Genomic DNA, 227,059 nt, shown 5'->3' on the forward strand with positions numbered 1-227,059 from the left:
GGAAATGTCCTTCCTGTCCAGTCCCCTACCCCAAGAGAGCCAGGAGACATGTACCTGCCTGCTTCCTGGGGAGGAGAGGAGAGGTGGCCATGGGCCTGTTTCAGAGAGGAGACTGTGCTCTTAAACCCATGGGGGCTAGGTGTGATAACCACCCTGGTGTGAAGTGCACTTCCCCCACTGTGTCTGAGTTATTGTCACCCAGCACCTGCCTGGCCCATCTCAACATTCGAGAGCATCCCAATAAATAAGGCCATCATTAAGCAGCACTCAAGCTCTCAGTCAGAAGAGTCTGTTAAAGAACATTAAGCAAATCTTCCCTTAAATCACAGCCTGGAAATGAACCTTAAATCAAATCAGCCACTGCCAGGCCGCATCACAGGGTGTTAATGAGGCTCTAAAACCTGCCCTGTGCAAGTGGCATCTCTGAGCTGACAGGGCCTGATAATGGGATTCCCTTCTGTGGAGATGATGGCTTCCAGGGCCAGCTCTAGCTTTTTTGCCGCCCCAAGCAAAAAAAAAAAAATTAAACGGCAGCCACAGGGAGCGCGTGGAGGGCGGTCAAGGCTGCTCGCAGGGGGGTGAAGGGCGGTGCCCACCTGCTCCCTCTGCCCTTGGGCAGCCAGGCGCTTCAGCCCGTTCGCAGCTGGGCGAGAGGGCTCCCCCCTCCAGCCTTGGGGTGACTCTCCCGGGCAGGCAGAGCCCCCAGGGGCTGCAGGAGGTGCTGGCTCAGCCGCTCCTTTAAAGGCGGCCGGGCCGGGCTCAGAGCAGCGTGGGAGGCAGAGGCCGGTGCAGGGGGCGGGGAGTGGCGCGTCCCCGGGAGCCCGGCGGCACGGTGAGCTGCGGGGATTGCTAGTTCCTGCCCCCCGGGCCAGGGTCCATGCCCCTGCAGGGCTGGGCTGGGACTGGCGGAGTGCGGGGAGCCGGCCGGGGGCTCCGGAGCTGCGGACCGGGCTGCCAAAGCAAAAAAAAAAAAAAAAAAAAACACGTCAGGGCAGCCGGAATGTGCCGCCCCAAGATTGGCCGGAATGCCGCCCCTTACAATGTGCCGCCCCAGGCACGTGCTTTCTCGTCTGGTGCCTGGAGCCGGCCCTGATGGCTTCACACATCCTGCCCCTGCATCTATGCAGGCTCAATGGGCATATGCTGATACCCTGAGCCAGAGGGGCTATGTTCCTGCTATGCCAGAGTCTGCACTGGATATTCCCAGTGGTTGTGGGTCCGATTACTGCTCCCCTTGGAAATAAAAAGGAGCAGAGCCTACAGAAAGGTGCCAATGCACCAGACTGGCCTCTCCCCACCCTTCTCCAGGTCTGCATCCCAGAAGAGCCTCTAGGCACGTTCTTGCTAGATGAATGCCTTGCAGAGTGCTTACATCCTTCCCTACAGCCCGTGGCCAGACAGACTTGGGGGAGAGCCTCATCGGGACAGGGAAATGGTCGCTTTGGATACCCTTTCTGCAGTGGTGCCTGGTTCATGAGGGCCCAATTTGTTCATGTACCCTGCAGCAGTTGAGCTAGGCCACTGTGCTGCAGCTGTGAATGGACATGAAGCATCTTAGTCAGCTATTCTGGGCACGCTTCCTCAACCCCCACATTAAGGTCTTGCTCCTGCTGAAGTTGATGGGTAGAACTCCCATGAGCTCCGGTGGGAACAGGAGCAAGCCCTAATGTCTCAGATCAGTCTGAACTCACTTTCTCTCCTGTATGGAAGTAGATCTTCATTTGGAGAAGGCTCAAGTGAAGCCTTCCTAGAGGTGCCGAGGACTGAGAAGAAGGCTCTTCTCCACTTCTCTCTCAAGTCTGCTTGGCAAATACAGCTCTGTGCAGAGGCTCAGATCGCAGTTGCAGTTGATTTATTTACAAATGCTTGGAGGGAAGGTGGCGGAGGAAGATGGACAAACCAATTCTCCAGGCCACAGCCTGCTGAGCCCTCGCTTACTCTTCTTCAGAAGCTTTGCTGGGAATAGTAGTCAGGCTGCTGCTGGGAAACCTGGTTCTAGGGGTGAAAGCCTGGCAGGTGCTCTTTGGTGCAAGAAGTTGGGCTTGAGCCTGCAGAGGCAGCAGCAGTTTACTGTAGCTGCTGCAGGCAGAGAATCTGCACAACTCAACAGCCCACTCCTTAGAATAGGCCCAGAGTCCCTGGTGGAGCAGAGCGAGGGGAGGATGATCTGGATTGCCGGGGGGAGCCCAGCACTCAAGAGGGAAAAGGTGAGTAGAATCACTCCTGCTCAGGTTGTCTCCCTCCAGCTCCCTGGCCCTTGGCACTGACAGCCACCCCTTCCCCGGTCCCTGCAGATGTACTGTTTCGCTCACACCCCCAATCCCTTAGGACAGGTACTAGCTCTCTTAGGACGTCAGTCAGGGAAGAGAGGGCCAACAGCTTTCTCCTCACATTAAGCTTTGAACAGAGGCTGTGTTAACAAGTCCTGTGCTCTCAGGGCTGGGGACCCCAGCGAATCTCAGGGCAGCTATGGCTGCTGTTCCCACTCCATCCCTTATGCTTGCACTGATCTAGGGCAGTATGACTGGTGAGATCTTAGCCTATGGGGAAAGAGTGAGAGCCTCCTTTCCTTGGGTTACTTACAAGTGAGCTACAGAAAGCCTTGGAAAGGTATGCTGCAGGGGACAATCCTACACTGAGGGTGATGTGGGTATGAAGATGGATTAGAGGAGACCTATTAGGGTTTTTCTGTCTCTTAATAGCATCATGGCAGAGCCATTCTTCTGGTGAGGGCCTGTAGCCAGTGCTAGGGCTGGTTCCCTTCAGTGTTGCACCAGCCTTGCTTCTCTGGAAGTTTTAAGAAGGGCACCTCTCGCAAGCACCCTGCTCTGAAAGGAGAAAACACCCCAGTCTGAAGCAAACACTCTTCCAGGAGTGAGGGCGAGGCAGCCCCTCGTACCAGCTACCCCAGCATGTCAACAAGAGCTGCCTTAGGAAGCCGTGCCATGGCCACACGCCGTTCCCTGGCCCCGTTCAGATGGGGAAATGGGAGCGTCTGTTTCATGGGAACAAGAAATAAGCTGAGAATTCAAGGCTTTTCTTGGCTCTCTAACCCATCAGACGCCTTTAAAGGAGCTAACAGAAGTGTGGAGAAAGGAGAGCCTGGTGGATAGAATTTATTTAACTTTCAAAAGGCTTTTGATAAAGTCCCTCACAAGAGGCTGTTAAGGAAACATAGTCACCTCAAGGGTGAGAGGTAAAGTTCTCTTGTAGATTAAAACTTTTTGAGATACGAAACAGAGTTAGGAATAAATGGCCAATTCTCAGCGGGGAAAGAGGTTAATAGTGGGTTGGCCCAAGGATCAGTACAAGGCCCCATGTTCTATAAATGCCTTAATGAGTTGGAAAAGGAGGGGGAATAGCAAGAGGACAAAATTTGCTGAAGATGCAACATTATCTAGGTTAGTCAAGAGGAGGGAAGGAACCAGCAAAGTTAGGTCATTGAGAGAACAAGGGCAGGTGCAATTCATTGGAGAGGAGTGCTAGGTGCTGGCTGTTGGAAGGTCAGCTTGGAATTAATCAGACACACTGACAGGACTCAACCAGTGCTAACCTATGAGGATCCTACAGCAATGGGTGTGTTAGAGAGAGGGAGGAGTAAGCTCAAGGCACCATTGGGGACCAGTCCCTGAAGTTAAATTAACTAGTTACAATCAGCAGCTAAGGCCATGATTCCCAGCTGGTTTTTGCTAGAACCCCTGGGCTGGATGAGCAGATGAGTGTCCCCCCATTGTCTCCCACACACTGTGACCTGACAGTTGCCTTGTCTCTTCTTTTTCCCCCCATTTTCTGTTATTTTCCTCCTGGTCTTTATATATTTTTTCCTCCACTCACCGCAAGGCTACAAGCTGCTGGGGTGGGGGTGTCTGGTGCCACCCCCAGTGCTCAGCTGAGTGCAATGGGAGCTTGTGGAGGGTTTTCAGTGGCTGTCAGCACAGGATAGCAGGGTAGTTAAGTCCACATTGTAAGTCCTGTGCATTTGCTTGTCTCCCCCGTGGTGGGGCTGGTCCCCACCTGCGGCTAATATTGCCTGGCCTCTCTCTGCAGGGCTCTGCTCCACTCCGGCTGTGTGGGGGGAGACAGAAAGCAGCGGATGGGAGACTCAGGTGTGGGATTCCATAGTGCTGAGCCCCAGGGAAGTGCTGGCAAATGAATGAGCTGAGCTTTGAGGGCATGTGCATCAGATTCACACCCACAGGTGGCTCGTGACTTGCTGCTGGTCAGTTCTGCCCTCATCCACACGCATCATTTTAGCCTGGAAAGGGAGGAGCTGCCAAGCTGCTACTCGGGGCTCCTGCCAGAAGCATCCAGGGGGCTGTGGAGGGAGCTGCTGTTCCCCTGCCCCTGAGCCAGGGTGAAGGCCCAGAGCTAGCTTCTCTGCCCTCGGCTCGAGCGGACAGCAGAGGCAGCTTGCCTGGGATCAGCTGCCCTCCCTGCGTAGCTTCACTCTGTCAGCGGAACTGTTCTTCCACGGGAAAGGCAAATTGATTAAAACGTGCCATGTGGCGAGCTGTTGTGGCTCTAATTGGGATCTCAGCGCATGGCGTGGAAGTGCCCTTCTGCCATGTGCAGAAGGGACTCGGCCCATGCAGGGAGATGGCCTTTGATTTCCAGCCAGCACCCTCTGAGAAAAACCAGCCAATTCATGGCTAGTGCCCCTTCCTCTCTTTCCCCCGAAGAGGGCTGGGCCTCTCTCCTCCCGCTCCTGCTGTCGCTGCCTGGCGTTCCTGCTGGGGGAACAGGTGGGAGGCTCATTAAAACATGCTTGGCACTTCCCAGCTAAGACATTTATTTGTTTCCCCACAGCGTCCCCAGCAGAGGCACATCTCATCTGTTCCTGGTTAGCTCCTTTGCTAATGTTTGTTTTTCTTTCAAGCGATTTGTTGCTAATGTACAGCAGGCAGGAGCTAGCAGTGCCCAATCTGTACCCGCTGAGAACCCAGAAGCATGGGCCCCCTCACAGCAGTACCCAGTTACTGCCCGCTGGGCTTTGGCAGGGAGGGCGTCCTCCGAGCAGTCTCCAGTTGGTGGGTGTGGGGACACCTGAAGATTTCGTACTGAAGCCACATGGTGCCACCTGTGAACGGTCCTTGCTTTCCCCGCTTCGTCCCCAAAGCTTCCCCAACCCTCTGCTCACTGACAGGAGTAGCAGGAAGGAGCTGGTTTGTAGGTTCTTAGACCAGCAGATGCCCCCCATCCCCAACCTGCTATGGTGCAGTATCCTTCACCCTGACACGAGGAAACACTAAGCCCCTCCCATACCCCCTCATTCTGAAAACCAAACACCATTGTTGTTCCTCTGCCTCCACCCCTCCCCTAGCTGGCTCTCCAGCCCCAGGCTCTGATGGGTGCCAGGTTGACCTAGGCTGCTCAGTGTGTTTATGGCACAAGGAGACGCGATGGAAGGGAGATGGGGTGGTGCTAGGAAGAGAAAAGATGCTGTAGCTGCTGCTTTGTTTCTGTTCTCCACGTTGCTAGTGTGCTTCAGAGGCAGGATAGGTGTGGGGCACAAACCCACAGGGGAGAAGGCTGGATAGCAGCAGCTGTACTGAACATAAAACTAAATGAAGGGTGAGGTGGGGAAGTGAGACTAGAGTGACAGAGACTAGAGTTGCCTTCTGGCAGCTCCTCCTCCCTCGGTGACTTGCTAAGTTACCTTTGATATAATGGACCAAATGCCACCATCCTGGGAGGAGATTTTGGGCACTACAGTGACCATGATGGAGCTGACATAGATGGAAAAGGCTAACGCTAAAATGGAGGTAGCAGCAATGGCCTGGACTAAAGAAACTGGTCTGAAGCGAGGCCTGGGTGTTGACCTCAGCATCTTCGAAGGGAGGGCCAAGACATGAGGGTTCTCAGAGCCAGGTTTCCCAGATTTGCTGGACTTTGTTGGAATAGCTGGATGCTGCGAGGCTGCCTGCATTTGTTGGACTAACTGGGCCTTGCTCTTGGAGAGGACTCACATTGGCTCCTGTTGTTACCAGCTCCTGTGCTAAGGAAATGAAGGAGGCACTACAGGGCCAAGTGCCAATTCCTGCAATTTTCTCAATTACTCATGCTGTGGTTGGGGGGAGGGCGGGAGGAGGCAGGTAGATGGGCACATCCCCCAGCAAGGGCCCCTTCGCGCCACACTGAGGCACTTGACAGGCACAATCTCTTGAGTCACACACCACTTCTCGCAGCCAGTGGGGTTTCTGTTTAGGGCTCCAAGTACCGAACAGCCTACCCCTGCTTGCTTGGTGGGTTCTGACTGCTGGACTTAGGTTCGCTCAGATTTGGTGATACACCAGCCTCCTTGTATACCTCATATTTGCCATTGGAGCTCATAAACTGAGTCTAAGCTTAGATGTAAGGTGCCCAGGTTCTGTAGTGCTTGATGCCATACAAGTGCCTGTACAAACACTTACGCTTCTACTGTACATTATCTGGGGCTAGAGGTTCTTCAAGTGATTGCTCATGTGTATTCCACAATAGGTGTGCGTGCTTGCCACGTGCACCAGTGCCGGAAGTTTTCCCCCTAGCAGTACCCGTAGGGGAGTGCCCCAGCAACCCCTGGAGTGGCGCCTCCATGGCACGGTATAAGGGGTGCTGCGCGCTCCCCCCACCCTCAGTTCCTTCTTGCCGCCAGTGAAGGTGCTTCGGAACTGCTCTGCTCCAGCTTTCCTGTAGCTCGTCCCCAAAACTGCTTGTTCGTTCAGTGTATGGTACCTGTAGTTAGTTAGTTGTTTAGTTAGTTTAGTTTAGCTAGAGCGCCCGGGCCGGGGCATGCCCCATGCCCCAGGTTTTAAGTCAAGCGACACTTGTAGGCGATCTGTGCCACTGAGTGATCTGCACGGGGACTGTCTACGCTGTTAGGGGGAACCCATCTCAGCGATCGCTGCAAGATTTGCAAGTCATTTAAGCCTCGAACCAAGAGAGAAAAGGACATTAGGCTCCAGGCTATCCTGATGGAGTCGGCGCTGACCCTGGCTCCAGCGCGCTGCTCCGAGTCAGCACTGGGCACCGCGGTGTCAGTGCGCAGCGACCCTCTGGCACCATCGACTAGTCGGCACCACTCCCCATCCCCGGGGCAAGCCAAGAAGGCTAGAAAGAGGCCTTCTTTGCCGCGGCACCGGAGTAAACCCAGGAGAGAGGCTAGACCCATGTCGGGCAGTCCTTGATCCCCACCGGCCTCCGACTCAAGTCGACGGAGTAGCCCGGCCCATTCAGAGCAGGCCTCCCTGGATGTCCGGATGCCCTCCACACTGGAGGCCCTGCAGGCAGCCCAGGATGTTATGTCCATGCTGGTACCAGGAGCACCGCCGATGTCGACCCCGCAGTCCAGAGGCAAGCTGCCACTGGGATCTCCGCAGTTGCCCCCAGCTTGGTCTCGGTCAAGGGAACGTTCCCGACGCCGTTCGCTGTCCAGCGACCGTTCAGGGCAAAGTCCACGTGGATCGCCCTCAACGCCCACCAGGCTGTCTGGTTGGGTTCCGTCTGACCGAGACTCTCTGCACCGCTCCGCCTCGAGGCGCGAACACCAACGGGACTGAAGCAGATGTCGCCAAAGGTCCTCGTCTCGGAGGGGTTATCGTAGCTGGTCATGGCATGGATGTCGACATCGTTCCTGTTTGGCGTCCCGCTCCAGGATCCCACCACAGCCCCGTCTCTGCAGCCCCGGGCGTCAATCGCCGGTGTCTCGCCGTCGCAGGTCCACCCGCTGGAGCCGATTGCAGAGCAGCTGTTACCGATGGTACCGGTCCTCTACGTCAGGATCGTGGTCCCATGGTCGGCACTGCTCCCGGCGCCGCCACTCCTCCCAGTCCGGGGACAGCGGCAGGTCGTATGTCAGCCCGGCCTCCCTTCATAGTCATCCATCGATGGGCCAGGCCAGCCAGGCTGAACACCTGGCCCCGCCGGTGCCGCAGCAGGTGCAGTGGCACCGGGCCCCATGGCCGGCCCAATGGTACCAGTGGGCACCGTGGCCCCTGACACAGCCCCCGGTGGGGGCTTACTCGGTGGCTGGAGCCTCAGAAGGACCATCGACCTCCCTCTCCAGACCTCTGAGGAAGGAGTCGGTGGGACATACATCCTCGGCACCGTGCCCGGAGACTGACCAGGTGGTGGACCCTCCGGTGCTGGTGGACACCCAAAGTACTGCGCTGGCCTCCTCGCCCTCCCTGGATGAGGCGATTACGGCCCCGCCTCCCTTTGTCCCGCAGAGGGCCCACCAAGAACTCTTAAAAAGGGTGGCATCAAGCCTCCAGCTCCAAGCAGAGGAGATGAAGGAGCCCTCGGACTCCCTGTTTAACGTGCTGTCCTCCTCGGCACTGGGCAGGGTGGCCTTGCCTCTCCATGAAGGGGTGGCAAAAATTTCAAATGCCCTGTGGCAAACCCTGGCCTCATTGGCCCGCATCTCCAAGAGAGCAGAACGCAAGTATTTTGTACCCGCCAAGGGGCATGAATACTTATACACCCACCCTGCTTCTAACTCCCTGGTGGTCGAGTCGGTCAACTACAAGAACAGCAGGGCCAACCAGCCCCTACCCTGAAAAATAAAGATATGTGGAGGCTGGATTCTTTTGGAAGGAAAATGTATTCGTCCTTGAGCTTCCAGTTACGGATGGCGAACCACCAGGCTCTCCTGGGCCCGTATGAGTTCAATCTGTCCTGCCCAAGTTCGAGGACTCCCTCCAGGAGTGCGACAGGAAGGAGTTCAAAGCGCTGATGGAGGAGGGTACAGCCAGTGGCGTAGCCAGCTTCTAAGAGGAGGGGGAGCAAACATAAAAAAGGCCCCCCCCTTGGCTCCTCCTCCGGCCGCACCGCCCATCCCCCCCCATGGCTCCTCCTGGCCCTGCCGTGCCACCCCTGTGGGCCCCCCCTCGCTCCTCCAGCCGCGGCTGCCGGTCACCATGCTGCGCCCTCCCCGCTCCTCCGGCCGCGCCCACCGCCCCCCCATGGCTGCCGGCTGCGCTGCCGGCCACCAGCCTGCGCTCCACCTCGCTCCTCTGGCCGTGGCTGCCGGCCGCATGCTGTCCCCCCACTCCTCCGGCTGCGCCCCCCCTGCTCCTCCGGCCGTGCCCGCTGCCCCCCTATGGCTGCCGGCCGTGCTGCGGGCCGCCAGCCTGCGCCCCCCCTCACTCCTCCAGCTGCTTTTGGAAAGGCGCCGCTTATGGAACGTGTTGAGGGGAAGCGGCTGCTTCCCCTGCACCCCGCTAGCTACACTACTGGGTACAGCGGCTGCCAGGGCAACCCTGCAGGCAGCTTCAGATGCAGCGGACATGGTCGCATGGTCCATGGCCTCAGCGGTGTCCATGAGAAGGGCGTCATGGCTCCTGCTCTCTGGGTTGTCCGGCGAGGCGCAGACCTCCCTGCAGGACCTCCCGTTTGACGGCAAAGCTCCGTTTGTGGAACAAACGGATACAAAGCTGCATGGCCTGAAAGCCTCCCGCACGACTCTCCAGACTCTGGGTCTCCATGTTCCGGCTCCAGCTAAACCTAAGTTCAAGCCACAGCAGACTCCTGCTCAGGCCACCCACCCAAAATATGAGACCGCTTATAAAAAGTCGCGGGACTATAAGAGGTGCCCACAGAGGCAGTCTCGCCCTGCCCCCCAGCCTGGGTCCTCCAAGGGTAAGCAAATGGGCAAAAGGCAGTTTTGACGGGACGCTTGGGTCCTCAACACCATGTCCCGGGGCTACATCCTCCAGTTTACTTCCTCCCCGCCCCGTCCCTCCTGGGGGACTCCTCGCACGAGGCTCTGCTCGAGCAGGAGGTGGGGCGGCTCCTGGGCCTAGGAACGATGGAAGTGGTACCCGGGGAGTTTAAAGGCAAGGGGTACTACTCCTGCTATTTCCTTATCCCAAAGGCCAAAGGGGGGCTCAGGCCCATCTTGGACCTGCGAGGCCTGAACCAGTACACGGTGAAGCTCAAGTTCCGCATAGTCTCCCTGGCCTCCATCATCCCCTCCCTGTATCCCGGGGACTGGTACGCCGCCCTTGATCTGCAGGACGCGTACTTCCACGTTCATATAATTGAGGGGCACAGACGCTTCCTCCGTTTCACAGTGGGGCAGGAACACTACCAATTTACGGTCCTCCCGTTTGGCCTATCCACTGCCCCCAAGGTATTCACAAAATGTATGTCGGTAGTGGCGACCCACCTCAGATGCCGAGGGGTCCAGATCTTCCCCAATCTGGACAACTGGTTGGTCAAGGGCAGCTCCCGGTTGCAGGTGCGGGATCATGTGGCACTCCTTCTGTCCATGTGCACCACTTGGGCTCTGTTGGTAAAAAAAAAAAAAAACACCAAGTCCACGTTAGTCCCAGTTCAATGCATAGAGTTTATCGGGGCAGTCCTGGACACCTCGTCGGCCAGAACCTCCCTCCCACCGGACAGCTTCAAGACCCTGACGGGGCTCATCGACATGGTCACAAGGTTTCCGGTGACAACAGCCAGAGCGTGCCTCCAGCTCTTGGGTCATATGTCGGCGTGCACGTATGTGGTCAGTCACCCCAGACTCAGGATGAGGCCCCTCCAGCTCTGGTTGGCCTCGGAGTTCTCCCAGGCCAGGGACAGGATGGACAAAGTCCTCACGGTACCCGAACCAGTGATCACCTCCCTACGGTGGTGGTCCTCTCAGAGAAACATGCTCCAAGGGGTCCCGTTCAGGGGCCAGAGCTGCTGTCCGCCGCGTCGGACCTGGGATGGGGGGCCCATGTGGGGAACGTTCAGACCCAAGGTCTGTGGTTGGCTTGGGATCTGACCCTCCACATAAATGTCAAGGAGCCCAGGGCAGTACGGCTGGTGTGCATAGCCTTCCACTCACACCTGGAGGGCCGGGTGGTCAGGGTCCTCACTGACAACACTGCCTCGATGTTCTACATCAACAGGCAAGGCGGGGCCCGATCCTTTGCCCTCTGCCGCAAAGCCCTCAGGCTGTGGGATTTTTGTATAGCCCATGACATCTGCCTACAGGCCTTCCATCTGCTGAGCACCTGGAACGCGGCCTGGAACGCGCAGGCGGATCGCTTGAGCAGGGATTTCTCCTCTCAGCACAAGTGGTCTCTCCACCCAGAGGTGGTGCACAGACTTTTCCAAATGTGGGGAACTCCCCAGGTGGACCTGTTCACTACTCAGCAGAACCGTCACCGTCCCTGGTTCTGCTCCGGTGGGGCTGGGACGGGGCATTATCTCCGATGCCTTCCTCCTGTCCTGGTCAGGCCAGTTTCTCTATGCCTTTCCCCTATTCCCGCTGATCAGCAAGGTCCTGGAAGAGAAAAAGATGGCCAAGGCCCGGGTCCTTCTGATTGCCCCGGCATGGTCCAGACAGCATTGGTACGGGACCCTCACGGGCCTGGCAGTCGTCATGCCCTGGCCATTACCATCCCGCCCGGACCTGCTCTCTCAGGACCAGGGCTGCCGCCTCCACCCCAACCTAGCGGCAATCCACCTCACGGCGTGGCTGCTCAATGGTTAGGTCGGGAGGAAAGGACGTGCTTGGAAGGGGTTCAGCGCATCCTCCTAGAAAGCAGGCTGCCCTCCATGCGCTGAGTCTACTTGGCAAAGTGGTCTTGGTTTTCCAGATGTGCGGACGAGCTCGGTGTTTCCCCGGTGGCCCCCCTGATCCACCTTATTCTGGACTACCTCCTTCAGCTTAGAGCCCAGGGCCTGGCGCCCTCATCAGTCAAGGTGCACCTGGTGGCCATATCGGCCTTCCATCCGCTGGTGCAGGGCCACACAGTATTCTCCCATGCTATGACTGGCCGATTCCTTAAGGGTTTGGATCGTCTCTTCCCGTATGTTAGGCCCCCCGTCCCATAGTGGGACCTAAACTTGGTGTTGGCTCATCTCACGAGACCCCTGTTTGAGCTGCTGGCCACGTGCTCCTGGTCACACCTCTCGTGGAAGGTGGCCTTCCTGGTTGCAATCACGTTGGTGGGTCTCAGAGCTCAGGGCCCTGACCACCGAGCCCCCGTACACGGTGTTTCATAAGGATAAGGTCCAGCTCCCCCCACACCCTTCGTTCCTCCCGAAGGTGGTCTCCACCTATCACATGGGTCAGGACATTTTTCTGCCTGTCCTCTGCCACAAGCCCCATGCGTCCAGTGAGGAGCGCCACCTCCACACGCTGGATGTGAGACGGGCTCTGGCTTTCTACCTGGAGCGGACTAAGCCATTCAGAAAGTCCTCGCAACTGTTCGTTGCCTCGGCCGAGCGCATGATAGGTCGGCCGATCTCCACTCAGCGGCTCTCCAACTGGATCACCTCATGCATCTGTACCTGTTATGACCTGGTGGGAGTCCCTCCGCCACCAATTGTGAAGGCGCACTCGACTTGGGCACAGGCCTCGTCAGCAGCCATTTTTGGCCCATGTCCCCATTCAGGACATTTGTAGGGCTGCTACATGGTCTTCAGTTCACATGTTCACCTCGCACTATGCGATCGTCTCCCAGACCAGGGATGATGCCGGGTTCGGCAGGGCTGTGCTCTGTCCCGAGAATTTGTGAACTCCTTCCCACCTCCAACAGATATAGCTTGGAATCACCTATTGCGGAATACACATGAGCAATCACTCGAAGAAGAAAAGACAGTTACCTTTTCCGTAACTGGTGTTCTTCGAGATGTGTTGCTCATGTCCATTCCCCATCCTGCCCTCCTTCCCCTCTGTCGGAGTTGTCTGGCAAAAAGTAACTGAGGGTGGGGGGAGCGCGCAGCACCCCTTATACCACGCCATGGAGGCGCCACTCCCGGGGTCGCTGGGGCACTCCCCTACGGGTACTGCTAGGGGAAAATCTTCCGGCGCACATGGCGAGCACGCACACCTGTTGTGGAATAGACATGAGCAACACATCTCGAAGAACACCAGTTACGGAAGAGGTAACTTTTCTTTTCTTTTCTTAGATTACAGCTCAGGCTCTGTCTAATGCTTCCCCCTACCTACCCCCCAAACACAGAGCATGGCCCTCTAAGAGTATCCTATTCTTCTTTGTACATTTATCTTATGCCTTAAAGGTCCCAGGACAAGGTCAAAAAGCCAACTGCACGCTCATACAAAACTGCAGCTGCTGCTGGATCTGCCCCTCCCTTCACAGGCAGAAACACTCCTGGCCCCGTGAATCTTTTGTCTGGAGTATAAACAAGAATGTGAGAGCAGATGAAGGTGGCTGCTCTATGGAATTAGCAGCAGGATCCTTTTCTAGAGAGGGGGTTTCATCCCTTTGAGTCACCATCAACAGTGAAAGAAGTCAAGGGCAGTGTGAGCAATGGGGAACAATGTTGATTGGTAAGGGACCCTGTAATGGGATGCCACCCACCTCTCGCGAGGCCCCGCTGGCCAGGTGCGTGTGCCTGCACTCAGTCTGCCGTGACCTCTGTCGGTGGTTTCTCAGGCGAGTTTTCAACAACTCAGCCCTCCGGCTGAGTCTCACACAGTCTGTATGTGAAACAAAACAGACCCCTTCAAGGGCATAAAATCCAACGGGCCTATCCTAGTACCCCTCCGTTGGTATCGCTGTAGCCCTCCCGGGCTCAATCTTTAAATTGGCCTGGCCCTGGTATGGGGCCCTACCTACAGGGCCTCCTCCCTGGAGACACTGTCTTCATCTGCTCTGGGCCTTTCACTGACCCCAGCTGTCCAGCTGGGCCACTAAACCATCTGATCCCCTTCTGGGAGTGTTTCACAGTTCAATATGCAGCCCTTTCTCTGGACTTTCTCAACTCCCTTCCCCAGGGCTTAAGCCACTTCCCTACTGGCTGGTGGGGGACCCAGTCCCGCCCACGACTCTGGGTCCCAGCCCGGGGACCCTTTGAATAGTAGCCACAGGCCGCCGCATCCCCTTTAGCTAGTCACTATGCTGCTACAGTTCCATGGGTCACTTCCCCATGGCTTGACCCATACCATAGGGCTGACGTCTTTTCCTCAGTCCCAGCAGCCAGCCAGGAGCTCCCTCTTGCTTCCCCCAGTCCCAGCCAGCAACTGATCTGTCTGTGGTCCTGCCGCTCCTTCAGCCAGCCAGGAACACAGTCCTCACTCCTGCAGCTCCAGTGACTGATCGGGCCATAGTGACTGCAGCTCTTTCTATATGGCCCTACTGAGCCCTGATTGCCTGCTCCCTGCAGCCGCTTTCCAATTGGCTGCTTCTAACATAGCAACTCTGGGCAGCTTGAAGGATTCACCTCCACTGCTCCCTTCTGGAATGGGTGTGGTCGGAGACCTCCAGCAGGGGGCCTCTGGGCCTAATACACCCTGCCACAGACCCTCTCTCCAGTCTTCCCTGTGTTTGTATCATAGGGTCTGACCCTTTGTGCCCACTGCAAAAGTTCCCAAGGAAACTCTGCCAGCCCTGTGCCACCCAATAAAATACTCAGCACAAGTGCACACAACCAGGCATGGTACCCAGCCCACAATGCCCATGAGGGGGTGACACTCCTTGCCAGAAGCTGAGGGGAGAAAATCTTCATGCAGAATGGGAAGGCTGACAATGGGGATGGGCCTTGCAGTGTCCCCACTGGGAGCAGCTCCATTCTTCCCTCCCCTGCAATGCTGACTTCTCCTTACTACTATTTGAGTGGTATAAATGGACCAGCCTGGGGCAATGCCATGGTGAAGAGCTGAGATAAGAGGGGCTCTGCCTGCTGTGACTGTCCCTGTGCCATTCTGCTGAGGTAGCAACTCCAGTCAAGCTCCTCCTGTCAGATGGACTAACCCAGACTCCCTGCCAATGGAGGACTAACAATTAGCTGGGTGAGGCGAGAGGAGGATGAGCTTTCATAGGTGGTAGAAACTGCAGAGGTTGGATAAATTCTGAGAGTCAGCGAGTTTAAAGCCAGAAAGGACCATTATACCATCGAGTCTGACCTCCTGCACATTGCAGGCTGTTACCTTTCCCCCACCTACCCCTTTATAGAGCCCAATAACTTGTGATTGGCTAAAGCATAGTTTCCAGAAGGTAGCCAGTCTTGATTAGATGACATCAAGAGAGGGAGAATCCAGCACTTCCCCTAGCCATTGGTTCTTATAATGCCTTTCTCCGCTAGGTGAAAGAGCCCATTAGTACTGGGTATTTTCGCCCCATGAAGGTACTTATACACTAATCTAGTCACCTGAGTCTTCTTTTTGCTAAACTAAAGACAATGAGTTCCTCAAATCTCCCTGCAAGGCATCTTCTCCAGCTTCAATCAATGTAGTGGCTCTTTCCTGCACCCTCTCCACCTTTTCAACAGCTTTTTAAAAATGTGGACACCAGAACTGGACACAGTATTCCAGTATGGGCTCACCAATGCTGTATCCAGAAGTAAAACTACTCCCTACTCTTACTTGCTCCTCTCCTGTTTATATGGCCAAGAAGCACATTGGCATGTTCCAGCATTGCTCTAGGAGCTGAGATGGAGTTGCTTGTCCATTATGACCCCCTAAATCCTTTTCAGAGTCACCACTTTCCAGGACACAGTCCTGTAAATATCAGTTGGTCAGAAAGTGAGTGGTCAACTCCCACCTCCTGCTCAGCCTCCCCCCACTCCACCAGCACCAGGCACTCGGTGTCTGAACTAGACTGCAGACTCCCTGAGGCAGGATCAGTCTCCTGGGATGTTTGTAATGCTACCAGCACACAGTCAGTGCCTGATAAATAATACAATTTTATTGGCTCCAATTGATGGTGTTTGTGTATAAATCTGGGGGCAGAGGTGAAAATACTTTTACCCTCAAGAATTCTGTGTCTTGCAATTATTGGCTTGCAGCAGAGAAAGCACTAGGAGTCATTGCCTCTCCTGGAGTTTAATGCTAGACCTCTGATAAGATCGTAGCTATTAAAATAGTTTTCTCAATTCCCAGTTCAATAGTACTGTAATACCCTGATAGGATCATGGATTGGCTCTGATCAAATTGGCTCTAATCTCTCCTTCAGAGCAGAGCACAGGGCAAAGTGGCCCTATTACAGGGAAATTTTAATTGGAGATTATTTATTTTTGTGGCTGACTTCAGACCCAGTTGAGTTCCTGTTATCGGCACAGCATTCTCAGAATGCTGACCAGCCAATTCAGAGCAGTCTAACAGGCTCCAAAGCACTTTGACATGTGGCTTCTAAAACCCAACTTTCTGCTCTTCCATTCACCCTAGCAAGGTTTCTCATCTCTGCTAATATAATTCCCTGGGCAGGGACTCTACCAGTTAATAAGAGCCTTGTGGAGAAGATGCTTGGTACTTTGCAATAGACACCTTAGTGAAGGATGAGCAGTCACTCATGGATTTTCTAAGTTCCTTCCAGGTTGGGGCCCAGTTGAAAAGGAGGTGTCCCCTGTCCCGGGTGCTGAAATCAGCAAAGTGGCTCAACCAACAAAGAGGGAAAGGTTAAGCGTGGGAAAATGCTCCTTCAAACAGAGGGAGGGTATGGATTGGAACGACCCATGCGAAGCAGTAATTGTAGGTAAGACACAGAAGTAACCCCTAAAGCCAGAGCTCTCGCCACCTCCCTTCTCAAGACTCATTTGTGCTGTGATCTGAATCCTTTCACGAAATCACCCCACCAGCGGTGGCTAAGGGACTGACCGGCTCAGCTGACTTTACTTATTGGGAGCAGGAAAATACTGGCTGTGTTGGAACCCTCAAGGTGGCTGTGTTGCTAACCTGTGTGGCTGCATGACCTTGTTAGACACCATCAGCCCCTTCCCTCCTGTTTGCTACACTCACTTGTTGCATTGAAAGCTCTTCAGAGCAAGGAATGCTCTTACCTTGTGTCTGTGCAGGGCCCCGCACAATGATCCTGACTGGGGCCTCTGGGTGCTACGCAGTGTCAGTAATGCTAGAATAGCCATTCTTCCACCCCCGCACACACCCCTTCCCTCCACAGCAGGAGAGAGACAGCTCTTGTTCAGTGGTATTTGGTAGCTGGAGAGTGCAGGTGATTAGCGAGGGAACTGGAGTGTTTTTTCTGTCAGGAAGTCCTCATGATTTTGCTCATGAACTTGATCTCGTTGAAACAGTTAAGGCCTCCATGCAGTCACCTCCGCCTCTGCATCTAATGGTTCAATCACAGACATAATTAGATGAGACTCCAATGGCCTAATGAAGACTGACTGGCAGCTCTGAGGGAGGTGACATTAAAGTGTTTAAATGCTATGGCAGTACAAAGGGCTGCACTTATCTGTCTGCCCACCGCAAAAGTTCCCACGGAAACTCTGCTAGCAGCCCCGTGCTAATCATCTGCATCAAAACAAATGCTAATTAAAACCATTATTCACGGAGGAAACAAGGCTGGTTGGGTTTTTTTTGTTTTTCTGAGTGGCCAAACTCAGCCACTAAGTAGCAGCGTTCGGGCACTGGGAAGTGGTTTAACCACCATGACAAGTAGAATTACAAGGACAGTTTTATGTTTTGTAATGTGAAATCAGTGCTCCGGCTGCAGGAACCTGCCCTATGCGGAGTGGTCTGACATGCAAACCTGAGCCCAGGATTTGCAATAGCAGCAGCAGCAGCAGCAATAACCTTCCTCCATTGATTCACTCTCACTCAGAATTGCTGTGTGCTCTGGTCATGCTGCAGTGTGCCTCTGACAGCAGCCTGAGCTGAGAAGATCACCATGCTCCGTATGAGATGAGAATTCAGTGTTGTTAATTTAGCCCATTGTATCTCCCATGCTGCTTGCCCAAGGGACACCAACATGGCATCCCATGGTGTTCTTCTGCAGAGAGATTTCAGTCTCTGTGTTCATTCAGTCCTGGGCTTTTCCTTCATTTTATTGCCCCTGCTTTCCCTCAGTGCTACACCAATGTATGTCCATTGTGACTGTGTCCTCCAAGTTCATTAGCTTTTGGGCCACACTTTTGCGCTCTCCAGCCATAGACTAGGGGTTACACCCTATCCTGGCATGTGACCTGGGCTCAGTCTCCAGGTCCAGCCCAGGCTACACATCTCTTCTAGGCTCAGCCAGAGCTATGCTTGGTGGAGCACAGAGTCTACCCTTTCTTGGACTGGGAATAGGGATATCCAGTGTGTACTTCATGACAAGATCACATAAGGCTTCTCCTAAGACACCACTGGACTCTGCCAATGTTTATAATGAATTCCAGCTCAGGAATCAAAGGACAAAGATGTTATTCCTTTGTAAACCCCACCCCCTCCCAACACCCAAGCTGTTCTCCCTTGAACTAATATTCTAGCAGTCTTTCAGGAGTTTGGAGCTACTGGTTCTAAGTGCACATTCTGTCCAAAGTGACAGGCTAAGAACCCTGGGATAATGACCAAGTGAGAGCCCTGAAGATGGATTTGTTACAAAAAGAGCTGGGAAAGACCCACATGATATCATTTTGTGATTAGATCACAAGTTTGGTGAACAGTAACAGTGTTGGCATAATATATTTAGACTTAGCGCATGACATTGATTAAAAATAAAATAGCACTATGCAGCATTAGACTATTTTACTACAGCTAGATGCAAGGTCAGACATTTAAGAACTATGAATGTAGGTCACATTAGTAGGGGTAGGGAACTGTATTTTAGACTCAGAAAAGGACTTAAGAATCATGGTGGATGTGATGGGTTGGATCACAGAAACCCCCTTGGAAGCTGCCACCTAATGTGCCAAGACTACCTCTGCTCCTGTTTTCCCTGCCAGCTCTGGGTCCCAGCACCCTGTCTTGCTAAGCCAGACACTCCCATCTGCTCCAACAAAGACCCAGGGTCTGAATTACTTGCCCCAAAGCTGCAGGTTTACCTGAAAACAGCTCACAGAACTGTGCTTGTCTTTAGCACTCAGATGCCCAACTCCCAATGGGGTCTAAACCCAAATAAATCCATTTTACCCTGTATAAAGCTTATGCAGGGTAAACTCAAATTGTTCACCCTCTATAACACTGATAGAGAGATATGCACAGTTGTTTGCTTCCCCAGGTATTAATACATACTCTGAGTTAATAAGTAAAAGGTGATTTTATTAAATACAGAAAGTAGGATTTAAGTGGTTCTAAGTATTAACAGACAGAACAAAGTAAGTCACTAAGCAAAATAAAATAAAATGCGCAAATCTATGTCCAATCAAACACTGAATACAGATAAGATCCTCACCAGTTCCAGAATGCTCCCTTTTACAGACTAATCTCCTTTTAGCCTGGGTCCAGCACTCACTCACACCCCTTTGTTCCAGTTTCTTACAAGTATCCTGGGGGGGGTAGGGAAGCTCTCTCTTTAGCCAGCTGAAGACAAAAAGGAGGGGTCTCCCACGGGTTTAAATAGACTTTCTCTTGTGGGTGGAGACCCCCCTCCTCACTCCTATGCAAAGTCCAGCTCCAAGATGGAGTTCTAGAGTCACCTGAGCAAGTCACATGTCCATGCATGACTCACAGTCTTTACAGGCAGAAGCCATTGTCCACATGGTATCTTGTATGTCGCCAGGAAGACTTCTTATGTGGATTGGAGCATTCCAAGATGCATTGTTCCCCAAGTGCTTCTTGATCGGGTACTTAACCTTGCAAATTCCTTCCTAAAGAAGCTGACCAAATGCCTCACACAGCTTACTTAGAAATCAAGCAAGTATACAGCCAATATTCTTAACCTCAAGTACAAAATGATATATGTGTACAAATAGGATGAATAGATATAGTAGACCATAACCTTTACAGGGATATATTACATGGCACAGGCAGCACAAAACATATTCCAGTTATGTCATATTCCCATAAAGCCTTATGGGAGGTACGGTCACAGTGGATACCAAGTAAACATGAGCCCCAAGTGTGATGATGTGACTAAAAGCTGCTAATGTGACCCTAGCATGCATAAACAGGAGAATATTGAGTAGAAATAGGGATGTTTTGCCACTGTATGTGGACTAGATGACCCATCTGAGGGAAGGGAGCAGAAGGAGACTCCACCGATTGGAAGGCAAAAGATGCACTGTCCTAGGGATGGGGGTTCCACGACCACCACTCCCAAGAGGAGGAGGAGGGTGGTGGTGGTCGGGGACTCCCTCCTCAGGGGGACTGAGTCATCTATCTGCCGCCCCGACCGGGAAAACCGAGAGGTCTGCTGCTTGCCAGGAGCTAGGATACACGATGTGACAGAGAGACTGCCGAGACTCATCAAGCCCTCGGATCGCTACCCCTTCCTGCTTCTCCATGTGGGCACCAATGATACTGCCAAGAATGACCTTGAGCGGATCACTGCAGACTACGTGGCTCTGGGAAGAAGGATAAAGGAGTTTGAGGCGCAAGTGGTGTTCTCGTCCATCCTCCCTGTTCAAGGAAAAGGCCTGGGTAGAGACCGTCGAATCGTGGAAGTCAATGAATGGCTACGCAGGTGGTGTCGGAGAGAAGGCTTTGGATTCTTCGACCATGGGATGGTGTTCCAAGAAGGAGGAGTGCTGGGCAGAGACGGGCTCCACCTAACGAAGAGAGGGAAGAGCATCTTCGCCAGCAGGCTGGCTAACCTAGTGAGGAGGGCTTTAAACTAGGTTCACCGGGGGAAGGAGACCAAAGCCCTGAGGTAAGTGGGGAAATGGGATCCTGGGAGGAAGCACAAGCAGGAGAGCGCAAGAGGGGAGGACTCCTGTCTCATGCTGAGAAAGAGGGACGATCGATGAGTTATCTTAAGTGCCTATACACAAATGCAAGAAGCCTGGGAAACAAGCAGGGAGAACTGGAAGTCCTGGCACAATCAGGGAACTATGATGCGATTGGAATAACAGAGACTTGGTGGGATAACTCACATGACTGGAGTACTGTCATGGATGGATATAAACTGTTCAGGAAGGACAGGCAGGGCAGAAAAGGTGGGGGAGTTGCGTTGTATGTAAGAGAGGAGTATGACTGCTCAGAGCTCCGATATGAAACTGCAGAAAAACCTGAGAGTCTCTGGATAAAGTTGAGAAGTGTGAGCAACAAGGGTGATGTCGTGGTTGGAGTCTGCTATAGACCACCAGACCAGGGGGATGAGGTGGATGAGGCTTTCTTCTGGCAACTAGCAGAAGTTGCTAGATCGCAGGCCCTGGTTCTCATGGGAGACTTTAATCACCCTGATATCTGCTGGGAGAGCAATACAGCGGTGCACAGACAATCCAGGAAGTTTTTGGAAAGTGTAGGGGACAATTTCCTGGTGCAAGTCCTGGAGGAACCAACTAGGGGCAGAGCTTTTCTTGACCTGCTGCTCACAAACAGGGAAGAATTAGTAGGGGAAGCAAAAGTGGATGGGAACCTGGGAGGCAGTGACCATGAGATGGTCGAGTTCAGGATCCTGACACAAGGAAGAAAGGAGAGCAGCAGAATACGGACCCTGGACTTCAGAAAAGCAGACTTTGACTCCCTCAGGGAACAGATGGGCAGGATCCCCTGGGAGAATAACATGAAGGGCAAAGGGGTCCAGGAGAGCTGGCTGTATTTTAAAGAATCCTTATTGCGGTTGCAGGAAAAAAACATCCCGATGTGTAGAAAGAATAGTAAATATGGCAGGCGACCAGCTTGGCTAAACAGTGAAATCCTTGCTGAACTTAAACGCAAAAAAGAAGCTTACAAGAAGAAGATTGGACAAATGACCAGGGAGGAGTATAAAACTATTGCTCAGGCATGCAGGAATGAAATCAGGAAGGCCAAATCACACTTGGAGTTGCAGCTAGCAAGAGATGTTAAGAGTAACAAGAAAGGTTTCTTCAGGTATGTTAGCAACAAGAAGAAAGTCAAGGAAAGTGTGGGCCCCTTACTGAATGTGGGAGGCAACCTAGTGACCGAGGATGTGGAAAAAGCTAATGTACTCAATGATTTTTTTGCCTCTGTCTTCACAAACAAGGTCAGCTCCCAGACTGCTGCACTGGGCAGCACAATATGGGGAGAAGGTGACCAGCCCTATGTGGAGAAAGAAGTGGTTCGGGACTATTTAGAAAAACTGGATGTGCACAAGTCCATGGGGCCGGATGCGCTGCATCCGAGGGTGCTAAAGGAGTTGGCGGATGAGATTGCAGAGCCATTAGCCATTATTTTTGAAAACTCATGGCGATCGGGGGAGGTCCCGGATGACTGGAAAAAGGCTAATGTAGTGCCCATCTTTAAAAAAGGGAAGAAGGAGGATCCGGGGAACTACAGGCCAGTCAGCCTCACCTCAGTCCCTGGAAAAATCATGGAACAGGTCCTCAAGGAATCAATTATGAAACACTTAGAGGAGAGGAAAGTGATCAGGAACAGTCAGCATGGATTCACCAAAGGGAAGTCGTGCCTGACTAACCTAATTGCCTTCTATGATGAGATAACTGGCTCTGTGGATGAGGGGAAAGCAGTGGATGTGTTATTCCTTGACTTTAGCAAAGCTTTTGACACAGTCTCCCACAGTATTCTTGCCGCCAAGTTAAAGAAATATGGGCTGGATGAATGGACTGTAAGGTGGATAGAAAGCTGGCTAGATCGTCGGGCTCAACGGGTAGTGATCAATGGCTCCATGTCTAGTTGGCAGCCGGTTTCAAGCGGAGTGCCCCAAGGGTCGGTCCTGGGGCCGGTTTTGTTTAATATCTTTATTAATGATCTGGAGGATGGTGTGGACTGCACTCTCAGCAAGTTTGCAGATGACACTAAACTAGGAGGCGTGGTAGATACACTAGAGGGTAGGGATCGGATACAGAGGGACCTAGACAAATTAGAGGATTGGGCCAAAAAAAACCTGATGAGGTTCAACAAGGATAAGTGCAGAGTCCTGCACTTAGGACGGAAGAATCCCATGCACTGCTACAGACTAGGGACCGAATGGCTAGGTAGCAGTTCTGCAGAAAAGGACCTAGGGGTCACAGTGGACGAGAAGCTGGATATGAGTCAACAGTGTGCTCTTGTTGCCAAGAAGGCTAACGGCATTTTGGGCTGTATAAGTAGGGGCATTGCCAGCAGATCGAGGAACGTGATCGTTCCCCTTTATTCGACATTGGTGAGGCCTCATCTGGAATACTGTGTCCAATTTTGGGCCCCACACTACAAGAAGGATGTGGAAAAATTGGAAAGAGTCCAGCGGAGGGCAACAAAAATGATTAGGGGTCTGGAGCACATGACTTATGAGGAGAGGCTGAGGGAACTGGGATTGTTTAGTCTCCAGAAGAGAAGAATGAGGGGGGATTTGATAGCAGCCTTCAACTACCTGAAGGGAGGTTCCAAAGAGGATGGAGTTCGGCTGTTCTCAGTGGTGGCAGATGACAGAACAAGGAGCAATGGTCTCAAGTTGCAGTGGGGGAGGTCCAGGTTGGATATTAGGAAACACTATTTCACTAGGAGGGTGGTGAAGCACTGGAATGCGTTACCTAGGGAGGTGGTGGAGTCTCCTTCCTTGGAGGTTTTTAAGGCCCGGCTTGACAAAGCCCTGGCTGGGATGATTTAGTTGGGAATTGGTCCTGCTTTGAGCAGGGGGTTGGACTAGATGACCTCTTGAGGTCCCTTCCAACCCTGATATTCTATGATTCTATGATTCTATGATTAGTGAGGCCATGGCTGAATACTGTGTCCAGTTCTGGTGTCCACACTTTAACAAGGATGCTGACAAACTGGAAAGGGTTAAGAAAAGAGCCACAAGAATGATTTAAGATCTGGAAAACCTGCCTGACAGAGTGCGACTAGTGACTTGATCATGGTCCACATGGGCAGAAGTGTTCTTATGGCAGAGCATTTGTTAATTTTACAGACACAAGTATCATGAGAAACAGTGGTTGGAAGCTGAAACTAGACAAACCCAAACTAGAAACAAAGGGAAATGTTTTAATAGGGAGGTTCATTAACCATTGGAACAATTTATGCTACAGATATGGTGGATTCTCCATCACTTGGAGTCTCTAAATCATGACTGATTCTCTGTCTAAATGATAGGCAATAACTCAAAACAGAAGTTATGAGCCTGATAGAGGAGTTATTGGTGAGATTCTATGGCTTGCTATGCAAGACATCAGACAAGATGATTATAGTGGTGCTTTCTGGCCCTAAAATCTATGAATATATGCCAACCAGTTAGAGGAAAGGCAGAAAACAAGGCTGGATCAGAAAAAGAGTGGGAGTTTGTCAACATGGAACTGAAGGGAAAAGATCCAGGGGGCAAAATCTGGAGTGCCACCCTAATCCTCTTTGGACAGGGTGGGGCGAGAGTATGCCCTGAATGTCACTGATTAAGCTGACACTCCAAGAGCAGGTGGCTTTCCCTGCCACGTCAGACATATGAACATTGTTATTCCTTCCATTTTACCAGGCATGAGAGCAGCATGTAATGGAAGATCAATGCAACCCTCTGGTCAGCTGGTATTGGAGCTATACCCATCTGGACTGGTCACCACAGTGGCTGATGTTCCTTCACTATAGCTTTATCACCCCTATCTACTGCTGGATCTCAAACCACTTGGCAAATATTAATTTCACATGACAGCTGTCCTGTAAGTTGGGTAAATATCATCCTCTGAAGACACCATCTATGCAGGATTCTCACACCTGGGTCTTGGCTTCTTAGCATGAGACAAGCAGAACTCCGAACTCTTCAAGTTTAGTGAGTCTGGAAAGTAGTCGAAGGATGAAGCATGAACTCTCTCTCTTGGCCACCATATGTCAATCCCTGCTGGGTGTAGGTGTTCTGCTCAAAACTGTGGTCAGTGAAAAAGTTCCCTGCAGGTGATGGCACCTCACCAACAGTTGTGCCAGTGACACCTACTCCGGGATTCTTCCATCTCTCTGCCCAGCCTTCTCGTCGGGTTCAGCTGGTTGTCTGGCATTGGTTGAGGCTTTTGGATAATTGCATCTCCTTTTGCTATGGCCTGAGTGGCCCAAAATGAAAAGGCCAAGTCAGAGGCAACGCTGACACTACAGACATTTGCAAAGCAGCTACAACGCCCCCGCTATGCACGCTTGCTCAGCATTACTGCTTAGCTTCACCCTCCAAGGGGGAACCCCTTTCTAGATTCTCCCTGCTCCAGAACCTGTTTGGCAGCCCTATGCTGGAAACTCTTCCACTCCCCAAAGAAGTTTGTTTTATTTCAGAAAGAGCATCTTTTTCAGTTGGCCTCTTTCTTTAAGTATTCTTTTTCTTTGGGGTCTCTCTTGCTCTCTCGCTGTATTTTTCTGGCCCTCAGCAACATAGTATCTGAGTGTCTCATGATTATTAATGGACTTTATTTTCAGCACCTCTGTGAGGTAGGGAAGTGGTGTTATCCCCATGTGCAAATGGCATGGGAGGCACAGGGCAGATGAAGTGACTTGCCCAGGGTCACACAGGAACTCTGGCAGAGCAAGGAATCTAACCCAGGTCTCTCGAGTCACGGGAGAGAGGATCCTGCACAGACGACACCCCCAGAGAAGCAGGATGACAGGTACAATAATTTCCCCTTATCGTTGTTTAACCAGATAGGAAAACTGAGTCCAGAGAGTTCATGGGACTTGCTCAAAGTCACATGGTGATGCAGGAACAGAACCCAGGTCTCCGGTGCTCTAATGAATGGACAACACTGCCTCCCCTGGGCAGCTCATGTAGTGGATGTATGCATAGGGAAAGCATAGGTTGTCTCTCCCTTCTTGACACGCTGGGCAGTATTCTGTCATATTGCCCTTGTACTCTCTTATTTACGTCGAATCCTGGTACCAAGGTCACAGCATGTACCGTTGGTTGATGAAGGACATACAGGCTGTTCTGTTTAGCGCCTCTGTCAGTCCCCTGTGCCGTGAGGGAGAGATTGCTGTTTGGAGCGGTTGGGGCTAAGAGGTGGGTCAGTGGCACAGCAGGTGGGGGAAGCCAAACTCTTAGTTTGCATAACCTGGGGCAGGTCCCCACAAAGGCTGAGAGCTGTTTTCCCTGTCCTCCACCTTCGGCCTGTCCTGCTGATCCTTTGCAAATGGTTTTTGCAGCCTCTGTATTTTTCCTCCCTGGAGGGATCGCAGACTCTTGTTTGAGGTATAATAAACTAGAGAATAAATTAGCTCTCCTCTAGGGAAAGCCCTTCTAACAAATTCCTCTTAATGCAGCTGATAGCGTATTATCCAGTCACTGCCTACACAGCCATCCCCTCCCTTCTGGTTTTTTGCTTTGGTTTTTGTTCTGGCTCCACAATGCCTGAGTGGAACTCGAATCTATTTAGATTTCAATTGTTTCACGCAGCTCCTTTGCTTTCTTTGCAGCTTGCTAAATGCCTACTGTAATGCTGCCTCTGCCAGCCCAGCACGGGGGTGCAGACTGCAGGTGCCTGGGCTGTTGGCACACTGGAGTGCTAGGAGGGAAATAAGGCTTGAACTAGTAAGGCTTTAACTCAGCTGGCTCACCTTGTGAGCCCCTTCCCTAACTCCACATTAATTCATCACTCTGGCAGCTGATTTAGAAAAGACTCCAACCCCCCTGAGCCCCCCTCTTGGGGCTGCTCCTGGTGTCAAGGGGAGGGGACGATGGGCTCTGTGCAGCAGCACAGAGTGCCCCTGAGGAGCACTTCCAGGTGTGGAATGCCAGGAATGCCACCCTTTGCTCAGAGCTGCCTATTCCACAGCACTGTCTGCAGATTCATGGCATCTGCTGGGTTACCGGGGGAGAGCAGAGCAGCTTCCCTCCCCCTGGTTTTGTCTTTCCAGGGGCGGAGGGGAGATGCAGGTGGCCCCTTGTGTGGGCAGGAAGAAGAGTTTGTCAGTGCCAGGTTTGGGCAGTGAGTCAGCCCCACACCAAGTACCTCCTAGCAGGGGAAGCAGCTTTCTGTGCGGCTCGAGCCTGGAATAGGCCTGGGTTAGAGCTGGCCTGTGGTGCAATAGGCAGTCTGCAGGGGAGAACTGCTCCTGAAGGGATGATGGGGACCCTAACAGAGCCTCTTACCGGTTACACTTCCGGTACCCTGTAGCCTGGCCTGAGCCTGGGGAAAGGGTCTTGGGGCTGTGCTCTGTGCTAGGAGGGCTTGGAAACCGGCACACATGCTCTAGCCATCTCCAGCACTTCATCTCCACAAGCTTCTTCTCCCGCACTTCCAGCTTCGTGCTCCCTGTTCCTTGCCTCTTGGTTCTGGGCCGCGTGAGAACTGAACCCAGGGCTCCCAAGGGCCAGCAGAGAGCACCAAGCCCTGGACCGCAATGCTGCCTGAGTGCAGCTACTTGGGGAGCCCAAAGGAAACGCAGGGGGAAGGCCCCTTACACACAAAGGTTCCTTCCCCCTCACCCTCCATGGTTAACCTCCCCCTGTTTCAGCTCAAGGTGTCCCCTGGGAAGGACAGCACCTGGGCAGTCTTGGTCACCCAGAGGATGCGGGGAGGGGGACTTGCAATCTGAAAGCAGGGAGGGCAGAGTACATGGGGGTAGGCACCCCTGCTGAAGGCCCCTCTATTCTCACAATAAGGGGGGAGGGAGCCAGCTGACCACATCCTGCCACTGCTAGGCCCTTCCCAGCTGCTGACACAAGTCCCTATCCCCAGATTGCTCAATTCAAATGTTTAGGTTAGGATGGCAAATGAGCTGAAGCTTCTGAGATTCTTTTTCATTTAAGCAGCCCCTGCTCCATCTCAATTAAGGCTGTTTAAGTCCATCCAGATGGCCTAATGGGCCTCATAAAAGTACAATTTGTGTCACAGTTCAGAGCTGTTTGAAGAATCCCAGCTCGATAATGATGGTAACATTTCAGCTCTACCTGTCACACATCCATCTCTATTGATCAAGAAGATGAATAACAGAGGGACTCCTGACCTGGGATGCTGAGGCAGGCAGGGGGTTCCTGCAGGGAGGCCTATTCCCGCGCTGCAGGCTGTCACTGTTCAGATCCCATTGTGGTGGTGCCGTGGTGGCTTATTTCCCAAGCCTTTGTGGGAACAGCTGCTGCCGCTGGAGCTGGGTTTGCACCAAATCATATCCTTTAGGAAACAGCTGAAGCACAGAAATCTCCCAAGCCCTTGCAGACACACAGCCCCAGTGCAGACAGCTGTTCCACCTGCATTCCCTCCACGCCTCACAGTTCTGCTTCTCCAACCGGGTTACAATGCCATCCTGCCCTGGTGCAGGCTGCTCTCCACTTGGAGATGCTGAGATTGCAACAGCGGTGACCCCTAGTAACGGCCAGTACTCCTGCATGCATCTTTCCCTAAGGCACGTGCTGCTGGCAGAGTCAGGGACCGGGGTATCAGGGTGCGACCTTGCAGCCGGTGCTCCCGTGACATTCCCTATATTGCCTCCTGCTGGCCTGGCAAAGCTGACAACACGCTCAGATCCTAGTCTTCCAGGAACTGCCCCAGAGACAGTTTGACAATGTGAGTTCCTCTGGATTCAGTCATCAGTGAGGGAAGCTGCTTCCTAAACCACCACAGTTACTGTGGCTCTTGCTCCAGAGGACGGTGATTGCTGTGTTGCATCACCTATGGGTTCTTCTCTCTCAGGGGAGTGAAGGCAATGAGGCCCTGCAGTTGCTGCTGGTGAAGGAGCTCCGGGCTCAGGAAATCCCGGCATGCCCAAGCCTGGTGCAGCAGAATGGGCTTTCGATGTTGCATAGATTAAAACAATGGCTTTACCAGACTCTGTTGTGATGTCTAATGCAGACCGGAGAGCATCCTGCAGTGGGTCAGAGGCTGCGCTGCCCTTGCCTCTGCCATGCCCTGAAAGAAATGCCATGTTGACTTGGCACCAAGGAGCCCATTTTTCTGGCATATATGTGCATTGTTCTCTCCTAATGAAGGCTGGACCCCCAGCACTGACCTGTGCTTGCTGTGCTGACGTGTTTCCAGGGTGTGCTGAGCCAAGTGAGATGGCACGGCCTGGTCTCATGTAGTCCTGAGCCCATCTGGTGTACCCATCAATACAGCAGCTAGACACCAACCGCGAAGCGCCGGAAGTGCCAGTGCTTGGTCTAAGGCTTGCACTGAGGGGAGATCAGATGCTGACAGATTGACATTTAGGCAGCTCCGAGTGGTCCTGCCATGGCGGGGAGGAAGGCTGGCCTGAACGCTAAGGCACTGGGCTTGGAATCAGGAGCCCTGGGCTCAATAGCCAGCTCGGCCACAGATTCCAGCTGTGACCTGGGCAAATCACTTCAGTCAAGATTTTCAAAAGTGGCCCCTGATTTGGGGTGCCCAATGGAAGCCAGCCAGGGGCTCACTGTAGGGTGCTCAGCACTTCTGAAAATGGGGGCTCAAGTCGGGCACCAAACTCTTGAAGCCCCGACAGCTGGAACCTCTGTTGAAAATGTTGGCCTCAATTTCTCTGGGCCGAGCTCCCTGTCTGAAATGGGGATCGTGGTACTTCCTGTCCCCTGGGGTGCTGCGAGGATGGATTCAGGAGTGACAGTGAGGGGCTCAGACACGCCACTAATGGGGGCCAGAGAAATGCTTATAAACCATTTGTGAGAATGCTCAGTGGGATGCACCCCCCACTCCCAGACCTGTGGCTGTCTTAGTGCAGAGGGAAGGTGTCTTACTCCTAATGTTTGCCACCACATGTTCCCATCGCTTGGGAAGAGCTACTCTGAGTGGCAGCCCAAGTCTCTGCGAGAGCCCCTCACCCTCCCACTGGCTGGGTGCCTGCCCGGCAGCTCCCCTGAGCTCACTGAGATGTTTTGGTGCATGCCTCCTTTGTGCTCCGACCCAGTTCTCTTTCAGGCTCTATCAGCCTGTGGCAGCCCCCAGAGGAATGTTCTGGGTCAGCTCTCAGGCCTAATTCCTAGCAAAGCAAGGCACTGCTGTGTGTGTGAGCCTCTCGCTTACCAGTGCCTGCATCCACCGGATAGTGACAAAGCTGCTTTCACCAGGGCGAGCGCGGAGAGGAAGAACAAAAGGCTGGTGTCACTGGTGCGCAGGCTGGGAAGGGAAGAGCAGGGGACACACTCCATGAGGGCTCTGACCAACCCACTCTGGATCAGATCAGTCTCTGACAGATCACTCTCCTCCAGCCAGACTGAGGGACATGCCCAGGACACGAGAAGAGAAAGCAAGAAACCTCAGTAATCCTTCTCAGCCAGCAGCACTTGTGCCTCAGGATAATAAATCAGAGGCCGGGCTGCCACAGGCTTCGGTTTCTTCCCTCCCTTCTGGACCTGTCACACACAGATTCCTTTGTCCTTGAGCCTCTGCCCTGCTGGAGCCAAGCCCACGCAGACCCTACAAGCTGGGAAACAACCTTGTCTGGTCCTTGCAGCGTTTGGATGGGGTGAAGCTGACAATTTTATATTTTTCATCCAATGCCCTGTAAATCCCCTGCCCCCCTTTGAGCCGATCAGAAAGCACATCTGGAGCCACGGAGCACGTGGTGAGCAGAGCTGGGTAAATAACTGATTTTTCAGTTCCCTGGAAGTTCTGAAGAATTGGAAAAGAACTGGGTCCAACCCAAATCTGGAAGATTATTTTGGTGATCAGAAATATTTGTTTTGGGTCAAAGAAAACGTGTAGTTAGATCTGAACTGTTTGTTTCTGGCTATTTTTAAAGGGCTAGATTCACAAACACAACGGGGGTGGGAGGAGAGGGCTGGTGCTCACCGTATCACTTTTAGCACCATGGTTACAGCACATGCATTGAAAGGGAGAGACCTGGGTTCGAGTCCCTGCTCCAGAGTGAGCAGTCAGACCTGTGTCCCCCACATCCCGGAGTGCTAACAGCTGGGCTAAAAGTTATAATGTGATCACCTCCCCGCCAGCAACTGGTTTGTAAATCTAGCCTGATTTTTTTTCTGGCCAAAACTATTTGGCCAATTTCTGTCAAACCCACAAATAGTCTCAGGTCGACCAAAACTGCATTTCCTGGCTCATTTACTATTTGTCCAAAAAATGTCACCCAGTTCTGAGGATGTGAGAAAGGTCAGTGGAAAGGTCAGCTGGCTTTAGGTTCCCCCTTAGAAAGGGCTTGAGATAGAAAGTTAGTCGAATGGCAATAGCTGATATGATCCGACTGGGCCATCTGGCTCCGTGCTGGCACTTCAGAGCCCTCATTTCAGGCAGTTACTCTACGCTCCCCTCTCCCAACCTTAGCAAGGGGGATCTCTGCTGGGCCCCAGTGTATTGCTGCTGCTGCCCATATCCTATCCCATTCTTGGGTGTGTGCACTAACCAGCCCGGTCTCTGAGATAGGTCGGTGTAATGGGGCTTGGCCGAGGTTCGTCCCTCAGCGGGGCTGTGGGGTATCCCACTGCCTCGCTCTAGTTCGCGGTCAGTCCTGGCCCTGCGGTAGTGTGGGACAGCAAACACACTGTTAGGGGCTCAGGCCCTTTAGGCCGGGGCTGAGCCAATAGTTCTATACAGATGTCCAGGCCCTAGGTTAGGGCGGGGCAGCAACCAAACAGTCAGGAACTCAGGCCCTTAAGCAGGGGCTGAGTCAATAAGCAAGAGGTCCCAGCCTCTCCAGGCCAGGGAAAGGGGGGAGTCTGCCACCCAAGGAGTGGGTGGCAGGGGGGACGCAGGCCCTCCCACTCCACTGCGTCCCAGCCCGGGGCCCTAGCAGCGACGGAAACTCGCTGCTGTCAGTAAGGATCCTGGCCGCAACACACTGACATAGGCTCTGGCAGTGCTGCAGCCAGACTGGGGTCAGCTGCCCCCGGGCTACTTCCACACTCCCCCTCGTAGGGTACCTGGGTCGTGCTAGTGTCCTCGGCGGTCTCTAACAGCATCGGTTCCTCCGGGTAGGTAGCGAAGGGTAGGCTGGAAAGGGGCAGGCTCGGCAGGCTCGGCCAGTCCTTGGGGTAACAAGCGAGGGGTAGGCTCGGCTGGCCCGGGACGTCCTCAGGCCGGCCGCGGCCTGCTGCCGTCTCCCAAGTGGGAGCTCGGTCACAGACATCTGGTCTCTCCAGTGGCTGGTTCTCAACTGAGCTCTGCAGGCGGGCTTTTATACTTCCAGGTCTGCGCCGTGACCTCTGAGGGGCGGGCGCAGTACCCAGTGGCTCCGCCCACGTTGGTGTTAGGGGAGGTTCGTCCCTCAGCGGGGCTGTGGGGTATCCCACCACCTCGCTACAGTCGGTGTAGCACCACACAGCAGGAAGTAGTGGGCATTGTCTGGGGCAGCTAAGCTCTTAGTCTGGTTAATGTGGACCAGCTGCCTAGGGATGGGTCCCAGACTCATGCTGCTGTCATCGTGTCTGAGCTCAGCTAGCCCTTGGCAGAGTGGAAACCCAAGGGGCATCCTGCACTGTGAGGCTGTTTTTTGGGTTTTTTTCTGCAGCTCTATCATTCTTTCTTTGCTGAGCACAGTTGGTTTGTGGCAGTGAGCGTGTTCTCACTTTGGCTTTTTCTGGACACACAGACGTCACTAAACTAGCTACCATGCATTTGAGTTTAAAGCTTACAGGTTCAAATCTCAGCCTCCCAGCCTGGTTTTAGAGCCCAGAACAGAGACTGCTCAGGACAATCTGCTGCTCTAGGCAAAACTTCACTGTGCTCTTAAACCCCAACAGAGGTTTTCAACTCGGGGCTGGGGGTGTACTTTTGGTGGGGGAGGTGGAGAGCCTTATGATGGTTCAGTGGTTGTAGTAGAAATGGGGGAACCAAGCTTCAAGTTTCAGTGCCACTCTCTCTGACTAGGGCAGCTGGGCAAAACTTGAATCTGCCACCTAAGGCAGCTGCCTAGTTTTCCTATAGCCAGAGCAGTCCCTGGCCCAGAAGGATGCTGGACTGCTAGAGCGACCATTCAGCACAAAGGAAGTGTTAACTCCAACAGCCCCTGTGTAACACCTGAGGTCAGCCCTGCCCAGACAGCTCTGGTGAGCATGAGGTTGAGCAGGCTTTCTTGTCTCCCAGCTACTGAGCAGGGGAGAGGCAGGTGGAAGGAGAAAATGGAGATAAAGGGTGAGGAGGCTTCGTTGTTTCCTGCTCCTGCCATTTCCCTTGTCCTCTGTGGGGCCTCCATTTGCTGCCCAGGGAACATAATGCCAAAGTGCCCCAGTAAGCTCCCAGAGCCAGATTTGCTGCCAGCCCTGCTAGCTCTGTGTGCTGGGGTTTAGAAGCCACTGCTGTCAGGGGAGTTGCTAATGCGCACAGAGTTGGCTGTCAGACAAATAGCATCTTTAGTGGCTGAGCTGAGCTCTGCTCCCTGCAAGGCTGCATGAGAGGGAGCCCTAATGAGGAGTTTCCTGCTTAAATTACATGGGCATTAGTCTGCTGCTGTGCAGGTGACATCTCCACACACAACCGTGCCTGGCTCTGTGACTTGAACCTCTGCAGCAGGCACTGTGCTGCCGGCAGGGTGTCCTGTTGGGCCAGGCCCGGAGTCACCTGCCATTACGGCCTCCGGAGCGGTCACCTCACCGTCCCAGTGTCACCTTGTGATGCAGCCCCGGCGCTGTGCAAGCACCTTGGGGCAGGCAGCCCTTCGGCTGTGTTTGTACAAGGCCAGGTGTGTTGTCAGCGCTCTGTATATAATGATGATAATCCCGTCTCTATGCCAACGGCAGGATGTGGGGAGGAGCGGTATTGGAGCCACCAAGACTTACCCTGAAATCTTTCTTCCCAGCACCCCCAGAGATGCTGATGAATCAGAACTCAGAGGGTGGAGTCATGGAAGGGACCAGAGCAATAGCCCTGCCTCGGGTTTAGTGTTGTTATTTAACATTTACATTGCCGTAGCCCTAAGGCCTCAACCAGGCCAGCCCCATTGTGCTAGGTGCTGTGCAGGCATATACTGAGTGACAGCCCCAGAGAGCCTGGACAGGAGCTAAAGGTCCCCCTTTGCTCTGCTAGGGGTGCTGAACCTACCTTGGGAAGTGCTTAGTGGTCGGGGGAGCACCATGCAAGATTGGGCCCTTCCTCTCTGTGGGGTGAGGCCCTCCCCCTTGGGGCTCCCCTATACTGGTTACTGTGTAAACCTGCCTCGGGGGCTCAGTGCTTTGCTCTCCTATTGTTCTGGTTTTTGAGGGTTGGGCTGTCTCCAGACCCTCCCTCTCCCCAGCTGTCTGTGGGGTTTGATGCATTCAGACACAATGGTCTCTCTGATACAGCTGTGAGGCGGAGGAAGGTTTGCAAATGTTTGTTGTTTACTCCATGCTCATTAAGGAGTTGAGCCCAGCTGCTAAGGAACTGTCTGGCCCATCCAAAAGGACAGACTCTGAAACCCAGCCACTAGTTACTCCACCCTCAGCCATCCTTGTGCAGTGTGTGAGACTGGACTGGGGCTGCTGTTTCCCAGGAATCTGGGACAGTTTCACATGGCCAGGCAGATTCCTAGGCTTGGTGCTTCATGCTCCGCTGCCCTGATCTCAGACTCTAATGATTCCTGTGCTGTTCTGCCCATCCAGGGGGCTGGATGGCGTTTGCCATGGGCTGCGTGCTGTCTGAATGTTTTGTACATTCCCTCCCTGCCAGTTGGTAACAAACCATCCTTGGGGCACACACTCGCCTCTTTAGTGCTCTTTTTCCAGAATGCTGATTTGTTTGGGGCTGCAGTTTCCAGCCAGGTCCTGTAGGCCTCTGTGTTGTAAGGGGCAGGGAACGGTGCTGCGCTCCTACTGCTGGGGAGGGAAGAGGAAACATGCCCTCCCCCCCCATGCTATGGCTGCTGCAGGGGATCTGGGCTGTGGCTCACTGACGGGTATCACTGCAGAAAGTTACTGAGCAGCATTTCAGCAGAGGAGATAGAAGCACTTTGCAGTAACAAGAGTGAAACTAGACGATCTTTCAATCCGTTTATCAAAGTGCCCGCAGCTCCCATTTCAAAGGCAGGGAAACCAGCACCTGCCAGATGCAAATTGGAGGGAGTTCAGAGAAAAGCAACACAAATAGCGAACAACTGGAGGGATTGATTTCTGAGGGGAGATTAAAAGAGCTAAATATGCATAGCTTGGTAAGCCATAACAAAGGGGAGAGGTAAGAAATGCCTGTGTGTCTGGAAGGATGTAAACACCAAGCAGGGAGAGGGCTTGCTGAGGGTGGTTCCCGGGGGCATTAGAGCTGGGAGGAGCAGGTGTGGGAAAGGGCAGATGTAGGTACACTGGCAGGACCAGGGGGGCTGGAAGAATTTGTATAGTGGGGTGCTGAGAGCCAGCAAATCAAACTGTAAACCCTGTATATGATGGAAACATCTTCAAGCCAGGGTGTGCTGCCAACCCTCAGCACTCTTAGCTTCAGCACCTCTGAGCAGGAGACCAGTCCTGACAGTGAGAGGTAGGGCAAGGGAGGGTCTTTGAGATGTGCCTGGGCAAAGCATGGGGGGAATGGCCATGTGAGAGACGATCCTGTGGCTGGGAAAGGCCACAGTGGGAGTGACAATGTCTCCCCTAGCTCTGAGTGTCAGGATGCTAAGGAATGCTCACTGTGCATATGATCTGGGGAGCCATGAACACTCAGCCACTCCTTCCTTCTGGCTGGGGGAGTCGTGGGCTGGGCTGTACGACTTCCCCTAGGTCTGCAGTGAGCTGTGATTTGACGTGGGTCTCATAATAATTTGCCCCTCCTTAGAAAACCACTTCCTTTGATGGACACATCCACTGTGAATAAATACCAAGCAACAGCAGCACACCTGCAGCTCTGGGGTTCTGTGCACAGAGAGAGGGTGTGAGGGAAGCTGCTCTGACTCCATCACACTCAGGTGGCTCCCTAAACACGCATGGCAAAATAGCTTGTAACAGAAGCCCTGCCCTTCATAGTCAGGACTCTGGAACATATTCAGCCCAGGAGCTGCATGCCCCTGAGCTGTCAGACAGGCACCGTGATAGTAATGTTAGCACCTAGGTGATCGGTTTGGTACCTCTAGGTAACCCGACTCACCTGGCTGTGATTTAGTGGGGCTGCTAAAACTGAAGGCCCTGATCTCTCAAACATCAATACAGGAGAGTAACTTTAGGCATGTGGGGGTTCCCATAGAGTCAGGGGCGGCTCTATGTATTTTGCCGCCCCAAGCACGGCAGGCAGACAGCTTTCGGCGGCGCGTCTGTGGGAGGTCCACCAGTCCCGCACCTTCGGCGTACCCGCCACCGAATTGCCGCCGAAACCGCAGGACCGGCGGATCTCCCGCAGGCACGCCGCCGAAGGCAGCCTGACTGTTGCCCTCACGGCGACCGGCAGGCCACGCCCTGCGGCTTGCCGCCTCAGGCACGCGCTTCGTGCGCTGGTGCCTGGAGCTGCCCTGCGTAGAGTTAATGGGATGTGTATAAAATGGGATGTGTGTAAAATTACTCTTGGGCATAAATATTTGCAGGATTGTCACCTAAATGCAGGGTCTCAAACTAGTTTCAGGTTCCCTTTCCCTTGGCCAAAGCATCCCCTTAATTGATCACTGGGGTTAATATTGCTGCTACTTCAAGTGCCCTGTTTTGAATGAGGCAATTACATGTGTTTGATTTTGCATTAGTCATATTGACTGCTTCTCTCCTTTCTCTTACTGATTGCAGAGCAGCACCTGAATTCCTTTGCCATTTCAAACAGGGCCCTCAGCTCTCACTCACATGGTCTGAGCCTTTCTCTAGCTGGCCCTGGTGGTTCTCATTCATTCCCCTCCAGTCCTGTCACTTCTGTTCTCTGCTCATTGTCTCCGGGTTCTTGGGCTAGATCCCAGCACTGCTCCTAATCTCTGAAAGGCTGGAAGTTAAGTCCCATCAGAGGCTCTTTTTATTTAATAAAACCATCAGGTGGGTTTTATTTTTCTGCTGTGTTTGTCTCCCTCTCCCTCTCTGCTCTGGCCAAGCCAGCCCACTGGGGAGCAGACACTAGGGTGGGGATACCCAGCTGGTGGCTGCTGATAGCTGTGTGAATGCAGCTGGGGTTCTGACGGGGACTCTGGTGGGGCTGATGCCTTTCAGTAGCTGAACAGTCCCTGGTGGGTGGGGGAAAAGCCCCCAGAGTGTGCCGGCACCATCTCAGTGGGTGTGACAAGGCCCCTAGGTCAGAGCTCCTGGTTCTCATTCTCTTCTCTCTTTCCACTGCTGTTTGTCTTCCTCCTCCTCCTCTCTTCCATCAGTTTTTTCTCCTCCCCCTCATTCTCTCCATTCCCCTGAATTCCTCTCTTTTCCCCACGTTCTCTCCCATTGTATTTAAGCCCCTCGGTCTGACCTGGTACAGTGGAGTCATGTTCCCAGCCACCAACAGGGCTCCTAGATGGGGGTGCGCTGTCTCAGATGCAACCCAGACAAGACTGAGGTGAGCTGTTGGATGGGGGACGTGATGGGGAGATTTGACCAAGGGCATGCTGTCTCCCTGCCTGCCGGACCTGGGTGTCGGAGTGGATCCCCAGCTACCTCTGGTTGCCCAGACAGCAGCAATGGCTAATGTCATCACTATAAAGGGAAGGGTAACAGCCCTCCTGTGTACAATACTATAAAATCCCTCCTGGCCAGAGACTCCAAAATCCTTTTACCTGTAAAGGGTTAAGAAGCTCAGGTAACCTGGCTGACACCTGACCCAAAGGACCAATAAGGGGACAAGATACTTTCAAATCTTGGTGGGGGGAAGGTTTTTGTTTGTGCTCTTTGTTTTGGGGGTTGTTCGCTCTTGGGACTAAGAGGGACCAGACATCAATCCATGCTCTCCAAATCTTCTGAACAAGTCTCTCATATTTCAAACTTGTAAGTAACAGCCAGGCAAGGTGTGTTAGGTTTATCTTTGTTTTCTCAACTTGTAAATGTTCCTTTTGCTAGAGTGTTTACCTCTATTTGCTGTAACTTTGAACCTAAGGCTAGAGGGGGTTCCTCTGGGCTCTTTGAATTTGATTACCCTGTAAAGTTATTTTCCATCCTGATTTTACAGAGATGATTTTTACCTTTCTTTCTTTAATTAAAAGCCTTCTTTTTAAGAACCTGATTGATTTTTCCTTGTTTTAAGATCCAAGGGGTTTGGATCGGTGTTCACCAGGGAATTGGTGGAGGAGTCTCTCCAGGCTACCCAGGGAAGGGAGTTAGCACTTGGGAGTGGTGGCAGCAAAACCAGATCTAAGCTGGTAGTTAAGCTTAGAAGTTTTCATGCAGGTCCCCACATCTGTACCCTAAAGTTCAGAGTGGGGAAGGAACCTTGACAGCCAAGCATACATCTTTGTCATCTGTTCTTATTTTGTGGATGTGAGGCCTCTGCTACAGTTCCCCGGGCCTCAAGTGTGGATCCGCACAATGTGTACATCAGCTGGTGCAGAACGGGGCTGGGGCGAACCCCATAGGGCTTACATTACCTGGGGCTCTGGCAGCTCCACTGGCAGACAGATCATTCCCAGGTGCAATTGAAAGCTTTGATTCCAGTCTAGAAAGCCCTGACTGGTTTGGTCCCTGGTTACCTCAGAGCTGCACCTGATGTGATCCTGCAGCAATTGAGACACCCAAGGCACGAGAGCTGACAGTCCCCGAGTTTAACCATGAGGGGAATGTGGGCATGGAACCTGCACTTGCCCCTTGCTCTGGCAGAACCTGAGCCTGGTGACCTGCTGCAGGGTCTGTCTGTTCTCTTGGGCTAGGAAGAGGGATGGGGGGCTCAGGCCATTGGTGTTTCTGACTCCAGACAGGCTGCAGGGGAGAGAAGAGCTCACCCTGTGCTGTTGGTTTATCCATAAGGTTTGTTGTTGTGTTTCGAGTCCATGAGCCCAGAGCGGGATGGGAGAATCTAAAGAACTCCATAGGAAAAAATAAAATCAATAGTGCGGGAGTTGGGTGGAATCAGACTCAAGCTCCTCCCGCGCTGTTAGGAGCTGACGGCCATGCCAGGGGGCACTGTAGAAGTGAGGGTTGCTGGTGACTCCAGCTCTGCTTGGGGTGGGAAAGCGATTGCAATCACAGAGAGGCAGATGCTGTTCCCTCCCACCCCTCCTGACTCCTGGGAGCGGGAGCGCAGGCATTCACCTGGGTGCAGGGGGGGAGCCCACTGGCTGGGCCCATCAGGGCGGGGGCAGGAGTGGGGCTTTGCATTCCACGCTTCCGTTGGCCGAGGGGGGACTGAGTATCAGAGAGCAGGGAGGGCTCGCCATTTAGCCTTGATGGATGTGAGTTGCCTGTCTGGTGATGCAAGCCCTGTCTGTGGGGAGAGGAATGCTGCCAGAAGCCCTTGCTGGACTCCTTGCCTGCATCCCTCTCATGGTAAAGCTGAGGAGCAGACCCACTGACAGTGAGTACCACTGACATCGTTGCAAACTGATCCAAGAGGCACTGTTCCCCCTCCCACTGTGACATGGGTGGCAGCCACCAGGCACAGCTGTGGGCTAGTGCTTGTTAGGGCAAAGGGTTCTCCATGCAAAGTCACCACTGAAAGGCTGAGGAACAAAACAGCCTGTGCTTTGCATTCTACCAAGCAAGTGTTTATAAACAGAACAAGCAGGGCAGGGCTACGAAACAGATTCCATGTCTCGGCCTGGCGTGGATCCTGCTGTGTGGGGTGAAGAGCAGAGCTGCCCAGCTGCAGCTGTTGCAATTAGGAGTGGAGTGGGGGAAGGGGGGGTGATAGAGACTTGTAGCTTGACAGAATCAGCCCTATGGATCTCGGCTCTCAGGATGACATGAGAAAACAAGTGTTAGGGATGGCTGGCTGGGTGAGGCTGGCCTCCCCACCCTCCCCTCACTACACTTTCTGCTCTGAGCCTTATTTAAATAAATGATGCCATTACTGGGAATTAAGGGGAGGTGGGGGATTGGTGCCAACACAAAGGCTTCCGATTATCAGCTTCACTGAATCCTCAGGATTTGCCTGCACTCATTTTAAAAACAATCTTCCTCGTGCAATCTTGTGAGGGATCTCAGCCCTGGGGGAGCCCCGAGGGCTGGTGCTCCTGCACTGTTCCCCATAGCACCTCCTGCTGGAAGAGGCTGGGACGGGAGTAGCTGGGAGCCTGAGCCAGTGCTCCTGCACCATTCCACAAAGACTCCTTCAGGGAGACACCAGCGTTCGAGTAGCTGTGAACTCCCCACTGTTGCCCCTCTAGCCCTGCCTCTACAGTGCACCTTGCTGAAAGAGTCCAGGACTGGAGTATCTGGGAGTGCCTTTCAGCCACTGCCCCTGTCCTTCCCTGCAACACCACCTGTTGAGAGAGAGAGAGAACTGCAGTAGCTGGGAGCTCTCCCCACATCCACTCCTGCTTTCTCATTCCCTACAGAGCCACTTGCTGAAGGGGCAGAACAAGAGCTGATATTAAATCTCTCCTAGCCAGGGACACTAAATGTCCAACAAACAGATGAGAGGAAGAGGGGTTCTTGGAACTTTGGGGAGCCCTGGAGGGTAATATTGCCTCCCTATGCCTATTAAAATAGCTGAACTGCCCTAATCTGGCCCTGCCCCATAGAATTTCTGAGGTCCCTCAGGTGACTTTGATGGCTGATTTTTAGTACTTAACCATCCTGCCAGGATTAGTCTTGTTTTCAGTGTGGTTACCTGTATTGGCATTTATCAGTAATGTAGCACACAGTCACTGGGATGCCTCTCCTCTGGCTCTATGATGGGCCTCTTCTCAGCACAGGCTGCTGTTTGCTTTATCTATGTAATGTGCTTATAGGCCTCCATTACAGCACCTCACAACCTGTAGGGTATTTATCCTTACCACACTCCCTTGGAGGGAAGTGCTGTTATCCCCGTTTTACAGAAGGGAAACCCAGGAACAACATTAATAAGTGACTAGCCCATGGTCAGCCAGGATGTCTGTGGAGATGCAGGGACTTGAACTGAGGTCTCCCAATGCCTAGGCTAGTGCCCGAAGCACTGGGCCATCCTGCCTTTGCCTCATAAGCTTTCTAATGGCTGGATGAGGAAGACATGCTGATGAAACACAGCCCAGTGTACTAAAATTATGCCATGTGGGCTCCTGGCAAACACAGGGCGAGGCATTAACTGCTTTAGTGCAGCTGAGAACTCTCCACCACAAGGTATGGGGCTGGTGCCTGATTCGGGGAGAGGAAAAGATTGACTGTCTCTGCCCCAGTCCACTCTGAAATGGGGTGCTGCCGCCATTGCTAATGGCTTTCTTCTCCTACTCTTCATTGATCAGCTGTAGCTCGCAGGCACTGTACAGTAAATACTTCTTCTAAGCCCCCTTTATGTTTTTTACCCAGCAGAGGAAGAGATTGTTTAGAAGAGCACAAAGGGGTTGTGTGTCATACAGTGGTGCTGTGGAGAACACCAACTGACAAAAAACACCCTTTCCTGGGCACACCTTCCTCAATGACTTCCTGGTGCCCACTAACATTCCCCAATACGGGCTTGCTTTCTTGCAGTGCCTTGCTGAAAATGCATCGCAGTATCCATCAGTAAGCTCCCAGAGCCCAAGTAGCAGGGCAGGGATGGCCATTGGCTCTATGGGGCAGACAAGGGAGGTGGCTTTATGGTCTCAGCCTCAGGTTTGAAACCCACAGAGCCAAATCTCCCCTTTCCCTGGTGCTTCTTTTGTACTGTATGTTGGCTGTTGCTCTGCACTGCAGAGGTGGCCGCATTTCAGCAAAGTGCCTTAGGATCCTTTATAGTGAAAAGGCCTGTAGAATAACCCACATGCACACGCTTCCCTCTTTCATGCACATTGATCTATTCCTCCAGAGAGAAAAGTTCTGCAGCTCTGACACCCTCACCGGCTCAGAACTGGAGCTGGGTCTGAGAGGGGGACGGCGCTGCTGCTTCTCCCCAGCTCCCAGGCCTGCCCCTCGCTTTCCCCACTATGCCCCCAAGGATACAGTACGGAGATTATCATAATGCTCCCCGACAAGGCAGGATCAGGAATTATGCGGATAAAGCTAACGAGACAGCCGATAAAAAACCCAGCCGGTAATTGAATAGAGGGTTATTAGCCTGGCTGGCAGAGAACAGAGCCCGCTCATTCTGCTGCCTGAGTCTCCACACTCCCTGGCTCCTCCTTGAGAAATGGGCTCTTGCTTCTCGCAGTAGCTCCTTAGTAATGCTTATTCTCCGCTCTGTCTTTGCACAGCAGTGGTCCTTGCATGCAGCTTGCTGGGGAGGGCCAGTTGCAGCACAGGATGCTCTGAGCATAGCAGTAGAAGGTCAGGACTAAGCATTGAGCAAGTAAGCTAATAGCAAATGGCACCTGTGGCACTTCAGGGGTCCAGGTTACACTGGCTGCAGAGCTGGTCTGGGTCTCTTGCAGCATATGTGGGTGCTCAGGAAACTGCCCCCCATCCATGAAGCCCAGACCCATGCACAGACTGGGGTCTGACCTGCTGAGCATGGCTGCTGGCTCCTCCTCACTGCTGCTGCTGTCACCCCTTTGTGTGCTGCCCCCTAGCTCCTGTACTCCAGCACCCCACCTCAGCGGGCCTCCCGAGATGTGTGTAGAGGCAAGAGCCAGGCTAGAGCACGCCAGGGATAGGAGTCCATGGGGGAAAGGAGAGGTGGGTGGTCCTATGGAGAGAGCCAATGGTGCTTGGAAGAGAGTGAGAAGGGAAAATGGAACTCTTGGGAAGGGGGAGAGGAAAAGGAAACTGCAGCAGAGTAAGGGGAGAATTGGAAAGGGAGAGGAAAGGGCCAGGGAGAGATTGGAAGAGAAAAGGCAGAGTCAGGAAGAGGAGAGGAAAGATGTGAATAGGAATGAAAGTGAGAGACAGATGGGCAGAAAGAAGAAGGAGAAAAGTACCAGAACTAGAGGGAGGGTGGGAAGGAAAAGGAGAGATGGAAATGGAAGCGAAGAGGAAATAAACAAATCCAGGAAGCTTTTGGTTTAGTGAAGTCTTTGTGCCAATCCCGAACTCTTGTCTGAAACTGAGCAAAGGAAAATTTGGGCCGAGTAGCTACTAAAACCTCCCAATCAGCCAGCTCTGTGAGACTATGGAGCCTTGGCCTGAGGGGAGACCCACCACTGGAGTCTTGTAAAAGTCGACTGGTCACAGCCCTGATGAATAGACAGGAACAAACCTGCCCTGGCGGGGAGAAGGATGGGTTGACTGGGGCCAGGTGGGTCTTTTCTGTCTTTTCTTTCTGATTCTCTGGTTCTCAAACACCCACATGCCAGGTGGAGGATCTTTGGCCTGGTCCTACCACCCTCCATCTAGCTGGTTACAGCATCCTGGGCTAGCCAACCAGTGCTATGGTAGTGGCTGAAATACAATAGCCATGAACACAGTGTCAGTATAATGAACCCAAGTACCAGGTAAGCATAGTAAGGCTGCGCGGGGGAGCGGAGAGCAGAGGAGAAGATTCCTAATTATAACACCTGCATGCTCGGGATCTCCACATTCTTCAGTCTCCCTTTAGTTCAAGTAGGTGCCGCTTTAGAAGAGAAGCAGCAGATCACAGGAAGACGATGTATCTTTGCTGTGTTAATCCTGTTGCAGATGAGCCTGACAAGCTGGGTTGAAAAGGGAAAGCGCCTTCACCAACTAACTGCTTTGCCTGGATCTAGCACTTCCAGCATGACCATCTGCCAAGGAGAGGAGAGAAGATCCTTCTCTTAGTGCACTTCGTTAGCAAACCGGAGAGACTCAAAGCTGGAGTGACTGGAAGTTTGGAAGCATGTTGTCCTCCTGGGGACAGGGCAGACTAGCGCAGTGTCTGGGGTTCACTAGCTCAGGGGGTTTTCCACTGCAGCCTCCCCAACCTCTGCAACAGATCCAGGACAAGTGCATGCATTTGATCCAGTCTCTCTCCAGAAGGCCAATGCTACAGGCTGCAGGAGCCTTCACAGGGAGCCAGAGACATAGAGTTCAGCTCTTCTCTTCTCTTGTACATGCCACCACATACAATGATGAGTGTGAACAAGCTGAGCATTGTGGGCCTGAAGCCAGCCCTGTTCTCCTCTTCCTCTATCCCAGTCACCCTGGCCTCACTTACAGACATTGCATGTATTTGTGTAGAAAAAAACAATTCTAATGGGGCTTTGGGGAGGGGCAGAGGAGTACCTTCAGGGGCCACCAGATGTGGTCTTCATCCCTTTCCTGAAATCTGGATTCCAACACCCAGCCTCTGAGACCAGCAGTAGGAGCAGACGCTTTAATCTAACCCAGGACACTTTGAATGGAACTGGGTGCAAGTGATTGACAAGGTAGCAAGTGTCAACTTGTAGAAAAATAATGTAGGGGCTCTGATTTGTACTCGGGTAAGCTAATGTTGGCCAGTGAGGCTTCTCTCATCATTATAGAGAGGCGGTCAAAAAAGCAAACAGGATGTTAGGAATCATTAAAAAGGGGATAGAGAATAAGACTGAGAATATATTATTGCCCTTATATAAATCCATGGTACGCCCACATCTCGAATACTGTGTACAGATGTGGTCTCCTCACCTCAAAAAAGATATTCTAGCACTAGAAAAGGTTCAGAAAAGAGCAACTAAAATGATTAAGGGTTTAGAGAGGGTCCCATATGAGGAAAGATTAAAGAGGCTAGGACTCTTCAGTTTGGAAAAGAGAAGACTAAGGGGGGACATGATAGAGGTATATAAAATCATGAGTGATGTTGAGAAAGTGGATAAGGAAAAGTTATTTACTTATTCCCATATTACAAGAACTAGGGGTCACCAAATGAAATTAATAGGCAGCAGGTTTAAAACAAATAAAAGGAAGTTCTTCTTCACGCAGCGCACAGTCAACTTGTGGAACTCCTTACCTGAGGAGGTTGTGAAGGCTAGGACTATAACAATGTTTAAAAGGGGACTGGATAAATTCATGGTGGCTAAGTCCATAAATGGCTATTAGCCAGGATGGGTAAGAATGGTGTCCCTAGCCTCTGTTCGTCAGAGGATGGAGATGGATGGCAGGAGAGAGATCACTTGATCATTGCCTGTTAGGTTCACTCCCTCTGGGGCACCTGGCATTGGCCACTGTCGGTAGTCAGGATACCGGGCTAGATGGACCTTTGGTCTGACCCAGTACGGCCTTTCTTATGTTCTTATGTTCTTACGCAGGGCACAGAGAGGACAGGTTGCAGTGTGCGGTGCTGCATCAGGATCTCTGTGCCTGGCTGCATTGCATGCTGGGAGCTGTAGTCTCTTTGAGCTGCATCTTTATACTGCAAATGAGGGTGGCTCCATTTTTTAGAGGCAGCCTTCAGGTTCATAGTAAATTGGCAGAGGCCCTCAGCTGGCCAAAACCTCTTGAACTGTTCACTGAACCCAGGCCCAAAGCCTAGTAGCTCCTTACATTTCTAGCAATAATTGTCCTGGAGAAGCTTATGTGAACTGCCACCCAGCCATTGGCGAGTAGACTCAATGTCTGACTGTGTAGGGCCTGCTCACTAACATCATACTATCCTATGGCTAGAGCAGTGGGAGTCTCTCCTGCAGGCTAGCAGAGCCCAGCTTTGGAATCAGAAAATGATGGTTTGCTCCTTTTTGTTGCTATAAGCTATGGAGCTGACTTCAGGGTGAGCCATTCCCTTTGCAAGGGGACAGATGGGGCAGGGGGGAGAATCACATGGCTGGTTTAGAGTTATCAGTTCATACAAACACTCCCACAAAGGGGCTGCAAACGCTAGAGCATGCATTTCCTCAAGGGAAGAAATTACAAGCTGTACTCTGGCTGTATTAAATTCTATATTGACATAGCAATTGCCTACTGTTTTTTAACTGCTGTGGCTTTTGCACACTTGCACAAAAGGTCAGGTTAATGCTTCATGGGCTTTAAGCAGCAGCATTCCCCCTGGTTTGATTCCCTTTTGAACAGGTCTGTGGATGGCATTAATATTAATGAGGTATCTAACTTAGGTAAATATGTGCGTGGGTGGCTGCAATCCTGTCCAAACGCCAGGGTTGAGGAGAGCTGCCTGGGGTGACACATGCACCATTCATTGTCCCCAAGCAGCAATGGCGATTATCTCAAGCAGAGAGCCTTTCCTCTTCTTGTTAATAGAAACATTTACCAGTGAGTGCATTAAGGCAAATATTTATTAGGCTGCATTCTTATTACAAGCCAGGCTTCACCAAACTTCCTAGTGAATTAAATATGAACAAGAGAGGTGGAAAAGAGACATGACTGCTGGTTCATTTATTAATACTTCCTAATTACAGGTGATGCTTCTAAATTCTCTGTCCAGGGTGCTGCAAGCAAATGCAACAGCTAATGGCATGACTTGGAAATTCACCTCCTGTGCAGAGGGCTAGTGCAATGCCTATGCACAACTGAGGTCCCATTTATGCCTTCAAAACAGAGCTTGAGTGGGACTCAGGTAGTGCATATGGCTTGTGCTAGCCCCCTGCCTGGGGTGCATTTCCTCCATAGGACACAGCAGCTTGCACCATGGTTCTCTGGGTCAATGGGGCCTAGCTGCTGGTTCATGCATAGTGTTGGTACTGAAGGCTTGAGTGGCAGATACTCTAGATTCCCCTTCCCTACCTGAATGATAAGCCTCTGAGCTGAGCCCTGATAGACTGCCACTGCCTGACTCATGTAATTGCTTGCTCTCTAAACCACATCCTGCCCCCAAAGGAGCTTGGGCCTCTTGAAATTAAGATTTGGGCTTGAAGCAGCACAAATGGGACAGTGTGTGTGCTACTGACTGTGAGCTAGCAGGTCTTGGCTGGTGCAGCTGAGCTCTCTATCTGAGGGACAATTGCCTGTGAAGTTTGGGACCCCCGCTCTGGGTCATTCTAAGCTTATTTTTGTCTCCACACCCACAGATCCCCACTGGTGGCTTTTACTATCAAACAACATTTTGGGAAGATGTTCAGGTGGTGCACATCACTGTCACTCTATTGACTTCAGTACACTGACTTCAATGGAACTAGGCCAATTTAGACCAGCTGAGGATCTGGCCCTTTAGTTTATTCCTGTCATTGAGATGCATGTTACTTCTGGCCAGACAATAACTATGGCGCAGCTGTATAGGATCTGTGTGCCCTTTCCCTAGCACAAGGGGGATTTTCCTCTACTTCCTCTTTCCTTCCAGAGTTTCCCAAGACGTGGGACACGATTTGGCTGACAATCACTAAAGAGAGGAGGTCACATTCCAAGCACATTCCCAAGGTTTGGTTTGTGTTAGAAACTTGTGTAACCACTTGTTCTTCATTGTCATCAGACATGGAACATTATGGAAATGTGCAGTTTTTTCCCAAGGTGAATTCTGTTCTTCATTCACTCCCCTACAGTGCCCTGGTTCCCAAGCACTGCGCAGCTGATTACTTGATTAGATTTCTGAGTAACTCTCCCATAAGGACCTGCTTTTGCCTCTATTGACATTACTGTGTACATTGTAATTATGCTCACACTGCCTCAAATCAGCAGAGTCCAGACTCTTTGGCTGATGCTGAAAGCGGGAGCTGTGCCAAGACTGTTGTTGCCTGATTGGGGTTGCGAATGAGAATTTGTTGTTACTGTAGCCTAAGCAATATTTTTGTCTCCCCAGCTCAGCTCACATAGGCTCTAGAACAGTGATTCTCTGGTTTCTGTGACTGTTACTGTATGTTCCACCTCCCTGCTTTAGTGATAAGCCTCCTTGCAGGGCTCCACTGGGGTCCAGTGACCAGTCACCTGTGTATGCTCATAACCCTCAATGGGTCTTATGATGGCTGGACTGGTGTTTGGAACTTATGGGCAGGCACTGGCTGGTGCAGTCACGGTCTTAATCTGCTGGACTGGTACAGTTGACTGAGAAAGTTGGGGATCACTGTTAGAACTGGTGTTTCCTCCAATGTGGGTGGGCATTAATGTCCCTAGTTGAGGCTGTAATTGACCCAATGTTTCATAAATTACTAGGGAGTTCTGATTCTCCTCTGCTGCAGCATGGGAAGCTACACGTTAATGGCATACCAATAAAGCAGCCCCAGCATACATTTTGAGGTGTTGGGGTTTGTTGAACAATAAGTATAAAAGGAGTGATTCAGAGACACTTAACCCCTCTATTAACCAGAAAAAAAAAAAGAATTGCAAAAATGGAGAATGCAGCAAAACAATTATATTGAAATATTCCAAGTCGTGCTTATATGGTAAATGTGACAAAATTGAGTGCAACCTTAAAATAGCAGCAGCAGTCTTTTCAAATCCCAAAAGCAGATGAGTATTGACTTGAAGAGAGTGCAATGCACCAGGATGGGGGGTGGAATATTGTATTTAATTCTAACAGGAGGGAGAAATCCTCTTTGTAGCTCACTTATTGTCATGAATTCATGGCCACCAGTCTACTTTGGCAAGGAGGAAATGCTTGCATGGTCCTGGGGCTCACTGTGAAATGCCACTTCTTTGGCCCTTTTGTGAGGCACTGCTCAGGGAATGAGGCGGCTGATTTGATCATACTAGTTGCTAACAGATCAGGGAAGAGCTATGGCTGCAACATTCTGAATTGGATTCAGACTGTCTCTCTAAAAGCTTCTAAATCAGATCAAGAAAGATTCAGCTATTTTTCTCTTTCTGGCTGTATCCAGAAATGGTAACTCGTCTAAACAATATTGGAGAAGGGCACTTTAAATGTAGCATAGCCTAACAGTTCATCTGCTGTTTTGCTTAGAGAGCTGTTGTCTACAAAATTCCCCAGTCGGTGCTCTAAACATGTTTCAGTGTTCCTTTGTCTAACTGATGAATAGCTGCTAGTTGTCTAATATTGACAAACGCTAACGTTACAAGCCAGGCCTAATTTCCAAACGTAGGCGCCTAGCACTGAGCACCTAAGTCTCTGTGCAGGCACCTAAATCAGCTCAGAGCTTGAAATGGGATAATTAAGCCTCTGACTGTAGGCACCCAAGTTTGCCAACTGGGCCCCTAGAGTGCACAACTCTGGGGCTCCCTGTACAATCTTTTACAACAGCGAGGGGCTTCTGCCCAGTATTCATGTAGCCCTACGATAAACATCAGACAAGCCTTGGTCCCTTGTTATGGCTGCTCAGTGGCTTGTGTGAATTGTATTAGTGGATGCATTTCCACAGCGCTCTCAACACTCCCCTTCACAGCCAATCGGCCTCTCTGGCGGCAGCCTCGGCAGAGAAATCAAGGACTGAATGGGCCACTCTCTTCACCTCCCCAGCCCATGGTCCCTCAGGCCAGGCTGGGGCGGGCCCTTGGGGGGCCGGTGTACACTCCTGGTGTTGGGGTTGCACCTGCTCCGTGGCTACACACAGGAGTCCGTTCCCCGGAGCGGTCTGGCTGGCAGCTTTCCCCGGCACTATATTACAAACGAATGAAACCCCCCGTCCACTGCTGCTTTCCGAGCAGCCCGGGAGAGGGCGGGGGGACGACAGCGAAGCTTTAAGCGAGCTGCCTAACATGCCCGCGGGCTGAATCGTTGGGTCTCTGCGCGCTGTGATCAAACAACCGGCGTGTGGCTGTGCCCGGAGCACCACCCTCGGGTGCTGGGACAGCGCTGCAGGGGCCTGGCCGAGTGTTTTAACCCTTCCCTCTCCTCTAGCCGTGCAGCCACCCTGCTCCCACCGCCCTCCCTGGGGTGGGTTCGGATTCTCCTCTCCCGGGCGCGGGCACGACTCCCTGCTTTACACCCACTCAGGCCAGGACTCGTTTCCTAAGCGCTAATGAGGGGGCGGCGGCACCTGCCGGACGGGGAGAGCCAGGGATGTCAGGTGCCCATGAGGGGTGGGGGAGCCGGAGGCCGGGGCTTTGCGCTCACACCTGGCCGCGCCTCCTGGCTCAGGGAGGCAGCAACCCGCGTCCTGCTCGGGGGTGTAAACACAGCTGCTCAGCCCCGCTCCCGGGCTAATCCCTTTGTCAATGTTCCCGCAGCTCCGCTCCCGCTCGGGGTTTATCAGGAGAGAGGCGGGTGTTGCCTTGGAGGCGATTTGCCAGTTCCCTCCCCCGGCCCACCCAGAGCCATGAGCAGGGCTGCGGCCCGGCTCCCACACTGGCCGAGGGCCCCCGTGGCTGGAGGGGGGACGGACCCCGGTGCCAAGGGAATGGGTCTGCGGGGAGCCCGGCTTGGGGCAGCCTCAGTAACACCCCAGAGTCCCGGGCGGTGGCCGGGGACGGAGCCAGCCGGGCTGGGGGCTGGTGATCGCAGGGCAGCGTGCCCGGAGCCCCGCAGCTCTGGTTACAGCTGTGGCGGATCACAGCCCCCCGCCCCATTGCTCGGGGCCAGGCTGGGTGCGGGGAAGGGGCCCCAGCTGGGCGATCCGCCCCCCAGGCTGCAGGGCAGGGCGCAGCTCCAGGGGCCGGGCTCCCGGCAGGGCCCCAAGGTTGTCTCCTTCCCTTTGCCTGGCAGCGGCGCTAGCCCGCCGGTGGCTCGGGGCCGCTCTCCGTTCGGGGGGCGCCGGACGGGCTGGAGTCTCTGGCTCCCCCCCCCCCTCCTGTTTTGCGGCTGCTGGCGGGATGAGCATTTCGCGCCGGGCTGATTCCGGGGGGTTATTACGAGCCATTTGCAATGGAAATACCCTCCTCGTCAGCCACGCTCGCTTTACCCCCGGCCGGGTCTGAATAATAAAGCTCGGCGGCTTGCTCCAGCCGGGTGTGTGGGGGGGTGCCCTGAGAAGGGCCGCGTGTGGGCCTGGACCTCCCGCTTCCCCCGTCACCTCCTTCCCTGGGCTGCACTCCTGCCCCCCATGCCTCCTCCCAGCCACCTCCTGCGCCGGACACCTCGGGGCGGAACCAGGCTCTTCCCAGATTGGCGCTGCCGCGCTGCCCCTCAGCCCGGCGCACTGGGGGGGGGGGGGGGGGAGGCGAGGCGAGCCAAGGAGATTTCACTGCGGAGAAAGGAGCTGGGGCGCTCGGTGAGGGGCAAAGAGCCTGGGGCTGGGGGGGGGGCGGTTATGGGGCTGCATGCAAAGGCGGTGAGAAAGATGCTCCCCAGACAGGAGCGGGGAGGCAGGGCTGTCTCAGGCAGGTGGCACCACGAATTACACGCTCATTTATGGCTTTGGTCGTTTAAATCAGGAGAGGGATGGATGATGTTTCTCCAGGTTGAAAGGGCTGGTACTAGGAGGCAGCCATGCCACCTGCGTGAAGTTACCATGCCAAGGGAAGCAGGCCGAGGACCGTTGTCACCGGAATCTCTTTGTAATGCACACGCAGCTGAGGGCTGGTATCTGGTTATGTGACCCTTGTTTATGTGTGTATTATGGTAGTATCTAGAGACCCCAGCCATGATCAGGGGTCCATTGTGCTATGTGGGTTACAGACCCATAGTGAGAGACAGTCCCTGGCAATCAGACAGACAGGGCATGAGAAAGGAAGGTGTCTCTTCATTTTACACAGGAGGAACTAAGGCACAGACAGGCTTAAGGTCACACAGGGAAAGTGCACTAGCTCTGGGGAACTGAACCCAGGCTGACTGGCTTTCTAAAAGCTACCTGCTAATACAATCACTGGGATTTATGCAGGAATTACTGGGTGAAATTAAATGGCCTGTGTTATGCTGGAGGTCCAACTGAATGATCATAATGGTCTCTCCTGGTTTTAAAACCTATTAATCTCTTGATTAATCCCAGTTCAATGCCTTAACCACAAGACCATTCGTCTTCTGGAGCGATGATTATGGATGGCAAGTGGCAATGAAAAAACAGCATCAAAAATGGTCATCTGCCTTTTAGCCCACTTAACCTCAGGATCTTCAGGAGCCTATACACCAGTGAGTTAAGTGTTCAAAGGGCAAAGTGGATTTGTAGATTTCCAGAAGTATAAAATGATTTGGGAACAGAGGCGATTTAGAGCAAGAGGATCTTGGTGGATTCTTGCCAACAGATAATGGAGAAGAAGAAATTACTGGTCAGACAGAGTTATAGTGAAGCTTATGGGAAAGACTATAAAAAGGAAGCCATCTGAAAATAGATGCTAGAAATGTGACGATGAAGAAAGAGAACAGAGACACACAGTTACATGAAACACAGCCAGCTCCATGACTACTTTCTACTCTTTCTTCCTTACATTAAATGTTCTTCCTTTAACTGCAGCTGGATGAACTGTGAGGCACGGTTGTGTAAATCACCCAGGATGGCCAGTGGCTGGGCATGTTACAGGCCTTTGTTTTCAAGGGAGAGTATTTTCTTTTCAGAGAGGTATTAAGTCTGAAGTGAAACCAGTCATTGATGAACTGTTAGATATATACTAATACACATAAGTACAGGGAGAAAATTGGCAAGTTCAGAACAAGGCCCCAGAGGCTGAGTATCAAGAGGAGTCTGGGAGTTGTAAAGATAATTATTGGTATTTGTTATATTGTTTATATAGCACTGAACTACAAAGTAATAAGGTGCCAAGAACCCTGCCTCAAGAAGATTACACTTTAAGGCCCTATGCAATTGACTACAAAACTGGACTAAATAAAACTTCTTATATGCTGCCATCCCAATTTACAACACAAAAATGGTCCCACCCAGTAGATCTACAAACTCAGAAGATGAGTGTGGTCTTGATAATTGTAAGAAGAGTCTATTCTGTCCTGGAAAAGAATAATAAATTACTACAGAAAAGATGCAGGTAAGTCACTGTTCCACATTTAACACTGGTGGGTCTACAAAGTCCATCATTTAATGGGCCTCTGTAGCCATTACATTTCCATAGAGTTTTCTTGGATTTAGGAATCAGTTCTACTTAAGTCAGTGGAAGATTCCATCCCCAAGATGTGGCAAAATATGAATGTTTCAGGAATGTCTTAGCATCCCGGGGACATCTGCAAGTGGTGGGACTGAGTGGGCAACAATCCAGATTGCCAGGAGCTTGGTTGAGAGAGATGTAGTTAATCACCACTTCTTGTTGGCCAGTTCATCCATCCAAATGGCTTATGAGAGAAAGAAATGTCATTTTCTATTCTGAGTGAAGAAAAATGTGACCAATGTAATTTACTAACAGGTGGTGAAACAGCATCAAAGAACATTAACATTCCAAAGTAAGTGAAGCAACAGCCATTTCTCCTAAGATTACACATGGGGAGACTTTTACTTTTGCAAACCTGAGCTCTTTTGACTAATGAGGTTGAATAAAACTAGGATGGGAGTTAAAAGTTTGAAAGTACAGGCTTTTCCTTCTAATCTGATTAAACTTTTTGATCTTGGTGATTGATCAGCCCTGGAAGAAGACTCCTTACTGTTCATTACAGTCTGATGTCTATCCATGGGGAGTCCAGGCTTTAAACAGGAGCCTGGTCAAATAAGACAACTACTGTGTAATCTAATTGTCTTTGAAGCAGAACATGCCCAGCTAGTTCCTCAGCCTGCTGCCTTCCTCCTAAACTTCTTAAAGTTTTCTCTGAAGTTTTTGTTGATGGGGAGGAGGAAATTGATTGACTGAAGACTTTGGTGAACTGTAAAGGGCTGGTGGAGTGTCAGGATAGTGTAACTGTTAGTCAGTGGATTTTGTCTTTTGCCATGCAAACCTATAGCAACCCCAGTCCGAAAGGACAGTAGCCCAGCCCTATACTACAACCAGACCTGGCCTATGCAGAAATTTAGTTATTCCGGGTAAAAAGGGCATGCTGTCTGCCACTTGGTTGGCTTCCCCAGTGACCTGCCTTGGCTGGATCTCTTGTCCCCATCTCATCCCACATACAATCCATCCTCAGAGACAGAATGTCTTCTCTTAGGTAGCTCATGATAGATCTTCCTTCTTCCCAGAGGTGTTTAGTTCTTGTAATTTGCTCATGTTAATCTAACCATGTATGCATTGCTGAGCCTGAGGCCTGGTCTACACTACAAAGTTAGGTTAACATAATCTGCTTTGAGTCAAACTAACTGTGCATGTGTCTACACTTTAAATTTGTCTCCCCCTCTCAATGTAGGCACCCTGTTATGCCAACATAGTAACACCACATCTCCAAGCAGCATTGAGCCATGGTCAGTGTAATGAAGTGGACACAGCACATGTATAGACACTGCATTACCTCTGTCAACCCTAACAGTCCTCCAGCAGCTGTCCCACAATGCCCGACATTGACCGCTCTGGTCACAGTTGTGAACTCCAGTGCTCAGGGGTTATGTAGACTGCAAGGCCCACTACCCCCCCCTTTAAAGCCCTGTGAATTTTTGAAGTGCCCTTTCCTGATTTCCTGAGCACACCTAGCAGCTCCCATTGTTGTGTGCAACTGCCCAAGTGCCCATGCTGGCTACACGTTCCAGCTGCACTCTGGCTTGGAGTAGAGAGGAGATATTGGATCTCCTGGGCCTGTGTGGAGAAGAGGCTGTACAGGCACAGCTATGGACCAGCTGTAGAAATGTTGACATCTAGGAACAGATTGCATGGGGGATGCAGGTATCAGCAGCAGTGCCATGTGGAAGTGAAGGCATATCAGAAGGCGAGGGAGGCCAACACTCAATCTGGTGCTGACCCACAGACCTGCTGCTTTTACAAAGAGCTGCATGCCATACTTGGCAGAGACCCCACCACCACCCTGCAAACCATTGTTGATATCTCCAAGGAGCCCGAGCCACAGGCCCCTGGCTTGAACGGTGAGGATGAGGTGAAGGTGGTGGAGAAAGAGGAGGAGGATGGGAGACATGCAACCAGGAGGTCCAGCTGTGCTGCAAGCCAGGGACCTTTGTGAGATTTCACTGCAGGCCAATCAGTCCTGACAGTCGAGCATGGATGAGCCCGATGCAGGGGAAGCATCCTCTAGTACGTGTGTAAATGTATTTCCCATTACAGTGATGACATCCCCAACTTCAACAGGACTCAGTGATTGACTTTTCATTAATTTACTTATACTAGAAGAGATAATGTTACAACAAAGAGAGGTAGAGCTGTTCTCGGCTTTTCATTCCCTGGGAGAGTTAGGCAAGGGGGGGCATGCAGAGCAGTTTGTTTATGTACACAGGGATGTCCCTTGAATCTTCCTGAGAGATCTTGATGAAACTGTCATGGAGGTACTCTGCAATGCTCTCCTGGAGGTTTCTAGGGTTGGCAGCCTTATTTCTTCCTCTGCAGGAGGACACATTCATACACCAGTCAGTGATAACTTTGGCAGGCACCATGCAGTATACAGACTAGCGGCATAGGGAGGCTTTGGGACACCACCAGCGTCTGTGCCTTTGTTACGCACAGGAGTGAGATATCAGATACAATCACCACTGCCTGCAGAAAATGGTGCCAGTACTCAGTGCCATTGCCCTACACTCATAGTTTCATGCAACTGAGCAATTCTCTCCTCATTTCCCTCACCCAGGCAGCCCACACTCACCAGAGCTGATGCTGTGAGTGGTGTCGTGCACAAGCTCTCCCAAGCAGAAGTGTCAATGAGCACGTCTTGTTTAAAAGTTATAGGGAGCAAGGGAAGGGAGTTCTGAATCTTAAGTTTTGCTTTCCATTGTGAGTAGACTGATAATGGTACCTCTGTGTGTTTTATCTGCAGCTGCTGCAGCCTTGAGGGGGTCCCCCTCCATACTCATGGAATGCCTGGGCCAGACAAGCAGGAGAAAGAAGAGGACTCGGGATAACATGTTTAATGAGATCCTGCAAGCCAGTGCTGACTTAGACCATGAGCATAGGGCCTGGCAGGTGAATGTTGCAGACAGCTTGGAGAAGGAAAGAGTGGAGAGGAGAAAGCCCCAGAGTCCCCGCAGGAAAAGGAGAGGGAGATGCACCAGGACATAATAGGGCTTCTCTGGCAGCAGACACAGATGCTGCTAACTCTTGGGGACCTACAGGTTCAACAATCTTGGGCTCACCTCCCTCTGCAGTCCATGAGGGACTCCATTGCAGCACCTCCCTACCCCCCCCCCCCCCATTCAATATTCCATGTGGCATCAGGGGTTGCTGACCTCCCCCTACCACTCCACATTAAAGACAACTACAGCTTCACATACATGGACCCGTGAAAGCCGTGGTTAGTGTAGGTGTAGCTTTCCCCTTCAAAAGTTTATATTAATTTATTACGTTTTTAATGTATTTGCTTTTAAATTGCCAGGATTTTTTTCTTTTCACCAGTTTTGTTACTGAATAAAATTCTATTATTTGGAACATAATTAATCTTTATTAGTTCACAACATATGCTTCAGAATGCCTAGCAGTTTTGAAAGCAACTCATTACTTGTTACTGTACAATGTAACATAGCTCATAGAGCAGTAACAAACAGTGAAATCACCATAAATGTACAGCAAGCATTGCAAAATTAACAGTTGCATTGACAGTGCTATTGTCATAGATGTACGCCAAACACCACACAATTCCAAACAGACCCCAAAACATCAGGGGCAGATAGAGCACAGTGCACCACAATGCATTACTGTGGCTCATAGTTAAAGTGCTCTTTGCAAGCCCCTCCCTAAACTGTATAGCTCCATGTTGAGCTCTTCTAATATCCCCTGTGTCTGGCTGTTCAAACTGAGCAGACAGCCACTCCACCTCTGCCCTCCCTCCCAGCAGAAACTTTCCTCCATTTGCTTCACAGATATTATGCAGGACACAGCAGGCAACTATAACCATTGGGATATTTTGCTCATTCAGATCCAATCTTGTGAGTCAACAATGCCATTGTAGCGAGGTGGACACCTGCTCCTGCCTGGGAGGGCTGGAAAGCAGCCCTGGAGAAGGCTGCAGCTCTAAAAGCTGGGCTGATTGGGGAAGCAGCCACAGCTGGGCCATGCCCCAATCAGGCCACAGCTGGCCTGTATAAAAAGGCTGTGAGCCAGGAGCCCAAACAGCCTCTCTCTGCTTGTAGGGGGAGAAGGGCCTGGCTGCAGGGAGCTAGAGACAGGGTACCTGAGTGGAGCAGGGCTGGGGAAAGGCAGAGGAGCTGGGGAGCTCCAGCCTGGAAAGCCCCAGGCTGCAGCCTAGCATAAGGCCAACAGGTACTGGGGGTTGCAGAGGGTGGCCCAGGGGTAGGCCAAGGTAGCAGGTCCAAACCCAGCCTTGCCAGTGATGAGTAGGCTGATACTGCAGTCTGCCCCAGGGTTTGGGGGGGGGGGCTAGACGATGACTGGAAGTAGCCTTATACTGAGGCAAGGTGGGGATAGTGGGTGGGGGTTCCCCAGGGAGGGGAGACCCTAAGACTAAGGGGTTACTGCCAGGGGGCACTGCCCCAGATAACAGGGCACTGGGTCTGGGAGGGACACAGGGGGTGTGTGGCCCAAGCGGTAGCAGGACACCAGCCTGTAGAGGGTGCTTCGGAGGCTGGTGAAGAGCTAATTCCCGAGATGACCAGCAGGAGGCGCCACAGGGGTGAGTCCTGCACCGTCACAGCCAGCATCCCTCCAATCTACCAAAAGCACATTCAAATATCATTCTGCACCTGCTGAGTGGGTAGTTGAATCTTTCCTTGGTGCTGTAAAGTTGGCCAGTGTACGGCTTCTTGAGCTGGGGGAACAGGAGATAGGCTGGGTCTCACGGATCACTATTGGCATTTCAACATTTCCAGTGGTAATCTGCCAGCTGGGAAAGAAAATCCCTACTTGGAGCTTTCTGAACAGTCCTGTGTTCTTAAAGATGTGAGTGTCAGGCACCTCCACTGACCAATCCACACTGATGTTGGTGAAGCATCCCCGGTGATCCACCAGTGCTTGCATAACCATAGACAAGTAGCCCACTCTGTTGATCTACTCTGTGGCAAGGTGGTCTAGTGCCAAAATAGAGATATGCCCCAATGCCATTCAGGAACCCCACTTCTGCAAATACATCCACTAGATCCTGCATATTGCTGAAAGTCACAGTCCCGTGTACCAGGAGATGATTAACTTTCACATTTTTGCACACTTTCATGACAATGGCCCTTGCAGTGGATTTTCCAACTCCAAAATGCTTTCCACGGTGGATTGCCCCTCATTTCTCCACTGTCAGTGCAGCTCTCATTTTGGTGTCCCTGTGCTGGAGGGCTGGGGTGAGCTTGGCACACAGATCCAGGAATGTGGCTTTGTGCATCCAGAAGTTCTGCAGCCACTGCTCATCATCCCAAGCCTCCATTACAATGCAGTTCCTTCAGTCAGTGCTCATTTCTTGGACTCAAAAGTGGCACTCCACCATCTGCAGCTCCTTCATCAATGCCCCCAACAAGCTTGAATTGGTTCTTGCTATGACTCACAGCAATTAGTCCACCAAGAACTTGTCATGTTCCCCACTGATTCGGTTCTTCTTGAGGTTCTGCAAATACAGGAGGATTGTGCAGGCTGTGCTTACAATGCTTTTGACAATAGCGCAGAGCTGTGCAGGCTCCATACTTCTGTCAGAAGTGGCAGACAGCAAGGTGGACTGTGTGGGTTTGTGGAATTTTGAGAAAAGGCGTGAAAATTATGTGGTATAGATGACGTTATGGGATGGAGACAGTTGCACACTAGCAAGTTGATCCCTTACTCCCAGTCACCCCTGCGCAACTCGCTTCAGCCCCACCATGCATTGCCAAAACGTCCCAAAAGATAGTGCGCTGGATGGTGGCAGGTTGCACATTGGGATACCTGCCCATGGTGCACTGCACTGTGCATCAACACAGGCACTCCTGGTGAGCTCGTGCAATGCCCACACAAGGAGCCAAGTGCACATGCGCACAAGCAATGTACTAACTGCAGCGGCTTTATTCCAACAAAACTTGCATTGACCAAAGTTTGTAGTGTAGATGTGGTCTGAGACCCCCTGTTTGGCTTCCTTTTAGCCATCCCATCAGTCACTACAACAGGCTAATATGAGGCATGTCCCCTTAGCTGGGTGTGGGTTATTGGGGGGGAGGGAGGGGAGGAGGTAGATCTTTATCATATAAATCAGCATAACTCCACTGAAGTCAATGGGGCTATGCTGGTTTGCACCAGCTGAGAACCTGGCCCTAGCGCTAGGAAATAATTCCATTCTCATAATTCCAGATGAGGCAGGAGAGAAGGCACCTGCAAACAGCCTTGCAACTGGCACTAACTGAGAAGTTCCAGGAACTGGCTGGTGGCGAACTTGTCTGTGGCCCCTGCAGTAGCCAGAGGAGGAGGCTCCTCTTGGTGCTGATGGGGAACAGCACAGTGGGAATTTATGCAAGTGACTTGCCTGCTTGACCTTTTCAGGGTGCCGAGCGATGCAGTGAAACTTCCAGCCTTGGAACTGTCTCAGCAAAGAAAATTGTCTAAATTACAATGCAACATTATCTTTGCTGTGACTCAGAAATCTCCCCCATTCTCAGGGCAGGAGATTCCAAGGAGGGGGTACTGCAGGCTGGGCCCCTGTTTCTCCTGCAATCCTGCGACTATGAAATACTGCCAATATTTTAACAAAGGGCTTCCGCAGAATTGTCCCCCTTAGCCTGTGATAACTCCTCTGTCCCAAAGGTAGGTGGTGGTGGTGGTGGGGGTTGTGCATGCGGGGGAGAGAGAGAGGGTGCAGAAAAGGGAGGATTTGTATGCAGAGAGTGTGTGTACGTGTATGTGGAAACAAAGAGGAGGGAGAAAGGGTTGTGGGTTTGTGGGTGTGTGTTCCAGCGGGGAAGGGTATGTGCGGAGAGGAGGGAGGGATTGAGAAATCTTTTTATTTGTTTTTCCTCCCTAACAAAACCGCTCTCATAGCTACACGAGAGAAGGCAGCACTATGGGGTAAATCAGATGTTATGAAACTGTGTTTTGATTCTTTGTCCCTGGGAAACTATACCGAGTGTTTGAAAGCGAGTGTATGGGGGGCAAGAAAGGAGTTATTGTTTACAATTTTTTGAAGGGGGGGGGGTCTTGTCTTTGAAAAATCCCCGCCCTCGTGGGCAGCCTGCTCCATTTCAAAAGCAAACATCTTGCTCACTGGATTTGGATAAATCCTCTGTGGCAGTGCTAGTTTATCAGTATGAAGCGAGGAAAATGGATTCCAGCAGAGGCAAGAAACCTACCCAGCCCTGCCCTCCTTGTAGTGGCGGGATATGAATCGGGGACTCCCAGGCGTCCGCTGTAGCCTATCCCTAATCCTACATGGGAGAAAGAGCCATGGTCTCCTTTCTCACATGCAGCAGAGGATGCAGAACATTAGCGCTAGATGTAAATGAACTACATCGATCAGTTTGCTTGTATGAAGCTCTTTTTAAAGAGCTGAAGGTTTCAGGGATTGGAGTGGATTTTCAAGAAGGACCATCTCCAATGGCTAAACGGGGGAGCATGGGGTTGTCTGTGATCGCGAGGCCTCTTCCCATGGAACCTCTTCCCCAGGTTTTTCTGCTAGCAACTTTCCTACTGATCCGCGGCATTCAAAATTCTAGAAATTCCTGTCCGAGGACAGTGATCCCACGTGTCGGTCCCTGAGCGATACAAGCTCAGCGCCCCCATCTACCTCCCGTTCGTACCTCTGTCCTTGGTGCTGAACTGAGGGCGGTAGCTTTTCAGCCAGACTAGAGGGCAGATGCAGTAGTGACTTTGAAGACCTCTGAATAACTTATTTGAAACATCCAGGAAAACTTTTGACTTTAGAATAGAAATATTTTTTGGGGGTGGAATCCCCACCGATATTTTCTGAAATAGAAGGCAAAGTGGGGAGTGGGGAGGGAAAAATTTCCCATAAATATTTGAAATTAACGTCAGGTGAAATTACAGGGTTTCAAATCTATGTGTCAGCTGCTGAAATGTGAACAGCTGCTTCTTTTGTGATTTATTTTCTTTCTCTGTGCTTTTTTTATGATTATTATAGCATCGCTGATCTCTCTGCTGCCTGATCTGTTACACTGACGGAGCATTTGAGGAATCAGCACAGGAGTGCATAACCTGAGAAAAGCGAGGGAGGCCATGATTAAAAAAGAACGTGACACTATATTCTTGGTGGGGGGGGGGTTCTGTTGCAGGGCAGGGATATTTTGAGAGGTTCTGTTGCAGTGGTGGGGTTCTGGTGCAGGGCAAGGCTGCTGTGCTGGGTTCTGTTGGACCACGGGGGTTCTGGTGTAGCGCAGGGATCTTCTGCAGTTCTGTTGCAGTGCTTGGGTCTTGCGTGGGGTTCTGTTGCAGTGGGCGGTTTCTACGGGAGGTTCTTTTACAGGATTTGGGTTCTATTGCAGTGCAAGGGTTCTACGTGAGTTTATCTTGCAGTGCAAGAGTTCTGTGCAGGTTCTGTTGCGGCGCAGATGTTCTAATGCAGGATTCTCTTGGGGCGCAAATGTTCTCTGCGGAGCTCCGTTGCGGTGCTTATCTTCTCTATAGGGTCCTGTTGCAGTGCAGGGGTTCTGTTCCAGTGGGGTTCCATCGCATCCGCAAGCTCAGGGATACACTTCAGCTTGGGAGATGAACTCTCCACCTTTGTTGCTCAATTAAACTGTGCTGGAAATTGTTCCGAATCTCCTCCCGCTCTCTTCTCCACCTGCATATTCCTTCCGCACATTCTAGCAGAGAGCCGCGATGGCTAGAGAAGGGGAGATGGTAGAGAATTTAGAAAACCCTCTCCTGGCCTGAAGAGGCAGGTTCGTGGCTCTAAACTGTGTAACAGGCGGGTTTCCATTCCCTAAACCCCTTGATCTGGAGGCGCAGTCAGGTCCAATCAGCCGGGAACGCTTCCCAGCTATTAGAGCAGAATGGGCGTTGGGGGAGCGGTGACATAAGACGAGATGTTTAACTCATCGACTCCTTATTGTGTGCCGCCAGTTTGTGCATCTCGGCGCCTCTGGCTCGGGGAGAGCGATCCCCGAGCAGACTGCGGAGTCTGCCAGGAGTCGCTCCATTCATGGAAAGCCAGCCACTGGCGAGGTTACCTCCGTCCCCCGTCAATGCGCTCTGGGCTGAACGTCGGGTGCAGGGGGAGCAGGCAGGACAGAGGCTGCCCCTGGAGCTGCTTCCCGCCCCAGGGCGCTGAGAATCGCCCTGCCATCAGAGTCCGCTCCCCTAACCCCCCTGCCCGCGCCCCGCAGCCCCCTCCGGCTCTGTGGGCCCGGCAGTCTGGGGATCTAACTGGGCCTTGTAAACCGGACACTACCCACCCCGGAGCGGAGGAGATCACACACCTAGCCCGTTCCCGGCCGCTGGGAGATCACCGGGGGAGGGATTAGCCCCAGAAAGTGCCCCAGAGCGGAGTCTACCTGAGCACAGGCCTGCGCTCTGGGGTCCCCATTCCTGCCCAGTGAGCTGCGCAGCGAGAGGCCGAGCTCACTGTCCCAAGGGGGAGCTGGGAGCACGGGGTTTAGGAAGCAGGCGGCCAAGACTCAATTAATCTTTAGTTAGGGAGCTAATCTCATTAGCCCTTGGCCAGATGTCTCCGTAATGGAGCCCAAGCCCTCTGCCGGGGGGTGGGGCAAGGCTGTCTCTCTCCGGATCCGGGAGAGCCACTCCCACCGGAGTCCGGTCTGCCTCCCTCGCCAGCAGGGCTAGGCAGATCCTGTGCCCTGGGCCGCCGCTCTCTGGGCGCCCTGTGGGCAGCGCACACGGTCCCTAGTGCCGGCCCGTCAGCTCAGAGACTGGAGCCTCAGGCTCGGTGCTTGGAAAGGCTGGGCCCGCACTGGGGCTCTGCGATCGGCGCCCCTCTCCCTGTTTGTCCCTCCCACATGTCCCTTCGACGCCACCGCAGCCCGGGAGCTGTCCGGCGCTGAAAGCCCGGGCGGGCCTCCCGGGCCGACAGCTCGTGGGTACGTGAACCCTGTGTGGCTTGGAAAGCGCATAAACCCCTCTGCGGGCAACACAGCCCACGGCCGGCTCCCGCCCCTCGGCTGTGTCCATGGGCACGGAGCTTGTGGAAAGGGCCGGGCGGTTCTCCCCCTCCCCCAGGCGGAGGGAGGGCTGGGAGCAGAGATTTAACAGAGTCCCCACCCCTCCCCGGCCGTATAGGGGCCTCCGTCGTGCCCCCCTCGGCCATTCACACTGGAGCCAGGGCGGCCTGTGCCCTGCCCTGCCCTCCACTGTACACCTGGGGCCGGTGGCTTCTGGCACGGTGCCTCAGACAAAGGCAAGTAATGGGGGGCATGACTCTGAGCTCCCGCCGCCCGGGCCCTGCCCTGCCTCCCCTCCCCCAGTGATGTGCCAGCAGCGAGCGACAGTCCCCCCAGGTTGGGGGAGAGGGGAAAGTAGCGCTCGCAGCCCCGCCGTGATTGGCTGAGGCTCCATTACATCATGGTTCCGGGGCTGCCTCGCTGCTTTTTCTTTCTTTCTTTCTTTCTTTCTTTCTTTCTTTCTTTCTTTCTTTCTTTCTTTCTTTCTCTCTCTCTCTTTTTTTTTTCTTTTTTGCACGGGGGAGAAAAGTGGGCGCACGCTAGTCAGCGCGAGAGGGCGGCACATCTGGGCAGGGCTGGGCGCGGGGCGGCCGCGGCAGGAGCGCTGGCCAAGCCACGCCACGCCGGCCTGGCTCCGGCTCTCTTCGCCTTCCTGGCGCAGCCCCAGCTGCCGAAAGCGGAGCCAGCCGGGGGCGGCGAGGGAAATGCCCGAGGGAGCCTCCCATGAAGCGGACTCCGGCGTCCGGGGATCGTTCGCTCTCCCTTGATCGGCACCAGCCCTCCAGCCGCGAGCAGTTCCCGACGTGCGGGAAGATGCACCATGGGCTTTGAGAACAGCACCGGCGCCAGAGCGCTAACGCCGTGGGGGGCGCCCGGTGAGTGAGCGGCTATCCCCCAGCCGTGCGGGGTGGGGGGAGGCGGGACGCACAGAGCGATCCCCGGCCCGGGCGTTGGCTGGCCTTTGCCCCGGGCAAGGGGCGCGGGTATGTTCATCCCTCCGCCTGGCTTCTGCTTACGACAGTGACCTCTCCAGCCGGAGCGGGCGCCCGGGGTGCACTGGGCCAAGGAGTTTGCGGGAATGGTGGGGAGGGGGGTAGCGCAGATTGGATAGTGGGGGGTGATTCTCTTCCCCCCCCCCCGCCGCGGCCCGCCGCCCACTCCCCAAGCGCCCTCTGCGCCTAGGCAAGGACGTGCCCGCTACTTTGGGGTGTAGTTAGACGGGAAGGAAGCGGGAGCGGTGAAGGAGGTGATCGCGCCGGGGTACAGGGGTGGTCAAAGGGATGGTGTCTGCCCCGGTCCCTGCACACAGCGGGGTTCTCGGGGCAGCTGGGACTGACGGGCTTTCCCGCGGCGGGTTGAGGACGCGCTGTCTCTCTGTCAACTTTCCCGGACTCCATTTGCCTAAAAATGGCTTTTCTCTGCGCTTCTCTCTCGCCTTTGGTGGGCTGTCACTTGGCGCAACATCTGGGAAGCGAGGGGAAGGCAGAAGGAGGGGTCTAGAGGTCAGCGAACCGCTCCAGCTGCTGAGGGGGGGCGGGGGACGGGGACTAACCCAGATTCCACCAGCCGGCCCCGGGAAGCGGCTCTCAGGAAAGAGCCACGATCGGTAGCACCTAATTCGGATCCAGTCTACAGCCATATTAGACTGGTACCCAGCGCAGGAGGCAGTTCTCGCCTAGGGGACCCCGCACTTCGGCCCCAGCGGCTGGCACTGGTCCCCTCGCCTTCCCCACCGCCTGCAGCCTCACGGGCAATCGCCACTAGAGACTCCCCCCTTCTAACAGCACCCCAGCAAAGCACGTGGCACTCACCTGGCTGCACTCTGGGTACACGGAGACGCTTCCCCTCTGCAGCACTAGAGCCTACTCAGCCCTGGGCTTGGCGTAGCCCCGCTTTCGCCGGGCGCCTGGCCGCGGGCACCGCTAAGGAGCAGTCTGGGCGGTAGAGCCGGCACCCCTGACTCCGTTACAGTTAGCGAGGGACTCAGGGGCACATAGGGCATAAATTAGGGTCGGGGGGACACGGGGCCGTGTCATTATCAAGCAAACCCAGGATCGTTCCTGTTCCCTAAGCCGGAGAGCAAGTGCCGTAGGCAACACCTTTGTTACAATGTGCTGGGCGCTGTACAAACTAGGCAGATACGATCGCTGTCCGGAAGAGCTGACACTCTGATGCAGACAACAAAACAGGAGGGAAGGGGAGCGATGAGCAAATACAAGGGGCTAGGCGGTTATTGGTCAAGGGTTTAAGGACGCGCGCGCGTGTGTGTGTACACACAGACACTGGGCAATCTGGGATGTGTAATCATGAGCTGGTGTGGATCATGCTTATTCTGTGTCACTGGTATGATATTAAAGAGCAGGACTGCGTGCATCTACCACTGAAGTACTGTAGAGAGGACAGCCGGGAGATATGTATTAGATACCATCTAGTCCTCCCCACTCCCTTGCAGGGCACCGATTGTTCCTTTAAATCCATTCTCCCGGGCGTTGACTGTCAATTTTAAATGTCCCCACGAACGAAGAGGCTGGTATGACTCTCCTTAGGAGATGATTCCGCTCTTTCACCGATCTCAGTTTGGCTCCCCGGTCCCCATTCACTTCACGTTTCTTTTGCTTAATTTCATCTCATTACTTGAATTTTACCCACTGGGCCCATGCTAGGTAATTCCTTCCTTTCTTAGGTTTACTTACTGAAGGTGTAGAGTAAATCAGTGAGGTCGGGTGACTGACAAGGTGGGACTAGACTATGATGTGTGAATGCATTGGAATTCTCATTTGCGGTCACTTTAAACAAGACATTCATTTCTTGTATTGTTCCTTTCAACTGCATCCCACCTGGAACTGTGAAAGTGGGTGACATCAGAATGGGCACCAGTAGGCGTTGTGACATCAGCAGCCATCAGCTTTCTGGAGATATTGTTTGATATGATGCTTCCATTTCTAAAAAAACCTCTTTCCCAGCAGGCAACTGTCTCAAAAGAGACTCCTTTTAAAATGAAAATTGCTCGCCGATTTCCTAGCAGGGGGATGATACACCTAGCAAGCGGGGTCTCCTGCTCAGGCGAAGGGAAGGGAGGTGGTTCCTTTCAATCCATGTTTATGCAAAGGAACCACTCACTCTTCTTGGCACACCGGAGGGGTAAAAGCAATGATTTAGCAGAAGGTGATGTGCATAGATAAGGTGATCTCCTAGCTGATCTCTTTCCATTCCAATGATTCAGGGGTTCTCAAATCTTTTCGTGGCACTTTAAGGGAGAGATTGTTGTATGGCTGTCTCCCTCCCATTCGCCATTGTGTGAGCCCCACCTCCTTTTCCATTCACACCTCCCCTCCCCCTTTCACTAGGGTTCAGAGCGTCTATCTTCCCACTCGGGACCAGGTGACTTCCCTGGGGCAAATGATGTTAGGAAAGTACTGAATCCTGTATTGCCAACCCCAAATGAAAAAAGTCATGAGTCAGGGCCCCCTCAGATCATGAGACTGGTTTAAAATCAGGACATTAGACTGACAGTTAGGGGAGCTGGGCTCAAGACACTGCGCTTTCACAGACTGCCAGTGGACCTTGTCAGGTCACCTAGGCCCAGCTCCACAAGGGTGTTTAGACTCCTAACTTTCACTGAAATCAATGGAACTTTGGAGCCTAAACACCTTTGAAGATCTGAGCCTTAGCCTTTCTGTGCCACCATTCGCTGTCTGCCGAAGGGGGATAATAGTATTTCCTGGTGGTGCTCTGAGGATAAGTCCATTAGAACTTGTAAAGCGCTTGGATACTGCGGTAATAGTGGCCATACAAGTATCTAAGGGTACGTCTACACTGAGTAAAACACCCACAGCTGGCCTGCATCAGCTGGCTCGGGCTGTGGGGCTATAAAATTGCAGGGTAGACATTTGGGCTCTGGCTGGAGCCTGAGCTCTGGGACCCTCCCCACTCAGGGGGGTCCCAGCACTTGGGCTTCAGCCTGAGCCTGAACATCTATACTGTAATTGTATAGCCCTGTTAGCCTGACTCAGCTGAAATGGGCCAGACACCAGTGTTTTATTGTAGTATAGACATATCCTAGGCTGGTTAGATAGTTTTCTGGAGCTGGGGATTTAAGTAAAACACCAGATATTGGAAGACTCATGATAAAATTGCAAGAGTTGGCAACCATACTGTATTTTTAGCTTTTTTTTTTTTGCAATTTTGGCAGCTGGAAATGAGGAGCCAGCATCAGCCAGCTCTCTCCGCAATTCAGTTTAGAAACCTCTTCAGTTATTCATTGTCCTTCCTAACCTGACCAGTGGCACGCCCAGACAGAGGTTTCCAGTGTGGACTAGCAGTCACAGCCTGTGCTTTTACGAAAAAGTTGGAAAACTATGTTGTTGTTTTCACTGGCACACTTCATGTTAGCTCAACACCAACTAATGGCATCCATTCCCAGAGAACCAGCTAATACCAATTCCTGCATGGGAGACACACCCATTCCAGAGAACCAGCCAGTACCCGTTCCCACATGGTGGAGTCATGCCCATTCCCAGAGAACCTGTGAGGTGATGAATCATCCCTGAACTAGAGCCTGATTAAGCCACATGCGGCGATGAATCATTTCTGTGCTAGGCTCTAGCCAATCCACAAGTCAGGAGTTGGTCTGGTGACTCTCAGAGCAGATATTTAAGCCTCACAGGAGAAACAGCCACTCAATCTGCCTAAAGCAACAGAGGGTCCTGTGGCACCTTTAAGACTAACAGAAGTATTGGGAGCATAAGCTTTCGTGGGTAAGAACCTCACTTCTTCAGATGCAAGTAATGGAAATTTCCAGAGGCAGGTATAAATCAGTCTGCCTAATGTCACTTCATGGCTTGGTACATTCCCCTGCTTGATAGAGGTGACAGGTACCACAGGCCTTAGCTTGTTCCAACCTAGTTGCCAGCCCTATTGTTCTGAGAGTCTGCTATTGACTCCTGATTCCAGCGTTGACCACTGGCTCTGGTTCTTAGGCTGACTGCCACTGCACCAACTACTAGGCCTGGCCATCCATGTCTCAGTTTCTGACAGAACCAGACAATACCAGTTCTGGCATGGTGGAACCAGCCAATACTGGGTCATACATGTATGTATCCAGTTGTATGAGACAGATATATTTAAAAGTGAAGGGTGGTGCTTCTGGCCATTTAGTTAGAGATTCAAATAGAATGCTGTTCATATGCTAGCAGCATGGACTCCATCCTAGGCAGAGCGCAACTGTTATTCCAACAAAACACTCTGGCATATACTATCTGAAATGGTACTTGTAACAACATCACCATTCCCCTTCCCCATTAACATCAATCTAGATAATCTCTCCCAGAGCGTAGAAATTGCAGGACATTTATTCTGCCTACCTGGAAAGCCCACGTGCAAAGGTAGGGCAATTTTCTCTGGCCAAATGTATTTACATTTAAAGCAATGTTAAGGTTACACATTTAGATGCAGAAAATCAGGGAGTGAAGAAATAAAAGCTCTCACGAGGCACAGGTCAGCAGAGCATCTAAGCACTTACTTGAAGCACTTTGCTAAATCAAAGCCATAGTAATGTTACCTTGCTCATACTGTACAGATTCAGGTGACATTTACTAGCATAACTATTAATCAAAGGTATTATGTGCAGTGTGGGTGAGCTAATATTACTATGAAACACTTAACTTTTGCATTCTATTTATTATTATTACTATTATTTCATGGTGCACAAAGGCATGATGGGAACTTTACAGAACTCATCGAAAATTACTGTCCATGCCTGAAAGAGAATGCAATGTAAATTTTAGATGAGTGGGTTGTGGGGGAAACATTGGGGTGGAGGATGGATGGATGGATGGGGAAGGGTAAAGGTTATTATCACAATGGGATAGTTTGTTCTCTCATGTTAGGCACATGACCACCTCCATAGATTGGTATGTTGTTTTTAATACAAGAGAGCCTAACAGAAATGATTTAGTACTGACATAATTCATTTATTACGGGCATTGCAGAAGGGGCAGTGTGTTTGTGTTTAAACCTGTCCTCACAAGATTCTAGTAATACACAGTGTTGGGACCCAAATAGGTACCTGAGAGAGAGAGTTTTTGCGTTTAATTTCCTTGTTTTTAATAAGACAGCAAACACCCTATCCCCTTCCCTCCCAAAATGTGGGAAAGATACAAAGGGCCTCTACATGTTGACACTGAAATTGTGCTAACTATGCTCTGGAGTTCCTCTCTCACTGAGATGTCTGGAGATCTTGGGAGTAATGATCCAGGGCCACTGAAGTGAATGGGATTGGCAAATCCCTGCTATTTTTTCTGCCAGGCTGGGTTAACAGGAAAGCAGCACCTCTAAAAAGAAAGCAGATGAGAGCATCAGCAACAGGAGTAGATAGAAACTTAGGCTATAATTTAAATGTGCCGTCTTTGTATGCATGCTGCCAGATGCCCACACACAAAATGCCATTTTGAGCTTGCACATGGGTAAATTAAGTTTAGCTAGCCACATGCAGTTACACAGCAGGATTTTCTCTCACATGGCCAACTGGTACTTTTACTCAGGATCAGAAAATCGGGGCACCTTTTGGAGAATTGTGCTGTCAGTGTGACATGCACTAATTTGCTCCCCCAGATTTTCCTTAACACAACCTGGAAATAGTAACTTCTTTGGCAAAAAAGGTGAGAGCTCCAACATTGGATGTCACAAAGTAGGTGGAGTGTTGGTGGGTTCTGCTATAACCTTAGCAGGTACCTCTTGAGCACGTTCAGAAGTGATTTTTTTCAAATTACTTACTTCTGAGGGTTTATCTCCTTTCCTCCACGATTCCTCCATAGGGACGATTTAGATGCAACACTTAGAGGATTTTTTATCCAGCCATATTTGAGTTCCTGGTGAGCATAATGAAATACTGGAAAAGTGCATTCTTCACTCTCCAATAGCTCAAAATCAGGTGTGTGTGTTGGGGGGGGGGGGAACTATTGTGGGTGGATTCTGAAACCAAGTCTACAATGTTTAGTCTAAAGGAGCATTTTTCAGAAAGTTCTGAGAATGGAAATATGGATGATAATGAAAGTCCCTATCATGGATGCCATAGAGTGGTTACAGAGTTCCTGGTCCTCAACAGTTACCAGAGAGGACCAGGATAATATAGAGGGACTTCCCAGTCAGGAAGTTCTCTAGTTATGGCTCTTTGTGCTTACCTCCTCACACCACAGAAACTAGAATCAAAACATACAAATCCCACTATTTCCCCAGTTTTCTAGCAGATACATGAAGCATTTCCTTCATCCAGACCTGTCTGCACTTAAATTGTAGCAATACTCACTGGTTGTATAGAGCTTTGTGCATTCAAAGTGCTGTATAAGCATTAATTAATCAGTCTTTACATCTTACCTCAGGGCTCAGACCCAGATCCTCAAAAGGTTTAGGCACCTAACTCCCAATTTTACAGGGACAATCCCGATATGTGGGGCTTTGTCTTATATAGGTACCTATTACCCCCCCACACCTCCCGTCCCGATTTTTCACACTTGCTATCTGGTCACCCTACCTAACTTCCATTGGTTTCAATGGAAGTTAGGTGCCTAATCCCTTTGAGGATCTGGGCCTCAGTCCCTGTTCTGGGTTGAAGAATCATAAATTACCTCATTGGTGTTCCTCTAAAATTGTTTAACTTCCAAGGAGTTCAGACCACCAGTTGAGAAAGAGCAGGAATCCTCAAGCTATTCTGCCCAGGTTGCTAACCAGGTGTAGGCTGGATGATTGTAGCATTATTGCTTATTTATATAATTAATGTATTAATTAGTTGCAACAAAGTATCACTCTTGACCAATTCCAGGCATTTCTGGCCTATGAGAGCACATTAATTCATATGAACTCCATTTAAACCTTTAGTTACTGGATTAACTCACTGTGCATACTGCCTCTCATTTGCACTTGCCAGCCTGCATATGTTCAGAGTAATTCATTTACTGAATTTACAAGCAGGGTTTAGGCATTTCATAGGCGTATTACTACTTGGCCATCTCCCATGACTGTGGGCCAGAAGCTTGGTGACAAGTGGTAGCAGGCTATGCTGCTGCTCCATGCCATGATTTTGCTCATGGCAGAATGGTGGAATAATCAGACATTAATGTCGGTGCATAAAGCAGTGCATTCTCTCCTCAAGAGTCCCCAGTACATCTCGTCTCAGTTACCCTGGTCTGCTCCCTCCTGCAGGAGTTCTGCCTCTTGTATTGAGAAGGGAGGAATGACAGCTGAAGGTAACAAACACAAAACCAGGCAACAATCTTCACTTGCCCACACGGATACACCCAAACACCATGTGCACAAGCCCTCTCTTTCCCCCAGACACCATCTGTGCACACACCCTTCACACACACACCCTTCAGTTTGTCACATCAGTATAATTGATCATGGGCCACAGTGTTAATTTATGAAATATATTAATATAAAATCCCGGTTCATTTAAAATAGTGGCCTTTGGAGAATTGCTCTCTGTGAGGAGCCTCTGGTGAAGAAACTTGTATTAAATGGCCTTGACTTTGTGCCACTGTTTACACCTGTAATGGTAGCATAATGCACCCACTTGAACTCTAATGAAGCTCAGAGGCTTGAACTTGAGTGAGGGCTCATCATACACTCATCTCACTGAAGATGAAGTTGACTGTACTGTACTGTCAAAGTCCTCTAAATGGTGCTGCTATGGATACAAAGCCCTATTGCTATGACAACCCAGAGGTCACTAATGGAGGTCCTGCAAATAAGAGTCCTGTTAGCAACATAATCACTCTTTACCTATACTCTGTGCCTCCATCCTGTCCTACACCATTCCTGCTCTGCTCAGCTTGACTCAACTCTTCTCTTCAAATTGTGCAGCCACACAATGATCAGAGACTCCCACAGGATCTGCCTGGGTGAAATTTGCCCCATGCAAAGGATTTGTGCACTACTTACATTTGAGAGAGACTAAAGTGGTGCATCGGCTTTTTGCTTGTCCTCTGCACAGGGGTGAATTTCATCCTATATATGGGATGTGTTGGTTCTTGGGGTACCAAGGACTGTGAGTCACTTTGTTAGCCCCTGTCTCCAGCGTGAGGGACATTTGTTTATGCTTAGTTGGGTGTCAGCTCCCTGGCACCACCAGCCTGTTACTCACCCAAGCACTCTCCTTTGGGAAATGCTAGCACTTTGTTTGCAGGTTAAAAATAAGTATACCCCAGTCCCTGAGTCCCTTTGAACCAGCTCCTTATCCACTGAACACTCACAGAAATACCAAGTGTGCTGTCCCCAAGCAAATAATGTAAACACCAGCTTATATGATTCAACTAAGATCAGCCCCTTGCTTAATATCACAGCACTTAGATATACTGATAGTGAAAACAAGGATAAGTTAATTACCAAGGTTTCAAGAGATAGTGAGCAAGAATAATGGAACTAAAAGTTACATATAAAACAAAATCATAACATGCTTTCTGGAGACTAACCTTAACAGGCTAACCTCCTGTCTAAAGAAGTTTACCTCACCCCCACAACATCCTCTGCAGAGTTTCAACCAAGGTTGGCTGAAATCTCATTTTCATGACTGTAAATGCACTGCTCATTTACTTCCTGGTGCAGGATAAAGTGGCGTCTTCTTTGCCTTTTACTTATATCTCAAAAGTTCATTGTCTCTACTCAGTCAGGATAAGAACCCAGGGCTTATTTTCCTTTGTGCTGCTTCTCTATTGATTTGACATCTCCCCGTTGACTTCGCATGTAAATTGATATTCATTGTGTTAATTTACAATGCTTAATCTGCATCTCAACAGAGAGACAGGTGAATAAACATCCCTTGCCTGATAGAAAACCTGTTTGTCAATTCTGCCTTGATAACAGATTTTAAACTATCCATACAAAGTATTGGTATATACATTTCATAATGATATTGACCGGTGTGTGATCCTGGCTTTCATTTAAGATATTCTCACATGATATTCTTTGATGACAGAATGTACCTACCAGACATGGGACATTCCTGTAATCCCCTTGTTAGTTGTCATTAAGGGGTTCTTGGGTCAGAGGAGACATGAAGAAATTCTTCTGGAAAGTTTTTACTTTAAGGTAAACCCCTGTGTAGTCCACAGCAAACTGGATCTAAATTCCACGTTAAAGTCCTTGGATAATGTGGCACTCTGGTGCAGGAGAGTGGAAATTCTGTGGCACCTTCATGTACATTACAAAATTACGTTTTTAAAAAAATGAATTAAATATGATAATGAATAATCCAGCCAGAACATTAGGCTGTGTGTTATCAATATTGATATTAAATTCAATTTATTTGACATCCCCACATTTGCAGTTTTCACATTGCAACAGAGTTTTGTATTGACAATGCCTAACTGCACAATAGAAGCTGTCAGAAAAGGGTTTGGTAGCTGGATTTGGAATCATTGGGTCTTTTGGCACAGGAGGTGGGTGGGAAGCAGTTTAGATTTGTAAAATAAACACATTGTTTTGATGTTTTGCAACAGTGTTCACCAGTGAAATAGTTAACAATGTCATCTTTAGGTTCAAGAGTTAATGCTCGTTGATATGACCATAGCAATTCACATTTCTTGGAGTATTGTTTTAGGCTCTCTTCAAACAGAGGAAAATTTGAGTGCATTGGCTACACTGTGGGACATTTTCAAGATTTTATCTGAAACAGTAAATTATAGAAATATAGTTTAAAAAAAGTGAAACGTAGATTTGGGAGTACTATTCTGGGTAAGGTGAATCTCACTGCACTTGCTTATTTTGCTCTACTTTAAAGATCTCTCCACACTTGGAAAACGACCTGTGTTGATATTATTGGCCCCCTGCACTGGTAATGAGAATGTTTTGACTCCTGTCTGGATGGGACCAATCCATTTTTAGTAGCTGTACAGAAAGCATGATTGAGATTTAGAGGGACATGGTGTATATCATGATTACTGGAGTGGTGCTGAAGACAATTTGATCCCATCTCTATTAGCAGTTTGTGGGGGAGGAGGGGAATGGGGAAGTCCTGTTGTTGACAACCATTGGTTAGCAATAGATCATTTTACAAGTGTAGAGAGTTCCTGAAACCATCTAGCTCTGGATCCATCTTTTTGTTATATGTGTGTTCAGTGCCTAGCGGAAGGAGATCCTGATCCCTGACTGGTGTCTCTTGGCGTTACCATAATGCAAATAATAAATAAGTAAGAAATAGCTTCACAACTGCTACATTAACTCCTAAAAGGGACTAGTTGGATCTCCAGATGAGAGAAGCTGCTAAATCCTGGAAAGGTCAAGACCGGAGACCTGAAGTGTCTCATTCAGCCATCCCTTGAGTCTGCCAAACAGCTGAGAAACTGGGAAAAATAAGTCAGGGGGAAGCAGGATCTCTTTTTAGAAAAAGCAACTTTATTCTACTAGGTAATGGAGCTGGGAATATTCACAACTATTTTCTTTTGTGCTTCTACTCATGCTGGCAATTTGGCATTCATTATTTTCACACTTCCATGCCAGCTGCTACTAGGGTGCACCACTGCAGGAGTGCTAATGTCCATGCTGCCTAGCAATAGGGTTCCCAGCACGATTAAGTTATTGCTGCTGAGACGCCCGGAGTCTGTGCCAGCGTGCCTACATTGACCGTTGCTGGAGAGCTCATTGTTGTAGCCAGCAGGAGCCACTAGGGAATGAAACAGTGACATATTTGCAGGAAATTACTTTTGGTGATTTTTTTTCAAATCTGTAAAACTTTTGGGGATTCTTCTGCAGTGGCTATTTCCCACTCTATGATCTTTCTAGCTGACTAGCCTGAGAGCTCAATTTCTTTGCAATAACCCTCTAGAAAAGGAGGGAGTTGGTATTTAAGGTATTGATGTTATTCATGGGCATACTTTTGCAGGACCCATTTTAAAGTTATAATTATCCAGAAGAGCTCAGCATCTAGAGACTTAACTGGGTTTTCTGATGCCAAGCCCCATATCGCTTTGTATATTGTTAAAGGAAAGAAATTGCCTGCCTGGTCCTAACAAAAGCAACACAAAAACAGCTGCTCTTCATGGCTTGAAGTTTGTGCATTCACTAAATTGTCACACTATCCTTGAGGACCACTTGGAAGCAGCTATAGCTGCTGCAGACTGTAGCCTCTTGATGCTAGGTATAAAGAATCATGTTGCTCAAGTGCTTCTGAGACAGCTCCTGCTTCTTATTTGATCTATGTTGAATTCAAAGAGTTGGTAATGACCACTAAAGCACTATGTTGTTTGGGTCCTTGCATCCTGAGTCCACATCTCCCGCTATATACACTGACATGAGAGCTGGGATCAGATGTGCCAGTAGTTGCTGTCGTTAGACTGGAATGTCTGTGTGCTGTGACAGGGTATTTAGGGTGAGATCATGGAATGGGCCCTGGACTCTGGAATTTGCTTTCCCAAGGGATTCCAGTTTCATAGAATCATAGATGTGTAGGACTGGAAGGGACCTCAACAGGTCATCTAGTCCAGTCCCCTGCACTCAAGACAGGGCTAACCTGACAGGTGTTTGTCTCACCTGTTCTTAAAAACCTCCCTAGGCAATTTGTTCCAGTGCTTAATCACCCTGACAGGAAGTATTTTCTAATGTCCACCTTAACCTCCTTTGCTTCTATTTAGGGCTCGTCTACACTGGCAATTAACAGCGCTGCAACTTTCTCACTCAGGGGTGTGAAAAAACACCCCCCGAGCGCAGCAAATTGCAGCACTGTAAAGCGCCCGTGTAGACAGTGTCCCAGCGCTGGTAGCTACACCCCTCATTGAGGTGGTTTTTTTAGAGCTCCCAGCGCTGCGCCGCGACCATACAAGGCACATTAAAGCACTGCCGCAGCAGCGCTTTAGTGTTGCCAATGTAGACTAGCCCTTAAGCTCATCGCTTTTTGTCCTATCCTCAGAGGTTAAGGAGAACAATTTTTCACCCTCCTCCTTGTAGCAGCCATTTACATACTTGAAAACTGTTAGCAAGCCCCCGTCCCCCATCTTCTCCTCTCCAGACTAAACAACCCAATATTTTCAATCTTCCCTCACAGGTCATGTTTTCTAGACCTTTAATCACTTTTGTTGTTCTTCTCTGGACGTTCTCCTGAAATGTAGGGTGACCATATTTTCCCAAAGGGGAAACAGGACACCCTCAGGCTGGCCCCAGCCCCTTTCCACTGCTCTGCCCTCCCATGCGCGGGGCCAGCCTCAGCCCTCCCTGCCTCCTGCCCGGGGCCAGCCTGAGATCCCCCTCCCCACTAGTGCCTAGGGCTGGTCCAAACCCCCCGCTGCTTGCCTGCGGGGTTGGTCCTCTGAGTCCCCTGCCTCCCGTGATCCCCCTCCTCCCTGCAGCCTGCTTCCTCCCCCTGTGCACGGGGCTGGTCCGAGACCTGCCTGCTTCCCGCCTGGGGCCAGCCTGAGGTCCCCCTCCCCACTGGCACCCAGGGACAGCCTGAGCTCCCCCACTGCCCACCCATGACCCCCTCACTCCCCTACACGTGGGGCTGGTCCTCTGAGCCCCCCTGCTACCAGCCCGTGACTCCCCCCTCCACAATATCCTCCCCCCCCTTTGTGCAGGGCAGGTCCGAGCCTCCCCTTCCCCCGCCCCGTGTATGGGGCTGATGATCAGTTGGCAAGAGTAAACAGGACAAATGCCCAGTTTTGTCAAAACAGTCAGGACAGCCGGGACAGGGCCTAAAAAAGGGACTGTCCTGGCCAAAACGGGACATATGGTCACCCTACTGAAATGTAGCTCCCAGAACTGGTCACAGTACTCCAGTTGAGGCTTTATCAGCACAGAGTAAAGTGGAAGAATTACTTCTTCTGTCTTGCTTACAACACTCCTGCTAATATAACTCAGAATGATGTTTGCTTTATTTTGCAGCAGTGTTACACTGTTGACTCATATTTAGCTTGTGATCCACTATGACCCCCAGATCCCTTTCCACAGTACTCCTTCCTAGGCTGTCATTTCCAATTTTGTATGTGTGCAAGTGATTGTTCCTTCATAAGTGGAGTACTTTGCATTTGTCCTTATTGAATTTCATCCTATTTACTTCAGACCATTTCTCTAGTTTGTCCAGATCATTTTGAATTTTAATCCTATCCTCCAAAGTCCTTGCAACCCCTCCCAGCTTGGTATCGTTCACAAACTTTATAAGTGTACTCTCTATGCCATTATCTACATAATTTATGAAGATATTGAACAGAACTGAACCCATGGCCAATCCCTGCAAGACCCCACTGGATATGCCCTTCCAGCTTGACTGTGAACCACTGATAGCTACTTTTTGGGAATGGTTTTCCAACCAGTTATGCACCCACTTTATAGTAGCTTCATCTAGGTTGTATTTCCATAATTTGTTTATGAGAAGGTCATGCAAGATAGTATCAAAAGCCTTACTAAAGTCAAAATATACCACATCTACTGCTTCTCCCCTATCCACAAGACTTGTTACCTGTCAAAGAAAGCTATCAGGTTGCTTTGACACGATCTGTTTTTGACAAATCCAAGCTGACTGTTACTTATCACCTTATTAAGTATCAGGGGGTAGCCGTGTTAGTCTGTATCTACAAAAACAACAAGGAGTCTGGTGGCACCTTAAAGACTAACAGAAGTGAGGTTTTTACCCACGAAAGCTTATGCCCAAATAAATCTGTTAGTCTTTAAGGTGCCACCAGACTCCTTGTTGTTTTTATCACCTTATTATCTTCTAGGTGTTTGCAAACTGATTGCTTGATTATTTGCTTAATTATCTTTCCAGGTACTGAAATTAAGCTGACGGGTCTGTAATTCCCTGGGTTGTCCTTGTTTCCCTTTTTATAGATTGGGGGCTTGTCTACACTTACATTTTATAGCGCTCTAACTTGCTGGCTCAGGGGAGTGAAAAATCACCCCCCTGAGCGCAGCAAATCTGAGCGCTTTAAACGCTGGTGTAGACAGGCGCGGCTCCTAGCACTTGGAGCTAATCCCCTCGTAGAGGTGGATTACCAGGAGTGCTGGGAGAGCTCTCCCAGCGCTCGCGCACGCTCGCACTTCAAAGCGCTGCCGCGGGAGCGTTCCCGCGGAGGCGCTTTGAAGTTTCCAGTGTAGACATACCCTGGCACGATATTTGCCCTTTTTCTGTCCTCTGGAATCTCTCCTGTCATTGTCATCCAAGAGTTTTCAAAGATAATTGCTGTTTGTTGCCATTATTGGCTCAGCTAAAGGCCATCAGTTCAGTCTTTAGAGGGTGACGTTATTTGTTCTGCTCAACAGCTGCATGCTGGGGATGAGTCTGTTTGTGGCGCCCCCTACATTTGGAATGCCCTCCCATTTATCATCCACTGGCCACTTCACTCTCCTCATTCCAATCTCTCCTCCAGGTTCATTTCTAGCTATAATATCAAGTACTTCCTCCTGAAAACACCTGGGAACTGAAGCTCCATGCAGGGAGCATGACTAATCCAAATTATCACATGACCATGTTGCTGTCACCCTCATCCTTCCTTGCCCTCCCCCTTCCTTCCCCCCATCCTATTACCCCTACTCATTGTGCTATGTCTAATATAAATCTTCAAGGCAGGAACCTGTAACCTGCTGCTTAGAGGGCAGACCTATTTCTGCTGAACTGCCCTAGAGCAGGTGGTCCTATAGCTTCAACCCAGGAGTATAAAAGAATTTGAGGTTCTATCTGAGGCAGAGGGAACTAGGGCCAGGGACAGAAGAGGTTCTCCTGGGAAAATAGTTAAGTGCAAAAGAAAGGTTAGGCTGAGGTTTATATTTGTTGCCGTTTAAGTTAAGTCACACTTTATATTAAGGTTCCATTTATAAATAGTTTACAAAGGTTTAATAAATGAATAATAGATGTTTTAATAGCTGGTTAATCAATTGTTATAGATTATATGCTCCAGCAAGGCAATAAATTATTTATAACAGTGGCTTGTAACCTATAATACCTTCTACTGATGTGCTTGTTAACCATCTCTAATGCAGGCTGCTCATGTCTCTCACATTCGTATAACAATGAAACCTTAATATAAAGGGTGACCAAGTTAGCTATAAAGACAAACACAGCCAGAAAGGGGGGGGGGGTTGGAGCAAACCTAGTGTGTGTAACTGTTTTTGCCCATTTGCGACTCAAGTGACCAGTCAAGGTTTGAGGCCCTATGGGTGTTCCAGCTGGGTGCAGAAATTGGTGATAATTAGGTATTTCTTTAATGCAGTTGTTTTTATTTACAAGGAATGCACAACATCCTGAGTGCAGAGGGAATCAAATAGCAGGAAACAGCTTCTTTTGCTCACAGCAGAAAGAGCACTCTTTTAGCCTGCTCCCCTGGCCCATAAATCTCTTTCCAGGTTTCATCCAGGGTCAGCCACCATGCTTTCAGCTTCTCAGGGAATGGCTACACTTGCAGATGTAGGGCGCTTTGAGTTAAACCAGCCTTCAGAGAGCACAGTAGGGAAAGCGCTGCAATCTGTCCACACTGACAGCTGCAAGCGCACTGGCGTGGCCACATTAGCAGCTCTTGCAACGGCCACAGAGAGCAGTGCATTGTAGTAGCTATCCCAGCATGCAAGTGGCTGCAACGTGCTTTTCAAATTGGGGGAGGGGGGGGTGGAGTGTGACAGGGAGTGTGTTGTGTGTATGCGGGGGGGAGAGAGCGGGTTTTTTTGGGGGGCTGAGAGCATGTCAGCTTGCTGTCTTGTAAATTCAGACAGCAGCAGACCCCTCCTCCCCCCAACCTATCTCTCTCACACACAGCATTCCACAGTAATGGTTGCTTTGTCTCAGAGCAGATAAGCATGCCGGCTGTCAAAGGGAACTTTCAAATGGCATATCTACATTCCTGCAGCAATTACAAAACAATGACAAGAGTGGCCACTTGATTTAAGGTGATTATGGGATGTTTCCAGAGGCTGATCAGAGCGCAGTAATGCAACACCTCGTTCACACTGACGCCCGGGCGTTTCAGCCAATGCGCACCAAGCGTTAATCTTCTCGCCGAGGTGGAGTACCAGGAGCTCTCTAGCCCTGGAGTCAGAGCGCTCTACGTACCTTGCCAGTGTGGACGGGTAGTAAGCTAGGGTGCCTGGGGATGCTTTAATGCACTCTAACTCGCAAGTGTAGCCAAGCCCTCAGTCTGTCTCTCTCTCTGTTGGTTCTCATCTGTTCTCAGTTTCTGTGAGATCTCTCTTCACACACACACACACACACACACACACACACACACACACACACACACACACACACACACACACACACAAACAATACTCAGCCAAGAGCTCCTGGGTGGGTTCACACATGCCTTTTGTCTTAGTTGGGGGCTTATGCTTACTGTTAGGTGTGAACTCTTAATGGGGTTTTAACTCAACCCATAACAAGGTTTCACACAGCTCATAACAACACCCCCATCTCAGCTTTGCTTATCATCCCAATGAGGCCTAAAATGGTGACACCTAACAACCACCCATCCCAAACAGAAAGAAAAGAAATAATTTAACAAATTAAAAATAATACACGGTTACATATTTACATATGTACAGTGTTTTTCTGTCAGGATAATTTCACATCAACAACATAAACAAATTTTGTTCTCACCCAAATCTGGGGCTTTTCTCTTCCAGGACTTCCTGTCAAATGCCAGGGAGGGATCCCTTTCAATCAGCCCGAGGAACACAAAAGGAAGTATTTTTTCACACAATGCACAGTCAACCTGTGGAACTCCTTGCCAGAGGATGTTGTGAAGGTCAAGACTATAATAGGGTTCAAAAAATAACTAGATCAATTCATGGAGGATAGGTCCATCAATGGCTGTTAGCCAGGATGGACAGGGATGGGGACCCTAGCCTCTGTTTGCCAGAAGCTGGGAATGGGTGACAGAGGATGGATCACTTGATAATTACCTGTTCTGTTCATTCCCTCTGGGGCACTTGGCATTGGCCACTGTCAGAAGACAGGATACTGGGCAAGATGGACCTTTGGTCTGACCCAGTATGGCTGTTCTTATATTCTAATGTATTGTTTCTGAGGAATTTGCTGTCTGAGGCATAATCTACCCATTCTCTCTGACTGGGGGATTCACCTCTGAAACAACTTTTCTAGCCTCAAATTCCACAGCTGTACTCTTAGATTTGGGGGCAGCCAAGCTGACATCCTGTCCCCCTAACTGGAAGCACTGCATCTGTGTCCAGTATGAAAGGGTTTTGAAACATGGAGAGCCCAAGGCAGATTAAGTCACAAAAGCCTTTTTCACCTATGAAAATGCAAACTCGCACCCTGCAGACCATTGAAATGGTTTCCCTTCTTTTACTATGTGTTGCCTGTCACTAACATTCAGCCAAGGACCAGGAATCTGTTCCTGATTCAGCTAAGATTCCCCCAAGACTCTTGGTCTCAAGACAGATTTCAACTACTTGCCATCTTTCCCTTTCTGGGGAGCTACCACAGTAGGTTGCTGTTATAGTGATTTCTGCCCCCGTGGACAAGACAATTAGTTCACTGCATACCAGTTGCTTACAAACCATTGTCTCACCTGGGCCATATCTTCAAGGGAATTTCCACAGACTGTATTTGTAAGACACCTTTCCTAGCACTGATTCCACAGTTATTAGCTATAATGAAATCCAAGCCAATTATTAGCTTATCCATTATTTCAGCCATCCAGACTTCTTGCTTGAATTTCAGAGGTCCAATCTTCAAACCCAATTTCCCCACTCTTTGGATGGGTGCCCTTAACCCAGTCACTGTCTCCATTCAGACCAATCAGATGGTTCAGTTTTGGATTCCTTGTTCCCTAGCCTTTTTAGTATGTCTGGTCTAATAACTATTATGTTTGCGCCAGTGTCCACTATCCCTATACACATCACACATCCTGTTATGCCCTCAATAGCCAAACTCCTGTTATTGTCCTTTAGCTGCCCAGATCTAAACAAAAACTGTGGGGCTGATCCTTGTACCTCTGCCAAGCTTTGCTCCTTCAACTTGGTGTTCCCCTACTTCCTGAACTGGGAGAGATGCTTTAACTAGACACGTATGACAGTCTGTCTTGGCCTGACTTACATTTATTGCAATTTTTTTTGTAGCCAATTTTCTCTCAGTACCAGCATTTAACTGTACTTCCAGGTGTTATGGCAATCAGCTTCCATCATCCTCACTAGTAGCTGCTTGCTCTTCTAGTGCGTGGCCTCAAGGAAAGATTCAAGTTCTTTGGCAAATTCCACAATCTCCTGGGCTTTCTTTGGCCTCCTTTCACTGATTTTGAGCTGCAAATCCAAGTTCAGCTAACATCTATAAATCGGTCCATTGCCAGCCTATCCTGGAAGGCTGGTTGTACCTGGATATGCCAAAAATTTGAATTAATGGAGATATCCTATCTCCTAGAACAGGAAGGGACCTTGAAAGGTCATCAAGTCCAGCCCCCTGCCTTCACTAGTAGGACCAAGTACTGATATTTGCCCCAGATCCCTAAGTGGCCCCTTCAAGGATTGAACTCACAATCATGGGTTTAGTAGGCCAAGGCTCAAACCACTGAGCTATCCCTCCCCCCAAACATGCCAGGAACATGCGTCTCTGCAGGTCCCCTGCCAGTTAAGGAGGGGTTTCTTCTTTCCCTCTCCTTCTAGCTCTCAGCTGTGCCCTGGGCAGCTAAGCTACAAACCAGATGTTCAGGGCTTGTACCAGGTTTGGAGAACTCAGTCCCTTTTCTGGCGGTAAGTTCTGCAGCACTATCAGAGCTGGGCCACCAAAGTTGGCTGCTAGTATCCCCCTGTCTGTCCCTCCTCCCAGCCATTTATTTGAGCTATAAAGTTGAACTGAGCCAAATAAACTTCCCAGGGAGTTTTCCCCTCCAAGATAGCGGGGCTTTTGCATTATTTGACCTGGGACAGCCCAATCTCTCCCCTTTGGATCTCTCTGGGTTACAGATGGGGTAGAAAACTGTTGTAAGTGTCTGGTCTTACCCAAGTCCCCTGGCTGGCTCAATTTCTCACCCAGGTGGCTGCCTTCCATGGTGTTCTGTGACCCTTTGATTTCCTTCTGGAGCTGAATTTTCAGTTCTTAAGTCCTTGCTGCAGCTCATCTCTGATAGCAAGTTCCAGGTTGGCTACAGCTTGCCTTGTCTCCAATATTTTATGGAAAAACATCTGGTCTATGGAACTTAGGTTGGTGGTCACCTCTTTTCTGTCTGGCCATTTTAGCCTGGGAGGGTTGCAGCTGGGCTTCCCAACCTGTCTGGACACTTTGTAGTTGCTCTAACAGAGATTTGACCTCTGCCTGCAAGGCAACCCTCGGCCCTCTCTGGGACCCTCCAGATGCAGTTTTAGTTCCTTTGTAAAACCTCCAGGCTTTGGTTTAAACCAGGGGTGGGCAAACTTTTTGGCCCAAGGGCCACATCTGGGTATTGAAATTGTATGGCGGGCCATGAATGCTCACGAAATTGGGGACTGGGGTACGGGAGGGGGTGAGGGCTCTGGGGTGGGGCCAGAAATGAGGAGTTCAGGTTGTGGAAGTGGGCTCTGGGGAAGCGGGTTTGGGGGCAGGGGGGGGTGAGGGATCCGGCTGGGGGTGTGGGTTCTGAGGTGGGGCTGGGGAGGAGGGGTTGGGGGTACAGGAGGGTGCTCTGGGCTGGGACTGAGGGGCTCAGAGGGCAGGAGGGGGATCAAGGCTAGGGCAGGGAGTTGGGGTGTGGGAGAGGGTCAGGGGTGCAGGCTCCAGGTAGTGCTTACCTCTAGCAGCTCCCAGAAGCAGTGGCATGTCCCTCCCCCCCCCCGGCTCCTACGCGGAGGTGTGGCCAGGCGGCTCTGCGTGCTGCCTCGTCCACAGGTGCCGCCCCTGCAGCTCCCATTGGCCACAGTTCCCAGCCAATGGGAGCTGCGGGGATGGCACTTGGGGCGGGGACAGCGTGCGGAGGGGGGACATGCCGCTGCTTCTGGGAGCCATGTAGAGTGGGGCAGGCCCTGGACTCCACTCCCCAGCGGGAGCTTGAGGGCCGGATTAAAACGGCTGAAGGGCTGGATGTGGCCCCTGGGCCGTAGTTTGCCCACCCCTGGTTTAAACCCTTTTGTGACATCTTCAGCTCCTGTTTTGGGGCTTGTTTGAAATCCTGTTGGCACTTGGTGATTTCCGCAAGAACCCCCATTATTTGCTCCATCTTGGGTCAACAGGAATAGCAGCTCACAAGCTCTCTCCTTGGAAAGTGGATCCTGTGGTGCTCCTATTCAAGGTGAGCAGCTAGTAAAAATACAGGGCCCTGGGGATGTTCCAGCTGGAAGTAAACATTGATAGATTGTGGGATTTTCTTTGAAGCCATCTTGCTTATTTACAGGAATGTGCAAAGGCCTGTGTCTCTGAATGCAGAAGGAACTAAGAACAAAAGGAATGGTTTCTTAGCTTATAGCCGGCAAGCCCCATTAGCCAACACCAGACCAAAAAGGTCTCTAGCTTTTTCCAGGGTCACACTGAATTTACAGGCTCCTGCTTGGTTTTCTTGCCTCTCCCTTTCTGTTCTTGTCTGTTCTCAGTTCCTCTCTCTCTCTCTCATTCATCTCCCCCACCCATACTCAGCCAAGAGCTTCTGGGAGGGGTCACACACATCTTTTGTCTTAGGCAGTGGCTTATACTTAAATGTATGTTAATTGAAGGATGAGTTCACACCTATCAGTCTCAATGGGGTTTTAACTAGACTTCACCTAACTCATAACACTGTTAGGAGCAGGATGGGGAAAGCCATCTGTTTAGAGGATTATGCCTGTTTACTTGTACAGAGAGGTGCCTAGCACCATTCTGAGCACTGAAATGGAATAAATTAATACTAATTCATTTGCTTTGATTAATTAATTTGATATGATTTTAACAAACATGTTCTATTGTTGCCAGCAGGCAACTTTCATGGGCGCATTTTTAAAAACTGAAAAATAAATAAATCAAGTAGAATTGTGATTTTCAACCCTCCCTCCTGCCACCGTTCAACCAGCCTTCCTCATGGACCACCAGTGCCACCAGCCTGTCTCCCTGCCTGCAGCCTGCCCACAATCAGACCTTCCAATCACCTGAATACTTGGCATTGCCCATGTGGTTTGGAGGAGTGGGACTCTTAAAGACTGATGACAAACAGCATGTGTGTGTATTGCTCCAGGTAATACTGTCAGAGACTTTCAGCTCAGTCATGGCAGTGCAGTAATTTTGTTTTCACTTATCAGAATTGGTCATATAAATAGGAAAAATCATGAATAATTTACTCAATGAAAAAATGCCCTACCCTACGCTATAAATTATTTGCAATGAGTAATTCCACCAACTCTTTCACCGATCTATTGTTTATAGATGGGTAAGGAGTTAAAAGGGACTCCTTCCAGTATGAAACTGCCAAGTCTGGGGCATTCCTGACAGTGCAAGAGGAGTGACTGCATTTTAAATGAGCAAATACAATTGAATGCTGGTGAACTATTGATTCACCTTTTCTTTTCCCTCTCTGTCTTCCCATTTATTTGCACGTGTTAATTATCCAGAGATCACTGGCACATGTGTCTGACACCATCAAGCACTGAACCTTCCCTGCCTGTATGAAACCTGGCCAATTCACTTCGCTAGGAATAGAACCATATTCTTTATTCTTTCTGTCTATCTATCATATTGCCAAGGTGCCTATTACTGGTATCTAAGAGCTACATTTTCACACTCTCTAAGGGGTGTGAATCTGTCAACTAGAACAATCCCTCACTACATGTAAAGCAGTGCCATGACTCAGTAACTAATTAACGACTATTAGATAAAGCTATTATCACTACAAACCATCACCCAGTTCAGTCTCTCTCTCTCTCTCTCTGGCACACACACACACACACACACACACACACACACCCATTTATCATTCTCTCTCCCCCCCACTCTTCTTTCTTGCTCTCTTCCTTTCCCCCTCCCCCCCCTTTCCTCAGAACTTAGTTATCTGCCTGTGCTAATGCTAAAACCTGCATTGCATTTGCAGTTTAACATGACAGAACTAATCCCATTAGATTTTTACCCTCTCGGCACTTTTAGGAGAACAGAGATAAACAGCAAAAGGCTGGGAACCAGGGTGAAATAACTCTTGCTGGGGCCTTTACAGCTTTGGGCAAATTCCTTTGTCCCTGTCTCTAACCAAAATATGAAACCTGATTTGTTCTGACCTTTCATTAACCCCCGACCTTTAACCCTCAATGCTATAACGGCAACAAACACTTTCTTCAGCTGCACATGTTGGAGTCAGTGTCCCAGGCACTCTGGCTTTGTCTTCATTGCTAAACAAGGGGTATTTTTACTGTGCGATGACTAATGTGGATTAGCTCTCCCACTGCAAAATCCTGGTGAAGACAAGGGCAGGTAGCTTCTACCTTGAGGCAAGATCAGCGCTGTCCCCCTTACCTGGGGCTGACTTTGACTAGCTACATTACTGTGACTGTCCAATGTCCTGGTGATGAGTGATGTAAAAAGCCTACATAGATAAAGAGAGAGCTAGATTCCCCCATGGCCTCCCCACACGTGCTGTGCCAGATGGCTCCGGTGAAGCCATGAAGTGCACCAGCACTGTGGGAAAAGTGCAGGTTCTTTCTCCTTATCACCAGACCAAAATATGTCAATATCAAACCCTACCTCTGCACTGCAATGGCTGGCCTGTGCCAGCTGACTCAGGCTCATGGGGCTCGGGCTATAGGGCTTTTAATTGCGGCGTAGACGTTCAGGCTTGGGCTGGAGCCCAGGCTCTAGGACGTTGCAAGGTGAGAGGGTCTCAGAGCTTGGGCTGCAGCCAGCATGAGCCCAAACATCTACACAGCAATTAAACAGCCCCTTAGCTTGAGCCCCGGAAGCCCGAGTTAGCTGGCACGGGCCAGCCGCAGGTTTTTAATTGCAGCGCAGACGCCCTACAGGGCTTAGTCTGCAGCTTTCCCGGATCCAGAGCTAGATGGGGCAGGGCTCTAGCATTCCCACACCAATCAGATCCGAGCTACAGCAGAACCATGCTGACCAGACCAAAGCTACTGACTCAACTCCACCATTTAATCTCACTTTATCACAGCCGGAGAACAGATTGTTTCATTTTTGTCAGAAACAAGAGTGCCATCTAGTGGCTGCTGGATCTAATGCCATCAGGGTGTGATATTGGCCAACGAAGGACACGCTGGAGCTAAGCTCCTAAGGAAAGGGGACCCCTGCTGAAATCATGCACCTGGTCAGCAGGACATGGGTTAATTGGGACCAATACAGGACAATGAATCCTAGAATGTGTTCCCTCTGGAGATCCCAGGCCATGGGTCTGAGGAAAGGGATGTGCAGGGACACTGGTGTGGTGGATGTCAGGGCAAGGGTCCCAACCCCAGATTTTTAGGAAAAGGCTTCCACCTGGAGTTCTAGTGCAGTGTTTCTCAGTGATCAGCCCATGGACCGGCACTGGTCCCTGAGATTGCCCTGACACAGTTTAGGAAGGCAGCAACTGGTCCCTGGTATCAAAGAGGCTGAGAAACACTGCTAGTGGACAGTCACACAGTCTACTTGTAAAGGCCCAAACCTGTGAGCAGCCTTAATCCTGTGGCGTCCCCCTTCCGTTGCCAGGAGGGAGTGGGGGATGTTGGAAATTGGAAGAAGGTGATGGCTAGCCTCTGGGGTCTGTGCTGGCTGCTGGAGGATTTCTGGGTGGAGTTGAAGATGCCGTTTTCACCTACAAAGCACTAAATTATTGGAGACCAGGCTTCCTGAGAGATGCCTTTTTTCTCCATGGAGTACAGCAACATCCACAATCCCCAGAGGTGTGTGGTGTAATTGTGATGGGGATGGAGCTGAAATTGTTCTTGGCCAGGGGTCCAGATCTCTGGTATTTGCTTCCTGCTTTGATTTGCTATAAGCCATATTTGGAGCCTCTCAGACTGTGTCACAAGCCTTACCCGTTCTTCCAGGATTTCCTGGAGGGGAGGAGGGGATGTACGGGAGGGTTTTTTTGTGACTCGGAATGTTGTCAGGGTGGCTACTTATTAAGATTTATGACCTATAGGTTTGTGCCTTTATCCCATGTGATATACTTAGAGGTTCAGATCAGTATATGTGAATTGTAATTAAATAAATACATCAGCCTCTCCACTGTTGGGGCGGAAGGGAGTCCATAGGGCTCAGCGTCTTTTCAAGCTCTGCTCTTCCTCCAAAGGTCTTGATTTAATAAGCCCAGATCAGAAGCCAATCTCCTCTGGGAGGGGATTACACTCATATGCCTTTGAGAAACTAATTGGTTTATCTAATTCATCTCATTCCCATATGTACATGTTCCTCTGACAAATTAATTAGAGTTTGTCTTTATTTCTGGTGATGATTCTTGTTGAGCAGATACATTACATGGAAGTATGTTTAATCTGTATGCTTGCTGTACACCTTCAGGGAGTTAGCTTCAAATCCTGCGCTGATCAAAAATGAATGTCTCTCCACTTAGCCCCAAAACAAAACCACCACACAGTTTAGCAGAACTGTTTGGTCTCTGGTCAGAAGAAAGCAGGACTGGAATTGCAGGGGCGAGGTGGATCAGGGTTAAGGTGCATTGGGCAGAGATGAGTAGGAGAGAGCCCAGTACTGGATAGCAGGTGGTGCTGCAAATTGGAATCGAGATGTGTGCAACGTTCAGGGGCCCAGGGAGGGCAGGATTGGAATAGCAGGAGGGCTGTGAGACAGATTGAGGGGCATTCATAGGGCTGGGTGCAGATGGGCCCAGGACTAAAGTAACAAAGGGAGCCTGCAAGGTAGGACTCTCTTCTCTGGTTCCTTCTCAGTCTGTGGCAACATGATACCGGGGCTGGGTTTTAGCAATACTTTGAGGGAAGGCAGCTTTGTCTAGTGATTAGAACAGTGGCCTACACATCAGATGTCTTCGGTTCTAGCAGGGCGGTAACCAGGGTGGGGTGAGCGAGGCAGCTGCCTAGGGCGCAAAGCCAGAGATGAGGGCGGAAAAATGGGATGGCCGGGGAAAAAAAACAATAGGGGGTAGAGGTCTGCAGAGGGACTGAGATCCCGTGTGTCCCTCCGGACCCACTGCCATAATAGTGGGAGCAGGATAAAAATTCAACAAACAATGCGGGCGTGAGTGGGAGTGGGTATTGCGGGGCGGGACGGGAGCAGGATTAAGAAGTAGTCGCATGCAAGGCTCTTGCTTGAACCACATGCTAAAATACCTAGTTACGGCACTGCTTCTAGTACTGGCTTTGCCACATGTTTGCAGTGTGACCCTGGGAGAGTCACTTCATTTCTCTGCACCTTAGTTTACTGAGCTGTAAAATGATAGGTGCAGTGACACCTGTTTCCAAAACAGTTTAATTCTAAAGGGTCATTTTTCAAAGGCTTCTAACTTAATCACTTATCTTGTTAGCTGAAATTTGGCCTGATTATTATCGGACTGGGAGTGATTTTTGTTGAAAATAAAACACAGCACAGCTCAGCCATTTCTGAGAACAAAGAGTGAAAAATTTCAGTGACTTTTTTTTTTGAACAGTGGTAGCACCTCAGAGACAAGTATGAGACACTTTGGCAGGGATACTCATCCAGTAGTCCAATGACAACTGGTATCATGTGGCCAAATTACCCGGGATTAAGTTACGCCATGAGCATATGCACTGTTGTTTGATGTGCAATAAAATGAATGCTTCATAGATGCTAAGGCTAGAAAGGAACATTAGATCGTTTAATCTGGTCTCCTGAATAACACAGGCCATAGGATTTCACCTCCCTCCACAGTTACCTCTGTACTGAGCCCAGTAATTTGTAGATGAGTAAATCCGATCTTCTAGAATGGCAGCCAGTCTTGATTTGAAGACATCAAGAAATAGAGAATCCACCACTTCCCTTCATAGTTTGTTCCAGGGGTTAGTCACCCAGAAGGAAGTGCCACCCATCCAATGGCACTCGTTTTATGTAAATAGAGCAAACGTTTTCATGGACAAGATGATCTCCTAGGATCACAATGGATTTGCTCATGTGCATTAGAAAGTGAAGTGGGAAATCGATTGTTAGAAGTAGGATAATATGGTGTTTATGGAGCCCTGACTCCTTTTACATATATGGATTGAAACAAAGGCCCGTGCATTCTTGATCACCCGTAGTGCACCGGACAGAGTGTTCAGCTGCTGCTTAGGAGATAATTGCACTGGATGGAATATCTGTGTTTATTTCCTTTTTTTGTACAGAAGGATAAATAATAATACTATGGGCTTTTAAATCATTCTTCTCCCAGGGGCTTGCCTTATTTACTTGACAATGGGGCACCTTCTCAAAGCTCTGTGCATGTCTGACACAAGTTACAAGAGCAAAAGTTTAAATAGCAGCTTATCTGCACCTCCCCCACCCCCGGCCTCCTGACAGACTACAACGTTCAGCCCCTTTGGAAATAAACCTCTCTTCCCCCATGCAGATCTAATCCCCTTTAAAGCCCCTTCAAAAGTGTTTTTTAGTCTCAAGAAAAGGGCAAAACATTCTTCTGATGTGGAGAATATGGTTCTACAAGTGAATGAAAACTCCCCTCCAAGCCTTTCCCCAAGCCTTGGCCTGGCCCTGGCATTGGGGGGATGTGACCTTTAAGCTTGAAGATCCCATGCTGAGGCATGTGGGGATTAATTCTTAGCTGGCCAGACAGCTGGAGGAGGAATCAGTTTGTGGTTAAGGTGCTGGACTGGCACTCTGAAGACATGGTTTAGCCCAAGTTCCCTGTATGTGTTGTTGTTTGTATTGCCAGAGCACTGATGGCTCCATTCAGGGATCAGAGCCCCATTGTGCTAGGTGCTGGATAAACACAGAACACCCTGCCCCAGAGAGCGTACAAGCTAAACTCTTTGGGTAAGGCACCATTTCTCTGTGCCTCAATTTCCGATCTGTAAAATGGGGATAACAAGCCTTTCCCATCAGGTCTGTGAGATGCTCATGTACTGTGGTGGTGGGGGGCCACAGAAAGACCTAAATGGATCTTATCTGCAAGGAGTCTTAGTAGCATAAGGGCAGCAGGATAGAAAACAACTCATAAATCACAGCTGAAAAGCTAAGAGAGGCATGAGGACAGAAATTGAGTTTGTTCCAGCTTGTTGGTGAGAGTGAGTCTGGGAGAGCATCCGCTGAGTGCGCTGGATGAGTGACAGGGAGTGCAGGGAGCAAATCCAATTGGCATGGAAGTTAATGGCTCCCACTGGTTGTCATCCCCATGAACCCTTTCAAAATGTCATTTGGTCTGAGCCAAGGCTGCATCTTCCCTCTGACTCCTGTGTTAGTGAGTAAGAGGAGGCAGCAGACAGAGGAGAGGCATAAAGAGAGAGAGATGGAGACAGAGAATGAGACCGGAGGAAAGAAGGAAATGAAAGCGGGCGGGGGGCCCCATCTCTCCCCTCCACAGCCCATTTCCCATCACCCAGCCCCGATCCTCAGCTCCCTCCCTCTCTCCAGCTCTCCTTCCAGTAGCACCTGCCGCATGAACGTCTCTGAGACTTCGAAACAGAAAGAAATTGTCTGCGTTTAAAGTGAATATCAGCTGGGAAATCTGACAGGTCAGTCCAGGGGGGACTTGGCCCCTGGATGCCCTGTGCCTCCAGCCAGCACATCCTGAGCCTCAGAGCTTTTCAAGCAGCACAGCTGGTGATTCAGCTGATGTGTCCTAGGGTGGCTGCAGGGCAAGGTGCAGAGAAGAGCACACGAACAGGGCAGGCACAACAGCCCCCCTCCTCCCCCATATGCTGTGCGCACATCCTGAGAAAACCACCTCAGTCTGCAGTCAGCAGTCCAATCTGTGCAGGGCCCTGATGCTTGAGCAGTAACATTGGAGATGCCCAGTAAGTGGCACTCACAGGTCTGGGGAGTGGAGTAATAGGGAAGTACCCCTGTTTGGGGGGATTGTGGCTCTGGTGAGTAGCACTGAAACGGACTCTCCCATCCTCTAATCTCGTACTTCCTGTTTGAGGAAAGGGGGGCAGTCACAGGGAGAGAAGGAAAGAGAATGGGCCAAATTCTGTTCTGTTACACTGGTGGAGATCCACAACAACTCCGTTGAGTTAAATGAAGTCACTCTGGCTCATCGAGGCATCACTGAGAGCAGAACAAGACAGGGCCCAGGTGGCACCATTCTCTTTTCGCTTTGGGCTTGTGCACCAGCAGCAGCTCGAATGGTGTGTTCTGCCGAGATGCAAGTCAGCCCGTAGGATATGCTCACACGTATTTGTAGAGACCCTGCTAAAGACGGGCTTTTGTTTTGAGCTTTACCCAGTGAATTTGGGTCCCTCCTCCCATCCCTTGAGGAAAGGAGCCAGACTCCTGTCGCCCAGGCCAGTGTGTTTACCACTAGACAGCTGAGGCCATTCTGTGGGGCCCCAGCGTGGGGATGTCAGCATAAACCAGCCAACTCTGCCTGACTTGTATTTCCTTCGGGCTGAAGCCCAAGCTGCTCGAATGATCCAGGGCAGAAGGGGCTGAGGTGGGAGCTGGCCTGAGGATGGAACCCCAGAGATGTTGAATGGATAAACACCTGGAGTGAGCCCATGCATGGTAAGCACCTGTGGCCCGAGCTGAGGCAGGAGCTCAGTTTGGGTCTTTATAACTTTACTTGGCCTGTGTGGTACCCCAGGAGCTGTGTGTCTTTGCCTGACTCTGCCTACACCCAGGAGACTTGTCTGCAGGGCTGTAATGGAGCCTAACAAGCAGCCTTGTGTGTCTCTTTGTTACACTAGGGGCCAAGTTGTTACCTCCCCATGGGCCCAGCCTTCAAAACTGCAGGTCAAGTGTCTTCAGAGGGGCCCAGAGCACTTAATCACTCTAGTGATGAACGGACGGCATTAAACACCCCCTGGGGGATAGGATCCCGCTGGAGAAGAGCTGGCATTCATTCATTCATGCATAGCATAGCTCCCAAGGCCACAGACACAGCCCACCTCAGGAATCATCCCACTTTCTTTCCATCCATAGGGGTCAGCAATTGATCCCTTCTGTGTTGGGGCCTGATTTGCTCTTTGCTCCCAGGCCCCTGGCAACTGGCTGTCCCTTACAGGGTGCTCTGCAGGTGCTGAGATGCAGGCTTGGCCTGGTCTCCTGTAGTATTTTTTCCATAGACCTGGGCCCTGCCCCTGACTGTTTCAAAGTTAAACCTGGGCGTGGCCAGTGTCTCAGTCGAGCTCGGTGAGTGCGGTGGGGAAAGGACCGAGAGACGGCCCCTGAGGTAACTGGGCCCCAGCTCATTCAGGGCTTTGCAGAGGAAGCTTAGGACCTTGGCCTGGATCTGGAACTCAGCTGGCAGCCAGCTCAGCATGAGCGCTCATGTGATGTCAGTCAGTCTTGCTTAGGTGCTGGTCACCGTGAACTAGCCCCAGGTGTCAAACCCAGGCAGGGGGCCCTGCCACAGCCAGTGCATGGATCATTGGCAAAGGGGCTGACTGGAGAAGAATGACTGATCATAGTCATTTGGCAACCCAGAGGTAACTGGTTACCTGTGTCTCTAGGAGCAGTGAGGAGTCAAGCAGGATCCTGAGCCTATGCCCCACTTTCACCATTAGCAGGTAAAATGACTGTTACAACAGGTTCCTTGCTGACCTGGGCTGAGCTGTAGCAGCTGCTCTATTTGCAGGCTCCCCAAGCACTGTGGCTGCACTGCTAGTTTGCATCTGTCGAGATGGCATGCGGGCCTGTGACATGTCTCAGTCCTCCTTTAGTGGCCTCATATTCATGCTGAGTAAGAGCTGCTAGGATCAAATCCCCTGGGGCAGCCCCAGTTGGGGAGAGGAGAAACCATCGCCGGTCTCTGGCTTCGTATCCAATGGATGAATGGAGCCACCTCCGAGGACTCCATCTATATCTAGTGGGGGGCAGGGCGGGAGCAGCCTCTCGGTGATCCATGGTGCCAAAGGCTCCGGGGCACATAGCAGGATTAGCTGTTGAGTATGGGAGCTGCTTCCATGCTGCAGCTGGCTCAGAGACCCAGTGGGAAGGCCCCAGTAGCGTGAGGGTGTCTAGGGGTCACTTGCTTTCCTGCTACCACTTTCACAATGAATTTTCATAAAACCATGAGGTGGGACTCTTCAGAGAGCATCATCCAGCCACAGGGAGGGCCTGCTCCAGCGCCCCCTCCCCTGTCCCAGGGCTGGGCTAGGTGGCCATCTGGTAGTGGAGGTTTTACCCTCCCTATTCCTTTTGGCTCTAGGTGCTCGCTTTATTCCTGTGCCCCAAAGCGCCTTCAAGCACTGGCCCAGTGGCTTTGTGACGCCTGGTCTCAGAGGTTTGAGTTCCCAAACCCTCCCCCACTGAGGACAGCATCTGAATCTGATTTTCCACTTTGCATTGGGAAGGCGCCTGTAAAACATTGTTTTATTTGTCTGCAATTCAGGTCAGGTCTCATGGGGCCCTCTCCCTTGGCTCCCTCGCTTCGCTCTCCTGCCTTGCGTTCTTTAGTGTCTGACTGAATCCTGTAATGGCTAATGACACTGAAGCTCTTCTATCCCAATGCCTAGTTAGTCCCCCAGATCTAGGGCCCCATTCTCCCCCTGCAGATTCCCAGTAGCACCCAGTGGGCTCCAGTGAATCAGGCCTCTATCAGGAAATTGATTTAACGGCCTCTGGGGCAGGTTAGGTGGGCTTCAGTCGGGGTGGGTCGAGCTTTTATCAGCTACACAGGGAGAAGCCCCCAAAGGTTCTGCTGCTTTAATGAACTCTCCAGAATGTGTGGCTCTGTAGAACTCGACTAAAAATACCGTGAGAGGAGATGGCCTCATTGCCACAGTGTCTGGCCCAGGCTCCATTCTAGAAGTACCGAAGCATTGTCTGTGGCCAAGGGCAGGCAGGGTGTGAGACTCGCTGGGTGCAGCAGACCAAGCTGCGGTGTGAATCACACAGGAACGGTTTCCTTTGCCAGGGTTTGCAACTCTCACAGTCACTCCTTTCCCTCAGGTCTCCAGATGCACTGTGTGATAAGTACCTGTAGATTCTGTCCCTGCCAGGCCACTTTGCATGAAGTCTCCTGAGTTTCACTTACAGTCAGGGCCGGCTCTAACTTTTTTGCCGCCCCAGGCAAAAAAGAAGAGCGCCGCCCCGCCGTAACACCCCCCACACACACAGCGCCGCGCCGCCCAAACCCCCGAGCGCCGAGCGCTGCGCCGGGCCGCCGCCCCCCCGCCCCCCAAGCAGCGCGCCGGGCCGCTGAAACCCCCGCCCCCTCCCCCCAAGCGGCGCGCCGGGCCGCCAAAACCCCCGGAGCGCCCCCCCCATCCCCCGAGCGCCTCACCGGGCCGGCCAAACCCCTGGAGCGCCGCGCTGGGCCGGCCAAACCCCCGACCCCCTGGAGTGCTGCGCCGGGCTGCCCAAACCCCAACCCCCCTCGAGCGCCGCGCCGCCGAAAGCCCCGGAGCGCTGGGCCGCGCTGCCGAAGACCCGCCCAGCGCCGCGCCGCCGAAACACCCCCAGCGCTGCCCGGCCGAAACAAAAACAAAATAACAAAACCCTCGAGCGCCGCCCGCCGGAAAAAAAAAAAAAAAAAAAAAAAAGCTCCACGAGCGCCCCCCGCCACCCCAACATTGGCCGCCCCTTCTAAGGTGCTGCCTCAAGCACGTGCTTGGTCGGCTGGGGCCTGGAGCCGACTCTGCTTACAGTTGTGTGTGAAAGCTGTGGAGTCACGGTGCTGCCTGCTTTCTCAGGCAGGCCTCAAAGAGTCACACGTGCCGCTGGTTTATTCATGCAGTAATTATGGGGCTCTTGATGGCTCCGTGAAGGAGATGGAAATAGCCCCAGGTTGTCAGTGGCTTGTTCTCCTTCCTGCTGGTACCAAGCTGGCATAATGAGACCTGATGTCTCAGTGGCTCCCCTGGGAAGGTGGCAAGGGCTGCTCAGGGAGTTAAAGGTGCCAGGGATTTCTTGATCCCATTAACATTCTGCAATAGCTGCCTGCAGCCAAACTAAATAATTGTAGCTACAGGCTGACAATGTGACCCAGAAAGCAGAGCCATGTCTAGTGAGTGAGCTGCATTGGCTTAGGGTGTGCACGTGTTTTTTGCTGGGGTAGGGATAATCCCTGTGCAGGCAAGGCTGTCCAGTGGGGGGGGTGGGGGGGCATGGCTAGATAATCCCTCTGTCTCTTGTTGGAGAGAATGGAAGGTCTTGACACTAAGCTGTGGGGTGAGAGGCCAACGGTCCCAGCCCAGGGTGAATCTTGGTTGGGTTAATCAGACTGCAGCGGATCCACTCCTTAGTGAACTATTGATCAGGTGCAGATATTAGTTAGTCACTCAGGGTATGCCTGCACTGCAATTAAAAACCAGCAGCTGGCCCACGCCCGCTAACATGGGCTCGGGCTAAGGGGCTGTTTAATACCAGTGTAGATGCTCAGGCTTGGGCTGGAGGTGAGGTTCTAGAACCCTGCAAGGTGGGAGTGTCCCAGTGCTCAGGCTGCAGCTGGAGCTCCAGGAGCCTGAGTCAGCTGCCGCAGGCCAGCGGGGGGGTGGGGCGGGTGTCTGACTGCAGTGTAGACGTATCCCAAGTGACTGGCTCATTAGTTCTATTTGCTCATGAGACTCTGAAAATCAGACATCAAGCAAGATGCTGTGCCGGGGCCAGGGGGTTAAATGCAGCTCTGCCCAGGTGCAGCCCCTATCCCTGGATTTCTCCTGGGGGACAGGGAGTGCAGTGTGGGAGTGAAAGGCCCCTGGTATCTATGGTGGGTACCCTGTGTCTGTGCAGTGAGAGGATGGGGAGAGCTGCATTCAGCCCCCTCTGTGGCTGGGACTCTGCATGGTTCCTGCATGTTACAAGAGCATGATGAGGATTGTGTGGGGGCATCTTGTTAGACTTCACTTGTGGATGTCAGAAAGCATAGAGGGGGTCAGTAGGCATGAGGGGCAGGAGTGTTATGGGGGAGACCGATGTTGGGGAGCAGCTGCTGGAGGGGGGACCGTGATGAGAGAGGATCAGGCAGGCCATGGGGTGATGTGCTATGTGGAGGGGGATGCAGCAGACGATCAGGGAGCACTTGTACTTCTAGCATGAGACAGGTAGACCCTCTCCAGTTCACACAGGTTTTGACCCTTTGGGGCACAGGTGTGGCTCATGCTCAGTCCCACTGGCAGTCTGGTCTGTCACTCCGGTGCTGGCATGCTGCCTGGCTGGTCAGCCCCTGGTGACTAACCTGCCTTGGGGATGTGTACACAGCCGCTGGGAGGGGCTTGCCAGTGCAGGCAGGCAGACACGTTAGCGCTGCTCAAGCTAATGTGCAAAAAAATAGCCCGGTGGCCCAATGGCACAGCCGGCAGCCCAGGCTAGGTGCTTGAGTACAGTCCTGCCCGAGCCCTTGGGTATGTACTTGGGTGGCTAGCCCAAGCCGCCACCGGGGCTGCTGAGCCACAGGGCTATTTTTAGTGCACTAGCTTGAGCAGATGAGTGTCTATCTACCCGTGCTGGGAGGACCTTCCCAGCTGCAATGTAGACCTGTCACTTGGTGGGATGCTCAGCTGGGCCTGGCGATTCAGTGGGAGTACCAGCATTCCAGCCCCGCTCTGTGCTGCTCCCGCCCTGCCCTGCCTCAAAGAGGGGAAAGGATGCAGCTCGGCAGGTTTGACACTTACATTAGGCCCGGGGCTTTAATTAACATATTTTTATGATAGACTTTAAAGAATCTCTCATCCAAGCCCTGCAGCCTCCCCCTACTGAGCCGTCTGGCAAGAAACTGCACATGGACTGTAGCTCCAGGAATCCCTTGCCCAGCAGACCTCATCCCTCTGCCTGGCCTCTTATAGACTGAGCCTGCTGAACATCAGCTGCCTCTCTGACCACCCTACTGCCTGGGTGCGCTAGGGCGGCAGGTGCTCAGCCATTTGTTGGACAGTGAATATTGCTGGATACACGCTGATGTTCAGAGCTCGTCCCAGATGCCGTATCTCCTAAAGGGGCTTCTCAGTGCTGCAGATCACACTCTCATTACCTGATCAGGGGTCTGCTCTTGTCTCTCTTCCAGGTCTTGCTTTCCAGAAGGAGCCATTTGCTGTTGGAGACCCACGTGAGTTCTCCCCACACCCCAGCACAAGCTTTCCCAGGATGCCAGGCCCTGATATAGCCCATTATTTTGTTTGGGTCTGCTGTGGGGTCACGAAGGCCTAGTGATCCTCTTTCTCTTCCCTGCACCCGCTCTCCCTCCCGCTGTTCCACATGAGACACACCTGAGGCAGTGACATATACACGACAGCCCAGTGCTCACCATTGCCCTGGCCGGGGAGCTGGCTTAAGGCCACTAGAATTGCTACAGTGAACAGGGTTGTACAACCCCCTGGACTGCACCGCTCCTGAGGGTTGAAGAACATCAGTGGCCAGTGGGGAGATGGAGAGGAAGGTTGCTCAGCTGCTGCCCAGGCTGGACCTGTCTTTTAGATAAACACTGTCTCTGTTCACTTCCATGGCTGTTGGGTTGGTCCCTTTCACAAGCACCCAATTCCCTTTTAAAATCTTGGGCTGAACGGTAGCGGGGCTGTTCAGAGAGAAGGCCAAACTTCCTGCATTCACCATCAGTTTCCATCACTCTCCTGAGATCTGGTAAAACACCGGCTGAAAATGGTGTTTCAGCAGGACAGGAAGCACAAGGAGACCTGAACCTGCTGCTTTGCCTTGCCACAAAAGAGGAGCTGCTGCAGCTTCTTACCCCACCGAGCCATTCTCACTCTGCTTCATTTCCCCACGGAATCCATGTAGCCCCATCAGTGTCTTGCAGGGAGCAGGGGCCCTTTCAGGGTGAGTCACCCAGCACAGTACAAGAAGCAGACAGCAGAGGGCAGGATTTCCATAGCAAATGCCTCGAGTATGGGCTGGGAGCTCTGTTAGCTGGACCCTTCCTTTGGCTTCCCTCTTTAGAGCTTCCCTTTGGAGCTTTTTGTGTCTCCATAAACTCATGCAATGATTAAAAACAAAGCCGAGAGATGCTTCCAAGGCTGCTCCGCTTTGGAACACAAACTGCTGCCATGAACAGCTCCTGTGGAGAGGGCTGCAGGGGCAGATGGGAATGGTACAGCACAATGAGATTTTCAAGCATTAGCTAAAAACAACATTGGCCTGGGAAAATGCTGAGGTTTAAAGAGACACGACTGCTCAGGCTGTGCAATCGCTCACTCAACCCAGAATCTCCCTCCACTCTCTCACAGTGGCTTCTTTTCAGCTACAGCTTGAGTTATGGGGAGGCAACAAGAGTCTTTTCTCCAGGTTGTGAGCAAGGGAAAGAGGCCTGAATTCACTCCATTCCTCTGGGTGCAGCATGCAAGAAGGGGATTGGACCTGTTCTGCTGCTAGTTACATTGGTACCATCCCAGTAAAGCCAATGGGGTATAAGGGGTATAAGTGAGCAAAATTTGTCCTCCTCTTGACTTAATTCTGCATCATTTCCCCGGCTCATTAATATAGCTATAATAAGAAGAAAGGCCTATGAAAACCAAGATGCCCTGTCTACATGCCTCAGTCCTGACCTACAGCATTCCTGCTCCTCTCCCATTATTCTTCCCCCTGCTATTCCAGTCCTGGGCTGTTCACACACAGCTCTGTTCATACATCTCAGTCCTAACCCAGAGCCTCCTGTTATTCCAGCCCTGGGCTCCTCTCATACAGCTCTGCTGATGAATCTCCATTGTTTTAAAAAGTCTAATAGTCGGGGCCAAAAAGGGTATCACCGTGGAGCTAGAGGATATGGAAAGAGGTCTGGGGGTGATAGGAGAGAGAAAATTAGGGAGAAGGGGATAAAACTGTCCCATCCTTTTTTGCAAAACCAGAGACAACATACATAGAAAAATACGGTTAAACTCGTAGGAAACTTGGTTAAAGGAGACCACAACTGCAGAAGCAAGAAGGCAGAAGGGAGCCTATGTGTAATATTTTTCCTTTCTCTCCCTCCCCACTGCAGAATCCATGCATAACCTCTCTGCTCAGCCTTGGCAGATGAAGATGGCCAACCTTACCTATGACAACTTCACCAATGGCAACCGATCTGAAGGGGACATGCAGCATCCTTCCAACCAGTACAAAACAGTGGAGCTGGTCTTCATTGCCACGGTAACCGGCTCACTCAGCCTGGTCACTGTGGTGGGGAACATCCTGGTCATGCTGTCCATCAAAGTGAACCGCCAGCTCCAGACTGTGAACAACTACTTCCTTTTCAGCCTGGCCTGTGCTGACCTGATCATCGGGGTCTTCTCCATGAACCTCTACACCGTCTATATCATCAAAGGCTATTGGCCGCTGGGGGCCGTGGTGTGTGACCTCTGGCTGGCGCTGGACTATGTGGTGAGCAACGCCTCTGTCATGAACTTACTCATCATCAGTTTTGACCGGTACTTCTGTGTCACCAAGCCCCTGACCTACCCGGCTCGAAGGACCACCAAAATGGCAGGGCTGATGATTGCAGCAGCTTGGATATTGTCCTTTGTTCTCTGGGCACCTGCCATCTTGTTCTGGCAGTTCATCGTTGGGAAGAGGACAGTCCCGGAGCGGGAGTGCTACATCCAGTTCCTATCTAATCCGGCTGTGACCTTTGGCACGGCCATCGCTGCTTTCTACCTCCCGGTGGTCATCATGACTGTGCTGTACATTCACATCTCGCTGGCCAGCAGGAGCAGAGTGAGAAGGCACAAGCCCGAGGGCAAGAAGGAGAAGAAGACTAAGCCACTCAGCTTCTTTAAGAGCCCACTGATCAAACAGAACAACAACAACTCTCCCAAGAGGGCGCTGGAGGTGAAGGAGGAGGTGAGGAATGGTAAAGTGGAGGACCAACCCTTAGCACAGACAGAGGCTGCAGGTCAGCAAGAGGAGAAGGAGACCTCCAATGAATCCAGCACAGTCAGCATCACCCAGACCACAAAAGAGAAACAGGTGGCAGAAATCTTACCAGCTGGGCAAGGGCAGAGCCCTGCCCACCCGCGGGTTAACCCGACCTCCAAGTGGTCCAAGATTAAGATTGTCACCAAGCAAACTGGTACTGAATGCGTCACAGCCATTGAGATTGTCCCAGCTAAGACAGCGGCCAACACCCTCTCAAACAATCGCCCAGCCAACGTTGCCAGGAAGTTTGCTAGCATTGCCAGGAGTCAGGTGCGGAAGAAGCGTCAGATGGCAGCCCGGGAGAAAAAAGTCACCAGAACCATATTCGCCATCCTGCTTGCCTTCATTCTCACATGGACTCCTTACAATGTCATGGTCCTTATTAACACCTTCTGCGAGACCTGCGTACCCGAGACAGTGTGGTCTATTGGGTACTGGCTCTGCTACGTCAACAGCACCATCAACCCAGCCTGCTATGCCCTCTGTAATGCCACTTTCAAGAAGACCTTTAAGCACCTTCTCATGTGCCAGTACAGGAACATTGGCACAGCTAGATAAGCTGGCACCGAGGGACTGCTTGGCAGGATTACAAAGACTCATTCCTTTGCCTCTCCTTTTTGGGGGCTCTCTGCTCCCCACCCACAAGATATGCAGACTGTTCAGAAAGTCCACATGATGCCCTTCTCCCAATGCTGAAGAAAATCCAAAGCAGCTGTAAGATGCAGCTCTTTTACTTGTTCTCAGCCTGAGGAATTACCTAAGGAGCCCTCAGACATACATAAATCAAAGAGCAGCTCCTCTTCCTACACAATCCCTGACTCTGCACTGGAAGAAAACAAGGAAGAGGGAACACCAGAGGAGTATCCCCACCAACAGGTTCCATGGTTACCTTGAACCCCATGTAGCTCCCCCCTCCGGAGATGTTGGCTGAATTGGCAGCTATCTTTGTTCTCTAGGTAAAACCGTGGAGTTTCTAAATGGGTTCCTGCTGATTACACCTGTGTGCGGGGTGAAGTGTCACTGTGCAGTGAGACACGATGTAACTGAAATCCCTTCTTTCACTCCTTGAGCATCCTGATGGCTTTGCAGTGCACGTGGAGAGAAGGTTCCTGGCATCAGGAGGGGTTCAGCAGGGTCTTAAACCACATACTGCCCAAGAGAAAAAGGAACATAGAGCAGCCACTTTGTCATACATTAGGTGTCAGCTGATTCCTTTTGGACCAACCTGGACTGTATGGAAAAGGCCTGTTAGATGACCCAGACCATCTCCCTGGGGCCAGGACAGGATTGTTCCCGAACACGCATTCTCTAGTGGCTTTAAACATCCCACGGGATGGATGGGGTTCTCACCCCTTCCCTCTGGGGCGGTGCTCCACAGCCTGAGCCATCTGCCGGTCTGAAAGTCTTTCCTGGGATACATCCTCGGGGTTCCCTTTCTGAACTCCATCCCATCCCTGCAGGAGCCGGACGGAGAGAGACTTGTTTCTAGGTGATAAGCATAAAATCAAATGCCACCCTGAAAAACAAAAGAGCTTAATACTGCAAAGAAAAAAAATGTCAGTGTGAGAGATTTATCTCCACAGCCCTGAGGGAATGTGACCTCTGAGAACTGTGCGTGGCAGCGTTAAAAATAACTGTCCTTGGGGGCTGCGCTGCTCAGAGGACAGCAGTGCAGAGTAGCCTGCAGAGGGGAAATGCTGCTGCTAAGGATCAGCTAGCTAGAAGGGAGTGGGGAAGAGGCTGTGGAGTTGCTTGGTATGGCCAAGACTCCCTTAAGGGCGTATGGGTCACAGTGTGTGTTCCCCTAGCGGGTGCAGAAGGGACACTTCGCCTATGGGGTTCTGGACCCTGGGGGAGGGGACAATGTGGACCTCCCCAACGGCTACTGTCCCGGGTGCAGACAAGCACCCAGGGGTGTGAGAAGGAGCTGGCCACGGAGCTTTGTAAATGGATGTAATCCTCTCATCAGTGTTGTCATGGAGTCCTCAGCATGTGGGGTTCAATGTAAATATACAGCCCAAATCCTAGCGTATTTGTGTACAGGCCAAACCAATTAACGCTGTTGTTCAGCTTCTCCCAAAGTCAATCGCTGGCCTCCCGCTTGGGCAGAGTCAGAAAGCTGTGTGGGGCACAGGCGATGTCCTACATGGGGGGTGGGGGGGATTACACAGGTGCGCAGTGTCCATCAGTGGCTGGGCGGGACTACCGTGTGTCTATACATGGAGGGTCTCCGTTCCCCCACCCCCAGGGATACTGTGCAGCTTAGACAAAGGCTGACGTTTTGCCCTGCGAGAGCATCAGCCTCACTGCCACTGCCTTTAGGATAATTTGCATAGTGTTACCCAAAATGCCTTGCATTTTTTTTTTAATCCTTACAACTCCAGTGGAACCCACTTAAATGAATAAAGGAATCAAACCTGAACCCAAAGACCTTTCAGTGAGTAATTCGTTCTCAGGGAGCTGGCTTCAGCGTCCAGCCTCCTCACGGACCCTGGGTGTGAGCCATTGATTAGGCTCTGTCCCCAGCCCCACTGGCCTCTCCAGCAAAGCCTTCAACATGCTGTTGGTGGTGCACATGAAGGGTTGAAAGAGAAACACTAAGCCTGAGGCGGTTCTGCTCCCTACGCAGAGGGGCTCTGTGGCCACCCGGCAGGGAAAGGTGGTTGCCAAACTTCTGTACTCTATGGCAGGGTCTTTCCCCTTTGTTTCAGCCCCTGCTGCCAGGAACAGAGCCTGATCTCCTTCCCGCAGAACCTCCTGCTGGCCAGGACACCTCTGGCCTCTCCCCTATGTGTCTACTGCTGCAGTGCCCCATATTATTACGTCTTTCCTCTTTGTTTCATGCTCACCTTTTGCAGGGGCTGGGAGGGTCTGCGTGTGAGGCTGGCCCACGCCTGCAGCTGTGGTCTCGCTGTTCATCACCATGCAGGGTGGGGTTTCTGGTCTACCAATTTGTGCTACAGCTGCAGCAATTCAGGCTGGTACATGCCCACTTCATAGTACATTTTATTTTATTGGTGACAGACCCAACACTGCATTTGGACTGAGGCAGGCTTTGCAATTGGCTTATGGGCCACTAGTGGGTTGCAGCTGATCATTGCCCTGGCTGGATTGCTCTGCTGGCAAGGGAGCTGCTTCATTAAGGCAAATGAATGTCAATTGGTTCAGTTACATTTGTCCTTTCCTGGTCCAGTGGTTTGTGATCAGGGGCTTTCTGGGGCTGCTCCGTCACAGGGCCTGACACCCGTACCATGGGCAGGGCAGGTCTGGGCTCAGGCCTGCAAAGAGCAGGGGGCTGGAACGCAGAGGGGCCTGTGGGGCCAGTGCACACTCTGCCTGGGGGCTGCCTTACACAGCATATGCCCAAGCAACTTCTTATTGGTCTTAGGTCTGGTTTCAATCAGCTCCATCACTGTGCTGGTCTGGTAGCGATAACCCTGCCATAGCTGAGGAATGCCAGTGAGCACAGGTGCCTGGGGCTGGGATTTTCTCCCTTAAAGGCATGGGGGGAGGGCTGAGGGGAGGACTTAGGCAGCTGCCCCTCAGTGAGGTGTCACTGGCTAGAGGCCTGAGGGCCCCTGCCTGCAATGATCTCCAACCACACGTGGGCCATTAGGCTGGTGCAGTGGCTTCAGCTAACCCCATGTCTGATGGCACCAGCCTCTTCAGTGGGGCAGTATAATGGCCACCAGCGCTACGCTGGGCTGGGAATGAGGTGAGTGGATTTAAAGACTATCCACACAAGGGAAACATCTGATACATTGGTACCAATGGCCCCTGGTTTCCTCAGCTACCCGCCCGATGTGTTGCCTTCGAATGGGAATTGGGACGGTAGGAGGCCGGGGTGGTTAGATACAGACTAATACAGTGAGGATCAGGTTCCTGTCCTGTACCTCTGAGTTCAGTACAAAGCTGGCAGCAGATCAGAGAGCTGCAGGGAAGATGCTGATGGCAATTAATTCACTGTTCTCTTAAGGTGGGGATGTGGCATCCAAATTCTGCCTAACCAAGGACCATGGCAGCAGCTTGTTGGGCATCTGCAGGCCAGACTGACATGCTAGAGCAGATGGCGGGCCGCTCCTCTTAGGGCAGGTGGGTCTCTGACTCCCTGGGCAGCAGCATGAGAGAGGAGAGCACAACCCATCCCTGTTGTGGGGTTCAGAGCTCCGAGAGAGGAGCCGCGAAGTCTGACAAGCAGCCCCTTGGGGCTTGGCCATATGCCGAGTCCTTGGCAGGCCTCCCTCTGCCTTGTGCCACACAGAGGCTAACACAGGCCTTGGGGCAGTGGGCAGAGTCACCCTGTAACTCATTTGTCCTGCCAGAGCCTTTAACTATGGACAGTTGATAGCTCTCTGGAGGTTGACGGCATCTCATTAAGTCTCTTGTTGGCAGTCTATTTGCATCCTCGCCATGCCTGGAGTGGCTGCAGAGACTAATCCTCATAGCAGCGTGTCGTCCTCAATCTGTGTACAACAGCCACGGGAACAAGTCGGGCAGCAAGTCCCACCCAGCCCCTCCAGTCACTTCCCTTCAGCTGCTGCTTTTCCCAGGCTTGCTGGGAGTGGCTAATCCTGGACTAGGCGTGGCTTCCTCATAGCCGGGCTCCTACCCCACGCGCCGCAGCCATGCTGGCTTTGAGGCATTGCCCCAGGCCCTGCAGCAGCATTCCTGGGTGATTAGCCCAGCGTTCCCTTGTAGGGATCAGAGCACCGGCTGCAACAGCATCGGGTGGGAGGCTGGCACCGGCACAACTGAGCGCCTCCACAAGTGCTCCTGCCTTATTCTCTGCAGCACCTCCTGCTGGGAGACGCTGTGACTAGAATAGCTAGTAGTGGGCTCCATCTTGTGGTTTAGTCCCATAACTAATCACCTGTGGGACTGGGGAGGTGGGAGTCCAGCATCGTAACCCAGCCGGTTCCTTCCAGCTGTAACAGGGTTAGACAATCAGAGAAGGGACCTCACTGTTCCATGTGCCTATGAAAAACCAGTCTGAACCCTGGACTGTCACCTGGCTTGTGAAAGCTTTAAGAGCCCATGTCAGGGTGCAGGGAGGTTATCAGCTTTGCACAAACGCAGACAGCATTCATAGACACATAGACCAACATGATCATCTAGTCTGACCTCCTGCCCTTCACAGGCCACAGAACCTCACCCACCCACTCCTGTAATAGACCCATAACCTCTGCCTGAGTCACTGACGTCCTCCAATCATGATCTAAAGACTTCAAGAGTTCCTGAGCAAATGGAGCTCAGGGCAAACTCCAGTCAGCTCATGCATCTCCCCAAGGGGGGGATTTGTTCCAATGCTTAGCCAAGCCAGGAAGCCTCCTTTCAAATATGAACCCTTCTCCAATATAGTAAGTAATAGACTGGCACCATAAACTGCAACCAAGCCCACCTCCCTTGGTAACTATCTGGTTTCCGCACCTTTCCCTCACGGAGGTTTAACCTCATGTAGGAGCTTTGCTCCCAGCATGCCCATGGGTAGAGACCAAGAGCTGCAGTGCCAAAGGTAGCTATAGCTGCTTGATGCCGGCCTACCTGAAATTCTTGTTCTGCTTGCCCTTTCCTACCCCATTATTGGCTTATTTACTTCAACTAAGCCATGATCGGTTTAACAGAGTCCTGGCCCAACCACCCCAGTGGAGCCCTGGCTAACCCTCCAGGCTAGGCAGCAGCCACTGGCCTGATCCAGCAATAACCGTCACTGCAGCTAGTATGTCACAGCCTCTCCTGGCTGGCACCACCCAGAGTTCCCAGAACAGAAGCAGAATGTGGTACTAGCGATGGGTTTGTTTTTTAAAGACTTTTATTGGAAAAGAAAAAAAAAATCCCAAAGTGGTGAGGGCTGGCCCAACACCTGTGTGAGAGCAGAAAGCGGGGAGAGGCCACAGTGCCCCGGCACAGACATGGATTAGAAGAAACAGAAGGGAAAGGAAGAGAAAAGGGAAAGGCCCATGAACCTGAGGGAGATTCTTTCCTGGTTGCTGCAGGACTTTTGGGTTTCCACCTGCTGGTGGAAAAGCAGGCAGCAGGAAGGGGTCACCCTGACCGAAGAGGCCAGTCCTCAGGTGAACAACTTGTGAGCAAATGCAGGTGAAGGGGGGGAGGCTACAGGCACACAGCAGACCACCGCTGGGAGGCACACATCGTGCCTCTTGCAAAGTCAAGGAAACCAGAAATAACGAGACACATCTCCAAATGTTTCCATTGCACATGAGCCCAGCCACGCACTGGGGCTCATCCCTTCCTGCTCTCATCATACCTGCCCTCTGTGACCAGGTTACTTGCTAATTCAGTGGTTAGCTTTTCTTTTTCCTTAAAGCACCGCTGTGAATCAGACAGGTCATGAGCTTCCCAGAGACGTGCCAAAGGCCACTTAGCTCCAACAAAGGGTCCAAAACCGTGAAGGGCTCCAGCTGCTCCCAGCCCAGAGCACCCCACGCGCATTGCACTGAATAGCTGAAAACAGAAGCAGAGAAGGGAACACTGGGGTCCAAATAAAGGTGCCAGACAGTGGCACAGAGTGGGTATGGGGAAGGTAAACAGCACCTTCTTCAGGCGAGGGCGGATTTGGTCTCTACACAACTAGTGATTAAAAAAGGCATCATGGTTAAGGATGAAGTTGGGGAGAAGGAAGAATGGAATTTGGCAAAACATCGCCGAGCGGGGGGACCATGCTGCAGCGCCGAGTGGTGTATGTTCAGATGGGTTCAGGCACCGTGTCTAGGAGACGGGAGGGTCGGCCCGTCCCTTCTAGTCCTTCCCCTTCCCTTTCCTGGCTGTTTGAAACAATGGAACAAGACATGAATTAGTGCATCTGCAGGACGACCCCATTGTATCTGGAGAGGTCACTTCAGCATGTCTGTAGCTCACTTGATACAAAGCTGCCTGCACGCCACTGGCTTGGGTTTTGGCTGCAGTGGCACATAGGCCAGACAGCTGCAGTGAATCCAGCCAGGACCAAGGGAGGGTGAACCCTGCTAGTCAGTGCACTTGCCTGGAAAGTCTCTGCTCAGTGGGTACAGTGCTTGCCATCCCCAGAGTCCCATGTGGTGCTACCATCTGCTAGCGGATCACCCAGACCTCCTGTCCTTTGACATACCAGGAGGCACAATATTATTTGCACTAAACTCAGTTGTGTTTTGGGGGTGTAGTGACCAGGTAGGGCTGGCAGGGCAATAGCAGGGGAGGACATCCAACAACTGGTCACATCCTGGTCACAATCATAGAGTGAGGCCTGCCCAGGCATTGAGGAAACCAGCTCAATAATTTATATACCACTGTCTGGCACTCAAAAGTAGATGGCAAGCACAGATGGCAGTTCCCAGCTACAGCTTTGACTCCAGTGGGCACAAGCAAACTGTATCAAGACCCTTTAATGACCAGCAGTGAGAATGGACTGGGGGCCTTTCACACCTTGAAGGATCCCAAAATGCCTCTCAGGTTTTATAAGCAGAAATTGCTTAAGCCCCATTGAAATGCAACTCTCTGTAGGGTGCACTGCGATGCAACACACCAGGTAAGTAAGGGAGAGAGAGAGGGTGAAATCCTGGCTCTACTGAAGTCCATGGGAGTTTTGCCAATGGAGACAGGATTTCACCTACAGACTCCTGTAGTGGGATTTTGAGCCCTGTGGAATGTAATGATCTGAATAGGAATTTCACCAGGGTAGAGTTAACAACCCAGCTCTTGTGAAAAGAACCAGCGTCTTAAGGAGCCCATGTATCCAGGACCTGAGTGTTTTGTTTCCTCCAACAGATTACTCTTGCATTTGCAGAGAGCGCCACAGACCCTGCCAGCACACAGGGTCAGTACTGACTCAAAACCCTTCCTAATGAATCACCAGCACCAGTCTGCAGTGTTAGGGCTGTCCTTGGAAGTACAATCCAGACAGACACAGCTTAGCTTGGGAGATCCAACAGGATCACATCCCCACCTGGGATGGCTGCATTCCTCTTGAATGTGTCATGCCCCCGACATACAACGGCTCTTCCCACGCGGAGGTGGGATAAGGACTTCTAGTGGTGGGGACTGACCTTTGGATTTTGACTTGGTCTTGGGAGAACAGGGCTTGGTCACTTGAATGGTCTCCTGACACTCGGCATTGTACAGGGCTTTCTTCAGGGTGCCTGAACGGGCCTTTAGACCTGTGGCAGCATCGCACCCGCCCCAGCTCTCAAACTTGTACTTGCAGTCAGCTGGAAGAGAGGTTGGAGCCATTAGTTCTATGCAGGGCCCAGAGTAAATGGCAGCCCGTTAGGAGCCTCAGGAACAGTGTTGGGCTGGCAGCCAAACTATGTTCATGCTGCTCAATCGGACAGCCTGGTATTGCAATCACATTAGTCCAGCCAGCAACCACAGTGCCTCGTCAGGCCCTGCAAGACATTGGGTCATCCTACTTGAGTGAATAGCACCAGCCACATGCAGCATGTGGGGCCACTACTGCCCCGTGTCACATGGATGCAACACCCTGATAGCATCTGTATAGCTCTCATGCTCCCTCATGGGGACTTGACACCTGAACTCTGTTCTTCATGGGGCTGCCTCAACAAACAGGCCATTCCAAAAGGTCTGATACCCAAATGGTGAGGCACAGTTAGGCAGCTGGAGGGCAAAGGCAGATGAGGCTACTCGCCCCAGTCCCCATCCCCCAGCTCAAGCTTTGATGATTGCAGCACCAGCTAATATAGTTTCAGAGGGGGCTTGGCAAGAATGGCCCAGGGGTCGCCAGGTCTCAACTTCTGGGAAGGGAAGCAGGACTCACAAGCCGGGCAAGTGTAAAGCAAAGATCAGTTGTGTGGTACTACTGGGTCAGACTGTCCGGTGAACCCCATTCTGCATCAGACTACTGGTGTATCTAACCTGCCCCTGCTGCACTGGGTCAGATCAATGGCCCATACAGCCTGATATCCCTAGGTGTCACCAAGGGCCTAAGGTGGCCTGCAGAGCCTTTACTGCAGGGGCCCTCCCAAATGGAGTCCAAGAGCAGCAGTTTAATTTGGAACCCTCCAGCTAGGGTTAGTCTCTGCTCATTTCAGCCTAACCCGTCCCTGGTAGTAAATTCCTGCGTTGGCCAGGTGCCCTACCTTCTCTGGGAAGTGGAGAGCTCAGCAATGGCTATTGCTCCTATGGCAGAGCTAACCTGACTTGCGTCTAGCCTTTCATCCATTGCATTGCACCTACAATGCACTGCTCTTTTCCCTATCTCACAGATGTGCTGAACCCAGGAGTGCCCACTGTGCAGCTCATGGCCATCCCAGCCTGTAACAAAGGTGTGGTCTGCAGAGACGACATGTCCCACCATGCAATCCTCTGCCAGGTGGGAATGGCCAGGCCAGACCATTGCATACTGGGACATGCAGGCTCTATATGACACACAGATACATTAGCACATTGGGTGCAAGGCAGTGGAAGGTCAGGTCATAGGTGCACACTTGGGCTCCTGTCTAGCTGCTTGTATGGTCCTGAGAAGGGTAATGTTGGGGCTCCCATATGTTAAAGGGACAACAACCACAAAGACTCCAGCTCCCCACAGCCATGGGAAGTTGGTGGTCCCTGGTTGCCCTCTGAGCCTGGTGAGGCTCTTTGGGATGGGGCTGTGCACTCACCTCCAAACTCCTTCTTCCAGTTGCAGGGGATCTTGCACTTGAGTCTCTTAGTCTCCTCCTTGCAGGTCCCCTCACGGTAGCCCACACCACAGTCTTTGCTGTTTGGGGTGCAAGGCCCCCAGCGCCAATCCTCACACTCGGAGCCGTTCTTCTTCACCTTGTCTGCAGTGCAGAGGAGGGAGCAGGCAGTCACTCCGAAGGATACAGAACAGCAGCTGGTCCCATAGACAGGGGTTCTACCCTCCCTCACTTGCAGCCAGAGACATGAACATCCCCTGCCCCCACCCGTAACCAGCCCCACAGAGTAGAGGATGAGGGACAAGTTCTCTTCCTAAGCAGCCATGAGTTTGCCCCTCACCTTTCTTGTTTTTACCAGCCTCAGAGGCTGCAGCCAGGAGGATCAGCACCAGGAGGAGGAAGAGCCCACGGACCTGCATTCTGCGTGGAAGAAGGGAGATATATAAGCACAGAAAGCCAAGCCTGTGCACTAGGGGGAGGACCCAGGTGTGAGGGATGGCACATGTGAGGAGCGGGACATGGGGCTGATGGTGGGGAGGGAAAGAGGGTTCTGGAACTGATGGGCAGGATTGCGTGGGCTCAGGGGAGCGTGTCTGGGTCACTCTCTTCTGTGCAGCCCCCTCTGGACTCTCCTCACAACCCCAGTGTGTCACTCTGCAGGACAGAGCTGGAAACATGTGCAGCCCCAAACTCTGAGCTGAGATCTCTTCCCTAGGCAAAGCCCAGGGCTGGAGGAGGGACTGAGGGACAGGAAATGGGGGAGAGGCTACCACTCTGAGCGCCATCAGCCCTAATGCTTGGCCTGGCCTAGCAGGAGGGAGTCAGGGCCCTTTCTAGGGCTCTGTGTGTCAAGTGGGAGCCTCACCTAGCTGCAAGATTCGGGAGGCTCCTAAGCCAGGCTCAGGGACAGGGATGGGACACAGGCAGCCATTGTAGTCTGCAGGAAAGTGAGGCTGGCTTGCCACCACAGACCAACAAACAGTGAGTGTGACAGGACCAGACTCCCCAGCCTGTGTGTGTCCCCAACTTACAAGCCCTCCAGGCTGTGGGACATTCAGACATAGACAGAGGCTGCAGAGAGTCCATGGTGCAATCCAGCTCCCACCCAAATCCTCCCCTTCCAAGCTGGATGGTCAGGGCTCACAGTGGGGTGGCTGCAGCCATATTTAAATAGATGCTACCTTAGGTTACAGAAGTGCATGAAGGAAGAAGGGGTGAGTCCTTCCCACTACAGAGTGAGGGACGGATAAGGTGGCCCCAGATACCCTGTCCAGCCCATCCCTCTAGCTGGGTGAGGAGGAGGCGCCCCCCCCTCCAATAATGAGTTCCCCAGTGTTCCAGCAGCTCAACCCCTTTTATCCTGCTGCTGGCCTCAATACTGGGCCTATGGGCATGAGGCAGTGGGCCCAGCATGCATGTCCCTACCTCACAACCATATGCCTGTCCCTCTGGGAACTCGGTGTAGTCTAAATGCTGCCCCCTCAGACCCACCTTGACCAGGAGCAGGGGGCCTGACGGGATTTGACTTTCAGGGTTCCACAGGTATGAACAAAGAGGAAAGTCAGCTCCTAGTGGAGAAGGGCCTGGGGGGAGAGGGGGAAGGGCAGGCAGGGGTGGGGGTGAGCAGAGCCTTCATATGCTAAATGCAGACAAACCATTGGGAATCCCAAGGTCTTGCCCACATCAAAAGGCAGTCGCCTCCTCCCTGAACCAGCCAGGAAGGCACATCTGGATGGGCATGTCACCACCGAGATGTGAGCAGACTTTGGTTTTAAGTTGCCAACCCTCCAGGATTGTCTTGGAGACTCCAAGAAGAGAAGATTAATCGTTAATTCAAGATTATGTCACATGATGAAACCTCCAGGAGTACATAAAACCAAAACTGGCAACCTAGCTGGTTTCCAGGTGAAGGAAACCGGAGAGTGAAAAGGAGGGGGCAGCCAAAGGTACCAGCCAGGGCTTGTCCACACCAGCCTGGTGAGGAGGCAACTTACAGCCACACGCACAGAGCCCACCCTGAGAGGATCACAGATGATCACAAAGCTGTAACTATCTTTATATGCCTCTATGTACGGAGGGTCAGGTTTCGCTGTGGAAGTGGCCGGATTCCTGGCCTCTTCTGGGTTCTACAGGCTCTGCTGTAACCACGTGAAAAACCAGGCCCTGTGCGCAAGTTAGAGAAGGCCTTTAGCTCTGCACAACACTTGGGCCTGATTCTTTCTCTCCCCCCTTCCCCCTCCCCCCCAAGCTCCCACTGATGTACGGTGGTGGGAAAGTGCAGGATTGGGCCCTGCTTTTCAGCTTCCCTGGAGTCACCTTCTCTGTCCCCCCCCCGCGGGCGGGACCCCTTCCGGTGAGTATCAGGGTGGGAAGAGGGCTCAGGCCTCCTGGTACAGGGTGTGGGTTGGTACATTAACATCACAATCTCTCTTCCCCCCCCCCCCCAGTTTCAAACCAGGAGCAGCCAAGAGGAGGCTGGGAAAGCCAATCTGCCTGAGGGTGGGATTTGTGCTGCTCCGGCCCTTGGAAAGCTGTTTGTCCTGTTTGTCTGCTGGCAGTAATGAGCCTCTGCTCCCTACTCCCCATCCCCAGTGATTCCCCTGCCCCCTTCCATGCCCACATTTCCCAGTGCCTCTTTTATCCAGCGCCCAGCAGGCCGCCTCGCCCACGCCAAAGATCCTCGACGTTGGGGGGACGGCAGCTGCCATGGAACCTTTATCCGGCTCCAAAAGAATCCAGGGCAGAAAAAAACCACGACCATCAGTTTTTGAGAACTAAAACAGAAGATTAAAAAAAAACCCCACACAATGTGGAGCTCATGTGGCGCTTTAGAAGTGAAGCTGCTCCCCCTGCTGGCTCCCTTAATGTCAGTCCATTACCATATCGCCACAAAGGGACCATGGATGCAGAAGGCCAGTCTGTGTAGGGGGAGGGGGAAGACATGGAAGTAGGAGTTGTGCATGTGTAACCCACACATTTCCTGGGTGGGGTGTTCTGGCCCATCTAGTGGCATGGAGACCACTTAGAGAGAGATAAAATGAGTCTGCTCTACAGCCTTAGCTAACAGCCAGTTGGCTTTTAGCTCATGCAGTAGAGGCTCATGCACTAAGCTCCAGAGGCCCCAGGTTCAGTCCTGCCCACCGATGACTGGGGGGGCTGTCAGTGTTACAGGTGTGCATGCACATGCCTCTGTGTTTGAATGTGCAATGGAGGAACTTGTGCGCAGTGGGAGAGCATGTATGTCATGCATCTGTGGATGCATGATGGGGGAGTGTGTCTGGAGAGAGTATGTGCACAGTGGGACTGTGCATGTGTTTGTACCATTGAGCAGTGGGTACATTTGTTAAGTTGACTGAGTTTCTACTTTAGCTCCACACCTGCTGACTTCTTTGACAGGGCCCCTGGCTAGGGTTGCAGTCAGAGGTGCAGTGTCCCTGCGTGGGCAGGTCAGTGACTCAACTCTCCTCCCACTCACTACACCCTGTTAGTTTCCAGTAAATAAGGCGGCTAGAAATGGGCCCAACTCCAAATCAGAGACCTGGAGGATGGGACCCAGAATCCAGACTCAGAATTCCCCAGCTCACCTGTTTCCACTGTAGACTGAACCCTAAGCCCGGATGCCCCTGCATCGGATGGGGTTGAAATCTAGCTCTGGAGCCCTTTCTAGAGCTGTTCTGCAGAAAGCTTCTTTGGTGGGGTCTGAGCTGCTGCTGACATCAATGCATCTGTCCCCTCCTCATAGCTCCAGGAGATCCCGCAGCATTGTGGGTGTGAACAAAGGGTCCTGGCAGTGGGGGGATGGGCAACAGCTTTTCACCTGCTCTTCCCATGACTAACGAGAATTCCTCTGATGTTTTCCCCATTGGTGGCAGTTCCGTGAAGGGCAGCAATAGATACATTGAGCTGGTACAGCCAGTGACAATGCCAACTTCCCCCACACCCACCAAGGGCCAATACCAAGGGGTTGGTGGGTGATAATGCCAGAGGGTAACCTGCACATTAAATAGGTACAACTTCATCACCAGGGGGAGCTAGACAGGTTGCACCTGAAGCCCAGGCTCCCAGCTGGCAGAAAGATCAAGGCAGCAGGGACTGCAGTAAGCTACTGCTCACAATGCTTTTTTAGCTTGAGGCATCATCCTGATTGAAGAGATGGGGTGAGGGGGAAGAGGGTGTCAAGCAGAGGTTGCCCTGGAAATTACGTCATTAATAGCCCTATTTTCCAAAGTGATGCTTGATTCTTAGAGGTGCTGAACCAGCTGGATTTGTGGGTCCACAGCATCTCAAATACAACAGAGATCAAAGGGGAGAGGACTGTAGCTCCCACACCAGACTTTGTCCCATTCTGGAAGGCCAGGCCCCAGTCTTTCCATTACAAATCCCGTACACCTCACCCAGGCTTGGAGCTTAAACAGGAGGGGACAGGCCCCAGGCAGCTTGTGCAGAAGAGGGAGAAAACCCCTGTACATGGAATGGCAACCGCCAACCCAGGGAGCAGGTGAAATCCGGGTACTAGGAGGGGAGGGGATTAGCTGAGCATTAAGGTTACAGCTGCTTGGAGCCAATGCATTTGCAGATGTGATGCTTCCCACTAGGTCCATATGCAGGGGACGCAGCTCTGCTTGGCTTCACATTCTGCCCTGTACCAAGTGCATTGCCAGGCTATTCACTGGTCAGCCCCTTTTCCCCACCTACAAGCCCCAGTAAACCAGGGAAACATGGCACACACCTTCTCACTGTTGCTTATGACTAAGCAGCTCCCAAGTGTGATGGCAGCACACCCACCCTGGCTCCAGTGAATCAACTGCCCCTGCTGTGTGAGACCCTCCCTGTAGGCCTGTTATAGGAGGGGACACACTGGGTGCAGTGTGTGGGGAGAAACACTGGGTCAACTTTCACTCCCTTCCCCCACACGGTCACCCCGGCAGCACGCTGGGGAAAGCAGCTCTGTTCGTTATTCAGGCTCCAGTGCACTCACCTTTTGTGTGTCCGTTGCTGTGAAGCTCTCGGCTTCACTCTGAATTGAACTGTCACAGAGAATTACACAGCCCGGCTGGTTGAAGGCAGAGCTGAGGGGACAAGAGCCGCCTTCCGCTTTCCCCACCTCAGCTGGGAATTATCATGGGGAACTCAGCGCCAGCCAGAACAAGCTCAAGCCCCTTCCCACCAAACTCTCCTCAAAGAGGCTGCAAGGACAAGAGCTCAGCATTGAGAATGAGCCAGAACAGCCCACCTTCCGGAGGCAGAGGCTGGGAGCTCACTACAGCCAACCCTGCTGCCCTGCTCTCTACAGCACCTCCTGCTGGGAGTGGATGGGACTAAGGTAACTAAGAGCCCCCCTAGAGACAGTGTCCTATCCAATTCCCTACTGGGCCCTCAGAGCAGCACCTTAAACTCTATCTCCCCTTTTACTCAGACTCTCCCATTCACCTCCACTCTGTAACCTCTGCTTCTGCCTTGGCCCTGGGCTATCCTCTGCCCACCTCTACAACGTGGCCTTGTGTAACACAGCCTCCAGTCTGCTCAAGGTGATATTCCCATCTCCTCTGGCCTGGGCTAATGCAGCTCCCTCCTCTCCAGCCTCCAACACTTGCAGACCTCTTCATTGGCTGCTCAGTGCAAACTGGCTGTCCTTATTTTTAAAACTCTCCATGGAGTTAGTCCATTCTACATCATGGACTTTGTCTCTCTGTTTCTTCTGCTCTTCTAGTACCAGTCTCCTTTCTGCTATATCCCTCAACTTCTTCCCTGCCCCCAGAACGGGTGTGAGAGCCTTCTCTGCAGCTGGGATACCACACAGGCATGACTGCCCTCCCTGGTGCACAGTAAGCATGTCCTCCACCTTCTGGAGGCAGGATGCACTACCCTGTCCTCTGCCTGTGAGCAAACCCCCCAGGAAACAGTTGCAAAAACAAAACAAGAGTCCTCGTTGCAGTGTGACCTACCAGAACTCTGTGTCTGAGCTCCCCCTGCAGGGGCAGCAGCTAAACACTAGTTTCAGAATGCTGTCCCAGTGATAGACAAGCGTAGGACAGACAAGCAAAACAGGGCAGGGGGTGGACAGGCTTGGCTAAAGCCCTGGCCTAGGGAGCAAGGATTTCTGAGTTCTGTGCCAAGCCCTACTACTGAGTTGCTATGCAAGTCACTTTCCATCCATGTGCCTGAGTTTGAAAGGAAACAAAAACAAAAACCCCAACCCTTGGAGATAAACTCAGGCCATTATTCAGTCTATGGTATTCCGTGGAGAAAGGGAGGGAACAAAAATGTTCAGAATAATTTCAGTCCCCCTGATGGTTCCAATTCCAGATAAAAATAACTTGAAATGTGCTTGCAAAACGGTTGGTCCTTTTTGCAACTGACTCCACCTGCTCCCTTGCTGGCTAATTACATTGTTCACAAGTTTGGCTCCTCAGATGTTCAAATCCAGGGTACCTATCCCTCATGCCTGCTCTCTCCCAAGCAGGCTGTCCATGCTGAGCTGTGAGAGTTTATACAGATTTTGGCAGCATCTCCCATTGCCAAGGATTTCACTCACTTTGGCTCAGACCTCTGGGTGATACTGGAATGGGATCCAAAATGCCAAACATAATAATGAGGGGCCTTGGGACCCCATCTGATCTGCACTCTGTGCCAGGCAATGCCAGCTGTGGTTGACACTCCTGCATACTTCCCTGCCCCCATACCTGACTGCTCCCTCTGCAGCCACTAGACCTCTGGTTCTTGTTGCTGCTGCCTGGAAAGGCCCTGAGAGACCCTAGGGAGTGAGGAACATCGCTTTGCTGCTAATCCTATCTGCACCCCTTTCAACACAGGGACCCCTCTGCTTGGCTCACACTGCAGCTGGGTCAGACAGCTGAGCCTCCGAGTCCGTGAAGCACAGGGCAGGGGCAGAAGGGGGTCAACCCCCCCCCCTCCCTTTGGAACCTTGGTGCTTTCCCTAGAGCTGAGCAGCTCTTACTCCCCAAGGACGGGAGCAGCACATCCTCCCTGCCAGGATCTCAGTACTGGAGGGAGCCAGGGCAGGGGAGGCTAAACCTTCGCCATGGACTCATTATATGCAACAAGGGGCTGGTATCCTAACGCTCTGGGGCCGGTGAGAGAGCAGGACTGTCTGGGGTTAGTGAGCTTTCTCCAGGGACCATGATAACCTGCCGTTCGTGGTAGGGAAAAGCGCCTGTTCTGAGGGGGGAGGGGTTGCCTGTTGCCCCTTACCACCTGGGATGGGCTGATTCATTCCACAGCCTCCCCTTCAGCCCTGGCTTGCAGGAGCCTGGCTGCCTGTGGTTAAAGCTGCAGCCGGGAGGGAGACTGGGGAGGCTGGCTGCCTACCCATCCATCACATGCACCTCCTGCTAAATCTGCCCTGCTCCTTGCCTATGGCCCTTTCAGGGAAGGCCACTGACCTTCTATACCATGCTGAGACCAGCCCCCTGCTCTGACGCCATTCCCCTCTCCCCTCCAAGACATCCTTCCCCTTCAGTAGTCACATCCCTCTAGGTGTCTCCAAGCCATTCTCCTGCTCTGAACACCCCCTGCCCTCTTCCTCCACATCCTCTCAGGCTTCTTGCCTTGACCCCTCCTTCCTCCCCACTGAGCGTCTCCTTGGATTTCATCCTCACAGGGGTCTTCAGTGTCTCTTTGGTTTTGACCCTCTCTGTCCTGACTCCCTTCTGTCCTCTGCCCCATAGGGCCAGATGCTCTTCCCCTCCCATAATGGCCCTGGCAGGGTGAGTGCAGATGTTGCTCTAGTGCAGGGGTGGGCAAACTACTGCCCGCGGGCCACATCCGGCCTGCGGGACCATCCTGCCTGGCCCCCGAGCTCCTGGCCCGGGAGGCTCACCCCCGGCCCCTACCCTGCTGTCCCCCCTCCCGCGCAGCCTCAGCTCGCTCGCTCCGCTGCTGGTGCAATGCTCTGGGCAGCGGGACTCTGAGCTCCTGGGGCAGTGCAGCTGCAGAGCCTGGCCTGACCTGGTCTCTATGCTGCGTGGTGGCAGCAGCATGGCCCGGCTCCAGCCAGGCGGTGCGGCTGTAGCGCCGCCAGCCACCAGTGCTCCAGGCAGCGCGGTAAGGGGGCAGGGAGCAGGGGGGGTTGGATAGAGGGCAGGGGAGTTCGGGGTGGTGGTCAGGAGGCAGGGGAGTAGATGGTGGTCGGGGGGGGGAAACAGGGGGTTGAATGGGGGCAGAGGTCCTGGGGGGCAGTCAGGAAGGGGGGGGTTGGATGGGGCGCAGGGGGCAGTCAGGGACAGGAGTTCTTGGGGCAGTCAGGGGACAGGGAGAAGGGGTGGTTGGATGGGGCAGAGGTTCCAGGGGAGCCGTCAGGAATGAGAGGAGGGGTTGGATGGGGCAGCTGGGGTCCGAGGGCAGTCAGGGGACAGGGGTCCCAGAGGGGCCGTCAGGGAACAGGGGGGGTTGGATGAGGCAGGAGTCCCGGGAGGGGGGGCAGATAGGAGGTGGGGGCTGGGCCACGACCCCCTCCCCTAACCGGCCCTCCATACAATTTACGAAACCCAATGTGGCCCTTAGGCCAAAAAGTTTGCCCGCCCTTGGTCTAGTGAATAGCCCCAGCTCTGGGGCCAGGGCAGGTCAGTTCAATGTGCCCAGCGTGCACTGGCCTCCAGGTCTGACTGGGTGGCAGCTGCTCTGTAGCGTGAGGCTGTATCACCATGGGCTATTTTCTCCCCAGTTACGCTCAGTCCTTTCCCCTGGACATGGGGTGGCACCGTTCTTGGGCTTCCTTGGATTTTGCAGAATGAAGCAGAAAGTGTCTCAGCTGCCAGCTCTCCTCGCCCCCTGCGTTGTCAGGTCACTCCAACACCTCCTCCTGCACAGAGAACTGTCCCCACGGCCCAACCTCTCCTTCCCAAGGACCTGCAAATCTGGCCCATTCAAACCTCACCTTCCCCTGCAGATCCAGACACAGGCAGTGCCCCAGCTCCATAGCCATCTAGCCCCAGGAGATTCCTCACAGACTCTACAGATGCCCTCCTGGAATCTCCCCAAAGTCCTGCCTCTCCTGCTCCCTCTGCCAATCTGGTGAGACCTTTCTCCCCCAACCACCACTTGGCAAAGGAATCCACGGACTTCTCTTTATCTGGCCCCAGTCCCCGAGGGCACCCACAACAGCACCTCCTCCTCCAGCACAGCCAGCTTCCAATCATCCCTTCCCTCTAATGTCCTTTGGTTCCTGCTCCCCCATTACTGCCTGTGTGGGCAGCTCCTTCCCCCCAGACCTTTCCCAGCTCATTCTGCTGCTCTCTCCCCTTCCTCTTCTCAGCAAAGTGCATGAGAGCAGCACTCCCTGCTCACCCAACAGCTTCCTGGGCCATTTCAGTCTGAGCTTCACCATCCAAACCGCCCCCTCCTTCTTGTAGTTAACCTGTAGCTCCCTCCTCATGCTCCCTGACCTTCCTGCAGCTTCCACACTGCCGGGTTAGATTCCCCTCCCTTCCCCCCCCCCCCTGCTTCTGATCCTGCCTTTCAAGACACCTGTGCTGGGGCTTCCCATGAGGCTGATTTCTTAGCCCTCTCCTCTTCTCCACCTACCTTTCACCTAGTGGGAGCCTGTCACTATACAGACCTCTGGTCACAGCTAGCAATCTCTGGGGATTGGCCCCACCCCAGAGTGGGTGTTACCAGAGTGGGAGCGAGGAGAGGCAAGGTGGGGAGGCTGCTCCAGATGGTGTAGAGAAGAAGGCTCTTGCACAACCCGTGGTGAGCACGTGAGGGGACAGAGATGGGCAGGGAGGAGAGAGGCAAGGTCTGGGCGGTTGGCTGGAGCCGTCCATGGGTGGTTTTAAGGAGGCGATTGGAGCAATGGCCTGGGAGCTAGTGGAGGCGCTGCAGGGACTGTGAGAACTGGGTTGTGCCCAGAGCGGGCAGGGACTAAGGTGGGCCCAACACTCTTCCCACGCCCACAACTCAGCCCAGCAAGGGAGCCCCTGGGGGCCAGCCTGAAAGCCCAGCCCCCACCCTTCCAGGGCCCGGGGTAGGAGTTTAACACAGAACAGAGCCCCCAGCAGCCCACCCCTGAGCCTTCGGGCTGGGGGGGTCACAGCCCAGAGCCCTCCGCCCCCCCCCCCGTCCCAAGATACTGGAGAGTTGGGCGGGGGGGGTCACAGCAGGGCAGGAGGGTGAGACTATTCCGGGCCTCGGGGGCTTTCTTCCTGCGGAGCGGGGCCCCTGGAAAGCCCTGGTGTGGCGGAGTCCCGTTCTAGCGCTGCTGCTCCTTCCGCAGCAGGGGGAGCGCAGCCTGCTCCGCGCCCAGCGGGACCCCCGCCCCACCAGCGCGGGGAGAAAGAGCCGCCTCGCCTTCTTCCGCTGCAGGCTGGAGAGGGGCCACGAGCCAGAGCTGGGGATGACCCGCGCAGGGGGTCGGGGTGCCGGCTCCGAGCGACCCCCCCCACGGAACGTGCTTGGTGGGTCCTAGGACGGGATCAGGGCTGGACACTGAGGCACGGCAGCCCGGGGAACCCTGAGTCCAGTCGGGCAGAGGGGCCGGGGGCACCAGCGGCAGTGCCAAGGATTCATTTCCTTTCCCAGCCCCCCTGCAGCTCATAGCACTTCACCTTCGCCTCCCCGAGGGAAGACCCGCGAGCCCCTTGTTAGGGGGTGGGGAAACTGAGGCACGGAGCAGGGACTTGCCCCAGGTCACGCAGCGAGTCAGTGACAGAGTTCTGCCTCCCGGAGGCACTGGGCACCGCTAAGGTGCCCATCAGGGTGGTGTCCTGGCGGCCGGAGGGGCAGGGGCACAGATCCCTCTTTTCTGTGCGGAGGGGGCCGGGCAGCAGGTTACAACCCCCCCCGCCCCCGGTGTTCTAGATACACCGCGACTCCTCGCTGGTCCCAGCGTGCCCGGCAGATGACAGCCCCTCCCGCGCCGATCAATATTCCCCAGGAACCTGCCCCGGGCCCTGGGCTGCGGCGAGACTCGGGGCAGAATCGCCCCGGGACTCCGGGCTGCTGCGCACGCTGGCGGGGGCTTTGAGCCGCGTTCCCCATGCAGAGGAGCCACCGGCAGCGGGGGAGCGTCGCCCTGCGCTCCGGCGCTGCACTTACTTGTCTGGGCGCTGCGCTTTGCTCTGGTGCTCGGTGTCCGCGCGGCTCCCGGGGGTTAATCGCTCGCTGCCCCGCCGCCGCGCTCCTGAGCTCCTTCCCTTTGTGTCTTCAGAACTAGTTTCAGCTGGTCACATGTGGACACCACCTCGCGGAGCACAGCGGCCCCTGACGTCGCTCCCAGCTGACAACAAAAGGTAGTTCTAGCCCAAACTTCGCAGGCCCCGCCCCCTGCGCGGAGAACCAGGCCCGGCAACAAAAGCAGGAGCCCAGCAGCGCTCCAGCGGCAAATCGTGCCCCGGGGCCGCCTGGGGTTGGGGAAGGAAGAAACTGCCCCTGTCTGTTCCTAGCCGCAGGCCTGCTGGCTTGAACCCCATTACAAGACCTGGTGGTAAAGACATAGGGCCAGCTCCCGAGGAGAGGCGGTGCTGGGGTCATTTACACCTTCACAGCCCCCCAGCAAGTAAGGTAAGCAGACAAAGTACAGTCCAAACCCAGTGCCAAAGGCCAGGGCACACAGCATGACAGGGAGAGACCTGGACTGCCAGACCCTTTCTACTCCAGTGTCAGGAGGGAGCCAGGAGACCCCCTCAAAGGATCAGGCATCATGAAAAACATCTGATCAAACAGTGAAGAAGCAAAACTGTAACCCAGCTCGGGAGTTAGCGATGGCATCACCCACTCAGCAGCCTGCCTCCAGATCAGGCATGGGCAGCAGTGACCAATAGAAACTGCAGCAAACAACGTTTGTGACCTTATCCCTGGTGCCTTGTCTCCACCCCAGACAGAGACTTGAGGGGGTCTGTTTCTTTGTTACCCTTTTGCAGTACTGGTCATGCCAGTGAAGTCTCTTGGGTTGAATTGAATTGACTCAGGGGCAGATTCAAGGGGGATGTGTCAAGGCAGGGGAGGATACATGTCAAAGAGTGGATCAAAGGGGCATCACTTACCCACTGAGGGGACCTGAGACAAGGGGCCAGTTCCACCCCTTAGAGTCAGACCCACCTCTGAATCTGGCACAGTGACTCCAAGTCCTATTTGCGGACAGTTTCAGATGGTATCTCTGGCATGATGGCGTTCTAGGACCTGCACAGTGATTTCAGTGACTCCTTGGGCTCCACGGACAATGCCTTAGGCTCCCGTGCAGCCTCCCAGGCACTGACTGACCAACAGCAAGCCTGTGCTGAGCCAGCCTCCCACTTATGGGCCAGCCCTGTTCCTGGTGGAGGTGCACTCCCCTCCCTGCTGCACAAACACAGCTCCTGCATGCTGATCCAGGGCCCACCCCACACTGCCCCATACCCTGTTTACCCTCCCCCCCAGCCACAACATAGCCTATTCATGCACTGATACCATACCCACTCTAGGCTATCGTGGCCCCATGCACTACCACCTCTGAATCTGGTCCAGCGACTCTGCAACCCCTATCCTGGGATGCATCTTTCCTCCCCTGCTTGGATCTCTCACACTGGGCACAAACCAAAAAAAGCCATTCAGGGAAATAAAAGCACACTGGTGACAGTGATTTCTTCCCCCACCCACCTTCCCTCTCCAGTGAGGAGGGGAATGCAGGAGCCAAGCCAGCTCTCCTGCTTTGCTGCCCAGCGGACTGCAGGACTGGTGTCATGCCTAAGGAATGGGGTTGTGGTGGGGAATGAAGTCATTTTTCCACCATCCCCTCTGGAAGGATGTTGCAGAGAGAGCCAACAAGCCACAGATTTCATAAACCGCTTCAGAATCTGAAAATCTCTTTCCAAGAGAGTCCCACTTTTAACTCACACGGTGCTGGCAGTTTCCTGACTGACTGTCCAGCATGGCACATGCGTGTGTAAGCACAAGCTCACATGTAGCTAAACTCTGGACTAGGCTTCCAAGGGAGGTTGTGGATCCCTATCATTGGAGGCTTTTAAGAACAGGTTGGACCAACACTTGTCAGTGATGATCTAGGTTTACTTGGCCCTGCCTCAGTGCAGGGGGCTGGACTTCTTGAGGTCCCTACATTTCTATGATTCTGGAATGATGTCTAGAGCATACTGGGGATGAGAGAGCCCCCAGAGCAGAGCAGAGAACACATTGCTTTTGCATTGTCTTGTCTCCTTATCCATTACCCAGATACTAGTGGGCAAACAGAAGCTCCTACCATGATCCATGACAATCAGCTGCCTCCTTCCCCATTCATTGTTATCCCAGGCCCAGCTGTGTGTGGTGTCTGGCCAAGTCAGGACAGTGTAGGGATGTGAGAACAAGGCAGTACACATCTGAAGAGGGAAAACCCCAGAGAGGAACAAGAGTGATTCTTTATCGTACTCCACAGGGATGTAATGAGGAGCAATCGGAGTGAATTTAAGGAAGGGGACATTCCAGCTGAATCTCACAAAAAGCATCTTGAAGGCTGGAGAATTATTTCCCCAAGGGGCCAAGGTGAAAGACCCATCACTGGGGATATTTAAAATGAGATTGAACAGAGCCCGGAAAAGACAAACAAAGTTCAGCTGCACAGAATGTGAGGAGCTGCCTGCCCTGGGTGTGGCAAGCTAGTAGGGCTTGCAGTCTCTAACGTTAGCATCACCTTTATGCCCATGGGCATGACCTGTGACGTAACAGACCCTGGCTTGTGGTGTCAGTGAAATAGCCAGTTCTGAAGGCAAGAGCTGCTGGTTTTGCTCAATCCTTTCTGGACCATGGAGCGTGAGAACAGGAGGTACCAGGGCCCTGCAGCAGGAGCCTCCTAGCGTCTCAAACAGAATCTGCCCAAACTGAAGGTCAATAGTATCATTTTTCTTTCCTCCTTGTCTCTCCCCTTGGCTTTCTCCCATACTCCCCAGTGGCCCCTGGGGGACCAGAGCATGGTGATGACTGTTTGGGAAGGTGAGTGGGGAGCAGAGTGCATCTGTAGGGATCTCTTTCTAATTGCAATGGAGGTGACAGTCCTGCGCTTGTCCCTTCTGAGCACTCGGTGAGGGGATGCAGAAGGACATTACATCCTCCTCTGGCTCAGAAACAAAGATCTGTTTGCAAAAAAGGGGGGCTCATGCTCAGGGAGCACAGTAGGGAGGGGATCAAGGGGCCAGAAACCCAAGGGCATTTCCCTGCAGTTGTGTGGATATCTGTAAGGCAAAAAAAAAAAAAAAAAAAAATCAGAGATAATCCGCTGCCGGTTATCTTGATTTTTAAGATGCCCTGTAAAAGCATAGCACATGCCTTATAGGAAGGTGGCACTGCCTGGGTGTAGCTCTGCCCTGGGAGAACATGGCATGGGTCCTCTGGAAGGGTTGCCTTGTCTTGTTTGTAGTTGGGCTCGAGGGTAGCTGATGAGGGTAATGATTAACATGGCCATATGTGCGCTCTCCCGCCCTCAGCACAGGGTCTGGTTAGTGAGGGCTGGGCTTGTATGTATATTCAGTGACATACATATGCTGGCAGTGCACACAGCTGGCACTCACTCAGGCACCCCTGACATATGAGCATGCAGATTCACACAAATGTACTTCTGGCACACACCTCTAACACACACACACACTTCCATCTTTCACACACAGGATGGCATAGGTATCCGTGCAGTCCATGTCCTGCAGGCCAGGGGGACTTTCAGAAATCCACTACCCTCTGTATGGTACAATTCTCCCCCCAGCCCAGGGAGCTGGAGGCAGAGTTCCAAAACCTCCCAGAAGAGCAATGGGATTTTTGAATTCTCTTCTCCGCCCCACTGGAAATCTCTGGTCTCTGTGCTTACTGACAGTCACTGCTGGGGAGAAATGGTCCAAATGCTGAGGAGTCTGGGCACTGAAGTGGAACTGACCCGTCCCTGAAATCCCAGCATGTATGTTTGAGCCCTGGCCACAGAACCAGAAGGGCTGGGGCAATTTAGTGTGTACTGCACCAGCCACACACTCCTGCCATTAGCTTCAAAGGGCTGTTAGTGTCACAAGGCTCCCAGGGGGAGGGAGGGAACATGTATATTGGGGGCAGAGGGGAAGCTTATAAACCCCCAAATAGTCTACAGAATGTAGGGGGGTGAAGGTGGGAAGATTACTATGCAACCCTCAGGGTTCTGAATTTGAGGTCTGAGTCAATTTCCCAGCTCTCACCCCACCTCATTGATTAGTAAGATGCTATGTCCATCTCCAACACCTTCATGGGTGCAGTTCAGAGCACTGTGGGGGTAGATCAGGATTGTTATCTCACTTTTACATAGAAATAGACAGAGATGAATTGCTCACACTCACATGAATGAGTCAATACCAGAGCTGGAAACAGAACCCAAGAGTCCTGGCTCCTAGCCCTCCGATCCAGTGACCAGTCCACATTCCCCTCCTGGATATGGGAAGATCACCCAGGAATCCTGCCTTCCAGGCCCCAGCTCTAACTACTGGAACATGGGAAAAGAACCCAGGAACCTTGGGTCCCAGTCCTTGCTCTAACCACCAGTGTGCATCCCTTCCCAGTGACATGATCTCTCGTAGGTAGGCTACTATCAATGCTACAAGTGCTCTTTAGGAATAGTTAATACAAACATTTCAAATCAAAGTAATTTCAAATTATAATAAACAAATAACCCTGCAGCTGCAAAGGGCAAGGAAGATCTGATTCGGGGGGTGGGGGGGGACACAAACTTTCTCCTAAAAGAAAGAACAAGAAGATGCTCAAAACAACAGGCAGCAAAATTAGGAGCTCACAGTCCATGCTTGTCATGCTGATCGTCAGGGTAAGGGGGGGGGGGAATTTTCTCCATGCTACACTGCACTGTTGGATCACTGGCCAAGTGCACATGGGTGGGGAGGGGTCCTCTTTAAAGAAAGGCCCTGGGCCTAGGTAGGGAGGATCTGATCCAGCAGGGAAAACACCACCTTCTGAGCTCCTGGCCAGGGTTTAGAACGGAAGTGGTGTCACTGAAGGGGTACCTTAGTGCCACACATAAGGCTGATTAGCTCATTCCTGTAGCATCTATCAGCCTTGCAGGTCTCAGAGAGGGAGAGAAACAGGCAGTAAAATGTTCATCTTTTTATTTTAATGGCAAGAAACGACAACATCCAAACTGTCAAAGATGAAAAGCGATGGGAACACAGGCTGCTGCCCAGGCACTCGGCCTGCCAGAGCCGCAGTCCCAACAGAGTTACAAATATACAGTCCTAATAGAGTCTAGGAGACAGGAACCGGGCATTGCACAGAATCTCCACCCTCCAGTATTACAAAATACTCTCCTCCTTGCATAAAAACAAGCCAGGCTTGGAATTGCACAGCAACTCAGCTCATGGGCACGCACACATACACACACGGGGGAAGTGGTCAGCATGTGTTTGAACTACCTGTACAAAGACTAAGAGCGTACAAAACGGAACAAGAGGATGGGCTCAGGGTGTAAACGCTTCCAGGCCAGGCTCAGTGTCCCAGCAGAGAGCGAGCAGTTTGTGCTATTAAAGAGACATAGTGTCTGTCCTGCTGTTGGCTAATGAGCAGCCATAGCTGGACAATGAGGCCCTTTACCCTGACCCTCTGCATGTGTGTGAGAGATGGACATGGAGATCCATCCATCAGGCAGCATCCTCCAATGGTGCCCAGCACATGACCAACAGCCTAAACTGGTTCAGAATCACCTTCCTCTTTAATGCACAAGGGCAGGCCCATGATGGCCCACCTGACCCAAACAGCTTGCTCACAGTGCATGCCAGGGCCTTCAGTTCCCAGGAGCTGCTGCGGTCCTGCATAGGAGAGCAGCACTCACTTTATGGATGCTGGGTGCAAGCTTGGTAAACTGCCATTCCCCCTCCCCCAAGCATCTGGAGAGATGGGTCACTCTGGCCCCTTTGTGCCCCGGGGCACAGCTGGATGAAAGAAAGTCCCGTTCCCCCTCCCCGCCCGACAGAACATGTGCTGGTTGTTTGCTGGTGCCCCATACATCTCCTGCAGGTCCAAATCCCCCTTTTGCCTCAGAACCGGGGGCATCTGGCTTGCAACTCATCAATGATTGTGCCTGTGGTGGCCAGGCGTGTGTTGTTTTTCACCATATGGTTCTGTCTTCACCTAGGGTGTGTGTGTGTGTGTGTGTGTGTGTGTGTGTCGGGTGTGTGTCAGTCAAGACCATGCAGAGGATGGGCACACAGCACAGGAGGGGGAATCCCTGGCAGCAGCAGAGACCCAACACCCCTGTCATCATAGTACTGATACAGCAGGTTAATCAAAACAGCCCCAAGGGCAGATCACAGCAACCAGTTCTGTGCCAGAGCAGCCCCCAAAGACATAAGCTCCACCCCAACAGGAATAATGGGGGGGGAGGGGGAGAAGAAGTGGCTCCAGGGCCTTCCTGGCCCCAATCCTGCTCTCCTTCCACCCATGCCAGGAACAATTAACTACTGAAAAACTAAAAAGCAGGTTCCCCCCCTCTGTAAACAAAACCAGAAGGGTCCTAAGAAACACCAGCCCCACTCTCCCTGAGCTTCGAGCGCAGGCTCCCACAGCCCCAGTGGTCAAAGACCTGCTGGGCAAGTGGAGCTCCCTGGTGCCTTGTTTCTCAGAGCTGTCTAGCAACCCAAGGCTGAGATGAACTCACTGGAAGGCAGTCACCTTCTGGCTGCTTCAGGGCACAACATGGCCCCACTGAGCCTTCATGTTTCACTGCTTGTGCTCCACACCAGTTTCACCCCTGAACTACTCAACTTCTGGTCCAGACAGGCCTGGTAACAGCCTGCCCTCCCTCAGCCAGCTCCCATGCTCTGGCAGGGTCAGACACTGGCGCAGTGTGAAGGGTCACACCCCAAACAGCCCTGGACTATTTAAGGCTGCTGCACCCACCCCAGCACAAAGCCAAGTGCAGGCCAGCTGGCTACCTGCTTGATACGTTTCCCAGGTCCCAGATTAGAGCTCCCCCAGAAGCAGAGGAGTGAGCCTCATTGTTCTGGAATGTTTGGGGCAGACTGCGCTGCCTCTGCCTGGGATCAGGGCCATTGCGGGGAGGTAGCTCCCCCTCCCCTTCTTTATTTGTGTATCTGTTGAAAAGAAGGCAAATGAAGTGACGGCGATGGGGCAGGCGCGTGGTGCTGGGTGAGCACGGAGCTCCAAGCAGCTCGGGGCAGACAGGAGGGGCCACGCACAGAGAACTGGGAGCCCCGGCCCAGACAGTGGGAATCTGCATGAAAGCCAAGGAGCAAGGGGTGGAATTATGCAGGGCCCAGCAGGGAGCAAAGGGACACAGGCTGCATCTCGTGAACCATGCTGATAGGGGGCTGGCGTGCGAGTCCCACTGCTTGGGTAAAGCCCGAGAATAGACTGTAGGGACTACTCCTTCCCTGGCCCTGGGGCCAGAGGGCTAGACAGGGCCTCGTCTATCCCTTACCTCTAGGAGCTGTAGCTCTTAGGCCCTGGGGTGCTTGTACCAGATGCTGGATCCGGCTCCCTGGCACTCTCGGTACGGGAGTATCTGGACTATGGCACACTCCAAACACAAGAGGCCTCCCCAACCTTGAAAGGTACAGGGCAAGTGTTTCCAATGCGGGTGCTGGCGCGGCAGGAACCCTGTACTAAGGTTAGATACAAGCTCCCTCCTCAGCCTGGCAGCCTCCCTGCTGCGTAAGCAGCACATTTTTTAATCCACACTTCAAGCATGCTGGTGTTCAGCAAATTAGAAACACATGTGAAGGAAGGGGAGGCAGCAGATGAACTTGGGGAGAGGAATCAGGAAAGAGTGGGGGGAGTGCCAGAAGGAGGAAGCATGGGAGACCCGGGCACATTGCTGAAATTTTGTTGTGGCACCTGGGTCCAATTTCAACAAGCAGACAGCTTGCTTAGAATTCGGGGCAGATTTATGGGCATGGCTCCACTGGACATGCCAGGGGTCCCTTCCAGCTGTTGGGGGTCCCTTGTGCGGCTGCATAGAGACTCAGGGCAAAGGGAGGAAGCAGGAGTAGGAGGTGGTATGTTAACTGGATAGCAGTTAACTTCTCTCAGGCCCACAAGCATCCCCAATTATTCTGCAGTCTGGACAGCAGAGCTAGTGCCAACTGCAGGAGCAGGGCTGCTCTCTGGTGACCCCCTGTGGCTGTCCCAGGGAGTGGTGTGGGCAGGTTCTGGAGGTAGGCTCCTGAGGATGGGTGGGGGCGGTACCAGTGGTGATGAGCCCAGTGGAAAGGCAGCACATGGAGCCATGACTGGGGCAGGCAAGTGGAAGCTGAACAACAAGAGCCCACAAGGGCTACGGAGTCTGTTGAGGGGGCACCAGTCATCACTCACTCCCACTTACAAGGACAGCACAGAGGCTCCATCTCTCCCCAACCGTGGAGATGGCTCCTATAGGACGCGCGGGTGGGAGAGCTGCCGGAGCAGATCCATCCAGTGCAGGGTGTATGGAATGTGGTAGGAGATGGCGGGGGAGAGCGAGCCAGGCTCTGAGTCCCAAATGTCCACCATACAAATGAATACAGCCTCAGCCAGGCCTGGGACAGAGCTGCTGCCGCCTCTTCCCCCTCCTCTGGGACTAAGTAGAGATCCGGGAAGGGCTGGGCCGGACCCGCAGCATGGTAGTCGCCCTTCTGTCCTGCCTGCACTGGCAGGACCGCGGGGTAAGGCACACTGAGCACTACACAGCCGTCTCCTGATCCTCCCGCTGGATCATCTGGTAGTGCTGTCGATTTTCGAGGTAGGCAGCCAGGTCAGGGTCGTTGGCCTTCTCGGCTCTGTGCTTGGGGGTGTCTCCCTGTGCAGAGGAAAAGGAAGCAAAGCGGAGGTGAAACGTCCAAAACACAGACCCACAGGAGATCCCACCCCACAGCCAGTAACTTTGCAAGTGTCAGAGGGGCTCCTCTGTACCCAGTCTGCAGCCCCGTCACAGAGCACGGAACCTAGAGCTGTAGCAGCTGGTGCTTTTAGCTCTGGAGGCCCCCAGCTCAATCCCCAGTGTGGTAGCCAAGATGGCGGCCACCACACTTGCACCCCTTTCTCCCTGCCATTTTATGTCCTGCTGGGCTGACCATGGGCATCAGAGAGCTGCTCTTACCATGTGGGGAGAGCTCTGCTTACAGTCTGTGCTCGGCCTGGTGTCTCTAGTGAAGAGCTGCGACACCACTAGTATTATGCTGCTCTCCTTCCACCAGACACCTGGGTCCCTCCCTGCTTAACAGCTCCGTGCCTGGGGTAGCCCCTCCCCCCCATGGCTTCCCCTTTCATGGCTGTGTTGTTTGTAGCCTAGTAAACTGGTCTTCAAACTGAGAGGCATGTCTGGGGGTGTGTGTGTGTGTGTGTGTGCACAATTAAGTTACTGGGAGGGTGCGAGGACCTGATTGGTTATGAATTTTTTCTTGTTTCTTCAAAATATTGTTGACAAAATAAGAATTCCTCACACTAGCTGCCAGGCTGAAAGATGGAGGAAGAGGGGCCTCTCCCTGCACAGGAGGTTGGGCAGGGGAATAAGGAGAGGGGTGCAGCCCACTTGTCTGTGTCCTGCTGGGGTCACTCACCTGGAGTGGGTGGCAGGCAGGGGATACTCATGGGCTGGGGAGCAAGGGGGCGCCCTGGTTAGGTTGGGCTCCCAGCCCCCAGGCATCTGTGGAAATACTGTTTCTAAGAAAAAGGGGTGGTGCTCCTGGGACATGAATCTCTGAAGGGGGGCCCAGCAAAAGAGTTTGGAAACTTCTGGCCTAGCAGAAGTGCTGCTTTCCCCAAAAACCACAGGCTGGGAGGAGGGTTTCTAGGAGTGCAGCGCCCAGGGTCAAACTGCTGCTGTCCATATTTGGTTCCCTGCAGGGCACATGGCCGAGATGTGCGGTGCACAATGTCTGGTGGTAACAGGTTTGCCATAAAGGGAAGGGAAGCATGACGAAGATATAGGTGCATGCTGGAAAGGATACTTAGATTTTGCTAAGAGACTGGAAGGTGCTGGCTAGGTAAGTTCGTGTCAAGCCCATTTGCACCTCCTGCTGGCTAGGACAGAGACTGTCCTGTTACGTGTATTCACCGCCTCACGCACTGCATATAAAGATGACCAAGACTGGTCTCTCTGACTGTCCAGTCTCTGTAACCTGTGCTTTCTCAGCTCTGTAGAAGGCAGGCACTAGACAGAGTGAGGGGGAGAGAGCTGAGGAAGGTGTGGGGGGAGGAGTGAGGTGTATGTCTGGGGAGAGCTTTGAAACACCATCCCTCCCCCTCCCCCCAGTAACTGCTCCTGCTCCTCAAGGAGGCTCACATTTCACCAGCTTATTGCAGCCATCTGGACTGTGTCCACTAATGAACTCCCGCACTCCATAAAAAGCAAATCTGTTAACAGCTTTCAGCTCCGTCTCCTCTCTCCTCCCTTCCCCCTCCCGCTGGTTAACTGCCCCAGCTCCTCCGCGCTGAACAAACCCTCTGCTGAGCAGGGCCAAGGAAACCTGGCACTCTGCCGCTTCCATTGAAAACCCCCTCCCCAAGGAGAGTGCAACTTACCCACACTGGCCCTCAGAGCTCAGCGGGGTGAAGGCAGCCAGAACAAGGGGGAAGGGATCCCAAGCCTTTGGGACAATCCACATCTATATTTCATTTGGGAAAACAATGCTCAGACACGCAAAGGTCTCACAAACATGGATGCAGCTGCAGACGTGGACACAAGCCCACACACACACAGAGGCACAAAGGCAGATAGATGCAAGGCACACACAAGTCCACTTGCAGTCTCTCTCTCTCTCACACACACACACACACACACACACACACACACACACACACACTTGTGTAGGCCCAGGATCTCACAGGGATCTCCCCCAGCAGGCTGGAGCCAGTGTGTTGTGCTTCACTGCCCAGTGCTCCTCCAGGGGTCTCCTCAGTACGCAGAATCTAAACGCTCATTTAGCAAAAGGAAATATTGTGTTTCCCCTCTGACTGCACAAGCCCTGATGCAGCGCTGCCTGCCCGAGTCTGTTGCAGAAACGCAGTCTGAAACAAGAGCTGCAAGGGGCCCTCCGCGCAGCTCAACTGATTCATGTAACATGATGAAGCCCAGCCCCATTCTACCCTGGTTTGCTTTGCCTGAGGTGTATGGGACCCAACTGTATTGTATGCACATTACCAAACTGTATTACACTTTGTAAGGATCAGGGTTCACATACAGCTTCCAGAATGTGGTTTGTTCTTGTCCATACTACAGGCAAGTTTTAAGAGGTCAGTGCTGGGGAGGACACAGGACTTCCTAGACAGTCACAAGGCCAGGTGTGCATTTATACAAACAAATACACCCCAGCTGGGCCCCCTCTCCTACAGCTGGGCAGTCAGTCCTTAAACAAATTCCCTTCAGCACTGGCTCGGGGAGGGGGGGGGGACACTTGCCCCCAAGAACTCAGTGTGACAGTCCCCACCCAGTCCTCAGCCTCCTACCTTGGTCCTTTTCTCCTTTGTTTCTATGGTCACTCGATGTGCCCCCAAGCAAAGCCATTCCCGATCTGGGCACATAACAAGGCCCGAGTCATTCGCTGGAAGTTAGGAAGGCAGGGCAGCTGCTGGGGAGTGTTTGTAGAGCATCTCCCTGGCTGCTGGCAAAGGGCTTGATCGCGGTCTAAAGCGTTCAAAAGCTTTTAAAGCCTCATTAGGCTTGGCTGCCCAGGTGAGCTCCTCTCCTGTATCCCAGCCCTGGGAACCTCTGGCACCAAGACATGACTGCACCTCTTCACTATCTACCAGCTCCCAGAGCTGGCCCGGCACTGAGATGCTATTCTGTTCCCTGTGTTATATCCCAACACACAGAGCCTTGACACAGAGACACGTCTGCTTCCCCACTGCTGTATGCCAGCCCATGGGAACCTCTTGTATCAAAACATAACCTCGCCCTCTTCGCTACAACTCCTCTGGCAGAGACATGACTGCATCCCAGCCGCTGCGTCTTGGTCTTCACGGGCCGGCACCAAGACACAGCAGAATTTATTCTGCACATAAGTGACACTGCCTGACCCACTTGCTAACACACTCTGTGGGGCTAGCTACTAAAGCACGCCCTGCCTTTGCATCTCTCAGAGCTCCCTCCCCTCCCCATCCCCTCACTCGGGAGAGCTGACAGCGCTGCTGGGAGGGGAACTCTCTGGCGAGACTGTCCTTGCAATGACCTCAGATGATGGGAAGGGGGGAAAAGAAACATTCCACCCACTCATTTAGAAAAACCACAAGGGCAGCAGAGAAGAGCTAGGAGGAGACACCCTTTGTGCAGCTGTAAGGTTCTGCTGCTTAGCGAGCGGGCAGGGCTAGGTGAGATTTTGTGCTCCATGCTGAACTACTGGAGAAGTCCGAGACTCCAGACTGTATCCAGGGACCCCCTTTACATAGGGAATGCGTGGCACATTTGGCTGGGCTCTAAGCTAGTGCTCTCACATTCCCTTCACTGCTCCTCTGCCGAGCCAGCTGGCTCACACCTTCTGAATCTCTGTTCCAGGCATTCACCAGTGCCCCATGTACACCCTTGTTTCCAGCACTCCCATCTCCCATTCCCAGCCCATCTGACCTTACCTGCAGGTCTGTTTTCATGAGTGAAGCCCCAGCCTCCACAATGTAGTGGCAGATAGTGCGCTGGCGCAGGGCAGCCGCCTGGTGCAAGCTGGTCTCGCCACTGGGGAGAAGAGACAAGAGGAAGGAGTGAGATCCCCAAGCAAAGTGAGAGGGCAAGTGACATACACAGGGGCTGCAGTGAGGGACCTCTGCAAGGGAGGACTGGGATGGGAAGCAAATTCAGTATGGTCACACTTCTTCACTAGTGAACCCCACCCCTGCTTCACAGAGCACCTGGGTGAGAGGAGAATTCAGTCTCTGGGATTGTTCAGTCCAAGCCTGGTATGGAAGTGGTGGCTGGAGGTTGCAGTGAAGGCAGCTGGGTATAGAAAACAGGGTTTGGGCAATGAATAATACAAACCACAAGCAACTTACTTCTCTTCTTCTGTCGCATCAAGGATCTCTGCAGGGGCTGGGGAGAGAAAGACAATGTGGGGTAATTAGACCAGCCTGCTTGACAGAGACCTTCTTGTTGCTCTCCAGCAATGCACAACACAGTCTTCTCACACATCTGCGATCTCCTGCATACCACTACAGAGACCTCATCTGATAACTGAGAGAGACTCAAGCAGCTAGGGTTGTAGCTGCCCGGGAACAGTGGCGGTATCTGACCGGTAGGGTTGGGGAGGAGGAGTTGCCCCTGGACCCAAATACAGAGAAATGTAAAAGAAAAACCAGCCCTCATTCTGGTGAGACCCACCAAAACCCAAGCTGTGAGCTGCCCCCCCTGGCAAAAGCGGGTAACTAGCAAACAGACAGGAGAACCAGGCATCAATACTCAAAACACACCAAACTACACCAAGCCATGTAGCAGCCTCAGTTGCCTCTGGCTTCGGTGAGATCACACGGGTATCACATAAGTCTGAGGCTGAATCTGGCCTTGTGTTTGCCAGCGAGAATACATACAAACAGAAAGGAGGGACAGGACACTTCCCAAGTCTTGCAGGGAGGAGAGAGGTTGCCACAAACACAGCAAGGCAGAGAGAAGGGCATCTGAACACTAGCATCATCCCCTTCAAGCAGAGACTCATAGGGAGGGTCAGTGAATTTGGCCTCCATCCCTCTGTGCCAGCTCCAGGGGTCACGGCACCCCCATCCCAGAGCTGTACCAACAGCTGGATCCAGGCTCCCAGCTTACCATTCTCAATGACGTATTTGACAATCTCCTTGCTCCCCGATTTGACGGCATGGTGCAGCACGGTCTGACCTGAGGAGTCTCGCATCATCAGGTCCCCTCCTGCCTGGTGCAGCTCTCGGAACTACAGGAACACAAGTCAGCTCTGGATTAGCTTCTCCTACTCAGACCTCCTCTAACCTCTGAGCACCAGAGCAAGAGCTGTGCCTGTGGGAAGGCCCTCCCCACTCACACCTTGCAGGGTGGGCCTTCGCCAGCAGAACCTGCAGCAAGATTACCTGGGTAGGGAACTGAACCACTCTCCACGCTCAGCCAGCAAGGCTACAGCTGCATGTGCCAGCCCTCCCAGAAAAGGATTCCTTGTTGTGAGCCTGTCTGGACCCCATCCGGCACTGCTCGGAGGAAGCTCACACTGTTAAGGACGCTCCATGCACTACTGTGAGGAAGGAGTCACAGCTGGGGCTGGCAAGGCAATGACAGAGCCTGGCTAGCAGGCACCAACAGGGTGCTGGAGAAGGGATGCTCATGCCACACTGGGGTCCTAGCTAGCTGCTGTGGGGAAACGCACGGCACATCCCCAGCTCTGTGGCTGGGTTCATGGCACATGGCAGCTCTTACCTTCTGGAAATCATTACTTTTGGCAGCAGCTATCAAGGCGTTATCTGCAAAGAGGAGACACTGGTCAGGATGACGGAAGCCAAGTAGGAGATGGGGAGAGAGAGAGCTGCTTGTGCGGGGGAACTCTCTCTCTCTGTATGCGCATGCATGCGCACTGAGAGAGGTTGAGCTGCTGCGTATCCTGCAGTGGGGCAGGTGGAAACATCAAGGAGGTGCAGGTGGGAGGCAGCCTCTTTTTCCCAGGCTTCCTTCCGTTTCAGTCTCCCCTGGGCGTAAGAGGCAGTTTCAATGGCAGAGTGACACAGTGCTCACCCCAGGCCAGTTCACATCGTGCACTTCTGGAGCTGTCTTGGGACACTGCTCACAGCCTGTTCGCGCCTGTGCAATGGGAGCTGCCAGAGGCATGTTCCTCCAGCACCACAGTCTGTGCCGGTGACCTCCTCCCGGTGTGGGAGCAGGGCCAAAATCTCCCCTCCCTCCCCAGCTGCTGGGCACAGCTGGCTGCTTCCTGCTGACAGTCCCTGAACATCAGGGTGCTGCTGGCAGGGCATCCCTGGGCCTGGAATTCCCGTGAGTCCAATCCCCTCGCGCAGGGCTTGGGAGGAGAGGGGTTCGGGGGAGTCCGGAAATCAGCGGCCACTGGCCAGGCTGGTTTTGCCTGGAACACGGCATGCACCAGAGGGTTAGTGGGGGGCTCAGCTTTATAATGCTGGGTGCCCCTGGGGGTGGGGGAGAGGTATGGAGAAAATAGGGGCAGCCCACGGGATGGGGTGTGAGGGGAGAAACACCCGTGGGAGGGAGAGGAGTTAGACCACATTCCTGGGGGCAAGGCCAGGCCCCAGCTTTGGTGAGGTCCAGAAGGAATGTTTTCAAGACCATGGGAAAAGTAACTCCTGAGGTGGAGGGGGAGAGCAGGGCAAAGGGCAAACGTGGGGGTCCCTGGGGAGCCGGCCAGCTGGGATGCCTCTCACCAGTGACTCACTCACACTTCCAGGAACCGGCTCTGTTCAAGCTCCAGGAAACTCTTTCCATTTGCTCAGCTGAGGGAGGCCCCTGACCTTGTGCTCCCCACTCCCAGAGCCCCTGCCGGTGCCTGGCAGAGACAAACCCCACCCCCAGCAACACAGCTCAAGGCCTGGGCTCTGCAGGTGGGAGATTAACCTCACCACCCTGTCATTTCCTGCCGTCCCCAACTGGGAGCTCCACACTTCACAAGCAGGCTGGGAAAAGGCTCCCTGCACTGCTCCACTGTGCGAGCAAATGGCTATCAGGTCTATCCAGCCAGTCACTCCTGCCAGTCCCCTCAGGGCACCTCCCCGGAGAACCTGAGCCCCGATACCCCTGAATGGCAGTACACTGTGCAGTCACTGCAGCCCCAAGTGTGACCTGCTCCCTCGCCACCCCATAGGCTGTGCAGTGCTTGCAGAGCCTGTGCTTGGGTCCGGATCCCAGACAGAGCGGTGCCATGTGACACCAGCAGGGGCGGGGCTCTCCAGACATTCTCATCACCCCCGTGTTCTCAGACGATGATAGTGTTCAGTTTGTGGGGAACACAGAATCAGGGCAGGGACTTGGGAGCATCTGCTAGTGTAACCCTAAGTGCGACAGGAACAGGGACGCCTGAGATGTGCCAGAGGCCTGCAGCGCAGGTTGAAGGACTCACCTTCACGGCAGGGGCAGCCCCCTGCTTCTGAGCTGGAAGAGAAGAGAGGGAGAGATTCAGAACTGATGCTGTCAAATGCTATTGTAAGCAAGTCTTCTGCAGCAAATTCCCTCCCCTGCACTCTTCTCTGTGATCCCCACAGGAAGAGCCCGTCAGCATCCCTTGCTGGGAGAGGCCAGGACTGGACTAGCTGGGAACTCCTTGTGATGAAGTGGAAATTTTCTGTAATATTTTTTGAGTCCTGTTTGTGCCTCAGTTTCCCCTATGGGCTGCGCTGTTACTTAGGGGGTAGAAAAGGGCTGTTTGCTCAGACGTAGATATGGGTGTCACCTAAATGTCTGGGGCTTGGTCCCCATATCAATGGAGCCTCTGAAAAGAACACGGAAAATCCAATTGTCTGGACATTGAGACCTAGCAATCAATGACCTAGAGAGATGTACACTTCCCCGCCTCTCATTGGGGGTGGGGGCGGCGCACAGCTGAGCAGCATTTCCCAGGTCTGGAACAAAGGAGGACTCTAGGTGGGGGGATAAGTGTTGGCTGCTGGAGGCACCCAGGGAGGCTCTCACCTGGATCCTGACCGGAGGCGGGCGGGGGAGTGGAGGGGGGAAGAGAGAGAGAGAGAGAGCGCGCGAGCGAGCGCGCACTTGAACAATGGGGTTCACTACAGCTTGGCTGGTCTCTGGCTAACCAGAATGGACTAGGCTTTAACCTTCCTTCTTCTTTGCTCACTTAAGGACGTCCAATGCTTTGTTCCAGATGACTTATAAACCCCCCTGTTTTGACAATGCTGCATGTCAGTGCACATGCTTGGCAAGGTGCATTAATCCCTAAAGAGCGTACAAATCTTCTGTCTCAGTTGGACTTGCTGAACGGCGCTCACAGTGTGAAGCAGGAGTGCTGCAGGCCCAGAGGTCCAGTCTAAGGAGGCGGTGAAGCCACATGGCTTACTCTGGAGGAAGTGAGAGACTCCTTTGGGGTCTGGCACACTGAAGGGGTCCCCTCCCCCCCCCCCCCGACACTGTTCCAAAGCTGGGGCTGTAGCACCAATCCTATGGATCTGTGACACTTTCCCATTGCCAGAGCCCTACCTGATGGCTAGTCAAACTGGGGCTGTGTGAGCGGCAGAAGTTTCCTGTGTACCAGCCTGCCACACAGTGCACTGTCACAGGAGAGACACTGCTGCTGAGAGGCCAGCTGCATCAATGCCAGCTGGAATAGGAAGGAGAAAGGAATCCCAGAATCACAGAAATGTAGGGCTGGGTGAGACCTTGAGAGATCATCTAGTCCAGCCCCCTGCGCTGTGGCAGGGCCAAACAAACCTAAACCATCCCTGACACATGTTTGGAAGTTTTTAAGACCAGGTTGGACAGTGATAGGGATTCCACAACCTCCCTTGGAAGCTTAGTCTAGAGCCTAACTATCCTTATAGCTAGAAAGTTTTTCTTAATATCTAACCTAAATCTCTCTTTCAGCAGATTAAGCCAGCTACTATTTGTCCTACCTTCAGTGGGCATGGAGAACAATTGATCACGGTCCTCTTTATAACAGCCCTTAAGATATTTGTAGACTATCATCAGGTCCCCCCCTCAGTCTTCTTTCCTCAAGACTGAACATGCCCAGTTTTTTTTGACCTTTCCTCATAGCTCAGATTTTCTAAACCTTTGATCATTGTAGTTGCTCTCCTCTGGATTCGCTCCAATTTGTCCACATTTTTCCTAAAGTGTGGTGCCCAGAACTGGACATAGCACTCCGGCTGAGGCCTCACCAGTGCTGAGTAGAACAGGACAATTACCTCCCCTGTCTTGCATACAACACTCCTGTTAATACACCCCAGAAAGACATTAGCCGTTTTCACAACTGCATCACATTGTTACTCATATTCAATTTGTGATCCACTAGAACACCCCAATCCTCTTCAGCAGTACTCCCACCTAGCCAGTTATTCCCCATTTTGTAGTTGTACATCTGACTTTTTTCTCTCCCTAGTGAAGTACTTTGCACTTGTCTTTATTGAATTTCATTTTATTGATTTCAGACCAATTCTCTAATTGATCAAGGTTGTTCTGAATTCTCATCCCGCCCTCCAAAGTGCTTCCAGCCCCTCCCAGCTTGCTGTCTTCTGCACATTATATAAGGATACTTTCCACTTTGTTATCCAAGTCACTAATGAAAATATTGAATAGTGCCAGGCCCAGGACTGACCCCTGTGAGACCCCACTAGATACACTGTCCCAGTTTGACAGTGAACCATTCATAACTACTCTTTGAGTACAGTTTTTCAACCAGTTGTATATCCACCTTATAGTAATTTCATGTAGACCACACTTCCCTAGTTTGCTTATGAGAATGTCATATGGGACTGTCTCAAAATCAAGCTGTATCATGGCTATTGCTTCCCCTTAATCACTAGGCCCATAACCCTGTTAAAGAAGGAAATTAGGTTCATTTGGCAAGATTTGTTCTTGACAAATCCATGCAGGTTATTCCTTATAACCCTATTATCTACCTACCTGCTTACAAATTGAAAGACTGAGGGAATTAACCTTGCCTTAGCAATGACACCCATCCCTTCCCTAACTTGGTTTCTTTCCCCATCCTGGCCCATCTCCACCTCTAATTTCTTCCCTTCCCAGCTCAGTCAGTGACACCTACCCCTATCCCAGCTCTGTGTCTCGGGCCCCCCAGAGAACCATCTCCCTTTGCCATGGGGGCTAACAATGGGGAACGAGTTCTGGAGTCTCAGTCAGCTCTGGGCTGATGCGGCTAAGCTAGAGCCATGGGTGCAACCCCCCCAATGCAGCCCCGCTGCCCGAGAGTCACGATTTCCTAGGGTGGAATATGCATGGGGGAGGAAGGGGAAGATTGTCGGTCTCCATAGAGACCGGCCCTGCTGTCTTTTGGAGACAAGCTACAGACACAATTCTCACTCGTGTCACACAGAGCTGGCGTTTCACTTCAGAGCTCAGGATTCAGAGCTGCTAAGCCAGCGCCAGGCCTCTCAGGCTGGTCCTTCTTCCACTCCTCTCTCAGACCCTTCTCCCCACCCCACAAGGCCATTCTCACCTGCAGACCAGAGTGGTCAGTCTCACCTGAGGGCTGGTGAGGAGGGTGGAGAGGATGAGGAAGAAGGGAAAGCAAAATGGTGCCCTGCGGGTGTGGAGGACGAGTCAACGAGGTCAGGCATGGCGGGCGAGGTGCCCACGGTCTGGGTGATCACCAGCTCCGGGTCCAGCACAAAGAGGTCATCCTGGGAGATCTCCGTCACGTAGTTGAGGTGCTCCTGGAAGGCAGAGATCAGCCCTTCAGAGAAGTGATCCACGCACCCCAGGCCAGTCACCCTGGGGAAACACCCCCCACTAGCGACCAGAGCAGCATTCAGTGGGGTGATGACCCATGGCAGCTCAAAGGAGCTGGCATGGGAATGGAGTTGGGACTGGTGCCCATGGCAACTTAGCAAGGGCAGCCCCAGCCTGCCACACAACTCTCCTTAGACTGATCACCATGACCCCAGCCAGGTCAGATGCTGCTGAACAACGATCACTGTGTGGAGTGGCGTCTCAATGAGAGATGGAAAAACCCTATCAGGGGCTCGTGTCTCCAGCAGAGCGTAGGTTGTGTCCAGGCTACTTTTAAGTTGTCGCCCCTTTCCTGGGGAACTCTTCCACAGCCTCACACATATCACTGCCAGGGCGTCTGCAGAGATTCCACTGGAACATCGCCTCTCCGAATCCCCTCCCAAATCTCTCATTATGACTATGTAATCCCTTTCCACCCTCAGCAGTTACCCCGGGATGATGTTTGCAGACTGTCTGCACACACTAAGTGCTCCTTAGCAACCTGGATGGATTCAACTCTCTTAATCTCTCCCTACAAGCCCTTGTTCATTCCTGTTGCCCTCCTCTAACGCCTTCCAATCTCCCTCCGTCAGCAAGGGGCCCAGAGCTGAATGTCACACTCCAGGTGTGGGTGCACTAGAACCGCACAGGAAGGGATCATCTCCCTGCATCTTGACGTGAGGCTTCTTGGCTTAGGAGACCCAGAGCTGACTCCAGGTGGGATCTCCTCAGAGCTGTAGATAGAGGGACTGGCCCCTCCCTATGCTGGGACTGAGGACGTTGCACCCCCACTCCCCAGAACATCCCTGGTGTTTTGCAGCCCTCTCACTGTAAAATCTTTTGCTTCCCCCTCTCCTGACAGAGTCTCTCTCAGCCATTCCTGCTCCTGGCATTCTCCTCCCATTGAGGATCAAGGTTTCGGGTTATTTTCCCCCCAGCTGCAGGATCTATGTTTCCCCAGGCTGAGTCTCACTTAGTTGTTTCCTGCTCATGTGTCTAACATCTCTGGGTCCCTCTGGATTTTCTCTATCCTCTCTAGGGTTTACCACTCCTCCCGTTTCAGTGTGACTCATTGGTTGCATCATGCTCCTGTTTGCCCTCTTTCTTGATCATGAACAGAGATATTTAATAACACTTAAGTTTACACCTGAGATCAAGCCCTGCAGGTCCTCATGGACACCTTCCTCAACTCAATACACTATCATTTATCACCATTCTTTGTTCAGGTCCTTCAGGCACTTTCCAACCCACATCTCAGTGTTCCTAGCCAACTTGCATTCATTTTTCAAGTAAGACTGTGAGACGCTGATCCTAAGTCTGGGCTATGTCCCAGCCTCTTTACATCATTCCAGCAGCATAATGGACCCAGTGCCCAGCCAGATCTCCCTACTGGGAATAACCCAGTATAAGGTGGATTTCCAAGTGAGTAGGGCCAGCAGCATGATCCTCTGCTGTCCCCAGGAGTAGGGGTGTATCTGAGTGAGGGATGGGGTGTGTTTGGTTACGCTCTAAGCTCTAGCTATTCTGGGATGCCAGGCAGTCCCTTAGGGACTGCTGTATCTAGGGTGCAAGTTAGAGCAATCCCTGGGATCACTCTGGTTTATGATGGCGGCTGAATTAGCTTCCAGCAGCCTCATAGTCCAAGTGGTGGAGAGGTGGCTAAAGTCCACTTTGCCCCCATGTCCTGGGCTGTGCGGAACCCAGAATGGGGGCCACAGTCTGAGATACGTTACTTGCATCCAGTTATATCCAGCTACTGCACTGCCTCCCATCCTCTAATTTTGTGATATTATCAACCAGGGCAATGAGATTGGCATGGCAAGGCTTCTCACTAATCCTCAACACTGCCCACTGCTCCCGGGGAGCATTATCCTTCAGACCTTTCGTCAGTTTTTCCTCTCAATATTTCTTCCATTAATTCACTAGGACAGAGGTTGAAGGAGATGGTGAGGCACCTGAAGCATCCAATACCAGATGATCCCAGGGGTGCCTGACTGCAGAGGGCAGAGCACCTCTATTTCCCAGGGTTTACAATCTTCCTAGGAAATTGTATCCCCTTGTCCATAATGTAATCACAGGACTTGGGCAGCATGGGGACAAAGCACACAAGCAGTGGCCCTTGTGCATGCATGTGTCCGCATGTCTGAACACACATGTGCTGCTGGTCAAGTGTAGCTGCACAACAGCGCCTCGATCCCCACAGTCCTGAGGCTGCACTCACCTGTGCGCGGTCTATCCTGTAAAACCGATCAGCTGTAGTTGCTACGAGAGAGAGAGAGAGAGAGAGAGAGAGAGAGAGAGAAAAAAACAGTGTGATTCCTGTCCCCAGAATCTGGCAGGAGACCAGGAGGCAATGGGACTGTCTATAACCACTGCGTTCCACCCCTGGGCAACAGGAAACTGTTCAGCCACCTTACAACCCCTTGAGTGAGTGCACCCCCGTAACAGCAGGGAAAACAGTTAACTCTTGACCATGGATGGCCCATCGACTTCCACAATGTGCCCTAAAGACACATCTGTTCTCTTCACAGACTACAGATCGCAGCACGCAACATTCCAGCCCGACTGAGCAACCAGCCCTTGTTCTAGGCCCTGATCACCATTAGGAGCAGGAGAAGCAGCAAGGTAAGGCAGGACATACTTGGCTACCTTCAGGCTGCTGGCCTGGAATTCCAGCTTTCTGGGAATTTTCAGGCCCCCTGACCTGCCTCCTGGGTCTCATGATTTTTGGTGCTGACTCTGTGACACAGACATTGTACAGAGCAGAGCCTTGCCTGAGCAGGCTGCGGAGATGACAGCCCATTGCTTACATCAGGGGAGAGATTATTCCTCTGGTTTAAAATCCCTCATGGTCACTTTTATTGCGACAGAACAACTGCGGGGACATGGAGCAGCCCAGATGGAGAGCTCAGGCCTTTCTGTTCTCCGCTCTCAGGGACTTGGTGACACTACACCAGGGGTTCTCAAACTGCGGGTCGGGACCCCTCAGGGGGTCACGAGGTTATTACATGGAGGGTCTCCAGCTGTCAGCCTGCACCCCAAACCCCGCTTTGCCTCCAGCATTTATAACGGTGTTAAATATATAAAAAGTTGTTTTTAATTTATAAGGGGTGTGTGTGTCGCACTCCGAGGCTTGCTGCGTGAAAGGGGTCACCAGTACAAAAGTTTGAGAGCCACTGCACTACATGTTTACATTATTGACTAGGACTCATCACAAACCAGCACCAAGGCTCCAGGCCTTCTGTATTATCCCTGGCCTTGGCAGAGCACACTTCCCCAATGGGGCATGGGCTGGACATTGGTCCCTGTCCCCCGGGATGGCAGCAGTTTAAAACCAGCAGCCAACATCCACTCTCCCAGTGGGGCTAAGAATTGTACCCAAGCGGGTCCATAGTCTGTCCCTCTGTCCTGGGATGCTTGTTGCTGTCTCTGCTGAGCAGCAGCTCGAGGGACAGAAAAGCCCCACATTGATATACTGGGGCGAGAGGAGCAGAGCGGACTGGGGGTGTGTGTTTGGGAAGCACTTTGCAACTCTGGGATGCAGCCGGTAACTATGAAAATCACAATAAAAATTCCAGCGAGGCGAAGGGGCTGGGGAGGGAACGGGGGCTCCTGAGCCTTGTTTCGATGTGGTGGAGAGGGCCAGGACAGACCAGGGTTAGTGGGCTCCAGTGCTTTATGGGCATTTTCTCCATGGGCTCTGTGCCCCCCACAGGGCTGAGGACTGCTGCCCAGACTGGGGTTGCTATGGCTGGGCCCTAAAGGGACTGGGGAATTCTCTCTAGGAACAGAACAAGAATGGGGGGGAGGGGTGTCCATGACACAAGCCAGAGCAGATTAGAGGAGTGAAAGAGCCCCGTTTATCCTGTCCCTGCAAGAGATTTACAGCCACGGAGCTGCTAACGAAGGTCTGTAATTCAGCCACTTTAATGAGCGTCGCCCTTGAATGCAGCTCCAACCTCTTTCCTGGCACATTTTCCTCAGCGCCGAACTTGCTGCTGGGAAACCAGCGAAAGGAGGAAATAATCCACAGCAGCAGTATCTGGGAGCAGGGATCATGTGAGCGGTGCATGCAGTGGGGTGTCCGCCCCACCCCCGCCAGGTGGGACCCCACACTCCCAGGAGACAAGGGACAGCACCCCTCTCACTGGAATGAACCTAACTTGGCTTGGCTCCCCACCACCAGCCAAATTCAGGGGGCAACGCCTGCACCCCTGCTGGGACTGCTCCTGGCACACACACCCCTCCTGGATGACATGGCAGTGATGGGGCCAAGGTGTGCTCCTGAAATCAGAGATTTGGTGGGGAGCCTGGAGGGAGGCACAGCCAGAGGGAAATGAACACAAGGGAAACAGGGAGAGGAGCAGAAACTCCAGAAATTGGATAGGAAAGAGCAACCTATCCTCACAGCATCTGGGACAAGGCTCTGGCCTTTTCATTCCCCTGGTCCCTCCAGTGTCTCCCCTGGGGTGGGGTCAAATGCTGGTCTCCCCCTTGAAGCCCAGCTTGTCTATCTGCAGTCAGGCTCCTCAGGTGGTATGGCTGGTGCCCAGTGAGTGCCTGGTGCAGGCCTGCTGGCTCTGAAGATCAGTGCAGTGCCCTGCTTGGTGCCCCTGCGTGAGCTTCTCCCTGTGTGTTTGGGAACTCGCTCTAGCACCATTACGAGGGCACAAAAGCCCCTATTGTCCCAGGCTGTGGGGGATTCCCAGGGAATCGCTCAAACCAAAAACAGAGACACCAAAAATATGCTAGTAAAAGTGAATGTGCAGCCTGGAGCTTTGGGAACAAAGCGTCGACCTCGGGCGGGGGCAGAAAGGGGAGAAGGGGCTGAGAAAGGAGGTGGAACAAAGTCGTGTTTGTAAACAAGTCCCCACTGCTTTGCCCCAGCACTCGGGGGCTCCTGCAAACACAGTCGGCTGGGTCACAGGCTCAGCAGGCACTCTCCTCCTCCTTCTCCACAAGCACCAATGTACAGCCTGTAATTGAATGAGATGGACAAACGCATCTCCCACTGCAGCAGCTATGCTGCTCTGTAGAGCACCTCCTGCTGGAGAAGGCTGCCACTGCAGCAGCTCCCTCCTGACCAAAGCTCTGACACTATTCACTGCAGTGCCTCCTGCTGGGAGAATCTGGGACCAGCTCTCAGTTTGCACCTTCCCTCTCCCCGGCCCGCTTCCCCTCTGGTCCACACTGACTTGTCATTATCGCACTGGAGTTATTTTTCAGGAGCAGGGCTCCTAATTCACTTCTCCCCCAACCTCCCACACTCTGAACACTTAGTACAGGGCTAGGAGTACTCACTTGCTCTATTAAAGACCACAGTACTATTTGTAGTTAGGAAACTCCCCTTGGAAGTCATTGGGCTGGAGTGCCACTGGTAGTCCTCTCCCCCATACAGAGGGAAAATAATGGGCCCTTCTGATGGGTAGCACCCCGAGTACTGGGGAGGAGAAGGCTGTTTGCACGAAGAGGCCAGTCTGTGTCAGCCAGGCACAGAATGTAGCCAGTGGCTGCCCCCACAGACCATTCCCGACGGGTACAGAAGATTCTGCAGTGCCTCCTTGAGGATGCGTTCCCAGCCCGAGGGAGCCCCCTGTCCGTCAGACACAGGCACAGCACCTCAGCCCAATCCTGGAGAGCCTGCTCCATGCACAGGCCAGAAGTAAGGTCTTGAGGCCAGGTGTACTGTTAGCAAACACTCCACACCTGGCAGTCTTTGCTGGATTCACATGACCAGCGCACTGGGCACAGCTGCTGCTCTGGGGGCAGGGAGGCATATTCCCTCAGCTCAGAGCTGCTGCACTCAGGCACCTAAGCAAACTGAGAAAAAGGTAATGGGGCAACTGCCTGACTGCTGGGGAGCCACATGCAGATAGCACCAGGCTGATGGAAATGGTGCCATGGGGTGAGCCGGTCAGCGTGTCCCAGGGAACAAGCATTCCCAGAGGGCATTATTGGTTTGGGACTTTTGCTACATCCCTAGAGCGGATCAGAGCACGACCCCACCTCCCAGGGCAGACCAGTGCTACTGTACTGCATGGAGAGGATACTCACAGTCTAAGAAACACCACTTGGGAGACAGCTTCTGGGATGAAAGTGTCTTTAATTTGGCTCCATCCCCTTCCTGCACAAAGAGAAGAGAGTGACGTTTCCCAGCTCCTCGTTGTTCCCCGCAACCTTTCCTGGGGTCATTCCTGCACTGGGCATTCAGACAGGCTCATTTTTATGGCCCTTTGACAGAAGCAGTTTGCACCCAGGCGTGGCACGGAGACAGTGGGGCACATGGGGGCATGACACAAGGGGTGGGGAACACAGGCATGGCATGGGGTGCAGCTGGAGACAAATCCGCCAAACTCACTGGGGAGGTGTCCAAACAAGCCTACAAGACTGGCACCAGGTACATGACAGAGACCCCCTGGGAGGGGAGGGAGGTGGGTGATACACACCTGAAGGAGCAGGCACTGTAAAGAAGAAGGGCATGGAAGAAAATCCTGCAAAGAGGGAAGGGGGTGGGTTACCACATTCATTCAGCTGCCCCCCTTCTGTCTCTCAGAGCCTGTTCTGTGCCCCCTCCTGTATGAGGAGCCAGCCCCTGCCACCGCATGTAGCCACCAGGCCTATGCATTCCCAGTACTGAGCCCCCACTGCCCTGCAGCATGCAACTGGGTCCAGAGTTTAGTGATGACGTGCTTCAGATGGAATGAGAAATAGGGGAGAAAGGCAGCAGCTGAAACCAATAGCTACGTGTCCCAAGCCGCCCAGCTTCTGTGTGCTCAGACATGTCATCTAAAGCATCAGCCAGGAGACAGGCCAGGCCACTCTCTAGAACCCCCACCCCTTCCAGCTGCAGGAACTTCCCCATGTTGTGGCCATAGTTCCGTCCCATGACTTTATGAGAGGGATGGGACTGGGTAAGGGCTGAGATGCTAGGCCCTCACCAAACCCATCATCATGGTTGCCCAGCCACCTGCCTGCGAGTGTCCCCCCTCCTGGACACCTGACTCCGTCACTGCAGGGAAGGGTCCATCAGAAATGCAGAGACAAGAGAGAGAGGGATAGGCAGGTCCCTTCATGCCAGCCTGCCTAATGTGCTCTGCAATTAAACATGGTAGATTGACCACAGAGAGAGGAGCACTGATTCAAACCAGACAGGGATCCTGCAGCACTTCCTAGGCCACAAGGAGCCCATTTTCAGGCTGTGCAGGGCTCTTCCAGGCGAGGCAAAATCCCTTCCAGGAGGTAGGGAAGGAAGAAACCTGGGTACTGGGCTAGTGCAGTGTCATCAGACACACCCTCCAGAGCTTCCCCGTCGGTGCGTGAGAGAGGAGAGCTGGACAGGGGAAAAGCATAAATCCACAGGCACTGGGGAGAGGCAGAACTCTCTGCCCCCCAGAGGTGAGGTCTGAGAAGGAGCTCACAATAGTGCAAGAGGGGAGAGAAAGGGGCACCTGACACAGGGGAGACTGACTGCAGTGTACCCAGGTTTGGGGGAAGGACTAAGATCTTGTGGAACATACTTCAGTGCAGGACAAAAGCCTTCTCTTTCCACCTGCCTAGCGGCCTCTCCTTGCCCAACACCCTGGAGAGGACTAGAGGGCAGGGTGAGCAGGATGGCGAAAAGGGAAATAGTGAGGCCGATACACGGGAGCTGTCAGACTCTACAGATCAATGATCCCTGTAGCCTGGGATCCGGTCTCCATCAAAGGCCAATGCTGGATGCTCAGAACGCCAACTGTGCGAGGCTACAATAACCGGGGGTCAGGAGAGACCTCTCCAGAGCCTCCCTCCCCTCAACGATCAGTTCCCACCATCTCCCACGCCCCCTGCAGTGCCTCACCTCCTGCAGCCTCTCGATGTGGGTCCGACAGACCTCCAGGTCACTATCTCCCGGAACCACAATGATCCCCAGGGGCACAGCTGAAAGCAAAGCACAGACATCTTAGGGAGCGGCCTGCTGCCAGTCCTCCCCCCAGTCACTGAGCCCCTGAGACAGCAGGGCCACTGCCCAGCGGAGGACAGCACCAGAGACATGGTGAGAACAACAGGGCATCGCCACTTTGTATAAAACAGGGCTGACCACAGCCACCCACAGAGACTACAGCTCAAGCATGCAATACTCCATCCGCAGACCATGGCTTCATTACAGCAGAGCTGCGGCTGCCCAGAGCTGCCCCAATGGCCCTGTGGCCCAAAGTGCTCAAGGAGGCCTCACCCATCACCCCCTGGGAGAGCACACTCCCAAAGCCCCCAGGCACCCGGGCTGGTCACTCACAGGCTTCCTTGAGCTTCTCCTTGTCGTAGTGAAGTGCCTCATAGTCATGCATGCTGATTCGGTTCACCCGGATTCGCAGCCGCTCGGGCACTGGTTGCTGGCTGCACGCAGGCAGGAGGAAAAGGGCAGGGGTTAGAAAGGAGGCCCTACAGATGTAGGCAGAAGCTCATAGCTACAGTAGCCCAGCCTCCTCCAGCAAGAGGCAACTGAGGAAGCTAGGCAAGAGCACTGTCTTAGGGAGCTCCCAGCTAACCAGTACTTATCTCTCCCAGCAAGTGGTGCTGTAAGCAGAATGGGAGGAGCACTGGTGTGGCAGGCTAGGGACATGGGGTGACGTGCCCAGCCACTCCAGTACTTGACTCCCCCAGGAAGTGGTGCTGCAGGCAGTGTGGCAGAACTCCTTGCTAACCCAGTCCCAGCAGCAGGTGACAACAGTTAAGGCTTCATTTTCTGCAGCGGATGGCTCCCATAACGCAAGCCTCCTCTCACTCTCCTTCCAGTGTTGCCCAGAGATCCTTTGGAAGGTTCCCTGCTCATGCCTCTTGGAGGCAACTGTGAAGTGTGAAGAGCCGGGAGAGGCCACCCAGAATAAATGGTTGAATTATGCCCTCTTGGATTGGTACCACCCCATGCCCTGCTGCTGTGGAGGCGAGGAACCGATCCAAATTGGACAAGTTGCTGGGTTTGGGGCCCCCAGGGTTGCCCTGCGCCAGGTGAACGTACTCATTGAGTAGGGGCATGGAGTTGCGTCGCTTGGTCTTCTGCACCATATTGGCCTGGTTGCGCAGGGAAATGTGAATACAGGAGGCTGCCAGCTTGCATGGCTCCCCGTCCACCTGCATAGGAATGGCCTTGGATGTGGTGAGCATTACCTCCCGGCACTGGTGCAGCCGCTCTCCATGTCCACCCACCTGCAAGGCAGCCTGCAAACAGAACCAGGGTTACAGTGGGGCTGCCTGTGGCGAAAAGGCTCACGGCCATACCTTCGAGCAGCAGCATCCAACACCAAGTGGAGTCACAAGCAAACTGAGCTTGGAGGGGCTCAGCTCAGTCCCCAGGTAGAAGGAATCCACAAAGACCAGCACACGCTGGAGTCCTCACAGGTGTCTCAGCTCTGGAGAGGCCCTGGGTGGGGAGGCAGGTGAGAGGATGCAGAGGCACACAAAGACCCCAGCAAACAAGGCTTATGGTGTTTGAATTCTCTCCTACCAGTAGCCACCCAGGCACAGGGTGCAGGCTGGGGAGCGTTCTAGAGAAGCCTGCTCTGCTGTCCTGCACACAAGGCTCTGCTGTTCCTGGCAGAGGTCCCGCAAAGCTATACCTGGGGGTGCACCTCCAGGGTCCTGCTCCTGACTACACTGAGCCATTCTGGCTGCAGACTGGAAGGTCCCACAGGCTTAGAGGATGGGTGCCGCCTGGAGCCCTCAGGCACAGCTGGATTTCAAGTCAAGGTCGCAGGGTCGGGAGCTGTGGGTCAGGCAGCGTGCAGGGCAACGGGGCCAGAACCTGCAGCTCCCCTGCCTGCTGCAGTGGCTGAGCTGATTTACCAGGGATGTCATGGTGAAGCCGATGACCTCAATGCAGCCATCGTCATGGCGCTGGGGCTCGAAGTCATGGTGCTCCCCAGGGTTACCCCAGGGCATGGTGCCCGCGCAGTACCTGCAGAGAGACAACGGGAGCAGAGTACCACCTGGGACCAACAGGAGGGCTCCTCAAACACCGGGCAGGGAGCAGCTCAGCATCCAGGGGTGCAGGAGCCACTCACCTTGGAATGTTCAGAAAGACAAGGCACTGGGGCTTCAGGTCCTGGATCTTGGGGGTCAGGTCTGTCTCGTCGCACTGAAAACAGACAGACGGACGGACAGTCAGACACCTAGGGTGTCTGCAGGAAAAGGGCCCAGCCCAGCCCTAGTACTCTGGGGGGAATAAACTCCTCATTGCCTTCTGCGTGGGAGCTGTCGCCCTACAACACCCAAGGAATGTCCCTCATAGTGCAACAGCTGCCTCAGCCGCTGCGGTACCAGTTACTGTTACCCCAAAGGAATGATGCCCTGGATTCACCAATCCCCACCGCTCCCAGGGAACGATCCCAGCCCCTCCTCTCCAGACACTCACCACCACTTTGACGTGCTTCGCTAAGTCTTTGGAGCTGCCCGTGAGAAAGTCGGAAAACGCCGTCTGCCAACACAAGGGACAAGGTTAGTGCCTGGAGACCGCGTCCTTGAGCAGCAGCTGGATCGCATGGACCCTTCATGCTCTACTGAGTCTCAATTCAAGCCCCCGAGACTCCTGAGACTGGGCAAATCCTCTTCCAGGCCTCACTGCACCTTCGGCAGATTTCCCCCTCCTGATACAGTGCTGCAGATGCTCCTCACTCCTGACCTGACGCACCCCCATGATAACCCAGCTCTGACAATGGACTTCAGTCCTAACTCGCAACCCCCCCATGTCCAGGCCGGGCCTCCAGGAGCAGCTGTGATCTAGGGCTAGGGCACCTCCTTCTCCAGGTGGGACGCAGTACTGGGTGCACGGAATGCAAGTTCATTCTCTGGCTGTGAGAAAATATGGCCAAACAAAAGTTATTGGGCCCAATACAGGAGCAAGACACCAGCCTCCTCAGTGCGAGGCAGTTATGAGAGGGCATGAAACAATATGACATGCAGTCTAGGGTAACACAGCTAATCCCCCAAACCCAGATCCTCAATGGGATGGACAGCTCTGGGAAGCAGAAGCAGCCAAGACGCAAGGGGAAGAACAAATTAGCCAGGGGGCTGCACTGCGATAGGGTTGGACAAAGGCTAATGCAACCTGGGGACTGCAGATGCAGAGACCTCATCCCAGGGCAGGAAGCAGATAATCACCCTCTAATACAGGTCTAGGGGGGTCCTGTCCGTGACACTGTTTTTGGGCCTGGGCCCCTCAGTACAAGAAGGCCAGTGGGAGGAGTTCAGAGAAGAGCTAAAACAATTATCATGGGGCTGGAGGGACATACTGATGGGGAGATTAAAAGAGCTGAGTCCTTATAGTTCAGACACCCCGTTAGTAGCTACCCAGGGAAAGCAGCTTTCGAAATCTCTAAGAGTAGCTGGAGCTTAGACAGACACCGCTCCTCTCCAAGGAGTCCCACACACTCACCCCAGCATAGAACATTTTATTCCGAAACCGGCTGTTAAATTTCTCTGGATTGGCCTCTAGGGAAAGATAAGAAAAAAAAAGAAGACAGACGTTAGTGTCATTCACTCACTGCCAGGAGCAACTCAGCTGCCTGTCGCCCCAGCCTCACTCTCCCAGGCTCACTAACCAGCCTCCCCCAAGACTCGCCAGCTGCCTCTCCCACACGCCTTGGTTTCTTCCTCCCCCTCCCCTTCATTCACGCACTCTCTGCAGCTTCCTCTCCCCTATCTGGTTGTTCCCACCCTCTTCCTGGTCAGTTCCCCCCACCCTCTCCCCAGTTGGTTCTCTCTTTGCCATCTCCCTACCACAAAGGCATTTCAATTGACCAAGCTGGGGGCACCCCCAGATTACAAACCTGCTTCCCCTGTTCACCCCCCCTCTAAACCCCAAGATTCTCCCACTCTGCAGCCCAGCTCTGCGCAGAGAGCACCAGCCAGCCCTACTCCAGCCCCCACCTACCTCGAGATTCGTGGAACTCAAGTGTCACGCGAGCATCAAAGCCGAGGCTGAAATAGTTATTGAAGACATCGAGGGGAAGCTGAAAAGGGAAAAAGAGGAGGCCAAGGCTGGGAACCATGGTGACCAGACATGGGGCTAGGAATGTAGGGTTACAGCAAGGGAGAGACCACACTTCACTAGCCATGTACAGGGGCCACTGCCAGCAGAGGGAGTAATTGAGACAGAGGCGGCTATTGGCCTGAATGAGGGATATGCTGAGGGGGATGGAATAGCCCTTTCTGCTGCCCTGAGCACATCCATGCTCAGCCCTCAGCCCAGGCTCAGCATCCACACAGGCAACGGGGATGCAGTGTCCAGCCCAGATCAGCACCTAGGGTGGAACGGGGTTGGCAACTGCAGTCAGCGGATGCTTTCTCTGTGCCAAATGCACCAGGGGTTGGGGCCTGTTTCCCCAGGAACCTTCAGGATCCCCAGAGAGGGTTTTCCAGAGAAGCAGGGACGTCTCCTCTCCACCAAACCCCATTCCAGCTGCTCAGTCCCCCTTCTTACAGGGTCACTGCTGGCTCACCAAGCAGCCAGACGATCTCTGCTCCCTGAGACACTTGCTGTTCTCAGGGTCTCTGCGCCAAAGAAATGGTCTTCTGCTTGCAGCGAGTCCTCCAAGTCTCTTGCAGACCTGCACCTTTGGGCCAGCTCTGGTTGCCACTAGCCCCTGGGGCAGGTTCTCCCAGACGGGAGGCAGGGAGGGGCCTCTGAGCCACGAGGAGAGAAAGTGGAAACGGGGGGGAAAATACTCCCTGGGGAGTCGAGTGCTGCCTGAGCTGGGGATAGATGGAGAATGCTGGCCCATGGTGGAGGAGCTCTGTGTGTCTCTCACCTTGTCTGTGGCTGTCTCGTCTTTTTCCTCAGGGTTCACCTCGGAGTTTGGCTCCACCTGGAGATTCCAGCGGTCGAGCTGCACAATGTTTCCCTCCTCCACGTGAGAGAGGATCTTTGACAAGGGCTCGTCCGTGTAACCCTAAGGGCCAAGGCGGAGCTCAGTGAGCCACCCAACTTGGCTCCCCTAACCGGAGAGCGGGTGTGCAGGGCCAGGTGCCCCAGAGCAAAGAGTGGGGAGAACACAGGGTACATAGGGCCGGGATTTGTCACTGTGTAACCTGCAGCCTAAAAGGCTCCGTCTCTGTGGGTGTTTTCCACAGTGACTCCCAGCCCACCACAGCGGCTTGCCAGGTGGCACAATTAGTTACTTCTCCCAAGGGGGTGGATTCCTATTTACAGCTGATGTCATTGGTGGGGGCAAAGGTGATCTGGGAAGAAACCAGGCCTCTGGGTGATGCATACACCACAGGGATCCCCATGTGCCAGCCACAGGCCAGTCCCAGCCCTGTGGCATCTATGCCACATGCCACACCTCCAGCACGTAGCCCTTACCACATCCAGCCACACCCGCCCCTCACTGCACTCACCTCCTCTGCTGGGAACTCTTGGGCACACTGTGCCCAGCTCCAAGATGGCAGTGCATGGAGTGCAAGTGGGAAAGCTCCCAACGCCAGAGAAAAGAGCTCAGCTCCCCCCCCCACGCACACAACCCTGACCCCGGGGGCTTCGCTCCGCTTCTCCCACCCACCAAACCTCTGTCCTGCCATCACAGCTCAGACCCCTCCTCCCCTCCAACCACCTGTGCCCAAGCTCGGGAGCCAGTAGTACCAGGGCCCTATGAGCCCCCCCGCCCAGGGCAAGTACCCCTCTCCGCCCCCTGCCCCTGAGTCACTTACGCCGCCCCAGTTCAGAGTCCTGGCCAGGTCATTCCCTGTCCCCAGAGGGAGGATGGCTACAGGAGGAGGGGGATTCAGACGTAACTGGTCCAGGATGGAGAGGATCCACCCCACCTGGCCAAACACCAAACAGGCAGCTGGTTACTTCAGAGCCCTATGGGGCGATCAGCTTGAGGGGGTAGAGAGTGTTACCAAGAGCCAGAGACGAGGAAGATATGGAGACTGCCCCCCGCCCCACTCTCCAGCCGTTACAGGAGATGCTCAGTCAATAACCGTCAATGCTCCAGACAGAGGGGACAAACCCTATCTTTCTACCCAATGTTCTGGGGAAATGCCTGCCCCACCCCAAATGGCAAGTGAGTGAGGCTCGCCAGAGGTGGCATCTCATGCAGTTCACAGCCTGTTGGTGCCCTAGTATGTGTCAATGCCCCTGTACAGTGGATTCTGCCAGGACCCATAGGGCTGAGAATCCCCACTGCTATTTGCCCCGACGGCTGATCAGCCCCTTTCTATACCTAACCTACATGGGAGTGTGAGAGTTAATCTTCCAGGAGTGCTGCAGACAGCATAGATGGGGGAAGCCTGAACTCACTCTGGCTCCCAAACTTTGCCCAGCTGAGGGCTGTGCCAGCAACTCGTCAGGAGCTCCAGGGCTGCACCTAAATGGCGTCAAAAGGAGACCATTGCAGCCACCCTCATCTCTAGTATGGAGACGTAGCCCACAAAGCTAGCTTCTGAGATGAAGATGGAACATGGCATGCTGGGACCTGTAGTCACAGGGGGCTGTGAGCCATATTATAGAACTTGGGGGACCCATTTTGCCCACCTCTGGATTAGATCAAGGAAGCCGCCACCTCTCCTGGAAGGGCAAGGGGTTTGGATCAAGGCACCAGCCACGTCCCTTGACAACTTAGAGGTCAGGGTCACTCACCGTGCCATCCCCCCCACACGCCAGGATCCGCAGGTTGTGCACTTTCCGATACATCTCCAGCCTGCAGGGAAGCAGAAAGCGGAGGGGATCAGGGAAAGGCAGGAGAATCACGGAGAGGCTCGAAGCTGGGAATGCACCAGCCAGTGTTTGCAATGGGTTCCTCTCTCAGGCGGTCCATTAGAGGAGTCACAATCCTGGACCCCTCTCTTCACCCTAGAGCCTCATGGCATTTGACACATTGTAATGAATTTATCTTCACAGGCCCCTGGAAAAGGAAGCCAGGATTATTATCCCCATTGTACAGATGGAGAAACGCAGGTGTAGAGAGGGAATGGGATTGGCCCCAGGTCACAGAACAGGCTAGTGACAGAGCTGGGAATAGAACCCAGGAGTCTGGCTCCCAGCCCTGTGCCTTAACCATTTGGCCATCCTTCCTCCTGGAAACACAAGGGAGCCAGGACCGACTGGGAAGTGAAATGGGATCAGTCCCCAGAGACACTTCCCAGGCTTTGAACTTGCACTGGGTGTCCAGCCACACAGCTCTTCCCAAGGGCCTTTCCTAGAGCGTCAGTCCCTCACTAGCTGCCAGCTGGAACAGAAGGGGCCAAAGCTCCTATTGGAGGAGACAGTGGGAGAAGGGGACGGGGCTCCCTGAGTCAGTACTCACGCCTCTTTGGGGCCGCCCTGGTTGAGGTCAAAGACTTGTCGTGGGTTGAGATACCACATGAAGGACTGGATGATCTTGGCTCCCTAAAAGGATGAAAGACTTCAGGAAACAGTATACAGACAATCCCAATGGGATGGTGGGGGGCAGGGAGGAAGCAGAGTCTTAGACAGAGGTGATGGGAATCTGCAGTCCTGGGTAGTCAGGCAAGGCCTGGCCTCAAGAGGAGATGCCAGGGAGTAAGCTGCTTCTGTATTTGCAGCTGAGACATCACCGAACATGCTGGATTCTCAGCAGTTGGGATGCAAGGCCTCCATGGAGCTGGCTATCCAGGAACATGTCAGAAAATGTCCCTACCTGATTCCCACCACTCTTGGGGTTCACAAACACCAGCAGGGGCTTCATGAGTGGGGCTGGCGTAGGCTTGATGACAAAGGGTTTCCATCGCCCCTCCTGCAAGAGACACCACAACACCATCAATAAACATGGGGAAACACAAGCTCTTGCCTGCAACTGAAATTTAAAGTCACTAAGGTCTGAAGTTGGAGACAAACTACTGAACATTCCAGCCACCCCCAGAGCCCTAGCACCAGGATCCACCCTCCCAGCCCCCAGGGCAGCAGCAGGATCCACCCCCCAGGGCCCTAGCACCGGGATCCACCCTCCCAGCCCCCAGGGCAGCAGCAGGATCCACCCCCCAGAGCCCTAGCACCGGGATCCACCCTCCCAGCCCCCAGGGCAGCAGCAGGATCCACCCCCCAGAGCCCTAGCACCGGGATCCACCCTCCCAGCCCCCAGGGCAGCAGCAGGATCCACCCCCCAGGGCCCTAGCACCGGGATCCACCCTCCCAGCCCCCAGGGCAGCAGCAGGATCCACCCCCCAGGGCCCTAGCACCGGGATCCACCCTCCCAGCCCCCAGGGCAGCAGCAGGATCCACCCCCCAGGGCCCTAGCACCGGGATCCACCCTCCCAGCCCCCAGGGCAGCAGCAGGATCCACCCCCCAGGGCCCTAGCACCGGGATCCACCCTCCCAGCCCCCAGGGCAGCAGCAGGATCCACCCCCCAGGGCCCTAGCACCGGGATCCACCCTCCCAGCCCCCAGGGCAGCAGCAGGATCCACCCCCCAGGGCCCTAGCACCGGGATCCACCCTCCCAGCCCCCAGGGCAGCAGCAGGATCCACCCCCCAGGGCCCTAGCACCGGGATCCACCCTCCCAGCCCCCAGGGCAGCAGCAGGATCCACCCCCCAGGGCCCTAGCACTCCAGTGAGAGTGGGATCCACATGCCAGCCTTTCTGTTCTCTTTTTAAACACCCCTTTGAGATATCTTACAATTGCAAATGATCCTCATATCCCAGCACCTTCCCTCCACCTCATTTTTCTCCGCTCCATGTCTCAGACCATACCCTGTGACCAGCAATCTTCCTTCTCCAACTCCCATTCCCCCCTGCCCCCGCCAATTCCCAGTCAACACAGGCCTCATTCTCTGACCTCCGCCCCCTTTTTGCTGGATTTCCGCTTGAACGACGTCCTCTTCTTTTTCTTACTGGATTTCAGTGTATTCTAGCAAAGGAGAAAAAACATGTCAGCAGCTGCCAGTCGAGCAGGAGCTGCTGATTAAACAAGAGCGAAGCCTGAGGGAGTGACTCACCTGGGGGCGCCGGACCCGCAGAATCCAGGTCGGCGGGACGATGACAGCAGCATGAGCCCCCAGCGAGCACGGCTCCTCAATGCATTGCAGCATGAAGCACGACACCTTACTGTGATACTGCGAGGGAGAGAGAACGCAGCACTCGATTGCTGAAGCCTGGCCTGGGAAGCCCAGCTCTGAACACTCACAGCACCTCTGCCTCCAGCAGGGAGCGCTGTAGGAAATGCAGCAGGAGCCTAACAATGTGAAGGCTCCCAACAGGAGGCATTGCAGGAAAAGGGCGGGAACCCTGGCTGTGAGAGGCGCTCCCAGCTACTCCAATCCCAGCCTCTCTCAGTAAGAGGTGCTGCAGGGTATGGGGCAGGAGCAGCAGCTGTGGGGAGCTTCCAGCTTGCACTAGAACGCACCTGGACATCAGAAGTCATTAGGCCATTAACTCAGGGTAGGGCTGCACTCACCGCTTGCTTACACCAGGAACAGCTGATGGCTACAATCTCCTTGCTGTGAAAGGCAAACTTCTGCTGGAAACCCTGAAGAGGGAAGGAGGCGGGTCGTGAGGCTCCTGACAACTCTCCGCAGTGCAGCGAGGGGCGCACAGGAAGAGGAACAGCAGCTCCCCAGCTACGGCAGATGTTAGCCACAAGAGTCCTTCTGCAGCCAATGCAGCTCAGATCTCAGTTGGACAGTTCCCTACCCACAGCCCTGGCATGAGGGAATTCAACATGTTTGGGACAAGTATCTCCGGACCCGAGGGCAAGGACCCAGCCAAAGGTGCCTGGGGGGGTCCCTCCAGAACAGATTGGGAGATCAGTTTGTGTGGAAATCTTCTGACTGGATGGACGTGGGGATTGAGGGAGTGCTGTCTGTGCTGCCAGTAGGCGGCAACATAGGAAATGGTAGCATCACTGCCTGCGAGGGGGCTGCCCCCTCCCAGCAGGGCTTGTGCACATCCTGCTCCAAGTGGTTCCTCTCTATGTTCCCCACACCTACCACCTTCCCCTTCCCTGCCTAACCTCGGCTTTTCTTCAGCCCTTCTCACCTTTCCGCACTGCCGGCACTTCCCTTCCTGGCGTCTCCGGTGCACCCAGTGATGCCGGACGACTATGGGCTAAACGGAAACACAAGGGCCAGGTTCAAAGAGAACGCAGAGAAAAGTACGGACATGATCCTGTTAGCACACTCCTTGGCTGGGACCCACAGTGGCCTGGCCTCTTCTCTGGCCCATACGGAATGGAATCCTCCTTTGCAATCTCTTTAGCGCCAAGAGGATACTGCAGAAGCCCCATGGAACATCTCAGCCCAGACACTGGAGAGATTCAGAAGCACGAGCACTCAGCTCTGGGAGAGGCCAGGGAGATGAGAGCCCAGACACAGGGTACCTGACTGAGCAACCCCCAGGAGAAACCCATGTGGGGAGGGGAGGCGGAAACCCTATCGTGAGGTGCACGTCAAAGGTTTGTTCTGGTACATTTGGGGGGGCAAAGAGAACACCCAGGCATCCTTCACCCTAAACAGACAGCATGTTTGCATCATGAGAAAGGAATCTCAACCAGGCTTGGTTGAAAACGCTGGAGAGAACTGTGGGTGAGATGAGCTTCTTTAGACAGGAGGGTAACTTGTTCGTTACGTTTAGTGTCTAGAAAGATATTGTGATTTTGTATTATACATAACCATTTGTTTCCAATATTCTTACTGTCACCTGACTCTCTGTTCTTTGATAATAAATGTATTCTTGTTTTCACTGGGAATATGTGTAAGTGCTGTGTGTTTAGCAGAGCTGTGTAGTCAGCTTTGGGACAGCAGGCCTGGTAATTCTGTGAGTGTCCAGTGGAGCAGGGGCTGGACTCTAAAGGGGATGCTTGGAGGACAGGGAGGTTAGGGTGCCTATTGCTAACCTGCAGAGAGAAAATAAGGTCTGCGGAGGCTTGGAGGGGAGTGTTTGTGTTGCTGGAGGCTGATGGAGTCAGGGAGCTGACACACAGCAGGCACAGACAAGACTTCCTCACCCTAAGGGCAGGTGACAGCGAGGTGCCTCACAGCCCTGGGTACCCTGGAAAGTGTCACAATTATGACGAATAATCAGAAAAAGAAATGCCGTGAATCCACGCTGTTCCCCACCCCCCATGGCAAACCATTTCTCTGCCACAGGCCTAATGGAAAACAGATGCCCCACCTAGCTCACGGTCACAGAAGACACACTGGAGACACCTGCGGCCCTGAACACAGATGACGAAGGCAAAGAGCTGAAACTGCTGAGCTCCAGACCACATCAGTCACTGAGGAGAGAAATTAAGTTCCTCCGAACTCCCTCTGCTCACCCTGTTCTCCCAGCAGTCCGACTTAATCATGAGTGGAGCTAAATCCATATGGCGATAGTCAGCCAGCACGTGCTGCCTGAACTGGCGCCTCCTCATGCTGGCAACAACAGAGTGAGGGTCATTCAAACACAGCCATCTTCTCTGTGCCTGAGCCTGGGAGCCCCGTGGGGCAGGGGCAGCTCGTTCTGTGACAGGGGACCGCCAAGCACACTGCTGGTCCCTAACGGCTATCGGGATGTCATGTCCACCCTCCCCAGCCAGGGGAGTAATTTTAGGGAGAGATGGAAGAAGGAGGCAGTACATTTCCCCCAGCTTGTACTAGGTGGTGAGGAGGGGGAAAGGGATGCGTCTGTTTAAACACAGCGTTTCTTCTCCCTTCCCCACAATTTTACTCCTCCATCTGGAGGGGAGAAGGAAGAAGCACAGGGTGGGGAGCATAGGGGAGTCCGAGTTTGCTGCTTAGTCCAAGAGCACTCTCTGCCCCCCTTGCTGCTGAACAGCTGCTGTCCATGCATTCACACCTTTGTTTATTCTTCCTTCCCTAGGTTCTGCTTCCTACTGTACAGTGGTTGGAATGATGAATTCTGGAGGGTGCTTTCCTTATAGCACCGTCAAGGTCTGGGATCTAACCCCTATATCCTGGTTAAAGCTGATAAGGTAAGTTTGTGGGATAAGAGAGCCCAGATACCATAACGATGGGCACCTTGGAAACAGATTGGATTAGATTCTCTATGGAGACCGCAGAGGAGAGATCCTTGGGTGCTTCTAATCTAAAAGCTAGTGCAGTAGCTGTTCAGGTGAATCCCAGGTGTGCGTATTCCCCATGGAGATCCCTGGCCTATGTCCTACCAAAAGCTCCTCTGGACATGTCTGCTAGTTTGGAACTGCCTTAGGACTAGTTTGTGTGGATACTCTCCAGTTCCCTCCACCCCCACCTTTCAGCACCACGGAGAGCTCCACATCCCTAGGGAAGGCACAGGGTGCTGTTGCTGGTCACACCCCTGCAGCTCAGAGGTTTGCAGGAGAGCTCCTGAGGGGGCATTACTGCGTTTCTCCTGAAAGCGGTGCTAGGCAGCCATTTACTCCTTCCTGGGTTGCACTGTAGGGCATACTGGAGAGATGGCAGCAAGGGGCACCACACGGGAAATGGTTTAAAGTGCTACAGTGCACGTTTAACCTGGCCTGGACACAGCCATGCAGTACAGACTATAGGGGACAATCCTGCCCTGGCTGGGAGAGATGAAGTAGATAGGACCTAACAGACATACAAGTCAGAGTCCCCACAGGTAAAAGGTGCACAAGAGTTAACCAGGGGCAAGTTCAGGTACTGTGGCAATAAGTGCAGCTAACCGGGCTGGGCGATAGAGCAAAAACCCAGCTCTTCTCCCCAAACTCCACACAACCTTCCAGGAGGCCTGCAAAAGTTCAACTGTTCTTTCATTCTCTCAGGGCCAGCACCAGATGGGCTGAAATTCCTCCTGGGAAAGGCTGGCCTTGAGGTGTCTTTGGCCCAGCCTCGCAGGCCCAGGAGGTTCTGAGAATGCAGATCAGCAGCTGACTGACCAGAAGCGGATCTGCCCCTGAATGATCTGAGATTCGCCCCATACTAGCACCAATCCCGTGCAGGTGCATTCAAAGAAATGCCCCACAGGATGGGTGACCGTGCCCCTTCAGTGCCCAGAGGTTTCACAGGTAGCACAGACTCAGGGGCTCCTGCCACACTTGAAAATGCCCAGACTTTCTGCTGCTTCCACAACAAACCAAGCTAAGCCCCTTCCCCAGCACCCTGAGCCCTCTGCCACCAAACTAGAAGGGGACGGGACTTCCTCCTGGCAAACACAGCAAGCAGTCCAGCTGAGTCTCTCACCTCCCGAACGTTCCTTGATCCCGACTCCCTGAAGGAAGGTTTGCAGCGGAAATTTATCTGCAGATTTAACACACACAAGAGAGGCATCTGTGAAACCATCTACTAAAAGAAACCTACTGGAGTCGTGTTCAATGTGGCAGGCCTGGGAGCTTCCTGGGACATTTGATGCTTATCTGGGATCCTCATCCAACCCCCTACCGAAGGAACAATTCACCAGCCCTTGGGGCTAAAATGCCAGGAGATCTGCTAAAAGTCTGTTTCCCCACTAAACTGTCCCCTCAGGAGGCACCTGCCTGTCACGACAATGGTTAACCAAAGCACATGGGGTTCAGTGCTGGCCCCATGCTGTTGCCCAGGTAAGGGGTAACCAGCTCTTCAGGCCCAGGAGCGACCGGTGTTGGGCTTTACTCACTTTCTCCAGCTGTTCTATGCAGGGCGTATGCACTACAATTTTGCAGGCTGCACACTTGCGTCTGGTCAGAGGTTTCTGCTGAAAAAGGGAAAAGTCCCTATGTTAACGTCAGTATTTATTTACACTCTGGACGCCTTGGAGCTCCACTCACTCCTCCTCCACTCCGAGGCGGGCACTCCTGAGAGCGAGCAGCTCAGCACGCTACAGGATGGGAAGCCATAAGGATCACCGCAGGTAAAAAGCCTCCTCCCTTGATCTGAATGCTCGACCCCCAGCCTGCCTCAGCCCTGCCCTGGGGCAAGAGGCGAAGGCACTCTCCATTGGCCGATCACTCCTCAATCTCTTCTGACACTGGCACCAGGCAGCCAATCACTGCCACCTGTGGCAGTTTTGGTGCTGCCCATCAGGCTGTGACCCCAAGCTCATTTCACCCAGATCAATGAACATCCATCAGATGGGCACCATCCTCAGACCCCAGTACTCGCAGCTGGACGCAACCTGCACTTAGAGAGGGATGGCTGCAGCGTCTCCGAGGGCGTTGCCCCTATGGGCGGCCCAGCCTGCAGTCATGTAACTGCAGGGCATGGGCTTCCACTTTTTGGTTCTTCCTTATTGCAAGAGCCTTCCTGGAAAGTTCTGGAATTAAATGATCTCTTGGGGCAACTGGGGTCACTACAGCCACTCACAAACTCTCTATCAACTCAGCCAGCTGGATCCTAGCCACGGAGATACCCAGAGGCCCTGGCGCCTGCTGCCAGCTCAGATGCAGCAACTTTCCAGACTCAAAGCAGCATTAGCAGCAGGCAGAATCTAGAGCAGAACATTTTCCATATCCCTCACTGGCCCCACAAGTGTTAACCCCTTCTTTGTTGGACCCCAGAATACCTGAGAACTTCCACTGGGGTTCTCACAACAAATTTTTGGTGGGCTCAGAGTGCGGCCACCAACTCTTGCTGGTGGCCGCTCTGACAATTTTTCCTAAAATACTTGCTCAATTTTAGGAAAAACTCAATAAATATGCACATACACATGTCCAAACCATTGTAATTTATTTATGTCGGTTTTTTTTTGCAGACTCAATAATAAAAATAATGTACAGTTGTCTCTATTCTTTATAAACAGAACAGAAACACAAATAAGGTGCTTAGCATGTTCTTGTCTTTTTTCTTGTTTCTTTTGCATTTCTGGTTGCTTTTTTTTGGAGGGGGGGAGACTGGCTAGCTACTAAGTCTGTTGTGAAAAGTGATATTATAACTAATATACAAATATCACTTTTCACAGCAGACTTACTCAGCTCCAGCAAGCCTGGGGACAAATTAAGCCCTGGATAGGAAGGTGGGTACAGCGGCAGCAAGGGCCAGGGGCAATGGGGCACTGGGAGAAGCAGAGGGGACCAGAGGTGATGATGAGGGCTAAGCTTGGGGCTAGAGCCTGCCACCGCGCAGTCAGGGAACGGAGACTGAAGCCTCACACACAGGGGATGGGGATGGAGCTCAAAGCCACATGGGTGGAACCTGCCACCCCAAGGCTGAAGCCTGACCCCACCACCCCCGGGAAAGTGGGGAACTCACATTGGCTATCTGCTCCTCCAGCTTGTATCTCCCCAGAGGGGGGCAAGGCCCAACCACTGATGGCAGCCCTAGGGGAGGGGCTGCTGCTTTGGGCCCCTCCCTCTATCACCACCCAGCAGGCTGTGGGGGCAAGAAAAGACCTTGGTGGCCGCATTTGAGAAATGCCAGGCTACTGAGTGCAGAAAGGGATCCCCAGGTTTTTCCACTAGGTGGCAGCGCAGTCTTGTATCTAGACCAAGCCGAGCTGACGACGGGGTCACTGTGCCTGACTTACCAGCATCTTGGCCACACAGTTCTGTTCCCCCACATAGCAGAAATCCCCAGAGCCGCTGGTCTCAAACCAGATGTGCTCCCCGTAGATTGCAGTTTCCTGGAAGGCACAAGAGATATCATTGCACTTCTCTGATGGGCCACAAGAGTCCCCACACTGTCAGGACCTGGCCTCGGATCCCAGCAGTCACCTCCAACATGATGAATATCCCAGCTGACCATCCCAGATCCACAATACATTGTGCTACAGAGCACCGCTGTGATCACAGGCTGCACAGAGGCCCACTCTCCAGAGCGAGGGCATATCCAGAAAACCTGCCCAAAGCTCCCACCATGGCCCAGACATGTCAGAAATGTAAAAGTACTGCCTGTAGGATGCTATCCTGTCTAGCTGTAAACAATGGGGCTGTCCGGGACAGGATTCTCTTGGGCAAATTCACCTCATTGCTAAGGAGTTTTCCTGAGATTCAGCTTACATTTCCCCCTTACTTCCCGTCACCCGCTCCGCCCCAGTGTCCCATCCGGAGGTTTGCACCCCTCGCTCCGTTACTGGCAGACTGTCACGGCCCCACTCACGCACTGCTGAGCTGAACTGGACACATCTCTCCTCACAGGTCAATCCCTTCAGCCCCCTGACTGTTTCTGCTCTTCTCTGAATGCCCTTCACAGTGTTCCAGGTGAGAACCATCTCCTCTCAGCTTCCAAACACAAGGCCTCTGGGGACGAGGGGACCAGAGCGGAAGGCACTATCCCAGCTAGGTCTCCCCACAGTTGTAGAGAAGGATTGTCCCCACCCTGCACCAGGACACGAGGCCTCCGAGGATGCAGCTCACAATGGGTTCAGCTTTGTCTGTGCATCCCCGACAAGGAGAGCAGTGCCTTCCACCACTCACCAGGTCTCCATTTCCACGTGCAGAATGGATGGCTGTGTAGTAGCAGTGGGGAATGAGATCGAATGCACTGTCTGTTTTCCCCAGCATCAAGGCACTTTACCCAGCAACATCAGAAAGCACCAGCTGCTAGCCACAAGCTACGAATGTCAAAACAGGAGCCACCTGGTACAGCCTTATGGCCCTCCTCCTGGGAATGGCCACAAGCCGAGTCAGCCACTGTAACATCAGAGAGTACCCTCCCAAGCACTAAGGAAAATTAAAGGCAACCTACACTCCAGTCCACAGTGCTGCGGATCTGCCTCTCTGATTCACTCCTCAGGGCTAGTGTGGGGTTCGGCTGGGCTACCATGTGCTGGAGGCCGGACTTGGCGATGGCTTTCCTGGAAGAAAGAGGGAGGGGTGGCTATAAAAACAGGCGAGAACATAAATGCACGCAAGGCATCATAAGCTCTTCAGAAGGAAGAGGCTAAGGGGGGCAGAGCATTGTTCATTAGTATCACTCAAAGCCAGAAACCTGGGCTGAGGCTGAATTCACTATAATGACAGGCTGGGCAATATCCACCCTTCCTGCATACGCCATGAGGATGAGCTGGTGAAGGGTTCCCTGCAGTGGTGAGATATAGGCTCTCTCAAGCCACACCTACACAGTATTCCCCTCTAGCGGTGACTGGGCCACAGAGCAGCTTGGGAGTCTGCTAGAGCTACAGATCTGGGGTTTGCCCAGGTAGTAGACGCTCATGTTTTTAGATCCAGAGGCCCTGGGGGTTGATGCCCCACTCAGGGGCATCACATTACACACAAAAAGCTTCCGATTTGACCTGTGGGAGTAGCCCCTCTTCCCAAAGATGGGCAAAGGTCACAAGGATGGGGACTCTTCCTGAAGACATTGGGACATCCCAGAGATGCCCCCTCTCACTTGAATGTCACAAATGGACAGAGAATCAAGAGCCAGCAGAAGTGGGGCGGAGTGCGGTGAGAAGTGGGGGAAGCAGCTCACGGCCCCTGCTCACAAGAGGCTCTCGCTGTCTCCAGGTCAGCAGCCGTTCGCCTGGGACTGACAACCTCAGCAAAGCTTTTGACCCCTCCCACCATGGCACTGCCATTTCCAGTAGCTGCCCGGGCAGGGAGTTGTGCAGTCTCTGAGCCCAGCAGCCAGTGGAGCTGGGCATAGAAAGCCAACTGGAGAAACTGGACACATCCTTCCCCCATCCCAGAAACATCCCCTCTCATGATCCCTTATTCACGCCTGCACCCGGCACCAGCAGCTGGGAGAAGCAGCAAGCACAGCGGTACTGCAAACAGCCTGAAAACAAACTCATCAGCCAGTCAGACACACACAGATGGACAAGAGGCTGATTGGCCTTTGATCAGAGGAGAAGGAAATGGAGACACTGACTCCCTGGCCTCTCCTAGTCCACAAACCTATGGAGCACATGGCTGGGAGCTGCAGCTAGGCCTGGCAGAGGGTCCTGTGCTAGCCCCTTCCCTCATCCTACCCCAAGGCCCCATGCAGACCCTTCAGCTCCCTCGCCCCACCCCCTCCACTTGCCCTGATCCAGCAGGGTTTGGTACTCCATGCCAATGCGTCAGCCATGCCCTCACCTTCCCCACCCCATGCCAGATAAGCTAGACACCCTATGCCAATCTCTGCTCCCTTCAGTACTGCCCCAGCCACGGCCTGGACTATCACTCTGAGCCGCCCCCCCCACCCCCCTTGGGAACACCATACATACAGCAGTTGGCGGCTCCAGGCTTTAGGGAAGGCACTGGCATAGTTGCCATAGGCAGGCTCCATTCCCAAGCATTCATATATGGTTTCTGATGGCCGCCTGGCTCTAGTAGGAACCTTCCATCTCTTGGCAGCCAGCCGTGCTCTGCATGGTGGGAGCAGAGTGCCTGGCCTGGGGATCTCCCCTGAGAGCCGTGGCTGGCTGAGGCGTCGGTAATAGCCCTGCAGCCCACAGGCTGCCTTGCTGTACACAAAATCTGCAGGCAGGAGGTGGGTGGAGCGGCGGCGCAGGCAGCCTGGAGTTTGCAGGAGACCCCTCATGCCGATAGGGTGCAGGGCAGGGCGCCTGCTCCTTGGGGGAAGCTTAGCCTGCAGCTCATGCGGCTCCAACCTGGCTCCTGAGGCGACAGTCTCCTCCCTGCCACAGCCCTCCTTTAGCTCCTCCCAGGGCGACTCGGATCCAGAGCCTTCGGCACGGGCCATCTGCCTCCCTTCCTCTGCCTCGCTTACTTGGATGAGGCTGGCCAGTAGCATGGAGGGGCCCATGAGTTGGGTATCGATGGTGCGCACCTGGCCCCCGCGCTTCTTCTGGACAGCAAACCTGGGGCTGAGGTGGGGCGGGGTGGTGCTGGAGCGACGCCGGGGGCTCATGCTGCCCTTGTCTGGGGAGCCCAGGCAGGAAAAGCTCTGCAGTTGGGTACTGGACCTGCGGCGGCGCTGTGCCAGCGAGGCCGAGGGCATGCCCACCACGGAGCGCCGCCTGGCTTTGCCAGTGGGCACTGACACAACGCTGGCACGCTGGGAACCCAACGACGACACCTTCCTCCTGAAGTGCCTTTTAAAGAAGGTGTCCATAGTGACTGGGGGTGCCCCGAGCAGTGGCTGTTAACACAGAAACCAGCAATTAAAGGGGGAGGGGCTCTCGTCAAACCTCCTACAAGGTCTGCAAGCCCCAGTCAGGGATGGGTACTACCACTCTCTGCAGGGAAGGATGCTACGAGGGAGCTCTGGGGGGACTCAAAGGGTACTGTTGTGAGGGGCATCGGAGAGAAAGAGGAAGGGAGGGGGACACAGGGGAAAGCTAACATGGGGTTCTGCTGCCAGGAGACCTATACTGGATATTACAACATTAGAGGCCAGTGCAGGGCAAGGAAACCCCTGCACAAGGCAAAAAGGAGAAGTGGGATGGTGAGAAGCCTGAAAGTCTTTTCTGGTGGTTCAGGAGTTGTTCATGAGTGATGAGGCAGAACACCTAGATTTGGGGACGTCCCATACTGGACCAGCTGGCAGATAGGAGACAAGTCCCAACCCTGCACCCGAGGACAGCTAGGGGCAGTTATCTCCATGCAGGAGACATCAGCCTGGATTTGCAGCCATTCTCTGCCTTCCAAGGCAGCTGGGGATGGGAATGCTGTGGAGGTACCATACTCAGCCCCACTAAGGGGTGTACAACATTGCTTCCTACCTGCCAATATACGGAGCACCTCAAGGATGCTCTAATTTCACACACACACCCCCCGGGGGTTGCTGACCATGGCTAGGCCAGGAGGGAGGGAAAGGTGTTGGGTGTGATCTGGCCTCCATCTGGGTTACAGGGTCCCTGCAGAGATGAGTGCCATTCATTCTGCCCCAGGAGGGAGCAGAGCTGGGACCAAACCAAAGAGGGACAGCTCCAGCCCCATGGTCCAGTTCTGGGAAGGGGTCAGGACTGCAGATCCCAGCCCTTCCACTGAACAGTGAACAGATTCTAAGCCCCCACTTGTCTTGACTACTAAAAAGTACATGTCTGATGGTGCTGGAAAAGGGCATAAGCAGGAAGGAGTCTTCACAGGGGACCCCTACTCCAACCCAGTCTCCTGGTTAATAACAGCGCAACAGTGTATGCTCCTGCAGCAGCTTTCCACAGAGTGAGACCCACAGCACCCTCTTGAGTACAGGACTCCAACCTCAGTCCTAACCGAGCAGAGTCACGGACACCCCTGGGGAGTCTGGGCCTGGGTGCAAACTCAGTCCACCACTTGCTGGTTAAAAGGAGACCTGCAATGACGGAGCACCTCAGTGAGAGTCACAGTGCCACTCTGCAGACAAGTGCTTTTCTTTGGCCCGGTCTATGCTTAAACGTTTTCTCCACATAGCTGTGAAAAATTCCTGTCCCTGAGCACGGTAACTATGCCAACCCCCCCCCCCCCCCCCCCGGTGTAGATAGACGAATGCTTCTGTCGCCCTAGCCCCCGCCACTCAAGGAGATGGATTACCTACAGTGCCAGAAAGACCCCTTCAGTTGCTCTGAGAAGTGTCTACACTATGGCACTACAGCGACGAAGGTACAGCACCATAGCTGTGCTGCTGAAGCGCCTGCAGTGTAGGCATGGCCTTAAAAGGATGCAGCCACGAAACACCACTCGCCCCTTGGGTTAGGGACCAAGCAAACGTTTAGACCTAATGTACTTGTCCCCACTGAGGCGGTTTCTGTGCCTTTCCCAGCATGCTGAACTGGGCAGGGTTACTCTCTGCTGCTAGTTCCCTCTGTATCCCGCCTCCATCACCATGGGAGCTGGCTCCTGAGGCTCCTTCTCTTGTACTCTAGTTTTCCCTTTCTATGTCTCCGGGACTAGCCCAGGCTGCTACTGATCTCCTGGGTCCCAGCACTGGAGGAAGCTGAAGGATCTCATTGTTTAAACACAAATGCCCTGTCAGCACTGAGTTTACAGCCCGTTCCTAGAACCATTGCTCTGCAGAGAACTTTAGGTTAAAAACGGAACTGACATTTTTTAAAGCCAGGTGTAAACATTGGACTTAGCACTGCTGAGAAGAGATTCCCTTTAAACCAAACTGACATTCGCCTACATTCTCACTTGAGGATGAGGTAACATGCTGAGCAAGACTGAGCATGGCACAGGATGCTTTCAATGCAGGTATCTGGGAGCTCCCTGCTCCAGTTACACAGTGATTCCTGCTGGATTTCCCAAAGTCTGCAGGAGAACAGCTCCCTTCCTGTGCATATCCCAAGAGTGCATTGACGATAGCTCCCCTCTGGGAGATTTTGGGAAGACCCCCTCTTTGCCCACTACACTCTGTTACTCAATTTCCTCCCTCTCCTGCCACCCCATCAAGTTCTCTACTCGTAAATTCTAAGCGCGGACATTTCAGACATTACAGAATTCTAGACATATCAGATCTTAGCACTCAGAGTTTACAAGTAGAAACTAACAGTAAATGTAGGGCAGAAGGTGCCTGCCTAGCACTTGAAGAGAATAGAGACTGGCTAAGAGACTTGGAGCAGGGCTGGGGAAATAATCATATCGGCTCTGCTCAAAACCTCACTCTTCGGCTGGAGAGAGCTTTACATGACTCTCAAGCTCTCTCTGCCCAGTGCTGTCAGGTTGCCAAGATACTGCAGCTGCAGGAGAAAAGCTTTGAGCAGCAGATGGAGAAGGCTTCAGCACTGGCCTGATGGGCACATTTTTAAATGGAGGCGATGTTATTTGACCAGATCCACACTCCCATTCTCCAGCTAGCAATTATCTTCTGCCTCTCCAAACTTCAGTTTCCAGCCACGTGTCCTCAGCCTCCATCCATTTCTTCTAGCCTTAATCCCAGCTATATAGGGTCGGCTCTTTGAGTCCTTCTTCTCTATTCCACTGTCTTGAAGTTTCTTGGCTAGGCTGCGGCTAATGAAATCCTTTTGTATGACATGCATCCTCCTAGGTTTAGGTTTCCCAACCCTTCTCTTACCCTCCACTTCTAAGTTTAACACCCTGTTTCCTGTATATTCTTCCGATCTTCTTTTCACATGCTCTAACCATCAAAGCCTCAACTCCCTCAGCTTCTCTAGAAGTGGTACCACTTTCACATTTCCCTCAATTTGTTCATTCCAAACATGGTCCACCCTTATAACTCCAAGCATCCACCGTAATATTTTAATTTCCACTGTATTCAATATCTGCCCCTTTCTCTTCCTCAGCCGCCAGCATTCAGAGCCATACAAAAGTGAAGGCCTAATTACTGTCTTGTAGATCTTACTTTTCAATTTGATAGGCACTCTCCTATCACAAACCACTCCGCTCACTTCTCTCCAGTTAGTCCATACCTTTTCTGTTCTGCTTATAAATTCGTCGTTGAGTTCACTATTATCCTGTACTATCTAACGTAGGCACTTGAATTTCTGTGCCTTTGATAGTGGCTGGCCCCAAAGACTTACAGTCTCATTGTCTTCCTTTAGTGTATAATCAAATCTATAGACACACACGCGGTTTTATTTCTGCTGATTTTCATGCCATTTCTTTCAAGTACGCATCTCCATCTTCTTCCACTTCCGAGCACACTGTCTGCAAAAACATGCACCTGGATGTTTTCTGTAAGCGCATCAAGCACCAAGGCAAACAAAAAGGGGTTCAGTGATGAGCCTTGACATTCCAACTCTTACTAGAAACTGTTCAGTTTCTCCACATGGCCTTTTAACTGTGGTAACAGCACCCTCATAAATGCCCTGGACAAGTCTGATACAGTCTTCAGGTATCTGCTTCATTCTCATACACCACCAGCCAACCTCTCTCGAAACACAGTCATAAGCCTTCTTAAGATCCACTAATACCATGTGCAACGTTTCCCCTCTTTTTTCTATATTTTTCCACAGCAATCTTAATGCAAAGATAGCATCTGCTGGTGACTTGCCTGTCACGGATCCAAACTGATTGTCACTGACCTTTACTTTTCTTCATAGCCTCTTATCAATAACTTTCTCCCAGATCTTCATTGTGTGACTCATGAGTTTAATGCTGCCTTAGTTACCACAGTCTTGGTAAGTAAGAGATAGTGAGCGTATGATTAACTCCTCCTTCCCCCTCTGCCTGGCACGTAAAAATCCTAGAACTGTAATTTTAAGCTAAGTATCATTACATTACAGTAGCATAGTGCGGGAAAGTGGGAGGCATGATTGTGCACTGCAGAGGTCTTTGAAGTTCTAGCATGGGTGTCTTGTGGGCTACAGTCCTGCTAAATCGAAAGTGAACACGAAGGGCCATGTCTACACGGCAGATTTTCTGATATTCTCCTACCATTGCACTAGCATCACGCAGCTCCACCAGTGAGCAACAGTGGCAGGGCTAGCACAAACTGGCCAACCGAACTTTAACCACCATGTTCTCTAGAGCAGCTCTGAGCAGCCTTACAGAGTTGCTAGCGCACTGGTGCGTGGTCACACTCAGGGTCATGCTGGTGGTATGCTAAATGCCTGGATGCTGCTATTGTGGTGGGTGGGAATGACTTGTCTTAACACCATTTCCTTCCTTTTTCAGGTTGACATTCTTTAGAGCAAATACACTTGAGCAATCTGAACTCTGAGCTAAAAGGTTTTGTACAGTACTTTACTATGGCTCCTTCTATCTGGAAGGGTCCCAAAGTGCTACATCCAGTACACACAAGAATCGCGTTGCTTACTGTCGGGGTGGGACACACATGGAAGCTATTTAACAGCTGCACAGCAATGCTACACAACATCTTAGATCTAAGATGGAAGAAGAAACCTGTGTCCAGTGGAAATTGCAGGGAATTTTAGAGCAGGTTGGCAGAACAAAATAAATCTTCCAAACCACGCCATGGGATCTTTTAGGGCCTGCTTGGGTTTGTCTCCACTGCATTTTTTGGAGCGTGCGGGAGTGAGCCCCCCCCAGCCCGGGTTGACAGACTCTGGCTAGTCAGGCTTGTGCTCTAAAACTAGCTGTGTCGTCGTGGCTCAGGCTGGAGCTCAGGCTCTGAAGCCCACCCCATCACTAGGCTTTGGAGCCCGAGCTCCAGCCAAAATGGCGATTTCAAAGCACCAGCTGCTCAGCTAGTTTTAGACTACTAGTGCGAGCCCTGCTAGCCCGAATCTATGAGCCTGGGCTGGGAGGCTTGCTCCAAAATATGCAGACATACCCCTGAGGGATAGGACTAATGTGCTTTGGCAGTGCTGTAGGTGGGGAGGACTAGCAAGGGGGTGCCGCAGCCCAGGTTTGAGGGGCAGAGCTGTGTGCAGAGCCCAGACCTGAGGGACGATTGCATGTTGGGAGCAAGGGGCATTAACAGACCCCACAACAGCCATCGGTCTCAGCCTTTCAGATTTCTATGATCTTGCTGTGGTTTGGAAGTTTTTTAAAATATTCTTTGATGGTAAGATGGGAAGGAACGTTTAGTGCCTGTGATTATTCCAGAGTGAACATGACTCGGGATACATTGGATAAAGGGGCCTTGCAGAGGCCATCTGGCATTCACTGGGGTGGGGGAAGAGAAATAATGTTGCTTACTCCAGGGCCCTGCATTATTATAATCCCTCTGTACTCACAACATGGTGGCTTTGATCTGCTAATGTTCTGCCATCAGGGTCGTGATGAGCTTTCCTAATGGAACCCATATCACTCTGACAAAAGGCAGATGGGGCCCCAGCATAATAAACAGGCTGGCAAAGTCACGCAGGCAGGGTCCTCTGGCTCTTATAGCTGGAAGAGATCATGAATAAAGTAACCTTGGAAAGCGCCTTTTCCCCCAGGCAACACACCTCCACGGCCCCATCCTCGGGAGCTTCCTGCCCAGGTTTAGTTTGCACAAAGAGGCAGCCGCAGATTCAGAGCCCCCCTACACACAGCCCTGGGCACCAACCCTGCAGGGACAGCACTGTAGGCCAGGAGAGCCAGTGGAGGGGCACACAAGGCTGCCTAGGCACTAGGAGGAAGATAATAAGGAAAAATATCAGGAATCCTAACCATTAACCTTGGTTGCTGACCCTACTGCAGAGTTACAATTGGGGATACTCTGACGACAACACAGATGGAGAGAGTCCAGTGGAGAGGTTGTCAGTTGCTGACCTACAACTTCTCTGTGACCAAAGCAAATGGCAAGGTTTCACAGTAGCCGATGGGCCACAGGTTCTTCACCCAACATCATCTTCTAGGCAAATGCTGCCAGTGGCCATACAGCAGAAGGTGTTTAAAGCTTTTCCAAAGTCTCTGCATCAGCCATCTTTGATCACCACAGGCCTGTGGATATCAGCAACCAATGGCTTACCAAGGCCCAGTGGAATTTTTGAAAGCTCGGTGGGTCTTTTAAACAGAACTAGACACATCTGTCAGCGAACTGGCTGAGTTGGGCTTGACATGTCCAACCAGTATAAATGACACTTACTAAAATTTCTGCAAATTAATTTGGGTAGCTGCTAATAAATTGATCCCTAGAGGCTATTGCCAACAGTATATCCCTAGGTGGTGGTCAGAGGCAATTAAGCTCTACCAGGAATTCAAATCAGCTGGTGACAAACAGGAACTCATTCAACTGCTGGATCAAACCAGGCATGATCGATGGAGAGACAGTGACTCAATTAAAATTGACTGTTCTCACTCTATCCGGCTAGCCTAGCAAATCATCAAAAGACTTTCCGGAGATTATTCTGCCCTTTGCAAAAAGGCGTTTCCAGTCACCACAAATGCATCCCAGCTAGTGGACATACACAGAACTTGGATAAGTCTTCAGCCATGCAGTCAAAATTGAGCTTTCAGAAAGGTAGCAGGCTCCTAGTGTGGATTCAAACCTGATGGCTCCTTTTTCAGACAGAGAACTGGACCAGGCCATAAAGCTTATAAAAGCCAGAAAGACTCTAGGTCTGGATTATATCTATAGAGTTCCTACTTCACCTAGGCCCAAAAGCTGACTGCTTCAGCTCCTCAACCGATGTTTCCAAGATAACTGCATCCCAAAAATCTCATGCAGGGCAAAGGTTGTAGCTATTTCAAAACCAGGAAAACCACTGGAAGATGAGCTACCAACCCATCTCTTTCCTCTGTCACATACTCTTTCAATAAGCTTGTGATTCTGATGTGCACCAACAAGGTTATTGAACTACAACTGCCCTTTGTTCAAGCAGGCTTCAGACGAGGACAGTGTACACAAGAGCAAGTCATTCACATAACACAATATATCGATGATGCCTTCAAAAAGGGTCTAAACAGAGATGGAAATGGCCTGGGAAATCAGCCACTCCATCTCCTGGAGCCCAGGCATGATGGATCCCTCCTGCACATTTTCCAGGGCTTTGTACATCTCTGTCCAGAAGTGCTTCCTGAGATTCAGCCTAAGTTTCCCTGGCTCCCCAATCATCCCTAGTTACATGCACATCACACTGAACGATCCCTTTACACCTTTCTCTGATTGCATACTGCTACTTTGCTCACCCTTTAGCTGTCCCTCTAGCACTACTTGAGTTTCGTGTTATTCTTTGAGCTCCTCCACTTTCTTGATCTATTCCTGGTACTGAGCTGCCCAGAACCGAATGAAATCCCAAAGTGGCATTCTACCTTACACACCCTGCCAGTCCTGGCACTCCATCTCTCACCACCAAATCTGCTAGGAGGGCAGTGCTCCAGAGGCTCAGACCAGCAGCATTCATGACATGCTCTTGCCTTTTGGCAGTGGGTGGGTTCCTGTGGCCTCCTCGCTGCACTGTTAGTGATTTGGCAAGAATTTGTTTCAAACAGAGGGGAGGGGCAGGCAGGAGGCCACAGGAACTTCCTCACCCCTGACTACCCAAAGCCAAGAGCATGGCTTGGATGTTTTGAGCGCCTGCGGCAATGCCCTCCTAGCAGACTGCTGATTTGCTAACGGGGTGCCAAGGCTTGCAGGGTGTGTAAAAGGCCCTTTCTGGTTTGCTAGATGGGGTTTTTCTCTGTCGAGGGCTACCAGCCTCCTCAGCTCAGGAAAACACAAAGTACAAGTGCTATTAATAGCCCTCACCACATGATACAGAGACCTTCTGGGATCTGCTGTGTCCTTGCCATCAGGATGCAGAGGGGACCAGGGGCACAGGGCTGGGAGTTCGTCCCGGGAGTGCATTATGACTCCCGCTCAGTTCACATACCATAGCTTTCCTTCAGCTTTGGTTTCCATAGAAATCTCCTACTCCCCCACCCTCTTAATTTTCCCATGTATGATGCTTCCTCAATTCCCCTTTGCTGAGATCCCTACTTGTCCCCCTTCCCAACCCGGGGCCATTGCTGCTCCCTCCTCCATGACTTCCCTAGCCCACAACTTCCCACAGTGCTGCACAATTGGCCAGGCGCACTGGGGGAGATTTCTTTTCCTTTCAAGTACCAGGCACTGGCCATTGCCAGAGACTGGACACCCGATTAGATGAGCCAACAGTCTGATGTGGTGCAGGAAAACTGGTGTGCCTGAGACCCCGGGGTCTTACAGGTGGGAGGGTGTGCTGCTTTCAGGGAGACACCAAGCATTCTGTGGTTTATTGCTAGGGGAAATCGCGGGTAAAAATAATTTGCCACACACACACACCATCCAGTTAAACAGAGTCTGAAAATAATCTGAGCATCAACTGACATTTCTATACACTGCTCTTGCCACCCCAGGGAATGCAAGCACTCTACTAACTTTACACTGAGGGTACAGGAGTCACCTCACACCGCACTGAAATGCACACACCTCTGGGGTAGGATGTAGCAGCAGTTTAATCACACAGAGCAACACTCCACAATGGTTTTATGACAGCAGATGAAAATCTCTGGGCTACAGGATTCTTCGACGGTTTTCACAGCGGGGACCAAAATTTAGCAGAAAGCTTGCCTCATGTACACCAGCTCTCCCATCTGCTGTCACCCAGCCCCTGCTACCACTCCCATTCGCTATCACAGACAGTGCATGAATAACACAACACACACAGACCCTGCTCACAAGAGCAAGAAAACAGGCCTGATACTGGGAGGTGCACAGCTCCCCTTGAAGCGCCTACTGCTTAACACCTTGATATGAGCCCTCAGCACTTTGCAGGATCAGGCCCTTAGTGAGACACAACTGCCCTTCCTTATCTGCCATTTGACCCAAGGGGAAGGGCTCCTAGGACACGGAGGGCTCTGGAATACATTGGAACTGACAGCACAGAGGTCTCAGCCCCTTCTGGGCTCCCCGCCTCTACAACGGAGATGCTGAATTACTGTACAGGGAGCAGCTGCTGAGGGAGTTGGGCTCCTGGCTGTGTTTATTTTCTATTTTAAGCTTCATTCAGTTGATGAACTGCAACAAGTGCCAATGTCTGTGTGAGGAACAGGTGCAGCTGCTCACCTTCAGGCTCAGTGGCTAGTGACAGAGTGCCATGAACACATGATATACAGAAGCCTTTTGCTATCCCTCAGGCTGGCTGTGGCCCGGGCAATCTCAGCAGTATGATCCCCCCATTTCCTGTGAGAAGAAAGGGGTAAGGAAGATCTACTAGACAATCCTCGGTTCCAGTCAGTTTGATCCAGGGGAGTCTGAAACCATATGAAGGGATGGGCCCCCAGCATGCAGGTGAGATGCCTAGGAACAGACTGGCTGTTAACAGTGCAATAAGCAGCAAATGACTTCCCCACGGCCCTGAGATCTCTGCACGTGCAGCTCGAAGTGCCCAGTGAAGGCCTCTCTGTAGGTGGCACCTCAGACACACCCAGCTGTAACCACTGAGAGACCAACTGCATCACACACCAACATGACATGTCAGACACCTTCATCAGGAGCTCCTCCCTGCTACCCTAGACCAGTGGCTCTCAACCTTTCCAGACTACTGTACCCCTTACAGGAATCTGATTTGTCTTGCGTACCCCCAAGTTTCACCTCACTTAAAAACTACTTGCTTACAAAATCAGACATAAAATACAAAAGTCTCACAGTCACTAGTACTGAAAAATTGTTTACTTTCTCATTTTCACTATATAATTGTAAATTAAATCAACTGGAACATAAATATTGTACTTACACATCAGTGTACAGTATCTAAAGCAGAATAAACAAGTCATTGTCAGTATGACAATTTAGTTTGTACTGACTTCGCTAGTACTTGTTGCCAGTTGTAAAACTAGGCAAATCTCTAGATGAGTTGATGCATCCCCTGGAAGACCTCTGTGTACCCCCAGGGGTACACATACCCCTGGTTGAGAACCACTGCTCTAGACAACATTTCACTGGACATAGGAACCATCCTCTCTTGCCATGTGGAGCCAACAGTCCATGGCTGCAGACGCTGGTCGTCCGCTAAATGCGGAGCACTAGGCCTAAGATACTCTATTTCTGAAATAAAAATGCACGTTCTCCAGGGTCGTGAGCCGCATGCTCAGTGAGGTGGGTTCTAGGGTTACCATACGTCCGGTTTTTCCCGGACATGTCCGGCTTTTTGGTAATAAAACCCCCGTCCGGGGGGAATTTCCAAAAAGCTGAACATGTCCGGGAAAAATACTCCCTGGCTTACCTTAGAGTGGGCGCTGGGGGCTGCTGTGCTCCCTGACTCCTGGGCTCTGTAAGCACCGAGCTGCCCGAGCACTACCGGCTTCGGGCAGCCCCCATGCCTCTGGACCTTGCGCCTCCGGCCGGGCACTTCCCCTCCCGGGCTCCAGCTGCGCTGGGGAAGCGCCAGCCGGGGGCGCAGGGTCTCGGGGCTGCCCGGCAAACCGTGAAGCTGGTAGCGCTCGGGCAGCCCTTTTCGCGTGGCTGGGAGGGAGGAGGCGGAGTTAGGGCAGGAGAAGGGGCGGAGTCGGTGGGAAAGGGGCAGAGTTGGGGCGGGGCCGGGGGTGGGAAAGGGGCGGGGCCAGGGCCCCGTGGAGTGTCCTCTTTTTTTATTTTTTAAATATGGTAACCCTACTGGGTTCATTCCCCCTTATTCACTGTCATTATATTGCTCTCAATAGCCAGGGACTGCCTTTCTGTCTGGCTCTTCCTCCCCATCCTTGTCTGCCACTCCTCCTCCTTCTCCTTATTCTTTTCCATCTCTCTCTTTCTTCGCTTCCCGAGACCCACCCTAGTGACCTGGTTACATCTCCCTCCCCTTCTAGTTCCTGTCTGCTTTCTCCAGCCTGCTCCACCTAGGAAGGAAGAAGCACAGTGACAATGACGTGCTCCTGAGACAGGCAATCTTGTCACTCTCACTTTAGTGCCTGGCTCCCACCAAGAATGGAACAGACGGGAGAGCAGTGACATTCAGTGTCAGTGCAGAGGCTGCCAACTCACACGCTTTACTCCATAGGGCAGGAATTTCCTGGCACAGCCAGAGTACATCCCAGCCAACAGCAGCCCAATTCAGCAAAAGGTCTATACTACAGAATTATTTCTGACTCCGAAGCCCAGCGTAGCTTACACAGGGGTAAAGAACCAGAAACAAGACAACTTTGCTGACAGTTCTACTATCCCAGTTCATCATGCACCTTTGTATTTTTTGTGCCAGAGGGCAGCATGCAGACTCCCAGGAAAAAAGGAGCAAACAGCCAAGTAAGGCTTCCACCATCAAATGCGAGTGGGAGAGAAAGGCAGGTCATTAGAAAATCTGCCTAAGGGCAGGTCAGGTGGCTACCGCCTTTCCCAGCAAACATGGAACTGATTGAGCCCCCTTCCATCTGATAAATTCCTGGTCATTCCATTCTTGCTTAAGTATAGTAATGCTGCCTGCCTCCCCTGCCTGAAGTCATCACATTGAATAATCCCTCCTCAAGGTCTTCTCAAAAGAGCCTCTCTCAATAAAACCCCAGATCCCACAGCTTTGGCCTGCCAAGCACTCTCACACCTTCAAGCTTCATGTTATAATTAAGGCTACAATTTAATCATGGGTATTTTTAGTAAAAGTCATGGACAGGTCACAGGCAAGAAACAAAAAAAACACAGTCTGTGACTTGCCCATGACTTATACCATAAATACCCCGATTGAATTTTAGGGGGAGGCGGGGTGCTGCGGGCAGGGGAGAAGCCCACAGCACCAACTGCTGGAGGGGGAAGCCCCGGGGGGGGGGGGGGCGCAACTGCTGAAAAACACATTAGTTGGCTGGCCCTGTAGTAACCAAGGGCAGCCACCCTAGGGTTAACATGACCAGCTAACAAACACCCTTTTCCAAACCAAGACAAGGCCTGGAGAGAAGCTGAGCAAACACCACTCACCCACAATCAACCACCACCCGCTCTCTTCAGACACCCACCATGGTGCCACCCACACCTGCAGGCTCTCTGACAGGCTCCCTCCTGCTCTCATGCAGTAAGGATCTGACTCACAGGAGGGCTGGTAAGATCTGCCCCTTAACTCCCCCAACCCATTACCAATTCCCATAACCCTACACTCCCCCAAAGCACTCTGGCCATGTCTTCACTGGTAAAAGAGATGCATTTTACATCAAGACAGCTTTTTCGATGTCAAATCCCAGTGGAAACAAGACACGGGTAGCTTTCACCTGAATATAGCCAGTGAAGTAAATTTCAGGTGTGTGTGGGGTGGTATTGGGTTTACCTCCGCTATCTACATCAAAATGAAAGCACCCGTGACTTGTCCTCACTGCGATTTTACACTGAGAGGCCTGACTCCATGTAAAAAAAACAAAACACACTTTTTTTTAAAACCAGTGAACACAAAGTCACTCACATTCTTCTGGTGAGTATAAGACAAAAGACAAAAAACAAAAAGTGGAGACCCCAAACTGATATGGGGAGCTGAAGGCGACAAGTGAGACGACAACAGTTGGAGTAATAAACAGCAGTCACAGCACACTGACTGCCTAGCCATCACTGAGTGTTTTGTAGGCGTCACGGCAGAAGTTAGTTTTAAGGAGGGGAATACAGGGGCTTTGAGGTTCTTTACAGGGAGCAAGTGCAATAGGGACGGGTTACTGCTGAATGTGTGATTTCTCTCCATCCACCACTACAGGCAAAATGTCTGGACGAAGCAAAGGGTGACAACTCTCCCCAATACCCTGCACAGGAACTGAACTCTTTCAGGGTTCTGTCTGTAGGACAGTGGGAGAGGGAGAGTCAGAAACCAGCTGGGAATTTTACTGACCACTTCTTGCCCCCTGTCATTCTGCACGGTAGTGCCCCTGAGACTCCACAGGTCATCTTCCTCATTGCACTCCCAAACCATACCCAGCCATCCTGACCAACTTCAGGGGGAGGGATAGCTCAGTGGTTTGAGTATTGGCCTGTTAAACCCAGGGTTGTGAGTTCAATCCCTGAAGGGGCCACTTAGGGACCTGGGGCAAAATCAGTACTTGGTCCTGCTAGTGAAAGCAGGAGGCTGGACTCGATGACCTTTCAAGGTCCTTCCAGTTCTAGGAGATAATTAATATATGGAGATATACCTAATATTAATTCAGCACATGCTCCTATAAAGAGTTACCAAATAAAATGTCCTAGCTCCCTTCTTCCTAGGTGGCCCAGGTGCAATGCAAGCCTCAGACTGGCACCAAAGAGCAGAGCATTTCACAATTCCCATAGCTATACACCAACCCCAGATGATACAGTACAGGCTGCCTCAGCCTCTCAGTGCAGTCCTTTCCTCATCAGCTACACTCTTTTCACCACTCTGCCTGCAGCCCAAACTCAGTTCTCAGCCTGCTTAAAGGGATCCCATCAAACTGACTTAGGCCCTACATTTAAGTTTTGTAAAATTAAGGGTTTGCCAACCCTAAGACCAAAGGAAAAGTTCCTGTACAATATTGCATATATATATATATATATTTTTTACAAAGGCCAAAGATAAAAATGTTTTGTATGGATCTAAACAATCCCCTGTTGTGTTTGCAACACCAACATTGCAGCCTTGAGCTAGAGATCCAGAAAGCAAAAATTACTGATCCAGTTCCATTGTCCAAGCAGAATGAAGTGCAAAAACTGAGCAGGTAGCAGGAGTGGGGGCAGAAGACCATTTGGTTTCTGTTTTAATCATCTTAGGCAGTGGTTTTCAACCTGTGGTCCGTGAACCCCTGGGGGTCCGCAGACTATGTCTAAGATTTCCAAAGGAGTCTGCATCTGCATCTGAAATTTTTTAGGGGTCCGCAAATGAAAAAAGGTTGAAAACTACTGTCTTAGGGGTTACTAGAGACTCAGGGAGGGAAGGACATTAGTGTTTCTTATCTATCCAAGTGCCCTCCGCAGAATTCCATGCATAAGAGCAAAGTAAAGCATTGTGGGGGTTAGTCTCCCCCAGCACCTTGGGTGCACTGCGAGGCCCAAGATGCACGGCGTAAGGAAACTAAACTGGTCTTGAGCTGATGTTCTGTCGCAGACTCCAGTGTCATCCCATCTTACAGTATATACAGCTCTGGGGCTCACGCACTGGGGTTTCAACAGACTCAAACCAAGGGACACGCTGTTTACAAAAAGTCTGTCCAACAGCCCAGCCGTCTGATTCACAGCTCCCTGCCTGGGTTCCAGTGTTTTCCCCCAGCCGCACAGGAGCAAGAGGGAGAAATTCCTGGCAGGGGTCCACCTGAAGGGCTGTTTGTACTGCTGTAACAGCTGCCTAGTATGGATGCAATGAAACCAAGATAAAGGACTCGGAGCAGCATAGCTTTGCCCATACCATTATAGCTGGACAAGGCCGTGTGTAAACAAGCGTAAGTGCTTCCCACTGGGGAAGCTGGGAAGACCAGCTGAAAGCATGCAGGAAAGGCAGCAGAGCCCTAGTCACTCAGCTACAGGCTCATGGGCAGCTGAAAACACAGAGACCCACACAAAAGCCATGGGCCTCCCTGTGACATGACATGGGGACAGCCCATGCTACAGCCAGAGAGCAGGGAGCTTCCGAGAGCCCAGGAGTCTTTGTCCCACCCTCCCAAACTAATAGAGGATGAATTCCCAGTGAGATTATCAGCTCTTCAGGGCAGTTCTGGGTCAGGGGCTTTTCCTGCAAACAAATGTCCCTGGCTGCACAGAATGACACTGTTATTTCCTGAGAGCATGCTGGGTGTGCTGATGGCACACAGGCAATAACAAACCGACAGGCAAGTCATGCAGCTGGAGACTCGTGTCCCCCAAGACACCCCTCCCTTCCTCCCCAAAGTCAATTCACACTTGTGCGCAGCAGGGTGGCATTGTGACTAAAGTTGCATGCACCGGGGGCCTCGGCTCCAAGACCCTCCGTGTCAACATTCAGGAAACTGGTAGCACAACAGGGCAGCTCTGACCTGCTCCACTGCCCAGAGAAACAGCTCAGCAAGGAGTAGGCTGGAGGGCTCAGAGTTCACCCTGGGACTGGTTCTCTCCTCCTGCCCAGGGCCTGTCCTCCCTGCCTTTTAACCAGCGTGGTGGGATGAGGTACCCACTCAGACTATACCCACTGAGCCAGAGATTCACCCCCTTCCCCAAAGCCCTCACTTTCTCCTCCCCCCCCCCCACAACAACACACAAATGGGAGACACGACCCTAGGAAAGAGGAGGAAGGGAAAAGGGTGGGAAAAGCCCTTGTGACCTGATCCGATGCAGAGGAGCCGAGTTCCTGCAAGTGAAGAGCCCGTGGCAGTGGAGGAGCAGAGCCAGCCCTGCACAGATTAAGTCCTAGTTTGGAGAGCGAGTGCTCTGTTTATCCCTCCGCCTCCTCCCCACGCTGCAAACTGTGACAGCGCTTGTTAAAATAACTGAATGTACTTCCTCTTTGAGCAGCCCAGAAGGCAGGCTCTCCGGGGGGTGGGGGAAGACTCTCGTTGCCTCTCAACTTTCAGACATCCCAGTGGCCCCCAGCACACACACCCGAGTGCAATGATACTTTATTGGTCTGACAAACTCAAGCATAAAAGAATGAGCTCAGCTGCTCTGTGTCTGAGATGGGGACAATCTGCCTGGGACAGGACTTCACCCTGTGTTCAAGGTACCCTCACCCCATCCACGTCCACTGTCAGTGTCCATTCCTGACCCAATGGCAGGCTGCTGTGTATTCCAAACATCCCCCCCAAACACACATGGACACAGCAAAAGGTTGCAGGCAGCCCAGTACCAACTGAGATAACTCTCCTCATTTCCCCAGTCATCCCTCGGCTCTCCCTCCCATGCATCCCTGCCATTCAGCCAGGGCACGGACATGCCTGGAGCCAGTCACTCCAGCAAACGTCACCCTTCCAACTCATTTCCTTCCCTTTGTTAACAGCTTCTCTAGATAAACAGATTTAGTGACATGGCTCCCACTTACAGGGACACTCCATTCATTGGGAGGGATGCGACGCAGGCACACAGTGACGTGCTGCCTTCTCTGTGTGCAATGACATTGCTGTTGCATTCAGATGTGATTTCATGGAGTAATCCCAACCCAACCCCCCACCTGCCCCAGGCACCACCCTGGGCTGGAGGCTGGCCGAGAGCAGGGAACTTCCTGTTGGACAGTCCCTGTCTGGCCTCCCTGCAGCAACGCAGTGAGGGGCACACGCCCTGTTCGTTCCTTTCACAAACTACCCACTTCTGCAACTGCATCTCTACATGTGACAAGAGTTTCTTCTTGAGCCCAGGCAGTGAGATAGAGAGGTGGGGGCTGGGGTGGTGATGTGGCGGGGTGTGAGGGTTTCCTGCTCACTTAGCATTTAATAATTTAAAAAATTAGTAAATTTAGCGCTCCTGAAAGTTGCCAAATTGACAACCCTGGAGACTGAGGCGTCTGTTTTTCCACAGGTCAAGTACAGCATCCCTCCTCTCCACCTGAGAGATCCCCCTTTGGAGCAAGAGGTCTCCATGGCTCATTCAGTTCTTGGCCTCCCTGCTGGGTCTACCAACAAGGAGGGAGACTAGCATCCAGGCTAGGGGTGGTACGTGTGCTGTGGATACCAGCTCACTAGGATCTGTATTGAGGTCCATCAAATCATTTCACACAGCAGCTAAAGAACAAGTATCAGATGGGAACAGCCTTTGGTCACTACTGACATATGCTGGACTGGAACCAGTGACCTAGAGGTGAAAGGTTCCATGTATCCTATTCACCACGCCCCCTTAGCCTGCCAGTCCCCTTGATCAGGGTCCAGATAGGAACCAGTGACCTAGAGGATTATAGCCCTGCCCCAATCAGAGTTCACTTGGGCCTGTCAGTCCCTCAGGATTCTCTCTTGTGACCTGTAGAAGTGTTATGGTGCTTTGCCCAAGTGTTGAATACGTCCACCCGCGACATCCAGAAAGTAGTCTGGGGGTGCGACTGTAGAGAATGCAGGGGCTGGAGGGTGTTATCTGCTGCTGACATTTTGTACACCCCCTCCCTCCCAAGTTTTTTCATGTTGCCCTCTACCCACAGAGCCCCCTCCCAATTCCTATCTAACCAGACGGCAGAGCTGTGACTGACACACATGAAGGGGCCATTGCTGCAGTCATTTTGCAGAGCAGAGTGGCACTGAAGACTTGCTCTTCCTACGATATTCATAAGATGTGAGTCAGTGGTTATTGTTATTTAAGACAAAACCACTGGTAATTAGAGCCTCTAGAAATGCACACAGCTGTACTGAGTCACTGCATGACCTTACTGACGGACCTCGTCTTTTCTCCCCTTGTCTCCTTTGACGGTTTGTCCCCCTCACCTCATCATGTCACCTCTAAAATTAGACTGGGAGAGCTCTTTGAGTTTGTTTGAACAGCACCCAGCACACTTTGGGGGCTGGCGAGAGACTACAGAATTCATAATAATCAAATGTCAAGGTTCTTTCTGCCAGAGCAGCACAGTCAAACACAGGGCCAGCTGCCTTGCTGCTGATGGGTATCTAGAAAGCAGCTCACAGGAAACCATTAACCAGAGGAGAGCCAGGGCCCAAAGGCTGAGCAGCAGCTACCGTTACATGCAGCTATATATCCTGACAAGATCTTTGTCACTGCAGAGGGAACAAACAGTCTTAGCAAAGCAGCAGCAGGAGATGCCGGTAGGACGAGACATTAGCAATTCTTGAACCTTGCAGCACAGAGCTGCTGCTTTTGCAGCAAATGCAGTTGGTTTTGGCCCTGTTTTTGTTTTGCTGGCAGGGAAGAGAACCAGAGTTCTGCAGATGCCCAAGGGGAGGCAGCAGGAAACATTAACTTGCTGAAGCCCATGCTCAGCTCCCTCTCCAGTAAAGCCCAGCTCGCACACAGGGGAGGAATCTGTCGTCCTCCTACTCCCTGCATAAACACAATCACTTATATCTCCCCTTCTGATGCCAAAAGGCATCTGCAGAGAGCTCCTGCAGGGAGGGGCCTAGCAGAGAGCAGACACTGTGCCTCTCCAGCCCCTACAGCACCCCTTTTCCTGCCAGCTCCATTCCAGGCTCTGGGCCATTTCCTGCCCCAAGTACTTGTCCCTTCTAGCTATGAACAACAACAGCCATTAGCTCTGCATGATGTTCCAAAGGAGCCTTAAGGGCCTGCCTGATCTCAGGATCTGGAGGGAGTGCGGATTTCTTGGGCATGCAGGTGTGCCTCCGCACTCCCAGAGTGGTTGGGTGCTAGCTGTAACAAGCATGGATGTGATGCTGAAAGGAAGGGGGCACAGATTGTAGCTGGGCTACCCAGAAGGTGGTTCCTGAGCCCTACATCATCATCCAGATTGACATAGTGGGACTGGGGGATTATTTTTCCAATTTATTTTTTTTAAGACACAAAAATTGAGATGTATTTGGCCTCCATTGCTTTCAAGTGTCAGTGAGATGCCAGGTCAGGGTGGTTGGGAGCGGCAGCACAGATCTTTCTAGGCCCCCATCGTAGGCAGTGACATTCACCCTGCAGAGATCAGTCAGAGGCACTTGTGTCCTACTGACACACTTTGCATCTCTGGGCCCAGCGGCTCTGACAGCCCTAGGAGAGAACAGAGGCTCCAACAATTCCTGTTTCTCAACAATGTCACAAGCAGACTTCCTGTTTTGGCCCTGCAGGAGGTGGACATGCAAGTGAAAATACCACCATCCCAAGAGCAAGTGCTCAGCTCCATGTGGATTCTGGCCACCCCCTGAAAAGCCCTTCATAATCCTGAGTTAAGAACAAGCAATGCTCCACTTCCAAGGTGCTAGGAAAAGGCAAAGCAGCCAAAGGCCCCTCCCTGGACCCATCCAGTCCTCCAAAGTCCCGTCTGCCAGAAGACTGTTTAGAGGCCAGTGTGGAATAAATTGAGGGTCTCCATCCAGTTCCCAGTGCATGAATGGCAATCACAGCACAGAGCCTGGGAACTGAGGGGGCCATAGAGGCTGAACTCTTCTCTCTTCCCAAATGGGCTGGTGTCCCCTCCAGTGCAGTTCAAAAGGAAAGAGAAACTCTTGCACAGAATCAACAATGCAAATCTCTTTCTAAAGCCCACATACATGAGAGACTAACACCCATGTGCAGTTTGGACGGGGAAACTAAAGGGCTCTGTCGCCTTCTATTGCTGTCACCAGTTTCAGTCTGATGCATTCGAGCAGAAACCACAGCTCTCAGCAATGATCCTCCAAAGGGCTGTTCCCCCTGAGCCACCACCACACGGCCCTGAGTCAAGTTTTCCAAGCAACTGAGCTTGGGCTCCATTCCGGGAAATGCACCTGTAACCACAGAGCAAGCAGCAGTTCCTGCAGGTGCCCAGCCATCTAGCAGAGTCTGTAATGAAGAGGAGAGAGAGGACTTGGAGGGCTAGAAATCAATGGCACTTCTGAAAAATCAGGCCCAAAGCAACTTGCCCAAAGTCACACAGGAAGTCCATGGCAGAGCCAGGAAATGAAACCCAGTCTTCCCGGGTCCCAGTCCAGTGCTTTAACCATAAGCCAAAGCACAGCATGTTTTGGCCCATGCCCAGGAGGAGTTTCCTTCCTAGCTAATTTAACTGTGGACATTATTATTCATGTAAGCGTCTAATCCTGTTTTTAATCTTTGGTGTCACTTATAATTTGTGGCTGTGAGTTCCACAGGTTAATCATGCATTATGTAAATAGTAATTCCTTTTAGCAGTTCTAAATTTGCTGCCTCTCACAAAACGTCCACTGGATTTTGTATTATGAGAAAGGGTAAGGAAGAGCGATTTCCCTCCTCCAGACCATTCATTATTCTGTGTACCTCTATCATGTCCCCTCTTATTTTCCTCCTTTCTAAATTTATCATTCTCAGTCTCTCTTCACGTGAAAGTCTCTCCAGGCCACTAATCTTTTTCATGGACGGTCTCTCTGGCCTGTTTCTTTTTCTGTGCTGCCCTTTTGGAGACAAGCTGACCAAAATTCCAGGCGAGGAGGTAACATTAATTTGTAGAATGGCATAATATTCTCTCCTGTCCTTTATACAGCTGGACACGCTGATAGGAGCTAGCAGTCCAGGGCATCATGCAACATGGAAAAAGACACTTGGCCACTGGCCAGGTTTCTGCCTATTGCTTGTTGACACTGCCTTTGCCCACAGTAAGATGACTCTGCTAGTGCCCCCAACCCCAGACTGCTGCCTTTGCTCACTCGCTTCCAGTACTGCTGGGGAAAGCACTCTAGGAGCCCCAGTATAGGAGAGCAATCCAAACACCAGGCGTCAGTGTCTCACAACGGCTGGGTGGATGTTGCAGGAATGGGCACTAAAGGGTTAACATACACAATAATGGGACCCAAGAATTGCTGTCGGCGTAGAAGCCAGTTAGCCGGCTAATGGCTTCCTTTGGCTATGTATTTGCCCCTGAGGGGCAGGCCTGAGCGTCAGGGGAACTGGGGCCAGAGCTAATGGGTAAATGCTATTGATCTCACTCATTCCACTCCATGCCAGAGCTAAATAACCCATGTGTGCAGTCTCTGCTGAGCTTCCTCTCAGAGGAATGATTTTAAAAAGCTAAATAATCTGCCTCTCTAACTGGGCTAAGGTGCATATGTGTCAGAAAAGTCTCCAAATGTTTGGAGGGGTAAATATCAAAAAAGGGAAGATGACTTAGGCTAGGTCTACACTATGGGGGGGGGGGCGGGGGTGTCGACCTAAGATACGCAACTTCAGCTACGCGAATAGGTCGACTTACCTGGCGACGGTGGCGAGTCGACCGCTGCCGTGCCGCCGTTGACTCCGCTTCCCCCTCTTGCCGCGGTGGATTTCCGGAGTCGACGGCAGAGCCATCGGGGATCGATTTTATCGCGTCTTCACTAGACGCGATAAGTCGATCCCCAATAGATCGATTGCTACCCGCCGATCCGGCGGGTAGTGAAGACGTGCCCTTAGAAGAAACTTGGGGCAGAACTTGGAGCATGAGATGAAGTGACAATGGGTTGGTTTGGAAGGCTTAAGATTTTTGTTGGTAAATCTTGACTTCACGGTATACACATAAACTGACCAAAAATATTTCCACTGATAATAATCAAAATGTAGAGAGGCAAAGTAAGAAAAATGCTGTGTGAGAACTTGGAGTTTGATTTAAGGTGAAAATTTGGACATCTGCTGTGGACAGTGTGTGTTTGAATGGTAATACAGCTTTAACTTTCTGAATCTCAACATTACTATCATTACATAATTGCTGGCTGACACCCCTCACCCACTGTCTGACCCTCCATAATTTCCCGCAACTGCAGAAGTTTAAATCAATAAAAATTGGGGGGAAATACTTAAAAATAAACATCAGTGTCATCCATCAAAATGATAAAAAAAATCTAAATCAAATTTGCCAAGCATACTAACGGGTCAACAAGCTGAGCTCTGGAGAAAGGTCCCAATAGCAAGATGGACGAGGCTGAGGAATTATCTCCTGGTGGGAGTCTCATCATTGGGGATGGTAGAGCCTGGCTGGACAAAGCACCAGAAAACTGCTATTGCAGTAACTCTGCACTGAGCCCTGGAGAGCTTTCCTCCATCTCAAACTCCTCTAAGAGCACAGCACAGAGGAGCGCCCACGCCCCCTGGCGTTTAACCTGCAGCACTTCATTTCCTTCCAAACCTCTTCATTCCACCTCACAGAGATTTGGGGCTCGCTCATTTGTCCCCCTGGAGTGCCACACAAAGATGCAGGGTCTCAACCACACTGCCTCCACCCAAAAGACTTCCAAGAAGTCCCAGACTGACCAGCGAAATGCTTACATCTCTCCTTGATTAAGCCTTTGGTGTCTAACAAAGGAGGTGTCAAGTATCAGGGGGTAGCCATGTTAGTCTGTATCCACAAAAACAACACGGAGTCCGGTGGCACCTTAAAGACTAACAGATTTATTTGGGCATAAGCTTTCGTAGGTAAAAAACCTCACTTCTTCAGATGCATGAAGTGAAAATGTAATGCCTGCATCTGTAATTTTCACTCCATGCATCTGAAGAAGTGGGTTTTTTACCCACGAAAGCTTATGCACACATAAAATCTGTTAGTCTTTAAGGTGCCACCGGACTCCTCCTTGTTTTTAAAACAAAGGAGGGACACTGGACTGGGGATCACAAAGCGACTTGGCCTGGAAGCACTGCTCACCACTGACCTGCCACCCACCACACAAGGCACTGAGGGAAGAGCAGGAAACATGGAAACACGGGGGTTATTGTGCAGAGAGGATGGCACAAGCACATTAAGCGAAAACAAGGAAACAAAGATCTTCAGAGCAGGCACTACATGCTCCAGTGTGTCTGTGCAGCACCCAGCACAGCGGGCACAATGGGAGCCTCTGAGTGCTACCATACTACAAAGAACAATTAAAGAGAATTTGGGACCAAGACCTGGGAACACCCCCTCAGCTCACCCAATGGAATCTGCCCTCAGGACTCACTTCTCTAGGTCCTGCCCCACTTCAATGAAGAGAGATGGTCTGAGGTCTCACTCCTGGGACACAACTTGTCTAACACCAGACATGGCCTGACCAAAGGGGTTCCCATCCATACCCCACCATATCTGGCATGCTCAGACTCTCCTGAAGCTTGGCTTCATGCCCTGATCTGACCTGAATGCCCTCCCTCAACCCCTTGGACAGTCTTGTTTAGATCGGTAGCTCACCACCTTTCCAGACTACTGTACCCCTTTCAGGAGTTTGATTTGTCTTGCGTATCTCCAAGTTTCACCTCACTTAAAAATTACTTGCTATCAAAATCAGACACAAAAATAAAAAAGTGTCACAGCCCACTATTACTGAAATATTGCTTACTGTCTCATTTTTACCATATAATTATAAAAAAATCAATTGGAATATGAATATTGCACTTACATTTCAGTGTATAGTATATAGAGAAGTATAAACAAGCCATTGTTTGTATGATATTTTAGTTTGTACTGACTTTGCTAGTGCTTTTTATGTAGCCTGCTGTAAAATTAGGCAAATATCTAGATGAGTTGATGTACCCCCTGGAAGATCTCTGCGTACCCCGGGTTGAGAACCACTGATTTAGATCATCTACCAGTCTTAGGTCTTTACAGAGCGCCAGTTGTCATGGTTCTAGGCACTACAGTGTCATAAATCCGGAACTGTTGGGGCGGGGGGGGGGGGAGCCACCAGTTGCTCCATTGTTCTCCACCTCTGCAGCCAGCAGAAATGCTCATGGACAGTGACACCGTAAGGTCACAAGCTTCACGGCAGCAGAATAACCAGGGCAAGGCTGCCACGTTAGCAGATTAAAGTCCAGCACAGAGCGCTGCCCTCTGGGACAAGGTTAGTGACACACAAGGTGGGCAGGCAGCCTGGCCCTCAGCAGCCTTGTTTAGTGCAGACACGAGAGGGTAACGTTAGGTGAGACACGGGTGGGAGGGAGGAGAGCTCTTGATCAGCAATGCTGCTGCAGCTGCTGAAACTACACGGCGTGGGCAAGCTAATAAAAATGCCACATACTTATACACTGCTGGCCTGTGCTTTATCCTCCTGGATCCCCAACGGCTGGGCTGGCTGCCCTGGAGGAAAGGGAGGACGCCTTTGTGGGGCAGGTGGAGTCTAGGGACACAAAGAGAGTGGTCAGCAAGCTCCACATACCCCCACCTGCCAGCACTATGACATGCACAGCCTCCCCTCCCACCATGAAGTAACCTTGCCCTCTCACCCCCATCCTCAACACCCAGCACTCTGAGGTCCCCACCTTGGTTGCACTCCCCCCAGTGCATGCAGTACCACTCCTGGGAAGTTATTATTTGGGGGAAGTTCTGTGGCCTGTGTTACACACATCAGATTAGATGATCACAATGGTCCCTTCTGACCTTGGCATCTATGAGTCACTCCAGCAGCTTAATGCCAGCAACATGTCACTGGAGCCCATACCTGTGCCTTGGGTGTAATACCACATTACTAAATTCACTTTAAATACAATAAAAGGCCACACCATGGTGGGAAGGGAAAGACCTCCGTTTCCATTTTACAGCCAGCAAAGACCAAACACAGCACTCAGGCCGCTACTGCCGTCAGCTGGGACTATCCTGGTAAGTGGGCAGCAGAGCCGGTTTGTGCCCATAGCCAATCAGCCGCCAAGCCCAAAACACATGGGGCAAAGTCTGAAAATTTGCACTACTGACCCTTTGCATGGGACCCCTCAGCCTCTGGCCAGGAGGACAAGATGCCCTTCAGGTCACATCTCTTTAATTCCTGCACCCCTGGAAACACTGTGGGGACCTCAGGAACAGCGAGGGTGGGGGGAAATTAGACCATATCTCTTCTATATCCTCTTCCACTGATTCACAGCACCTGTAGGCTCAACTCTGAGACAACAGAATAGATGCAGCAGCTGACTTTCACCACCAGGTGGCAGCACTGCCCTCCGAGCAGCAAGAGTGCATGGGTCTGTGTCAATGTGCTTCAACCGCTGCCTGTGTGTGACCCAGATACTTGTCAGCAAGGCTGAGGAAAGAGAGAGTCAGGTGGTTGATCTAACAGCAGGAACTGTGCTCCCCTCCCCCGCCCTCCTGCCCATTGCACCACACTGGTTCCTGTCCCTTGGCAGCCCTCACTCCAACACCTTGGCTGCTAGTCACAGCTATTGATTTGAATTTCAAATAAATGATAGAGGCACCTGACAAACTTTGCATGAACCAGCACAAAGCCTTGTTTAGTCAGGGCAGCTGGGAAAACAGGAGCCAAGATATTTGCACCCTGAATTCCACCACAGCTCAACCTCTGGAGACCAGCCTTAGGGAAAAGCAGTCGCACTTCCGACCAGGCGAAGGGGCAGTGGGAATGGCATACTTGGCTTTCGGTCAGCAATTCAAATCCAAACCAAATGAGTGGCCTGTGTGTGCAGTGAGTTAGTCACCACAGAAACTAGAGGTGAAAAGGGGCCATTTAGCCTGCTGCCTGCTCTCCACAGTATTCAAATTACAGTCAAAGTTTTCAGGCAGGTGACAGCCTGGTGTCAGGCACCTGTACAATTGGGTCCTTGCTGGCAGCTTCAGACAAGAGGTGCGATGTCCTCCTTTACTTCCTAGAGGCGGCATGCAGGGCAGTGATGAGATGTACACACAGCACCCAAGTCACCAATGAATAACTGTGTCTATAAAAAGCCCATACCTGGACTCACAGCTCTGATTCCAAGCTCCAGCTGAATGACACATCCTTGAAACAAGGTTTATAAGGCAGCCCCAAGCACAGCCTGAGAGGGTCGCAGGACTGCAGTGCTGCCCATCTTAAATGTGAAACTTGAATTGCCCTGCTGCTCCTCCCCATATACCACACAGGCCAGCCCAGTCATACATCCCAGCCTCTCTCTTGGGCAGCCCACCAGCCCCCACCGTAGGACACCACCAGCTCCTACAGCCAGCATCCTGCCTGTCCCACAGAGATCCCACAGCCAGGGAGCCTCCATGTGCTTCTCCCACTGATCTGATAACCACATGATCACCTATCTGATGGCACTGTGCCCCTGGTAACCGTGCCCCCTATTGAAGGGGAGAGGGGGACGCTCATGGGGAAGATCACAAGAAAGGAGCTCTTGTCACATGCACCTGGAGAACATGGGACAGCAAGAGAGGGTGGGTGTGTTTGTTGGGGGAGGGGGATTACTGCAGTTACAAGGACTACCAAGTACCTAGATAGGTAGAAAGGCAGATGGATTTACAAGTGGAGTTAGCTGGGTCTGGAGGAGCAATGACACAAGCAGGCCTATGTCTGCCAGCATCCAGCACAAGGGCACAAAAGCAAAAAACCAGCCCAGCAAGTGTGTCCGAGCCCCTGGCCTAAGCTCTGCTGTCCCCTACACTGGGTGGATCTACTGCTCCACAGAGGAGAGGAAGGGTTGCTGGATCTCATCTCCTCCCTGATTAGGAGCTGGCTGAGAGGGATGCTACTGTGTTAATGCCCCAGTAAGACAGATCCCAGTTCAACGCTCAAAGAAAGTCACTGAGGGACCCCATACCAGTGGAGCAGCCCCTTAATCCTGCCATCTGCCAGCCCCTAAGGGGGGCAAAATCCATGGAGAACCTCCCATGTTTTAACACAGTCAGCTGGTTGCCAAGTGCTTGCAGCAATGCTCCTTGGTGTGATGTGCTTTTTAATGGTTACCCCGGGTTTTGCAGTAAGAGGCTTACAGCAGAATCAGGGCAACTCAAGGCACTGGTCATTGAGAACACTGACTAGAAGATAAGATACAAATAATCCGATTGAGAGAACTTTCACACAGAGCAGCCAGCACGTGGCCCAGCACATTTCCCTTCCCCTGAGGGCTACATGGGGAAAGTGGGTCCCAACCAGCATCTGCATGGACCCCCGCTCCTTGAGCACTTCAGGGCTGATGAGGGTTGAGGCTTGAGATTCTTCACCCCACCAATGGAGCCAGACAACCTCCCCTAGGGGGAGAGGAGAATTCAGTTCCAGGCTCCCCAGGGCTCCTGACCTAGACGTCAGGAGAAGGAGAGGGAGATGTGACCTAGGAGGAAGGGGAAGGGAGACTCCAAGAGCTGGAGCATCAACTCTACTGGATACACGCGGTAGAACTGCACCTGGGCCATCTGTCACACTAGAGTTCCAGCAGCGGGTGAACAACAGGCTGTTTGTGGCACCAGCACTTCCCGTGGAGACAAGCTGCACCACAGTAGGGGAAACCCCTTTTCAGTGAGGTGCTTTGTTAGCTTCCTGGGACAGAAGCCCATGGACTCATGTAATTTCCAGCACAGACTTGGTTTCCAAGACCAGGACTGCCCCCAAATAGCCGTCCTGGGAAGAGATGAACCTAGCATCCTGTGCCCCCTTGAAATGGACCTGGGGTGAAGCCCCTCTGGAGTGCAAGGAAAAATGAACCTGGACCGGATTTCTATGCCCCTAGGGGATGGTGTCAGGGCAGCACTTATTGGAACACACCCAAATGTGGGGTTGTGACCATCTTCGCATTGTGACTCAAGTTTGCCATTAGCTGCTGCTCCATGAATAGTTTGCTGAGCTTTTAAACTACTCTGCTTAGTGACCATTACTGACAGCAGGGAATGTTCTGCAGGGCACACAGAAAGCACATGTGACTGCGTGAGCAGTTGGTGGGGATTAATCTGGGATGTTTGACTAAATTCAAACAAAACCATGCTTCAGTCCTATAGCATCATGGTCAGGTCTCACCTCCCAACCAGGAGAGCATACAACCTCCCCCAAATGTGAACGATGCTCTATGTACCAGACCAACATCCAAATCATAGGGATGGACAAATAACTACAGTTGCCTGCAAGGATCTCTCACCCCAGCAGATCCCTCATTGCAGGGAGAGGTGCAAACCTATGACAGACTCTCATCAGATGCAGAACCTGTGATCATAAACCAGAGGTGGAAACTGAGTCACAAAGCACATTCCAAACCTAGCAAGAAGCAACTTCAACCAGCATAACAGGGAGAGACTCGCAGTGTGTCCGCACACGAAGGAGCCAGAAAGTCCCCAAATGATCACGGACAAAAAAAGACAGTCAAAAAGCAATGAGGAGGAGATGGGCCTGGACAAGGGAGAGTTGTGGAGATGACACCGAGCTACCTATCATTGGGCATTAACCCCCAACAGAGGGTGAAGCCCTGCCCTAGGCAGATCATGCCACCTGTGACACAGACCTGAGAGCTCCACCTCCGTCACACACTGGCTGTGTTTGTATAGCTTGTCAAGCCAATGAAGTATAAACTGAATGCAGGCATTTCACATCAGTGTCTCGCTGAATATATCCAATACAGGGAGGGGAGGGTTTCCCATTCCTTTCTCCCACCGGACACTGGCTTTCAGCTCCCCTGAGTGAGGCAGTGGCCACCTGCACAGCATGACCAGGCAGAATTTAACTTTTTATTAGCTGAATTTTGGCCTCATGAAAGATGCCTGACTCAGAGCCCAGGAGATGGAGGCCTCTATTTCGCCCCAGACTGGGGACAGAATAGGAAGCAGACTTCCCACACACCCAACTTTCTTCTTAGCCAGATCCAAACTCCACTGAAGGATCTAGGGATCTTGCTGCAGAAAGTCTCAGCATTCTACAGCTACTTCCGATCCATGCTGAAAAGTGTGAAAGTGTCTAACGATCGCTGCAGCTTGTTTTGATGTTGAATTCAGTATAATTTTCACTGTCCCCACACTTTCACTAGGCCACAGACTCATCTTGCTGTAGCGTTACAGTCCTATCACAGAGTGGCTGGCCCCTGTAAAGGAAGCATGTCCAGTCCTCCTGTGCCAAAACGGGTGCTCCCAGTTTGGTCAGTTAAGAGGGTGGGGCAGTACCTGGGGGCTTTTTTTTGGTCGGGAGTGACATCGGGTGAATCAGAGCAGTGAGGAGGAGACTGGAGGAGGTCTCTAGGGAAAGCTTTGCAGGTGCTCCCTGCAAAGAGGAAGGAATTATCATCAAGAATTAAAGCAGAGGGACTAACTGGCTGATCTTATAGACCCAAAGCCAGGGCTGGGAGGCTGAAAAGGGGGGGGAGGGAGGAAGCCAGGGAGAGGCTAGCCAGCTGTCCTTCCTGAGCCAGAGAGCCAAGGCCAGAGAAGGCTGGAGAGGGATGAAGGCTGGGAACAGCAGCGGGAGATGCCTGCTGGCTCTTGGAGCTGGACAGCTGGACCCAGAGGACTTGGGAAAGGCAAGGGAAATGAGGGAGGATGCTCCGGGGGTTTCTTCTGAAAATAGCAGGACTGCACTCCACTGGGAATGGTGGGGGGAGGGGGAAAGAGGGCATCCGCATACAGACAGGGGAGGACAGAGTCTGGGCGTGGTTGAAGGCACTAGTCCCTCGTTGCTCCACATACCACACACAAGATGTCCTGAGTTTTAATGACTGCTTGTACTGGGGTGAGAAACAGACTGTGTGTGGGGGACTTTTGTTATGGACTATTTGGACTATATTGTTTTAATTATCCAACCCCATCGAGGTGTAGCACTGAGACAAAAAAAGCCTGAAGTGAAGTTATCGGGCCACCATAGGGGGGAAACTGAGGCAGGCATGCCTGTCATGCAGGGGCATGTCATAGGAGGGTGCTCCAGGCCCTATAACAAGCCCATTAGATGAAAGAGCAGTTCACTCCTCTCGGGGCTATTGTTTCAGGCCCTCTACAAGCTCAGGAAGACAATGCTGTATTGGTTACCCTGGGTTCACCTTTCTGAGGTTTCCTTCACCACCACCACGGCTAGAAACTATTTATTTATTTAAAAGCAGAGATTCCAGGACACAGTTCTGTGGCTAGGGGTGAATTTAATAGCCACAGAATTGTGGGATACACCGCATCCTGCCAATGTGCTTCAGTCACATCCTGGAAGGACCAGCTGTAGGGGTGCGAAGGGCATTCAAGTCCCAAAACCTATCTGGTTTCTTTGCTAAGACTATGGACTGGGGCTAATGAGTCCCACCAGAGGTTCTGGACTGCGCAATGCAGACACGTGCCCATGTGAGGCTGTACAGAGCCTGACAGCGTCAGATGACAAGGATGTTCACCACTGACCTGTGCTGCACTGGAATCAATGACCTTGAGGAGGTAACAGGCTCCAACCCTCTCACCACAGGAGCCAGCAAGTGCATGCTTGAGAACAGGCTCCTGAGAGTCATCTCAAGGGGTGACCTGGGAACAGCAGCAAATGAAACCAGAGGGCCAAGGAAGCTATATTTAGAGGCTTCAGCAGGTCTCAGGAGAGACTGTCTGCTCCTCTGCATTACAATACAAGAGACCAGCCCTAACTCAGTATCTCTGCCCTCCTTCCAGAGCCATATCACCCTCTGACAGAACCTCTGTTCTCCCCGCCTGACAGGGCCTGTCCAGCTCCTCACAACTCAGTGTTTTTACTTCCTGACAGGGCCCAGGCCTGCCCGGCCAATTCACAACATCTCACCACATGCATTCGACCCCACTACTGTCCCCAGAGCGTCTGCCCCCCCTCTTCGCTGATACCAAGCACTTCTGCCCATTCTGCTAATCCTCAGAACCTCTGCCTGTCGCTCTGTTTGGGCCTGCATCCAGTCCACCAACACCCAATGCTGCTCCCTCCTCCCCCCTCCCCCACTATTGCCAATGCCCCTGCCCGCACAATGCCCAGCGCCTCTTCACCCCCACCATCCAGGGACCCTTAATCACTCCATCATTCCTGTTCCTAGCACTTCTTCTCCCTCTCTCTGCCTGAGCTCCTGCCCTCCTTGCCAGGGCCCTCTGTCCCTGCTGCCAGGGCCTATCGCTGGCCTGACACCCAGCATTTCTGCCCCAACAGGGCCCATACCCACACCTCCAATGCCCAGCACCCCTCCTGACATGGCCCGTACCAACCCAAGTGCCTCTAGCCCCCAAAGAGGGGCTGCGCCCCATGCCCACATCACCAATATCCAACAAGTTGCCAATGCCCCTGGAATGAGAAACAGGCCCAGGCAGAAATGTTCCCAGGGCCGTCCCTAGCCATTTTGGTGCCCTACGCAGCCCCCCCATTAGGGGGTAGGGGACGTGTCCCCAGGTCTCCATGGGGGGGGGGAGGAGCAGGAGCAGGCTTGGAGGGTAGGGGGGAAACCGCCCCCCAGCACGAGCCGGCAGCACAGAGCAGGTTGGGGCCAGGTCGTTCCACTTCCTGCTGCCCGGTGATTGCAGGGCAGGCCCGACCCCGCACTCACGGGGCAACGGGACCCAGCCCCAGACCGCTCTGCTCTGCTCCCCTGGCTCCCAGCCTCAGGGGACGGGGGGAACTGCCCCCCCCCCCCAGCACTCACCGGTGGTGCGGAGCGGGCTGGGTCGCTCCATTTCCCGCCGCCCCGTGGGTGCAGGGCACGCCCGACCCCTGCTGCAGTCCTCAGGGGAAGGGGCGGAGCAGGGCGGCAAGAGGCGGGGCGGAGCAGGGGCTTTGTGGAAGGGGTGGGGTGGGGGCGGGGCTGGGGCGGAGCAGGGACAGGGACCATGGGGAAGAGGCGGAGCAAGGATGGGGGCGGCTTTCCTGGGCAGCTCAGCCAGCTGGGGATCGGGCTGGCTGCTGGAGCAGCACGCAGCTGTGTAGGGCACCAGGAAATTTGGAGCAATTTGGTGCCCCAAATTTCCCGGTGCCTTACACAGCTGCGTTCTTTGCGTATGGGTAAGGACAGCCCTGAATGTTCCCCTCTGCACTCTAATGAAGTGCCCACTCCCCCAGGACAAAGGGGTTTGTAGCCCTCCCCTGGGTCTCTTGTCCCCTTGACCGGATTACAAAGTTTCCTGGAAGGCACACTCTGGCCCCTAATCAGATTAGGAGACCTGCCACCTTCTCCACAGCAGCAAGCATGGAGACACAGACAGCCCACTGCTCTGACCTCCGCAGGGCAGCACAAGCAGGAGCTGTAGCTTGTCACCTCCCCCACAAACAAACAGAAGTGTCAGCAGGAGAGGAGCAGCTGTCCGAAACTCCTGCAGATGCAGCTCAGCTCAGGAGCCCAAGCACTGGCTCCTGCACAGGCACGCAAACAGCAAAGCCCTTCTTCCCTTTCCCCTGACCATGCTCATTATCTGTGAAGTGAAAGGAATGGGAAGAACCGGAGGTTTATTAGGTTCACCATGGGTGGCTTCCAGGACCCCAGCTAGTATGTGTGTGGGGGTGGGTGGGGAGGGAGGTGTCTTTTCCTGCCCCCTGCTCAAAAGCCACATCCAGGTGCAGCTGTCGCTGAAGTCCCTGGTGGGACTTCTGCGTTGAATTCTTGACGGGAGCTCTGCTTGGATCACAGCAGTTTGCAGGCTTTAATCTTTAAATTCTAGGTCACCCCCATGGCTGTCTGATCGCCATACAGCAGTAATTCTCAAACTTTTGTTCTGGTGACCCCTTTCCCCATAGCAAGCCTCTGAGTGCACCCCCCCTTAAATATATAAAAAAGTGTTTTTAATTTGTAACACCATTGTAAATGCTGGAAGCAAAGCGGGGTTTGGGGTGGAGGCTGACAGCTCGCGACCCCCCACATAATAACCTCATGACCCCCAAGGGGTTCCGACCCCCAGTTTGAGAACCCCTGCCATACAGGTCTCTTGGTTCCTCGAACCAGTCCACTGCAAGGTCCCTGCACCATTAGTTGCTTTTCCCTGGCAACAGCATGGAGATATATACAAGGCCCCATGTACTACTCCGCAGCAAACTGGGCCCATATTCTGTGGCAAGGCCCCTTGGTTTGTGACAAGAGCAACAGACTGAAAATTTGGTAGCGGATTTAGATGAGTTCACATACAGAAAGGTAGCCAATTAAAGAGGACAGTGAACAATACAGTTAGTGCAATGGGAACCGGGGCAGGAGGAGACAGCCCAGCAGAGTACAGGCTACAGAGACTCCTCTCACCCACCTCCGCACATACATGAAATAAAGAGACGCCAAGTCCCCAAACTGAGTAACACCTCAGAGAGGCGTAGGCGGGAGCTTGCTTTGGTTTCATGTTTGCCAGCACACTGCCTCACCCCACAGACCTTCCCTAGCGTAACTGCTCCTCTCATCCCGTTCCCAGGGTCACAGTGTGACAGCACAGTGCCAAGGGAAGGAGATCAGCCAGATTCATACCACAAGCTAGCTGGCAGCTCCATCTACAAGCCTGGACTGGGGCTTGTACCGCCATCACTGCTGATCATTAACATCCGCATGGTTTATAAGTCTCAGTGTTTGGTCTGATCACCCTATTTACCTCCTCTCACAAAGAACCCATTACACTCCATGGATGGGGCCCTATTTCAACTGCTCACCTATAAGGCAAGGAAGGTTAGGAAAGGATTTAATCCCCATCACATGCACCCCTCCCCCCACATGGGAGGGACTTCATTCTGACTGCTCACTTACAACATGAGGAGTGGGGTAGCCAGAAAGGTGGTGGGGATTAAATTCCTTATCACCTGATCAGCTCCAACCTCTTCATCAGCCCAATTAAAATATTGCCCATCTGGGGCCCGGATGCATGCACTGTGTGCTTGTCTGTATCAATTCCGGAGCCTCCCTTTAAGGCAATTACAGGATACAGAAATAAGCCTGTTATCAGAATGCATGAACCTAACTTGCTGCAATTGTGGCTTTCAGAGAAAGCCAGTGCCACCGCCTCTTCCGCCTACCAGGCCCATTCCCAGCTCTTCAGGGAGCACTTTATTAGAGGTGGCACCAAGTTCACAGGCATCACATGCCACTGATGCCACTCTGGATCCCAGAGAAAAGAGTAGGAAGCAGGGAGAATGCCCTCACCGTTTGGATTTGTTGCCCCTCCAGTGACACTGCATTTTTATGAGACGTGAGTGTGGTTACTAATATATGGAGATATACCTATCTCATAGAGCTGGAAGGGACCCTGAAAGGTCATCGAGTCCAGCCCCCTGCCTTCACTAGCAGGACCAAGTACTGATTTTGCCCCAGATCCCTAGGTGGCCCCCTCTAGGATTGAACTCACAACCCTGGGTTTAGCAGGCCAATGCTCAAACCACTGAGTAAGCAGCTTAGGCTATGCTGCAATCCACCCACAGGATTCCATTGCAGTGAGGTAGTGAAGACACATCAGGTGTCAGCTATTTGGGTGGGCGGGTATCTGGGGCATACATTGCTGGCGAAGGCACATGCCAGGCAAAGGGCAGGGGGGCTGGCATTGGCTCAGTCTCTCCTACACAGTATTGCCTGTAGTTCCACGTACTCACTGCTTACCTGATTGAATGCGAGAAGGCTGTCGCCAGGTCACCTGAGGCTACAATCTCATCAGCTCAAGCTACAGTGAGCAATGTCAGGTCTGGGCAGTGCTAGGATGGGAGTCTTTCAAGGAGCAGTCAGGTGCTTCAGAGAGTGGTGTGGACGACTCAGCAGGGGGCGCCCTCCTATATAAGTGAGGACTGACCCAAATGCTAGGGAGCATTGTGATGCTGGAGGGGACATCTTTCAGACAGGACATAAACCCAAATTCCTGATCACTTGTGGTCACCAAAGGTCCCTGTGGATTTAACCCCCATGTGCTGGCCACGTTCCAGCCTAAGGGAGGTGTACGCTTCTCAGACAATCACTGTTAGAAGGAAGTGCATACCAAGGATAAAGACTGTCCAGTACTATCCTCCCCAAAACACTGCCCCTAATACACCAAATGCCAGCCTCACCTCACTCCCAATCAGGTGGGACTCAAGCCCACTTTCCACTCTGAAATTCACATGGGAGCCACTTGCATAGCAACTGAAGCAGCTCACAGGTGATGTTCTACCCGGTACTCACACCCACCCCAAGGATCACTGTACAAGGACTTTCCCTTTCTCCAAGGCCCAGAGAGAATTCTAACTACCCTATATTTTTCTGCAGTGCCCATGACTGAGAGTCTTAAGTGATGTATCTAAATCATCCCCATCCAGAGGGGAACAACCTACCCCTCCAGCATGGTGCTTCGCTGAAAGAAGAGGTACAAGAAAGGATACAGCCACCAGATAGCTGGACTAGAGATTCCAGCAATGCTGGACAGTACAATGTCATGAGTATGCAGGACGTCCCTTCCCACACACACACACACACACACACACACCCTGCCTCCTTCTATACCAGGGGTAGGCAACCTTTCAGAAGTGGTGTGCCGAGTCTTCATTTATTCACTCTAATTTAAGGTTTTGCGTGCCAGTAATGCATTTTAACATTTTTAGAAGGTCTCTTTCTATAAGTCTATATTATATAACTAAATTATTGTATGTAAAATAAACAAGGTTTTCAAAATGTTTAAGAAGTGTCATTTAAAATTAAATTAAAATGCTGATCTTACGCCACCAGCCTGCTCAGCTCGCTGCCAGCCTGGGGTTCTCTTCACCAAGGCCGGCAGCGGGCTGAGTAGGGCCTGCGGCCGGGACCCCAGACCTGGGGGTGGGTGTTTCAGGGGTCAGGGCAGAGGGCTGGGGGAGAGGGTTCAGGGCAGAAGGCTGGGGTGTGTGGGGGGGTTCAGGGGTCAGGTCAGAGGGCTGGGGGCTGTGGGGGGTTCAGGGCAGAAGGCTGGGTGTGTGTTGGGGTGGGGGGGTTCAGGGCAGAGGGCAGAAGGCTGAGTGTGTGTGGGGGTGCAGGGCAGAAGGCTGAGTGTGTGGGGGGGGTGCAGGGCAGAAGGCTGGGGTGCTCAGCTTGTGGGGGTGCTCCCAGCCCCCTGCCCTGAGCGGCTTATGGCAGGGGGTTGGAAGGGATATGCCCTGTTCCACCCCCTTCCCCCGGCTCCGTCCCTACCTCTCTCTGCCTCCTCTACGGAGCTCTGTGCACGCTGCTGCTCTTCCCCCTCCCCTTCGCTAGGGCCATCAGCTGATTGGCGCAGGGAAGGAGAAGAGGAGGGGCAGGAAAGCACCACGCTGGGGGAAGAAGCGGGGGAGGGGGGAAGCTTGGCTGCCGCAGAACCAAGCTTCTGCCTCCTGCCCCTGCATGGGAGAGCGGTGGGCAGGGGGCCGGGACCACATCAGGGGAGCTGCGTGCCACTCAAAATTGGCTCGCGTGCCATAGGTTGTCGACCCCTATTCTATACTGTCCTGTGTGACACTCCCATCCTCCTCATCACCAAGGAGTCCACACAGACACCCCCAACACACACAGTTCTCTCCCTACAGATAATGCTGCACTTAAAACTGCAGTATATATACCCTCAAGGACACGTACCCCCTTGGGAAGGAGAGGAGAGACAATATCTAATCTTGGGAGAAGGACAGAGATGGCATCATGCACTGTGCCAGCCTCTGCCGCCAAATCTGAAACAGGAGCAGAAGGAAGCAGCTCCCACTCTGCCACTCACCCTCTGCTTAGAGCCAGCCTTGCGATGGAGTCACCTTGGCAACATGTCAGGCCTGCTCATATCAATATAAGGGCTGGCATGGGAGAGAGAGCAAAGAGGGGGACTCCTGACTGGAGGATGGGAAACAAACAGTCTCCAGAACACTGAACAATGAGCTAGTGCTCCAGAGCATTAAGGCTGAGGAGGAATGGGGCAAACACTGGAAATCTGACAAATTCAGGTGGGTGATGGGGGAGGAAGCAGCACACAGGGCCTGTAGGCAAGGAAAACGGAGTACAAGCAAGCACCCCAGAGCCTCACAGCCATGGGGACATCACAGTCATTGCCTGGTAGGCTTGCAGGCTTAATGCTCTGCGGGGGGCAGATGGCACTCATTTCCTACGTCTCCCAGGGGCTGCAGGATTGTTCTGTCACACCCAGAGAGGAAAGGAGATGTTACCCAGTCAGCTCTGAGAGTGCAGAAACAAACCAGAGAAGCCAGAGTCCCATATCTGCAGGAAAGAGAGCTGTGGGGGAGGATGATTCCCAGTTTCCCTTTACTCAACTTACATTCAGAGATTCAAAGGAAACAGTGCTCACTAAGAGTCCAAATACATCACCAACCCCATCACCCTTGTGTCCAGCTCATCCCCAGGACACTTCACGTCTTTGCCAGGCTCTTAACCTTTAAGATTCTGCACCTGCCTCAAAACTTCTGACATTACCAGGAAAAATAACCCTCACATACTCGCCTCATGCAGTCAGCAGCTTCAGTTGTGGAGATGTCCCAAGACTGGAATAGCGGGGTGTGGGGAGGGGGTATGTCAAGATCAAGGGGCATTGTCAGAGCTGTATATGGGCTGCCCAGGACTGGAATAGCAGAGGCCAGGAGGGCAGGAACAAGGTGTATTTGATTCACATTTATTCACCACATATTACCTTGAATTATTTTGCAATGTGTGAACAGACTAGCAACCGCTTAGTAACACTTACCATACAGGTGACCGCTTAGTAACACCCACCATACAGAGCACAGTGCAGCCTCCACACTGACCAATGTGATTACACACGGACTCAGCCAGCTCTCACCACAACATCTGGTCCAGTCCTTTGCCATTGCATATTGTTCACTGCCTAATCAGACACTAGGCCGCTCTCTTGTGGGCAGGAGCCTCTAATTACGTCTCTAGGACTGAAATTATGGCCTGCTCCTATCCACACCATCAGCCTCCCCACAGAGCTCCCTGCTCAGCCCAGTGAGGGTACATGTGTGACACACAGAATCCACGAGTCCAAGGACAGCAGCCTGACCCTGCTTGCCAGGCGCCCAGACCTACACAGCCCCTTCCCACACTCCCCATCAAAGTGAGTGGTACTGACGCTACTTGCACAAAGAGCTCAAATCTCTTTCTGAAGAGCAGCTCCTCAGCCGAAGGATGGAATGTGGCCCAGTGAGATGAAGGAGAAAGGAGCACAAGATACAGAGGAAAACATGGTGCCTGCTCCTACGGCTACAGCTATATTGCAAAAACAAAACAAAACAAAACAAAACCTAACAACTCTCGGCAGCGAATCTCAGAGCCCGGGTCAACTGACTCAGGCTCACACTACAGGGCTCAAAATAGCAGTATAGGTATCTATACCAGTGGTTCTCAAACCCTTTTTTCCCCACAGACCACTTGAAAATTGCTGAGGGTCTCGGCGGACCACTTAATGATCTTTCCAAATGTTGCTTGTACCATTAGCTAACTATTGTAAAGTGCTTTGGATAAAAGTGCTATGTGAAAAAACCTTAATAATAATTAACGTTTTTTTGTTCTATAAATAAAAGCACACAACTCTTATTTTAATACCAGTAGTTTTACCTTTCTAATGCAATGGATGTGCCCTCTCTCTCCTGCTGTGGCAGCCCTCGAGCTGGGGCTGGGAAGGAGGGGGGTCTCTCCCCAGCAGCTGCAGACTTGGAGCTGGGGAAAGTTGCCTCTTTCTCGGGCCGCCGCAGCCCTGCACATCCCAAATTCCCCCCACCCCCTCTTCTCACCTCACTGCCCCTCCCACCTACCCCCTATTCTCCACAAGGCCACCACCTCACCTTACATCTTCTCTAGGGTCCAGGCACCTAATTAGTGGAGCCACACCTGCGCAGCTCCAGTAATTAGGTGGGTGGCCCTTCATTGTCTCGTGTGCGGCCGCCCAGGCACGCACCTTAAAGGGAACTATCTGCGGACCACCTGAATGGAGCTCGCGGACCACAGTTTGAGAACCTCTGATCTATACTATACTATAGGTATCTATACTGCCATTTTGAGCCTTGTAGCACAAGCCCGAGCCAGTTGACCCGGGCTCTGAGACTCGCTGCTATGGATTTTTTTCCCTCCACAGTGCAGACATACCCTAAGAGACCCAACCCTTCCTGGTCTGGAGATGCCCCTGCCCCACAAGCAGTAAGTCAAGTCACAAACACTGGAGCAACAGGGAACCTGAAGAAACAGCTCCTTCTGGTCACCAGTCCCCATACCCCAACCCAGCTGATATGTGCCTCTCTGTTCATCTGGGATGCATACTGTCCCTAATACCGACTCCTGGGATGCCACGCCCAACACACCTCTTCGATAGCCAAGCTCTGTCTCCAGTCCAGCTATGCTCTTATCTCTAACTGGATAAGAGACTGGAAATAATGAAAATTTGTTTTATTTTTTTATTTTTAAACAGTGAAGGTAATTAACCATTGGAACAATTTACCAAGGGTCATGGTGAATTCATCATCACTGACAATGCTTAAATCAAGACTGGGTGTTTTTATAAAAGCTCTGCTCCAGGAATTATTTAGGGGAAGTTCTATGGCCTGTGTTACTCAGGAAGTCAGGCTAGATGGTTACAATGGTCCCTTCTGGCCTTATTATCTATGAACAGTCCTGCTTCCTCTCGGACCTCCAAGGCGGGCTGATCCAGTGCAATTTAAGGAGAGGATGAGACAGGGGCTTTATATCTAGGGCTGCTAGACTCTCCACATAAGCCCACATGTAGAACCTCTTCCACTGGTTTTGCGGGGGAGAATTCCCAATCTGATTATTTAGAATTTCTATTACATTAGCACCCAGAGGCTCCAGTCAGGATCAGGTCCCCATTGTACTTGGTACTGTACATACACAAACAGTACAAAGACATGGTCTCTGCTCCAAAGAAGCATATAGTCTAAATTCTACAGGAATCAGCAAACAGCAGGAAGTGTGAACCAGCAACAACACAGCTCAAGTTCGCTCACCAGAGGGTGAACAGTACTATCTGAGGGCCCCAGGAGCAAGGGAAAGGTGTGTCTAGGGGAAATGGACTGGGTATGAATAATAGGGAGTTTCTTGCCTCATATCACCTCCCACCACAGCAAAAAAACAGACCAATGGTCCATGTAGCCTCCTCTTCTATTTCCAACAGCCAGAAGCTAGTTTCATGACACTATACGCTCTGATTTCTTGCTGACCCCACCTAGTGATCAGCTGATGCCCTGAAGTATGAGGATCAATACCCCTTGTGCTTGTACAGAAGCCAGTGTCACTGCTGTTATACTAGTGGTTTTTTTCTTTTTCTGACTCAATAGTATATTGCAGCAGTGAGTTCCAAAGTTTAACTATATAGTAAGCAGCAAAATAAAGAAGTCCAATGGCAAGCATGAGGGAAGGGGAAGAGGTGTTGTGCCTGACTTGTGAAGTTCTTTGGAAATGCTAAACTGTAGTTTGTTCTCTCCAAAATCTACGTATCTCCCACCCTGCAAGTTGCAGCATCAGGAATACGACAGTAAAGACTTGGGCCTTGTCTATATTAGAAAACCATAGCTATATTAACAAACCCTTCTAGCAGAGATGCAGCTTACACCAGCAAGAGTTCTTTTGCCAGTATAGCTCAAGCCAGTCCCCAAAATGAAATAAGCTATACTGGCAAAAAGTACCTTTCTGCTGGTATAACTTGGCTAGGGCTTCTGCAGGCACTGCTGCACTGGTAGAGGCATGATTTATTTCCCCTCATAAGTGACATAGCTATACCCACAAAACTTAAGTGTAGACCCTAAGACCAGAGCTTAGAAGGAGCGAGCTCTGCGCACCAGCACAGCAGGCACCTGTGTTAGGGCAAGCCAGGCAAGGGTGCCCAGGATCCTGAACCAGAGCCCACATTAAAACACAGCTACAGGCAAGCGGCCCCGGGGACAGTCTGGCCGCGAACACTGCAGCCCCTGGCTACCTGCCCCACGCCCCAGTTGCCACAAGGGCACGCTGCTCCCTCGCCGCTCACCTGCGCCCGAAGATCCTGAGCCCCGTGAATCTCTTGTTGCTGTGCCTTCGCCCCAGCGCGGGGCCCTTCTCCGGCTCCAGCGAGATCTCCGAGCTGGTGGAGGACGGGGAGGGGGAGGCGCTGGCCCCCGCGCACCCCTCCTGCTCCTGCGGCTCCATGACCCGTGGCGGACCCGGCCCAGGGGCTCTGCGCTCACCTGCCGCCGGGAGCCCCTGTCATATCCCTGGGTGCCGGCGGTCAGCGGGGGCCACCTGCCCATGCGGTGCCGCGGTAGGAGCGCGCCGGAGACAGCCCGGCCCCCCGCCTGGCCCAAGGGCTGGGAAAGCACAGCACGCCACGCCCCCGCCGGCAGCCTGGCTCATGCCCCGCCGGGCCCCGGCAGCGAGCCCCAGCCGCGGGCGCGTCCCAGCGGGCAGCCGGAGCGATGCAGGAAGAGGCAGCGCTGAGTCGCGCAAGGTAGCGCCCGAGGACCCCGATAGCTGCCCGCGCAGCTGCCTCCGCGCCGCAACGCTAGGCCGGCAGCCCCACCTGCCGTCTGAGCCCCACACTGCAGCCAGCCGGCAGCCCCACCTGCCGTCTGAGCCCCACACTGCAGCCAGCCGGCGGGGCCCGCTCCTGCCTCCCGCGCCTCCAGGCCGGACCGCGCTGCAAAGGGGGCGATGCGGCGCGGGGGCAGCCGGTGCAGAGCCCCCGGGGAGGGGACAGCCCCGCTCTGGGGCCGCCGCTTTCGGGTCGGGCCCCTCAGGCCCAGCGAGCTGCTGGAGGGAGCTCAGAGCCCCCACGCAACTCTATCGTGCCCGGCCGGCCCCCCACTCCCTCCGCCCCGCCGCTGCGCTCAGCGGCACCGCCCGCTTCCACGCTGGACAGTTCCCCGGGGCACTGGGCATCCTACTCTGGAGGACCAGCGCATACTAGCGTAGGGCAGGAAGGGCGGGAAATGACTCTAGCCAGCGAAAACTCCAGGGGGAAATGAAGGAGGCCAGGGGGATTTGACTGAGACCCTGGGGAAAGAGCTCTATGGGGTCCTTCATGACCTCGCTGGTATGGCTCATCCAAAATATGGCTCCTGCACAGGGCAGGGAGACTAGTTTGGTGCCGACTGTGCATATAGTGCCACCTGCTGAAGCACCAACACCCTGGGGATGTTCTTTGGAGGTCTGCCATCTAAATACTGACCAGAACTGACCCTGTTTAGATTGAATTAAGATTCTACTGATGTGAGCTTCCTCAGAGCAGTGCCTTGTTGGTGCCAGCACAAAGACTGTCTCAGCAGTGCCTTAGTTATGTTTGGATTGGTTCAACTGCAGCAAAGCCACATCCTGCCAGCCCTTTCACTTTCATGCAATTGTCTCAACACCTTATTTGTCTTAGTACATTAAAGAAGCCTTACATTATCTGACACCAAATCAACCTCATATGACAACAGTTAACACCTCTTAGCCAAAAAGCTGCCTCACAGAGACAAAACTCAATGCCACTGATCCACATTAGAATGAGGATGGTGTCATTCTGGTTAAGGAAGAGTTAACTAGGACTCCAGTAGCACAAGCTTCCACACAGCACTGCCAGTCAATGCCATCTGTGACTCTAGCTGTATGAACTTCCTTGCTGTAGTGCCCTGTTGATATCCTAGATTTCAGGCCACCTGGTCACCATCACCCCAAGCAAGTCAGAGGCTGAGCTCCAATCTCATCCATTCTCTGTCTAAATGCCACCTTGGCTTCAGCTGGCTGTCCATGTCCCAGAAATGCTTTAGCAAGACCTCCCAATTTACCAGGCAGCAAGAAAGTGTTATCCAGGGACATTCTCATTCCATAGACTTGGTTCCCGCATGGGAAGCTGTTGCTGCTCACCTTTGGATCAGTAGCCTGCAAGCAACTCACACAGCAAGACGCTGATAGCCACACTGGTAGATGCTTGAGTGGTGAAGCCTTACTGGAATGGGAGCTGCTATCAATAGGAGCAGGTAGCTTTGAAATGAACCCATTCCAGCTCACAGTGTACCTGGAGGGGCAAGGATGTTTCAGGACCTGTCCCAAGGGCCATCCCATGCCTGATTCCTGTGTCTACTTCTGTTATTGGCCTATGGGCCATAGCAAGGTGTGTGGAGGCCCAAAGTGTTTACACAGCAAAGGGAGGAGGAGAAGGACTAGTGCTTACCACTTATCCAGTACTTCTGTGATGGAGTGTTCACCCCACACCACCCCTGAAGGAGTTAAAATGGCTCAGAAGGATCTACCTGCCAGGATGGGCTGCACCGAGTGAGATATACGCTGGATATACAGCCCTCATTGAATCTGAAGCCCAGGTAGGCAGAAAGAGGAGAGCAGAAAGGGACTGCTCCAGGGGGAGAGAGTCAGCGGTCACTCTCAGGGTTGAGAGAAAGGAGTAGGAAGAAGCCTAAGGGAAACAACAGCAAGGCTGAAACTATCTGGATCTTAGCTGCTGAGTGTAGGGTCCCTAGGCTGGAACCCAGTGTAGAAGGTGGGCCTGGGTTCCCTACCAGTCGCTGCGGGAGTGGCACAGATAAGGCACTGGACTTTGAAGATTGCCTGAGGCAGTTTGTTTACAGAGACTGATACTCCGAAAGGGGGAAAACTATCGTGACCTGGCCGGAGGGCCAAGCAATGAAGAGGAAGCGCTGAAATGTGTGGAGTGTGAGAGAGGCCCCAGAGTGAAGGACTGGGACAAAGGGCAGAGAAACCACAAGAAAAGGTGTCAAACCAGTGGCGAGCCACAAAGAGGTGCCCTAGCAGTGAATGGCACGAACCCTGTGACAACCTCCCATTGTTAAAATTCTCTGCAGACACTACTAACTCCTGAAGCCTCACAATCCCTCTGCCAAGAGGGTCAGGACCATGCCCCCCATGTTACAGATGGGAAAACAGAGGCAGAGAGGGGAAGAGACCTGCCCAAGATCATGTAGGGCACCACTGTCAGGGCCAGAATTAAAACTCAAGAGATCCAGCCCCTCAACTGTGTGTTCAGCACCTTAGAGTGCAGGGGGCCTGTATGTGCTGAGCCCCCTCCCAGTCAGCCTGTCAGCTCAGGAAGTAAAGTAGTGTCGCTCACACTCCCTCTCTCATGCTAGCAGGAAGCTGCTGCCCAAACTCAAAAACAAGAGAGCTTCCCCTTCCCTCTTTTGTTACACTCACTGTAGCATCCTGTTTAAAATTGGACTGTGAGCCCTTCTGGGCAGCATTGTGTTAATGCAGAGTCCAGCTCAATGATGCCCAATGCTGATTAGGGCCTCTGGATACAGATAACGATGATACTAAAATCAAAGCAAGGGGAAAGTGAGGCCAGATTCTTGACTGTGCATCTCCCCAGAGGAACCATCTGAATTTTCCCTGGGTGTGCCCCCAACAGCTGCTTAGGCCCTAAAATCAGCTCCCTTGGCGCATATCAATTCAGGAAAGCCCCAGAGACATGGCAGGGACTGTCCAGCAGCTTTCAAGTTCCTCTCCTTAAAAGCTACCCCATGCTCCCTGTCCACTTCTCTCTTTATCCCCCATGTGTCACACAGAGAACTGGACAAATTAGTTCTCAAGTTCCTCAGCAGACAGATGATTCCAGCAAAGGCAGAAGCCAGGCGGGTTGCTTATTTCCTTGTCCAAACCACCACACAGGTTGCAATATGTTCCTGTGACAAACAGTGAGCGCTATTCCCCCACCGCCAGTATTCTCTAGCCTAGCACATGTTGTGGCCATATCATACTTGCTAAATGGCAAGATCTTTGCAAGAAGCAAGGAGCTGTAAAATTATATTACTCACCATGCTCTGCTCTCCAACACTATTTGCTCCCTTTGCACCAAGCTCTGGCAATATCCTGTGCACAAGTTCTGAACTGCAGTGTCTCCTATTCTGTATGGCTAGAAAGACTTGTTAAGTCATGCAGGATTGTTACCTGCTGCTTAGCCAGCCCTAGCCACATGCTCCTGTTTTCTGTGGAAGAATGGGCAGCAACACCACACACACAGGGTGGGCTAGTAGCCAAACAGGCGTCCTCCCGTTCTGCACCTAAGCTCGTGGGAGCAGGATCTCAGGGCAGCCCAGGAGCTTGCTGGAAACTCCCCTCACTACATTCTCCAATATTACTGATTTCAGGTCACTGCATTTTATTCAGAGTAAAAATCCCTCCCCATCTCCTTGGTGGTTGGGAATAAGAGAGCGGCCCAGCTAATTCTTACCCCAGGGAGAGACGTGGGCTGAGCTCATATACGTGCCTCAGAAACTATCATTCCCCCAGACTGCCCTCCCTCAGCATCTCCTACCCTCACAACCTCTCAGGCTCCAAGCCCCTTCCTTTTGCTGCCTCACTCACACACCCACAATTCAAGCCTATAACGCTCAATTGTCAGAGCAAGCAGTAGGAATGCTACTAAAAGGTCAGACGCAGACCACGGGGTTGCTGCAGAGCTGGAGACAGCATCTCCCCAGGATAGGGCTGTACAGTGGACTTGGGTTTAATCCCCTCTATACATTTCCAAGTCAGCATCAAACTTATTCCACACTTCGAAGGGCTCTCTATTTTCCCCCAGGTGCTCAAATGTTTTCCTCACAGATTTTGAAATAGAAAGTAGGGCTGTCAAGCGATTAAAAAAATTAATCGCGCTATTAATAATAGAATACCATTTATTTAAATATTTTTGGATGTTTTCTACATTTTCAAATATATTGAGTTCAATTACAACACAGAATACAAAGTGCACAGTGCTCCCTTTATATTTATTTTTTATTACAAATATTTGCACTGTAAAAAACAAAAGAAATTGTATTTTTCAATTCACCTCAGACAAGTACTGTAGTGCAATCTCTTTATTATGAAAGTTGAACTTACAAATGTAGAATTATGTACAAAAAATGCATTCAAAAATAAAACAATGTGCAGTTATGAAACAAAAATATATATACATTTGTAAGTTACACTTTCACAATAAAGAGATTGCACTACAGTACTTGTATGAGGTGAATATAAATATAAAGTGATTTCAATTGGTATTCGATTGTTTAACAGTGCTATTAATTGCCATTAATTTTCTTAATCGCCATTAATTTTTTTGAGTTAATCACGTGAGTTAACTGCGATTAATTGACAGCCCTAATTGAAAGCTTTGCACGTGCTGGCCTGCTCCACAGATCGACATCCCTGAGGACACACCGAGGTTTTTGAGTTATGTTTAATAATGGAGATGTTGATTTCACCAAGGAAACCTGTTTCCTGGCGATGGGAGCTGCCAATCCTTTTTGCACAGAAAGAAAGTAACTTTGGAAGTGAGGTGGGGCCCTGTGAGCTCAGTGTCTCCCCCTGAACCAGGCAAAATCAGGCTGAGGGCTCAGTGTGTAAAGGCTGGAAGGGGAAGATCCCCTGCTAGAGATCTGGGGGGTTTGTCACTGTGGGCCAGGCACCCCAGGGAAATGCTTAGTCCTAGGTGTCCCCACAACCTTTTCTAGGCAGGAGTTAAGGAGCCTCATCCACAACCCATTTCCAGCAGACTCGGGGGAGGGGCAGACAGTCTTATGACCCTCTCCCCCAGCCCTTTCCCTAGCAGGACACACCACACGCTCCATGTGCTAATGGAATCTGATGTAGGAACAAACTGACTACGTGCGTAGACACCCATTGAATGTTAGAGCCAGGAAATCTCAATACCCTACCACAGGCATTGGGATAAGGGAAGGGGATTACAGGCAAGGATCTGGGAACACGGCAAGCCCCAAAGAAACCTTCCCCTCAAGGTAAGATATAAGTGGCTGCTGTCGGCACTAGAAGCAGAGGGCATCAGCCCAACAAGCAAGAGAAAACTAGCAGAGACCCAGGCACAGGGGGTACCTTGTATCTGTGGCCTCTGGTAGGCTTTGGGGGACGTCCCATGACTGGTGCCGCCACATCTGCTGCAGTGCAGGCAGGTGCTCCTCACTGTATCCTGGGTCCACTCTCCTGCTTCTCCCTGTGGTTGAGTTTTGGAGTCATTCCACGGTTAGGTCCTTGCCAGCTCTCTGCCATCAGAATCGTAGGGGACTAGTGGCTTTGTTCATTCTCTTCACCTGGTTCCTCTTTCTGCACTTCCTGAAAGCACAGCTAAAGCTGTTGCTGCACCTCGCTAAACAATGCTCCAGCCCCGGACAGCCCACACCACAAGCTAAGTTCCTTTGCAGAGCTGGGATGCCCAGAAGCCTGTCCAGAGAAGCCTCTACTCCAGCTTAGGCAAGAGGAAACAAGTCCTGGTGCACAGGACTCTGGGACGGAGAAATCAGTCCCCCAAGGGCAAAGCACCTCAGATCAGTCAGACACCTCAAAAGAGGCAGCCTCAGTAGCAAATGCACTGAATGGCACCCCAGGCCGCCTCCTGCCTGGACTCAGGATTGACTCAGACACTGCAAGTAACACACAATACATGCTGTAGGGACAGTTGTATTCCCCAGGCTTGGGAACATTTCATCTATCCAGGTTCTTATATCGCACCCACCAGTGGGATCCAAGCATCTTTCAGATCCAGTAAATGTCATCACAAATTAACAGATCAACAAAACAAGAAAGCACAAGAGTAAAGTCTCCATGGCAGAATATAGAGTGTCTCTCACCCCCACCCCCATCATACAGTCACATAAAATGGCAGCTGCTCAAGACAGGCAGAGAGAGACCTGAGATATTTAAAGGTCCAGTACACAGAAAAATTCAGAGCTGTCACAATCACAGCTACTCAATCCGTCTTATTGCAGCTACCCCATTCTCACTCCAAAACAGCACTAACTGACACTGAGACAGTTTCTGGCAGTGGCAGTTCAGAAGGAAGCCGGGTAAACAAGCTATAGACCTTGTGGAAATGGCAAACACACATTATGTTATGAGACTGATATGTCTGAACATGTCTATTATGATGACTGAACATACCTGAAACTCACAGCCACCACCTGCGTCAGCAGGGGAAAAGCAAGACCGCCCAGTGTAATGTGGTGGGAGCTAGACAAGAATGAGCACTTTTAAAAGCACACGGATACTCAGCTTAGTCTAAGGCCTGGTCTACACTACCCGCCGGAATCGGCGGGTAGAAATCGACCTCTCGGGGATCGATTTATCGCGTCCCGTCAGGACGCGATCAATCGATCCCCGAATCGACGCTCTTACTCCACCAGCGAAGGTGGTAGTAAGAGCCGTCGACGGGAAGCCGCGGAGGTCGATTTTGCCGCCGTCCTCACAGCGGGGTAAGTCGGCTGCGATACGCCGAATTCAGCTACACTATTCGCGTAGCTGAATTTGCGTATCTTAAATCGACCCCCCCCTGTAGTGTAGATGTAGCCTGAATCTGCTCAGGCTTTAGGAAACCTTTATATCTCACCAGACATGCCCAGAGGCTCAACACAGCCCATACTTGCTGAATACAGTGACCAGGTGTACTCCTGGGGGAATTCTGTGCCACTGCGCACACGCAGAATTTATGTCCCCCCGCAGATGTCTTTGCTTCCCTGCAGAAAAATGACTTTCTGACAGGGAAGCCACAAGAGCAGTCATGCGACCCTCCCCAGCAGTATGTTTCGGGCACCCAGGGCAGCCAGCAGAGAGGTAAATCACTGTGGTGCAGGCGGCAGGACTGGGGAAGACTTGGCTCCCTACCCTGCTCGGCTCAGCTGCTAGTCCTGGCTGAGCTGGGGAGGACGGGACTTCCTCTTCCCCCACCCCCAGAATTCTCCCCCAGCTGCAGGAAGCTCTGCAGACTTCCCCCCCCGCACCACCACCACCCCAAGCCTGATTCCTGCACCCATCACTCCGCAGCTGCAGGGGGAGGGATGCCTGTACAGGGAGCTGGTCCCCCATCCACCCAACCCCTGCGCATCCAGAACCCCTCATACCCACACCCTCCCACCGATCCTCAACCCCCCCCACTCAGAACCTCTGCGATGAGCCCCACTCCCCCTGCACGTGGACCACCCCGATGAGCCACCCGCACCCAGATCCCCACCCCACCAAGCCCCAATCAGCCATACCTGGATCCCCACCCCACTGAGCCACACTCCCCCAGCATCTGGACCCCCCCGACTCCCTCACACCCAGACCCGCCTGCCAAGCTCTATCCCACCCCCACACCCAGACCCCACCGCTGAGTCCCAACCACCTTCACCTGGACCTCCCTGCAGAGTCCCATTACCGTTGCACCCAGAACCCCACAACGAGCCCCTGTGCATCCAGATCCCCCCGCACCCGGATCCCCCACTGAGCTGCCCACACCCAGATTGCCCCACACAGAACCCTCTCAACTCACAGTGGGATCCCCACACACTAAGTCCCTCCACACTTGGATCCTGACTTGCTGAGCCTGCCTGCCCACACCTGGTGCACGTGGCATGGAGGAGGGGGCATGTTTCTGGGGCAGGCCCAGTCCTTGTGCTGTGTCAGGCTTGGGTGGGGGGAAGCTGCACAGTGATCTCCTGCCTCTGTGCAGCCAGTGGCCTGTGCTCCCCAATGCCATGCTGGAGCCTTCACATTTATTTATTCCCTCACAGACACTGCCCCAAGAAAACTCGGAGAAGCACAGACAGGCTGCATCCCTGTGTCACTAACACCCACGTGGGAGGACCTGAAATTGCTAACTGACTCTCCCCTACCATGCAGCAGACCCAGGGCAGTTCGTAGCAGCCCTGAGACGGGATCTCTTTGCCCCAGCACTCCCCGGCCAGCCGGCATGATACTGTACTTCCAGAAGCCTGCCAGAAGATGGCACAAGGTTCTCCACCGCACTGCACACGTACTGAGCGTGCACAGGGAACGCATCGCGGAGGGAAGAGGAGAGGACCGGGCTAGAGCAGGGTGCTGGGAATGGCACGTGCCTGTCCTCCACACAGCCAGGCTCGGTCGCAGCCCGCCGCCTCCAGGGGCGCTGGAACAATTTGTATAGTGGGGGTGCTGATAGCCATTGAACCAAACTGTAAACCCTGTATAGAATGGAACCCACTTCAAGCCAGGGGGTGCAGCAGCCCCCCCCCCCAGTTCCAGCACCTATGGTCGCCTCTGGAGCCTCGCTTGCCCCTCCTCAGAGCAGGGCCGGCTCTGGCTTTTTGGCCGCCCCAAGCAAAAAAAAAAAACAAACAAAAAACGGGGCAGCCAGAACAGCAAAGCAAAAAAAAAAAGAAAAAACCTGCGGAGTGGCCGGAGCGCGGGTGCAGGGGGACCGGCTTGGGGGGGGGCGGGAGAGAGAGAGAAGGGGGCGGCCAGGGCTACAGCAGGGGCGCTGCCACGCGGCCCCACCCGCTGCGCCGCCTCCTGCCGCCTGCCGCGAGGGCTCCGCTCCGGTCGGCGGGGAGGGAAGGAAGAGGACTGCCCTGCAGGGCGCTCCGGTCCTCCGTGCCGCCGCCTCCTACAGGGCGGCCGGAGCGGAACAACAACAACAAAAAAAGCGGCCGTGCCGCCCTAGGATTGGGCAGAATGCCGCCTCCAACAATCTGCCGCCCCAAGCCTGGAGCCGGCCCTGCCTCAGAGCTACATCCCCGGCTGGGAGCTGAGCCCCTAGAGCTACAACAACCACCATGCCCAGGGCAGGGTACAGCCTGGTGGGAAGAGGGATCGCTCATGAAAATCAAGCAGCCCCCTAACTCCCTGGGCGCAGAGCGGATGGTGCTGCTGGAAAGAGGAGACTCCCTAGAAAGGCTGACCCAGACTCACACCGCACCTCCTCCAATAAGGCTGAACCTGCTGCACTCCCAAAGCTGGGCTGCACCGTGACCAGCAGCAGGGAGGGCTGAGGGCAGGGAGTCAGCATATTCCAGCCCTAGTGAGCTCTTTGCTTCACACCTGCCTCTTAGAGCAACTTAACTCACTCATGCCAGCCCTTCCCAAACCAGGACCTGGGCTACACTCATCAGTGTCAAACAGCCTGCACCTACATGGAGGAAATGGGGCTGTCAGTTTCTACCCCATGCATTTGGGAGCAGGGGCCTCGTTTCCTATGGGAGTTGCCCTCCCCCAGACTTTTCAGAGGTCTATATGCTCCATTAGGTCTTCCACTTCTCCCATCTTTTCACGATATAATATCACATATGTTCTGTATTCTGACACAACTTTGCCACGACATTTTTCTGAAATGAGGCCCCTGCCTGGGAGCTCTCAGACTGCTGAGCCCAGGAAGCACCTGCCTAGCTCTATGCAGCTCCTGAGAGGGGAACAAACTCTTGGTCAAAAAGCTGACTGAGTTCCAGAGCAGGAGTGGCAGTAAGTGTGCCAAGTGAGTCCCTGACACATAGCACAGGCTGGATTTTTTCCGCTTCCTCAGTCCCACGGACAGGATTCCAGCTACAGCAGGGCAGGTGGAAGGAGAACACATTAGCAAGTGAATCCATCTACCTACATGGAACAAGGGAAACACAGGGAGTCAGGGACACCTCCCCAAATTCTTCAGAGATCTGAACTACAAGGAGCAAACAGTTTACCTAGGCCTTCCTGTCAGAGCATAGCTGAGACTCTGGCAGTGTGAGCTTCCCCACAGCGGTACCCAGCTGGGACTCCAGAAGCGTGAGCTTTGCCACAGCAGTGCCAGTGAGCGTCAGCCTCTTGCAGCAGCACTCCCTTTCTCCCAGATGCACAGAGGGAAGCATAGATGGATGGCTCTGTCAAGGAGCTGCAGGCACAGCTTGGTGGGAATAATTGGGAATTTGATTAGGTGGTTCTGTGCAGCCGATTAATGTGATTAAAAGGCTAGCAGGCAGGATTCAGAGGAAGGCTGAGCTGGAAGAAGCTGTTCACCCCTTCCGCACACAGCCCCCCTGCTGGGAGCTGGTGCACTTGATGTGCTTTTGCATCTCATTTCCTCACACCCACGTTCAATGACAGCAGCTCCAGGATTCTGCTCGGTGTTGAGCTACCCAGCACTTCATGACAGTCCATGAGCTGCACAGCAAGACCACCCAGAGACTCTCAAAGAGCAGCAGGGATAGAGCTCAGGGGCTCCTGCTCCATAAGTCACATGGGCTAAGGAAGAAGCTCCATTACCTGTTTAGCAGTACAGGACCTATGACACACAACTGAGCAGTGATATTTCCATCCACAAGAGGACAGTGGTGTGCATCGCCTTACCCAGATAGCTATTATATTATGCAACAGAGAGTCCTGTGGCACCTTTAAGACTAACAGATGTATTGGAGCATAAGCTTTCGTGGGTGAATGCCCATTCACCCATGAAAGCTTATGCTCCAATACATCTGTTAGGCTTAAAGGTGCCACAGGACTCTCTGTTGCTTTTTACAGATCCAGACTAACACGGCTACCCCTCTGATACTATTATATTATATTCCTGATGCAGCCAGCAGAGTCAAGGAGAGAGATTTAGACCACCTTGTAATTGATGGGGAAGGGAGTTCATTGTGCTCAGTGTAAACATGGGATAGTTTATAAAGGGTCAAGTTCTGCTGACTTTAACCTTATGAATTAATAAAACCCAACCCTGCACATCCCATGCACTTGTAACAGATAATGGTCTGGATAAGCCTTTACTTTACCTGCCGGTTACCCATACAGGGAGCAGTAATATCATATGCTAGCTGAGGCTACAGGAATTAGTGTGTTGACCATGCAGATGCAGCTCCTATTCTGATTTCAGCCCAGACCTTACTTCACATCAGGGGGAAGTGTCCCATCCAGAGGTAGACGGTGTCACCTGCACATACATAGCATCTGGTAGTAGTTTGTCTGACTGTTGGCACATTCGGGCTGGCACACAGCCTGGCACAGGGTAAAGTGGAGGCACTTGGGCTGCCAGGAGCCCTAACTCCTGTCCAGGTGCCTGTGTGCCTTGCAGCTTTTGGGGAGAATCCAGGGTGCAAGAACACCCAGCCACACTTCCTCCTGTACCCAGCCCAACCCTATTCCCCAGGGCTTTTGCCAGGGCTCATAACCATCTCTGCAGCTCCTGCAGAAGGCCTTGTCCATTGGGAGTACCCTCCTGAGGGCCCTGTGCAGCTCCTTTAATCTGACTATACCACAGCAACCGCAAAGGGGCCATTCGGCAGTGGCTCAGCAGAAGGGGTTTACAAATGGGCTGCATCTCAGAAGTGCAGCAGGGCACAGTTTCTCTCCTGTGCTTAGCCTCCTGGTATCAGCTGCCTGCTCTGGGGTTTGGATGCCTTGGCTTTACCTGTGTTTCAATAGTTTTTCTCTGCAATGTAGCAAGCAGAGCAGCTAATGAATGAGCTGGAACCCCTGGGCTGCACAGGAGCCAGCCCCAGCTGAATGAGAGCAGAGGTGCAGATGCAACCAGCTCCCCTGGCTGTCCAGATTCCTCTCTCCTGTGGGTCTTGCTGGCTCTCCCTGGCTCCACTCCGCCCTTTGCATGTGAAGCAGACTGCCATAGAGCTCTCTCCCCCACCTCGCTATTTACATTGCAAAGCAACCCCCTCCCGCTGCTCTGGGTTATATTTAGCTCCCCTGGCACAGCCTGTGAGAAGCATCAGGTGCATCCTACCTGCCATCCCTGTGGCACTGCTGAGAAGCCATGATGCTGTAGCCCCAGCCCTCATTAGCGGCCCATGATTCACCTTGGGGCCTCATTCTCTGCAAAGCAGGCATAGGAGCAGACACGCTGCAGCACGACTGGTCTCCACGTGGGGCTAATGCCACGCTGGAGGCCAGGGCAGGAGATGAGAGCTCATCGGTGGACCACTGCAGGCAATAAGCACGAGGGTGCTGCAGCAGGCCCTGGCCTGCCTCAAGAGGGGCAGCATGGGGCTGTCAGCAGAGAGCATCAGGATAGAACAGAGGGGTTGATTGGCCCAAGCAGCCCCAGAGGAGAGGGTCTGGCAGGGCAGGAATGAGACCTATTAGCCCCAGCCTTGCTAGAGCAAATGAGGGCCAAGAGCTAGGGATTGCTGAGTGTGCAGCTGGGCCAGCTGAGATGACCAGTGCTGGAGCTGGCTGCTGCCTTCGGGGAAGTCTCCCGGAGCCCAGGTGGAGCCCTGCTGGTTGAGAAGGAAAAGGGAAATGGACTCACTCCCTGCTGCTCTCCTGCCCTTGCAAGAGCCACAGCACGTTCCCTGTCCTGAGCACATCAGCAAACAACAAGCCCAAGCCATGGGGACAGCTTAGCCTCAGGCTGCCACACTGTCTAACCTCTGTGCCCCTGCTGTTTGCTTTCTGGGGTGCAGTGCAAACAGGCCCAGCTGCACAGGCATAGTTTGACTTCTATATTTGGGGGAGGAAAGGGTCATAATACTATTAATAATAGGCATAGGTCTAACTGCTGGATTTAGCGATTGTTAGTGGTACTTAAATTACAGTGTACTTGAAATCACAAATGCGGTTCACATTCATTATTTAATCACCCGTCGTTTTTTGTTTTAACTTATTTGCCATGTTTACCAGCTACCACTTAAAAATCAACACAGCATAAAAACTAATTCTTGAATAAACAGAACTGAGCACTTTCATGTAACTATGTTGTTGACGTTACTAAACTGAAATGAAATCCTTATATGACACGTGTCAAAATATGTGTCTTTCAGAAAGACTGGTAGATTAGATTTTCTCTTTCCCTATGTCACCTTTTTAGAAAGAAAAACACCCTGTTCTCCTGGGATGGGAGGGCTTTGCTGCTGTTCAATAAAACAAGTGAAAACGGTTTTCTCAGCACAAAACAGACCCTGTCCAGTAATTATGATTTTCTTCAGCACATGCAATGCACACATCAAACAAACCCATTGCCAAAGCCTGTCCCCTTTGCCCAGCTGCCTAACTCACTCACATTTTACCTTCCCTCTTCCCTCAGTCACTCACCTGGGCTTGACACAGTCAATGCTGTACACTGAGACGCTTGGGAAGAAGCTCAGATCTTACATTCACTTGCTACAATGTGATTAGAATGTGGCCCCTATGTCTAGAGGTCTGTGTTTCAGGGACAAGTCTCTTATTTTAAAGGCTAGTAAAATTGAAACGGCCCCACGCTGGAGTTCTGCTGTGAAGGTGAGGAACTGCTCTCCTGCCCTCCCCTTAGGCAGCCCATGTGGGGAAACTGACAAAATCTGGGAGCCCCCACCTCCATGCATCAACTCTGTGGTGTATCCAGTGGGGGGGCAATGCCCTCCCATGCCTGCCCCCCACCCCCACCCCAGTCTCTGCCCATGCCCATCTTCCTGCACAGCCCACGGAGCTGGAAGGCTGTGATGGTGAAGGGAGGCTGATGCTGTGAGCTGCATCCCAAGCATCTGCAGGGAACCTCTGTGGAGGTGCCAAAGACAAGAGAGACCCAAACTGCTGAGATCCCTGAGGCTGCAGCAGGGACAGGCCCAAGGCCTGCCATGCAGCCCCCAGGTTTCTGCTGTGGAAAGAAGAGGATGCTCCGCTTCAGGCAGCCAGGGGCTTTGTCACTTGCCATGTGTCTTCTGGGGCGGTCTCTGATTCCCTGGCACCGAGGCAGCTGGTGCAGGGATGATTATTGACTCAGCCAGTGTAACAGATGAATCACTTCCTGTGCAGAGCTACCTGGGCCAGTGAGCCAGGGCGGATTCCCCTTTGGGGGCTTGTCTGGGCGTGAGTGCAGGACAGAGTGTGGCCCCAAATATTCAACCATACAGGCCTAAAATGAGGCACCTCAGTCTGGTAAACGGCCTGATTCTCACAGTGGCCAAGCACCCCTGATTGCTGCTGCCAGGCCTGGGAGCTACAGGTGCTTAGCACCTTGGAAAACCAGCCCACTTCAGTAGAAGTGCCTAAATAAAAGGGGAATTGAGCCTAACTTTATGCCCCTTACTTTGACAATTTTGGCTTAAGTGTTGCCCAGAGTCACAGCATGAGTGACTGTCAGAGAGTCAAGCATTAAAAATCTGGCACCTGCTTAACCTCTTATCGCGGTGGCAGAGGGAGCAAGAATTGCTGGTATTTCGGAGGCATCTCCCCAATGGGGCAGTTGTCCCTGAGTCAGTGAGGTTGTGGCATAATTCAGCGTCATTAGCAGGGTTGGCAAGAACCTGCTGCTGGAAGCACTAAATATAATCTGTGCACTGAGCCCCCATTCCACCACTCCATGAACCACAGGAGCTATTTCTGGAAGGCACTAAATATCCAGAGGCTTAAAATATCATTTCCGATCATTTCAAACCCTTTATATAATAACTGACGTCACCTCTCCCTCGTGCTGGCTAATGGGGCCACAGCAGGAGCTGGGCAAGCTAGTGATGCCAGCGGGAAGGGACTCAGAAACCCCATTTATTCTGCTGGCCAGTGCACCTTCACGTGGCATGAAATCTGCTTTGATCGGTGTGACGCACAGAGGAGACCGTGCTGCACAGCAGTGTCCACGCTCAGCAGCTACCGCAGGAGCCCTCTGCACCCTCACACATCTAAGGCCTTGGGTAAGCACCTACCGAGTCTTGCACCATGACCGAGCAATGGCCAAAGGAGGTGCTGAAGTGCAACACGCAGGGCTGCCCTTGTCTAGGCTGAGCATACGGGAGAAGAGACCAAGGGCTAGATGCTGCCTGCAGCTCTCTACCCTTCCAGCAGCCACAGGCTCCATCATGTCCCCACCTCACCCAGTACTGACCTCTTAATCCAGTGTATCATAATGGAATAAATACCCGTGCCTGTTCCACACTGTTCCTACGGAGCAGCCAGGCCTGGTGGCTTCACAGGACCCCTAGGGCAGAGTCCTGCTTTGAGACACTTTCCCGCCACAGCACCCCCATCCCGTTTTTGCTCAGATGCCAGCAAAGCCTGATCAGGGCACAAGTGAGATCTCCCTAGTTCTGAACGCCCTGTCAATCCGTCACCTTCACAGAAACACTGTAAAATTCAGTACCACGGGCAGAGTCTCTTCCAGAGAGCCCTGGTGCTGGGGGTCAGGATGAGGGGCATCTGCAAGCTGTGTAGGACCCAGGACTGGAAGAGCAGCAGGGGCTCTGCAGGTCAGGATTGAGGAGTATCAGTGGAGCTGTAAGTGGGGGGAGATCAGGCCTGGTATAGCAGGATGAAAGTGATCCCCAGAAATATTAGAGCTGGAACAAGTCCAGGCTGATTAAATTAGGTTGCAATATGTTCCATTCCTCCCCTGGGGGGGTTGGGATAATTGCAGCCAGCTAATCCGTTCATGCACATCTGTAGGAAAACAGCTAAGAAAGGAAAATCCTGCTCTGCGTCCTCCACTGTGCAGGATAAGCCCTCACTCTCGCTGATGGTAGGGCAGAAACCTTTTAAAGCAGCTGACAAAGCACCAAACGAAGGCAAATCATCCCCATGGTCCAAACCATGCAGCCTGCTGCACCTCCCAAGAAGGCATTTTTGTGAGTATGTGGGGGACCCAGAGATCCCGACCCAGTAACATGGTGGGGAGGGGCCTGCCCATGCAGGATTGGGACTTCCCTATTCCCCACTCAGAGACTAGCAACCAGCTGAGTTTGGTCAGCTCTTGGCAGAAGGTTGCCAGACTGCCCTGCCAGAAAGATAGACATCTTTCTAAGGTACCTGCATGGCCCCCGGTTAGGGCAGTACTTGAGTGCCTTACAATCTTTATTGCATTTAGCCTCATCACATCTCTCTGAGATAGGGAAGTGCTAGTATCTCCACAGGGGACTGAGGCACAAAAAAACCAAGTGACTTGCCCAAGGTCACACAGGAAGTCTGTGGCTGAGCAGAGAACTGAACCCAGGTCTCCCCAGGCCTAAGTGAGCATCCTAATCACGGGACCAGCCTTCTACTCTGCATGTCTCCTCAGCATAAGATATTTAGACTCTGAGCTCCTCAGGGCAGACTCTGTTTGTAACTCATCAGGCCCCCTGATGAATAATCAATCACACAGAGCCCAGGGGAGAATGCAGGATCCAGTGGGATCGGTTATCCAAGCCAGCTCACAAGAAAGCAAGAGCTGTTCCCCGCCTTTCTCCTCTTGACCCAATCCCACAGCATCTAACTATCCCAAAGTCCATATTGTATGTGCCCCCTCCTACTCTGGGAAAGCAGTGCTAGATCCTGTGTCTCCTCTCACTTACACCAGTAAGACTGAGGAGCGACTCCATAGAGATCAATGGTGTTACACCAGGGTTCAAATGGCGAGAGAGGATAATCAGGCCCCAGCCCTTCCTTCACCTCTTGGAGGAGGGAGAATGGAGTCTGAGCTACTGGAGGCAGCATGACATGAGCAGAACCCTAGACAGGAGGCTGGAGCTACTCAGGAATAAAAACGCAACTAGATATCCAGACAGGGGATGTGTGTGGTAACAGCTCACAGAAGTGGGCAGCCTCATTAGGGGCCATGAAGAGTAACAAGAACGCCGTCTCTCCCCCCGGCTAACTTTTCTTGGATGTAGAGGATGGGGGAATTGGGGGCAGAGCAAACTCAATGGAAGAAGAGCCATGAAGGGAGCAAATCATTCCATATTGGGTCCCTTTGCAACAACGTGCCTCAGAAGGTTTCCCAGGTCAGACCTAGAGAACCAGCATCAGTCCCCTCAGCGACTTATCACTACTCAGGGGTTTTAAGCTCCCAGGGTGGCTGCAGCTGAGGCCCACTGACCTTGTGGGATACAAGGGAGAGAGGAAGAACAATGTCTCAGCTCAGACCAAGAGAGCCCAACAACGAGGAGAGGGAGGAAAATGGCAGCACAGAGGGCAAAGCAACTGTCAAGGTCATGCCAGTGTCCTCAGGAGGCAGCTGTGCAGATGTGTGGGGCCTACCATGCTAGGGAAGGGCCTGAGAAAAGCCATAGCCTCATGGATAAAGAAGAAGGGAAGCAGGAGAGGGCAGTTAGAGGAAAAGGGGGAGAGGGGCTGTGGGGATGGTAGTGGGGAAACAGCCTGGGGAAGAGACAGTTGTTTCCCTGGGCAGAGGTTGGGGGCGGGGGCCCTATTTGATCTGTACCTCCCAGGATTGCTGGCCCTAGCACCAGACTTCGGGGGAAATTTAAAGTGAGAGGCATGATCGAGAAAAGAGCCGAAAGGCCCAAGGTCAATGAGAATACAGGCTACCAGCTATTGAACCAAGAGACACCCCTCACCACCACCCTCTTTCTCTGCAGTGGTGACTCTCCCCACTCACAGCAATTTGGAACAAGGTCCCTCAATGGGACAGGTACACCAGGGCTCAGCTCCCACAGCCTCTTGTGTAAAATAACCCCACGCAAACATGGGTCAGTGAGGGGGGTCAGCAGGTGCCCCCAGAGTCACGCACATTGGGGCACAGGCATATCTCCCTGCTACCCCAGGGGATGACCTGAGGAATCTGGGATGGGAAATGAAGCTTCTGTTGCGTAGAAGGTCCCACTGCAGTGACAGGCTGACACTGTTTGGCAGCTCCCTGCTGCCGCGAAGGGAACAGGGAGCCGTGAAGGTTCCAAGGACTGGCCAGGGAAGCTTCCATCACTATGTTTGCACTAGCCTCAAAGTCGTGCAGTGAGGGGGAGGCTCCTACCTGTAGGACACCTGCTTTCTGATGGCCAGGTTCAGGAACTGCTCCTCCATCTGTGCCCTTGCAGCTGGGCTGGCTGCCACTCTGGCTCTTCTCATCTCGTCCAGTTGAGGGTCCAAGTCCTGGTGCAGTTGGAGGCCTGCAGGCTGCGTCAGTCCTACACTCCCTTCTCTTGCCGCCCCTTGGGGGTTTCCCTGGGTCCCCCCATCCTCTCTGGCTGGCACGCAGCCTCTCCAGCCCCGGGGCGCTTCAGCCATTCGCAGCGGTGATATGAATAGTCAACCAGACACCTGCCCAGAAGAGTCCTGCTCCCTCTGTGCTCGCTGCCTGGTACGCTCAGCCCAGCCCCACGACGGTGCTGCACCTCACTTGCCTCTCTAGGGCCCCAGCGAGGTTCCTGGGGTGGCTTGAGTTTCCTGGGAAGAAAAAAAAAACAGTCCAACTTTTTGCCAATCTTATTTATCGGCTTCCTGGATGGACAGTTACTGCAGCTCAGAATCTGCAGCTCAGCCTCAGTCTGTCTCCTCTGCCCCTTGGAGGGTGGTCAGCAAAAGGCAAACAGGATGGGGGAAACCCAGGCACAGCTGAGCTCCTTGGCTGAGATCTGCCTGGCCCAGCAAACGCAGGAGGGTGAATAAGAAACAGTCCTGATCAGAAACAGGGATCCCGGGAGGCAACAAAGCCGTGAAGAGCACAGCTCCCACCAGGAGAGGGGGAGCCCAGCTCTTCCGCTGCTGGGAGAAGGGGTCAGGGCTGAGTCACCAGGGACCTCAGTGTCTCCTCCAACAGCAGCCAAACTCAGAAGCAAAAAAGAGCAAGGTTCCTGTGCACAGATCCTGCAGCAGAAGCAGCAGTCAGAAGATAGACAACGCACAGAGAGAGGGGGAAAGGGGCTGTGCTAATGCTACACCAGAGCGCGGTGTCACCTAGAGACACTCCAAAACTGGCACTTAACCCTTTGGAGCCCAGAGAGTTGCAGAGACCTGGGAACACGGCACAGCCCTCACTGCTCTCAGCCAGGGCTCCCTCTGACTGACACACACTATTCTGGCTCAGTCTCTCCTCATTGAGCTAGCCGCCCAGTCAAGTTAACAAGACATGCAAATTCACACGCAGTGAGATGTGATTGGCCTGAAAAGCTGCACAAGGCTGCCAAAGAGTTACAAAGAGTTACACTGCTCTAGTCTCCGACATGGGGTGGGGCTGGGGGTGTGCAGCGTGCCCAGGGCAGGGCTTCACCCTGTGCGCGGGGATGAATGCCCAGTGGTAAGTAGGTCCATGCTGTCTCAGTGACTCTCCTTCCCTCAGGACCAGCCCAGCCCCAGCTCCTGCTCGTCCCTTTTTGATGAAAAGTCATTTCTCATCCCTGATCATCTGGGGACTTGCCTTGTGTCTCCCTTGTGTCTAGACCCCGGAGCAGAAAGGGCCTCCCGGGCCATCTCTCCCTGTCCTGCTGGTTGCAGTCGCTCCTTGCTGCCCTGGTCCTACTGCCCTCGTTGAGGCCACCCACCCCAGTGAGTGCCATGTTCACTCATCATCACCTCTCAGTTGGTACCCAGGCCAGCCCTGCTGCAACAGCATGGGAATCAGCCTGAGTTGGTCTCCCACCCTGCCAAGGCTCTTTCCAATCCCAGGAGTTCCCACCCTTGCCTTCTTCCTCCCTCAACCTCACTGGCTTCACTGGCCTTCCAGCTAAAGGGGGTGGACAGAGCTCATCAGCATGTGTCTGAGAGTGGTTGCTGGAGAGTGACATGAGGTGCTCCCACTCCCACTCCTGGTCCAAATGCAGACTGGAGGATCATGCAAACACAAACTAGAAAAACCCATCCCCATCCGCAGGGACCAGGACAGGACAGGACAGGACAGGA

General features: G+C 52.5%; 3 protein-coding genes across 5 annotated transcripts; 1 reads left to right on the forward strand and 2 right to left on the reverse strand.

The window, feature by feature from the left end:
- Positions 1–62,963: 62,963 nt before the first annotated feature.
- CHRM4 (cholinergic receptor muscarinic 4) lies at positions 62,964–100,466 on the forward strand. The gene is made up of 3 exons (XM_065404017.1): positions 62,964–63,018; positions 97,072–97,113; positions 98,995–100,466. The coding sequence occupies exons 1-3, from the start codon at positions 62,964–62,966 to the stop codon at positions 100,464–100,466; spliced, it is 1,569 nt and encodes a 522-aa protein (XP_065260089.1).
- Positions 100,467–106,664: 6,198 nt separating this feature from the next.
- Positions 106,665–109,956, reverse strand: MDK (midkine). Of its 2 annotated transcripts, XM_065404134.1 has the most exons (4): positions 109,878–109,956; positions 109,520–109,681; positions 107,948–108,109; positions 106,665–106,690 (listed from the first exon to the last, which is right to left on the reverse strand). In XM_065404134.1, exons 1-4 carry the CDS (start codon positions 109,954–109,956, stop codon positions 106,665–106,667), a joined length of 429 nt encoding a protein of 142 aa, XP_065260206.1. The 2 variants fall into 2 exon arrangements, with proteins under 2 accessions (XP_065260206.1, XP_065260207.1); XM_065404135.1 differs by lacking the exon at positions 109,520–109,681.
- A 19,099-nt stretch (positions 109,957–129,055) lies between these two features.
- DGKZ (diacylglycerol kinase zeta) lies at positions 129,056–225,448 on the reverse strand. Of its 2 annotated transcripts, XM_065402582.1 has the most exons (33): positions 225,195–225,448; positions 190,282–190,380; positions 164,363–164,471; positions 163,203–163,298; positions 161,358–161,435; positions 160,946–161,002; positions 157,800–157,868; positions 157,219–157,290; positions 156,761–156,877; positions 156,601–156,672; positions 155,468–155,563; positions 155,114–155,196; positions 154,447–154,507; positions 153,516–153,629; positions 152,618–152,758; positions 151,741–151,819; positions 151,243–151,298; positions 150,223–150,285; positions 149,873–149,946; positions 149,655–149,766; positions 148,831–149,030; positions 148,108–148,208; positions 147,673–147,752; positions 146,282–146,326; positions 145,890–145,959; positions 142,057–142,097; positions 139,590–139,780; positions 136,498–136,529; positions 134,835–134,878; positions 134,220–134,340; positions 133,457–133,493; positions 133,043–133,142; positions 129,056–129,275 (listed from the first exon to the last, which is right to left on the reverse strand). In XM_065402582.1, exons 1-33 carry the CDS (start codon positions 225,446–225,448, stop codon positions 129,159–129,161), a joined length of 3,081 nt encoding a protein of 1,026 aa, XP_065258654.1. In that variant the 3' UTR covers positions 129,056–129,158. The 2 variants fall into 2 exon arrangements, with proteins under 2 accessions (XP_065258654.1, XP_065258653.1); XM_065402581.1 differs by lacking the exons at positions 146,282–146,326; positions 190,282–190,380; positions 225,195–225,448 and adding an exon at positions 166,212–166,675.
- Positions 225,449–227,059: the final 1,611 nt, after the last annotated feature.

The sequence above is a fragment of the Emys orbicularis genome, chromosome 4 (assembly GCF_028017835.1).
Source record: "Emys orbicularis isolate rEmyOrb1 chromosome 4, rEmyOrb1.hap1, whole genome shotgun sequence".
NCBI lineage: Eukaryota > Metazoa > Chordata > Testudines > Emydidae > Emys > Emys orbicularis.

Coding starts and splice junctions, on each gene's coding strand:
- CHRM4 (XM_065404017.1), top strand. CDS start 62,964: ATGGGCTTTGAGAACAGCACCGGCGCCAGAGCGCTAACGCCGTGGGGG. Junction 63,019..97,071: donor AACGCCGTGGGGGGCGCCCG/GTGAGTGAGCGG, acceptor TCTCTCTTCCAG/GTCTTGCTTTCCAGAAGGAG. Junction 97,114..98,994: donor ATTTGCTGTTGGAGACCCAC/GTGAGTTCTCCC, acceptor TCCCCACTGCAG/AATCCATGCATAACCTCTCT.
- DGKZ (XM_065402581.1), bottom strand. CDS start 166,675: ATGGACACCTTCTTTAAAAGGCACTTCAGGAGGAAGGTGTCGTCGTTG. Junction 149,767..149,872: donor GTCTTTCTGAACATTCCAAG/GTGAGTGGCTCC, acceptor GTCTCTCTGCAG/GTACTGCGCGGGCACCATGC. Junction 136,530..139,589: donor CCCTCCTCACCAGCCCTCAG/GTGAGACTGACC, acceptor CTTCTCTTCCAG/CTCAGAAGCAGGGGGCTGCC.
- MDK (XM_065404134.1), bottom strand. CDS start 109,956: ATGCAGGTCCGTGGGCTCTTCCTCCTCCTGGTGCTGATCCTCCTGGCT. Junction 109,682..109,877: donor GGCTGGTAAAAACAAGAAAG/GTGAGGGGCAAA, acceptor TCTGCACTGCAG/ACAAGGTGAAGAAGAACGGC. Junction 106,691..107,947: donor GACCAAGTCAAAATCCAAAG/GTCAGTCCCCAC, acceptor TGTTTCAAACAG/CCAGGAAAGGGAAGGGGAAG.